At 43.6% G+C, this 287381-nt stretch overlaps 9 protein-coding genes and 1 long non-coding RNA gene across 21 annotated transcripts in view; 6 read left to right on the top strand and 4 right to left on the bottom strand.

Annotated features, from left to right (window-relative positions):
• The window catches only part of Sik2 (salt inducible kinase 2), a 102290-nt gene extending 37868 nt beyond the window's left edge, over window positions 1–64422 (top strand). Inside the window, exons 4-16 of one of the 2 annotated variants that reach the window (XM_076925150.1) lie at window positions 22422–22583; window positions 36797–36921; window positions 37316–37439; window positions 38621–38841; window positions 40641–40793; window positions 46852–46941; window positions 54432–54660; window positions 55213–55497; window positions 55629–55792; window positions 56574–56684; window positions 57337–57428; window positions 58143–58760; window positions 60044–64422. In XM_076925150.1, coding sequence (XP_076781265.1) covers window positions 22422–22583; window positions 36797–36921; window positions 37316–37439; window positions 38621–38841; window positions 40641–40793; window positions 46852–46941; window positions 54432–54660; window positions 55213–55497; window positions 55629–55792; window positions 56574–56684; window positions 57337–57428; window positions 58143–58760; window positions 60044–60068 — 2399 coding nt within the window. In that variant the 3' untranslated portion in view covers window positions 60069–64422. Of the gene's footprint in view, window positions 1–22421; window positions 22584–36796; window positions 36922–37315; window positions 37440–38620; window positions 38842–40640; window positions 40794–46776; window positions 46942–54431; window positions 54661–55212; window positions 55498–55628; window positions 55793–56573; window positions 56685–57336; window positions 57429–58142; window positions 58761–60043 lie in introns of both variants that reach the window. The other variant, XM_076925149.1, reaches the window with a different exon arrangement.
• Ppp2r1b (protein phosphatase 2 scaffold subunit Abeta) lies at window positions 60687–95817 on the bottom strand. 4 transcript variants are annotated; one of them, XM_076925154.1, is made up of 17 exons: window positions 95632–95816; window positions 94780–94870; window positions 94129–94229; window positions 91292–91524; window positions 90551–90698; window positions 86960–87115; window positions 86618–86732; window positions 86144–86214; window positions 85744–85878; window positions 83231–83404; window positions 80546–80606; window positions 76652–76806; window positions 75370–75512; window positions 74919–75010; window positions 70677–70798; window positions 62366–62466; window positions 60687–61424 (listed from the first exon to the last, which is right to left on the bottom strand). In XM_076925154.1, exons 1-16 carry the CDS (start codon window positions 95743–95745, stop codon window positions 62401–62403), a joined length of 1977 nt encoding a protein of 658 aa, XP_076781269.1. In that variant the 5' UTR covers window positions 95746–95816; the 3' UTR covers window positions 60687–61424; window positions 62366–62400. The 4 variants fall into 4 exon arrangements, with proteins under 4 accessions (XP_076781269.1, XP_076781268.1, XP_076781266.1 ...); XM_076925153.1 differs by having other exon boundaries at window positions 61264–61424; window positions 62366–62446; window positions 95632–95817; XM_076925151.1 differs by lacking the exons at window positions 60687–61424; window positions 62366–62466; window positions 70677–70798 and adding an exon at window positions 73010–74412 and having other exon boundaries at window positions 95632–95811.
• A 12978-nt stretch (window positions 95818–108795) lies between these two features.
• Window positions 108796–169293, bottom strand: Alg9 (ALG9 alpha-1,2-mannosyltransferase). Of its 3 annotated transcripts, XR_013107559.1 has the most exons (16): window positions 169061–169293; window positions 168148–168283; window positions 165941–166075; window positions 161221–161291; window positions 157231–157319; window positions 155791–155926; window positions 153549–153636; window positions 153302–153407; window positions 145471–145593; window positions 143424–143578; window positions 142784–142913; window positions 141841–141988; window positions 139458–139587; window positions 125480–125610; window positions 125259–125375; window positions 108796–109586 (listed from the first exon to the last, which is right to left on the bottom strand). XR_013107559.1 is itself a non-coding variant. In XM_076925157.1 (15 exons), the coding sequence occupies exons 1-15, from the start codon at window positions 169195–169197 to the stop codon at window positions 109463–109465; spliced, it is 1839 nt and encodes a 612-aa protein (XP_076781272.1). In that variant the 5' UTR covers window positions 169198–169293; the 3' UTR covers window positions 108796–109462. The 3 variants fall into 3 exon arrangements, 2 of the variants coding, with proteins under 2 accessions (XP_076781272.1, XP_076781273.1); XM_076925157.1 differs by lacking the exon at window positions 125259–125375; XM_076925158.1 differs by lacking the exons at window positions 125259–125375; window positions 169061–169293 and adding an exon at window positions 168857–169003 and having other exon boundaries at window positions 109349–109586.
• A 1656-nt stretch (window positions 169294–170949) lies between these two features.
• Window positions 170950–175412, bottom strand: Fdxacb1 (ferredoxin-fold anticodon binding domain containing 1). 2 transcript variants are annotated; one of them, XM_076925155.1, is made up of 5 exons: window positions 175185–175412; window positions 174820–174976; window positions 173338–173541; window positions 172821–172979; window positions 170950–172182 (listed from the first exon to the last, which is right to left on the bottom strand). In XM_076925155.1, the coding sequence occupies exons 1-5, from the start codon at window positions 175354–175356 to the stop codon at window positions 171009–171011; spliced, it is 1866 nt and encodes a 621-aa protein (XP_076781270.1). In that variant the 5' UTR covers window positions 175357–175412; the 3' UTR covers window positions 170950–171008. The 2 variants fall into 2 exon arrangements, with proteins under 2 accessions (XP_076781270.1, XP_076781271.1); XM_076925156.1 differs by having other exon boundaries at window positions 175079–175185.
• On the top strand, window positions 175389–180759 carry Cfap68 (cilia and flagella associated protein 68). Of its 3 annotated transcripts, none has more exons than XM_076925160.1 (4): window positions 175389–175773; window positions 178799–179029; window positions 179787–179853; window positions 180056–180759. In XM_076925160.1, the coding sequence occupies exons 1-4, from the start codon at window positions 175732–175734 to the stop codon at window positions 180214–180216; spliced, it is 501 nt and encodes a 166-aa protein (XP_076781275.1). In that variant the 5' UTR covers window positions 175389–175731; the 3' UTR covers window positions 180217–180759. The 3 variants fall into 3 exon arrangements, with proteins under 3 accessions (XP_076781275.1, XP_076781276.1, XP_076781274.1); XM_076925159.1 differs by lacking the exon at window positions 175389–175773 and adding an exon at window positions 175798–177808; XM_076925161.1 differs by lacking the exons at window positions 175389–175773; window positions 179787–179853 and adding an exon at window positions 175784–177808.
• A 10941-nt stretch (window positions 180760–191700) lies between these two features.
• Cryab (crystallin alpha B) lies at window positions 191701–195665 on the bottom strand. The gene is made up of 3 exons (XM_076925148.1): window positions 195465–195665; window positions 194323–194445; window positions 191701–192041 (listed from the first exon to the last, which is right to left on the bottom strand). The coding sequence occupies exons 1-3, from the start codon at window positions 195663–195665 to the stop codon at window positions 191838–191840; spliced, it is 528 nt and encodes a 175-aa protein (XP_076781263.1). The 3' UTR covers window positions 191701–191837.
• On the top strand, window positions 194856–197892 carry Hspb2 (heat shock protein family B (small) member 2). 3 transcript variants are annotated; one of them, XM_076925146.1, is made up of 3 exons: window positions 194856–195120; window positions 196613–196824; window positions 197237–197892. In XM_076925146.1, the coding sequence occupies exons 2-3, from the start codon at window positions 196731–196733 to the stop codon at window positions 197689–197691; spliced, it is 549 nt and encodes a 182-aa protein (XP_076781261.1). In that variant the 5' UTR covers window positions 194856–195120; window positions 196613–196730; the 3' UTR covers window positions 197692–197892. The 3 variants fall into 3 exon arrangements, with proteins under 3 accessions (XP_076781261.1, XP_076781260.1, XP_076781262.1); XM_076925145.1 differs by having other exon boundaries at window positions 196322–196824; XM_076925147.1 differs by lacking the exon at window positions 194856–195120 and having other exon boundaries at window positions 195953–196824; window positions 197519–197892.
• Window positions 197893–202299: 4407 nt separating this feature from the next.
• On the top strand, window positions 202300–209133 carry C26H11orf52 (chromosome 26 C11orf52 homolog). Its single transcript, XM_076925143.1, has 4 exons — window positions 202300–202432; window positions 206465–206502; window positions 207422–207486; window positions 208070–209133. The coding sequence occupies exons 1-4, from the start codon at window positions 202359–202361 to the stop codon at window positions 208316–208318; spliced, it is 426 nt and encodes a 141-aa protein (XP_076781258.1). The 5' UTR covers window positions 202300–202358; the 3' UTR covers window positions 208319–209133.
• On the top strand, window positions 202494–203714 carry LOC143439179 (uncharacterized). The gene is made up of 2 exons (XR_013107558.1): window positions 202494–202609; window positions 203603–203714. It is a non-coding gene; the product is annotated as an uncharacterized LOC143439179 (long non-coding RNA).
• A 235-nt stretch (window positions 209134–209368) lies between the features above and the next one.
• Dixdc1 (DIX domain containing 1) lies at window positions 209369–284018 on the top strand. The gene is given in 22 exon segments (XM_076925131.1): window positions 209369–209584; window positions 210817–210908; window positions 237903–238066; window positions 238068–238108; window positions 242517–242642; window positions 245403–245634; window positions 246701–246808; window positions 253063–253175; window positions 255177–255325; window positions 258697–258786; window positions 259994–260047; window positions 261228–261278; window positions 263784–263888; window positions 264290–264343; window positions 264720–264812; window positions 264887–264958; window positions 265811–265900; window positions 266159–266326; window positions 266771–266837; window positions 277269–277374; window positions 279077–279185; window positions 280404–284018. Coding segments are annotated over 22 exon segments (2187 nt in total). The 5' UTR covers window positions 209369–209562; the 3' UTR covers window positions 280485–284018.
• Window positions 284019–287381: the final 3363 nt, after the last annotated feature.

Below are 287381 nucleotides of genomic sequence, written 5' to 3'. Positions count from 1 at the left end.
TTTTCCTTTACCATTTATTTGTTTGTTTGTTATTTTGTTTTGTTTCTGGTTGGTTGGTTGTTTTTTTGTTTTGGTTTGGTTTGGTTTTTTTTTGTTTTGGTTTGGTTTGTTTTTTTAAGACAGGGTTTCTCTGTGTAGCCCTTACTGTCCTGGAACTCACTCTGTAGACCAGGCTGGCCTCAAACTCATTGAGATCCGGCTTGGGATAGCTAGGATTAAAGGCACCCACCACCACCACCACCTGATGTAACTCCCTTTTCAACCCAACTCACAGTGTCTCTTCTGACCAAGCAGCTTTTCCTTTCAAGTAGTAAAAACTGACTCTGAATGCTGAGGTGTGAGGAAATACCTTATCTGCCCAGTAGGAAGGCCACAGGAGGGGCAGCCTTTAGAGTTAGTTACTAAAACTACACTCAACCATGTTTTCAAGAACCCCATGTTCTAAATCCCCCCCACTTTTGCCATACTCAGTTCACCTTCAACTTTTGATAGAATGTCCCTGCTAACGGTACCTACAGCAGGAAGTGACCATTGTTTCTTTTGGCTTTCCCTCAGAAGTGAGGTGTTTCTAAAGTCTCAGGTTTTGTTGGCTAGATTTGTAGTTAGAGATATGCCTGTGTTCATGGTCTGATATGAGATAGTAAGTACACCAAATGGCACCATCCCTAAGCCCATTACTGCCAAAGAAAATAGCATGCCTCTAAAACTGATTGGGTTCATCTCACTGAGTCAGTCATTTTCCTCTGAGGTAAATGGGTAAATGAAGGCTTAGCTGGAGGAAGGGAATAGCAATGATGTGTCATTTCTGTCTCTCTCTGTCTTTGCCTTTGTCTCTTTGTCTCTGTCTCTCCAAGTCTCTCCTTCCCTCCCTCTCCCCTCTTTTTCCCTCAGCACCCTTTCTCTCCTCAGCCTCACCCTGTCTCCTCTCCTTCTTTTCCTTCCAGGGCTTCATATAACTTAGGCCAGCCTTATACTTACCCTGTAGCCAAGAATAACCTTGACCTATTATTCTCCTACATCTACCTCTTTCTCAAGTGCTGGGATTATAGGCAGGTGACACCACACCTGGTTAACATGTTCTTTTAAAGTGAAAGTTATTGTGGGAATGTTGCCTGTGGAAAATTAGAGTTTCACCAGTATAAAAGACAGTGTACTCTAATTATCATTTGGTCAGGTGTATGCATATGTATCATTCAGTACATATTTAATACATAGGGATAGTATATGTGCTGTGCTTTGGATAAGCTTCCCTCAAAGCTCATATGATAAAGGCCTAGTGCCCAGGGTGGGTTATTGGGCATTGGTGGAGTCTTTAGGAGATGAGGCTTTGTGAGAGGTACCAGTGTTACTGGGACTGTGCCCTGAAAAGGGATGTCAGGGTATTAGCCCCTTCCTGTTTTCCTTTCACTTCCAGCTGCCACAAGGTGAGCAGCTTCTTCCTCAGTATACTCAAGATGTGTCACCCTCTAAAGGGGCTCAAAAAGCAAAGGGTCACTCAGACTTGGGTAGAACTAGCCAGAAGTAAGTTATTTCAAAAGTTTTATAATACCATGCAGCTGGCCAGTGTAGTTTATATGTAGCAAGGCTGCTGTGAACTATGACAGAGGTCTCCCAACAGGATGTGTGGAGCCCCTGAGGTATGACGAGTATAGGCCTCTTTTACATGTGTAGCCTAGCTCACTATGTAGACCAGCCTGACACAAACTTACAGAGATCTGCCTGCCTCTGCTTCCCAAGTGCTGGATTTAAAGGCACTTTATTTCTAGCTTACTGTCTATATTCTTTAAGATGTAATTCTTCCACAGAAGTTTTTTTTTCATAGTGAAGCGTTGGTTTTAGTGAATAATGCATCTTAACTTTTTTACATAAAAATATCAGTCACAATTTTACAAAATTTGTAATTTATACAAAGTCCTTTGCTCATGATAAGCACACCAGACAAGAGACAAGGAAATTGTACCAATAAGATACAATTTTCTAAAACTTCATCCTAATATATTTACTATTCAATCCATGTTATCTAATATGATTTTGACTCTTTCTTTGCAAGGTCAGCATCATGCTAAATTTGTGCATAGTGGTTACTGGGATGAGTCTAAAAATTCTAAGTATCTGCATTTACCCTCACCACTTTGGTATATTATATCAGTCAAATATCCACACTTCAACCTCACTAAAGAATAAAACTATGGAGGAGGGCTAGATGTAGTGGTACATGTCTTTATGCCCAGCACTTAAAAGGTAGAAGCAGAAGCAGATAGATTTCTGTAGATTTCAGGACATCCTCATCTACTTAGCAAGTTCCAGGGGTATATAGAAAGACCCTTCCTCAAAACAAACAAGAACTGTGAAGGAAACACTACAAAAGAAAAAATAAAGCAGGTTAGAGACTTTTATCAAAGATCTATAATAATATATAATAATGTAATAATATATATAATAAAAATAATAATATAATTTGGGCCTGCTTTTTTTTCTTGTTTTAGGCAGGTTAGCGGGGGTAGTTGGTGACCCTGGGATTAAACCCAGGGCATTGCTTCTGCTAGGCAAGTCCATTCCTAACTGGTATCTTAGTAAACTTTGTTGGTACAAAGGAGGACCCACAGAATGTAGAGGATACAGGAAGGACACCAAAGCCTTTTAGGGCTCATCTAGAGCCTCAGTGGTTACTTTCTTTTTTTATTTTGGTTTTATTGTAATTGTTATTTTTGGTTTTGTTTTGTTGGTTTTTGGTTTTTGGTTTTTTTGAGACAGGATCTCATGTGTGTGACCCAGACTGGACTGAAACTTGTGTGATTCTGCTTCTGCTTCACGAGGACTGCGGTTATAGGCTTGTAGCACACTAGGGTTGATGATTACTTTTTTCTTATTTATTTATTCATTTATTCAATGTATTTGGAGAGAGGGTCTTACTTTTATAGCACTGGTTAGGCTAGGACTCTATGTAGGACAAGGTTGAGAGATCTGCCTGCCTCTGCCTTCCTAGTGCTGGGATTAAAGGCATGTGCCACCACTCCCAGCTGATGGCCACTTTTGAAAATGACAGATAATTCTGTGAGCTAGTATTTCCTGTGGTGTGTTTCACATCCAGCCAGTCCTTGACCTAGTTCTTGCAAAAGATCCTATTATTGCTAGTAGATAATCACACTGTATATTGGTAAATTAAAGGCTGAAAAATTCCTTGTAATGAAATGAGAAAGTGTTTTCCAAACTGTCTGTGTTTAACCTGTGTTTTCCAAACTGCCTTAATCTCCCAGGTCATGTGCATCCATAAGATCTCCCAAGAATATCCAGGACTTGCTTGCATAAGCAGAGGAATTATGTTATGAAAGCAATGTGTCAGTTACAGGGATCTAGTAGCATGTAGGAACAGCAAACAGAAGAATGAGAAGTGGTTGGAATCTTATGGCATAAAGAACACATCTTAGGCACAGTTACTAACTCAGAACATTTTTATTAAACTTTTACTCTATGCCATGTACTGTTCTAGACCTAAAGAATCTGGGGGTGAGGGGCTGAAACCTAGCCCCTCAAAATCATTATCCTCTTGAAGTTTATGTAGCCAAGTAGATTGACAGAGCAAAGAAAACAGATGAACATGGCAAGTGATGAAGAATGCTAACAGAAGAACTAAGCAAAGGAAAAGTAGAATCAACAGAATTGTGCTTAGAGGGAAGCCTTCCTGAGGAATGGATTTACACCAACTTGAATCACTGAGGAAGAAAACAGTTGGGAACCACTAAACACAGAGAGCAAGCAGCAAGGACTTTGAGGTAGGAAACCAGGCTGACTAGGGTACACTGTATAGGAGTGGCCAAAGAGATGGGGAGGGAAAACAAAGGATGAGCAGTAGTTAGATCCTATAGGGTCTAATAGAACATGATAAGGACTTGAAATTTTTGTACTGAGTGCAACTGGAATCCAGTGAAGAATTTGATCCAAGGAATGACACGATGTAACACTTAGTTTTCAATAATCACTCTGACTTGTATTTGGATTGGAGAACAGGCTGAAAAGAGACAGAGACAGCAGTGGTTCTCAGCCTTCCTAATGCTGCAGCCCTTTATACAGTTTCATGTTGTGGTGACCCCCCAGCCATAAAATTATTTTTTCTTCCTGTGTCAAAACTGTAATTTTTCTACTGATATAAATCATAATGTAGGTAACCTCTGTAAAAGCATTGTTCAGTGCCCCAGGGGGTGGTGATCCACAGCCTGAGAACCACAAGTGTAGAGCTGTTGCCAGAGCCCAAGCATAAAGTGTCAATGGCTTGCACTCAGGAAGTGGTGGTACAAGCAGTCAACTTCAGGGTGAATTTTGAAGGTAAGAGTAAATAGGTATTCATCACACTATACGCTGGGTTTTACTTTAAATGTTTAACCCTATTTAATCTTCCATAAAACCTTTTGAAATAATCATCTGTAGTTTACAGTGAAAACCATACATCGCACAAGACTCCCACATCCATGCAGCTAAGCGGTGATGGCACTGAATTTCATTGTGACACCAGGCATTATAAAACTTTTCTCTCAAAATACAATTAGAGCATAATTATGCCAATTTTTACCAGTGAGGTACAAGATAGTCCTAATACCCAGTCCATCATTTTGTTGACTAACCAGAACCTCTGTCAGTAGGAGGAGCTAAGGGGAGAGGAGTACTGAGAGGAAGAGAAGGAGTAAGGAGAGGAGGAGAAGGAGAGGATAAGCTAGGTGATGAGAGAGAGAAAGAGAGAGAAAGAGGGGGGAGACAGGGAGGCAGATGTTCACGTGTCTCCACCAAAGATGGTTGATATATCTAGGTTGGGTAGTGGGTTACACCTCTGATTGAGCATTACCAAACTTATAAAGCCTTTGATTAACATTTTTCAAAAGTGTATAAATGCAAAAAGGAAAAGGGGGCATGGGATAGGGGCTTTCTAAGGGGGGGGGAAGTGGGGGAAGGGGATGGCATCTGAAGTGTAAATAAAATATCCAATAAAAAAAGTATCAAAAAAAAACTGAAAGGACAAAGTGATGTGTTAACTGTATGATGTCTTTTGATTAGTATATTATAATTCAATCAAAATTTTGTTTTAATAAATAAGTGATTTGCCATTCCTTTCTCTGAGAAAGAAAGAAAGAAAGAAAGAAAGAAAGAAAGAAAGAAAGAAAGAAAGAAAGAAAGAAAGAAAGAAAGAAACCGGGCATTATAACTGCAGCCTGTGCTACAAGTATTCTATGACCCCCCTTCCCCCAGGGAGAACATAGAGGACAAGTAGGCCAGAGCCAGTCCTCCATTTCCTCAGGAAAATACCATGCAATGCCTTTGCTCGCCCTCCATCTTGTTTGTGCTAAAACTCCTAATCAGTTTAGTGCCTGGCTAGTTCCATAGCTTTGCCTTTTCTACATCCCGCCCCCACCTCCCGTGAAACTATTTTTGAAAGACTTGTAAAGTTCCTTGGGAAAAATTACATCTTTTGACTAAGTCTCCTCATGGGAAAATGATGCTGGTTCACCATAAACGGGTACTGAACAGATAAGAGTGTAGAAGAGTAAGATAAAGCCAAGAGTTCTTTGGGGTTGATTTCTTTGATACATTATTCCACCTTCTGCCCTATCCTCATCCCACAGATAGACCTCTTGTTACACAAATGTGTGAGCAAGCAGGGCTGCCTCTTATTTCTCAGTTCAAAAAGGCTCAGCTGCTGGGATTCAAATGGGCACATAAGAGAAAGAAACCTGTTACTACAGCTAATAGACAGTATCCTCCCTACTTTGTCCCAGTTTTCCTTAGCTTGGAGCCTTTAGTACACTTTCTAAAAGGGAAGAGGCAGGCCTAGGAATTTTTATAATTTTTTTCCAGTTGCAGTAGCTCTGCTATGCCAATCAAATTGAAGTTAAGCTCTCTTCTAAAACTTATTGAACTCTAATTGTAAAATAGTGGATGTCTGAAACAGTTTGAGAAAAAAAAAAAAATAGATTCCAGTATCTGTGGAATTTGACAGGATTTGGTCGTGTACCAGGCTGCCATGAGGCAAGTATAAAGCAAGGATGGTATATAACTAAATGTGAGTCCTGAGAGCTGAGATTCAGAAATGGCCAGAGACTACTATTCTGTTTGCCATGGACTTTTAGTTTTCCCTTTGCTGCCTCCAGGGATGATAGATTACCACTGAGTGTCAGAACCTTGGAGAGTTCCAAACAGCGTGGTTTCAATTATGACTGTACTTGCCCTCCTGTGATGCTAAAGAAACCTCGGGATGTTTTTTTCATGGAGTCCCCAACATGTACTAGCACTAGACCACAGGAAGATCTTCAGGGAGGAGACACTAGTGATTTCAGCTTATCTTATGAAACAAGTCCAGAGCTATTTTAATTGCCACAGGGTTTGTGATAAATTGTAATCTGACAAAAGGAATGGGAGTTAGTTTCAGAGATTCCCCAAGACCCTGTCTAGAGTATGGCTGTATTTCTTTGTTCATGTTCTTTTGTAAAAGTTAATTGAGATCTTTATGGGGTTAAGAGCGATGCTCTAATTTAAATCAGCCCTTGTATTTTGGTAAATGGGTATATTTAAAACTAAAAGATTGTAAAAAATAAGTTATCCTCTGACCTCCACATACAGCACACCATGTATACATACCTACAGAATAAGTAAAGAAAGATATAATTGAAAATTTGTTTTTTTAAACTACTGTGTGTTTGTAAAAGCTGATGGTAACAGCAACAGCAGCCAACAGCAGATTTTCTAATATCAACTCTGGGCAGCACACACATTTTTACCTCTAATTTTAATAATCTTGTTTTGTGGCACTAAGGAAAATATAAGTACTTAAATTTATTATTGTTAACCTTTTCTTTTTTATTTTTATTTTATTTTGTTTATTTTTTGTGATTTGTACATTTTTATTGGATATATTATTTACATTTCAGATGCCATCCCCTTTCCCCATTTCCCCTCCCTAGAATACCCCTGTCACCTCCCCCCTTCTCCTTTTTGCTTTTATACAAATTTTTTTTAATGTTAACCTAAGGCTTTGTAAGTTTCATAATGCTCAATTACAAGATGTTCATACAATCAGAAGTGTAACCCAGTACCCAACCTAGATATATCAACTATCTTTGACTGGTGGAGACACGTGAACATCCGCCTCCATGTTCCCACCCCCTCTTGTCATCTAGCTCCTCCTCTCCTTTTCCTCCTCTTCCTCTCTTTACTCCTCCCACCTTAGCTTTTCCTACATATCACCCTTCCTGTTAAAATAAACTTTTCTCTCAAAATACAATTAGAGCATAACTATACCAATTTGTGTCAGTAAGGTACAAGATAGACCCAATACCCAGTCCATCATTTTGTTGACTAAGCAGAACCTCTGTCATCTCTCCTAACTAAAAGACTTAGTTCTGAACCTGGATTTTTTGCTTGGCTTTAGAATGAATGTCAGCTGAAAACCATCCTCTCAAATCTTTTCTATCAAAGTAAATAGCCAGGATTGGTTATGAGACTATAAGTCTTCAACCCCATCAGAAATCCAGAATGACTGAGTTAAATGAAATTATGGGAAGCACAAAGCATAGCTTCTAAAACTTAGCCAATTTATAGAGGCTGCTGAACACCTGAACAGTCCCTATACTACAAGATGTTGGAGCATCCGATCTTCAGCCTTCTGGCCCAGGATCATCTGACAGACCTAGTGATGCAGAATTATTAAGGGCTGATTACTCTGTCTTGGCAGATATAATTAGTTGACTATTCCGCAAGTGTGTCCTTTTCTGGACAGTGATTTGTCTGTAGATGACAAGAGGCAATTCTTGCCTAGTGGCTGACTCACCACAATTGGAATAACTTCAAAGATGCTCAATTTCTTCTTAGACTCCAAGACAGGAAGCTGTCAGGAGCAGACAGGTCTCTAATCAAAATGGACATTAATACAGAAATGTTTGTAATGTCAATTCTGTGGACTTCTGACGTTTTGAAAACCAACTATCCATGTAAGGCAATCTGGACTGTTGTCTGTTAACTCCTCTCAGATATTTCTAAATAAAATATGGAAACACCCTAACAATAAACTCAGAGCTATGAATTTGTTTGCTATAGGCCCTTAACTCACAGTCTAACCATCTCAAATGAGTTTAAAAAGCTAAAGAAGGACTGGGTCTAAGCCTTGTATTCCTAAATGTGTAATATAGGCACAATGCCTATGAGAGTAACAATATTCATCTCACTTTTATATCAATAAGAAGCTCGTACCAATGAAAACCTTGAATTTGCTGGGCGGTGGTGGTGCACGCCTTTAATCCCAGCACTTGGGAGGCAGAGGCAGGAGGATTTCTAAGTTCGAGGCCAGCCTGGTCTACAGAGTGAGTTCCAGGACAGCCAAGGCTATACAGAGAAACCCTGTCTCGAAAAACCAGAAGGAAAAAAAAAAAAAAGAAAAGAAAAGAAAAGAAAACCTTGAATTTGAAATCAAAGTAAATTTTGTACCATTTAAGAAATTATAACTTCATCTAATAACAATTATACATATTTCTACCAGTAGGTTATGGCTATGCAATAAATCCTAGCTAATCCTCCCTGTTCCACCAAAACCACTACTTTTCCCTAGAAAGACAGCCCAATATTAACCACCTCAGTCCCCAAGCCCAGGGATTAGGGGCACCAAGTCTTCATTAACTTCTTCAAGCTGATTATGGGCGTTGAGATATTAGAAGAGGAGGGGTGGGGGGAAGAGTACATTGATAAGCCTCTGATGCTGTGTCTTCACTGCATCCAGCTGGAATTCCAGGACATCAGAGGTTTGAGCAGATCTGCTCAGCTTACTTGATGAGTAGATACACCAAAGCTATGTATTCTGCAATATACAATTCTCAAAGCAAATTTTACTATCAAGATAATTTTTTGTTTGAATTCTGGAATGTAGTCAGCCTGTCTCTGTCATGTCTAATCCATATAATTCTGGGAGTTTCTATGAGAGTGTGTTCCCAGCATCCTCCCATTTTCGCCTCCCTGCTCTTGATATTCCCCTACACTAGGGAATCCAAACTTTCAGGCACCAAGGACCTCCACTTCCACTGATGCCTAACCCCTTACCCAATCCCCCCTCCTCCAATTACTATGAGGGTGTGCTCCCACCATCCTCTCATTGCCGCCTTCCTGCTCTTGAAATTCCCCAACACTAGGGAATCCAAACTTTCAGGTACCAAGGCCGTCCACTTCCACTGATGCCTGGCAAGGCCACCCTCAACTACCTATACAGGTGGAGCCATGAGTCCCTCCGTTTGTGTTCTAGGGCTGGAGATTTTAGAATGGCTACTCCAGCTTGTTTCTTAGAACCATTTGCTTGAAAAATTGTTTTCCAGCCTTTTACTCCAAGGTAGAGTCTGTCTTTGTCACTGAGGTGGGTTTCCTGTATGCAGCAAAATACTGGGTCCTGTTTACGTATCCAGTCCATTAGCCTATGTCTTTTAATTGGGGAATCGAGTGAGTCCATTAATGTTAAGAGATATTAAGAAACAGTGATTGTTGCTTCCTGTTATTTTTGTCATTAGAGGTGAAATTATCTTTGTGTGGCTATCTTCTTTTGGATTTGTTGGAAGAGAATTACTTTCTTGCCCTTTCTAGAGTATAATTTCCCTCTTTGTATTGGAGTTTTCCTGCTACTATCCTTTGTAATGCAGGGTTTGTGGAAAGATGTTGTGTAAATTTGGTTTTGTCGTGGAATGTCTTGGTTTCTCCATCTATGGTAATTGAGAGTTTTGCTGGGTATAGTAGCCTGGGCTGGCATTTGTGATCTCTTAGGGTCTGTATGACATCTGTCCAGCATCTTCTAGCTTTTATAGTATCTGGTGAGAAGCCTGGTGTAATTCTGATAGGTCTGCCTTTATATGTTACTTGGCCTTTTTCCCTTACTGTATTTAATATTCTTTCTTTGTTTTGTGCACTTGGTGTTTTGATTATTATGTGACAGGAGGTATTTATTTTCTGGTCTAGTCTACTTGGCATTCTGTAGGCTTCTTCATGTTTATGGGCATCTTGTTCTTTAGATTAGGGAAGTTTTCTTCTATAATTTTGTTGAAGATATTTGTTGGCCCTTTAAGTTGGGAATCTTCACTCTCATCTATACCTGTTATCCTTAGGTTTGGTCTTCTCATTGTGTCCTGGATTTCTTGGATGTTTTGTGTTAAGAACTTTTTGCATTTTGTGTTTTCTTTGACAGTTGTGTCAATATTTTCTATGGCATCTTCTGAACCTGAGATTCTCTCTTCTATCTCTTGTATTCTGTTGGTGATGCTTGTGTCAATGACTTCTGATTTCTTTCCTAGGTTTTCTATCTTGAGGGTAGTCTACCTTTGTGATTTCTTGATTGTTTCTACTTCCATTTTTATGTCCTGGATGGTTTTGTTCAATTCCTTCACCTGTTTGGTTGTGTTCTCTTGTAATTCTCTTTAAGGGATTTTTGTGTTTCCACTTTTAAGGGCTTCTACCTGTTTACCTGTGTTCTCCTCAAATTCTTTGAGAGTGTTATTTATGTCCTTCTTAAAGTCCTCTATCATCATCATTAGAAGTGATTTTAAATCTGAATCTTGCTTTCCTAGTGATATGGGGAATTCAGGACTTTCTTTTGTGCAAGAACTAGATTCTAATGATGGCATGTTGCTGATGCTTATGTTCTTGCGCTTGCCTTTTGCCATCTGGATCTCCTTAGTGCTACCTGCCCTGTCTCTGACTGGAGCTTGTCCTTCCTATTATCTTGGTTGTATCAGAACTATGTGGGGTGGGTGTTACTACTGGGATAAGAGCTGGGGCCCAAAATCTGCTCAGTGCTTAGCCACAGACAGGAAAGTACCAGTGCCCCTGGCCAGGAGTGACTTTCTGGATCCTAGTGGTTCTTAGTTACTCCCTGTTTGGGGCAGGCGTTGCTATCTGCTTACCTAAGATACTGCCCAGGTTAGAGCTCCTGGGAGGCCTGCTTCTTCTGGGTTCTTAGAAATTGGGGGCAGAGCTGCCTCCAGGGATCTGCTCTGGGCCAGGAGTGACTTCCTGGGTCCTTGTGGGTCCCAGTCACTCCCTGTTTGGGGCGGGCATTGCTGTCTGCTTACCTAAGATATTGCCTGGGTTAGAGTACTTAGGGTGTCTGCTTCCTCTGGGTTCTTTGAGATTGGGGGCAGAGCTGCTGCCAGGGATCTGCTCAGTGCTCAGGCCCAGACCGGAAGTGCCTTTAAGTACTTTTATACAGAGATCAAATGTTATCATGTTTCTTTCGTCAGTGCCTTATTCTCCTGGTTTGACATTTGGATCTTAATTCTTGAAAATTGTGTGATTTGATAAACCATAATGTTTAGAGTACATTTCCTCTCTTCTTAAGAAATAATTACATATCAAAATAGCTATCTGAATGTATTAATCTGTGTAAAGAAATGTTAGAAGTGTGACCAGATTGCACTTTAAATATTATTATAACACTACCATAAGTTGAGTAAATAGCACAGCACATCAGTACAGTTTAGAATGGCTCATTTATCAGTCCAGTCAAATACATTACTCAGAAATAATTTATGACAGATTTTCAGGTCCTATAGAGATGATAAAAATAAATGGGATAAAAATGCCAATTTGGGGGGTCTAGAATAGTAAATGACAATGAGACACTATTGTCTAATATAAATTATGGCACTTTGCCACATTGTTCAGTTACCTTTAAAAAAATCACTGCCTATGAGACAGTTTTTAAATAATGAAACCGTACTGTATAAAATCAGTAAGCACACCCAGCTACTCCTCTCGAATTATATGGAGAGTTTATGGTGTTTCAGACACTATCTCATCTTGTCTACAAGCCAGCATTGCTTAATGACTGCTCTTCTGTAATTGTCTTGAAGTGCTGATTGAGCACTTCTTTTCTCATATGAACTGTAAATCTGTGCATCGGTTACTGAATTTTCTTGTGACTCTACATCAGCTATCAAGTTCTGCAGGGCTCCTTACATTGTTTTCATGTTTCAGCTGCATAGGAGAAGTTTTGAATTATTTTTTAGTTTGTAAAATGTCTCATTATGTCTCATGTGGGCTTTAACCCACCCCCTACCCCCAGTCTCCCAGTGTTGTAAAATAGAGAGTTCCTCGTTGGGCTCCTCACTCTTGGTGCACTGCTCTGGGTTCTCCTTGTGTCTCATGTGTCTGCTATCTGCATGCTTCTCCCCACAGCTGGAATAGGAACTGCATATAGAAGCCCCTCATGGTCATGCTGTCTAGAGTGGCCTCCCTCTGGTGCTCCCCAGTTGATGATACTGTATCACTGACAGGTCTTTGACTCTGTAGTTGCCATTTTTATTATGTAGTTCTTGTCTTTTCTGTTGACACAGACATATAATGAAGACAAAGTGCCAAGTACTTTGCAAAAGTTATTCAGATATTTGTAAAACAGATTAATAAATTGATGGGTTTTTGCTCTTTAACTTCAAAAATTAACCTCATAGAGATTCAGCTTTCATTTTCATTTGATTTGTGAATGTCTTAGTTAGGATTTCCACTACTGTGAACAGACACCATGACCAAGGCAGCTCTTATAAAGGAAAACATTTAATTGGGGCTGGCTTACAGTGTCAGTGGTTTAATCCATTATCACCACGGTAGGAAGCATGGCAGAGTGCAAGCAGGCATAGTGCTGGTAAGAAGCTCAGAGTTCTATACCTTGTTTCTCAGGCAGCAAAAGAAGACTGTGTTCTACACGGGGCAGAGCTTGAGTATATGAGACCTCAAAGCCCACCCCCACAGTGACACACTTCCTCCAGCAAGGCCATACCTACTCCAACCAGGCCACACCTCCTAGTAGTGCCACTCCCTATGGGCCAAGCATTCAAACACATGACTCTATGGGGAGGCCAAACCTATTTAAACCACCACAATGAGAGAGAAAGCATTATATTTTGAGATTGACTTAAGGACCATACAACTAAGAGTTCTAATTAGCCTTTACACTGCTGGACTATATGCTTCTCATGCTTACATAATTTATTTTATTCTGATTCATAGCTAAAGTAATTTAAGTATTTTTTTTAAAAATCTATGCCTTGTAGTTGGAAACTGGGTCATTGTTATAGTTCTTGTACATGTTTATCTTTACAAGCCATCATTTACTATTTTTCCTAGTATGTAGTTTATGTGGTAACTATTAAGAGTTTGTGCAACAGAATAAAGAAAATTCTGTGGAAAGTCAAAGCCAACAGGGTATCTGGAATAAAAACCTATTCTTTACCATTTGGTTAGAATCCATGTGCAGAACAGTTTAATCCAGAGTTATTACATTACTAAATAACTCACTGACTAAATAATTTGCCATTGTCATAAAGCGTAGGGACATAGAGCCAGGGTTCAAAATAAGGTGTGACTGACCCTAGAATTTTTTCTATTATATTTGGGGATTTTCTTACTTACAAAAAGTTAGAATTTTTTTTTACTCCTGTTTTATGTTTTAAAAAATCTTTGAACTCATATTTGATGTCTGTTATTGTTGTATTAGTACCTTCTTCATTTCTATGTAAGGGTTATACATACTTTTTGAAAAAATTGAGTGTCTGCTTTTAATTATTGTTGAACATGGAAGTCAGTTGGAAATAACTTTTCAATTAAAAAGTGTGTAACTAGATAGGCATGGTGGCACACGTCTTTAATCCCAGCACTCAAGAGGCAGAGGAAGGCAGAGCTCTGTGAGTTCAAGCCAGCCTGGTCTACATAGTTAGTTCTAAGCTAAATAAAGGCTACATAGTGAAATGCTGTCTCAAATAGCAAATAATAAAAGTATGTACTAAAACGTGATTTCCTTCCTAGAAGCACACCGTTTACTGCTTTAGTAGTTCTGTAGGATTACAACTGAATGAAGACTAACAGATGTGAACAGCCTAATGACAGGAAATTGCTGAACACAGTTAAGTTGCCAGAGTCACCACAGGCAACAGGTTCCTTTATTTTTGTCAAACACATAATTTGAAATGATTATGTGCTTATAAAAATCACAAGAATAAAGTGAGGTTTATAATCTGTACTTTGATATTCACAAATGTCTCAATGTTAAATTTTGAATGTAATTTGATCTTATAAATTATTTTATAAGCCAATGTGGAAGATTAAGATAACCTAGACTATTATAATTCGACACAAGACTGACACCTGTTTTATCTTCTATTAGAAGTCACATGTCATGTAGTATATCTAATATGCCAAATGATTTTTTGAATTTTACTTAATAGACCTTCCTTTAACAGACTGGAGTCCCAATTTGATAGTAACAGGGGATTTTACTTTATATAATATTTAAATGCTAATTAAAGGAAATAACTGTTAAGAAATAAGATCCAGTTATGTGACTTGATAACAAGAAAGAGATGGCTCAGTTCTCTTCACTCGCTGCTCTTGCCAAGGACACCTGAGTGTGGTTCCCATACCCACATCAGTTAACTCACAACTGCCTGCCACTCCAGCTCAGGGACCTGGTGCCTTCTGTACTCCATGAGCACCTGTACTGAAAAGTACACAAACACGCGCACAGACATATACATAATTATAAATAAAACATCCTCTTTAAAAGAAAAATTATGAATCTTTAAATCTTCTTGAAAAACATAAATGATCTGGTTTGGATTGCCTGCTGAAGCCTTGGGGTTTACTGCAGCCGTATTCTGGGAGCCCTATTTTTTTTACAGGGTGAGTATATATGAAAGTTTTGTAAGTTTGTGAGTCAGCAACTTCTGACTGGAAGTTAATTATCTGTTACTTTTTTTTTTAATTGCAAATAGCTTTTTTTCATATAATTTATTGTGATTACAGATTTCTCTTCCCCTTTTACACCCAACTCCTCCCCCTTTCCCCTTCCATCTGGATCTACCCGCTTTCTGTCTCTCCTTAGAAAACAAGCAGGCATCTAAGGAATAATATTAAAATAAGGTACAGTATAATAAAACAAAAATTAATCAGAATAGGACAAAGCAAACAAAAAGATGAAGAGCCAAAGAAGAAGCACAAGAAACACATTAGTACACACAGGAATCCATAGATACAAAGACACACACATTAGTACACACAGGGATCCATAGATACGGAGACACACACATTAATACACACAGGGATCCATAGATACAGACACACACATTAGTACACACAGGAATCCATAGATACGGACACACACACATTAGTACACACAGGAATCCATAGATACGGAGACACACACATTAGTACACACAGGGATCCATAGATACGGAGACACACACATTAGTACACATAGGGATCCATAGATACGGAGACACACACACATTAGTACACACAGGGATCCATAGATACGGAGACACACACATTAGTACACACAGGGATCCATAGATACGGAGACACACACATTAGTACACACAGGGATCCATAGATACGGAGACACACACACATTAGTACACACAGGGATCCATAGATACAGAGACACACACATTAGTACACACAGGGATCCATAGATACGGAGACACACACATTAGTACACACAGGGATCCATAGATACAAAGACACACACACACACATTAGTACACACAGGGATCCATAGATACGGAGACACATACACATTAGTACACACAGGGATCCATAGATATGGAGACACACACATTAATATACACAGGGATCCATAGATACAAAGACACACACACACACATTAGTACACACAGGGATCCATAGATACGGAGACACACACATTAGTACACACAGGGATCCATAGATACGGAGACACACACATTAATATACACAGGGATCCATAGATACAAAGACACACACACACACATTAGTACACACAGGGATCCATAGATACGGAGACACACACATTAGTACACACAGGGATCCATAGATACGGAGACACACACATTAGTACACACAGGGATCCATAGATACAAAGACACACACACACACATTAGTACACACAGGGATCCATAGATACGGAGACACACACATTAGTACACACAGGGATCCATAGATACAAAGACACACACACACACATTAGTACACACAGGGATCCATAGATACAGAGACACACACACATTAGTACACACAGGGATCCATAGATATGGAGACACACACATTAGTACACACAGGGATCCATAGATACAGAGACACACACACATTAGTACACACAGGGATCCATAGATACGGAGACACACACATTAGTACACACAGGGATCCATAGATACAAAGACACACACACATTAGTACACACAGGGATCCATAGATATGGAGACACACACATTAGTACACACAGGGATCCATAGATACAGAGACACACACACATTAGTACACACAGGGATCCATAGATACGGAGACACACACATTAGTACACACAGGGATCCATAGATACAAAGACACACACACATTAGTACACACAGGGATCCATAGATACGGAGACACACACACATTAGCACACACAGGGATCCATAGATATGGAGACACACACATTAGTACACACAGGGATCCATAGATACGGACACACACACATTAATACACACAGGGATCCATAGATACGGAGACACATACACATTAGTACACACAGGGATCCATAGATACGGAGACACATACACATTAGTACACACAGGAATCCATAAATACGGACACACACACATTAGTACACACAGGAATCCATAGATACGGAGACACACACATTAATACACACAGGGATCCATAGATACGGAGACACATACACATTAGTACACACAGGGATCCATAGATACGGAGACACATACACATTAGTACACACAGGGATCCATAGATACGGAGACACATACACATTAGTACACACAGGGATCCATAGATACGGAGACACACACATTAATACACACAGGGATCCATAGATACGGAGACACACACACATTAGTACACACAGGGATCCATAGATACAGAGACACACATATTAGTACATACAGGGATCCATAGATACGGAGACACACACATTATCACACACAGGGATCCATAGATACGGAGACACACACACATTAGTACGCACAGGGATCCATAAAAACACAGTATCAGAAGCCACAGTACATATGCAAAGGAGAAAAAGAAATGCCCTAACATAACATTATAAGACAGAGAGACCCTCCAGAGATGCTGTTGAGTTCATCTTATGTTGGCCACTTACTGCTGGGCATGGAGCCTGCCCTTAAAAGTAGTTTTAAAGAAAGCTAACTTTTCATTTATAAGTGTCTATCAGTTGGAGGTAGCTTCTGAGTTAAAGATCGGGGCATGTGTCCACTTCTTTTTTCAGCTAGCTCTAGGACCTCTGCAAACCCATGCAGGCCCTATGCATATTGCAGAAGTCTCTGGGAGTTCATATGTCTCTTGCCCTGATGTGTCTAAAAGGCCATGTTTCCTTGGTGTCCTTCATCTCCTTTGGCTCTTAAAATCTTTCTAGTTTCTCTTCCACAGGGTTCCCTTAGCCCTCAGGGGAGAGATTTGATAGAGGCATCCCATTTAGAACTGAGTGTTCCAAGGTCTTTCACTCTCTGCATGTAGTCTGGCTCTGGGTCTCTGTATTTGTTCCCATGTGCTGCAAGAAGAAGCTCCTCTGATGATGGCTGAGCAAGGCAATGATCTATGAATGCAACAGAATGTCATTAGGAACACAGTTTATCACACAATATATACACTTTTGCTCACACAACTTTACTTGCAACTGTTCATTGCAATGAGTCATTGGTCTGATTTGAGGTCTCTGACTTCTGCTACACTATCAATACTGGATTCTCACCCAGACTCTTCTCAGATACTCTGTTGTTGCCTGCGGCATGGAGATCCTGCTGCTTTGGATCAGTATGACTTCACTCACTCCAGCTGATCATAGATGGGGTAGATGTTGGGGTAAGCCAGCTCAGAGGCCTGGACTTGCTCTGGGTGGTAGCTAATTTGATCGGCCTGCCATTTCTCCCGAACCTGGGTCACCAAGGCCAGCTCTCCTGTATTTCCCAGGCAAGGTGCAAGGTGCAGGCCTGCTCTTCTAAATGCTACAACCAATGAGGGGCAGGGCCATCTCTGTGCAGCCTTTGGACATCAACATATGGTCCCTGGCAGTAGCCCAGACCATGGATGTTCACATGGCCTTGATGGTAGTAGCATAGGCCACAGACATAAACACAGATCCTTGCTGCTACATGGCCATGGACCCAGCCGTGTTCCTTAGTAGCAGCAGCAGTCAGGACTTCACCATGGCCTCTGGTGGCAGTGCAAGCTGTGAGTTCATCAGGCTGTTCCTCACTACCCTCAAGTCTCCAGTTATACCTCTCTTCATAGTTCTCAAGCCATTCCACTTCTCTCCCATCTCTCCATCACATACTTTCACATCATAATGGTACCTGCGGTGGGCAGGCAATATGGCAGTTGGCTGTTCTAGGTGTCTTCAGCCCACTCACACCTCATGGTGACAGGCAGACCTCTCCAGGATGGGTAACTTAATGAGATACCGCATTAACATAAAAAGTAAAAATTGTAAATTAAATCTTTTAACTTAGCATTAAATATTTCATTTTAAACATTATTAATTTTATAGATTACCATTCAGCTCTAATGCCAAAGAATACTGACAAATTCTAATTGAAAATTATGAAGCTTACCAATAATTATGCCATGGTTTTAACATTCGTGTAACTTAAGGAAACTCCGCTGGCTTGGTTTTCCTGCTTCTTTGAGTCTGGAAAAGTTGTTCTATCTCTAGGGGGAAAGGAAGGATGTCACTGCATAGCGATGGTGGTAGTGACTGACGATAGCATGTATTTAATTATTATTATGTACCAGAACCTATGTGCTGAATTTTAGACTTATCAGAGCAGAATGAGAAATCAGTTATAGTACAGAGATCCATACAACTTGAACTTATTAGGGGGTTAACTATGCTCAGTTTAGGGATCAACAGGAATGGCTAGAATTTTTAAGGTTGAATGAGGTTGAGATGTTGTAGTGCCTAGAACATAATGGTGTGGGTTATGAAAGAAGGAAAGGGGAAAGTTGGCCTTTAACAATGCTGTGGGAGAAAAATGTGAGCTGGGCACAATGCCACAGTCTGGAGGCCGAGACAAAAGGACCACTGTCAAAGCCGACCTGGTCTACCTGGTCTGGTCAAACCCCAGAGAAAGGTAACTAATGGACATTCAACCCAGTAAATATTTAAAAATCATACTTGACAAATCTGGAGAACATTAAAATCCTAGGGGTTAAACAAGATCCCTCCAGGGCAGTTTTTAAACTTAAGAATTTATAGATATTCCCTTGAAATTATGTACAAAATTCTATATGTGCATTCATATGTATATAATTTTCATTAGACTCTCTGTGAGATCTATGAGCAGAAGGTCCCAGGCCAGTGACTAAGAGGCACCCCTGCGGCAAACAATAAGGAGAAAATTAATTAACATTGTCCAATTAAGGATAATGCAGATTAAAGGTTATCCACACAAAAGTGTTAATTAGTTCTGGGAGGGAAAGCTATGTATACAAAAAGAAAAAGTAAGGCAGGGGCTAGAGAGATGACTCAGCTGCTGAGTGCTTGCTACTCCTCCAGAGGACCTGAGTTAAATTCCTAGAGGCCAAGGTGGTTCACAGTGGTGACTTCAACCAGGTCCAGGAGATTATGTGCCCTCTTGTCACAACAGGCACACATGTGACCTACATACACACACTCATGTAAATAAAAATAATAAAAATGAATCTTTAAAAAGGAAACAAACCAAACCCTTGGGGCTAGAAAGATGGTTCCCCAGCTAAGAGCACTTGCTGCTTTTGCAGAGGACCTGGGTTTTGTGTTCCTAACACCCATACAGCAGCTCACAGTCCTCATCTCCACTCCAGAGGATCTGACATCCTCTTCTAGCTTCCACTGGCATACATACAGAAAATAAAAGTAAATCATTGTTAAAAATTACAAGAGTGTACTAGACTGGCATGAACCTTGAAAATGTTGTTTTAAAGAAGGAAGGGAGAGGTGAAGGCCCAAACTACCATGTGGTAGCTTCTTGTAGTCTGAAAAGGAGTGAGAACAAGTTAGTGAAAGAAATGGAGGAGGACCAAGAAAATACAGAACCAACAGGGAAGGTAATTTTGTTGGAGAATAGCTAAGTGTGAAGTGTAGTTTTTATGGCTTTAGCGTGGGGGCTGGGGAGTGCCCTGACTTTAAAGCAATTCAGTGGGGTGGGAAGCATAGAAACCACATCACAGGGGGCACATGTGTAGAAGAGGAAGGTAGAAAAGGAAGGTACCCAGAGTCAACCCTGGTAGTGAATAGCAACAATAGTAAGTCAGCATTGGAGTAAGACTTTTATGTGTCAGAATCTATAGCAAGGTTTTTAAAAATCCTTATATAACCTTGTAAGAATTCTCTTATGATTCTCAGTTTTGGGTGAGCAAATGGAGAGTTATAGAGATTGGCTTTTGCTCAGGATCACATGATCAGCAACTGTGACAGGTTTTTAATTCTGTCAGCTTGACTTCCCCTCATTTTTGAGAAAGTGTTGGAGTGGGGTTGAGACAGGACTTCCTGTAGCCAAGCCTGGTCTTGAACTTACATCCTGATCCTCCTGACCACACTTTCAAGAGCTGATGTCAGAGGTAAATGCCACCACACCATGCCTGAGCCTTCAGTTTTTGCCATAGTTATATTTAATATGAGAATTGTCTACAACAAACTAGAGGAAAAATTCTATAAAGCTTAAAGTGAGAGTAAATGTTCTTAAATAAAAAGTGGAGAAAAGACAATTATGGGCTTTTTTTTTTCTTATAAAATAAAGCACCAAAAAACTTCCAAAACCATAAAGTAACCTGTAGACAGAGGAGGGGAACCAAGATGGAAGACTTTGGATTATATCATGTCATCTAGTTGGTTTTTTTTTTTTTTTTTTTTTTTTTTTTGTCGTCTAGTTTTATGTTGGCCTTACTAAGTACCAGGGTTTATAGAAGTAAAAGTAGAGAGAAGCCATGTCTGATGCTTGAAAACACACACAGCTGCTGTTCTCTTGTTGGAAGTGTTCTGCACAAACTTTTTAATTAACTGTATTTAATTTTAGCAAGTGCAGGGTTGAAGCCCAATGCCTGTTCCGGCATGAGCTCTGTCTCTAAACTACATCTCCACACCGTTCTTTCAAGTATTTTTAAAGCATAGTAGTTAGATTTCATATTGTAGGACAGTGTTATCTCAAGATAAAAAGAACTTCATAGAAATGTTAGCTTGTAAATTTCAGTAATCATATTGTTAGTAGCAATATTAGTTCAGCTGTTTTGAGATTATTTGATGTTTACTCTAGGACAGAGCAGGTACTTTATGTTAATATTAAGAATCAAGGCCTTTTAGGAAAATTACTTTTTTAAAAATTCAAATAGAAGCCAGATGGTGTTTAGGCATGCACCTTTAATTCCAACATTCAGGAAGCAGAGGTAGGCAAATCTCTGAGTTTAAGACCATTATCTTCACCAGAAATTCTCTATATTCTTAAGTGATCCTTTCTTTTCCTTCAGAATTGTAGATGACTCTTGTGTAGGCTCTAAATGCAAAGGGAAGTGTTATAAGCCTGCCATTTTAGTTTCTGATACTAACAAATGGAGAATAGATAAAATATCCATTTACACTAAAGGCCTGCAGTATGTAGAATAATAATATGTAGAAGAGTTGTAGGTTGTAGTTACTATCATTTTTTTTACAGTATTAATGGAAAGGTTAATAGTTATATTAAATGTGAGAAACATATTTAATACATATTTAAAACATTGTCTAAACAAACTAAAGGAAAAGGGAGGTTCTGTAAAGTTTAGGTGAAAGTAAATGTTCTTATGTAAAAAGTGGAGAAAAGACAATTATGGGCTTTTTAAATTAAAATTTTAATTAATTAATTAATTAAAAACAAGGTTTTTTATTTTTTAAAAAAAGATTAACTTTTATGGTGTTTTAAGTGTTGTAGAGATTACAATAGAGAAAAGCTTGATTTGTATTCTCAAAATGCTTAGATGTACATATATTTACAAAAACAAGCTTCTTTGCTCTTGGGTAGATCAGAATTGTTTCTTTGATCAAATCAGGGTTTGAATTATTGAAGCTATTTCTAGGTCTCACATGAAAGTAATGCTTACAATGTCCCATCTCTGAGATATCATTCATTCATGTTCTTTGCCTTGCAAGACTTTTATTTAAATATGCTGTGAAGAAACAATGTTTTTTAGCAAATTATGCCACTCCTTGCTGTTATCTGATATTGGGCTCTTGGAATTTATGTTGAACCTATGAAACCTAGTTGGAGTTATTTCTCCAAAGGCAAGAAACTTGGGAAACATATTTTTTGTGTTATTTGAGTGTTCATTTTTCATTTAAGAAAACGAGTGAAAAGTTTTTCTTGAACACTAAAATTGAGCTTATTTTTGTGAATAGTTCTAAATATTCTCTTTTTTTACAGATTATCTTGCTAATCATGGCCGGTTAAATGAATCTGAAGCCAGGAGAAAATTTTGGCAAATTCTGTCTGCTGTTGATTATTGCCATGGCCGGAAGGTAGTGCACCGTGACCTGAAGGCTGAAAATCTCCTGCTGGATAACAACATGAATATCAAAATAGCAGGTAAGTGGGGTATAACTGCCTAGAAATGATCGGGTAAAAGCCATTGTCCTGAGTGTGTGGAAGGAGGCCTGCAGGCAGACAGGCTTTAGCAAAATGTACTTACCTCTTAGTCCTTGGTGTGACTATGAAGAAAGAAAATATGTTCACTTTTAATCTGTAAAATGACAGGACTGTACTTGGGGGGTCTGAGTTGCATCTAAATTTCTTGGGAGGTTCTGTAAAGAGGTTGTCTGTCAGTGTGACACTGGTTAGAAGGCTGGAGAGGTCCAGTAAGGATGCAGACGGAAAGAGACAAAGGAAGTGATGGAAACAGAAGGGGAACAACACAGAGAGATACATCACACACGTATCTGTGTGTGTCTTGTCTTGCTGTGTTTTTTTATTGTTTATAAGACAGTATGGATCTCATATAGCCCAGGCTGGCCTTAAGCACATTATGTAGCTCACCTTATGGTTTTACTACCTTTGTTTGCCAAGTTCTGAGATTACAAGCATGTACCACCGTGTCCAGCTCAATTGAAAAACATTTTAAGTCTTGTGATGTGAGTTAGTTTCTTTCTTCCTTCTTTCCTTCCTTCCTTCCTTCCTTCCTTTCTTTTCTTTCTTTTCTTTTCTTTCTTTCTTTCTTTCTTTCTTTCTTTCTTTCTCTTGGCCTTTTAAGATACTGTCTTACTATATAACCCTGGCTGACCTGGAACTTGCAACATAGAACAGGCTGTCCTTGAACTCACAGAGATCTACCTGCCTCTGCCTCTAATGGAATTAAAGTTGATAATATGGATTTCTTAATTCACATAGTCAAAACTCACTCATATGTGGTAAAATATATGCCAGGCATTGTGTTAAGGTAAATATGTGATATGTATAAATTATTTCACAACATATATGTATATCAAAATTCACATTGTGTTTTTATTTGTCAATCATACCTCAGGTTGTAAAATATACAGAAAGATGATATGTACAGAGCTGGTGTTATATAGAGCTCAGTGATAGAGCATTTACTTAGCATATATAAGGCCCTGGGTTCAATTCCCTGAACCATCTAAAACAGTGGCAAGGGTGTAACTATGTCCCAATGAGAGCAGAAGAATAAGGAGGGAACATAAGTCAACCTGAGGAGCCAGGGAAGCATCACAGATCAGGGAGTGTTTGATCTTGTTCTTGAGAGATGAGTTAACTGCTTGCCAAAAATGCAGAAGCAGAACACTGTAGTCTAGCATATGGGACTAGGATGGTGAAAAGCATAGCTCAGTGTGGACAAAAGGAACCACAGAGGAGGAACAGTGTACACAAACACTAGGAACAGTCTTGAATGCCTTGTCAGAGCATCTTATAGTTAATGGGAGTCGAAGCTATTGAAAGCCATATAGTATCCATCTGAGTGAAGTGGAATTGGGATAGCAAAATTAACTTTGCATGTCAGAAAACTCTGGCAGTAGTGTTGAGATAGCTTGGTGGCATGAGAGCTGTATACAGAGCTGCATACACTTAGTGTATGGAACAGTCCTGGGAAGAGCATGTGGGTCTAAATAGAGCAACCAGTAGAGGTTGAAGATGTGAGGGAAAGGGAGATTTAGAAAATAAGGGCATAGGTTAAAATGTTGGCACAGTGGCAAGTTGTGGTGACTTGTACCAGGATTGTTGAGGGACAGACTCCATGTAGAGTCATCTGTTCATTACTTAGGGTAAATACTTACTGGACTCTGTGAGTTTAAGGACAAAGCAGCTGCTCTCTTTTCAGAGGGAAGGAAGGAGGGAAGGAGGAAGGGAGGGAGGGAAAGTGTCAGTCTACTGATTTGTAACTTTTTGTTGTGAAAATGCAATACATAGTAACTGTTTCCATAGGGAGTTATTGGTTTATGTCTTTTATGTTTGTGTTTTATTTTTATTTCTAGGACACCCTCTACACACACACACACACACACACACACACACACACACACACACACACACACACTTTATTGGCCTTTCTGTTTGTTGCAACCTTTTCTAATAACTTCTGGATTTTGATTTCATTTTCTTCTTAAAAGCATCAGCTGCCTTAAAATTATCTTTTATCAAAAAAGCCCTCTCCCCACTCTTTTTTTTAACCCCCTAGTGCTATAGTTAGAAGCCAGGAGCTCCAGCTTTACTTGTGTATCCCTTTATTACCAAAGGGGCTCCTGGAAACCTTGTTTAGGTAGAGACTGGGATTAAAATTATACCCTGTAATTTACAAAGTATTTATCCCTGGAAGCACAAAAGAAAACATCCCAAGTAAAACAAATACACACAAAAACCTTGTAAATACAAAATACAGAGGTTATAACCAAGCGTTGTCTGTTTGTATTTACTATAACTCTGCCTGAAATACAGGTAGGTCAGTGTGGTGTGCCTAATGCTGTAGAGCAGTTAGGCTTGCAGTTTATTGGGCTTTGCTGTTTTTATTATTTGTTTTGAATGTGGACCTTCAAGGCTTTCTTAACTGTATAGAAAACAGGTAAACTGACAGGTATCTAGAATTGTTCCCTTTGGTTCAGAAAGTGACAGTTGAATTAAGCCCTTACTCTTTTCAGGAGCTCTGATGAGTAGAAGTAGTTATTCATTTTCACAGCACACTGGAAGCTACATAGCTACCACCAGGATTTTATGTGGTGGGTGGTTTTTTTTTTTTTTTTTTTTTTTTTTTTTTTTTTTTGTGTGTGTGTGTGTGTGTGTGTGTTTTGTTTGTTTGTTTTTGTTTTATGAGCAAACCAAATGCAGGGAGGTTAAATAACTTGTTAATGCAACACTAGTGATCAGCAGCACCTTTCCATCTCAAAATGAGATCTCTCTGGCCACTCCTTTGTACTTGCCAGGCATTATAAGTGGTGTCACTAAGTGAATTTTGCACTCCATTAATCTGAGAACTCCAGAGTACTTTAGCAGCCACAAGCAGCAGCTAGTGGGCAACACCAAGTGAAAACTGATAGGGAAAGAGCCTGGACTGGTCAGTGCAGGGAGTCTGCCCGAACACAGGTTCTCTCTGGAAGGCAGCTTGGGGAAGTATTAGTGATTGGAGTCATACTAATAGCAGACAGGCCTGATGACAGCTATGGGATCTATGGGATCAGTACTACTGACAGAACAAAACTTAAATATCTGCTGGCAAGAATGCCTAGAGAGAAACTCTGAACTCTTCTACCTCTTAAGTGTACCTACAGACAGACAGACAGACAGACAGACAGACAGACAGACAGACAGACATCTGGTATTTAATTCCTGCTAGCAGCAGCAGGGAGTTAAATAAGAATTATTACAGTTCCCTTCTCTATGGCCTGGAAGCCTCACTCCTCTCTGTCTCTCTGACCAGGTGAGAGGGAGGCCTGGAACAATTAACTCTTTGTGAACCAGGAAAAGAAAGTCATAGACACAGGAAGAAAAAAAAAAACTTTTACATATAGATACTGATAAACACACACATTCATTATATACATTCATACACACATTCATGTTGAGATGTTGGGCCTGTCTGTCTATCTCGTCCTCTCCACAAGTATATATGTATAGTTACATACACACACCTATACTTACACACACACACACACACACCTGTATATTTGGTGGATGGAGCAAAAGCCCCCACAAGCAGGTTTCATTTAGCAAGTGCCAGCACAGAAAGAACTCCCTCATTCTGGATAAAAAATAAACTCCAATCCTTATTGCTTAGAGAAAGAAAAAACTTCTACCTTTTTATTGAGTATTAAAAATCCCTGCCGCAAGTGTGTGGTGGCCTTTAATGCCAGCCCTCGGGAGGCGGACACGGTCAGATTTCTGAGATTTCTGAGTTCAAGTCCAACCTGGTTTCATTGTGTCAGTGAGTTCCAGGAAAAAGAAAAAAAAAAAAAAAAAAAGAAAAAGAAAAATCCCTGCCCTTCTCAGTAAGAAGAAACCTGGTGTTAAGAAAGAACGTGTTGGCCGGGCAGTGGTGGCGCACACCTTTAATCCCAGCACTTTGGAGGCAGAGGCAGGTGGATTTTTGAGTTTGAGGCTAGCCTGGTCTACAGAGTGAGTTCCAGACTACACAGAGGAAACCTGTCTCAGGGGAAAAAACAAACAAACAAACAAACAAACAAAAAAAAAAAAAAAAACGTGTCTCATGGTAAGAAGAAGCCTGCCTGCTCTCTCCTACTCTCTCTCTCTTTCTTTCTCTCTCTCTCTCTCTCTCTCTCTCTCTCTCTCTCTCTCTCTCTCTCTCTCTCATTCCTCTCTCTGCTTTCTCTGCATTTTCTCTTTTTCTGCTCTCCTTCTCATTGTTCCTAGTTCTTGTAATTTTTCAGGATGCATGATCACATGGTGTTCTAAGCATCTATTTTTCAAAAGTTCGCAAGTTCAAACACAAATTCAAATCATAAATTGAATAAAAAGTTACAACAAAGATGTTTGCATGTGTTTCCTAGTTAGCTCCACAGGTTAAGAGTTTAAAACAATAATTTTTATGTCTAAGTTAGCATGGTTTTATCAAGAGGCAAATCATCTGCCTAATGTCTTATTAATTTTGAGGTTTTGTATAGATAAACCAGGTAATATTTTATTGTTTGTATTTGCACCTACAATAAATTGTTCATCCTCAGTTTATAACCTTTAATGGTTTCACACCCATCCCAGAAGGAATGCTTTCCCTAATTGTAAATAAGTCTGCTTTCTCTCTTACTGCAACTAGCTCACGACACATGAAGGTTTACAGAGCGCTAATTGCAGCTTTTATATTTCAGAAGGCTCAAAATTACTTGTATAAATTTAGGAATTCTATAATAAAATCATTATTAGGAATTATGAAATCATCCATTTGTCTACATAGCATCACTACAAGACAGTACTTTTTCGTTGATCTGCAGAAAATCTGCCCGATAGGGTGGGCTAATGCCTAGGAATTGTTATATGACAAGAAAAGCATTGCAGCTGCAAGACACAATCCTGAGATGAATGTCTTGGGACCTTGCCTCTTAGAGCTCACTCATCGAAGATCATGCAAAAACAATGGGCCACCTTCAGGAAAGTAACCTTAGCATATTCTAGATGTCTCCTGACATGTCAGGTGGTCAGGGTCAGATCTTGAAGGATTCCACAAGGATTCCAAGGTTTAGATGTGGTTTTTAAAAGGATTTTTCTTGTGTACTTATAGGGGTTTTAGCTGTTTGAGAATTTTACATATGTATCTTGATTAATCCACTCTTCCTCTTTTTTGAGGAGTGGGGGTTGGGGGGAGGTGAAAAAGGATTTCTCTGTATAACCCTGACTGTCCTAGAACTCTCTATAGATTGGGCTGGCCTCAAAAATATACCTGCCTCTGCCTTCCAAGTGCTGGGATTAAAGGTATGTACCACCACACCCATCTGACCCCTTTTTATCTAGTCTCTATATGACTTTTCCCTCCCTACATTATGTGATTATTCTGTTTTGTTTTTTTAACCCACTGAGGCTGCCTAGTGCTGTCTTATATGTGCATGGGTATAGAACGAACTGTTGGAGCATAATAGCCTCTTAGAAGCTAGATCCCCAAAGAAAACTTACTCTGCCTCCCTGAGAAGCCATCAGTTCACCTAAAGGTAGAACTTCATGAGTCCCTCCCCCATGCATGCTGGGATTTTGCCCAACTTGATCTTGTACAGGACTTGTAGGAGAAGTCCCACCCTGTGGGTTCCAGTGTGTGACAGTGCTGATATGCCCAGTAACTACTGTTTTAATGCAGAGGTCCACTACCTCTGTCTTGTACAATTCCCCACTTCCAGGATGATTCTTGAGCTTTGAGGGAGGGGCCATGGTATAGCTGTCCCATTTAAGGCGGAACACTCTACAACAGTCTCTCACCCTCTGCATATTGACCAGGTGTGATCTCTGTATTGTTCACTGTTGTAAAAAGACGCTTCTCTGAAAGTATAGGCCAGGTTAGAAGCTTTTAATATCTCAGAATTCTTGACTTTTACAGAGATCAGCACAGAACAAATGGAACTCCACATAAAAAGATCAAAAGGAAAACAAAACAAAATTATTGCTTAATTTATTAACTTCCCCTGCTTCTTTTGCTTATTAAGATTTCTATAATTTGCTAAAAATGAACTTTTTAAGCCACTTATGTTGAAGATGTTGAAGTTAAAAGGACAAATCAAAATCATGTTTTCACTTAATATACCTATATTTAAAAGACAAATAGAAAGGTAAATCATGGATATTTTTCATAATTGTAGAAGCATGGCTCTGAAATTAATTTTAGCATATTATTTTAGCAATAGTGCAGAGCCATGGGTTCACCGGCAGGCTATGTTCAAGTTGTCTCAATCATGAAATAGGAACTTGGGACATTCTGGGGAAGGCTGGAACAAAGCAGCACGGCTTTCAGGAGATCCTGTCCTTGCAGCAGTTTGTTCCTCGCCATCTGGCTATTTTACTTATAATGACCACTATGCATTAAGTTATATTTAGTTTTAATCTCCAACTTTCACATCTTGAAAGTTTTATAGTAAATACCTGATGATTCAAATATAATTACTTGGAGGAAGTTTTCAGAACATAACTACAACTCAGAACTGGATAGATGGCTCAGCTGCAAAACGCACCCAGTACCGATGTCAGACAACTCACAACTACCTGTAACTCCAGCTCCAAAGGATCCAGCACCCCCTTTTAGACTCTGCAGGCACTGTGTGCACAATATTTAAATAATAAAAACAAATCCTTTTTTAAAAAATTACTACAATCCAAATGAGTCTGAATAGGCAGAACAGATATAGGCTCTGCTGATGCCATTGTATCTGTCACATTGGATAGACTAATTAACTTCTCCAGGTCAGAGCTTCTGTTCTCTTACTTAGAAATTACTGTGTTTTTCAGGGACAGTATGTAGAGATTAATAATTATTTAAGACAAGGAGTCAGCCGGGCGGTGGTGGCACACACCTTTAATCCCAGCACTTGGGAGGCAGAGGCAGGCAGATTTCTCAGTTCGAGGCCAGCCTGGTCTACAGAGTGAGTTCAGGACAGCCAAGGCTATACAGAGAAACCGTGTCTTGAAAAACCAAAAAAAAAAAAAAAAAAAAAAACAAGGAGGCAATACAATGTAGTAGGTAAGAAGTGGGCCACTTACTGGCTTACTGGCCTTAGAGACACTGTCTCACCTCCCTGTTCTCAGTTTCCATATCTGGAAAAAGGGAATGACACAGGCTCTTATCACACAGTGGCTGTTACTTGAATTAATATTTGCAAAGTACTTAAAACTGTGCCTGGTACTTGGTCCTGTTCAAGTGTTTGTAAAATAATTGTTAGTTAAATTTCTTGGCACCATGTAAATACTTAATAAAAGGTGGCTGCTGTTTGTGTTCAATGCATAATTGTTTCATTGAAATAAAGCTGTAAAACTTTGATAACCAACTAACCTCCTTCAGCACATTAAAAAAACAAAACAAAAAAGTCAGCTAGCCTTAAAGTCTTATTGATGCAAAGAGTAAAGGACAAGGAGAGTGCATCATTGAATTATTTCTGTCTGATTAACATTTCCTCTGAGCAAACCTTAGGTGTAATTAGTAATGCAAAGTTAGCTAGCTTAGTCTGACCTGTGTGTCACGTCACTTACCTGAGCCTAGAAGGAAGGCTTCTTTTCTGACTTGTTTGGTGACTTATCACCTCTGCCATTGTTTCTGCACCTTCCCACTTACTAGAAGATCTTGAGATAAGGTTTCCATGTATACAGTTTCAGTCCTATGCCCTAGAAATGAGAAAGGATGCAGATGAAAAGGGGATTGATTGAAAGATATTTGTTGACCTTCTTCCTTTCATTATCCCCCTGCTACTGGTATCATAGTAATGGGAAGATAGCCTTGTGGTACAAGCGAGATGACATCCATCCATCAGTCCTGCAGGCTCAGTTCATCAAACCTGCATAGGCCTTCATTGATGTTGTTCTTCCCACCCTTTCTCCATGAAAGGATTATCATTTCTTTGTTCTTGGCTCTTGGATTCCCTGATTGGACACAGTTAGATGGTTCTAGATGGTTCACACAGGTCTGAAGATAACATTTCATCCCAGCTTTGTTGCCTTCCTGACAGATCCTGTCAGACAGTAACTGATAATTGGAGGTAAATGAGGCTTTTTCTCGATGGTGGACAACAAAATATGCATTGAAGTCAGCGTTGGCTAATGGAGCCGCAGTCTGTGCGATGAGGCAGCCTGGTTCCTGTCACACTCCTGCCTTTCATTTGTCAACATTTATTTCTTCGTGATTGTCTTCGTCACTCATATGATAATTACAATTACTCCTTTCATCAGGCTGGATAGTGTTATTCTGTTGGTCATTTAAGAACGATGAAATTTAACCCTCAAACAGTCTGCTCCTCAGCAAAGGAAATTATTTTTAATTTCTAAAATCACATTGGAGTGTGGAAGGAGGGATGTGCGTGCACGCATCTCTCTCTCTCTCTCTCTCTCTCTCTCTCTCTCTCTCTCTCTCTCTCTCTGTGTGTGTGTGTGTGTGTGTGTGTGTGTGTGCATGTGTGTGTGTGTTGTACCTGAAAAGGGAAGTGCAAGTCTGGAGGTCAAAGCACAACTTGGAAGAATCAGTTCTCAGCTTCCGCTGGGTCCTGGAAGTTGAACATAGGTTGGAAGGCTTGGCGTCAGGAGACTTTACCCACAGAGCCATCATCGCATCAGCCCAAGAATTTTTGTAAAATTATAAGTTAGACATTATAACACACTGTTAGAGATTTAAAATGCCTGAGATGTGATACATAAAAATTATTTACTTATTCTTGGCTTAAAATAAAGATAGGGTTTATTTATTTTCCTTTTTAAAAAAAAAATGACTTAGATTACTAAACAATTTCTTCTTAATTAAAAAGGAAACACAGAAAAGGTTTAGTAATTATTCTTTTGTTACTACTACAGTAAGTACTGGCCAACAGTTAATCTACTTTCCTATCATCTGTTCCTTCATGCTCAAACTCCTGGCATCACTTCCAAGATGTCTAGAGGGACAGAAGCTCGGGCCTGCTGAATCCAAAGCTGCACCTTAGCTGTTTCCAGCTGCATCTCCGTTTTGTCTATTTCATTACTTTATCCCAACAAACAATAGAAATCTCTCCTGTGCTTGGTGTTCCCATTAGGTGGTAATCAACAACAGCTTATTTACTCTTTATATGACTTTTTGTTCCTAAAGCAGTAGCCCTTTTCTAATGATGCTTGGATACTGGTAAATCATGCCATTTATCATGATAGCAGTAGTGATTTTTGTTGTCAGGAAGATAAAGGTCAGTCATCTTTCAAAACACAGCAGAAAACACCAAGAGTTCTAATATGTGATACTTGTGGTTTGTAACTGGTTAGATTAGAGATAGTTAGGTGACTCAGCTTCTGAGGCCTGGTTGATTCCCATGAGTGTCAGTAGCGGATCTTTGATCCTATCTTTTATAAATATTCAAACCATACATAAACCAAGTGAATGAATGTAGATGTACCAGGAAATCTTGAGGCTATTGTGAGAGTAAAAGTTCAGAGTATTTGCTTTAGTATCACAGGGAGGGAGACAGGCATCATCTGGACATAATGAGGACAGAGTTGTCTGCATCATGCGCTCTTAGAATGAATATAGAATCCTAAAATGAATGTAACGATGCATTGAAATACAGCTCTACAAACATCCCTAACTGCTCTTGGACACAAACACCTGATAGACCAGCTTCATCTGGCACAGAAAATAATTTATAATCCTCTTCTCTGTTTAATGGTAGGTACTGATCCTGGATTTTGGGTAGCTTTGCCTTCAATTGTAAGTTATGTTAAACTGCCTAGGCATACTTGGGGCTTTGATGGAACAGTTTTAACAGTTATAATACCTGACCTGTATTTGAACTCAGTTTTACTCACTTGTAGCTGTGAATACTTAAACATATCAGCAAAACACATAATGGTGATCTGGAGCTTAATCCACTTTCTAAATACTATTATCCAACAAAAAGAACCACAGTATCTTGGAGCAATAGTGGTGTTAAGGGCAAAGAAGATACAAGATGAGCATGGGTAATCTTTTGGTGTCTGAAGATACAGAAGTACTTAAAGCTAAATTTTAAAAAAATGTTAAATGAAGTAGGTTGACACAGGATTAGCCAAACCTGGAACAATTGGAATATCAGAATAAATAACAGCAGTATTCTGTTATAGCTTAAAGAGTCAAATATTTACAATAGTAAATTAGTAAAATAGTAAAGCAGTGTAATAAATATCTCTTCCTCACAGAGGAGTTGTAATAAACGAGGTGATAGATTTAGTTAGTTAGATTTGGCCATTGCACAATGCAAACATATCAGAATATCACACTGTAGTCCGTAAATCCATATTATTTTATATTTGGCATTTAAAAAGTGAGACTAAGATGGCTCATCATGGGTAATGAGACTTGCTGACAAGCTATAACTAGAGTTGAATCCCTGCAATCCACATGGTGGAAGGAAAGAACTGATTCCAACAAGTTCTCTTCTGACACCTACATGTGCGCCATGGCACATACATGCCTCCACACATAGATAAACAAATATTTCTAACTGAAATTTTAAAAATAGAAATGAGACCATCTATCAAGGAAACTATCTATTTGATCCTCTGATCTGACATGACCTGAAATCAAAGTCTAGATAGATAAAGGAGTGCCTCTCACCCCAACAGCTGAAGTGGGGGCTGTTTCTAAAGCTGTTGCCTGTCTGTGGAATGTGTTCTCTTAACACATTAGCTGCCTTGTCTAGCCTCAGTAGGAGAGACTCTGCCTAGCCCAGCAGAGAGCTGATATGCCAGTGTTGGGGAATATCCAAGGGGGGGGGGGGCTCTGCTCTCTCAGAGGAGAAAGGGAGGGGAATAGGAAGATGAACTCTATGAACGGGGGAATGGGAGGAGTTAGGGCAGCAAGCAGAATGTTAATAAAAGTGGGGGGGGGAGTCCAAGTGAACATTTCCCTAATAGTTGGCTAAAGCGGATGATGATGAACATCTGTTACTATTCTACTTCTGCGTTGTTGAGACTCTTGCTCTATGTTTTCTTCTGTGGATAACAATATACATGTGTGGCATTTTTATATGTAGTGAGTGCTTCGTATGATGAAATAAGAATATAGAGGGCTTTTTGTATCTGTGGGTTCCACATCCTGGGATTTAACCAACCCACAGATGGAAAATACTGAGTAAAATGTCACATTATTGCTCATGGCTAGGTCTTACCTCTGATTTTAAGTTATATTATGTAGACAGGCCTAGGAAACTTGAACTTCCACTAAACTTGTGCAGAGTTTTTGTTGTTGTTGTTTCTTGCCATTTACCCTAAGAAATTAAATAAAGCAACTAGTTAAATTGTTTCTGAACTGTATTGGGTATTATACATAATCCAGAGATGATTTAAAATGTACAGGGAGAAGTATTGAAGTCGTAGGCAGGTACTGCCCCTTTTTATATAAGGGGTCTAAACAAGCAGATTTTAGTGCCCACTGTGTGTCCTGTAACCAGTCCTCCATAGATACTGAAGGGCAGTTGTGTAATTCATTCTGCCTTAGTAAATGGTAATCAGAAATCTTAAATTTTTTCCTATTTCATCTACTTGCTTACTCCTTACTTCATTTACTGTATGCTGTTTACAGAAAGCTGTAAATAAAGAACATTTTTCATATTTTTATGGAGAAATATAAATGGTCTTTTTAAATGCCATTTCATTGCCAATTCTTTTACCTGGAATTATTAGCTTGGTCACAAATAGCTATAGCTCACTGTGTCGGGGAAGGATGCAAAGGTGTAGGTAAAGCTGGTTTCTGTCCCATGTCTGCAGCACAGTAGCAGCTGCATCACCTCTCTCACAACTGCTTGACTCTCTCCTAAAACAAGTCTTCCACATCGCTTTACTAGGAAGATTCCTCAAAGACTCCTCATGTAATAATGTAATATTATATTGTAATGGTATATGCAATACATGTAGTAAAGTAATATGTAATAGTGCTCCTTTAGAAGACATAGATATGGGCTGCACCTGTGGCTTTCCTTGCATGAATGAACCCCTCACTGCCATTTACTGAGTACACGCTGTGTTTCAGTGATATTATTTATTTTTTCTACTTAAATCTTAACATACCCATTATGTTATCACAAAAATAATTTTGGAAGTGCTCTGTCAGAGGTTCTTGAATATGGTCATGTGTGGTTCTGTGAGCCTAGCTGCCATAAGTTTGATTGTTCCACAGAATCAGATAACCTAGAAAGCATGTGTCTGTTTAGTACCTCTTTCTTGTGACTAAACAGGGTGCTTTCTCTGCCTAAATCTGTAAAAATTAATTTGGACTGGATGATCTGGACAGTGATTCTTGCTCTCTTGATAAGAAGTGTACCAATCAGCGACCTCAAGGCTGTCTTCCCAATAGGCTTGTGTCTTTCTTCCTTTGAGTTCATTTCACCAGTGTGGAGAAGTTCTGAGTGAAGCGCCCTATCCAGCTCTTTAAGACATTGGAATTTTTATCTTGCTACCTGGAGAGTATCTTCAGTTTATATATATTGAAAACCTCATCTTACCATTGTGTGAGGAGCCCAGCCTCCTCACACATCTGTCCCAGAGTTTGGATGTGTCTCTGTACAGGAAATTAACCTTTTATGTTTTAAAGTAGATGTAATTATCTTATTCTTCACTCATTCTATAGTTTTTCTAGATTAGAAACTTACATCTCTATATACGAGTTATAAGGTGGCAGAAGTGGCTAGTATTTGAGGTCAAATAAAGAAGACAAAGATTCCTGGTCATTTACATTGTAAAGATGGATGTGATTAGCATCATGCCTTCATATGTCCACGTATGGCCCACCAGGCATAAATGCGAGGCTTTTTCCTGGGTGCACCATCTTTTCTCTACTGACAGTTTTTCTACTCTCTCTTTATAGTTAGTTCCTTGTGACCTTTTTCTCAGGAAGTTAATAGTGGTAGTAGTGGTTTCACAGAAGAAGTGCTGACATTTCACATCTGGGCTCTTTTTATGTCTTTAATCTCATTAATCCTCACTGCATCTTATCTGGGCAGTTAGATTATTCTCACTTGTGTAGCTTTGGGAACCTAAGCTTCAGAGAAGTAAAATACCTTTTCTGTGACACTAGAGTTAGAAGAGACAAAACTATAATAAGTCAGTTCCACTTCTCCTGAATTTGTAGTTATTATACTCCTCCATGAAGCGGCTGTGATATGGTTACAGTCTTTGCTGAGCTTAATGCCTACCTGTTCTTATGTCAGCAGGCTGAGAGAATATCTTCCCCAAGGGACTAATGTGTGTTGTCTCAAGGCACAAACAAAGCAGTAGTTTACATTAGCACATTGGTACCTCATAAAAGCTGCTACTAGGTATGTTTATTATTGCAGCTTTACAAATGGGGAAACTAAGGTTCACAGGTGCTGACCTTGGCCCCAAAGCCAGTCTGTCTCGCAGTGGAGACTGGGTCCACTCCTCCTTGAGTCTCTGCTTAAGCTCCCTATGCATGTAATGTTTCACATGCACTATCAAGAGCCAGATCATCTTAGTTTCAAGACTCAAAGTACAAGAGAGTGTGAGACTAACTCGGATGGCAGTGAGAATTTGTTTCTTGAGTGTTACAAAAGGGGCAACCACATCTATGACAAAGGACACTGGAAGCGTGTATGCATATGTATATTGAAGGCATTGTGTACAGTGTTTGCAAAGTGCATTCTAGGTACCAAAACTGTAGATTCAGCATGACTAAAATTGTAAGGAGAAAGGCTTACAGTTGTTTTGAAGTATCATGCCACTGCACTCCGTAAATGAGCACATAGGTGATAGTGGTGACGGATGGCTTGTAGCAGACCATGTGCTATCGTTTGTTGTGAGGTTCTCAGACGGGTGTCTGCCTAGAGTGGGATGTATAGATCAACATTTAAAGAGCTATTACTTACCAGGTTCTCATCGCCTCGAAAGCCGATGTATGTGGCTACTTAGTTTTTGCTCATTTGCCTCCTATAGACTTTATGGAATTAAAAGTTTGTTAGTAATCATCAAACAACTGATGTTTGACAATAATCAGATTCACAGTGGTTGTTCACACAAATAGATATTTCAGCAAAAAAAAAAAAAAGGGGGGGGCATTGTCATAGTGGTCCCACGTTATAAGAATGATTACTGAGAAGTGCAGTACAATTTGAGAGCAGAGATAAAAGTAACATTTATTTCCATCCCAATAGATTTCGGCTTTGGAAATTTCTTTAAAACTGGTGAACTGCTGGCAACATGGTGTGGCAGCCCCCCTTATGCAGCCCCAGAAGTCTTTGAAGGGCAACAATATGAAGGACCACAGCTGGATATCTGGGTATTGCTTTGCTGTGCTGTGTTAAGTGTATCTATCACGATAGTTGGTTCTCTGGCCTATCTCAGAAGCTCCTGGTAGTCTTCTCCCCATCCAGCAGACAGTTGTTAGTCAGAGGACCTGGAAATGGATCCCTAGGGAAGAATGTCTAGAGACAGGTGTTGTCATCCTAATGACAGCAGTGATTTGAAGTAACATGGTAAATGATCAAATTCAGGCCACTTAGTATTTATTATGCTTAATCTCACCACAGGAGATAAGACTTTCAAATTTTGAGAAAATAACAAATTCGGACAGGAATCCATCAATCTATGTGATTTTAAGAGCCATGTGATGTTTAGGGAACCAGAGTGTTTGAAGTGCTCCCTGAAAATGACTGCATTGCTTTCTTCCCTAGAGCATGGGAGTTGTTCTTTATGTCCTTGTCTGTGGAGCTCTGCCTTTTGATGGGCCAACTCTCCCGATTTTGAGGCAGAGAGTTTTGGAAGGAAGATTCCGGATTCCATATTTCATGTCAGAAGGTAACAAGCTGTTCATCACATTAGTTGTGCATTATGGAGTCTACACTGCATGAAGTTCTAGCCAGTTCCCTTACTGAGAGTTTGGTACCAGATAAAATGACTGAGCCATTTTAAAAGCCATGGAGCTCTGCAACACCCTCCATATAGACAAGACAGGTTCCAGCCTTCTCCCTTGTAACTGAGAACAGAAGCCACCCAGATTAAGAGCAGCAAGTCTTCCCATTCAGCTTGAGTCTATAAATGTCCCTGTTTATTTTAGACTTATAGAAACACTCCATAGATACAGGCTTACAACCATTTTACTCTGTGTATGAAATAGATTTTCAAAATTAAGTTTTTAAAATCAAGACAACTGGTGGAACTCTGGTGAAGTAAATGGAAATGCCTCAGTCCCTACCTCTCTTATTTTGAGCTGTCATATAGACAGTTTGATTTATTTTTGAGTTGTGTCTTTAGTTTTCTTGGGAAAGCAAGTTCACATAGGCTTTGGAAACAGATAGCTACCTGGATGGAATACTGAGTTCACCGTTCACTGGCCATGCAGTTTTGACTCATCTGTACAGTGGATCTAACAGTAGTTCCTACTCTAGATATGTCAAAAGAACGGTTAAATTACTCTGCACAAAGCACTTAGCACAGTGCCTGAGAGACATGAGTGGCAGGAGGCTGGGTTGGAGGGGGCTAGTGAAGAGCTTGGTTTTATGCAGTTGCAGCTGCAGTGTACTTAGTGTAATCAGAAACAGATCAGTATACATGTCCTTGGCAACACTGATGAGAAAGCAGCAGCTCACTGGAAAGAGCTCGCTGCTCACCACCTGGCTTTACTGAGCATGCCTCAGTATGACCGAGGATCATTATACAAGTTCATTATACTTGCTCTGGGAATGAAGCTTAATTTTTTTTTTTCCTTAGTGGAAATCTAAGTCTATGACTAGATAGTTTGAGAAATACACTAGAAAGATTTCTTTAGTATACAGATAGACTTGTTCTCGCCTGTGTTTCTTAAATATTTCTTGAGTATCTGAACTTGACCAGTCTATCATTCATGTATTCATTTGCTCATTTTTCCTTCTGCTTTCTACTAAAGGATACAAAGATTGTTGTACAAGTCACATGGGTCATGCAAGTACATAGGATTGAAGGTGATGGATGTGACCTTTTTAACCTTGCATTTTCTATAGATTGTGAGCACCTCATTAGAAGGATGTTGGTCCTAGATCCTTCCAAACGGCTAAGCATAGCTCAAATCAAGGAGCACAAGTGGATGCTCATAGAGGTTCCTGTACAGAGGCCTGTTCTCTATCCACAAGAACAGGAAAACGAGCCATCCATTGGAGAGTTTAATGAGCAGGTTCTGCGACTGATGCACAGCCTTGGGATAGATCAGCAGAAGACTATTGAGGTAAAGTGATGGGGATGTCTGCAGAGGTTTAAATGCTCTTCTGCATGTGTCACTTGGAGCTCCATGGCCACCCCTGTCATCCTAGTGTTTTAGCACACCCATCCCCAGTGCCTGGTGCTCTGCTCAGAGTTCCCTGAGGATTACATCACGCTCTGTTTATAGTTAGTTGCTGTTATTCAATCCCTAAACCCCTTCCTTTACCCTACCTGCCAAAACATCCAAGAAAAGATTTTTGGAGGATTAGGAAAAGACCAAGATTAAAACTTAAAAATACAAGGTAGAGGAGGCTGGGCATAGTGGGGCACACTTTTAATCCCAGTACTGAGAGGCAGACAGATCTTTGTGGGTTCAAGGATAGTCAGGGTTACATAGTGAGACCCTAGCTCAAAAAAAAAAAAAAAAAAAAAAAAACCACAGAGTAGAAAGTTTCTTCCAAAGTGAAATATGGATTTCATATTGGTATTAAAATAGTTTATATGGACTACATATATGGAGCAAGACTAAGGGCTGAGCCAAGAGACAAAAGGAAGGAATGAGATTGAAGACAGTCAGTGGAGGTGAGGAAAACCAGAGAAAACAGGCAAGTAGGTTGTAATTTGGAACTATTAATGGTTATAGAACTAAGAACTCTATAAACCTGGAAATTTCCTTTTGGCTTTTTTTTCTACCTAGTAGTTAGCATGCTTATAGAACAGACATAGCACCTGTCCAACAGCCCCTCCAAAGCAGAGCAGAGCCTTAGGGAGACCGTTTATTGTCACCTGTTGTAGCCATGAGCAAAACCAAACTTGCTCTCTCAATCCGTGCATTGTGCACTCAGTGACATTTTCCCATGCTTGTCCATGGAGTAGATCCTGGGTGGCAGCTTCTGTGGGGTCTCTCTAGCCTGTGGGTTTTGTTTTCACTGAGGGTTTTGTGGATCCATGTTGCCCTATATAGCACCCAGTCGATTGTCAGGTAAAATTAGAAGCCAAAAGAGAAGTTGTTTCTCTGTAGCATTGGCATCCCGGGAAAGCTGGCAGACTAATAATGTGAAAATTTTGGGAAGCAAGTTTATTTTCAAGGTTTCCAAAGGGTGGAGCTGCAAAAACAAGAGGAAAGGATTACCTAAGAATGCAGACACACTGTCTCTCCATCTAGCATGCAGATGTCATTCTCCAGCCCAAAATAATCACCAGAAAGTTCACAAAGGCTTTGTTCATTCACCAGAGCTTGCAGTGATTTGAACTTTGACTAAAGCTATAAAGTTAGAAGTTTGGGCACAGGGAGTTGATCAGGCATACACGGGGAGACAGGGCCATATCACAGCACCAGCAGTCACGGTGCAAGGCAGTGATGGCATTTTCTCTTAATGCAGAAGAATTAATGGATTTCTGATAAAGAAATAGGACCAAACAGTCATTTAAAGATGTCACCTTTGATGAATTTAGAGATCTGAAGTGTATGTCTTACTGTCTGAATTCTAGAAAGGTTTTTGCTTGGAGGTATACGTCGCTACTGTATTTTTTTTTAAGTACCTTGGTGTCTAAAATTATGTGAATGAAAATAACACCCTAAAACCTTAAGCCAAAATTACTATGGAAATTTATGTGAGTGGATCTTAGAGGGCTCACTTGGTCCTGTGCCCTTGGGCGGAACATCATGGCAGAGGCTGGTCTTCCCTCTTAGAAAACATGAGACAGAAAGAAAAGGTTTTGTGATTTCATTTTCAGGATACATGATTCCCTGTCTTTAAACAGGTATAGACCCTCCGTTGGTGTTCACAGTTGTCTACCTTCAGCACCTGTTTTCTCTTTCAGTCTTTGCAGAACAAGAGCTATAATCACTTTGCTGCCATTTATTTCTTGCTGGTGGAGCGTCTGAAATCACATAGGAGCAGTTTTCCTGTGGAGCAGAGGCTTGATGGCCGCCAGCGCCGGCCTAGCACCATTGCTGAACAAACAGTTGCCAAGGTAACAACAGCCGTGTAGCCAATAGTCTCATTTTGTATGTGCCTTTTTATGTTGGACACATTTTTTATCATTTTGTACAAAACGTTAAGATCTCATCCTCTACAGTTTTTTCTAGAAAGTCTCATCCTCTGTCGTTCACTAGATTCTCAAAGCTCAGCATCTTCCTCCTTTTAAGGATTGACTTGATTTTCAGTTCTTTTCTTTAAGAGGTATTTTATCTTTTAATCATTTGCTAATATTGAGAATTGATGGAACCAGCCTGTACTTCAGTTCATTTACAGAATTTTTTTACAAATTGACTGTGTGCAAGCTGCTGTTATTAGGCACTGTGAGAGTTTAAATGCATGGGACATCATCGTGGTTCTCAGAGCTGTATTGTAGAAGCAAAAATACAACCAGGATCATCCTTCAAAGCAAGATGAGGGCAAGGGAGAGAGAGGCCCAGAGAATAGGGAGCTCCATGGGAGAGATGACATGTAAAACATGAAGGTGTGAGACCCTGACAGAGACATGCAGTACTGAAAACATTATGACTAGAGAGGAGACACCCAGTCATGGACACAACTGCTCACATGGACCATTGTAGGTCTTGTTCCTATTAATTCAGCCCATTTGAACTTAAGTCTACAGAAATAAAAATTTGGAGTGGTAAGTGGAAACCATATTGTGAAAAGCTCTAAATGCCAAGGATGACTTGACTTATAAGTGAAGAAGTGATAATGAGCTTCTGAAGACCATAAGGTAGTTAGTCTGAGAGTTGGAAAGGATGGTGTGGTTAGGAAAGACCAGGGGCAGGAGGTTGTTTGTTTATTTTGAGACAAGATCGCACTGGCTGGCCTAGAACTTGCTATATAGACTAGGCTGGACTTGAACTCACAGACATTTACTTGCCTGTCTTTCCCAAGTACTGGAATTAAAGGCATGTGCCACCTGGCTCAGCCTTGGAAGAACAGAAATTTTTGAGAAATGCTCATGAGATTCTTATACTAAGTGGGATGCAGGATGCTGAAGATTTAATGTGGTACTGGGAGAAACAGGGACAAAGGCCAAGAAAGGCAGACCTCATGTGAGTGTAGCTCTGATTTGGAGGTGCAGTTGCACTTAGTGGTTAAAAGCAGGGACACCAGAGCAAACCCCAGATTCTGTGCCTCGATTTACCTGTTGTAAAGTGGTAGTGACACAAAGTGCTTCGACAAGGTGAGTTGGTATCTGTGAAGCCCATGAATTGTACATAACAAGCGCTGAGTGTCTGTTGCACCGTAGAGTTAGAGATGACCTTCTTCTCACTGTCCTCAAAAGCCTGAGGGCACAGTGGTGTCATGGCTCAGTGCCAGGAGAAAATGTGGTCTGGAGGTCTCTGACTTGTGTGAGTCGAGGCTGGGAAAGGAGTGCTTCTCCCAGTTAGGATACTTCTGCTTCTGTAAGCAGCATCAGTGGACTCTGATGGACAGGGACAGGAGGAGTTTTTGCATTGGTTTCTGCAGAACACGAGAAGGGAGGGGGGGATGAACAGTCTTGATTTATAACAGGTGAATTTTATTTATATATTATATATATATTTTTATATTAATATCCTAAAAATAATGTGGTAATGCAAATGTGAGGCAACACTACATCAATGTAGCTTCAGATATTTGGATTAGAGTATTTCTTTTTTTTTTTTTGGTTTTTTGAGACAGGGTTTCTCTGTGTAGCCCTGGCTGTCCTGGAACTCACTCTGTAGACCAGGCTGGCCTCAAACTCAGAAATCCACCTGTCTCTGCCTCCCAAGTGCTGGGATTAAAGGCGTGCGCCACCACCGCCCGGCGGATTAGAGTATTTCTAAACACTCGAGAATCTTCAAAATTGAATAGCACTGCTTTTAAGCAAGAGTAAAGGAGAAAAAAAGAACTCCTGAGCTGTGTGGTCAATAGTGAGCTGTAGTGCTGTCTTTCCTGTGTACAAGTGTGGCCAGGCAAAAGGATAGCAATCAGGATGCCCAATGAAGTAACGGGTTTCCTCAGCTAAGCTTCTTTATTCTTCTTAAACATTCACAAGTGCGAGTGGTGAGGGCTTACGTCAGCAGTTGTTCCCCAGCAAGTGCACGTGTTATTGTACAAGATATCCTTTCCTGTCTGCATGGTGAGCAAATCCTTCAGATATCTCAACTTTTATTTGATTTGGCTTGAGGTACAGGTGTATAGTATACGTGGCTTCTTTTACTTGCTGACTTTGTTACTGCCAAGTACATCACACATTCTTTTCATTGTACACATTGGCCAGGTCAGCATCAAACTGCATACTATAATTTTAAATGTGTCCAATTCTAATAGAAGGCTTCCTAGCTTACCTACTAACTTGTTGAAAGTGCCTTCTGAGCCCTCTAACAAGGAAGACCCACAGCTGAAGAAATGTTCCCTGCTCTCTGTGTTTTAGTCTGCCTTGTTAAATAAAAAAAAAAAATAAAAAATAAAAAAAAAAACTGGTTTCTCTGTTTTGGTTGTAAAAGTTTTAATAGAGCATTTTTGTTTTGATTCTCTGATTTTGTTTGTTTAAAGAGAGAGTAGATCGCTTGTTCCCTGACATTGCAATAAACAAAACTGAGAAAATAGCATGATCTTATACAGAGAACACACACACTCTAGAGTCATGCAGACCTTAAGTTCCATAGAAAGATGAATGATTTTGCTCAGGTAAGAATTTCTGAGATCCTGTGTTCTTAAATATACAAGGAAAATGGTGCCTCCATAATAAGATTGCTACCAAGGGCTGGAGAGATGGCTCAGAGGTTAAGAGCACTGACTGTTCTTTCAGAGGTCTGAATTCAATTCTTAGCAACCACATGGTGACTCACCACCATCCCAATGCCCTCTTCTGGTGTGTCTGAAGACAGCTACAATCTACTCATATAAAAAATAAATAAATCTTTAAAAAAAAAAAATTGCTGCCAAGATAAAACTAGTCAACCTGTGGGGACAGCTGCATTCAGCAAAGCATAGCTCTCATCTGCAAGGTAATGTCATAGCCACCAAGGTCCCTGAAATACTCCAGGGCTAACCCTTGCTCATAGGCAATCATTAGTTTAATGATGGAGTACCCTTATTATTTTGTAGACAACAGTGAGCTGCTCACTGTATGTAGGTGGCCAGTACTCTCATTCACTGTGTATCATGCCAGAAATATCAGGCAATGATTTAGGAAAAGAAAACTCTTATCTTTTTGTCATCGACCCTAAATACTAGTTTTTAACAACCCTCCTACTTCAAGTTTGTATCGGCTTCAAGCAGGTGAAGATGAAGCAGTTGTCTGTTTTCTTTAATTGCTGATTAGAGGTTGCTCCACAATCATAGGACAAAGCTTACTCTTAAGTTGTTTGGGTTGCCATAGCAAAATGGCAGATGATTTACTTTCTCATGGTTCTGGAGGCTCAAGGCACATGGTCTGGTGTCTGCAGTGAGTTTCTACCAGGAACTCTCTAAGCTAACCGATGGCTACCTCCTGCTGTGCCCTCTCAGCAACATGGATTATGGGGAAGCCCTGTGTGTCTTACACCTCTTGTGAGAATACCAGCCTGCCATGTAACAAAGGCCTGTAACTCAGAGGCCAGGAGGGACAACATAGTAACATTCTGTCATCACCTTTATAATTTGAGAATACCTTTGTGCTTGATATCCTCCCTGATTAAAAAGGACAGTTTTTGCCCAGCACTGAGGATTGAATCCAGGGCTTTGTAGGTCCTTGTTAAATACTCAACCATGCCACATCTTAGCTTCTGAAAGACAGCTCACACAGACATGAAAACATATCATTCTGTTTCCTAGGAAGTGTCACACCAAAATATTATTCCTCAGTCTAAGTTCATGGTCAATTTCTGCAGTCCAAGTCAAATGTAAAATTTGTGGAAGAGACCAGGTATGACAGTGTGCCTAGAGTCCTAGCACTGTGGAGCCTGAGGCAGGAGGATTAAGGTATCAGCGCCAGCTAGAACTCCAAAATAAGACCTTACCTCCAAGACAGGAAAAGAAAAAGGAAGAAAGAGGGAAAAAAAGAAAGAAAAAGTTGTCAAGGAAAATGTGGTGTGCTTAATCTGATACAGCTCAGTCCACCCTAAAGAATTAGGGAACAGGACAGAGATGGAACAGCCTTGTGATCAGATGTGGCATCTCATTTACAGTACAGTGTCTGCAGGTAAGGTGTTCCCAGCTCTCAGACAGAAGGAACAGGTTAAGAATTGGAGAACTAGAAATCAAACTTTTTATTTTGCCCTTTAATTGAAAGCTGAGAGTAGGATGTACTAACTGTACATTTATTAGGAAATGAAAGTGTTATGTGGTAGGCAGAGAGAGGCCCAAGATATACAACATAGGACCAAAGAAGAATGATGGGCAAGAAGATGACCCTCAGCCCGCCGTGCGCAGAGAGCACACAGCACGGTCTACGGGGTTGCCCATTCACTGGCCACTGAGGGCTTGCTGTTGTTTTATTCTTTCTTTCACGAAGTGTATCTGATGTTAGTATCACAGTGTATCCTATATAAAGTATATTTTAAGTATACTCAAAATTTTGAAATGTATAGTAAGAACATACCCCCTCCTTAAAAATGATCAATTTAGCTGAACATGATGGTGTATGTCTTTAATCCCAACAATTGGGAGGTAGAAGCTGTTGGCTCCCTATGAGTTCCAGGCCAGCCTGGACTACACAGTGAGTTCCAAGGCTGCATGGAGAAGAAACTGTCTCAAAAATAAAAACAAACAACAGCAAAAATCAACTTAAAATTCCAACTGGAAGCCATGAAAGACTGGCTGACTCCAAAACTGCATTTGTCTCCCTGTCCAGTTGTTTTGTCCTCGGGGTCATTTTGAAACTGGGAAGAGGAGAGTTTATGACACTAAGCTGAGGGTTTCACGTGTTACCTTTCAGCCTTAACTTGACTGTGAATTAGATATTACACCCATTTTTATAAGAAAAGATTCAGAGAAAGTTAGATTGCCTGATTAAAGTCATCATGGAAATAATGAGTGATAGATCCACAAATCAAACCCATGCCTTAAAAAAATTACAATTTCATGTGGTTTTGTGCCTCTGTATCCTGTATCTTCTGTCGTAACTGTAGCAGGGAAAATGGAGGCATCTTTTTCCTGTGGGAGTCTGGTGTGATGATTGTCCCCCTCAAATGTCTCACAGTAGTGTCTCTTATGTTCAAAGCCCATCTAAGAAATTATTCTGCCCATTAAGGGCTGTGGCTAGAAGGAGAGTTGTTAATTCTTGTTTACTTAAAGCACTAACAAAGGAGACAGAAGAACAGGAAGCCAAGGTGTGGTGGCACATGTCTGATACCCAATCACTTAAGAGATGCAGGCACTAGGCCCGGAGTTTATAAGAAAGACAGGCAGAAAAAGACCTGAGCTCTGTGGAGCAGGCTAGGAATGGAGCCCTGCAGCATTATATGAATTCTCCTGTGGCTCTAGCAAGTTGTGTTCAGACTGTATCTTCTTAGAAAGGGACCTTCCTGCCACCTGGAGTAGCCACTTCTGTCTTCTTTCTCTTTTCATGGGGAGGGCAAGTAGGAAAATAGGATTACTTCATATACTTATGTTATACTAGCTATGGGGCTTGTGTATATCCGTGCCTCCTTGTTAAGCTCCTATAGGGTTGGTTTTTTTAAACCTTTCTAGGTAACATCTTTTAAAAAAGAAAAAAAATAGTTTATTGAATTGAGACAAAGATCATTCTTTGATTCCTTACAGAGGCTATCTTTTTGCCTGTGTGAAAGATTATTATGAGACAGGAACAAAATTCTGTATAATCTATTTAATCTGTATAATCTATTTAAGAATATCTGATTAGTGAGACTTTAAATTCAGTGTTTACCACATATGTGTGCATGCACACACATATACATGCAATCAAGTCTTTTCTGGAGTTCCAGCAAATAATTCTTTTGTTCTAAGAGCAGTGAGCATATTTGTTACCACACTGTCTGTTCTTGCCATATTTTCAGGCACAAACTGTGGGCCTACCAGTGACCTTGCATCCACCGAACGTGAGACTGATGCGATCTACCCTCCTCCCACAGGCATCCAATGTGGAGGCCTTTTCATTTCCAACGTCCAGCTGTCAAGCAGAAGCTGCCTTTATGGAGGAAGAGTGTGTCGACACTCCAAAGGTACGAGTGGTATGCTTGCGATGTGGTGCAGGGGGGCTGGAGACCTCAGTTGGATGTACAGTGTGGTAGTATGGTTTTGTTGAATGTTGGTTCGGTGAAGAACTTCACGAAAATGTTCATAGATCAGCTCTCATTGTTTAAGTAACACTCAGGCCACGTAAGCCCTCTACGTCTTCTTCCCTAACCAGTTCCTCTTCTTTCCCAAGTTTTAGATTCTTCATAAATGTTTGGGTGCAGGAATGGGTCAGTAGGTAGGTTGGTTGACTCCTTAAAAATTATAATTTTTAAAAACAAAATGTTACCTATTGTGCTGAATTAGACTTTGTTGTTGTTGTGTCCTTTCTGCAGAGCAAACCATAAATACAAAGTATAGGATCTCTTTTTGGTCCAGCCTGACTGAGCATGCTTAAAGGATTTAGTTTGTATTCAGTGTATTGCATGAAGTGGAATGTCAGGAAATGGAAGATGACCACTTCTTTCATGCAATGGGTTCTTTTTGACTTGTAATGTAAGTGGTATATACTCAGTACCAAGTGCTATAGAGATGACCATATTAATAGGAAACAGTGTCCTAAAGGAATGTAGGGTGTGTTCAGACTGCTGCCACTAACCTGTGTGAATTTGGGCAAGGTGAGTTTCATTTTGCTCTGTATAAAACTATGATTTATACATGTATTTTGGGAGGTTGTTGTGATAACTAAGTAAGATAATCTGTGTGGTTTAGGGTAGATTTTAAATAGTTAGCAAATACTGTTTTCCCATATTTTAGCCTCTTCTAGGTAACAAAAATGAATAACACATGAACTTGCCTAATACCTACTAGACTTTGGTCTAACAAAAATTGTATGGAACTAACACAGCAGGCCAATTACTGAATAAACTGATGAAGTGTCACGTAGCGGCAATATGTAAGTCAAGTGAACCTAGAAAGAAGCAGGGGAATTGATTTTGTACTTGATCGGGAAAATTTGGGGGTTAACTCTCGGAACTAGAGTTGCAAAGTAGAGTGGAATCCATGTGGCTGGAAAGTAGGGCGGGCCAGCGTCAGTGGGGCTGGAGGTAACCAGCCCCATCTAAGTCACAGCGGGTGTTCTCTGACGGAAAGGAAAGCTGTACAAGGAAAAACGTGTGTTCACTTTGAAGAGCAAGCAAGCAGTTAGTTCTCTGGGCCGTGTTCCAGGTCTGGAACGTGGTGAATTATCAGGTGGGACAGCTGACAGAATGGTCAGACAGCAGCTGAAGACCTGAGCAAGGAGATAATGCATGCATGCTGATCTCGGAGACTGCCTGAGTGGTTCTCCAGCAGACAGACTAAGGGAGCAAGGACAGTGGGGAGTTAAGCACGGGTCCAGGAGGGAGATGATGCAGGGCCTGAAATATGACCTTTCCAGGTCATGAAATAGGAGAGGAGGGTGAGGGAAACAATGGGGTTCAGAGGGTAGAATTCCAAGCCCATAACAAGGTTTCAAGCGTAGAAATGGAATGGCAAGTCCCATTCAGTTAAGACCTCTGGATGTCAGGCAGATTCATAAGTTGGATGGGGTTTATGGAGCACAGTGGCAGTGGCAGCTCCATACCAGACTGTCACAACAGGTGGTAAGCCAACTTGCTGTACAGGAATAGTTACTGTCCAGCCCTAAAGATGAGTCTACTTCCTGTGGACAGTCTGTTTTCTATGCCTGTGTTTGCCTAGCATTACACATTAGTGATAAATTCATGCTCAGCATTTAGACATAAAATAGGGCAGCATAATTCGTTTTTACTATCTAATTCTCTTGAAGAAATTAAAATGCAGTGTGTTGAAGTCTTGTGCCTGTAAGGGCACCAGGCCCAAAACACAGATTGGGCACTGTCTGCTATAATATATAGGGCAAGCTATTTTTAAAGCCTGTGATTGTTATAGTTACTAGGAAACAGACAGGAAATGAATGGTTTGCAGAAAATACAGACATTGCTAGATGGTATATTCACATTTGTAGGAGTGAGAGTCAAAATGGAACTGGCCCCAGCACTGACATTGTCACCCTGAAACTCAGAACAGGCCATAACCATCTACAGGACTGATGTGGGTCATTTTGTTATAGCCTTCCGACTACCTTTCTGTGAGGCCCACAAATAAATGCATACACCAAAGAATCTTTCAGTTCCTTTGTTCATATGGCTTCATATACATTCACTATAGCCCAGTTGTTTTCTGAAAGATTATCATAGCTGTACGTATTGATAATTTCATTTCTACATGCGATCAAGAATTAGTATTGTACATTACAAACACATCACCTCTCATTCCCTTAACTGTTAGTAAAGTCACTGAAGGAGTCTGACTTGAAACTTTAACTTAGGATTTCTGGAGCAGGAGGGGAAGGTATTTTTCTGAGCAGTAATTGAGACCCTAAGGACATAGAGCCCATAGTAGGAGGACAGTCGCACAAACTGTGTAGAGTAAATCTCCCGTGTACACACATTTAAGTCCATTTGTAATACTATTAAAGACTATAATAAAAAGATTTCTAAGTTCACACCTTTACTAGCTGGTTGAAAATGCAAGTGTGGCCCCATACACATTTGTAGTAAGTGTGCAGCTTGATCTTCGAGGGTTTCCTGACAAGTGAAGCGGGGGCTGTCTCAGAGTCTGTTCCCTGCCACTGGATGCCTTCCTCTACCTGGACTGCCTAGTGGGGCCTCAGCAGGAGAGGATTTGACTAGTCCTGCTGGGCTAGGTGTCCCAGGGTGGGGTGGTACCCAAGTGGGGCTTCTTCTCTGAGGAGAAATGAAGGAGGTAATGGGGGAGCAGTTTGTAAGGGCTGGACTGGGAGAAGAGGAGGCAGGGGGACTGCAATCGGGATGTAAAGTGGATAAAAAATAAGTTATGGGGGGGGGGGGGGGCAGAATACAAGTGCAGCGGAAACATCCCGTGTATGATTGCGCCTTGGTAACTCTGCATTATCAAAGTGATACACATGAGAGAAGGCTGGAAAGCAAACCAGACTCTTAGTGGTGCTGAGCTTGAGGGGCTTTGGGGAGAAATTTCACTTTCACTTCCAGATTTAAAATTTAAAATTATAATTTGAGGCCGGGCGGTGGTGGCGCACGCCTTTAATCCCAGCACTTGGGAGGCAGAGACAGGAGAATTTCTGAGTTCGAGGCCAGCCTGGTCTACAGAGTGAGTTCCAGGACAGCCAGGGCTATACAGAGAAACCCTGTCTCGAAAAACCAAAAAAAAAAAAAAAAAAAAAAAAAAAATTATAATTTGAAGTAAAAACATAAAAATAAGTCCAATCATGAAAACCATGTATGACAATGGGAAGAGAATAAAGATAAAGTTAATTTAGCTATAATTCACTACTCAAAGATTACCTATTTGCTGCCATACTATAAATTGGTAGGTAAGGTATAGGATGGTCCAGTGGGTGAAAAGATTGTTAAAATGATTTCCTATTGTGTGTAATTTTGTATCTTCTGTATCTAACAGTGTGTCATGAGAATGTCCCCATGTCTGAAGTAGTCTTATAGGCATACGCTTTAACAGCTATGCAGGCCACTGCTTTGTATCTCTCCTTATTTTACTACTTCCCTGTTGTCCCACAGTTATTTTCCTTTTCTTGCGTGGATAATCTTACATGAGTATCCAGCTCTTCTTCCCTGTTATCTAAGGATGGGGCTCTCAGCTGAATGTGGGGGTGCAGCATATAGAACCGGCACTCAGTGAAAGGAGACAGAACACATGGACAGAAGCGCCCTGGGCGCACAGCAGGGCACCATCTTTAAAAAGAAGTTTCTAGTATTGGAGTAGTTTTTCTTTCTTTTTTTCCTTCTTCACCTGTTTAATTTGCCTCAGGCAGGAAAAAAGTGTAGTAGTTTTATTCTTTCGCTTTTTTATTGAAAAGCACTCTGCCTTGTTTAAAAAAAAAAAAAAAAACAACAAAGTGTATTGAATTGTAAAGGAAGTATTTTTCTGAATTATATTAGTTGACTCTTCCAATAACTTTACAACTGTTTTACAAATGGAGGTTAGGGGGGTGGAGTGGGGGGAGCTTCTGGTGAGCTTAGACAACTAACTTGTCAGTGGCCAAGCTTAGGTGTGAGCTCCAGCACCTGCTCAGTGTGTGCCACATTTGCCAGAGACATGGAATACAGTTCAATAAGGTCCATTTCTCTCCTCCAAACTCATCGGCTTATATTATGCTTGGTGCATTATATGAGCCTACTCATGTAATACCATAAAATATCCACAAAATACCATAGGCTGAGTAGTTTAAACAACAGAAAGTCTGTTTCTCATAGTTCTGGAGGCCAGAGGGCAAGATAAGGTTAGTTCCAACTGGTTTGTAAGAAATTATGAAGTCTTTCTGTTTTTTAGACTACCACCTTCTCACTCTGTCTTTAGACATCACACAGCCTTTCCTGTGTACCCATAGGCACCTGGGAACAAGCTCTCTGATGTCTATTCTTCTGACCTCAGACACTAACCCTCCTGCCTTGGCCTCCTGGGTGCTAAGATTACAGGTATGCACCACCACAGCTGGCTTAGCATCTCTCCTTATTTTGTTTTCTAAAGATGTAGCTTATTTTTTTTTAATTATGGTTATGTGTATTTCTTTGTCTCTGTGGGCATGTACACATGAATGTTGTGCTCATAGAGGCCAGAGGTGTCAGTTCCCCTGGAGGTGGAATAACAGGCACTTGTGAGAGACTCTTAACATCGGTGCAGGGAGCCAAACTTGGATCCTCTGCAAGAGCAGCAGTGTGCATCTTAACTGCTGATCTGTCTCCAGCCCCCATATGTCTTCTTTTATAAAGACACTAATCCTATTAGATCAGGGCTTCACTCATTTACAGGCCCCATCTCCAAATTCAGCCACCTTGGGAATTAAGAATTTAGAGAGGCAGGCTCAGGGGCTTTCTCAGTGCTGAAGCCTCGGAGAGCTTTGAATGCTACTGCATGTGAGGTCTCTGAAAACGAAATGTTAGAAATTATACATTTTGGCCACATCTTAAAATCCTGTCATTTAATCTGTCTATAGAGTTTTTCTAGAGCATGACTTCTTATTTCTAGCAGCTTATGTTATTTATGTAGATTAACCCACGATTTTAGTCATACATCCTTGTAAACTGTCTTAAACGAAGGAGCTGCGAAGTATGAGTTCTCAGTCAGTCTTCCTTGCAAGAAGACAGTGAAACACACCAAAAGGGGAAACAGACCTGCATTCTTTCACATCGAATCCCTCAGTAACTTAGCATGTCCTTGTTGGTTTGTTGTCAACTTTTTGGTTTGTTGTCAACTTTCACAAGGTCATGTCATCTGGTAAAAGGGAACCTCAGGTTGGCTTGTGAGCAGGCCTGTGGAACATTGTCTTATTAATGATTGATGGAGGTAAGCCTGGCTCACTGGAAGCAGTCCTACCCCTAGGCAGGTGGTCCTGAGTGTTATTTTAAAAAAAAAAAAGCAGGCTGAGGAAGCCACGGGGAGCAAACTAATAAGCAGCACTCCTCTCTCTTCTGTGTCAGGTCCTGCCCTCACGTTCCTGCTGTCTTCCCTCAGTGGACCATGCTCTAGGATGTATAAAAGCCAAGTAAACGCTTTCCTCCCCACGTTACTTTCGGTCATGTTTCATCACAGCAATAGAATCCTAGCTAAGCATGACGGTCAGCTGCTTCAGGAGAGCTGAACTGTGGTCAAAAGTGCTCACCCATGTTGACACTGAGCCACGCCACGGGGTTTTCTTACTCATTGTCCAGCCTCCAAGTGTTGTTGGCTAACTGTCCCTAGATGAAAAGTCAGATCAGTGAAAAATCAAACCATTGTTTTATACCTGGAAAAGATTTAATTCAGACACGAGAAAAGATTTAATTCTAGTTTAAATGAGATAAGCTTATAAAGTAACAATTTAAGACTATACACTCACAGGGACTTCTGGATGCTTTGAGTAACTCAGGAAAAGAGTTCCATGTGACTTCTACATCAAGGAAAGATAAAGGGCCTGCTTGTATACTGCGTATGCTCCAAGAGTGGGAAGGACATGTTGCCAGAGGCTGCACATGTAAGGATACTCAGTATATAATTGCTTTAAAACGTTTTGAGACCTTAGCAAACTCTCTTTTTAGACAGCGAAGGCATCTAGCATGAGAGCTGTTGGTCATTCGTTCCTGTAAGAGAACTGTTAAATACAAAGGAGAAACTTATCTGGGACTGGACCAAGACTAGATGACAGCTGCTGGCCAGATTTCAGATTCCTGTTTTCGGTGCCATGAGGACATTGGTGTGGTCGGGAAGAAAGCATCTGCCATGTATCAGCTTCCTTACCAACACGAAGGCTCTGGCGGAATCAGCTCTTCCCAGCACACAAGGCTGAGTCACCCTCCAAAGAAAGGGCCTTGCAGTGCCTGCAAGTGACTGCCGTAAGAGGAGAGTATCCTGTGCCTGACACAGGGCAGTCCTACATCACTTCTCACATATATGTGCTGCCCTTGCTTCAGTAGAAACAATAGCTCTACCCAGTGTGTTCCAATGGAAAGTACCACAGAAGGACTGACTCCTTTGCTGGCTGCTCCTGAGCAGCCATTCATAGGAGAAAACGGATTGATTTCCACAGGGGAATAGTTAGAGTAATGAGGTGAATAATTGCCTGCTCTTTGGGGCTTTTACCAGCCAGAACTTGAAACCACAGCTCCCTTTGTGTGCTGTTGTGCTGGCCATTAGGTGGTTTGCGTGGCAACCGTGTGGGAAGGCAGTGTGCTTGCTCCTTCAGGACCTGTGCCGAGCTCCCTATGGGACAGGCACTGTAGATGCTGTGGGAACTAAAGGATGAGGATTCTGTGCACTGGGGCTTACTACCTCCTGCTGGAATGTGGACCTGTGAGTCATTTGTTATCCTATAATGGAAGGTTTGGGCTGTTTGCCATTTGAATTTTTTTTTCAATTATTTTTGTGGTATCTGCTGTCTACAACAGTCTTATTTTCCATTCCTCAGGCATATTAGAACCAGTTTAAAAACAAAATATCAAAATATGCCACTACTTTAAGTTATGAACATAAAAGTATATTCAGAACCAGTATGTTTGTGGTTGAACATTAGAATATCAGTGACTGTTCTCTCTTAGCTATGAGACGTTTGCTTTAGAAGGAAAAGAGACGCTCATCTCTCTCTCTCCTGTTTCCCTTATTTAAAAAAAATAACAATAACTGGTTAAGCCTTAAACCAGAACATCCCTATTCATCTGTAAAGCACTAAAAACGTGTTTATGGTAACAGTGGTGACACAGAATAACCTAGATGGCACTGCCAGTTTGGGTCCTCATGGTCCTCTGTCTATGAGTGCTATAGTTGGCTGGCCTTCATTTCTTATGTATATGCTGTCGGTCATTGGGGGTGAATACATACACTTCAATATTTTACTTGACTTCTCATTGGCTTTAAGTCGTGGCCAAAGGATTCTGCTATGGGTGCTTCTCAGCAGAACAGCGCCTGAGCTTTCCTTTCACATTGACAGGTGAATGGCTGTCTGCTTGACCCTGTGCCCCCTGTCCTGGTGAGGAAGGGATGCCAGTCACTGCCCAGCAGTATGATGGAGACCTCCATTGATGAAGGGTTGGAGACTGAAGGAGAGGCCGAGGAAGACCCCAGTCAGGCCTTTGAAGCTTTCCAGGCCACACGCAGTGGGCAGCGACGGCACACTCTGTCAGAAGTGACTAACCAATTGGTTGTGATGCCCGGGGCAGGTATGATATTAGAGAAGCACCAGGTTAGACCTTAGAGCATCATTTCATACTTCAGGCATCGAGAAATGGTGGCCATGCTCATTCCATATCCTCTTCCTTTATGGAGACAGATGCCATGGGCTATGTGGATCAGGTCTACTCTTCAGCAACAGAGATAAAAACAAAGTGTCTCTGGGTGGATTCCTCCCACTCCAGGATTCTTTGGCTACAGTGTGCTTCATAAGGGATTATGTCTCTTTTCAAGGGCCAAGATCTTAAGCTATAACTTCTATTGATAGTTAGACTAGCCAGTAAAAGCATTCTGAAAGGATAGAAGATTGTCTGTGGTTCTGGAGATTGAACTGCAGGTCTCATGCACTTAGGATCCCCAACCCTGAAAAGAACTTTTCTCTTAGGTGAGTTCTGTTTTCCAGACTGAGGAGCACTCCAGTCCTCTTGCCTATCATCCTGAAAGATTGGGGGCTGTCAAGACTAGAGACTGCCATTTTGTCTTGCTTTTGTCTGTGTGCTTAAAAAAGATGCTATTGGATTGGGTAATTTTTTTTTTTTCAGGGAAAATTTTCTCGATGAGTGATAACCCCTCCCTTGACAGTGTGGACTCTGAGTATGATATGGGGTCTGCCCAGAGGGACCTGAACTTTCTGGAAGACAGCCCTTCCCTGAAGGACATCATGTTAACCAATGAGCCGTCAACCCGCATGACATCTCCTTTTATAAGCCTCAGACCTGCCAACCCAGCCATGCAGGCTCTGAGCTCGCAGAAGCGTGAGGCCCACAACCGGTCCCCCGTGAGCTTCCGAGAAGGCCGCAGAGCATCAGACACTTCCCTTACACAAGGCAAGGTCCTTCTTTTGTGGCTTCGAAAACTCCAGTCAGAGATGTGAAGAAAGTTTTTGCCATGCTAGTGTGAATGGATAATAACTAAAAGGCCTGTTTTGCTTAAACTATTTGATGTTTGTACTTTGCAGGAATCGTAGCATTTAGACAACATCTTCAGAATCTTGCTAGAACCAAAGGAATTCTGGAGTTGAACAAAGTACAATTGCTGTATGAACAGATGGGATCAGACACAGACCCTACCTTAACATCAGCTGCTCCTCAGCTCCAAGACCTTCCAAGCAGTTGCCCTCGGGTGGGTGTCCAGACCCTTCCAAACACGCTTCTCCTACTGCCGTGTTGTTTTCACTTAGCGTCTTCCTAGCTGTACATAACCTGGCTTTATGGGAAAGCCCACAGTCTCAGAGGTTTTCTTGCTGTTGCCACTAACATCTTAAAGCCAGCCATGCTGGCCTCAGATGCTCAGCACCGGATAGAGGCCTACAGGCTCAATCTGGTTTGGGTTCACTTTAAAGCAGGCAGATTGTGACACTCACATGGATGAGATGTGATGACTGTCTCAGTCTCCCTTGACTATACATACACACACACAGTGATGAACATCACCCAAATGAGAAGCTTCTTGCCACTACTGTAGATGTGAAGTCACTATCAAATATGAGGGTTAGTCACATTAAAAATATTAAAATATTAAAATATTTTAAAATTTTAATTAAATTAATTAAAAATTTAATTAAATTAAATATTTTAAAATATTATTAAAATATTAAAAATATAATAAGTGTTGCTTGAGCCAGTGCTGAGTGCATCCAAGATACTCTAGTATTCTTAGCCCATGAGTAGGTAAGCACCTTCCGGGACCAGGCAGGAGCTTTTGTTCTAATTCTAATACTCATGAGGTAATAGTTGAGTGCAGATAGCACTCTAGAGGCTCTAAAAAGCAACCTTCAACCTACTAGTTAGGTAGAAGCTTCTGAGTGTTAGGTCATGTGGAATCTTGGTTCCACTCAGTCATTTGCAAAGGTGCTTAAACTTTCTCACATAGAAATTGAAATGTCCACTCCCTTGATCCTTAGGAGGAAATCTCTCAGCAGCAGGAAAGTGTCTCTGGCCTCTCTACCAGCATGCACCCTCAGCTTTCCACACAGCAAGGCTTGGAAACCCAGTACCTACAGCATCGACTCCAGGTGGGATCCTTAGCTTTCTTAGTCTGCTTCCCTTTGTCATAGACACCTGTTTTGCATTATGTAAGGTAGCTGTTTTATTCCTTATAGGCAGGTAAATTTAATCCTACATTAGTGGCTTCTAAAAACATGTTCAAACTTAGCGTTATTTCCGATGTTGGCAGTAGGAAAAGATAATGCCACCACATGCTGGGAAAGAGACCTGGAGACCTGGCTTACTTCTAATTTTGTATTAATAATGAGATCTATAATCTACAAAATTTTAGCAAGGCTGTCTACTCTGGTATGTAAAGTTCCAAAAAAAAAATGATATGACATAGGACTCATTCAGACTGAGTCACTTAACAGGCACTGGACCTTCCTGTCAAGAACTAAGTCTGCCTTTCTCATTGTTCTCCATGAGCGTTCCAGTCCCAGAGTTATTTTATAAGTGGAAAACAAGTAGGCAAGGACTAGATGCCCAGACCTGCTGACCTGACTGATGCTCTTCCAGGGTTCTAGTGAGCAAATGTCCGTGCTTTCACTCAGTCAGGATTCTGGAGGCCACATCTGGATACACTATCCAGACAGGCATCCAAAGGGTAATGCTGTCACATCAGCAGCATCCTAGGTGATAGCATATGGTTAGGCTCTTACTGCTTCTCTGACCTTCCAGAAGCCCAGTCTTCTGCCAAAGACCCAGAATACTTGTCCAATGTATTGTAAAGAACCACCTCGGAGCCTGGAACAGCAGCTACAGGAACATAGGTAAGGAAGTCTTTGGCCAATAAAGTCTGTTATTTTCATGGCACCCTGGAGAATGCTTCTACTAGGACCACGCACTGGTACATGGTCATTGTCTGTTGAGTATGGTGTTAATGAGGCTGTTGAGAATCCTAGAGTACAAGCCGGCCAGGTGGCAGCAGCCCCTATGCACTCTGCCATTTCCTTGTATTTCTCTGGGATATGCTCAGCCCTAAGCTTTCAGAAGCAGTGGCCTAAAGCAGGGTTGAGGCTTTCCCCTTGGTGCTGTTCATGTCCGCTGCTCCCACCAGTAGAAGCTGCTCGGCCAACATGAATCCGCCCTACTCATCACCCTGCCAAGATGTTTTTCTCTCTTTCTGAGCAGTCTTCATAGTAATTAGGAAAGAAAATGGATTTGTACTCAAATCAGAGGAGTCCGTCAGATAGGAGCAAACCCTCAGTGTTGAATTCTTACTCTGATTTTTCCCCTTGCATGGAAAAGAAAGAAATAGTGGGTGGAGGTGCCGGGTATGATGGTGTATGTCTGGAATCCCTTAGTCTCCTGTGGTAAGACAGGAGGAATACAAATTTAAGGCCAGCCTAGACTATATGTAAGATTCTCAAAAATAAAAAAATTTTAAAAAAAATGGGAAAGTGGAGTTAATGCCTGGTATTGAATTTACATCGAAATTACATTCACTTGAGATACAAAGTAATCTTTTGGTGTTGCCAATTTAGGCTCCAACAGAAGCGACTCTTCCTCCAGAAGCAGTCTCAGCTGCAAGCATATTTTAATCAGATGCAGATAGCAGAGAGCTCCTACCCTGGACCAAGTCAGCAGCTGGCTCTTCCCCACCAAGAGACTCCACCAGCATCTCAGCAGCCCCCATCATTCAGCCTGACCCAGGCCCTGAGTCCTGTCCTCGAGCCCTCTTCTGAGCAGATGCAATTTAGCTCTTTCCTCAGCCAATACCCAGAGATGCAGTTGCAGCCCCTGCCCTCTACACCCAGCCCCCGGGCTCCACCTCCCTTACCCTCACAATTGCAGCAACAGCAGCAGCCACCACCCCCAACCCCACCCCCTCCACCACAGCAGCCAGGAGCTGCTCCAGCCTCCTTACAGTTCTCCTATCAAACTTGTGAGCTGCCTAGCACCACTTCTTCTGCACCAAACTATCCTGCTTCCTGTCACTATCCTGTGGACGGAGCCCAGCAGAGCAACCTCACAGGAGCAGACTGTCCCAGGAGCTCAGGACTTCAGGAGACCGCATCTAGCTATGACCCACTGGCCCTCTCTGAGCTCCCTGGACTCTTTGATTGTGAAATGGTAGAAGCTGTGGATCCACAACACAATGGGTATGTCCTGGTGAATTAATCTCAACTCAGGAAGTGAAGTGACTCTAGTGAAGGCAGGCTAGATTTCTGTTTTTATTCCATCCATTTAAATTTAAAGCTTATTTTTTCCCTTTTCCCTAATGGGGAAAAAATCAAGTTTCCCAACTGGAATCAGGGTTTGACTAGGGTAGATGTTCCTCCTGGCTCTGCCCACCACAGAATTTTCTGTGACAAGGGCTAGAATGTAGTTGGAAGCAGGAGTGCATGCCCTTAGGTAAAATGGAACAAGCTCTCAAAGGAGGAACCAACAAATGTTTGTAGAAAGTGACAGCACAGACCTAGGTTTTACACCAAAGGTTCATTTACCTGGTAAAAGCAAGGAAAATGCGATGTTGTGTGTATATGTATATATATATATCACATACGTGCCGCAGGAGGGAAAGGCAATACACTTCCCTAAAGCCAAGCCAGGCAACAGCAAGTGCTTCAAGGCACATCAAGATGTTGATGCAGGGTCCTCAAGACCGTCCCAAAGTAGCAGAGCCTAAGCTCTGTTTCTGGGACACTCGGTAGCAGCTGGCACTGATCCCTTGAAACCCTGTCCGGGAGCTCGCAGTAATGCCTTCCCACAAGTGCCCCTGGATGGCCCAGTATTAGACTGCTCTGGGTTCTAGAGCTCTCACCTGTAGAAACAGGAGACCCATCCCAGTGGAGGCTGAGCAGAAGCCAGGGAGCATCAGGAACTTGGAGCCTGAGCTGGGAAGCCAGGCTCTCCCTGCACAACCTCCAGGAAGAGCTCCTGTCTGCTCTGCTAGAGTGATTGCTTTGACTCCCCACTGTGTTGTTATGAGCTAATGGAGCTTTGCACATTGGGCAGTTTCATATAGGCTTAGATTTTGTAAAGATGCACAACAAAGGAACTTTTATGTGCCCTGTGCAGTGGTAGTACGTGCCTTCCCCACCTCATCCCATTCTTTTCTGTAGGAACCCAACCTTTCCAGTTATGTCCTTGCTAAACCCAAAGGCTCTTCAGTCTGTTTTCTACCATGTGGGATCAGAATTCTTAATTTCCTTAAAGTTTTGATTTGTATGAAATGTTCAGGTATTATAGCAATATTCAAAGAACCTCAGATGTGTTAGCCATTTGTGAAAAAAGCTTAACCCTTTAACTCACTCTGAAAAATAGATGCTATACCTAGTCAACCAGATATCTAGAAGTGACTAGTAATCTGTCATTTGCACAGTGACATCCAGGTATTATAAACTCGGTATTATTTATAAAAATTATAATTTCTATTCCTTAGAGTGGCTTGTCCAATCAGCAGATGAATGCACTAAGCACAAGCGTCTTCCTTAAAGCACAAGAAGAGAGCTTCTCCACTGATGCTGCCTCTAGAAACACCTCTAAGTTGCCTTTCCTCTCTGTAGTAAGTGTCCAGGCAGGCAAGGGAAGACTAGGCATGGGAAGTCTCCGGAGAGCATCCCGGCTGCCCGCAGCCCAGCCCAGCCCCTGCCAGTGTTGGTGACTCAAGCAGTCTTTGAGGCTGGCCAGAGACTGTAGTTGTTGGGTTCCCTACTGGTGCCAGGCTGCTTTGGAAATGCGCTCTGCTTGGAATTGGGCTGTGGGTTACAGCAGGAGTAGATAGCAGGAGGGACTGTCATTTTTGTGATTTAATAACTGAAAATCCAGTAAGGATAACTTGTGTTTCTTTTATTGATTCTGTCCCTCCTCGTGCTTAAGATTGGTTTCATTGGGGAGATCATTTCATTAAGATCACTGATATGTTTAAAGCTTTACAAAATAAGCCAAGTTGTACAGCGGGGCTTGCTTTGTTTAGACTGAAGGAGAATGTTTTCCCACAATGTACTACAGAAGTGCTGTAATAGTGACAAAATGAAAATGCCTTCCAGATTGGAAATGGGGACCGCTCATTTCAGGACTGCAGGAACAGACCGCAACAGATTGGCATAAACCCCTGCCCCCCAACAGGGCTGTGAGCTGCTTAGCCCAGGAGACCTAGCACCTATGGCAGGACAGTTAGGCGACAGATGAGGGGCTGCGGAGAGAAGCTGGGAATGATCGCTCGTCAGTGGCCAAGCCTGTTAGGCACTGACACAGAGAGGAGGTGAGGACAGTCACCTTGTGAAGACCAAGAACCATCCTGCTGGATCCTGTCGTAAGCTCTCGTTTCCTCCTCCTCACTGTCAAGTAGACATCCCTAGTTCCACGGCCGCCTTCACTTCCTGAGATGGAAGCTGACGAGCAGATGGGCTGTCTGCTCATCTGATTGCTCCTCTGTTTGCCCCTAACTAGTGACCCATGAAAGCTCACAAGTACTAAAATAACACTAAGAAGGCTTAGGCTCGCTCTTGTGGAGAGGCAGCTTTGAAATACTGACATGTTTGCCTGTCGGTTCACATCAGCAGTGTGTACACTACTGTATAGTAACCCTTAGCTTTGTTATCTTGTAAACTAGCCTCTCAAAGAGACTGGTGATTCAAACATGAGGTAAAATTTTCATTTGGCAAAAAGTGCAATATGTGTGGTACTTTTTTATTTTTTTTGTTTATGGTCTTTTGTCATCAGGGGTATTACTCTCTGCTTTGGGGGAAATGAATTACTTCTGCAGTTTCCAGTTGGGCAAGTGTGTCTCTAGTATTTACATGCAACTGACATGCTGGTCCCTGTAAAGCAAATAGAGGGTGTTAATGAAACAGAAAGAACGAATATGGGGTCCCACTCCTCTACTCCCAGTGAGCTGCCTGGCCAGTACCGGCCCTCATCCTGCGCTGACATGGCCTGTCTGAACTGCCACCTTGGGAACAAAGATAAGGACAGTTCTTTATGTCCATAACCCTCTAGAATCTACCCAATGGGAGATAATAAGCACCTAGGAAAAGCCTTTGGGAGTGAGGTGAGGTATAAGAGCTGGTCCTGCAAAGCCCTTCCTGCTGCTTTGCATCCTAGGAAAAAGGAGCCAAGTTCCCTCTATCTCACAAGTCAAGAACTCAGAAATATTTAACCCGGGTCCTGGTGTCAGGGAGAGGGGACTTCAGCCTCTGCCTCTCAAGCTCCCTCCTAACTTTTGTAATTGAGTCACTGAATTGTTACAGGGCCCCCACCCTGCACACCCCCTTGTACAGTGCACCCTCTGCCCTGCCCCAGAGCTCCATTAAATAGAGTAAGTACTCAGTAAGGATTCATCACAGACCTCTCTACCTGTACCCCAGGAGCCATTAGACTGAAGGCAGGGACTAGGACTGGGGAAAGAGTGTGCTCTCAGCTGGGGAGAGACAAGGTAATGACCCAGAAACTGAAGGAGCTAAAAGTAGCAGCTTTTAGGCCAGCTGATCAAGGGCCCCAGGTGTGCCAGCAGCTCAGGACAAAGGACCCAGTGGGCTCTCCTTCCTCTGCAGGTTCTCCAGCCTCTAATCAAGCCTGCTTCTTAAATATGTCAGGGTCAGAGTTTCTCATACCAACAGTGAGTTAAGTTCCCTGTTGGGTTACAGGAAATTCATAGTCCAGGCAACTTTTTCACATTCCTCCTCCTTTAGAGACAGTGTGTAGTGTCACTTGATGACAGTAATCGCAGTGGGCATTGCAGAGTCCCTGTGCTGGGGCTGACCTTTGCTGTGTTTGTGCCCCTAAGCTGGGCTGCCTCTACTGCCTCCTCGGAAGCCATCCGAGCCGCTCGGTCTCTCTGTGCCTAGACATCAAAGGTAGAAACTGGAGAACAGGTAGTGAGTTGGAGCCATCGCCCAGGCAGGTATCTTTATCACTTTGTTGCTTCTGGAAACTTTCATAGAACTTACCTTCAGAATGATTTGTGGGAGACAAGAGCAGAGTCAGCCTGTTTCAACACTGGACAAAACACACTTCAGAACACACACACACACTCACACACACAGGTCTTCCCTGGCTTGGGGGCTCAGAGAAGGGAGAGATTCCATGGCTTTTTGTACCATTTCAGTGGCATGTGAAATGAGATACTGACCCTTAAAAGGTCCTTTGGGCCCTAAAGTCTCATCTCCGAACACCTTCTCACTGATATGTTGAGCCATTTTCACCCAGTTACAACTGCCTAGTGATTCTGGAAGACTCCAGCTTTCTTAGTTGCACCACACATCATATGTCCACATTCTCTGTGACCAGATTGGGCACGTGAGTGCATTGATTGACAGCTTAACCAAGGATGGGTCTTACAAGTCCTGTTTACTCAGCTCACCTGTCCATGTCCACCACAGTGTCCCAAGCACTTTTGTTTGTGCTTGCTTAGATCCCTCAGGTCAGTTCTGTGAGATTAGCTACAGGGATTCTGTACATAGTTCTGAGGAAAGCAAAGCTCTTAAGGATACATGACTTAACTGAGGTCACAGAGCTCAGAAGTAGAGGTAGCAGGGACAGGCACCTTCCTTGCCTGGCTTTTGGCTTGTGTTGGAGCCCTGCCCCCACAGCTGCAACCTCCACTTGACAGCTGTCTGGCTCTGAGTACCCTTAAGTGATAACTGCAGCTATCCAGGCGACTGCACTGCACAGGGAGACACAGACACCACAGATTGGCCATCTTGATGTCCAATACATTGCAAAAGCCTGGGCTTACATCAAAGATGTTTGCTTCTTCAAAGTTATGCAATCCAGTACTTCTCTGTATACGTGTATATTGGAAGGACACACCCCTCCTTGATTGCCAAAGGACCAAAAGGGCTCACTACTTAGTCAGCAGAGTCAGCTCAAGAGGAGGGGGACGCCCAGAGAGTCATGAACTCAACCTTTATCCCAAAGGGAAGGCACTAGAACATCTTTCTTTTTTTAATTTTTTTTTTTTTTTTTTTTTTTTTTTTTTTTTTTTTTTTTAAAAACAGGGTCTCACTATGTAGCCCTGGCTGTCCTGGAACTCACTCTGTAGACCAGGCTGGCCTCGAACACAGAGATCCACCTGCCTCTGCCTCCAAGTGCTGGAATTAAAGGATTATGTCACTATGCCCATTGAATTTCTTTACAATGAAGTCCTGTCAAGTAAGAAGGCTTATGAGACACTGAGGATTATAAAATGGTAATGGGCTTTGATGGTAGAATGTTAGGATTTTTCAGACCCAAACTGGGTGAGTAAGGGCAGCTTTAAAAATAGAAATACAAACAACATCGCAGTGGATGCAGTAGTATTACATTACCAAGTGAAGATCACCGAGGTCTACCCACCCGATAGCTCAGTCATGGAGATTCAAGTGGTGAAGCATCCTCAGTACTCATGGGGGGAGAGAGAGAGAGAGAGAGAGAGAGAGAGAGAGAGAGAGAGAGAGAGAGAGAGAGAGAGAGAGAGAGAACACGCAGCAAAGGGGGCCCAGCCTAAGGGACGGCTGGCCTGCCTCTGGGGGACTGCAGCTGAAGAGTGAGTGGTGAAAATTATTTGCACTTTCTAGAAAGGCAAGGCCATTTGCTTACTGCAGAAAGAACAGCTTGCTGGATTCAGCTTGCTCTGTGAGTTACTTTCTATAAACTTAATCTGACTGTAGTCATTTTTTTCTTGCATTCTTTTTAATTACTAAGAAATTTGGCGACTTCAATAGCTTTGGTATTTTGTGTGCAAATCATAATAGCTCCAATGTGAAAAATCAAAGTGTCACCAGTCACTCAGTGTTAAATTACCTAAAATGCAGTTTAATAAATGATCTTTGTACCAAATGGTAATGTAAATGGGGTCATTTTCTGCAAGGGAAATGTACTGTTTTTATGTTTCCAACCCTCTTGAATTAAAATAAAAACACCTTGTTTTCTAAAAGCCTGGTGATAGGAATATCAGCCTCATGAGATTACAGGTAGACTTCACCTCATTGAGCAGTGGGTAGTTTTCAGACGGGGACGGTGGCTGTGTTCTCTGAGCTCCCGTGCTCATTTCAAGCTACAGAGAAGACGGTGGATAATATGTTCTCATTGACGTCAGCAGGGTAAATAATACCTCGCCCTAAATTGCCTGAGTACACGTTAGCCACTCCAGATGGCTGATGGAAACCCCGCTAAGCACGGCCCGTGTACTCACTGAGCCTGGGTAATGCTCCCGGTGTCGTGTCAAGACAAAGCCCATTGAAAGACAAGCACACCGTGCTCTAGTTCAGCTCCCCCAGAACAAGTAAGACAGGAAGGCCAGCAAAGAGCACTGTTATTAGTGTCACCTTGTCACCTCTGGGGTCTGCGAATGGGACATGAGTGAGCTATACATACACACACACACACATACACATGCACGTGCACCAAGAACTTCTCACAAAGACATAATTCTTTTGCCCTTGAGGTTCTGGAGAATGCCTTTGCCAAGCTAGACTTGTAGGGCCGGACCCTAAGTAAAGGGCAGGATTAAACCCTGCTTTCTGGCGTGAGTGCAGATGAGATTTGGTTTCCATTACTTAAGGCATTCCCCCGGGCCAATGTTATATAGAACAGAACTGCAACTGCTCTCAAACTGAGGCAGGCCCATGGCTGAGGGTGCACATAGGACTGGAGGAAGCGCAGCCCTCTGTACCTGTGCAACTCTGCCTGCCTTCAAACAGCTCTTCTTCCCTTAGAAGAGAATTTAGTACAAGTTTCCTTTTCCCCAAATTTTCCCCCAAAGCCACCTCTAAAGTTTGCTTGCTTGGCAAACTTTACCCTTGCCCATTGAAATCACTCTGTCATTATAATGATGTCATAGGTAACCACCCAGGCCTCCCCGAAGTCTAAGGACACCCTTCACTTCCATGCCAAGTACAAAGCCCTGTGAAGAACAGTAAAGAATAGGCCACAGAGGCCAGAGCACTACCCTGTGGCCTCTGCTTGACCAGCTCAGGAACACTGCAGGCCAGCAGTAAGCATATTTCCAAAACCTCTAGCCATCCTGTGGCCAGTGTGAACAAACTGGGGCTTCCTTCCCGGGAGCAGCCCTTTCCTTTCTTCCTCATGCCTTCAATTATGGGATCAGAGTCCTTGGATATACGGGGAACTCTCTGGACTCCTCTCCAGAAACCTCACCTACAGAAAAAAGTTCAGTTTCTAGAAGAATGCATCCAGGATCTAGAGGCTCACCCTGGGCCAATGGGAAAATTCCTTACTCTACACCTTCAGAGTTAAAAGTTCTGACAGTGACACTTGTGTCTGAGGGGTGCTCATACCTCCAAGTGGGTCCAGGAAAGGAGGAACCCAAGATCAGCCTGCAGTTCTCAGGAGTACGACTGGCTTTGTACACATAAAGTTATTTTTTTTAATCTTGGTGTGAATATTTTTGTAAACTTTTTTAGTGGATGGAATAATGGGCTTTATTTTGATGTCTTCACACCTACTTACATAGCAGTTCTTCTCTCATATCCACTCTCTTACCCTCCTGCCATCCTTCCCATGATGCACAGACCACTTCGTGAGCTTGCATGTCATCCTATGTGCAGGCCATGCTAATCTCCCTGTATTCCAGTGTTAGGAACTGTTTTGCCTGAGCAAGCACTGTGCAGTAAATGTCCGGAGCTATGTGGCTGCATAGGAAACCTCACAGAGCACGTAGTTCTTCCACCTTGGGCTCATTTAAGCATGGCTCTGCTCTTCCACTTTGACTCCAGCTAGGAATTTCAAAGGCTAAACAGCTCTTGAGCAATGAATGCAATACATAGATTATTTTTGGGCAGAATCCAGTCAGAGTGGATAGAACTTCACCTCAAACATAGAGCCGTCATCAGCGACACCTACCATGATCCCGGCACAAAGGTGTGACCTCAGATCACTGAGGCTGACCTGAGGTCAGAGTGGGGAGCTTGCCCTGTCCTAAGGAGTCTGTTTGCTGAATTCCTCTGTATCTATGGTTACAGAAGCCAGGGAGCCCTGCTCCTTTCCTTTGTGTGTGTTTCTGACAGGATTTCCCAAGGACTGCTGGACTGACCTGAACTGGCAATGAGGGGGTAGAACAAGCAAACACTTAAGTAGGTGAGTAATGACTACAGAGGCACAGACTACCCTGGAGCCAAGCCCCCAAAGCTGGCTGGGTAAAAAGGGCAGAAAATTCAAAGCCCAAAGAAAATGAGGCAGTTGGGTGTTGAACCTCTGGAGCTGAGTCACTCCCTCCACAGATAGGCTTTGAGAGCTTCTTACTCTGTTCTCCTCCTCCTCATTTTCCAAAGATGGCCTAACAAAGCCTGAACTACCCAAGAGAGGGCCTGAGAACGTCCCACCAAGCTGATGGGATGGGTACAGCTGAGCCATAAGGATGACAAAGCCTTCCTACAAAGCATACCATGCAAGAGACCCAGTTCGTTGCCTGTGCCTAGCTTGAGACCCACTGGAACTACAGGCCACAGAAACCCAAGAGTTTAGTCATCAAAGTGAGGGCCAAAGGGCAGGCAGGCAGTTGGAAGGGTCCCAGGAAATGAAGGGCCAGTATAAAGCAAGACTTGGGAAAAGAGAGGCTGGCTCCCCAGTCCAAACCAGTGGGTAGCTAGACAGGCGCTGCAGGTGAGTAGTGCCACCCCTTCCAGCCAGAAACAGCACAGGAGGCAGCAACAAATCTAAACTGAGTCCTTAGTCCCTAGGCCCACCACTAACCTATGCAGGTCACTATAAAGGCTCACTGTCCTCATCTGTGATGGAAACGGCCTGACTCAGCACCTCCTTATCACATGGAAACATTAAGATTCCACCAACTGCCCTTGATTGCTTGTCACAATACTCTGTCTGACTCTAGGGGAGAAAATGGTTATGCAGTTGCCTGTGAAGTTTCTCCTCACTGATTTGAAAGATGACTGCCCTCATTGGCAACTTAGCCCAAGATCGCTCAATTTTTGGCAGTGAGTTTCTGGTCATGAATGCCACAACATAAGACCAGCCCTAAAAGTCTGAGGCTTCATTTTCACTGTCCCCGTGACTGGATTTGGAATCACGGAGCAAATACTCTGCATCTGTCTGTGAGGAAGTTTCCAGAAGTGTTTAAGTATGGAGGGAAGAGCCATCCTGGATGTGGGTGACCACACCATAGGCAGGTGTCTTGGACAAATAAAATGAGGAAAGGAAGCCAAGCAGAGGGTCAGCATTCATCTGATCTGACCAGAGACGATGTGACTATCCACCATGGCTCCCTCAAGCTGGGAGCCAGTCTAAACCCTTAGGTGGCTTTGGTCAGGGTTTTTTTTTTGGGGGGGGGGGGGCCTCACAGTAACACAAACCCTGTCTAGGTAGCCTTTTCCTCCCCATCTTTGAAGTAAATTAACGTCATGGGTGTAGAAGGCCTGGGGGAGTCTTTCTGTACAGACAGTCTTCAGACCCCAGGGAACCACAGGAGACCAGACCCTAGGGAGCCACGCTAGCTGTCCTGTGACTGAGCTCAGTACTTCTATGCTTGCTTCTGACCTATCAGTAGCTCCCTTAGCTGGGGTGCTCTAGAGAGGATCACACAACCTTGGGCTCTCATAGGCAGCAGTCCTCTGACTGGGCTTGGGCTTCCTGGATTCTAGTCTTTTGGGGTTCAAAACTAATCCTCTGGCCAGGCAATTGGGCTCTCAAACCCCTGCCCTTCAAGCACCACAGCTGGGCCCCTCGGAGTTGCCCTTATACCTTCTGGCAGCCCTCAGTCTGAGGAATAAATCAGCTGCCTACCAGAACAGCTTTCTCTCAGGCCAGCCAGAACATCTCAGGTCACCAACAAGTGCTGGCTTAGATCCCAGAAGAGACAAATGCCAGAAGACACAGACCAGAGACCTTAGGGGCCCAGAAATTAAGTGGGAGAAACAGGAAAAACAGCAAAATAAGAAAGAAAAGAAAAAGAAAAAAGCATCTGTAGAAGCAAGGGTCGGGGAACCGGAGTCAGGGAAGGTGAGCTCTTAGCTGAGACTCCGTGCAGGGACTGGGCCCTGCTCAGTGTCTGTACAGGACAGACTGTCCAGGAAGAGAGAAAAGGAAGAGGAGTGTGGATTGTCTGCACCCGGTAGTTAGGGATTTGACTCACTTGATATGAGTCTCCAAACCTGGGCTCAGTGAGGAGACACTGTCCCTCACAGCTGCTCCTTCCTGCAACAACATACTGACATCACTGTTGTCAGGGAAATAGTGTTTTGATTAAAATCACATGACAGCTACTTCATGATTCAATAAACAAATCCACTGTTAACCCTCGCCTGACAGTCTTGCCAGCAGCTGTGATCAGAGAGCAACCTCTACCCTGGAGGGAGTGGCTGTGCCAACCTGGAGGTAGCAGTGTGACCAGTGGCCCAGGCTGTTCCCGGGCAGCTCCTGCATTTGAGAACATGATTCATCAAGCACAAAGACCATGCGGGCCTCAAGAGCCTGTCTCCATAGCACTGAAGCAACACCCACCCTTCCCCTGGATGAAGCCTGGGCTGCTTTCTTGGACCAAGCAGCAGACACAGTCTTAGACATCAGATAACTCCGTTAGGGCTTTGAGACCAGTCAAGAACTAAGTTCCCAGAGTTCTCCCTATGAGGACAGATCAGTGGCCACACACCATAGAAAAGGGTTAAGAACAACTTCTGGTTTGCAACTGGATGACTTCGTGGACCACTCACTCGGCTCAAGGCCCTGACATCAAACACTCAGCAACAGCAAAGTCCTTTCCATTTCAACCCCAGAACCTTTGCTTTAAGTGAAACAAAGGCAAGGCAGGCTCCCTGAGTCACACAGGAGGGGATTTTGTGGATAAAATGAACTGCGGCCTCCGAGCAATAGCACAGCTGGCTTCTGGGGAAAGTGCCCAACCACCTGAAACGCGGCCAAGGTAAACAGGTACCGCAGAGGTATCTGGTTAAATGCTTGACAGGTTATAGCAGGAAAGGAAGCTGAAGAAATAACTAATGCTGTCCTCGGCTGGACAGAGTTCTTCAGAGCAGACCCAGTCAGCTGTGGTAGGGGACAAATGTCTCAGGGGTCAAGTCTCAGCTCAGGAACACTCCTGAGCTAAATGGTCCTGAGTATGTTGGAAAACAGAACACAGAACGGCTCCATTATCATTTAAGAAAGGTGTGGCTCAGGCCCCAAGAATCACAGTTCTTCCTACTCCAGGCAGGTCTCTTCTTTCAGTCAAATTCTACAAAGCAGTCAAAGGGACATGAAGGGCTGGCATGTCAGGGGTCTGCCAGGCTTAGGCTGCTGAGGCTTTGGAAGCAGCACTTCCTCTCCCCCCCCCCCACACCAAACCCCTATCACACAGCACCCCTGGGACTGGCTGAACTAGAGACAGCTGGCCAACTCAGGCAGGGGACAGCAGTGTGCATGGACACAGAAATGAAATATTGCATGGCCTCCAATTACATCAAGTGAAGAGCCAGGTAATTTAAAGACAGCCCTTTTGTCAGTGGTTTAACCACACAAGTCAACTGGAGTCAGCATGAGAGCACCTCTTGCAGTCACTATATGCAGCCTGACATGAACACTAGGCAGCCCAGGCTCTCCACTCTTAAAACTTAAGTCATAACCACCCTTCTATCACTGGCCCTGAGGCCACAGCCAGGGGCCCAGGGGACTGCTGAGCTGGAATCCTGCATCCCTTCTCCATGTGGTTGTAGGAGGTAAAATGGGTTTGGAAAACATCCAGGAAAACATCAGGCATGGGCTCTTCATCCTGAATGGAAAGAACTCCCTAAACAGAACCATGCCAACAACTTTGCAGCCTGTGAAGAAAGTTTACCAGCTCTTCCAAGTCTACCCTTTGGATGCACAGGTCTTGTCTCAGACTGTGGAAAGACCTCAAACCACAGATCTGGACAACACTACCACCACTCTACAAAGGATGCAGAACAGAGCAAGACTTTACAATACACCCTCCTACTCCTTAGAGCCAGGTCTCTCCAGGGAAAGTAGTGGGAACTGCTTCTCTGCCCACCTTGCTGTGACTCCCGATAGCAGCAGCAAGCTCTGCTGGCAACCCTCAGCCCAGAAAGGACAGGGCTCTGACCCCAAGTTCCAGGAGCACTTACCTTTCCAGTGTCCTCTCCAGGCACTCTCGGTCTCAGGAAGAGATTCTTGTCAACCCCAGGGACACTGGGCTCTTCACTGTCCTTCACAGGAAAATCTAGCTTCCTCAGCCTTTGTGCCACCGCTAGAGATATAGACAGCAATGCTGTGACCGTCCCTGACCAGGGCACATCCCTCCCAAGCTACCTGTGCTTCCCCGATTGGATGCCCTCAGCTGCCCTAGCACCATGATGGACCAGCAGCACAAGGGTCTGGGCAGCTGTGCAGAGAAAGCCAGCCCTCACCAGTGCTTTTTTTGCTTCAGTCACCCCCTGGGATCTAACTGGGGGTTCCCCGACATCTTGGTCATGGATAGCCTGTAGGGCCCTGAGCCAACAGAAGACCTAGCTCTTTTCAGACCTAACCACAGCAGTTAAGGACAATAACTCCCAAGAAAGAAATGGCTCGGCTTTTCTTCCCAGTGAGCACTTCATCTCCCAAAAGATTTCCATGTCAACTGAACATGATGTAATCTGGAAACAGCAGGCCCGTGGAGGCAGATGAGGAGCAGCAGAGGCTAGTCTAGTACAGAAGACTGAAGGTTTGTGAGGAGAGGGGAAACAAGCAGGGAAATGGGTAGAAAGGCGTAAGAAAGCATGAGCCAAAGGCCGGCGACCACTTCATCTGCTCACCCAGAACATGGGGTTGGGGACCTTCTCTGCAGCTGACATTCCAAAGAAAGGGCAGCCAGCAAGCAGGGGATGGAAGCAGAGGCCCTGACCTACCATCCCCAGTGTGATGAACCCAAGGGACAGAGGAAAAAAAAAAAAAAAACCCTCTGGGCAGCTCAGTGGTGTCAAGAAGACACCCTGCTCTTCTGGGTGTTGCAAGCAGTCTGCTGCTTAGGTGGGACCTGTCATGCTGTCTCTTGAATAAGGAGCAAACATTCTCCCCCATCCCCCACTTTGAGGCCCATATCACTATAGTCAGTGAACTGAAGGTTACCCTTTATTTTGACAAGGCCTCATTCAAAAATCACACATTAATCTGTTCGTTCTTATGAAATAAAATCCATCTTCAGGCTCCTGTCCATCAGCAGCACATTAAATGCACAAGATCTAGTATTTTGCTCATGATGGGTCTTCCCCAAACAGTATAGGTTATGTAGAGGAGAAGCACTGAAGTGAATTAATGGGTCACTTTGAATTGACACAGGATGTGTGTGTGTTTGTCTTGGCTTTTCCCTTTCCTAACAAGTAGAACAACAGAATAAACTGCTTGGATGTAAAACAGTAGCAATATTATGTTCAAGGCAACCAGGCAATTCCAAAAGAACAATTCCTCAAGCCGGGGCTAGTGGCACGCCTTTCATCCCAGCACTTGGGAGGCAGAGGCAGGGCCTGCCTGGTCTACATTGAGTGCTAGGACAGCCAGAGCTACATAAGAGAACCTTGTCTCAAAAAGGAAAAAAAAAAAAAAAAAAAAAAGAAAAGAAAAGAAAAAAGAAATTCCTGGGGCTGGGAGCTGGTCTGTGCCAGAGGCTCTCGATTCCTAGGAGCAAGGAAGCTGCTAAATGTATTAATGAGAGAGTGAGACAGCCTGGTGACTTTGTTCCCATCAGAGGATATCCTTTAGAAATCACTCAATGAACTCGTTTTATGAAGTGCCAATATGCCCCAGACACTGGCCCAGGCAATTGTACAACACGAGACAGAACAGAGCAAGCCTGCACCACAGAACTCCTGGAGAATCAAGTAGGAAAGCTGCTATGTAGAGAAAAAGGCCAGACTGAAGCTGAAGAGCTATTGCTATGCAGGGTAACTCAAGGCAGGTCACTGCATCCACCAGAAAGAACAGTGATGCCTCTAATGGCCACCCAAAACAGACCCTGCACGCCAGGTGATCCTTATTTGAGAAGGCAAGGGTCCATTGTCTTTCCCTTCAGTAATCATTGGCAGAAAGCTAAATGCAGAAGTCTGGGGGTAGAGGGACAGGGGCACTTTAGAGGTTCGTTCCCAAGTGAGTTTACCATGTGGCATTTCCAGCCAAAGGTGAAGCAGCTGTCCCAATGCATCCACAATCAAGACAATTGTCTCTCAAATATAAAACTCATTAAAGAGGAATACAGCTTGCAGGTGATGAAAAAAAGCAACTGTGAGATTAAAACGTTTACAGCAGAGTAATTTAAGGCACTAAAATGCTTAGGAAAATATTCAAACCTCGGCCCTAGAATACATAAAAAGGGAAACTCACTAAGAAGTAACTGGCAGTTTAAAAGGCAGGCACATGGTCTCTGATAGAAACGGTCTGTTCTGTTTTTCTAAGGTACGATAAACTTAACAGCATTTACACAAACTTGATTTTATGTAACTTACTTTTAATGTACAAAGTTTTGTAGGTATCTTTGGGCCTTCACAAAACAGAACAGGGCTTGTTATATCTAAAAGGGTTTGTAAGTAAAATCAACAATTCAGAAACCCAAATGGAAACATCAAACTACATGGTGTGATGCACTGAGTAGAACAGGCTGCAGTAGAACCTCATTAACTAAGTCCACTCGAGACAAGGAGTCAGATGCAGACATTTAAATTATCCAGAAGAATATTCAGAAAAGGTGTGACATGTCAGAGCTGCTCCTGGAAGGACCGGAGTATGACAGAGCAGAGAGACTGGTCACAAGCACACCCACTGAGAAGGGGGTACTTCCTAAAATTAGTGTCCAGCAGCCTTCCTAAAACAATTTGCTTCAGCAAACCCTTCAGCTTGACCTGCCACCTTACATTTCAGGACAAATTAATGAAATTTTACTGCAAAAGTAGAAAAATGTTCTTGCATCACCCACACAAGAAAACACTGAGTAAGGAAACTTCAGTTTGGTTTCCACGGTGTGGAAACAGCACACTGCTCACTAACATTGCTGGGAGCAAACCTAGGCCCCGTGGTTCCTCCACGTCCTTGAAACACAACACTTCACAATGAAACAGGAGAAGCACAACTTTGTAAGAGGCACTAAAGTCCCGTATGAGTTCTGAAGGCAGTCACAGTCCTGAGCCGTTGAAATTGTTTCCTTTCAACATCACACATTAGCAGCAAGATACACCCACTTCCGGCTTCTGCATGACATGATTACAGTCAAAACTGAGCAAATGAAAACCAGAACAGCCAGCCGTTAGCCTGCCACAGCTCCCTTCATGTGAGACGCTGGTGCGGCCCCTCGTCACCAGGAGGGTGTGGCTTTCACTACAGTCAAATCTCAGTATTATCTCCAAGTAGACAGTTGGAAGTAAGTTATTCTAAACCATTTACTCTTAACATTGGAAAGATGGGGGGCCACACAGAGACGTGTAAACAGTAAGAGATTCACTCCACTCCGTGTCGGGGTCCAAATCCATCCAGGCTCTGTCTGGAATCTTAAGTGGCTGGGGCCTGATTCCAAAGGGAGGAAGCAGGAGCCTCAACGGTGCTGGAGAGAAACCCTGGGAGACACTCAAGAGATGACTGTGAGGGAGCGTCAGCAACTGGTCAGAAGAAGAACGTTACAATTATCCCAACAGAGAGAAGTAAAATCAGTCTGAGTTCATGTTTAGAAAGAATCAAGTCACTGAAATCTGATTTCTTCTATGTTGTTGCCATTTGCTTGGATGAGATCTTGAAGGTTTCCATTTTCTCCACCCAGGGTAAGAACACATTGACTAGAGATCTGTGATAAGAATTTAGTAAAGGCTTTCCCTCCTGCTCCTCTTTATGCCAAGGCAAGAACTGGAAAATTTCAAACAAAATCATGTTAGTGGTCAGAAAGTTCATGAGTGATCACTTGAACATTCAGCATGCAACAGTGGCAAGGTGTGACGTGAGAGCCTGCTGTGGCCCTGTACTCTGCTGCTTTACTGAAGACTTAACTAGAGTCCAAACTAAACCATTCTTGCCAGAAACAATGGGCATCCTACGCATGGAACTAAGAACATGGCCTGCTCACTCAGCAGAGAACAGGGGGCCAAGACATTTCTTTACATTAGATAGGGTCTAACAATGTAGCCATGGCTCCTCTACTCTGAGATCCTCCTGCCTCAGCCTCCCAAGGGCTGGGATTACAACTGTGTGCTACCAAGCCCAGCAGGGACCAAGAAATTCCTAAGCAAACAGGCCCAGCATGACAGGTACATGCCACCTTGTCTCCCCTCATGACATTATACCCCCCACTCTCGCTCACACTGTAGAGGGAAGTGACCCAGCAACCAGCACCCGGCACAAGACACAATGCATACCACTTATAGCTTCCTGTGCAAAATACTTGACATCCATGTCTTCGTCCTGACCTAGTTTCTGCAGCACCGGCTTCACTTCCCCCTGCAAGGCACTGGAATTCAAAAGTCACTGTGAAAAGGACAGCTGGGAGGGCACAGTGTACCAGGAAACAATCTGCAGTCAAACCTGGGGTTTGTCTATGGCAAGTTTTAAATTTAAAATGAAAATACTTTTAAATACTGACAAACATGATAAGCACATCAAATAATTTCTAAAGAAGTTCTTAGAGAAATTCACTTTTGGGCAGTGATCTGTACAAGTCAAACCAGACAGTCTCAAGACTGAGGGCTGAATTCTTTTCTCTGAATAAGCCCATATTCTAGGTAAAGAAAGGAATCCTGGACATATTTTAGAGGTTATTCCCTACCCTGAAGTTACACTTTCAAAACAGCAGCGACACGGAAGCCTTACTTGGTATCTAGAATCGGTCCGATTTTCTGCAGTGACTTGGCCACATTGAAGCGGACATTTGCGACCTGGTCTCCTGCCATCTTCAACACGATGGGCAACATCTGCTTAGTGGTTATTTCCTTACCACAGGCTTCAGACAGTGCCTAGAAAACAAGTAAGATGGCACATTTAAAACTTCCTTAATATGCCCCAAATCTAGTGAAACAAACTAATATTTAAAGGGAAGGTAATTGACCAATAAAAAAACGTTTCCTACTTGAGCAGCTTAGGAACCTGAAGTGGTCAAAAGAGGTCAAAAGATGAAAGACAGAAGACTTCTGCCAAAACATACAGCAAACTGACTTTTAAAATACTGAAACTTTTAAATACTTAGTTTCATCTCGAATCGTGTGTGACTTTGTGGGGAGGGGTGAGGCTTTGGAGACAGAGTCAGGTCTGCCAGTTCTCACCACCATCTGAGCTCTCCTCGACACTGAATTTTTAAATCCAGCTCCAAATTTTTAAATCAATGTTTTCTCTAATTATTCAAATTGATCAGTATAAGAAATGAACCTCTAACATAAGGTAGCTTGTAGTGGAATTTTTCCCTAATTGACTGGATAATAAAGACAACAAGAAACTAATCACTAGGCAAGCAGGTGGGACTCCCCAGGTTGGGGTTGGAGGGAGTGGGGGAGAAAGGAACTTGCTTTTGGACTTCCAGAGTGAGGCAGACATAATGCAAAAAGCCAGAGGCTGTTAGTCTGAGTGGCGGATCCACCAGGGTCCACTACCAGAAGATTTCTAACATAGAAGAGTTTATAAAATTAGGATGCTAGGTCTGTGCCCAGGGATTGTGTTATCTGTTGATTCTAAGCTAAGACTGTGGGGTGTTTTCCTTCACGTGGACACTCAACTGGGTTCCAGAGAAAGGTAACTGTGGCAGAGCATGGGTTTGTAAGAAGGGTATCCCAGCTAGCTGCAGGAATTTGGGAGTGCAGACAGATTTGGCAGCAGCCAGCCATGGGGTGGAGAGAGCGACTGCTGAGCTCTGGAGAGGCAGAGCCAGCCTTGGTGAGACAGGCTTAGGTTAACAGGGAAAAATGCTGTCTTGGCCTATGTGCCAGGCTGAGAACCGACTCAGCCTCAGGCCAGTGCATAACCAGCGATATCATGTGCTGTTTTTAGTATTTCACACTACAGTAGCTGCTCACTCAAACTTAGAATGTGAATAACCAAAAAAAAAAAAAAAATCAAAACCAAAAACTGTCTGAGCTTAGCAGTACCACCATGTAATACTTACATTAATGCAGAATAAAGTGGTCATTCTGTGCAAGTAGTTAGGGTCGTTTGCCATTACCAACACTTTCGGGACAATGGTATTCTGGGCCCACTCTGTACCAAACTTCTGGACTAACTTCATGAGGTTGTTGGTGGCTGCTTCCCGAATGGCATAGACTGCAGGAGAGCCAAAGAGAAGATCTTCAGGCAGCTTGCTTTACACACAACCTGCTTCACCCACAGCACACAGACCCAATAAACTCCGTGCATACATAACTTAAATGATAATCACAATGAGTCACAGCCATTACAGTTCTAAAATGTCTGTGTCCACCAAGGAAAAGGATGTGAGGGACTCGGTCTGTGCATCATCAATCAGCGAACCCAGCTACGCACTGGGTACCACGTGCTACAGAAGGAGCCAGCAGATACCCTTCCCTCAAAGACCAAATACTCTACCAGAGAATAAAAAACAGGTGCTCAGAGAGTCACATGGCAGAGAATCAATCTTCACACACAGCACTAGACAGAAAAGGCTGAGTGGAAAGAAGGGACTCTGGGAAGAGAAGTGCATGGCCTTCGGCGACTGAAGAGGATGTGTGGGACCTGAAGAGGGATGGAACCTCGGGGTGCAGCGAGGAGAGTAAGGGCACAAGGGAAAGAGCCTGTGAGACTTGAGGGACAGCCCTGACCACAGAGCAGCTAACACAACAGGCTTCAAAAGCATCAAAAGAGGATGTCAGCAAGTTGAGAGCAGCTGAGAGGGATACTGAGGAAATCCTACACAGGTCACCACTGTCACCTACACAGCTGCAAATCAAAGTTGTTCCCCACTGAAAATGCTTGTGTTAATTAAGACAAGCTGATAAATGTGCCTACACTGGCACATAATAATTCCATTCAAAATAACTTATTAATGACAATATAAAACTAAACCATCAAGTCTGAGTTATTAGGCCCTCAAAATTAGTTGTTCTATGCAGCCCTAACACAGAAAGCCTGGTGCCCTTCACTTCGGACTCAGTACGATCAAAACTTGGACTTAGAAAATCAAGGAGAACAGGTTACTGGTTCCTCCTCCTCTCACCTGACAAGCCCCAGTCCTTGGCAATCCATGCAAGCTTCAAGAGGGATGGGAGATAGACAACTTTTCCCAACTCAAATCCTGCTATAAAGACATTAAGAACAGAGGAAAACACAGAGACCAGAGACAAGGAGCTGTACTTGCATGGCCAATGCTCAAGACTTCAGTCTACAGAGAAACACACTCCAGGAGCCCAGAACTGTCCGCAGGACAAGCTCAAGTGCCTTCCCCCCCCCCCCCCCATACACATGGGCTCTTTCTTGTCACACATATAATCTGTACTCCTGACCTCTCCTGCATTCTTCCCTTAAAGAGGAGCTAATGAGGCTGGACAGATGGCTCAGTGGTTAAGAGCATTGGCTGCTCTTCTAGAGGACCTGGGTTCAATTCTCAGCAACCACATGGTTCCTCAGAACCATCTATAATGGGATCTGATGCCCTCTTCTGTCCTGCAGACATATAGGAAGACAGACCACACACACACACACACACACACACACACAGGCACACACACACAGGCACACGCACACGCACGCACATGGGTGCTACTGGTTTTTAATGACTGTTCTTACTACAATACCATGTGGCAGAGTTCCACTGCCAAAGGAACCAGAGGCTGACTTGGCCGAGACCCCAGCTGCACTGACCTCTACTTGGCCAGATGCCTACTGTGCTCCTGGATCCTCTTGCTTCTGTTTTCAGAGGAATGCAAGCCTCTCCTGAGTTTTCACTCCTTGTTTTGTCTGTGTGTCTGTCTTTCCCTCCAAGGTTAGACTGATCTGAGAGGTTTCTTTACATATCTAATTCTATGAACTCTCACTAACTTTGACTGGATACTTATCTTTGTCCTATAAAAGATAAATTAAGGAGGTGCCCACTACTTAGCCCTGCCTTCTTGCCACACTGCCCACAGACAGAAACATAGCCTTCCTGCCCCCGCCCCCCACCCATCTTCTCCAGATTGCGCACACTGCTCTTACAAAGGTCTTATGCCAGGGAGAGGTGAGGGGGATATTTCCCAAGAAACCTGCTCACTGCTCACTGTGTACCACTTACAGTGCAAAAACATCATTCTTCTTCAAATTATAAAAATCTAACCTAAATTACAAAAGCTGCAGGGAAAACCATGGTGAAAGGCATGTTCTCAGCTTGCCCAGCCACTGCATCAGGGAGGGACCCTGCAGTCACTGCTGCAGCGCAGAAACTCCACCCTACTAACTCCCAAGTTGGAAGGGACAAAGGAGGAAAGCTACTTAGGTTGCATATAGCATCACCTACACAGAACAGATGTCATTTCTCAACTGTGAAATACTGGAACCTTAAAGGTCCTTGAAAATTTGAAGGACAAAAAAGGCGTGTCTTAATCCTTAATTTCTTTCAAAGAAAGTAATACAAAGGTTCCTGGGAATGCCACTGACAAGAAGACTTACCCAAAGTAAACTTTGTTAAATAAAAAAAATAATCTCTTGGACTGGGAGATGCCTCAGTGGTTAACAAAATACACACTGCTCTTGCAGAAGACTGGACTGCAGTTCCCAGTACCTCAGCCAGAGGACTTACAACAACAATTCCAGCACCCAATCAGGACCAGAAGCCGTCTCTGGCCTCCAAGAGTGCCCAAAGCACAATTGCAAACTCACATACAGACACACAAATGTACACATAACTTAAAGTGGAAAATTAAAGATGCTTCCCTATGATTTACACCAGTTTCTTTTATATTTTTTTCTAAATGATTATTAAAACCTTAACTCTTGAGAAAAAAAGGAATAAAGAAGTCTTTACATTGTCATTTAAAAGCACAGATGTGTCCATACAGATGCCCTAACACACTGTCATATACGGCTTCACAACCTTCCTTTTACTCTTAGACATATGATGCAAATGTGCTTTAACAAAACCACCTACAAGTGTAAGCAGACACAGACACTCCTTCCCAGCTGCCGAGTCACAAGGACCCAAAGATAAACGCAAGCAATGCACAAAGTATACACAGCACGCTGGGACCACAACAGGACGCTTACCATACCCACCAAAACATGGACCCGAAGCCTGTGGGACATATTGAAGCTGCTAAGGCTAGGACCTGGCACAGAAGGCCCCTTCTGCCACTGGCTGCCAGGGAGACAAAGATATATGCACACACTCCGAGTCATCACCAGAAAGGCACCTGCTCAGTCCTGTCCAATCTCAGCTGGCCTGGGCCGACATTCTCCAGCACAGCAGCAGCAGGCAAAGAGTAAACAATAAGGTTTCCTCTCATAACACCGAGACCCTGGCTCTGCCCCAAGGGACAGCACATATCCCCAACTCTTACTGTACCTATACACTTCACCTCAGAAAGCCCAAGAGGCCAATTCTCTCTACCCAGGCCTTTCCAGTCTGTCAGCCTGGTCTACAGTTCCTGAGGACACCAACGGCAGCAGGTCAGCTGCAGGCCCTGGCTCTGGAGGAAACGTACATCTAAGAGTCTGAAGCTCAGACAGCAGGAGGCAGAAGACAGAGCACAGAAAATACATTTAAATCAGAAAACCACCCCAAGTACAAATGTCAGCTCTGTAGTCAGATTGAGCCTGCCTTTCCTCCCAATGCTCAGGAGACAGGCAGAAGGCCAGCCAGAGCTACACAGTGAGACCCTGTTCCAAATTAAATAAGTAAAATATTTCTGTAGTCAAAGAAAGCCAGTGGAACTTCACCAGCCTTTCTTCAGCATGACATTGTCAAAGTGTGTGCCCCACAGGATTCCTCTGTAAACAGCCATGCATGAACAGCACAAACATGCAGAAGCCTGGACTTCCCATAGATACATCTGTTTTTAAACTGTCTACTCACCATGATCCACAAGCCAGGCCATACACAAAGAATTCAGTTTTTCATCAAAAAACTCCACGCCCTATGGATATAGAAGATTCCATTAGTAAATATTTCCAAAGTTAGGACAAGGTGTTCTGTTTACATTGCACAATAATTACCTAAAAGCTAAAGGCACCTTGCACACAAGCTGAACCACAAAAGAGCCATAAAAACAGCAGCATAGAATTACAATCTATGACACTATCTAGAAAGAAAATCCTAGCGAGAGTGAAGGACGTGGGCCTAGGACGGGACTGAGCCATGCATGCACAGGGCTGAGCAGAACAGGCACAGCACAGGGGGACGTCTGCAGAGCAAATCCATGGGAAAGTGAATACCCAGAAAAATAGCTGAGGGGCTTGGTAATTCTCATCACTCCTTTGTAGTTAACAAGTCCTTGAGCACCAAGAGAAGACAGTGTCTCCAGGGCACGACAGCAGACAGCAGAGAGAGAAAGCGGGCACCAGGGTGCAGGGCAAAAGGTCGAGGTGATAGTGGAGCCCGGCTCTCCAGCCTGCAAGTCAGCCCGCACAGGCTGGGGACGAGCCCTAATTCCTCTCGCCTTAGAACATACACACTACACAGGGAAGCCCTGGATGCACACTTTCCTGGTGCCTTCCTTCTGAGGTCATTATGCACATTTTTCTGGTTCAAGTCTGAGACATTCCTGATCAGTGAGGACATATTTAAATAAAGACCGATAACAAGGGTTCTGTGCTTTACACAGGACAGCTTCACCTGGCCATGACCAATCCTGGCAGGCCCTTCGACCACAGCATCACCTTTGAGATTCCTAGTTATTCCAGGTTGAGGATTTTTCTGTGATCTCCTTCAGACAGTCTGTTGGTTTAACTCTCTTTACTCATCAGACCTATCAGCCTGGCTAGATAGTACTGAGAAAACTTTATAAACTGACCAAAAGCTTACACAAGGAAAAATCAAGAATACATATGCTGAGGCAAGAGAGCTGGCTCAGCCATTAGGAACATGTGAGGCTCTCATAGATGGCCTGGTTTTGGTTCCCAGCACCTACATGGCAGCTCACAACTGTCTGTAACCAGTTCTAGAGGATTCTTCTGGCCTCCACAGGTACCAGGCATGTATATGCTTCACATCCATATACAAGAAAAACATTCACACACACAAACACAAACACACACACACACACACGCATGCACGCACGCACACACACTCACACAAAGTGAATCTTAAAAAGAAGTAAATCTCAAGAAAGACACAGTATCCATGACTGACAGATGTCATCCCAGCCAGTGTCCATGACTGAGGGATGTCACCCGGCCAGAAAGGTGTAAACCAGCCAAGGCGACGTTTGTCTTCTTTCCATACTGTTCTGTATGTATACTGCAGGCAGCCCTGGAGACTTTCCAGGTCTGGTGGAGTACGGTTCAAAGAAATGGTAAATACAATCCCCCTCCTTCCACACAGCTGCTTCCCAGCCTAGCAAACCCATCATTAGCCACTGCTGCCTTCCACTCCAGACAGTGACACAGAAGATGACTGAGGAACAAAATGACTCCCTCCACGTGGAATGGATGGTGGAGAAGCATGATAAAATGACAGCACTTGACATGGATAAGTTAAGATCTTTGCCCTTCATTTTGAGAAACAGAGCATTTCAGATTTGATAAAAAAACAATACCATGACCGTTTACAAGTTGCAAGCTTGTAAGCCACCAAAATTAGTAATATGGTGCAGTGGTCAGGAAAATACGAGCCCATGTGCTGTGATCTGAAAAGACTGGAAATGTGCCTTTGGGCGGGGCGGGGCGCTGGGGGGTGGGGCAAAGTACAGGCATGTCAGCAGTAAACTGATCCATGAGCACTCTGAAAATTACTCAGGTCTTCCTTCATCCAACTAGTAGGAAATGCCAAGTGTCTAGTGACTAACAAGCACTCTGAAGCTACTGGAAACCACACCACAGTTAGCTGTCTCAGAGCTACCTCAGGGGTGAGGCTGTCAAGCTTGCCATTGTCTTCACCTACTGAGAAAAAGGGAAACAGGTAGCAGTAAAGTCAGCTTTGAGATTTGAATTAGTCATATCTATTAGAATAAAGCTAACAATGAAACCTAACTTTATCCAGAATACAACATTATAAGCCCTGCGTAGTAGGTCCTCACCTTGTCATCAGGATGCAGACAAAATGCTCCTACATTCATTTTGCTTAGGATAGAGTTAAACAAAAAGTCAAACTTACTTATCCTGAAACTGTATTTTTCCTTCCATACACCAGTCCTTAAACTGTATAGATTTTAAATAATACAACTTTCCTGTTACCTAAATATATTCTACACCTTCATCATGAGGAGGCAGCACTGTGAATGTGTTTCTGGACCACCTTCCTGTTAGCCCATAATGCACCAACTGAAAATAAAAACCATCCTATGAGCCAAGCGATGGCACACACCTTTAATCCCAGCACTCAAGAGGCAGGAGTAGGCAGATCTGGTCTATAGAGAGAGTGACAGGACTACACAGAGAAAGCTTTGAGAAAGCAAGTAAACAAAAAAACATCCTACAGGCCACAGGATTTACTTCAGTGCATCTGATCAAGCCAGAGCAGCCTGAGTACCTGCATCTCCCACTCACCATGTAAGTCTCCATGATCAGACAGCCCCTACTAGTCACAAAGCACAGGACTCACCAGCTGGCCAGCCAGCAGCGGCATGTACTCAATGATAGCCAGGCGAACCCTCCACTTGGCATCTTCAGCCAGTTCCACTATGGCAGGAAGGAGAGACTGAGAGAGCTGACGAATTCCAATCACTTCATTTACACAATCCAAATTGGAGATGATATTTAAACGAACTTCTGGACACTATAAACACAAGCCCCAAAGAGTACATGTGAAAATTATCTCCTTTGCCCAGTAATCTCCTGGCATGAGAAAATACAAAGAGCTAAGTATAATTTCAAATTAAAAAGTATTAAGCTGGGTAGTGGCAAACACCTTTATTCCCAGCACTTGGGAGGCAGAAGCAGGCAGATCTCTTGAGTTCGAGGCCAGCCCGGTCTACAGAGTGAGTTCCACAACAGCCAGGGCAACACAGACAGACCCTGTCTTGAAAAACAAAAACAAAAAACAAAAGAGAAAGTAAGTATCAGCTCAGATTTTAAAAGGTGGGGTAAGCTGTGGGGTGGCTGAGTGATAAGGCCCTTTGTCCAGCCTGTAGAGCCCAGGACTCAATGACCAGAACTGACCAGAAGAACTTCAGGCAGGCCAGGCGGTGGTGGCGCACGCCTTTAATCCCAGCACTTGGGAGGCAGAGGCAGGTGGATTTCTGAGTTCGAGGCCAGTCTGGTCTACAAAGTGAGTTCTAGGACAGCCAGGACTACACAGAGAAACCCTGTCTCAAAAAAAAAAAAAAAAAAAAAAAAAAAAAAAAAACTTCAGGCAGAAGGAAATCCGTAATGCTAAGCACACAGATAATCCAAGATACAATGTCACTGATCTTAACCACAATGTCAATAAAAAGCCTTTGAGATTTCATTACTTTGTACACTATTTTAAAAATCAATTAACAAATTGGCAGGCAAGATGGCTCAGGTCTCACAAACCTGGCAACCTGGCCTCCATGCCCAGAACTCAGACAAAGGTGCATGGAGAGAACGGACTCCTCTGAGCTCTGTGTGCACACACAAGTGCACACTCACTCACACAATAATAAAGGGTTTCAGACTTTTAATTAATAAATAAGCACAAAGTCTATGAGATGGTGAGGAGCCCAGGCCCTGAATTCAGTTCTCTGCACTCACATCTTAGCCCCACCACTGCCGGGAGCCCTCAGACCTCTTCTCCCTGCGACACTTCCTCTACGCCTGGGAGGGATCAAGCCCTACGCTCACTGTGGCAATCACAGTTGATGCCACATCCAAAGCACTCAGATCATGCCTGACACTAATGTTTACACGTTTCATCCGCATGTGTGTACTGTCTATAAAAAGTGTACGTGTGCCCATGTGTGTGGGTGCCCATGAAGTCCAGTGAGCTGGACTTACAAACAGCTGTGGGCCACCCAACATGGCCACCAGAACTGGAGCTCTGGTCCTCTACAAGCAGCAGACCTCTTAACCGCTGAGCCAGACCTCCAGCCACTCCATGTTAACATCTGAAGCTACATTTTAAACCCAAATAACAAAATAATGTTTAAGCAAATATATATGAACTTTAAATACAAGGAACCAGTTAACTATAATATAAACCATCTAACAGGTATTTCTTGAATGGTTTTAAGACTTACTTATTTCATGACTGTTTTACATGTTTAGCACTGTACCTGGTACCTACAGTGGTCAGAAGATCCCTTAGAGTCAAAGACAGCTGTGAGCTGCCATGTGGGTACTGGGAACCAAACCAAATACTCTGAAATAGCTAGTACTGTTAACTACGCACCTTCCTCTCCAGCCCATCTTGTTTGGTTGGTTGGTTGGTTTTGGTTTTAGAGACAGGTTTTCTGGGTAACCCTGGCTCTCCTGGAACTTTATCTACAGACCAGGCTGGCCTTGAATTTAGAGAGACTCTGTCTCCAGAGTTCTGGGATTAAAGGCATGTGTCACCACACCCAGTTGGGTTTGTTTTTAACTAGTCCTTGTGCCCATTTTTGGGGAAACCAGTACCCCTATACCCAAACAGAAGGATTGCCAAATACGTAAACTACGATGCCCCCCACCCCATCCCATCTTTACACTTTGAGTCCTATTTTAGTAAAATCACCAAAACAAAGATTTACAATCTATTTAGTTCCAGCATTTAGGAGGCAGAGAGAGGCAGGTGGATCTCTAAGTTCAAGGCCAGCCTGGTCTAGAGAACAGCAAGTTCCAGGAGAGCCAGGGCTGCACAAAGAAACCCTGTCTCAAAAAACCCAAAAGAAGAAAAGAAAGGGGAAGAAGGGGAAGAAGGGGAAGGAAGGGGGAGGGGGAAATGGGGAGGGAGGGGGGAGGGGGAGGGAGAAGGGGAAGAAGGGGAAGGAGGAGAAGGGGAAAGGGAAGGGGAAGGGGGAGGGGGAGGGGGAGGGGAAGGGGAAGAAGAGGGGAAGGGGGAGGGGGAGAGGAAGGGGAAGAAGAAGGGGAAGGGGAAGAAAGGGAAAAGAGAGAAACAAAATCATATATCAATCAAATCAATTACACCAAAGCAATAGGATTCCTAACCGGACTCACCTCATCCTTTAACTGAGCTAAAAACAGAGGCAGAAGATGTTCAATGGTATTCTCTTTGCCCAAAACTGTAGATAATCCCATAATTACAGAAGCCAGAGCTGACTTGACATGTTGGTTGGTATCAGACACTAATTCCTAAAACAGAATAAAAATTAAAGACAACAAAAGCTTCCACACCCACCTCCCAAGGAGTCCACAGCAACACTCGTCATCGGAGCGGCTGGCCCAGGTGTCTGTAGTAACAGACTATGCACCCACAAGCTTACAAGTGTAATGTGCACAACTCAACTAGAAATATTTTCACAAATGTTATGTATCTGATTCATTTATGCCTCTTCCTTCTTTAAATGCTAAGAGCTTCATAGGTAGGGTAAGCAAAATAAAATGAAGTCACATTCACCTTTATATAGGGCAGGATCTGGCTCATAATTACAGTCTCTCTACCTTCAGTGGGCAGGTTCTCACAAAGTTCTAAAACAGAAACAGAAAATGCAATGCTGTCAAGGAGCCAAAGACAATTAACCAGGTCTTCCAACAGTCCAAGGTCAATCAGAAGTCTAAGCAAATCACCTGTGGAGGGACAATAAGCCTGGTCCTCACAGCACAGCCTGAAGGCCCTTTGGATCTAAACTATGGGACAGGAGCTTTCTATGACGGTGCACCTTCCACATGCTGGTGTCATGTGTCTGCAGCAGCTTATAGATTAAAATGATAGCGAGCTTCCTAACATGACACATGCATCAGAGTGGGTGGCAATGCTGCTGCACTCGCTTTTCATGCCTTATACATTTTGGATCCTATGTTAGCAAAACACCAATCCAAACCATAGTGTACTGACGACGGCAAACTCAAAGGACCCCTTAGCCAGTCTCACCTCTTACTTTGTGGGCAGCGGCAGCTCGGACTTCAGCTTCACAGTCTCTGAGGAGGCTCTGGAAGGCGGGGATGAGGTCACTGAGTGCAATTTTAGGGCCCACCGCTTTCTGAAGCTGGAAAACAGTTGATGCAGGTTTAATGTGTACTAACAAAGTAGTAAAACCAAGAAATAGTACAATCATCAAAAGTACACTGCAACCAAAATAGAAAGATTAAACAGGCTCTCTTATTTTTTTTAATCCAAAACCATTCAACAGAATTTGCAAGCTCTGTCCGATAGATAATCTGTGGGGCAAATGCCTGTGAGGTTTTGGATACTTGAAATGCCATTGCATTTTACCTCTGAAAACTTGTCAGCCACCATATAGCGAACCCGCCAAGATTTATCTTCTGCTGCTTGCCGAAGTGTAGGCATTACCAAGGCTTCAAGGTCATCCTGGGACAGTAACTGGGCAATGCTGACACAAGCTTCCACAGCTAGCAGGCGTACAGAATCCTAGAGAACAACACTCCGTTTGGTCAATTTGCTGAAACAAGGCACACTGAGTGCAGTGTGAGACTGCTGCCACAGGTCTACTTCAGAAAGCAGGGGAGAGAAAAACCACTGTGCTGGCTAATCTGTCATCGTGACATAAGCTACCGTCATCCGTGCAGAGGGAGCCTCAGCTGACAAGATGCCTCCACAACATCAGGCTGTACACAAGCCTGTAGGGTATCTTCTTAAAAAGAAAGCAGAATAAGTAAGCGGGGGTGGGGTGGGGGGGTGGGGGGGTGGGGGGGGGAGCAGGCCCATGGGGAGGAAGCCAGCCCCCCTCCGTGGCCTCTGCACCAGCTCCTCCCAGGCTCATGCCCTGTGTGAGCTCCTGTTCTAGCTTCCTTCAACGATGATCCACAATGCGGAAATATAACCCTATAAACCCTTTCCTCCCCAACTTGCTTTTTGGTCATGGTTGTTTCCTGGCAACAATAGCAACTCTAATTAAGACAACCACCATATATGATGGCGTGGTTTTATGTCTTCAAATGACTGCCTACCTTCCTCCTTTGCCTAGATTGGCATGTGAAAACCACAAATGGTATTTTGTTTAAATTATCTTGACAACAATACCAAGTTTTTATTAAGAAAGATGTTCTAAATGTTATTTATTGCATGTAGATAATGTGTGTGGGGGTCAGAGGGCAACATCCTTGAGTCAGATTTCCCCTTCCACCTTTCCATGGCTTCTGAGCATTGAGATCAGGCAACCACTTTACCCACATCTGATATAAAGACTAATTTTTTTTAAATTATGCTATATAAAAAGCCTTATTATAATAAGTTGAAAAATTATCCTTGCATAAGTACTTAATAACATATTTGAAGAATTTAAAGGACAAGAGAGATCACCTTGAAAGCTCTTTCCAACTCATCCCTGACCACAGACAGCAGCAGAGTAAGATGGGGCAGGAAGGGACAACACAGAACGAGGGAGAGAGTGACAGCCGAATAACAAAGTCAGGCTCAAGTGCTGAAAATCCAACTGAGCTAACCAAGCCTAGGAAAACGCGGCAGTGGGGATTTGGAAGGCAGAGAGTTAACTTGCTTCTCTGTATATAAAGCTATTGAATGCCAAGTGGGACGTGTGAATGTCTTTTGAGTAAATTAAAGCTCAGTTAGACATTAGGAGTTTTGACTTCAGACTTAGGAAAATCAGATAAAGAGAAACTTTAGACATATAATCCTATGAAAAAAATGGGACAAGAAATTACTGTATATGTAATACAACAGAACACACACACACAACAAAGCACCCTCAGCACTTGCCTGGGTCCTACCGATGTCACCTAAGTGGCCTCCTCTTTCTAGTCCTATCCCCCCTACAAGTTTGTTTCCACACATAAGCCAGAATGGCCTTTCAAAGATGTCAACGACACACCACACCTCTTCTCTAGATGTACGTAGAGCCTCACTAAATCTAGAGTAGAAAATCCAAAACGGCACCGTCTTCCCTGGCTAATGATCTGCTCCAGACTTCCTTCTGCATTGCTGTCTTACTGGCCTGTGTCAACCACCATGTTGCACCGTTGGTTTCTAGCTCATGCCCTCTCTTTACCAACACCACCGTCTCTGCCCGCCTGCTGCTTCCTCAGAGCTCCACGCTGACTAGCAGCCCGTGTTCTAGGATGTTACATTTATTTTTACAACATTTATGCCTGATTTTTATCATGTTTGTTTTTCTCCATTAAAATATAAGTTCTGTGAGAGCAGGACCCCTGTCTGCCTTTAACAGCACTCAACACAAAAACTGTGCCTTGCATATACAGGTACTCTATGTAGGTATGTAATAAATGTTTCTGTCCATGAGTAAGCCGTGAGCAGGTCTTCTGGTAGTCAGAGGGAGCACAGTGTATTTATATTTCTTAACAAAGCATTGAATATTTTTTGAGCACCAAGTGCTCACAGCCAGCTCCCACCTAGTACATGGGTGACTTTCATGCCCATTGGTCCCCATACTCTGGCTGCTTTTGGACCACCGTTGCGAAGTTTTACAGGAACTATATGACCCTCAAAGGCTAAAATATTTCCTGGCTGGCCTTCATCAAAAAAATCTGCAAACAGGAAGTATAAAAGACAAAAGAAAATGTCATGGGAAATATAACCAGCTAAATTCCAAATAAGGATTCTAAGACTGTCTATTCCAACACAAAGAAACCACCATGTTCACGTGGAATGTCCATGTTCAGCAACGTTATAGCCAATGTTTAAATTATAAAACTTAGAAACTTGTGGCTGAAGCCGATGTACTCAACTAGCTAACTATAGCCTTGAACAAGCCTCACAAACTAGCTGGGCTTCCATTTCCCTGAGTATCTGTGGCATGGGCTGATAGGAGAACCTAGTTCCATAATGCATGTAGCCTCTAAAATCAGGCTGCCAGATACAGTCAGGCATTTCCCTGGTTCCTCCACATCCATATATTCTAACAGTGGATCACAAATATTTGGGAAATATTTTCTAATCTGTACTAAACATATACAAACATTTTCTTGTCACTATTCCCTAGAAAAAGTAGTAAAACTAATTACAGTTCCTTTACACTATAGTTTTGTTTTTATCTACTGTGTTTATGTGAGAGAGTGTGGTACATGCATACGACAGCACATCTGTGGAGGTCAGAGGGCTACTTTGCGATTTGGTTTTTGCCTTCCACCTTACTGAATCATGGTCTCTCGTTTCTGCTGCTGCTGTCCTGTGCACCCCAGGCTAAATGGCCTTGAGTCTCAGAGTGATTCTCCTATCTCTGCCTCCCACCTCACTGTAGGAGTGCTGGATTACAGACGAGAGCCATTACATCCACCCGTCTACATGGTTCTGGGTATCAGACACAGGTCCTCAGGCAGCTAGCACCTTTAAAGGTGACAGCCTTCTCTCCAACCCTGGCTTACACCGAATCAGGTATTGCAAGTTATCTAAAGGTGACTCAGTAAGTACACAGGAGGATGTGTACAACAGAGGTAAATGCCATGCCATTTTACACATGGCAACAGAACTCTAAGGTAAGTACCCCTACAGGATCCTAGAGCCACCCCATCCTCTGTACTGAGAAACAACTAGATTAAGTAATTTAGGAATTCCCGACTTTTATCTTTTCTACATCAAGGAAACCCAGACCCACGGATTTAAGATCGCTATTGTGTGTAGTACAACCATACTCTAGTGCAAAAATTAACAAAGTCAGAATTCCATATGTAATACAGCCCACAATTCTGCAAGACACCTGTCCCTGAGGCAGCCCTGGCTTCCTAGTTATGGAACCCAGTTCATCTCCAAGTCTCCCTTTTAACAGCTACTAACATAAAGAAAAGTGGGACCTGGCTAAGAAAGAAGCACCAGGTCGGAAACAAGTATTAATATTGCAAAACAACATTAGCGTCAAAGGTCTCCAGTTACCTGCTCATCTGAAGCCAAATTCGTGAACAAGGGGACAATCTCAGTTTTCACACTGTCTAATTCCAAGACTTTTGCAAATTCACCCAATTTGGAAGCAGCAGCACGTCGCACCATTGGTGTATCATCTGAGCACAGGGAACGGAAGTGCCTGCAGCATAAAATAAGGTACTTCCTGTCAAACATGTGGGTAAGCATGCACCAAGTGCCAACAGAGAGCCTTTTTAGAGTCTCACTTTTATAAACATCAATGACTAGGTTTCTACTCACAGCAGTAAAGAAAGGACTGGAAAAACAGCTTAGTCACGAAAGTGCCTGCCTCCCAGGCTTGAAGCCCACTCATCGTCCCCAGGACCTACTTACACAGCTGAGCACAGCGGCAGTGCCTATAACTCCAGAGGGGGCAAGACGGGAGGCAGAGATAGGCAGATCCCCGAAAGCATAGAGGCCAGGAAGGCTAGCCTATGAAGTGAAGTTCAAGACTAATGAGAAAACTTGTCTCACAAAAAAGGAAGGTAGGTACCTGAGGATCAACACCAGAGGCCACCACATGAAATACACCCATGCACGCATGCACGCACGTACATGGAGATAAACAAAATAAGCCAACAGTATATGCAACTACATGGAAAAGTATCACCAACCCCATTAGCCTCGTATGAAGCACTGTTGGAAACTGAGCACTGGGTAAACCCTGCTCTCTGATTCCCCAATAACCCCAAACACTAAAAACTACTGTCTTACTGTCGAATTTCAGCCTTGACAGCATTTGAAGCTCTGGGATAGCAAACGCTGAACAAACCACATGCAGATGTGCGAGATGTGAACCAGTCCCCACTTGCCAAGCGCTTCACCAAAGGTACAAAATGAGCTTCAAGGGCAACAGGAGTGTGCTCCTGGGAGATCTGCCTCAGGGATTCCACAGCCTTGTCTCGAACAACAGTCTCCTCCACCGTAGCCAAACTTTCCAAAGGAGGCTGCAGAGATCAAAAAGGAAAACCAGAGATGACAACTTATTAAATTAGGTTAGACATATTGCCACCTTTTATGTGACTGAAGGGAAACTGTACATGTAACCAGAATGTTAACTGCATCATACCAAATGGTTACTTTCAGTTCACACAGTGATAACATATGGTGTGGCCAACCTGAAGACACGACTTCTGTAGACAAGCCAAGATCAAGTGTCCCAGATGGCAATTCCCAGATGGTGTCTACAAATGACACTGTGAAAGAGACTTGACACAGAATCACTATTATTTGGAGCTGGTGTTTAAATGATATGCAGCCACACTGAGACAGGAGTGTGCTATCTTTTAAGAACAAGTCCAAAACTATGGCCAACCGTGGGTGCCACGGCTGCATGACCATTCTTGTTTGTCAGGCTGTGGAGTCCATGCTCTTTCCTGCACCATCCTGTTCTTCTTGGAGGTGCAAGCAATCTTGTCCAGGAGAGCTCGAGAGCACCGATTTACCCAACCAATAAAAAGCTGACTACACCACTATTACTTTCCCAAATGTATTCAGAATCTTTGCATGAACAAAGAATAGGAGTTTCAGACAGAACAATCAAAAGCAAATGCAGAACTGCAGATCCAGAGACATAAAAGACAAGGTTCAAGGTCTGGCCCATCGGCAACCTAACATGACTCAGCCTGGTGGACAGTGGAGACAGGCTGCTTCTCTGAACCTCTAGCTGCCTTTGTATTTGATCCCCAGTGACTCAGCATAAACTAAAGCTTTAGATTACAACAAACTCCATGGCAGACTGACCAAGAATGAAGCTCAGGATTTGAAGAGAAGTGTGCCACCCAATATGGTTCAAAACAATAGGAAGCTTTGTTCTTTCCTAGAGGGTGGGAGTCAAAGGTCCACTGAAAAGACACGGCTTCTTACTAGTCAGTCTTTCATGATCCATCCCCCTGCCTACTGTGACACATTCTAGCACTACCACAGGAGATGGCTAAACTCTGGAAAATGGCTTATGAGGTGTCCCTTCCTTTGAACTTTGTCTATTTTCCAGTGCCCTTTTCTGAGCCCTGATGACTGCTTCTGCTCACTAGCCCCCCAGTTTTGTATACTCTAGCAGCTCTGAACCCAGAAAGCTTCACAGCTGCAAGCCTGGGAAACTCATTCATTCCATCAGTGAGTACTGCTGTGCCACAGCCCTGAGGATCCAGGAGTGAGTACACTGGATGCCTTGCTTAATCTAAAAGAACCTATATTCTAATGGGGGAAGACGTCAAAATAGAACAAGGGTGATGGGCAAGGGGTGTTCGTAACAGGCAAGGCCTCCCTGATACACAATGGAGTTGTCTGACTTACACAGACTCCACTATAGAAAACTCTAAATAGCATCTCTCTGGAGATAACACCTACAGGCAACATCTTAAGGCAACAATGAGCTGGGCTTATAAGGAACAGAAAGACCAATGTGCATGGAGTGAAGTTATCAAGAGGAGCATGTGTGTATAGAATGAGTTTTTCATGGCTGTGAACCCAAATAGCTAACACAAAGGATTTATTCTGGTTCAGTTTCAAGGGTTCATCTCATAGTTGCCCAGCCCTGTGAGCCTCAGCACAACAACATGGCAGAGGGGCAGAAGAGCTTCTCTGCCTTACTGCAAGGAAACAAAAAGAGTCTAAGAACGGAAACCCCAAAACAATGCTACTAGCTGGGGACAAGTGTTTAGCACATGAATGCATCTGTAAGACTGATCTGGGATAGATGCAAAGGCTACAAGATTACTAGCTTAGATGTGAATGAGGAAGAGGGTTTAAGGAGGCTTCTCCTGCTGGGCTGTAGCTCAGTGAAGGAACACTCACTCACCTAGCATGCAAAGGCCCTGGCTTCAACTACTGAAATCAAAGCTATCTTCTAGGTTGGCCTTGTATCGATAGGTAGTGACAGGACTCAAAAAGAGGCAGTTTGAGGGGGAAATAACAACCCGTATATAAATCTGTTGATTTCTCAAGTCTCCATCTATGTCTTAGATGTCTTAATAGATGTATCATCCATCTATGTCTGGAGTTCTACAGAACTATCAAGGTGGAGCTAGGAACCATAGGAGCCAAAATTGAATGCACAATGCTTAAACCCCTAAACAAATAGCCCTGCTTTGTCCAGCTGGTGAGTTTCCAGTCATCCTTTAAAGTCTAGTTCATCTGCATAGTGATGCATGCCCTTAATCTCAGCACTCTAGAGGCAGAGGCAGGAAGATCTCTATGAGTTCAAAGTTAGCCTCGTCTATATAGACTTCCAAGTCAACCAAGGCCTTGTCTCCAAAAAAAAAAAAAAAAAACAAACAAAAAAAGGGAGGAGGAAACCAAATCAAGTTCTTTCCCTCCACATCGCTAAACTAGTAAGTCTACAGTGGCAGAAACAAGCTCTTCTATTCAGCTGCTAAGATCTGAGTCTTATTATTATTAAAGTGCCTCCATTATTCATACAACCACATTATTACCATCCGCCCATAAGAAGAGCAGCATAGAAAGCTGCAGTGTGTCTTCCACCAGTTAATAAAGACACTGCTGACCCTACAGAGTTCCAGAAGGAGCATGGACCATAGATAAGTACTCACCAGCAGACAGTGGGCAAAGTCAGGACCTCCCACCAAACCAGTGAAATTTCCCAGCTGCTCGGCAAGAGCTAACAGCACCTCATCTTCATCATAAATAGTATCTGAAAATAACAACAGTTGGTTACTGCATAGGGGCAAGTGCCACTGAGCCAGCACTCACAGGCTGTTGCAACTATAATCCTAAAAGCATTTTCTTCCCTCCCTAAATCAGAAGTCTTCCTGAATGTTTCACAGAATTATTAAGAAATTTATATCCTGGGGCTGGAGAGATGGCTCAGTGGTTAAGGGCACTGGCTGCTCTTCCAGAGAAGCAGGGCTCAATGCCCAGCACCCACATGGCAACCTACAAATTGTCTATAACTCCAATTCTAGGGCAGATGACACTTTCACACAGACACGCAGACAAAACGCCAATGCACATAAAATAAATCATTTAAAAACAAATTCGTATTTCACATCAATTACCCTCCCATTAGCTACACGGTTTATGTTTGCGTATGTCTGGCTGTATGTCTATACACTTTGCAGAAGGCACCTGCTCAGTCTAGTACTTATCACTACTCTAGGTAACATACTAAAAAAAAAAAAGAAAAAAGGAAAAGTTTGAAAGCCAATGGAAAATGGAGCGTGTTTCTTTCAAGGGACACATACCTGTAAGGAAAGGCAGCAGTTCAGTTCGAGTCCTTTCCACCCCGAGTGCTAGAGCAATAGTTGATAACTTCTTAATACTGTTGAGCCGGAGCTTTAAGAACAAAGTGGGAGGAAGAACAAAACAAAGAGATGATTGCATTTCAGGTCAAAGAAGCAAACAGGTGAGATACTGGGACGGAAGTATACGAGGATAAATAAGCCTTTCACTTAGATCTTAATCCTAGGAAAACTCAAGGTCCGTTTAACACGTCATTAGCCAGAAGCTATGCCAGAGAGAACACTTTAGGGCCGGGGAAGAAATGAATGAATGAAAACACGCGGACAGTGAGAGATTCTGAAAAGAGAGAACTCTGGACGGAAAGAAGCAGGTGAAACGGTTAAGCACAACTCCTCCCTTTTCAGGGAAAAGTTCCATCACAACTGATGCACCTCTCATCTGGGTTAATCAGCTGCGGCGCTCTTTCCACCCAACCAGCCCAGCTAGTTTGCTCGCCCACAGACACTCCGCAGCACTTCAAAGGGAACCCGGGCCCCGGGGCCGATCCTTCGCTCCCAGAGGCCCCGCAACCCGCCAGCGCTCATCCACCCGAGGCGCAAACTGGTTCCCCGCCCACTGCAGGGAGCACCTGGACGCCACCGGCCCACAGGGTTGGGGGAGGGCAGGCGGAGCTGAGACGGACCACCGCGGAGCCGCCGCCCCACGCCTCCGTCCCGTCCCGTCCCGTCCCGTCCGGTCGCCGGGCTGAATACGACTCCCCACCCCGGGGTCGCCCCCACGGCTGAGCCGGCCTTCCCGCTTCCCTACCCTATGCGCTTCCGCCCTCGCCTCGGCTCCCCAGCCCAGCCTAGTACCTGCACGTCCTCATTGCGGAGCTCGTCGATTAAAACCGCGATCGGGTAGAGCGAATCGTCTCCATCTCCGCCCGCTGCTCCCGGACCGGCCCCTGGCCCTGCTGCGCCCGCCATGTTCTTTCTCCTCTGGCTGGTCGCCACCGAAAGCCCCGCGCCCAGGCCACGCCCCGCGCCCAGGCCACACCCCGCACCCAGGCCACGCCCCACACACAAGCAGGCGGGGCTAAATCCAATCCGCCGGCTCCAAGAAACCGATGGGGTCAAGTTTTTTCCCTGCGCCTGGAGGCTCCGGCCTGACCCCCATTGCTGGAACTGCAGGTCTGAACTCCAGAAGAAGGGCGGGCTGAAAAAACTAATGGAACCCCTGCATCCTTTCCCCAGCCGAAAGAAACAAGGGCAGGGATTCATCGTCTGCTTTTGTGCTCTGAAGGAGAGGGGCCTTAGTGATGAGTGCTGAGCCTCAGTAGAACTCAAAGACAGGCCAGGAGGAAGAAGCTTTAACACCTCCCCCGCCACCCCCGCCCTAGGCTTCATGCTGGCCCTGAGCCACTGGGTCTTAATTTTCCCCTGGGCGACAAGCCTCCACACAACCCCCACCCCCACCCACATACTCACCTTCCTCTGGCCTGTTTGCTGGAATCGTGGCTGGCTTCTGCTCCTTAAGACAAATAATGAGGGCAGGAAGAGAAAATGAACAGAGCTGTCCAAACTTCCCAGTCAATATTTTTTCCACGCAAGCTGTTCAAAACATGCTGCTGTCTTGTTTTTGTGTTTCTTTTCAGTGTGGTACTGGAATGGCGCCGTCTGTTGTATTGTATCCCACCCCCCACCCCCTTTCTTTACCAAGAAGCACAACAACTTAGTATAATTGAGTCTGGTTTTATTCTTTCCAATTCAGTGCGGGTGGAAACTGGTCTCCCTAGACCTCCAGGGGTCCTCCTAAAGGACCCCAGGAGGTCACACAGAACTTAAGGGAAATTTTTCCACTTGCCGTATGGAACAGCACAAAGTAACTTAACTCTGTTTCCAACTTAGATATAAGCAACTTAGATTGGTAGCTCTGTGCAAGTATCACAAGTTCTCAGATGACACTGTTTTGTTCCTTAAGGAAATTGTCATTCATAAATGCAACACAGGAGGTAAGATTTTTTTCTTTTTAAAGCAGAGGACTCCTAGTAGGAAATAGGAGCTAGCTAGCCTTTCATATTCAGAACTTGAAAACCAACAGACTTCAGTTTGGGGTTTGTTTGTTTTTGTTTTTGTTTTTCAACTTCGGTCCATGAGTAAATGCTTGAAGTTTCTTCTATTATTTTGATAACTTTTAGATTCATTTAAGGCGTGGTCTGGACTGCTGGGGTGGCTTTTTAATTACAAAACATGTGTATGTGTGGTATGTACACACATGAGACACTTGTAGTCTGCAAGAACAGCTTGCAGAGCGGGTTATCTACTTCTACCAAGTGGCTTCCAGTAACTGAACTCTGGTTGTCAGGCTTGGTGACACAGGCCTTTATCCACTGAGCCATCTAGCTGGCCCCCAAGGACCAGCCTTACCACATGATTTCCACACCTATATTTGCGTGAGTTTCAGCCCAGCTTTTATTGTTCTGGGCTCATAAGAAATGAACAGAGGTGGAAGCTAAATGAAAAATAGCTGTCTATGCACAAAATGAAAGGCAAACTGAACAAACTGGAGGCGTGAGCATGGCAAACCCTAAAGAAGCTGAGCTTGGGCAGGGAAGGCCGGACTCACAAAGCGTGGCTTAGCTTCACTATCAGACACATTTGTAATATTGAATTGCAAAAACAGCAAAATTGTTCATTTTAATAATATTGGTCTTGTGGCTTCCTTTGTATTTAACTTGTAAATCTGGTCTTGTAGATGTATAAAGACTAGTTTTAAAAGAACATAATATTGGCTTATATTTGAAAATTTAAGTAATGTTTAATAATTTGACGGAGTTCTTGGGATTTTTGTTTTTTGTTTTTTTCTCTTTAAAAGTGGATCCAGCCATGTTTAAGGGTTCAACGCCCTTAATCCCAGCGTGGGGAAGATAGAGAGGCAGGTGGGGCTTTGTGAGTTTGAAGCCTGCTTAGTCTACATAGTGAGCTCCAGGTCGCCCAAGGCTACACAGTAAGACCCTGCCCCCCCCCTCCCAAAAAGGTACACCCAGGTACTTGCTCACAATTTCAGTGCCTAGGAGGCAGAGGCCGGAGGGCACAGACAGCTCTAGGCTGGCCAGGGTCCACAGAGAGGACTTGATGGGTGCTCAAGCCTGCAATCTTACCAGCACTTGCCTAACATGAAGCAGACACTCCTCCATCCCCCTCTAGGCCTTTATCTAAAATGTGTTCCAAAGTGATAAAAGCAACAAGCACAGAGAGGAGTAGACTATCAGTCCCACACCTTGACAGGCTTTTAAACTCAGCACACTGGCATTAAGCTAGTCTGCCTCGAGTCACTGTGATGTGCTCATCCAAGCACAATGAGTGGAGGCCTAGGGAATAGCTATGATTAAATATGAAATCACAAACTGAGGAAACAGAGCCTAGAAATTGCCTGGTTTGAGAGTCACGGAGGCCAGACTTCAGTTCCCACCTGTCTCTGACTCATTGTGACCTACCTTCTCCCTAAACCTCATAGTCTCCACCCCCTCACCCCTGTAAAACAGAGTTAACCACCTGGTTCCTACTCCAGTAACTGAAGCTATGAGACCAGAGCAGATAATAACGCGGAGACGCTAATAAAGTTTCCGAAAAGAATGAAAATGGGCCACAGCAGGGAGAAAGGGGGCCCAGTCCCAAGGCAGACACTGGGGACGTCTGACCGACTGACCATAACTGAGGGTCATAAATGTACATTCCTGGGCCTATAGACATAGCTCAGCAACAGAGCATGTGCTTCAGATGCTCAAAGCTTTGGACTTAATCTACAGGATGAAAATGAAAAGCCAACTAGAGAGACAGTTCAGTGGGTAAGAAAGAGCACTGGCTACATAGCATGGGCTTGCTGCCTGCCAGCCTGGCTCTGGGCTGAGTGAGAGATGCTGGCTGTCTTAAGGGGAAACATGGGAGAGCCTGATAGAGCAAGACACCCTCACAGATAACCCACCACACAAACACACGTGCTTTTTAAAAAGAAAAAAAATTAACTTAATGCATCCCAGCACTTAGGAGGCAGAGGCAGGTGGATCTCTGTGAGTTCCAGACCAGCGAGGGCTACATAGTGACACCCTGTGCTGATTCCTGGGCTCTACCTCAGACTTACTGAGTCAGAGTCTCTAAACCTGGAGCCAGACAATCTTCCTGGGCTCTCCAGAAACTCTAATGTGACAGATGATTTAAACTCATTAAAAGGTTTATCTGGAAAGACAATTACCAGGTCAAGCAACAAGCACTGCCTCAGAAAAGAACTAAACTCTTTGGAGTCCACCTCTGTCCAGGAAAAGCAAATAATGCTAACTGCTTATCAATAAGCAATTCTTTCCTGCTGGCTATGGGTTTTGCCTGATTACAAAGTTATCCTGGCAGCCTGTCGTGCTCTACCAGTACTGCCTGTGGCGTTGAACTGCTTCCATGCCGCATCTCCTTTCCAAGGCTGCTCAGCTTCCTCTCCACTTCCCATGCACACTACAGAAAACTAATGACCAGGGAGCCCAGGGCAGCAACTGAGTCTAGACTGAGGACTGAAGGTAAGCTGGAAACGAGACTGTCTCAGTATAAAACCAGAGCTCTGACACCCACACAGCAGTTCACTCACTCAGTGTGAATTGAGAAAAGGCAAGATTAGGCTTGTCCAGTTCCTGTACAGTCACACAGCAAAGAATATGCATGCACAGGCTGGAGGAAGCCATAGCCATCACAGCTCTGCCACACAGAAAAGGGCCAAGCCAGGAAATCTGAATGACATCGTCATCCTCAATGGGTCCTTTGCCTCTTCCTTAGAGACAGGTTTACAAGCAGGCACAATGGCAAATGCTGGTCCCGTCCACAGTTGCTAGCTAGGGCAGACCTGTAGGTTATAGCACACCTAGACTTGAGTCTCACTAACAGCACCAACAAGAAAGGGATGGATCTCTCAGTCTGTAAACTGAGCTGAGCCACACAGTGCCTTCCCAAGACTCTCATCCCTTTGCATCAGCCAAGGGCTGGGTTGCAGGACACACAAAAGCCAACGAAGCTAAGGCTTCTATAAAATGGCTTGGTACCTGTGTACAGTATGCACCCAACCATGTGTTAAATCATCTCCAGATCATTCCACGTAAAACAATCAAAGCTGTAACTGTCTCTTTAGGCATAATGACAAGGAAAGAAGTCTGTTCGTGGTCAGTAAACTTTCATTTGGGTCTATGGATGAGTGACCTATGGATACACAGATCTGTACCTTCTTTTAGCAGGATGGCCCTGTAAACTGACACCCAGGTCCATGCTTAACTCATAAAACACCGCAGTTTCCATGGTAGCTCTCATGGCAGCTTCAGTTTGCATTTACAGGACTCTGTCTCATCCTAAGGAATGCAAATATTTTCCCCTCAATTTCATATCAATCTTTGCACCTTCTTTCCCTCTTTTCTCTTCATGGCAAGCCCCCCTCCCCAACTTCTCTAGGCAGCAATACTCCAACAGTAAGCATAGGACTTAGCTGAGGGCACGCAACAAAGGGATGATTTCAGGACGCAGGAGCATAGCAGCTGTTCTCTTGCCCGTCATCCCCTGGGTGTCTAGGGTAAAACACCACTTGAATTCTTGGTGAGAGCAAATCAAAGAACTGGTCTATTTAGGTCTGGTAACATTCTAGGAGCCAGGGACACTGTAGACTGCAATGCATTTCTACCAGTTACCAGCTGTATGATGCAGGGCAAATCACTCTATGAATCTTGGTTTGTGTATCTATGGTCTGTCCAATTTACCTTGTGTGGCTGTTCAGAAGATTAAATTCATATGATGCTTGGTGCAGGATATGGCAGTGTGCACTATGAAGCAGCACTGAGAGTATAACTAGGAAGATCCAGAGTGCCAGCCAATCTTAAGAAACCCAGCCCACGGCATCCACCTTTAACCTTCACTCACTCAGAAGAACAGGCACGGGGGTCTCTACAAGTTTGCAGCCAGTTAGTGATATTACACACACACACTCCAGATCTTATTCAAATATCATCCATTTTCCTGTATTTCTGATAATGCCCCCCCCCTTTTGTTGTTGTTGTTGCTAAACTCATCCCATCTAAGCTTTTGGAACTTGAAACATGAAGACTATCACAGACACTTGGGACTCGATCACTGGATCACTGTAACTTCCTTGAGCTCATCTTACCTATGGCATCCATAGATGCCCAGCCATTTTCTGCTCAGCTCCATGTGCCCACAGGGTAGAGCCCAGCTTCCCTTCCCTGCTCTTCTTATCACAACTTACAGTCGGCCCTGTCAGCATAACCCTGAGCAACCTGCATGACTGTTCCCAGCCAGAGACTTGATCTCACAAAACGGGGCTCACTTTCACATGTTCCAGCTTTCCAGGGTGCTCTTGCCCGATGCCACCCTCCTGTCCCACCCCCCAGGTGAGATTCTTTCTCACTTCCTTTACAGAGCTTCTCAGGAGAGCTGTTAGAAGAGTCACCAGGCGTTAAAAAAAAAAAAAAAAAAAAAAAAAAAAAAAAAAAAAAAAAAAAAAAAAAAAAAAAGGATCTGTGCCAAGATCCCCTGCACATGCCTCTCATAACTTGGCAGAAATATAGCTGAGACTTGTAAGCACAGACCAGAATGTATACTAATTTCTAGGACTTCAGGAAAGCTTTTCCCTCTCTGATCTATGAGATTAGATTAATCTGGGGTCCACATGTTCTAGGAACACCCTAACAAAGGCTGAGGGTGCTATCTGCAAACTCCAGGCTGTGGTTACTGAAGGGGATTAAAGTGATTTCCAAAAAAAAAAAAAAAAAAAAAGTGTACTGGCCTTGACAAGATCTTTCTTTTTGCTCACCTATTCTTCTAGGCTCTCCATCTTAGCATCCCAAAGGAGGTGAAGGATAGCAGATTTCACATGGGTCCTGACACACTGGGGAAGAGCACAGTAGCAGAGCTCTGTCTAGCACAATTGATGTCCCATCTTGGATTCCTAGGGGAGGGACAAAAGGAAGGACGAAGGGGAACAGAATCTGTGAGTGTCAGCTTCCCCGTCCACAGGAAAGAGACAATGTGCTTTAAGCCCAGACTTCACTATTAGCTATTCTTGTTTTTCCACAAATTCAATCTAATGATCTAGATGGTTCTAAAAAAAAAAACAAACAGAAATACCCTTCCCCAAACCACAAACAAAACACCAGCCTCAATCCATACTGTCTCTCTAGGGTTAAGCTAAAAAAGTAAATATTGGCACACCTGAAGAAGAGGACCCTCATCCGTATCTGGCATAGCTGACTGTGTTCAAGTCCTGAATCTGCCTATATAGTTACCTGCACATTTAAAATGTGACTACTACTTCCCTTTGCAAATGTTTGCTTTTTGCGTTGTAGGCTAGGCATGAGGAGTCATCATCAAAGGTGTTCTCAAGCCTTTTACTGCACAAGGCTCACACCCTGCTAAACACTGAGCTACTGTGCTGTAAATGACATGTTGGCATCAGAAGGCAAGAATTCAGGACACTCATATCTCCTCCAGACTGGCCGAGTCAACAGTGGTAGGGTTAGGAATGTGTATGTGAAAAGATCTGCTGTGTGTGAAAGCTTAAAAATGGGCAGCTGGCAGGTAATTGCCCCTTAAGAGTTCTTCTTCAAGAACACTATCTTTTATTACCTACAAATATAATCAAGGATATATAACAAATACAATGGAAACTAACAGACAAGTAGCAACTTACAAGATTGCCTACCGACTAGGGAATCATAGGTGTGGTGAGCAATTCGTCTACACAGGAAACATCTGCAGCTGTAGAAATGCACGAGGCAATGTAAGGACATGTCTCAAACACTCAACTTGGATAGTTCAACACATGCTGGGGATACAGCAACCACCAAATCAACTAAGTTCCTGGAGGGAAAGGAACTCTGATGTTTAGTGAGAGTAGTGCACCCTCTGCTGGACACAAGTGAGTCTCCATGATGGCTATATAGACAGGATGTGTAAACTCTCAGGATAGAACTGAAGCAAAGGTATAGCAACAACTTTAATCTCTGGTACTACACACACACACACACACAGACACTCACTGTTGAATACCCAGTCATCAGAAGCTGTGAAGTTGCGAATACAGGAGCCTAAGAAAATGGAAATGGGCAGGATGAGGAAAGTTTCTAAGATTCTCTTCCAGATGGCACACGAAGACTATGTGTCTCCACAAGTATTTCTCTGGAAAGGAAGGATGGGAGCACCCTACAGGCTATTCCAGGGAAACGTAGAGACACGTTGCTTGTAGACAAGAAAGAGTGGTACATGGTGTCTTCTTGGTGGTTGAGTGAACACACTTCAGGTCACTTCTCTCAAAAAGAGATTAACCTTTGCTCTCGAGACTGAGCCAGCTAGCAGCTGCAAAGAGGATGTCTGCAACCTGTAGCAAGACAAGGAAGTGAGGTCTTCCCTGCACTCAGCTCCAGAGGAAAGCTAAGTGTGCCTGACAACCATTCAAAGCCGGCTTCAGGCTGGGCCAGGACATGAGGTAAGTGCAGTTTGCCCACTCTTTCTTTTCCTATCTGATACATAAATCCATAGATGACAAAATTTTTGGGTTTTTTTCCCTAGATGTTACATGGAAAAAACGAACCTTACGGGAGACAAGTAGCATCCATTAGTGTTCATGAGTGTCACCTTAGTTAACTGCTTTTCCAGAAAAAAGGACCCCAGAGGGCATAGACGACAGAGCAGGAAAGGCCTAGAGAGGGGAGAGGCCCAGATAAGGGCCTGAGACTAGTGGTTGCCAATTAGAAAAGGACATTAGCATTCTGCCTCTTCATTAGCAGTGGTCTTCGGTGTGAGGCTTACCTAGCCTGTATCAAGGGCAGTGGTGTTAAACTCGGGATCCATACTAGAAAAACAATCTCTTCTAGGGCTTTCTAAAAATGACAATGCCTATGCTCACGCAGCCGCTAACTGAGATACGCCTGAGGAAGGACTGTACAGCTCTGGCTATGAATCACTGCTTTATTGGTTATGATTTCTCCAGTGTTGGGCACAACACTCTAAAACAGTTAGTAAATAAACAGAGAAGCCCCACTCTTCTTATTTGGCAATGCAGCTGACTAGCGAGTTAAATGACTGACTAAAGGTCAAGGGGGCCAGTTGCTCCACTGTTTCTACAAATGGAGATCAGAGCCCTTGTCACCACAGGTGCTGTCTGGACCCGGTTAGGCAGGCCTAAGAAACCCCACACTGAGGAAATTTGCCTGAATCATCCCCTTCGGCTGGCTCTTAAGGCCCACCAAAAAGTTGCCTAGTTTATGCTTCTTACATGCATTTAAGAAATTACAGAAGTAGTCCAGAAAGAACAAACAAAACTAAAAGCAAAGGTCCCCACTTACCTTGATTTTAAAGATACTGCAAGATGCACTAAAATTTCAGGACAAAAAAAAAAAAAAAAAAAAAAACAAACCACACTTAAGTGAAATGTTCACTTATACCCAAGTTGCTAATTTAAACACACACTGTTCAGTTTACAAAGCTCTGACATGTCCGCATGTCCTTGCACTCACCTCCACACCCTACGTCCCTTCTCTGAATTTCCCTCATGCCATTGCTCCAGTGTGTCCATTTGAAATTGTTCGAATCTCAAGACTAGGTGGGATTCCACAGCTGGGAGATTCAGGGCAGCTCTCAGCTTTAAATATTATTTGCTACTTAATATTTGACTTGAATGTGTGAATACGAACCCAGGTTGCAGTTGGACATCTTCTACAAAGGATGGGGACAGGAAGGACCTAATGGCCCCTAACACCTACAAGAAAGGTTTTCTAAGCCAGACTCATCCAGAAGGTCATCTGTGCCAAGTCTGGCCTCCAAAATCAGGAAACATAAAAATACAAATATTTCATGAAGGGCCTTGTGTCTCTTTTTAGACACAACCCTGGGGAATGTGCTCTCATAGCAAAGTCTGGAGTTCAGAACTGCTAAGACACACACACACAGACACAGACACACACACACAGACACAGACACACAGACACACACACAGGCTTACTTAAAAGCCGCCCTTCTGAGTTCTCAAGACTTATGATTTGCTGTATTTTCTGTTCTAAGAATTCAGATCAAGATGCTAGGCATGGTAACTCATGCTGATGACCACAACATTGGCAGGGTAAGGCAGGACTGCTGTGAATCCTAGGCCAGCCTGGGCTACATACTGAGCTCCAGGCTAGTCTAAGCTATAGAATGAAACCCTGTCTTAAAAAATAAAAATTAAAAATCTGTGCCAAATTGAAAGCAAGAGCTGCCTGTTAGTTACTAAAAAGGTACCTTTTACTTTTCTTAGTTGTCAATAAACATGCATGGGATGGAAGTGTTGGGCCCTGAGCTCTGGAGGACAACAGCACTGAGCTTGCACCTTCAGGCCAACTAAGACTGAGGCAGGTTTACAAGGGCTCTGCTTAAGGCTGTCTGTTCCTATAACGGGTGGAGAAGGAGGTCATCACGGAGGTCTGAAGTCTTAGACACGGTTCTAAAGATAAAGAAGCAGATGGACAGGAGAAAGGTACTACCCTACACAACACAGAATAGTGGTCTGTTCCCACTTGGAATTAAATTAATAAAAGCATCTAAAATAACATAGGAGAAGTAAAATCAAATTAAATCTCAGGAAACCTGGGGTCATGAGGGAAGAGAAATTAAAGTAATGACACAGAACCAGGTGACAAGATTGGATGTGAAGAGCAACACAAGAAAATAGCATTAAAAACTTACTTGGCATTAAATATATATATATATATATATATATATATATATATATATATATATATATATATATATAAAGAATAAAAAGATATCTAACACCCCCCCAAAGGGGGAAATTACCCAAATGCCAGCTGTAACTGGATTGATATTTTTATGAGAACTAGACTCGTGTACTCCAGATACCCACACAGGGAGATAAGCCGGGCCTACAAGCCATTCTCTGTCCAGTACAGTGCTCAAAGATACACTCCTGGGAGAAATAAACCTCACTTTCATTGTGATTCCAGAAGCCTTCTTCCCCAAAGTCTGAGTCCTTTGACTTGTAGCGTCACATCTATGAACGGAGGCAGCAGTGGGGAACACAGCAGCTGCTCTGTTTCCAATTCCCAGTGAAAGTTAGAAGCTGAATGAAAAAAAAAAAAAAAAAAAGTCATCTTAAGAAAAGGAAAATTCGTAGATTTCTGAGTTGGAGGCCAGCCTGGTCTACAGAGTGAGTTCCAGGACAGCCAAGGCTAACAGAGAAACCCTGTCTCCAAAAACCAAAAAAAAAAAAAAAAAAAAAAAAAAAAAAAGAAAGAAAGAAAGAAAGAAAAAGAAAAGGAAAATTGAGCCTAGGATGGTGGCACATGCCTTAGAAAAGGGAGATCAAACCTAGGATGCTGGTACACGCCTTTAATCCCAGCACTTGGGAGGCAGAGGCAATTGGATTGCTGAGTTTTAGGCCAGCCTGGTCTACAGAGTGAGTTCCAGGACAGCCATGGCTATACAGAGAAACCCTGTCTCTGTCGAAATGTATTAACGTTTTCTTTCACAGGAACACAGTCAGTATGTAATGAACACGAACATGTGAAATAAAGCACAAGGACCAGGAAGAGGAAAGAATCGGATGACACTGGTGTCAGGCAGCACTGCACTGCTTCCTGATGTCACCTCCATCAATAATTACATGGTCACAGGCCAGGAAAATTAAAGGAACATTCAGATTTATGAATACACAGCGAAGCCCAGAACCCAGCCAACGCCTTACAGGAGCTTTGATCTTCCTGTTACAGACCATTAAAGCTGAGCACACGCCCACTTCAGCTATTTACCTGCGGGATTCTATGTAGGAGCCTAGCAGACTCACGTGTAAGCTTTACTGCATCTGTGCAAGCAGAGATTTAATTGCCTCCTTTCCTCTTTAAGAAAATTAAACTAAAAGCCAAGGTGACTGGTTTTTGACTGGTTTCAGGCAGACTGTTCCAGAACCACAGCGAGCCTCATCTTCTCCACCCTAGGACACATGGAGGAAGGTTCCCTCTGGTGAAGCCGTTACCCAGTATCTTACAAAAAGACTTCAAAGGTCTTTTCCAGAATCCAGACTAGAAAAATATGACCTAAAGTTTGTGATCAATAACCACCTTGATTTAAAGTCACACCTGCTGCTAAGCCTGAATTCAGTAATAAGGACTACAGGTTGCAATTTTCTGCAATTATCTCAAGAGGTTAAAACAACCTGTCTTTTTTTTTTTTTTTTTTTATCAAATAATAAAAATGGTAAGAGTCAGATCTTGAAAATAGATTCCTATCACCTAGATTGGGTCAATACTGGCACTCAGAGACATGGGGTTTAGGTTCAAAAAAGGCTGATTTAGGGCCATAGATCAAAGGAGTCTAGATTTGCCAAGTATATACCGTTATGCCCACTACCTTGTCCATCAAAAGCCTTTATAAACCATATGTAGATCTAAAGATACAGCTACAGCTACAGCAACAATCTACAGATAAATACTTACTCTAGGCACCAAAGCAGTGGTACAAGTCTTTGCAGAAGACGAGAGCCATGGATCAGGTACCTTTCTTTTTTTCCATGCGAAGCTAACTCTGTAGGCTGCTAAGAAGTACTTGGCATCATGTCTGAGATGTACCACACTCTCACCAGAAAACAGAATGGAAAAAACCAGACTGAGGTTTTCAAAGGGATAGGAACTGACATTTCCAAGAAATCTCTGTGCTACGTTATATTTGAGTTCTTACTCAGAGAACCTATGCTTGCATACATGCATGTGTGTACATGCATGTATGTACATGTAGAGGCCTAGGTTGGTGTCAGGCACCTTTACAGGAATCTTTACATTTTTCAGGCACATAAGATGATCAAATCGCTCAATTTTGTACCACTTGTAGGTGTGTGTGTGTTTGCACGTGTTAGGAACTGAACCCCAGTTCTTGCACGTGGTAAACAAATGCTCTACCATTCAGCCATAACCCCAGATTAGAAAAGAGCCACTCTCCACTGAGCTGCATGGCTAACTCATCCTGCAGTGCCTTGGCTTCCCAAACATGTTCTCAGTTCTTCAGTCAGGTCACACAGTATCAAACAGAGAATGAAATTTCAGGGACCATTCACACAGTAGGGCTACAATTTATCTTTCCTACCCAGTTGTCATTCTGTCCATCTGGGTGTACCTCACCCTGCTTCATTCATCTCCAAGCAGATACTCTTTTAAAGGAGAACCCCAAGGTGATTCATTCAAATGCATGTTTTTCTGTCTTCTTTACTGGTTCACATTAGAAAGTTATTTTTTTAAAAAAGGAAAAAATAGCAACTGTGGAAACTAGATCTTCCTCTCTGTACTGCTGGAACCTGTGACACTCAAGGGAATAAGGCACCTTACCATGACCCACAGAGACAAGAACACTGTGCATAGCAGACCCTGTGACTTCCAAATCCAAGCAATATCACATAGCACTGTGAGAATGGCTAATCGGTTCTCTGGTCAACCTCACCCTCCTTCCAAGCAGCGCTTTCTCCGTAGATGAGTGGAGAGGCAAGTGTGAAAAGCCAGACAGCAGAGATGTTTGTTACCTACTGGCCACACACGGGACAGTAAGGCTTCACCCTCTGGAGACCTGCATCTGTTTCCTGTCCATGAAGTAGGTCCTCCTCACAGTGGCTGCGAGGATCAAATGAAACCCTGAGAAAACGGCTTATGGGCTGTGCCATATTGTAAGAGAAAGTGAAGTCCCAGGCAGCTTACCTGCTGCGGGAGTTCTTGCCAGTGCCTATGCAACTAGCGGATGCCTGCGGCAGAACTGAATTAAGTCATTTTCATTTCGTTGGGGCTATCATTTTAAAAAAAGGAATTCTTAATTTCCCCAAAATGGCCCCAGACTACTTTAAAATGTGTTGTCACCCAAATCTACTGATATTCTTTTCCTCCAGAGATGCCCTATATAGTTGTAATCTTTGTACAGAGTCTAGGATTCAAGACAAAGCATGCTAAAACATTAAAAATCTTAAAACACTTCCCAAAAAGCCATATAATTAAGACCAATTTTAAAGAAAATAAAAGGAAAATTAGAGTCATCACATATATATAATAATATAATTAGGTCACAGTTCTTCAGTGGTCGCCTTTTTCCTGAGCTTCGGGACAGGGGGTTAGTCCTGTGAACGCTTTAGAAGCTGAGTCTTGCTGGCGGTGAAAGGACATATCCGGTTGGCAACTAGGCTGAGCTTCTTTTCAGCACTAGGATTTGAACAAGGCCTGCTAGGAGCTGCCAAACAGCTTTGACAGAGAAACCATGTAGCCTAAGGACGGCTTGGTGGTTCTCAGATGCCAGGCCAGAGAGTGGAGAAGGTTAGCACACACCGAATCAAGGACTCTCAGCTCTTCCTGTAAGCATGTTCACTCTTCTCCACTCTAGTGAATAACTACACGAAGAACAAGAAGTGGCACAGTGGACCTCCCCAGGAGTTAGGCTCTGCCTATCTGCAGAAAGCTCACATGTAGCACAGACACAGGAGCAGGAAGTGTGTGACTTTGACATAAGCATGACGAGCTCAGAGCACCGGAAATTTGGCATTCTTGGCAGACGACCTTTATTACAGTGTTACATGATGCCTTGGCAGAGGTCAGCTCAGTGTAACCCCTAGTTAACACAGGCTGGCCGCTGGAGCCACAGTGGTGTGCTAACCCCCACTTTTCTTCCGGCTTTGCTTTGCTTTCCGAGGCTTCAGGATGGTGTAGTTCACATACACAGTATATTGATCTGACAGGAAGGGAACATAGAACGCCCGAAGCAACTTGGAAGACCTGAAAAAAAAAAAAAAAAAAAAAGAAAGGGAGAAGGAGGGACTTTATCAGTTTACTGATGGCTCTGAAAATAATTAAGGAAACCAAGCATTACATCAAAGATAATGTTCTATATGAATACAGAAAAGTCTACTATTTAGGTACCAGATCATATAATAGACCACATACCTTGTTACTCAATCCAAAAACAAAACAAAAACAAAAAAAATCTGTCTCCCTAATAAGCCTAAACAACCTAGCAAGAGCCATAGGTCTGCATTTTGCATTCGAATGTGACACAGACAAGTTCTAGGGCAGATAAAGGCTGTGAGGGCTGAAATTCACTCTTAACACCCAAATAATTTCTGACTCTAGAAATACAGAACAAAATATAGAATTATAGAACAACTATATGAATACCAAATGCCCAACCAATTCTGGCTCTAGCTCCAAGTTTTCCTACAGAGACGAGGAAAGCTGTGTCCCGGGCACCTGTGCACTGGCCCTGCAGTGCCTGAAGCAAGCAGCTAGTCTATGCACAAGCACGAGAACACAGTGTGTTCTTGAAAATTCTACTCATGAAGTATCAGACTTGGGGAGTGATTTGCTTTTAAATTTGTTTACTCCATCTGATAAATCTATGAGAAAGGTGGCAATGACACGCAGCTTCACCGAGAACAAGCAGAGTTTAAGCCTGCTCAGGGTCACAAAGGTTAAGCAGCTTGTTCAAGTTCATGAAGTGACTGATAAGAGCCTCATCGAGGTTTGATTCTAGAGTTTGTAAGCTTTATCATTATGGCTTATCCTGCAGCATTCAGATTTATCCTTTCCTGAAGAGGCTGTAATGGTGGCTTCAATGCATCCAGTATTACTTCCTGACTGAATTTTTCAGTCTGAAAATCCAAGTTGGCCCAATTACTGATACCGGAAAAGAGATAGCTGAAGGGTGTCCACAGCCAGTCCTTTTCCAGATTCTAAACTTGTAAATGTCAGGTCGATGTGGCATTTGCACTGGCAGCCTACATCTGGGCTTGGCAGACTCCTGCAATGCCTGCACACAATGGTCTCACACTTGGCAAACATAGCTCTTAGAGATACTTCCCAACTGAGATGCTGGCAGTGCCCTGTGCTCAACAGAGACACTTCACTGGAACAGCCAGCAGCTCAAGGTAGGGAAAAGAGGCTTAGCGGAGACTCTGAAGATAAAGCAGGGTTCTCGGGAGCAGAGTAAACAGGAAGAGGATGCACCTGGCTCAGACAAGGTTAATTTCCTCTTTTTGCTCACAACGCACATATAAAGTGATGTTCCGAACAGAAAGTCTAAAGCCAGCACCAACTCCCTCAGGTCAGTAGTGGCCATTCCAGATGACTCCTGTTCATTAAGACATCCACACTTGGTTGGACTCAAGGCCTGGATCAACCACAGGGTCTGCAGAATCAGCTCTGCAGCAGCTTCAATATAGAACAAACCACTGGAGGCATTTATATCCTCCACTGAACACAGTTCAGAATCCTGAGTTCAATACTCTCCACCTCTACTGTCTAAGAAGAAAACTGGGCAGGAAGACACTCCACAATCCTTAGACAAAGTAGACATACACACAAACACAGAGAAGAAGCAGCCAGCAGCTGTCCACTGACACAGGGCATCTGATGTGCAAGCAAAGCTCACTCACGCTGTGCTCTATAAGGATAGATGAGTGGCCTCAAACTCAACAACTGAGAGGCTGAGTCAGCACCTGTTGCCAAGCCGGGTGACCTGAGACTGATCCGCAGATCCCACATGGTAGGAAAAGGGAACAGACTCCTCGGAGTTCCCTTCTGAACTCACAAAAAATACCCAAGTGCTCTTTTTAATAAAGCAAGGATGAACTGGATTTTATTAGTGACAGGTCTGAAACCTACGATCTTTCAAGATGGACATACCAAGTTCATGCACAACAGGTCGTGAGCACCTGGCTGTAATATGGGGCATCCATCTCAGGAGTAATGCATGTATATGTGTGTGTTCCCAACAAGAAGAATACAGAATAAAAATTCAGAATATGTGGCCAGGCACGGTGGCACACATCTTTAATTGTAGCACTTGGCAAGCAGAGGCAGAACAAGCCCCTGGAGTTCAAGCCCAGTCCAGCCTACAATGCCAGTTCCAGGAGTTACATGGCTCGCTATATCTTGTCTCAAGAAATAAAACAAAAAAACACCCAGTGTGTGTGTTTATCCATAACCAAAAGAATATGGGAAAAGTTTCATGTATTATATTTTCTTTGTTAAAGATTTATTCTTATGTGTACACGTGTTTGTTACATGTATGTATGTGAATCATGTACGTGTCTAGTGCCCAAATACACTAGAATAAGGAACTGGAACTAGAGCTACAGACAGTGTGAGCCACGACATGGGTGCAGAGAACTGAGCCCAGGTCCTCTGTAAGAACAGCCAGTGCTCTCACCATCTCTCCAGCCCCATTTATCATATCTTCAAATGAATCTTTTATTACCCTCCTATTATTTTCCATAAATAATTTATAAAATAACTAAAGAATATAAAAATAGACAGGGCTACTGAACCAAGATAATGAATTCTGATGACAGAGCCCCACATATTTCAGAACACTTCTCGGCTGCACACAGAACACACGTCACCAAAAGCACTGACTAGACTGAAATGCAAGGCCTACTATGCATTACTGCTGGGTATAAAAAGCAAGCTGAACAATAAAAGAGAAAGGAGACTGGGACAAGATGCCTACAATCCGTACAGCGGAAGACTACCACTTAGAATCTGTGAGCTCCCTACAGTTCAGGATGAGTGACTCAGTGGTAGAGAGCTGTGAAGGAAATGAATAGCAGAGAAATGCGAACAGCGATGTGATCTGATGGAATGCAAGCCTTGGCATCGACTCAACAACCATGTCTGCAAAAACTGTCAAGTGTGACTATACCTAACACTGGTGCAGAAAGAGGAAACACGTATGTCAGTGAAAGGTGCGTCACAGCCACGTGCACAGGTGATTGCAGAAGAAGCGGTCAGAACAAACAGCGTGCATCATGGAGGCTTTATTACTCCATGATGACTAATCTGTTTTATTTTCATGCTTCACAAATAACTTGTCTTGTTTTATACTTATTATACCATAAAGTTTCAAACATATATAAGTTGGCAAAATGTTACTTATAGCCATTTAAAATGAACAGACAAATTCATCCCAAATTTAGGAAAAAAATACTTTGTTTATTTATTTTGAAGATAGTGTCTCACTCTGCAGCCCTGGCTGGTCTGGAACTCACAGAGATCCACCTGCCTCTGACTGAGATTAGAGATGTACACCACCATACCCCATCCAGAAAACCTCAAATTCTTCAATATGACAACTATATATACGAACACTTGCATGCTTGCCACACAGCCACATCTCTTCTCAATGGGCTGATGGTCTCATTGAATTGGTACTCGTATCTGAAGACAAATGGCACACGGCCATCACTTAGCATATATTCTCCTAAAGCACCAGCACCCAAGTTCAGAAGAGAAGTCAAATGCTGAGAGCTGGATAGGATGGGGAAACATTCAGTATACATCTTTCCATCTCAGACACCTCACTGGAGGCGTGTGGTCATCTGAACTCTGCTGACCCTTCTTCCGGTTCCTCTAGCTCAGGGTACAGCCAGGTCTTTCCAGTATGTCTTTCACAACGTGGTCAGACTTATCTGTTAACTTGCTGAATGCCCCTTTATTCTTACATTTACATTTCAGGGACTGAGTATGTTTTATCTATGCCTGGTACAGCTGTATGATGCACAGCATACATACTGGGAGGATGGATGGGTAGGTGAAGGACAGGCAGACAGATAAAGAAAGAGGGCAAAGGATATCACACTAAAGAGTTAAGCTGAGCTTAACCATACTGAGCCCCATCTTCCAGTGCTTAGCTGTTCTTTTGTTTTATAAAACCCAGCAGGTGACAGCATAAATGCAGATATGAAGCGTAGATAACAGACAAGTCCTATTCCCAATGAGGAATTTCAAGCCCGACAACTTGTGGTTTGGGTTAAGCATCTTGTCAAGGACAGACATGAAGTGAATCAAGAAACACCCCAACTCTGCAGTGTTCACTCAGTGTGGAGCCACTGGAAAATCAGCACTACATTTTAAGCACAGCATTCAGTGAGGAGGCTTTTGTAGGTAAAACTGAGCACAAAACTGTACAATAGGAAAAGCACAAGGGTCTCACCAGAACACAGCATTGAGCATCCTGAGAACAAAGGTCTGCTGCAGCCACCACACAGAGCCACTAGCTGATGGCTTTCAGAAGTAAGGCAGAAGCTGCCATCATGAGATGCGTGCCCACCTCTCAACTGCAAAGGGATGAGTCTGTGGGCTGTCTGACTTGGTTTTTAGAACAAGTTGGCTGGAGTTCCCCTTGTCTGAAACTAGCTGCTGTTCTACATTTCTTCCTTCTTTATCTGTTCTGCCACGGGAAGAAGGGAATCCCTGACTACATTAGTTTCTCAGCCATTAGTATCTGTAGCAGCTTTAACTGTTAAGGAAGACTTGCTTTACTTCATTGTTTTTTAAGAATGGAAAATCAAATTTATAAAACAAAAGAACAGCTAAGCACTGGAAGATGGAGTCTGCACACATGCACACATGCACACATGCACACATGTGGAAGCACAAGTCAGAATGATCACACACTAAGACAAAACCAATCTCTATCAACGTTCATGCCACAAGGCCTATAATGAAATAAGGCCTATAATGAAATGCCACAGTGTGACCTGAAAGAACACAAGCGTTGAACATTGGAGTTGCTCAACAAAGGACAGTAGGTTGACCATGACTGAATCCGTAAGGAACAAGATGTAAGATACGTGTCGCCATCACAGAAACCCAAACACTCTATCCCAGTAAGAGAGTCTCTTAAGCAATGCAGGAATGGAACAGATATGCACAAAACAACTGTCCAACCAGTGTAACTGCTGACAGCTCAGAATGTGTTCTGATTCAATTACCATCCCATCTATTGGAGTCTGGGAGCATTCTGCTGTGGAGACTTAAATCTGCACTTGCTTACTTGAGCAAAAGACTGGCAGCTAGAACCCTGACACCACCAACTGGTGCAAGTGGTAATACTGAGTCAATTTGTCAGCTTAGACAGACAGCCTTGTGACACTCGGCTTTCCCTCCCATTTTTACCTGTCTGTCTGTCTGTCTGTCCATCCATCCACCTGTCATCCATCCAACCTCTCATCCCCTCTCTCAAACATTAAAATCACATTTAGCTTTGCTGGTTCAGCCCCACAGAGTATTTCCTGGAGCTATTCTTTGCTTTAATCACCCATATAGTGCACTTTTCAGTGAGATATTTCCTATACCTGTCCATGGAGAACTGGCCCTTCAAAGTACCTTCAGATCTAAAGACCAACTGGGTTTTCCTTCACAACTGAGTCATACTCAAGCTACCTTCTTTTACTGAGCAACGCTAATATTCAAGAGGTGGGTATTGGGCAAACATAAGTGCTTTCATAGCTTTAGCAGGACATGGGGTGAGGACACTGCTTTATAGTCAGTAAGCACTGCAGAGATAAGTCATACTCCCATTTCACAGGCGTGTGCGCAGGAACATGGCTGACACTCTGTGCTAGCTGGAGAGACCGTCCTCCCACAGGAGCATGGCTGACACTCTGTGCTAGCTGGAGGGACTGTCCTCCCACAGGAGCATGGCTGACACACTGTGCTTGCTGGAGGGACCGCCCTAGGGACAGGACCCAGTGCTGCAACCTTTTAGAGCTTTCAGAGCTCTCCCACGGAAAACACTCAGGATTCTGCAAACGGAAGAATATGCCAGCCTCTCAAATCAGATGATCTAATCTACTTCCTCAGCATCTAATGTTCATCTTCCACAAGGAAATAAAGCTTCAAACGTAAAAATGGGCTTGTTTTCTTCTCAAACATTTTAGTCCTAAATCTGTAAAACAGAGCAGAGCAGAGCAGAGCAGGAATCTACACAGTGTGGGAGGAAGGAAGGTGGAAGCCACACTGGCCCATGGGATGGTGGTACAACTGACTCAGACAGTGTCCATGTTAATGAACAAAATGGCATTCTAAGAGACCAAATGACCTTTCAGGTTCTAGTTCACACAGTTTGCCAAGTTGCCCTGACCCATGTGACTGGTATAACACTTAACTTTCAGCAGTTTATCCAGCACTCGGGCCACATGCTGACCACTCAGAGTAACGTCCGAAGAGCAGTGAGGTGGCATGGTCAGGAAGCCTGCTGAAGCACAGACTGTGACGGGCACGTGGTGAATCATGCCCCTGATGTGTACAGCATCTGGCATAATATCCTAGCCTCTGCACCAGTCACCTTTAGCCAATATTCAGAATAGCAGAGTTGGGAAAGACTTGCTATTAGGCAACTAGACCCTTCTGACCTTCAGTCCTGCCAAGGGTTGGGCGGAAGTGTTCTTCAGTCTTTTCCCATCGGGTGCAATTGAGAGATGCAAGCAGCACACAACAGTGTCTCCCAGTCTCAACCCTGCTCCTCAGACCCTTATCTGGACTTATCTAGACTCTGTGTGACAGAAGAGCACTGGAAACCATCTCAAGAAAAAGACTCTGGCAAGCTTCAAAGGTTTGAAATTACAATGAGTATATTTTGCCTCGACAATTTTTATTTCACTAAGGTACAGGCTTCTGACAAGACCATGATCTTATTCCCTTCTCCTTTTCACCATTATATAAATCCAGCTCCAAGAAAGTAAATCTCGGACTAGAGAGGTGGTCCAGCAGCTAAGAAGACCTGCCTCTTCTGGGGAGCTTATGTTCAGTTTCCAGCATCTATACCAGGCTCACAACCACCTGCAAATCACAGTGCACATATATGCATGCATTCATTCATTCACACATAAATAATAAAAAAAAATAATTAAAAAGTAAAAATGAAAAGAATGTAAAACCCACCAAGTCATATATTTAAGACCCTCTAATGTGCCGAGAATCATAAAGAAGCTGAAACAAAAACTGATGATGTCAGTTGCTCAGTCCATTAGCTTAAAGCCAGGGCTATCCTGCAACATGGAATTTCCTCTTCAGTCTACAGCACTCGATCAGTGAGGAGGTAAGGAGAGTTTTTTGTTTTTGTTTTTTTTTTTTTTTTTTTTTTTTTCCTGAGACAGGGTTTCTCTGTGTAGCCCTGGCTGTCCTGGAACTCACTCTGTAGACCAGGCTGGTCTCAAACTCAGAAATCCACCTGCCTCTGCCTCCCAAGTGCTGGGATTAAAGGCTTGCTCCACCACCGCCCCGTGAGGAGAGGTCTTTCTAGAGAACTCATCCCACAACAGAAAGCAGAGCTCTCTGGGCTCCACAAGGGATTAAGAGGCTTGTTCTTTTTACTCTTCCTTAATGTCGTCAGATTTCAATGATTAAGGAACTAAGACATTAGGCGACATGCAATGTGTTTTGAAGCCAAATCTGGCCAAGGTAACTATGTTAGGTAGACGTCTTGGAAAAGTATCTAGGGAAAAATGGGGAGGGGGCGGGGGGATGAAGGGGGGGCAGCAGGCAGAAGCTGACAGAGAAAGAAAGACTGAGAGAGAAGTGAGCTGATAAAGATGCAGGACATGAATTCTGCCCTTCCTGTTTCTCAGTGTCCTCAGCACCGACAGGGTGGCTGCAAGGCACCACCACGGCATACAGGGAAAAGGACTAGAACCCACCACTCGCTGGTCATGTGGAGGAACTGATTCTTCCCAAAACACCAGATGCCATCTGAAATGTGCCAACTGTTGCCCATCAGATCCTGCCAAGGGTGTGGTCTCCTTTCCACCTGGGTAGGAAGGGGAAATGGCCTTCAGGGTTGCCCCTTTCCCTCTTTTAAGAAATTTCTGAATTGAAAAATTGATTTAGAAGGAGAATGGCATTAAAGCTGTGGAGATTTTATAACATGTCCATACGTTTTCAGTACTTCTGTCATAGATAGAACAATCCTACTCTTCATCCCACCAGCAGCAGGATGAGGGACAAGTGACACTTGTCTTCCAAGGCTAGTGTAAAAACAATGGAGTGCAGCAGCCCCACGGTAAAAGGAAAGGCCACAGGCAGGAATTCTGGGTGATGGCCTCCTCTGAGATCTAGCCAATTGCTAGTCTCAGCAGCCAGAGGTGTGGGTGAGACAGCGGAGATGTCTCTGCTATCATCTGATAGCCAGTGCAAGAGAGACCCTGAGGAAAAGCTGGCCAGATGAGCCAGCTGTGGTCTTCCTTTACAGCTTTAAGAATGGGTGACTGTCACACTGCAGTCAGCTTCCAACTAACCTATCCTTCACAACCCTTACTATGGTAAATCTGTTATTTTACAGAAATAGTTCTGCCTATGCTGGCTCCTATCAACCAGACCACCCTATCACAAAGGACACAAATGGATACAGGTCTATAGATGTGATGGTCTTCAGGTCTCATAGTTGCTGGGTTTACTTCTTGGCAGGTAATTAAAAGGCAACACACCATCTATAGAAATTCTTTAGATTAGCCAGCTGAAGTTCAGGTTTCTGAGCTTGGCACTGAAAGAACAAAGCAGCGAATATTATCATGCACTCCCCAACTGGCTACCACTGAGGTCCTTTGACTAGGAAGGGCCCCTACTCTACCCTGCCAGCTGCTGGTTTAATCTGGTTCTGTTCCTCACCTGTGATTAAGTCTGCAGGAGTCTGAAGCCTCTAATCATGCAAATGTACAATTCAGCTAGATAAGGCTCCAGCATGCTCTAGGATGGGAGGGGCCACAGATGGAAGTGCAGAAGTGCGGAAGTACGTGTGAGGAGCAGGAGCACCTACAGGTAGAGCATGGTGAACAAAGCAGGGCAGAGCCTTCAGACCATTTCCAAAGCTGCAAACAGACCCCACTCTTCAGAAGGCCAACGTCAACAACCTGGAGAGGCTTTCCCACCAGGCACAGGGGCTCCACGATCACCACAGAGCCACTGATTTATTCTGCATCCTCCTTCACCCCTTCTCAGGGGACTCTTAGAGGAGGTATTGCACCCACCCACGTGTCAAGCTACTTTATACAAATAGCAATTATGTCCTGATTCAAAGAATTAAAAAAAAAAAAAACCCTCATAAAATTTCATAAAGTATGTAACATGAGCTGGCTATAGGGTAGCAAATCTGAACATTTTCTGTTGGGGCTGGGATAAATGACTCAGCAGTTAAAAGCACTGCCTTCTTTTCCAGAAGACCTCAGTTCAATTCCCAGAACCCATGTGGCAGCTCACATCCATCTGTAACTCCAGTTCCAGGGGATTTGACACCCTCTTCTGGCCTTGGAGGGAACCAGGCACACAAGTGCACACAAGGAGGAAAAACTTTTAAGTAATACTGTCAGATAGATCAATCCCATCTCCTATGAGTCTGACAGTCCTTATAAGCACAGCAAGACTCTGTCATGAAAGGCTCAAAGTCTGGAAGCTGGGGCTAAAACTAGCCCTATGTGAGCAGAGCTACAAGTTAGTCATTGAAATCTCCTGCCTGGATGCTCCACCTAGAAGGCCTGGGATCTCTAGGCCCCTGGAAAGCAAAGAAGCCAATTCAGAAAAGAGGACACAGGCTACCATGCTCCCAATGGGTGAATCATGTCTCCAGAGTCCAGCAGCCAAGGCCAAAGGCCTACCTTCCATACCATTCAACACAGAGCGAGTGGCCTTCCTCACACAGCCACAGGGGATCCAGCATATTAAAATCTGCCAATCACAAAGACACCCTAAGGATCTTTACAGTGCTTCTCTCCTGAAAAGTTCTCCAGTAACATTCTCTCAAGAGTATATATTTTAATGTGTTGGTACTCAAATTATCTCTTTCAGACAGCTGAGGTCCTATTTAGACTATCAGCAAGGAAGGTCAGCAAAATGAATCAAATAAAACTGTGCAAATCTACATAAGAAATGTAAGGGTAACAGTCCAAACCCTGCAGAGCTTGTCAATTTACTTAAAGGCCTAACTGGCTGGAATGCTTTCAATTTAAAGGTACTTTCCTACACTCCTCTCACTTAATCCCTACAAAATATATACTCCACCTTTGTTTTATGGACTCAGAAGTCTGGGAATCAGAGCAGTACACCAAACAGCAAGAAGCCAAGATTAAAGTCACAGGTTCTCAAACTCTATGCTTTTACTACACACCATGTCTCTGTAAAAATCAGACCTCTTCAATTCTGAAGCCAATGGATTTCTTTCTCACCACATCATCTTAAAAATCTATCCTTGCACACAAATTATAAGAAATTAAAACCCTCCAGGAATATGGTGTAACCCTTTAATCCAAGCACTTGAGAGACAGAAGCAGGTGGATCTGTAAGTTTGAGGCCAGTCAGGCAGAACCCTATCTTGGAAACAAACAATGGAAAAAAAAAATCTTGGAAACAAACAATGGAAAAAAAAGAAGAGGAGGAGGAGGGGGTAGATTGAGATTGAATCAACACTCTCCTGAAGGCATCCAGCTCACGGGAAGGTTGCTTAGGACCTGTTGTTCCTCAGAGAGGAAGATCCTTCCTAAGCCAGGTCTCACTGTCACAGCTTTCTCATCGTAAAACTGTAGACCCAGAAGATGAAATCCCCATATTCTATGAGGCAGAGGCACTGGGGCCCTGACACTGGAAGACCTCAGCCCCGTACTCTGAGGCAGGGGCTGGGCACTGGGTGCATGCACTGCATAGACCCCCGACACCATCTCCACTGCCTCTCTATCCTGGCGTGCTCTTCCATTCACAACCTGCCACCTTCCACAAGGTCTCACCCTGCAATCCCTTCCCATCTCCCTTGTTATCAACATAATGCCATGACCACTAATGAGATCCCTCACTAAATCTTCACCCTGTAGGTCTCTGCTGCTCCTCTGTGGTTTCTGATTACTGACCCCATATATGTGTTTACAGCATTATTATCCATAATGCCAAAAAGTGAGAACAACCAAAAGTCTGTCAGCCAAAAGAAATGATTACAAAAAAGTATACATTCAGCAGCAATAAAAAGGGATGAGGGCTGTAAACTGGCTGGTTTTGTGTCAGCCTTATATAAGTTAGAGTCATCAGAGAGGAGTTGAGAAAATGCTCCCATAAGATCTGGCTATAAGGGGGGCTGGTAAAATGGCTCAGTGGTTAAGAGCACTGACTGTTCTTCCAGAGGTCCAGAGTTCAATTCCCAGCAACCACATGGTGGCTTACAACCATCTATAACGGAGTCTGATGCCCTCTTCTGGTGTGTCTGAAGACAGCTACAGTGTACATAAATAAAATACTAAAAAAAAAAAAAAAAAAAAAAAAAAAAGGATCTGGCTATAAGGTATTTTATTAATTAGTGATTGATGGGTAAGGGCCCAGCCCACTGTAGACAGTGCCATCCCTGGGCTGGTGGTCCTGGGTTCTATAAGAAAGCAGGCTGAGCAAGCCACGGGAGCAACCCAGTAAGCAGTACTCTTCCATGGCCTCTGCATCAGCTCCTGCCTCCAAGATCATGCCCTGTCTGAGTTCCTGTGCTGCTGTCCTTCAATGATGAACACTAGTGTGGAACTGTAAGCCAAATAAACTCCTTTCTCCCCAGTTTGCTTTTCAGTCATGGTGTTTCATCGCAGCAACAGAAACCCCACCCACGGCAGGATAGTTCGTGCTATAGCCTGAATGAACCTTAAAAACATGCTAAGCACAAGAGGCTGCATTAGTCCCTTTCTCTTGCTGTGACAGAACAATATGACCCAAGTAATTTGTGGAAAAAAAAGAGTCCGTTCTGGCTTACAGTGCCAGAGGTATTCATGACGGCAGCAGAGCTAGAAGCTGCCTGATCACACTTCCATTTATACACAGAAGGAAAACGAGCCAGGCAGGAGGAGGATGAGACTATACCTCTCAAAGACCACCCCCTCACCCCCAGTGACAGACTTCCTCCAGCAATGCACCTCCTAAACATTCACAGACACACTACCAACTGGGGACCAAGTGTCCACATATGAGCCTATGGGAGACTTTTCTCATATAAACTATTATGGAAGCCAAACACAAAACCATACACTTATAAGAAATAGCCAAGAAATGCAAACCTATAAATAAGTAAATTTTTGGAGTTGGAGTTGGAGCTGATAAGGTAACATACAATTGTGGTTGTATAATTTGGCATGTAAACTGTACTCCAATAAAGTTGCCTTTTTAGAAAACTGGTTAGATTTGCTTTACAAGTGTGGCTATAGTTGAAGTTGAAGAAAAAAAAAAAATGACACCTGGGCTGGGAAGATGGCTCAGTAGGAACAGGTGCTTGCTGCCAAGCCTGAAGACCTGAGTTCAATGCTCAGAACTCACATGGCAGAAGGAGAATCAACTACTGCAAGTTGTCCTCTGACCCTATGAAAACTATGGTGCTTGCACGCGTGCGTGTGCAAACACACACACACAAACACACACAGAGTTTAAAGAGAAAAGGCAGGGCTGGAGAGATGGCTCAGCAGTTAAGAACACCGACTGCTCTTCCAGAGGTCATGAATTCAAATCCTGGGACTAAATGGTGGCTCACAACCATCCATAATGAGATCTGATGTCCTCATATGCATGTCTAATGACAGCTACAGTGCACTTTGGGCCTAAGCAAGTAGGGAAGGGGAAAATAAAAAATAAAAAAATAAAGAGAAAAGGCAAAAGCAGGTGTTACCATTCACACTGCAGATCCCACTTCCCGGTCCCTGAGGAAAACTGATGCTATCAGAGGAGATGCTCAACACTCTGCTTATCACATGCACCCGACTATGAGCTCTTCTGTACTTAAGAGTACATATAACTCAGAGATCCGCCTGCCTCTGCCTCCTGAGTGCTGGGATTAAAGGTGGGAATCGAGTTCAAAGCCAGCCTGGTCTGCATAGCAAGTTCTAGCAGGAGACTACACAGAGGAACCTTGTCTATAATGACGATGAGGATGTTAAAGATTACATAAAACTAGCTGGAGAGGAACATGTGGCCTGGGACTGTGACGTTAGACATAGACAGACCCCTACGCCATGCAGAAAGCTCTAGCAGGTGGGTCTTACACGATGGCCTGAGCCTTTATTTGTGGGCGTTTCTTCTCTCGTCTAAATCGGTGGCAATGCTACAGCAATTCCTTCCTTCCCTACGTCACCTGCTTTTAGTTGTAACAAGAGTCTTCTCATCAGCACATGGCTCACATGTTTTCTCATTCATTTTTTTAAAGAACAGTTGGGGTTATAAAATATTTTTAAAATTTCCTAGAAATAATTAACAAGTACTATAAAATAACAGAATTTAAAAATTAACATATTAAAGTCAATCACTTTTGGAAAAATCAGCAATGAACCAGCAGAATTTTAATTTAGAAAATCAGTACCACTTATATTAGCACTCTTTCAAAACTTATACTTTTATAAATCTTCAACATGTGTACAAAATATATACAAAGAAAACTACAGCCGGGCAGTGGTGGCGCACGCCTTTAATCCCAGCACTCGGGAGGCAGAGGCAGGTAGATTTCTGAGTTCAAGGCCAGCCTGGTCTACAGAGTGAGTTCCAGGACAGCCAGGGCTACACAGAGAAACCCTGTCTCGAAAAACCAAAAACCAAAACAAAACAAAACAAAAAAATTACCAACAAGGTCTATATATAAAATATAAACAAAACATAAAGCAAATTTTGTGCATAGACCTGGGTTCTGTCCCTAAGATATCTTAATATGTGTATGCACACATTCCAAAATATGACATCTGAAACACTTTTGGCCCCAGTATTTCAAATAAGAGGCGGTCAATCTGTAATAGGTTTACTCACAACTGCTATTACAGACTACATGTGTGCATTCCCTCAGTTCATGTTAAAACAGATGTGGTGACTCACATCTGTAATCCCTGCAGTTGGGAAATGGAGGCAGGAAAATTTTGAGTTTGAGGACAGCCAAGGCTGCATGATAAAACTCATCTCAAAACTTTATTCCTGTACTCTAATTTGATCCCCAGTGCTATGGTGTGTGGAAAGACGGCTCTGAGAGGTCACTCAGCCACATGTGCAGAGCTCTCCAGAATGGGGCTAGTTCCCTGAAGAGAACAGAGAACTGGCTTACTCTCTTTCCCATGTTTAGTTAAGAGAAGTCACTATCTGAAACCTACCGGAGATCCACACCAGAATCTGACTGCTAGCACACTGGCCTGAAACTGCCAGCCTCCAAACCAGGAGGAATAAAATGTCTGCAGGTTCAGCCCCTCAGTCTAGAGTAATTTCTTACACTAGCATGAACTGAAACAATAGCAAAAACTTAGAAGTTCTTAAGTCCTTTGACAGGGGAATAGACAAGGCCCACTTTGACCACCTCCCTAAAGGTACACCTCTCAGATCTAGTCAGGCCCTGCTCTTAACACTTAACACTTTTCCCTCAGCCACTTACAGTCTTCTAGTGGACTGTGTGCAATGGTTAGTCCCTACTGTCAACTTGACTGGGCCAAGAACCACCTGGATTAGTAACGCGCACACAGTCTGTTGAGTATTTCCAGAGAAGTTTTACATTATAAAAAAAAAAAATGGGGTGGGGGTGCCATGAATATGAGCATCATCATTTAGTAGGCTGCAAGCCTGCACAGGACAAAGATGGGAGAATCAGGAACCAGCTGGTACTGCCACACCTGCAGACATCAGACCCCAGCAGCTTCAGGCTTTCGATGAAGAGTCATACTGACAACTCTCTAGGGGGCTTCTAGGTGTTCAGCCTGGGACAAGCATTATGTCATTGGTTTCATATATGTTCTGAGCTTCTCTCTTCTTGGCTGACCAACTGCAAAGTGCTCTGGCTATCAAGTGTGCTCTCAACAACGCCCTTTCATAATTACATATGCATTCAGTTGGATCTCTCCCTCTACAGAACCTTAATATACCATACAATCCATGTCCTCCTTTATGCTTATTGGCTATGTCCCCTATTCACCTTCAGACAGTAAGCTTACAAACACTCTCACACCCCCTACTCACACTTAAAAACACCCTCACACCCCCAATTCACACTTACAAACACCCTCACACCTCCAATTCACACTTACAAACACTCTCACACCTCCAATTCACTTACAAACACCCTCACACCTCCAATTCATTTACAAACACCCTCACACCTCCAATTCATACTTACAAACACCCTCACACCCCCAATTCACACTTACAAACACCCTCACACCCCCAATTCACACTTACAAACACCCTCACACCCCCAATTCACACTTACAAATACCCTCACACCTCCAATTCACACTTCCCATCATTTTTCTTACCACTAATTCTGAGGTCCTTCAGAAGAGCCAGCCATGTCCTGGCTTTATTTTAAAATCTTCACTAGATCTGCCAGACATGATGCAGCACACTTGCAGTCTAGCATTTGGAAAGCTGAGGCAAGAGGACAGCCACAAGTTCAAGACTTGCCTGGTCTACCTATTGAATTCCATGGCAGCCCTGAGCTACAAAGCAAGATCCTGTTTCAAACAACCAAAATAAAATCAAATAAGTCCTACCCAGTACCTGCTGAGCTTCAACTCTGAAAACTATGGACATCAAGTTCCTCAAGGAACAGTTAGTCTTGTTAGCAGTGTCAGAATGCTCAGTTAAGACAGTTAGAATCCATTACCAAAACTAATGAAAACCTTATTTGAGTTTCCACAGTAGACCTACCTGTACTACTCAGAGCCTTTCATTACGATAATAATAGAATGTACTTTGCATTCCGAGGCCTCAAGAAGAGAATACTTTTAAAATTTCTCAGTACACATGGACAAAACTGTAAGATGCCTTGGAATCAAATAAAAAGGAAATAAGAGTTACTCAAGACAGCCAGGGACTGGATTCTCAGCTCCAGCATTCATTTTTACATCTCTCACAACAGAACGACATACCTAGATGCATCCAGGAATGGTCTGTGGGCCAGGCTGACCCACTCTTCTTTGTTGGATGAGTAGTTTGGCTCCCGAGGTGTTTCTCTCATGGTATCCAAATCCACTAAGTAATGGCATTTGCTGATGTCAATCTGAAACGGAAAGGGTCAGCTCTCCATCAGTCTCTGTGGAGATTTCTGCAGACTAGGGACCCAACTACAACCCTAAGAATTCCCACAAGGTAGTAAAGGGACAAGCACCCAAGCCAAGAAGCTGTGTGCTTCTTCTGCTCTGCAAACACACGGGCTATCACTGAGGCTCCTGGGGACAGCATGTACTTGTTGTGGGTGGTCTGCAGCTAGTCTATGTTTTCAAGTCCCTCTAGCCCACAGACACTTATGAAGTCAATTCAAGTGTTCAGCTTATCTAGAAAACCTGTCTTGTGCTCACCACTGCTCCCTTCCCTCTATCTCATCCTAGAGATCTAAAAGGAATGAGTAACAGAGGTACCAATCTGTGAGGGAGCCCTGACTCTCCTGAGGGAGACTACAGTTGCACTGCACCTTAGAACACCACAGCAAGATCATGCGCTTCTCCTGCAAGTCAACAGAATGGACAGAGACATAGATGGAACTGTCTCCACACCAAGGCTCGTACAACTGAGGAAGTACAGCCACAGGACTGAGGGGCAAGAAAAGTACAGATTGGACAGTAGGGAGTTAAACAAGGGCAGGGCTTATAGAAGAGTTCTTAGGGGGCTGGGCTTTTCAGGGATGAAATTTCCAAAGTGAGAACTTCAAGTCATGAGCTGAGGGTTTTTCATGCTTGGGGATCGGTGGGTTTTTTGTGGGAAGCTCAGGGACTGGTGGCCTTTTCCACCCTCTTTTCCCTGCACTGAGCCCATGGGTTAGGATGGGAAAACTTCCTGGCTGCAGGAGGCTTTGGTGAAGCGCCATCACTACTGAGCCGCTTGAGGAGGCTGGAAAGGTGGTGAGGCCACTGTGGACAGCTGCAGGCTGAGGTGTTTTGACAGGCGCCATCATTTTGACAGGTGTGGGCATTTTTGACCGTTCCTGAGGCTTATCTCTCAGGTACTACACCCTGGGCTCAGCTTGAAATTCCATCAATCCCTACCTGAAAAGTGCTACCCTGGAAAACTGGTTTGCCCAAGAAATCCTATAAAAGCCTATCTCCTGCTCAGTTCCCTGCTGTTTCTCATCAGAGTAGAGCAGCCACCCTCCCGCATCTTCCAACTGCAGAGACACCCTTCCTGGCAGCCCTACTTGGAAACTTCTCTAATTGTCCTAAGGACACAGGTATTCCCCTCAGAGCTGTGACACATCTACTGAGGAAGGAAGCCTGTCCCCTCAGAGTTGTAATACTTGGCACATTAATAGGTATTTCAAAAGTCTTTAAATGAACACCTGAAAAAAGTGCTCAATTTCACTAGTAACCAGAAAATATAAAGTTAAATCACAATAAAATAAAAATCACAGTAGAAATCTCAGCCATCATATAAAGCAACAATTATACATTAGGGTACTACAAAATTTTTAGAAAACTACTTGATAGATCTACCAAAACAGAACATCTGTATTTCTTATCATCCAACCATTTTGTATGGTTTCCAAGGAAACCATAATTTCATATAATTCAACCTAAAATATATCTAACAGAAATCCCTGAGTCTTTAGGACATTTCAAAGAGGTTCAAAGTAGAGGTGGCAAGAGGGCTCAGTGCATGGGGGTACTTACAACTCAGTGCGTGGGGGTACTTACAACTCAGTGCGTGGGGGTACTTGCAACTCAATGCGTGGGGGTACTTACAACTCAGTGCGTGGGGGTACTTACAACTCAGTGCGTGGGGGTACTTACAACTCAGTGCGTGAGGGTACTTACAACTCAGTGCATGGGGGTACTTACAACTCAGTGCATGGGGGTACTTACAACCAAGCCTGAAGACTTAAGAACAGACCCCAGGAACCAAAAGTAGAAGCAAAGAACTGACTCCCTTAAGTTGTCCTCTGATCTTCACATGTATGCCATGGCACATGTGTTCCCTTAAACATATACACAAGCAACATATGTGCACACATATAAATAAATAAATAAATGGAAAGAAAATTTTAAATAAAGACAAAAGCAAGAAAACTATTACCATAAAAGTCAGCAGGCTACCTCAGCGATGATGCAGAGACAGTCAGAGGAATCACTGGGAAAACCCTGGGTCTGGGATTCATTCTAGTCCTTGTCTTAGGAAATGGCTTCACAGGTATGTCCTCTTATAACAATTAACTGTATATTAACACTTTGTACATTTAGGTTACAGGTTATACGTGAGGAAAGATTTTTTTAAAGTGCATATAAGAGCAACCTGGTTTTCACTGGCTTGCAGCAAGCTCTTCTTTTCCAACTTCTACCTCAAAGCAATGTTCTTATTCTCTCCCAGGATTATTTATATGTAAAAAGACTTTAGTCTTACATCTGTCTCTACATATGGGCTATTCCTCCAGGGGAGAGAAAGAACACTGAGAATTGACGTCAGACCCAATTCCATTCCACATAACTCTCTAAAAATGGTCCTCTGCATAAACATTGCAGGAAGTAGACTTTTTTTTTTTTTTTGTCTGAACACCCACTCTGCAGCTCCCAGGCAATTGTAAGAACATTTAGCAATTTTTTGAAGGCTTTCCAATACCATGCCTCTACTAAGGAGAACTAGCAAGGGGTAGAGGGTCTGATGGCCTCATGCTTAGACTCCTTCCCACAGAGCCCAGACCTGAGTGGTTGCAGTCTCTAACCTTTAGTCTGACCTTTCCCTGTCAGGCACACCACAGGTGTAATTATGAGGCTGGCTGGTACAGTCTACTGTGGATGGAGATGGTAACTAATTATCTTCCTTTTAGCAGTCAGCTTAGGTTCTACTACTCATCAAGTCATCCCTAAGGAAATCCCAAGTAAATTAAATTCTAAGTAAAGGTCTTAGAAAGAAATCAAAGCAAAGCCATATCAAGATAACAATGCATATTTTTTTTAACCTTATTCTCTGTCTTATCTCTTGGAAAATAGTTGCTGAGAACTAAAACCCAGGACAAAGGCTTCCAGAAGCAGGGCTTAAGTCTGATCAGGCAGGTTCTTCATTCAAGGAAGATAAAGTTATTAGAAAAGAAACTTTAAGCCTAGTGGTAGTGATGCACATGTTTCATCACAGCACAGGGGAAGTAGAGGCAGGCATATCTCTGTGAGTTTGAGGCCAGCCAGGTCTGCAGAGCAAGTTCTAGGACAACCAGGAATATACAGAAAAACCACATCAGGTTGTGAGGGTCGGGGGAAGAAAAGAAAAGAAACACCGTTCATCTCTGGTGTGGGCCAGTGCAAGGTTCAGGGAGGATCAGAAGCGTGTCCACCCATGTCACAGATCCTAATCCTCTAATGTCACTCAGAATCTCTAATAAGCAATTGCAGAAAAAGTCTGTATGAGTGTAAGAGAATATGACATAGAAATCTAATGTCTTACAATATCCAAGACCAGGATTAAAGCTGAAAAAACTAGACGTTTCCCACAGCTACAATGCAGACGATGCCAAATTACCAAGAGTCCGAGAAATCAAAGAGTTAACTGTCAAGGCAATTTCCTTCTTATCACTTTCTGCCATCACTGTCCTTGCAGATTAGCTCACTACTGCCTTCAGGGTGGACACTGTCAAGCAATGTATGGTCTCATGCTCCCCAATGCTAACTGAAGCCAAGGAGCTTAACAAAGGAGCTGGTGACTACCTGGTTTGGGCAGAGACACTGCAACACCTTGGAGATCTTTGGGCTTGCACCTCTGTTGACAGGATAGACTGATAAGCGACAGACTCACTGGCAGATGACAGACTGGGAGGTGGATGATAAATAGATAATGATAGCTGTTAGATGACAGACAGACAACCTCTGTGGCAGCCTTTGCTGACAAATGATGGTTGGGTTCTGCAGGTCAGAAAGGTCTCTGGCTTTTCTTGCTGGGCTAGCCATTCAAGTGTCAATCCTGTTCATCTACTGATTCCCCGAGACAGTGCTCAGTCAGCTCTTCCACGGGTGAACTTCATCTTTACAAGCTGCTCTCATGAGCACTTCACTGTACTTTACCTTAGACTCTGAAATTCCTTAACCTATCCTTTTTTTTTTTTTTGGTTATTTTATTTATTTACATTTTAAATGTTATCCTCCTTCTGGTTTCCCCATCACAACCCCCCTGCCCCACCCCCTCTCCCTGCTTCTATGAGGGTGCTCCCCCACCCATCTACCCACTCCCACCTCACTGACCTAGCATTTCCCTACACTGGGGCATCGAGTCTCCACAGGACCAAGGGCCTCCCCTCCCACTGATGCCAGATAAGGCCATCCTCTGCTACACATGCAGCTGGAGCCATGGGTCCCTCCATGTGTACTCTGGTTGGTGTAGAGACCATAATCCAGAGATTAGGCACAGGCCTCAATTGAGGGATGGGGCCACCCACCCATCTCAAAAATATTAACCCAGAATTCTTCCTATCAAAAGGAAATACAGGGACAAAGAGTGGAGCAAAGACTGAAGGAAAGGCCATCCAGAGACTGCCCCACCTGGAGATCCATCCCATCTGCAGACACCGAACCCAGACACTATTGCTGATATAGGAGCCTGGTATGGCTGTTCCCCAAGAGGCTCTGCCAGAGCCTGACAAACACAGATGTGGATGCTCACAGCCAACCATTGGACTGAACATGGGGACCCCAATGGAGGAGTTAGGGAAGAACTGAAGGAGAAGGGGTTTGCAACCCCATAGGAAGAACAACAATATCAACCAACCAGAGCCCCCAGAGCTCCTTCACCCATCTTAAGAGCCTCTGACACAGCAGAGCTTCCCTTCTCCTCCCTCACTGTTATTTCTCCTCACTCTATCTCACATACTTTCATTCTTCCTGCTCTGCCGCTTCTCCCTCCCTCTTCTATTGTTATTAACACTTTACCTTTGAGCCTTTCCAACCACTTCCGACTTTACACCCTTCATGACCTTGGCTCTTCTCTTTATAGTCCTTACTGGGGCATAGTTTTTACTGTTTTTATTATATAAAGTATCTCATTTGTTTTAATTTAGAGATTTGCATTGCAACTGCAGTCTGCTTATTCTTCCCAAGACAGAAGTGGGGCTTATCACAGCAAGAATATTCACAAAGGCAGGTAAATATCCACCCCAACAGACAAACCATAACACAAAATAAGAGAACACAAGGCAACATGACTCCTCCTAAAGTTCCTAACTGTCCAGGAAACCAATCCAGAGATCAAAATGGTTGAAATGTTGGCCAAAGAATTCAAAAGTATAATTTTTAAAGTAACCAATTACTTCAAAGAAGACATAAATAAAAGTAAATTCAAGAACTAGATGAGAAAGTCAGCAAAGAAACAGAGAGGAGGGGGACTTCAATATATAAAAGGAAAAAAATCCAAAGAAAAGCAGACTCTGAGTTTGAGTTTGTAGTGAGAATTGTGGTTTCTTCAAAAACCCAGTTATGATATGCAATTATGTTATTGTTTTAATTCTAGGTATGGGATATGGGGCTGCTTCAGATTGTCCACAGTGGCTGACTATGATTTGTCTTGTGCTCTAGGAGGAGCATAATTTTTGCCAGCTGCAGATAGTTTATGTTTGGAATTCTGGGGACTCTTAAGAGGATATAAATGCTGTCCCCACTGCTGCTGGTCCCTGCTGCTGCATTTGCTGCTTTTGATATTGCTTGTTTGCTGGATCGCTCTAACCTGACACCTCTAATCAGCAGGTAGTAGTTTAAAGTGATCTATGCCCCCTTTCCCCTCTAACCTTTTTTTTTTCTTCTCACTTACCTAATGTTGGGGGGTAGGAAAGGATTGGGGTGGAGAACAGTAGTAGATAAAAGAACCCAACAAAGTAGCCCAAAAAGTCCAGTTACAGAGGCCAGCCTGGTCTACTGAGCAAGTTCCAGGATAGCTACTGCTGAAAGAAAAAAACAAAAACAAAAACTCCAATAAAGGGTGAGAGGTGCACTATCTGAATATAGTGTAAGTCATTAGACTCAGTTTAACACTGTGCTCACACAGCACAATAAGAGCAGTAGGCTCTCCCCTAGGTCCCACGACCAGCCCCAGGCATGAGCTGTCTTGTGAAATGGTCTGTGAGTCAAGTAGACAGTGGTTGGTTACCATTATAACATCTGTGCACTATTGCGCCCCTGAGCCTACCTTACCAGACCACTCACTACTGAGTTCTCAGCCTTCACATGTGGATAAGACTACTGACTGCTCCATCAGCAGCACTGGAAGGGAATCTTAAAATTCCTAAGATCAAATTGAAACAAAAGCACCTCTTCTCAGAAAAATGAAAGATACAGCAAAGGCAATTCTAAGAGAAAATTTGACAGCCACAGGCACTTATATTAAAAAAAAAAAACACAGAGAAATAACAAATAAAGTAGTTTCACAATACAACTGAATGTTTCCAGAAAGTAACAGGCCAAATCCAAAATCAGTACACGAGAGAATATCAGACCTAAAATTAATGAAAAAGGAAACGAACAGAAAGGACCAACAAAACAGAGGTGATTCTCGGCAAAGGGAAGATGGACAGCCATGAGCCAAACCAATCAAAAGGAAGAAAGAATATTCAAACTAACAACACCAGACTGAAAATGAAAGACTGAGTCGGAAGAGTCGGCTCAGGGAGAGATATGTCTTCTGTGACTTCCTTCTGTTTCTACTGAAGAGCGGTACCAGGGAGGGAATCAAGGGCCGTGCACATGTCACGTTCCCCACTGCTGAGCGACTCCACTGCTCAAGCCCTCACTTCCTCATCGAGACGGCTCTGGCTAAACTTTAAAGCCAGGCACAGACTGGCTACAGTTTTTCTGTCCCACACACAGCCTTGTTCAGTATGTATTTGCCTTGCTAACTACATATTTGCTGACTAATATTTTTAAATACACGAGCAAAAATTTACCACACTGCAAAAAATATAAACGGGTAAAAATTCACCCAATCATTCCAAATGATCAAAACATCAATTTTTTAGACGTCAATAGCATGGATAGTACGGAAATAATTCTGGAGTATTTTGAATGCTGTTCAAATAGGTTTTTAGTACCTTCCAATCTCATACAGCATAAAAACAGCTACTTTGAGTCCACCTACTTTGATGACCAAGAATGGTAACAATCAGCCAGGAAACCAACAGGGGAATTCATTTTCTCCTCAAGTAAGGATCCAGGAAGATCAGCAGAAATGCTGAGAGAAAGAGAGGAAGAAGGATCCTGATTATTTCTGTTTATTGATAAATATAGTATCAGCTACAAGTACCTGGGACAAAGGAAAAAGGAGCTTCAGAAAATGAAAGATTGAAAAGTACTGCTCAGCTGCTTATGCTTGTGCGTCGCACTTTATCAAAGCATGCTTCGTCACTGCATCAAACACCCACGTAGGAGGTGTGAGAACATGGGGGATTGTGCGTTGCACTCTATCAAAGCATGCTTCATCACGGCATCAAACACCACGTAGGAGGTGTGAGAACATGGGGGAATCCTGAAGCCAAACATCTTCTCTAGGACTAACCCAAGTCACGTCACAACGACCCTGAGCCTCAGTTCCTTCACTCACAAAATGAAAGAGCGTGGACTCCATACCTTAAGCTTCCTTCCAAACCCAGTTACTGTCTACAGAAAAAAAAAAAAAAAAAAAAAGAAAAAGAAAAAGAAAAAAAAAAAGTCGGGGAAATTGTGACTCCACAACAGTGCTGCTCAGTTTGTTTTTAACTTTTTTGCAATCATGTATGTATGTATGTATAGCTGTATGCACACGTATACATATATATACATGGATATATGTAAGGATGGATGTATATATGGATGTATATATGGATGGACAGACAGATGGACACATTTATTTATTCATTGAGAGGGAAAGAGTGTGTGTGTTCAGAGAGGACATCTGCAGGGGTCAGTCATCTCCTTCCATCATGTGGGTCTAGAAATGGTCCTGGGGTTATTATGCTCAGTGCTAAGTACCTTTACCCTCTGAGTCATCTCGCCAGTATAGTGCTTCTCTTTTCATACTCATTTTGAAAATATAAATTCATACCAAAACAATGAAAATAATGAGGAATATTTTGAGCATAATTTGATTATTAGATTTGCTTATGCATGAGAAGTCCTAAGTAAATGCAAAAAATCTGCATGTTGTTAAACCAATCAATCAGTGCACACACCATGTAATTACCCATCTCCAGCCCCTGAGCTATGGGTGATGAGCCACTTGCTGATGCACCTCTGGTGCTGTGGCAGCCCTCACAGGACCCCTCACTGCTGCACAGATGCCATCTCGACCTTACAGTCAAGTACCATACCTGCTACCACACATGTGGCCTGTAGACACCCAGCAAACAAACCTGCACTACGTCTTTACTGGATCCGATCACGTTTCTTCTTTCTTTCCTTTTTTCCTTCTCTCCTTCCTTCTTTCCTTCCTCCCTTCTTTCCTTCCCCCCACCTCCATCTCCCTCCCTCCCTTACCGTCCTCCCCTCTCTTTTTCTTTCTTTCTGAGACAGGGTCTCATACATCCCAGGTTGACCTTAAATGTGCTAGGTAGCCAAGGATGATCCTGAGCTAACCCTCTTGCCTCCCCATTCCAAGTTGCCAAGATGTGTCACTGTCCAGTGCTGGGATCGAACTCAGGGCCCTGTAGATGCTAGACAAGGATTGTTTAACTAAGTGTTTTAAGTATTGTGGCCCTAATCCCACTCCCCATCAATTTTGTGGGTTTTACTTCACAATGACACTTAGCTATTCTACACCATCTTATAACAGAACTGTCTCAACTGGTTATGGGGAAAACTGTTTATTGACCAATTTATTTCTTGCTAAGACAACACATGAGCAACACATCAAATCAAAGTCAGAGAAAAACATTTTTCTCTATGCTTCACCCTCAACAGCTGTCCTCACCAATGCCTGGCCATTGTCTGGACAAGTCTAAAACAAGAGTCTATGCTTAAGAGCCAGAGTTATCATTTGCTTTGAAATAGTGAATACAAAAGCTGAATTTGTCAAGAAAGGCAGCAGTGAATGTGTCTTTTAAACTCAGATCTAGCCGGGCGGTGGTGGCTCATGCCTTTAATCCCAGCACTTGGGAGGCAGAGGCAGGAGGATTTCTGAGTTCAAGGTCAGCCTGGTCTAGTGAGTTCCAGGACAGCCAAAACTACACAGAGAAACCCTGTCTCGAAAAACAAAAAAACAAAAAACAAAAAACAAACAAACAAACAAACAAAAACCTCAGATCTAGTTTCTATTTGAAATCTGGACATGACCCACTAAGGCCACTTAAGGCAAAAACAATTATTTCTGCTACACAATTGTGACAGTGTACTAGAAACCACAGCATTATCACAAACCCCTAATTCCTAATAAACTGAGGCCGGGGAAACAGTGAAATAGCAGGAACGGTCCACTTCCCCTAGTTTCTATGAAGATAGACATAGAGAGGGACGGAACCATTTTTCTTGGACTGTGGGCAGACTAAAACCTGTCACAAGAGCCAGTGAGCCACCAGTAGACAAGCCCCTTGCTGCCAGCTGTGATGCACTCCTATAACCCTGACATTCTGAGTTCAAGGCCAGGCTGGGATACACAGCAAGACCCTGTCTCAAAAATGCAAACAAGGGCCAACACTATCAGTAAAGAAGCCATCTTGTTGGCAAGTGTGATGGCTGAGCTTGATACCCAAGACCCACATGCTGAAAGGAGAGCACCAACCCTCAAAAGTCGGTCTCTGACCTCTGTATGGACACATACAAATAGAAAATAAGTTCAATAGTGATATAAAAAATGTAAAGCAGGGCTGGAGAGATGGCTCAGTGGTTAAGAGCACTGACTGTTCTTCCAGAGGTCCTGAGTTTAATTCCCAGCAACCACATGGTGGCTCATAACCATCTGTAATGAGATCTGATACACTCTTCTGGTGTGTCTGAAGACAGTGACAGTGTACTCATATACATAAAATAAAGAAATCTTTTTAAAAAAAATGTAAAGGAAACAAACACACTCATAGTTAGCATGTTTTGCAAAGATGGGTGGCAGAATGGTGCTGTGTCATTCTATGACCTGTGGCTGCTACCAAAGGTACACGCATGGGTGAGGGAAAGCGTGTGCCTCCACCAATTAGGCTGTTACACTCAGAATTCTGCCACCATTTCTTAAATAATTAAATATGACCAAACCCCTTAAAAATAAGTGATATTTTGTTGCTATATAAATGAAAATACATATAGAAAAAAGGGAAAGAGACAGATCTAGCCAAGACTGCTCAGCAAGTAAAGGGCTTGCTCTACAAACCTGACCACATGAGCTTAAGCTCCAGACCTTAGCGCCAGACCCACGGAAAGGAAGGAGAGCATCAATCTCACAAAGTCCTCTGACCTCCAATAAACAAAAGATAAAAGCTTTAAAGGGTAAAAGAAAAAAAAACCCACTAAAACAGTAATGGTGGTTATATCTGGGCAACAAAAAAACTTTTTTTCTTGGCCGTGGCTGTCATTATTTTACACAATGAATATATGTTGTTTTTATTGTCAGGAAAACAAATCTCTCTTTAAGTAGCTAGCTCCAAGAGATGAATCTCTAGTTCTACTCACATGGAATCAACAATAAGCCATCAAAAAGGTTCCTACAAATTTTCAAAGGTCTAAAGAGCACAGACTGGCTGTGGAAGGCACTTTGCCTAGCACACATGAGAACCAGCTGAGGCTATAACACAAAGGGGTTCATGGGAAACTCTCAACTATAGGAACATGGATAAGCTCAGGGCTGGAACCAAGCACCCAGAAGATTCGTGAGCTTTCCTGTCCTTGCCTTAAATAGCCAGCATTTTAGTGACTCCTACTGGCACTATGAAAACCTTCCCCTCTAGGGTGAAGCTAATGCAGAGTCACTTAATCATATGTAGCATTTAATGTCTGATAGCAGAAACTATGAAAATATGATCTAACCAAAATCAACTGCTATATATTTCCTATCCAGCTTTCCCTCACCATTATTATCCCAAGGATGACGAGGTTCATGACCCAGATTGCTAACCCATTCCCTTCCTCATCTAAAGTCTCATTTTCATGGTTTCAATAACCTTCATTAACAGAATATTCCAGAAATAAACAACTCATAAAGTGTTCAGCTGCACACTAATAAGTATCATAATGAAGTCTGCTGTGGCAGTTTGAATAAAAAATGGACCCCATAATCCCACAGGAAGTGACACTATTAGGAGGTGTGGCCCTGTTGGAAGAAGTGTGTCTTAACTATTTTCTGCTGCATGCCAGTCCAGATACAGAGCTCTCAGCTCCTTTTCCAGCCATGTCTCTCTGCATGATGCCATGTCCTGCCATGATGATAATCGATTAAACCTCTGAAACTGAAAGGCAGCCCCAATTAAATGTCTTCCTTTATAAGAGTAGCCATGGTCACGGTCTCTCTTCACAGCAATAAAACCCAAACTAAGCCATCTACCACGATGAGATCTGACAGCCCCACTGAGCACAAGTCACGTTTGTGTCCAGTATCTCCAACTGTATACACCTGCCCATTAATCTCCCAGCAGCACCTTGGTTATCAGATCTACTATCACAGCACATCAGTGCTCGTACTCAAGTAACTCTAACGTTACTCAGGGTGGCTCTGAAGCACAAAGCAAACGGTGATGATAACCTGGATGTGGCAAAGAAGCCACAAAAGATTTAAGTAAAAAAAGCAAATTCTCAACTGAGAAAAGAAAAAATGTCTAATCTTAGGCTATTAAAATTTATAGCACAGTAAAATATTTTGAGAAAATATACTCACATCTTTATTATAGTGTACTATTATAATTTTTATACTTTAGCGGTGAGAGGTTTTCAATTAAAATTTATAGTACAGTAAAATATTTTGAGAAAATATACTCATTTTTACTATAGTGTACTATTACAATTTTTCTACTTTAGGGGGGATGGTTTTTCAAGACAGGGTTTCACTATGCAGCTCTGGCTGTCCTGAAACTCACTCTGTAGGCCAGGTTGGCCTCGAACTCAGAAATCTGCCTTGTCTTTGCCTAGTGCTACGACTGAAGAAGGTGTGCACCACAATGCCCAGCTGTTGTTGAACTCTTAATGTGCCTCATTTGTAAATTAAACTTTATCACAGATGTGTGTACAAAAACATTATAGTGTATCCAGAGTTTCATAGGCCCACAGGGGAATGCTAGAAAAGGAACTGGCAAAAGGCCAAGCATGATGACACAGGCCTGTAGATGCTGCACTCAAAAGGCAGGCGGGTCTGAGTTCAAGACCAGCCTGGCCTACATAGAGTTTCAAGACAATCAGAATGACATAATAGTGAAACCCTGTCTCAAAAATCAGACAGACAGACAGACAGACAGACAGACAGACACACACACACACACACACACAGAGAGAGAGAGCAACACTAATCGTAATCCCTAGAAGAACACCATCAGGCTAACTACCAGGTTTATAACCCTATCTATGTAGTGTGCTAAACACAGAAGGGAGGGACAGTCTCCCACCTCACAGCACTCACGCACCTCAGGAAGACAAAATGTAACAAACAAACCAGAAACAAGCAGACAAAGTAAAGGTTGGTAACTGGCTGTGCAGACAAATGTTTCATGCTCTTAACAGAAAGCCTGCTAAACAGGGATGCACATGTTCACTTCATATTTGAAGAGAATTCTGATAGCATGAGGTGGGAGACCAGTACCTCGGGCATGGTCGCCAACACAATCGAAGACTGATAAGGAAAAGACATCGAGCATGGACAGACTGAAACGAAGAACTAGGGTAGGGAATGGTTACAGTAAACAAGGAGAAAGATTCCAGCCAACTGCAGCTTTCTGTAAGGGATCCTTAGTCAGAGCACTTGTGAGAAAAGCCTAAATAGCAGACACTATGCTAAATAAAAGGCATTCTGGAGATGGTGCTCAGCTGGCAGAGCCCAGGCCCAGAACATGCAGAGCCTAGATCCGACTCCCAGCACTGCATAGACCAGGATGCTCACACAAGAGAAAGCCTAACCACCCTGAACTGGGCAACACACAGCCTGATGTGACAGCAGTCTGCTTCAGAAGTCAAGGACAGGTCTCATTATGTGTATCTTGGGTACACGACACAAGAGAACCTAAATTAAATAGAGACATCTAAGCTATTACCTACTTAATAATAGGTTGCCCAAAAATAATGCTTTCCAACTGTTTTGCCAAGCGGTCTTTTACCGTCTATTAAGAAGAAAGAGAGTGTTCTTTATTACTCACTGTAATGCTTGTTCACTTTTACGTGCATGTCAGGGGGTGCATGCACTCACATGGCACCACAGAGCACGGCACTCGGCTTTCCCACTGAGCCACCTCGAAGGTCAGCTCTCACTTTCTAACATTAGAGATCCCACCAGTATCAAATGTCAAAAGTATTATCTTTCAAAAGAGCCCAATAATTCACAGCACTCTGGAGTGTGTGAAGGCAGAAGATCATGGCACTGACAGAGGTTGCTCTATGGGCCTCACTATGAGAACAAGCTTTCTGGGTGTTCCTGTGCTAAAAGCACAACAGAGCAAAAGGGAGGTCAAAGGTAACCTGGTCACTTAGAACTCCACCACCAAGTATTTCAACAGAACAAGGAAAGATGTGAGTTTCAATGTACTCAGAAAGATAGCTCAAGACTCTCTCATGAGAGAAGCCCACCCCCTCACAACTTTCTCAGTTAACAGAATTGTATGCTTTCCATAGACATTTAAAAGAGTAATTTGTAAAGAGATGGATGCCATCCACTCTCTCCATGCACACATTTCATCTCTCACCCTCAGAAATCACTTTCTGAGACACTCCTTTGGTCAATGCTACAATGTAACAATGCCTAGAGATCTGGGGTGAACATTTCTCTAGGCAGCAGCAAGAGAAGATTGGCAGTCCTTACATATCTGGAAGGCTCCTCTTGGTTCTGGTCATTCATGTGAGTGGGAACAATCCTAGTGGCCAGTGGTCCCTCTGCGAAAGGCTTTGGTAGCTGACCTCTGAACTCGGATGGAATGAACTGAAGCTGCCAACTGTCAGAGACACAAAGGAGAAGAATGAAAAGAACACATGGTGGACATGTTGCTTAACACATAACCCTTTACCCCAGATCACCAGAAAAACATTTCACTTGAAGAAAACATGATTTCTGCTAGAACTTCAGTCAGTGGGTAGGAGCAGAGGTCACAAGTCAGTCTGAAGCCACCAAGAAATTTACAACTAAAAGTCTCTCAATCCCTTTACTCAAGTCTCAGCTTGAAAACTTGCAAACAGACAGCCCACCACTGAACGAGGGTCAGAATGCCACTAACTCCCCAACTCAGGTGCAGAGACAACAGTAATAGGACATCCACCAGGAAAACACTAGAAGACTTTTCGTCTAGATAATCCTCAAAAAGCCTTTCAGCTATGGAACTATCTCAGATATAAAAGGCAAAGGCAAGGTCAATATTTGACAGACAGGTTTCACGTTAATGAAATCTTTATGTTAAATCTTTATGTTAAATCTATGTAAAATCTTTATGTTAAAAAAAAAAAACAGATAAGGAGACGCCTATTTCCAGGTGAGGGCTACAGAATAAGCAACATCACTCATCTTACCTGACTTCTTTTTCTCCTAAACAGGCCAAATAGGAAAGCCACAGAAGCCTGGGGTTGCTATCGTCATGTCTAACCCAGAATGCTGGTACACCTTAATCACAGCCCTCCCTACTGCTGACATAAATTGATGTGCAAATTTACTGTCGAATGGAAAATGATCTTTTCTAGGTCCATTCTTCTTGCCAGGGCCTCTATGCCACACTGTTTGAAGTGGCTTAATATCAACTGTAGAACGACAGATATCTGCTCTTAAGAAGATGTGCTTGGAAAAAGTACTTGCTATGCAAACGTGAAGACCTAAGATCGGATCTCCAACACCCAAATAAAAGTCGGGCATGGCACCGCTAACCCCAGCACAGCAGAGAGGACACACAGAAAGATTCTAGAAGGCTTGCTAGTTAAAACCCTGAGCTCCAGGTACATCAAGACCCTGTCTCAAAAAATAAGATAGAGTTGGGCACGGAGGTGCATAGCTTTAATCCCAGGATTTGGAGGCAGAGGCAGGTGGATCTCTGTAAGTTAAAGACCAGCCTGATCTATGCAGCAAGTTCCAGGCCAGCCAGCCAGGGCTACATATTCGAGATCTTGTCTCAAAAACAAATAAAAGCAGCAAAGAGCAAGCACACTCACTGACTCACTCACACACGCACACACACACGCACACACAGAAGCCTAAGGACAAACAAACTTCTTTCACAAGTCCTTAGATGCCTGTGACTAGAAGTGCAAACCACAAACCTAACCAGCCAGCCTAGTGTAATTGGGAAGTTCTGGGTCATGAGAGACCTTGTCTCAAATACCAGGGCAGACTTGCTGAGGAACACCAACCAAAGCTGCTCTACAGCCCCCACACTTACACATGGGCACATGCCCAAACACACACACCACATATATACCTCAAAATAAAAAAAATAAATCCTCAAAAACAAATAAACTCTAACAGTCTTGCCATAGAATTGCTACTTCTTGATGTAAATTGTCAGGAAAGATGGCTCAGAAGTTAAGAGTACTTTGCTATTCCTGCACTGAATCTGACTTCAGTTCTCAGCACTGACATGGATGCCAACAACCATCTTTAACTCCAGTCTCAAAGGATCTGATGCTCTCTATTCTGGCTTCCTTGGGCACCAGGCATGCTTGTGGTACACATTATGTACACACAAGCAAAACATTCATGCATGCAAAAAAATAAGACTATCTTTAGAACTAACTAACTAAGATGCTGAGACTTAGAGACTGGAGAGGCGGCTGAGTGGGTAAGAGAGCTAGCTGAGCAAGCTCGAGGTCAGAGTTCAGACGCCAGCACCCATGCTAACACATCAGGCATCCCATGCACACTGTACCCAGCACTGAGGCAGGCAGATCAGGAGGGTCCCTCCCCACACTTCTTGACTTCTAGCCTAGCTGGAAAAACAAAGCAAAACAAAACCAGAAACAAAAAACAAACAAACAAACAAACAAACAAACAAACAAAAAAACCAAGAAGGCCGCAAGCTCCAAGAGCTCCAGTTTTACTCAGGGAGCAACTGCCTCCAACAGGCAGAGAATGAGAGAGGAGGAGAGTCGATGGCCATCTCACTCTTTTATGCACATGCACACATGAATGTGCACACACACACACGTCTTCCACACATACACTTCTGACACACACACACACAAACACTATGAATGAAAGGACAACTTACTTGTCAGGCAGAAGGAAGCTACTGGGAAATCGATACCATTCTTTCCCCACACAAACATTCACAGGCCTGCCTTCTGGGACAGTGTGGATCGTTGGGTCTGTGGCAATTCTGTAAAATTCTGGATATAAATCAAGGGGCCCATGATATCCTAAAAGGGAGAAGAGTTCATAAAAACCAAAGAAAAGGTTCTAGCTTTTAATTCATGTTAATATCCCCTACATGAAATTTCAAGTGTGAAGGCCACAGCAGCGCGGTGGGCCGCGTGCTCTACCACCACAGTGGAAACTTTATTTTGCCAAGTATAATTTGCTTTCTTGTTCTTTCTATATATTTACCCTCTAAATTTTCTATTCTTTGGGCATGTTTTAGTATTATGACTCCAATAGTGATTAATAGGAAATATGTAACCATAAGAACTGAGTTCTAATCTCATCACATATTCAGGCTTCATGGCATTAGCAGCTGCTATTTTAAAGAAGGGAAAGAGGCTGGACTGATGGCTCAGCAGTTAAAAGCATTGATTCCTCTTCCAGAGGTTCCAGGTTCAATTCTCAGCACCCACACGGCAGCTCACAATTGTCTGTAATTCCAGTTCCAGGAAATCCAACGCCATCTTCTGACCTCCACAGGCATCAGGTACCCATGTGGTGCCTATACATTCAGACCAAATATCTATCTATACACATAAAATGTTTTAAAACAAAAACAAAACAAAAGGTGTGTGTGTGTGTGGGTTAGTGCTATTGGAGGGAACATGTGTTGTGACATGAAAAAGAAACAGAGTCCTGAGGTACCGAGGTCACATCCCACTCATTATCAAGTCATAGTGACTTCCCTTTGGGAACAGCCTTTTCCCAGCATAAGCCAACTCCATGGCACGAGTGAACCCTATGGTGAAGCAAGCTCTCTGTGAGTGTGGGTGGGACCCTCCCAGTACATCTACCTCTGAACAGAGCCACAGAGCGGGAGAGCGACAAGAGCCCAAACAGGCCAACAGTTCCCAGTGCCAGCCAGCTGGATGTCACAGTGTAATGCTCCAGGCGATAGCGTTGAAACACAAAGTGGTAACATTTCTAGAAGGAAAGGCAACTGTATTCATAAAGAAGATACATAGCATCCCAAGGACAATATCCATAGCCATATATCATCACAGAAACAATATCCACAGCTGCACACCATCATTGAAACAATAAACACAGTCACACACCACCACAGAAACACTGGGGAGGCAGAAGCAGAACAATGTGAGAAGGGTCTCAGCATTTGCAGACACTTGGTGTGGTACCCACTCCAAATTCAAGGAGCAAAGCCAACTTCTTCAGTGCTGTCCACAGGTCAGCTCAGGTGGCCAACTTGCCAAGAATAAACTCTAGTGTCAGAGGAAAATGATGTGCATGTTTTTGTTAGTACGTAAAGTTTCACTTATTTATTTTTTTTCTTTTTGGCTTTTCAAGACAGGCTCATACTCTGTAGCTCAGGGTAGTCTGTAATCCTCCTGCTCTGCCTCTCAAGTGTGGCATTATTAATGTGAGTCCAACACCTGGCATCCAATGACTTACTTTAAATGTTTCCCTGACACTCACCTGAAGTGCAGAAAGAGCAACAGCACCACAGAGACATATGAGTGGATACACTGGGAAAAGAAATCGCTCCTCTTTGTGAGGCTGGATGAAGAAAATTATAAACCAAATATACATTGGCGCCAAGGTAAGCCAATACGGGTGTCCTAAATTCTGAACTGCAAGACCAAAAAAAAAAAAAAAAAATTCCATCATCACATAAGAAAAAAATATATTTCATTTCAATTCTTTTTTATTTAGACGTGATACTATGTCCTAGGACATCCCACAACATGTCTCAGCTTAGGAATCTACCCTCATTCTAATAGTCTGGAGATACCAAACAGAAAGAAACACACTCCTTGAGTTCTTCCAAGAAGTCTAGAGCTTAGAGAAAGGCAGACATGCTAGATCTGGTTAAAGCACAAGGGAGAGTACAGTTAATGGATAAGAGAGCCTAACAAATCCTAGCTGGGTAAGCATGTTGTCTGTAATGTGTCCCACACTAGCACTAACGACTCCTTTAACTAGCCAAACCCACTCTTTTTGAGCAATCCTTTTATCCACACACCAGTGGGTTTGTTAAACCAGGCATGGATAAAGGGGGCGGGGAAAAAGTTCAATTCTTCAACCCTTTGTCAGGCCCCAATCCAGTCTGCTACATTTTGTTTTGCTGTCCAAATAGACTTCCAAACCCTTATTTTCTTGAGTGCTAGGATTGCAGGAGTGTCACCACACTCAGTGACACTGTTCTAGAGCAAAGATAAAAATAATCTAAAAGGAAGTTTCCTGGCCATGTCTTCTCTTTCTCTATAATATGCATCTACTCTGAATCACAAAACTGGAACTAACATGTACTTAAAGAATCTGGAAGAAAGGAAGGAAGGAAGGAAGGAAGGAAGGAAGGAAGGAAGGAAGGAAGGAAGGAAGGAAGGAAGGAAGGCAGGCAGGCAGGCAGGCAGGCAGGCAGGCAGGCAGGCAGGCAGGCAGGCGGACAGCAAATACAGGACCATCGTTGACAGTGAGAGGTGCACACAGAATGCTGACAAAGATGGATACACAGCACCCCCTGCTGTTCATTATGTCTATAGCATGACAGGCCTCTTAGTGTCTGATTTATTAGCTCCCCAGGTTCAAGTTTACTCTCCTGACCTTGGCAGTGAGATGGCTCAGTGGGTAACGAGATTTGCACTGACATATAAGCTTGACAAGCTAAATTCAATCCCCAGATCCTGCTCCCCAAAGTTGTCCTCTGACTTCCACATGTGTACTACACATCCCTCCCTCCTTTCCCTCCCACTCCCTCCTTCTCCCCACCCCCACAAATCATTGTCTAAATCTTTTTAAAGGAGTGAAGCTCCCCTCACTGTCTAGACAGTCTGTGCCTTCTAAACCACTAGCAAAAGCAGCTGAGCGGGTGAGAAGGAAGATCAATCATGGGTGTCAGACCCAGCTGAGATGCTGACAGCTAAGTCTTCCCAAGTCTCTCAGGAATTTGTGCTCAGATGTGCCTTCCAAGGGGCAGGTACCAGACACCCAGCTCCATGACTTGAGAAAACAGCAGCTGTGAGACCCAGGTCAGGCTGCTCTCCTGAGCTTTGTTCAAATATCTCTGCTTCCCCAGTGACAGCATAACCACACTGACCTCCTTCCTTTAAGTGGTCCTCAGCCTTCCTAATGCTGCGACCCTTTAATACAGCTCTTCATGTTCTGATGACGCCAACCATAAAATTATTTTCACTGCTACTTCATAACTGTAATTCTGCTAGCTATAGATCATAATGTAAATATCTGATATGCCCAACATATCTGTAATCCCCAAAAGGGGCTGTGAGCCACAGGTTGTGAACCACTGCCTAAGAGGCTACAAAGCTCCATCTTATTGAATTCAAACAATTAACCAAACCTTAACATGGGTTCATATAATCTATAAATGCAGCCTGGAATCTCAGTCATTCAATCATTTCCACAGAGAGAAAATGGAAACTACAATAAGCAGATTTTCCACTTACTATACAACCTGCTGCTTGCTTTCTCCTCCCCAAAACCAACTGTATCTTATGCCACTCACCGTGGAATCTTTGCAGCAGGTACTCCATAAGAAGAGTCAGTGGCAAGACCAGAAGAGCCAAAGCAAAGGCAACATTGAAATTCAGAAATCCATTGATTAAGTAGAAATACCATGGTTCTGTACCTGAGGGAACCAGATGGGAAATCATTAGAAATGCCTCAGCACCCATTACAGCATTTGTAACTTCCTTACTCTTCGGTTCAAGTAACACGGACAATCCAACACTCAACTAAATGAACAGCCCCACGCCCATGCTTTCCCCAGGGCCCCGCCATGCACTGACGCACAAGAGCAGAAGAGGGAAAGGCAGACTGGGTAAGATGCTATGGATGTGTACTATTGGGTTTGGAGTATTTCACTTTATTCCCATCAACAAGAGTTTCATCCATGTCTCCTCTATCATAGAGGATACAGAATTGTTCTCTAAAGGATACTGTAATGTGGTGCAAGTGCACAAGCAGTCTCTGAACCTATGAGGGCTTTCATACCGGACTCTGAGCCTCCACAAGGAGAAACACGTCTCTGTTCTTCATCACCCTGTCTCAAGTACTCTGCACCTACAAACTCAGTCATTGGCCGTACCTACTCCTAAACGCCACACCTACATAGGACACTTTCTCTAATATTATTAGTAGCTTAAGGGAACAGAACTATATGAAGCTAAAAAAATAACACATCATTTGAATTTAACTGTGGTTTCAAGTTCTGCGTTCAATACGTGCGTAGACCAAACAATCAAAACCAACAGATAAACTTGCTTGAAGCTCTGTAGCCTCTTGAAAAGTTCAACTCCTATTTATACACACATAGGATACCATGTATTTCATAAGGGGAAGTAACTCATGGCCAGGGCTAGGGATACAGTTGAGTGGTAGGGTACTTGCCTAGCCTGCATGAAGTCCTGGGTTCAGTCTTCAGTAGAACACACACCACAACTATGTATACATTTAATAAAAAGCAACAGCTCAGCATGGTTTTTTTGTGTGTGGTTTGTTTTGTGTGTGGGGAGGTGTCTGTGTGTGTCTGTGTGTATGTGCAGGTGCTCATAAAGGCCAAAAGAGGGCATAAGATGCCTAGAGAAGTGGTTCTCAACCTCAGAGTCAAATGATGCTCTCACGGGGGTCAAATATCAGCTATCCTGCATTTCAGATACTAACATTACAATTTATAATATTAGCAAAATTACAGTTGTGAAGTAGCAAGGAAAATAATTTTATACCACATATATAATACACAACATGTGTTAAAGGGTCAGATCATCAGGAATGTTGAGATTGGTGTCCTAGGACTGTAGGTACATGTGGTTATAAGCTGCCTGACTTGGTACCAGGAACCAAACTCAGTTGCCTTTACAAGGGCAGCAGACACTCTTAACCACAGAGCAATCTCTGCAGCCTTGCCAGCTTCACACCCCAACCCTAGCAGATTATGATCAGAGACCCAGGTCCTGCTCAGAACTCAAAGGACTCCAAAAAGAAGCAAAATGGCTGGAACACATCTCACTCACACTAGTTTTTATTCTGTAATTCAAACTCCTTAAACCTGAATAAGAACGAGCCCCCTCCCTGTACATTTAGCTATTTTCTTATCTGCTTTTCCTTCTGTCTGATTACTTCAATCAGGCGGTGAATGACACATGTGGGTTTTAATCAGTGTGTGTTGTGACATCCGCCTTGTGCCATAGTAATTTCCTGCAATCAGCATTGCTTAAAAAGGGTAATCAGGAGGCAGAGAACACTCAGAACAACCTGACGTTTTGTAGCTTGCACAGCAAAAATAAGGTCATAAACTAAAATCATAATGCAGTGACACTTGGAGGAGCAGGAGGGCTTGCTGAAGAAGGGCCCCGTTCAATTGTGTGCCACCTCCAGGGAAAGTTCACTCCTGCTCAAAGACAACTAAACAGTTAAGAACGGAGGTCTGTCTCAAGCAGTTCACTAGGACGTCTTTAATCCCCCCCCCCAATTAATCTTTGAGTTGAATAAACCCTTTGGATGATGGATGATTATAATCTTAAGGTAGTAGCAGCGTATTTTCTAAACTAAATCCTTTAGGACCCAGCTTCCTGAGACGTAACCATCCACTCTCTCCCACAATGAAGAGACAAGGGAACCTTTGCCTCACTGTATTTAACAAAAGTCTAGAAATCTGGGCCTGTGGAGAAAAGAGACTAGCCAAAGAAAATAAGGCCTTCTCTGTGCAGCTATGATGAAGCTGCACACATGTAAGGAGGCTGCCATCTCTCTGATGCTTGCGCATACAGATGCTTCTTGGTGAGCACCCCCATTCTGAACAACTGCTGCTACCACCACTTACTACACCACACCTCCTATGTGATCTTGATGAGCTCATATATCAAGTTCTCAGCCAGTCTGTGCACATTTCCTAACAGGCTTACTTCCCTGAAGGATGGAGCAAGCACTGGGGAAGAAGCCAAAACTGAAGAAAGGTCAACTGACCAAAAAAAAAAACAAAAACAAAAACAAAACAAAAAAAAAAAAAAAAAAAAGGCAAAGGGGACAGAAAAAGATGAATTTTGAATTCTGCTAGCTGGTGCCCCTCCCCATATTCAATGGTTTACATGCCCTGACTGAGTGTCAGCTTCCATCTCAGGCTTTACCAGGCTGATGCTCACAAGGCTGAGCTCCAACCTGACAGTGCAAGAAAACACACCTCAGGCTGACAAGCTGAGCATATGGGGGGGAGGGGACACAAGAGGACTCTGCAGCAAGCTGGCAGCAGGGTTGCTGCGAGGGGTAACTTGCCAGTCTCCCTCTGCAGGGCAAGTTCATTTCACTCAAATGAACTAACGGAGTCTCCAAAGGAGCTGAAAGAAGGAATAATGTTTATCAACCCATAGTCTGAATGATGGGGAACCTTTTTTGAAAAGGCCTATAATTTTATGCAACAGTGGGACCTAAATAATAAGTCTTAAATAATGTCACATTGGCACCAACAAGCCAAGATAACCAAGAGCAGAGGCTCCAGGACAACACTGCCTGCCAGTCAACTCTAAGCAGGCGCCATCAGACCACCATGAAGTATTACACTTCGGCTTAAAAATAGAAAATGTAACAAAGGCTCCGGTAACAGAAGGGATGGTGACAACATCAACAGTCTACAGGATCCTGACCTAAGGTGCAAAGCTCAGGTCTGGAGAAAACCCAGTGTTCTCTCTTCAGTCTCTCCCCTTGCCCGTGTGCTCCTCATGAGGAAGAAGTACCATCCACTCACCAGAGAGTAACATCTGAGAACTTGATATCCTACCAGAGGCAAAAGTCTAGTACTTCCTGACCTCTGACCCCCACAGACATGTTCTGTCCATGACTTAGAAGCTTTAGTCTACACTGCTCTATATTTCCCGAATGCCAAGGTCTTTCTTTTTAACCAAACTCTTTCTCAACAAGGACTCAGCGGCACAATTATCCCATGTGAAGCACGCTGACTGTGTGTGCACATGTGCACGTCACTCCACCATCCACACTGGCCAGGGCTCCTGGCCATCTTTCAGCCAAAACGTGCAGAACGTCAGAAGTGTAACTGCTCAGTCATCCTTTGGGTTGGACTTGCTCTCGACATCTTGCAGCTCATGCTCTCAGATTGATTTTTATTATTTTATAATAAAATAATATATAAAATATTATAGTGCTTTACCTACATGTAGGTCTGTGCACATGTACATCCCTGGTGCCTGTGCAGGCCAACAGAAGGCACTCCATCTCCTAGAACTGGACTTAAAAGTTGTGAGCCACCATGTGGGTGCTGGGAGCTGAACCTGGGTCCTCTGTAAGAGCAGCCAGTGCTCTTAAATGCTGAGCCATTTCTCCAGCTTATTATGTAGCCTTGATGACCAAATCTCAGAGTTTTATGAAGGATATTTTCAGTGGGGAAAAAAACCACAAGCACCCAGAAGTCGAGAACCCTGGGCGCTCACCCATTTCTGCTGCTTTCTTAGCCATTTGCACGGTCCTCCCTATCTCAATTTCACTGTCTTCATCAGGAAATAAAGATAATGTCTAGCTCATAATTTTTCTAACAAGAAGACCACAATATGTATAAAATTTCTGCCAGGTAATAGCCAATTCAGTAAGCCTAAGACATCACATTAACACCTGGGTAGGGGTTCTTTCCACTGGCTTTAAAAAAGGGGGCCCACCTCAGGTCTGGAATATATACTATTTAATGCTGGAGAGATAGCCCAATGGCTAAAAGCACTTGCTGCTCTTCCAGAGGACCAGGGTTTGATCCCAGCACCTGCATCAGGACTCCAGTTCCAGGAGGCCTGCCGCCCACCAGCCACTTCTGGCCTCCAAAGGGACCAGGCACTTACATGGTACACAGACATACATGCAAGCAAAACACCCACATACACAAAGTAAAAGTAAAAAAAAAAATGTAAATGCTATTTAAGCCAACAAATTATAGAAGACCACTTTGATACCAGAAACAACAAAGATGCCATTTCCATGCCTACAATCTAACAGAGTCTCAAGTCACCTTGCTTATGGCTGAAACGGCAACCTCTGCTGTAAAAGGTGTTTATAACCCCTGTATTTAGGTTGGAAATGTAGTCAGTATAGAGTATTTGTCTGGTATATCCCAAACTCTGTTTGTCTGTTTCTATCCCCAGCATCTAAAACAAACAAGCAAGTCAATGCTAACATTCTACATTTCCTCCAAAGCATTGCAGACTCGAGAACCAGCATAGCCCTGGCCCAGCTCCTCCAAGGGAGGCTCCTAATCTTCCTTGCAGGCTCCACTCCAGATTCACATTGACCCTGACTCCACCAGAGGGACTTGTCCCCGTGACCGTCTGCCCATAGCAGACAGTCTATTGTATTATACTTACAGTGTTTGCAATCTTAAACAGCAGGTTGTGTCGGATAAGAGCCAAGTGCTCACAGGTATATATTCAATATTTCTTTAACTGAAGACTACACATTAACCCAAAAAGGATAAGCAGGCTTGTTGTGTTCTTACATATGAAAAACATATGCAAAAACCTATCACCATAGTAAACTTTTAATTTTCAGGTAAAGTGGGTGCCTACAATAGCTAATGAGGCACTTCAAACAGGAAACTCTTGTAAAATAGTAAAAAGAATGCAAAACAGTGCCAAGCCTTCATGAAAGAGCTGGAGCTCCCAGGACAAGGGCACCCCACCTCCCTAATGACTTCACAGCAGCAAAGCGCCCACAAAAAAGCTGGCCCCCCCCCCCCGATACTGAGCTGAAGGACAGCCAGCAAGTATTTTAAAGTAATTTACATATGCTATTCTTATTTGGTATCATGAAAAATCCCAAGTCAGCAATCTAGCCAGCTACAGCAGTAATGAGAGTCCTGACTGATGCTCTAGAAATCAACCACTCATTCCTTCTTGATAACTTTTTATATAAACCTACAATGCACACGGAGTTCCAACTTGAGGCTGGGAGAGGAGTACTCTCTCTGCAAGAGGCATGCTGAAGTAAGAACAAGTTAACACCCTTAAAGAATGGAAATCAGACTTAAACCAATTGTCAGCAGCTGTGGTGTCGACAGCAGGATTGACTGAAGGAGGCAGAGGCAGAGGCAGGAGGGGCAGGAGGGGCGGGAGGGGCGGGAGGGGCGGGAGGGGCGGGAGGGGGAAGAGGGGAGGACGGGGAGGATGGGGAGGAGGGGCAGGAGGGGCAGGAGGGGCAGGAGGAGCACAAGGAGCACAAGATTGAGACCTTTGAGCTACAAAATAAGTTTCAGGATAGCCATGGCTACACAGAGAAACCCTGTCTAGAAAACAAAACAGAACTCAAATTCCAATTGTGGTCAGAAAAGAATCTGTTCTTGGGCAACTTCTATCAGTGGTCCTTAAGGCCAGCTCGCTACAGTACCTGAAGTACACAATCACTTCTATGGCAGGTAAGACAATCCCCACAGAGTCTTGGCCACTGCTGAGAGACTAACCAGTACTCTACATCCAAAATAACAAAATTAAATTGAGTAAAATTAAGGCAGTTTTACAAAGTGTCACAAAATCTTAGAACTCTTCTCAGCCAAACACTGGGTGAGATGACCAGCAGATGCCAGTGCCCAAGGAAAGACTGGACTCAGCTCTACTACATCCTCAAACCTCGCACAGGGCCCTTGACCATGCCCTTATTAAACTAGGAACATCAAATCTCTACTGTCCCCACTAGCCTGGTAATTTCTAGAGCTATCTAAAGGGATACAAAAATGCACCACTTTCATATCTTCTCATGAAAGTTTTATAAGCAGTCAGCATACAAGGGCCCATTTATGAGAATGGAGAAGTCAGTTTTTCAAAATTAACACAAATTAACCTATTCACCTATAAAGAATAAATATACTTCCAACTGGGTACATGTAAATGGATTTTTTACCACACAGTCTGGACTGACTAGAGTCAAATGAAATCTTATAAATAATCCAAAATAAGGAGCAATTTAAAACATGCAAACAGTCCTTAGCTAAAGGGCGACATCTAGAGGCTCCCACAGCAAGCTACTGGTTCAATTGCCATTCCCAAGCAAATACTGGACATAGAAGCTTAGCCGAGATACAGAGATAACATCAACCTGATTCCTAACTAAGCCAGGACATTTAAATACAGGGAATGCTCTGGAGAGACCTAGGAGATTGGAGGAAAAGGAACCACACTAATTTTACGGGGGAAATTCACTGATAAAGTATTTACTGACTTGGCTGATCTAGAAAAATCTCTTAACTCATTCGTCTGTAACTATCACCAGCTCAGATGCCCTCAGAGGTCAAATAAAACAAGTCTGGAGTGGGGTGGCTAAGGAATGGAGGTACCCAAGTACCTGGAGACTACATCCCAGAGGAATGTGACTCTGCATCTTAAACTGGCCGATCTACTCACTCTCTCATGCTGACTCTGCTCTCATTTGCTGACTTTGTAGATTTTCCAAACTTCCTTTCCTGAAGAAAAGCTAATATCAAATGTGTGTACATAGAAAATGTATGTAGGAATATACTCCTAAAGTTAGAAATATTACACAAACGTGATGGAACTGTTTTCATTTTCTTTTTGCTATTATCCTTATTTCTTGGTTTTGTTGTTGTCTAAGATGGGGTCTCATGTAGCTGGCCTTAAACCTGCTAAGCAGCCAGCCTTGGACTGTGACTCCTACCTCCACCTCCCCAGCGCTGGGATCACAGGCATGCATCATTGCAACCAGCTCAAAAGTGGTTTATGACTAAAAAGATGAACAGGTCTGGAAGCTCAACTCTGTAATCCTGTCACATGGGAGGCTGAGGCAGGAGGATTGCTACAAGTTTGAAGCTAGTTTTGGCTACAAAATGGTACCATGCATTGTTGGCACTCCTCAAAGCTCTCCAAGTCTGGATCTGGGGACAATGCTCAACAGCACAGAGTCAGTGCTGACTGCCCCACCAGCCAAGGAGACACAGCGGCTTTGCTTTCACTGCTTATAGAGAGAAGCTCAAACAGCAGAAAAGGACACCGCAAAAAAAAAACAAAAAAACAAAAACAAAAAAAAAAAAAAAACAAACAAACAAAAAAAACCAAACACATTTGGCCAGTGCATGCTACTATCCCACCACACTCAGAATGTAGGAGGAAGACAAGGAGTTCAGGGCCAACCTGAGCTACAGCTGAAGCCCAGAGAGGAGGAAGGAGGGAAAGGAAAATGGAGAGGAAGGATGGAGGGAAGAAGAAGAGGAGGTTGGAGAGGGAGGGAGAAGAAAGGAAGGGAGAGTGGATTTGATGAAATGAAAGAACTGGATTACAATTATGAAACTTGGGTATATTAAGCTGTTTTCTACTTTTTCCTCAAATTTTGTAAAGCCTTACCATACAGATCAGGTCCATGAGAAGTAAAGACATTATACAAAACTATGTTGAGCGGGGCAATCACCAACTTCCCATAATAGTAGCTGTCAATGACCACCACAGGCACCTGAAGCAGAAGGAGAAACAGCAGGTGAAGTTCTCAAAACACTGGTGGAAAAACTCGGGAATAAGAAAAAAATGACCCCCCCCTCCCCAGAGCAGAAGCCGCTGAGAGCCTGAGGGCAGAGCAAGACAAAAGGAGACTCACCAGGAAGAGAATCAGGGCCACCAGGGACCAGCCAAAGAAGCTCTTCCACCTGTGCTTCAGGGCCAGCGAGTCAAAGGCAATGGGTAAACTGTTCAACGAGAAAGTGAGGCCTTAGGCAAAGCACCAAGTACTTGGGACAAAGCCACAGACAGACAGACACACACACACACACACACACACACACACACACACACACACACACACACACACGCTGAGCAGAGAACAAAATGGCTGTCCCAGAGGCAGAGAAGGAAGGAAGCTGGTATGTGACAAGATGTCTTCTCAAAATTAAGCTGGTCTTTCCTTGGACCCACCAGAGAGATTCATGCCACAGATGAACAAGAAACACAAACCCGAAACTGCTGGACAAACTTGACACTGACCTGTATGTTTTGGACATGTAAGACATAATCATTATAAATTCATGTACATTGTTATCCTACACCTCACAAGTAGACACTGACCTCTCTCTTCTAAAATTAATTTTATTATATATATTTTAACTTGTGAATAATTGTGGGGGGGCTCTGTAGACACACGTCATGACGTGTGTGTTGGGGAGGGTCTGTATGCACATGTGTCACAGTGTGTATGGAGGTCAGAGAATAACACTGAGTTGTCATTCTGTCCCTTCCACATGTATATTGATTCCAGGGGTCAAAATCTCCAGATTTGCACAGCAAGTACCTTTCCCTGCTTAGCCAAGTCTCCCTCAGTTGCTCTCCACTTCATCTTCTGAGACAGGGTCAGCCACAGATCTTGGAGCTCCAAATTCTGCTAGGCTAGCTGGCCCATGTTCTAGACATTCATCTGTCTCCCTCAGCAAAAGGATTCCAGGAGCACCACACCACACCTGCCTTTCTAGTGGCTGCTGGGGATTGAACCTGAGTCCTCAGGCTTCCAAGCGTTACTCCTCCAATCTCCAGCAATGACTTTGACCTCACTAAGTCGTCTTTGTCTGCTGCTGTGCTGCTGCCTTATACACTATAGGCAACATTGTACCACTGATAGGTCGGTATACCTAATAGGCTGGTACTTTTTAAAACATGGAATACTGTTTTTAAGATAACCTTAACAACTAGACAATTTTTAAAGATGTCTTTAAAGATTTTTTTATATATTTTATGTATATGAGTACACTGTCACTGTCTTCAGACACACCATCAGATCCCATTAAGATGGTTGTGAGCCATCATGTGGTTGCTGGGAATTGAACTCAGGACCTCTGGAAGGGCAGTCAGTGCTCTTAACCGCTGAGCCATCTCTCCAGACCCAAGATGTATTTTTCTAGTTACCTATATAATGCATATTTATATATGTGGGTGCTGGCACCTACAAAGTCCAGAAGAGGGTAGCAGATCCCTGGAACTACAGTAATAGGCAGTTATGAGCCATCCAGCATGGATGCTGGGAACCAAATCCAGGCCCACTGTTAGTCACTAAGTCATTTCTCCAGTACAATCGTTAAGCCAGCACAGACCAGGAAGGCAGTAGTAGAAACAGAGGAGAAGGAGGGGTGCAGGAGACAGGCTGCAGTGGGTTAGAACATGGGCTGTTCTTAGAGGACCCACATGGAGTCTCAGCTCCAGGGAATCTAATACCTTTTTCTGGCCTCCAGGAACACTGCACACATGTGTGCACAGACATGCATGCACCACTTGAACACAAAAATCTTTTTTTTTTTTTTAAGGAGAAAGACAAAAGGAAACACCCTAGATCTGGGTGATAAGGAAACTGCACAGCACAGAATGGAGCACTGTGGGAAAATAGCAACAAGCTTTAGAAGAGAGAGCGAGGACGATAGAGCTTAGCATGGGAGACACGACTGAATGCAGTGCACATCATATGAAAATGTCACAGTGAAACCGGCATGTATAATTCATCAGTGTTCACAAAGCATGTTAAAAAGCAAGCAAATCTTAAGGGCAAATCACTCCAAATCTTAGTGTCTATTTTCTCATTTATAAAATACTAATTTTATGAATTTTCCTGCAGAGTTGTAAGATTTGTGAAGGGTTTGGTAATTTACGCTAGTAATGTGAACATTCAGCAGGAGGTCAGCAGTCACGTTCTCATTAGAATAAATCACATCAATGAACAATAATAAGAGTATGCTTTTGTCTCCAGAGTCTTTCAATCAGTTTCCTTTAACTTCAGATGCTGCCTTGGCAATCTGCATCCAACGTTAGGATGGACCGGATGCCCAGTGATATACAGGAAAGGATTAACTGTGGTTTCTTACCCAAGAGCTGCACTAAACGGCCACCCTAAGATAGCCCCGGCTGCTACTCCCAGTACAGCAATGGGTGTCTTGTCCATATACCATCCAGTCATAGCGATCAACGTGGTGTACATGCAGAAGCTGCTAGGGAGGAGTGCTGCAAGGGTAAAGAAACAGACAGGAAGAAACCAGACTCACTCTGAGGTTAATGCTGACTTTTTAAAATTCACCTGCACTACATACAAAATGCCAATAACTATGAACATGTTTGGGGAACATTCTATTAGAAACAAACAGTAAGGCTGGAGACGTGGCTCCATTGCTGGAGTGCGTGCTTAAGATGCACAAAACCTTGGGTTCAATTCTGAGGACAAAAAACAAAAAAACAAAACAAAACAAAAAAAAAAACAAAAAACAAAACCTGGGTATAGTGGTGCACACCTATGATTCCAGCCGTTAGAAGGTAGAAACAAAATCAGAAATTCAAGGGCATCCTTGGCAGCACAGCATGTCTGAGGCTACACAAGACTGTGTGTAGAAAGAAATATACAGAAAAAGAAAGGCAGAGGAAGGAAAGAAATGGGCAGTCAAGAGATGCTTTTTATTTTCTCACACCTGTTTTGAAGTACACAAGGCCATAAGTTCCACAACACCACCATGCCATTCCTTTTCTGGCCTGCACCCAAACGTAAAGCTTTCAAAAATCCAGTTTCCCCAGGAACCTCAGACGTATTTCCATGCAGGGAACATGATTCAAAAGACTTAGTGCCTTTTCGGATGATATACTGGTTCTGATGTGCTCTAAGACACCCTGGTTGACACCTGTACCCTACAGGGATTCCAGGAAGCCTTCTTAAGGCTCAGAGCCACATTCTGACCTTAGCATAGCATCTTAATTAGCATATTTACCATAACCTGTCACAGTGTGCTATAGTCTGAACACACTCAAGGACTTTGCAACAACAGCAAACTATTCCTAACAACTCTAAACAAAAATGTGGCTACCGATGCTTCATAAGGACCATCCCTGGGGCAGAAAAACCAGGTGACTCTAACAGGAACTCCATGCACAGGCAGTGAGATTTAAGACACTCAGCAAGGATCTGCTCCAAGGGCTCTAGTTTTAACAAAGACTCTGTACTCATAAGTGCCTCAACTGACACTATAAAACAAAAGATACTCACAGGAAGTCCCTACACATACAAATCTATTTCTGGATTAGCAAAGTCAATAAAACATAAAGCACGTGAGATGCAACTTTCACAGAAAGATGACAAATAATGATGCCAATTCTTGCTGCCAATGCAGAGTACAAAAGAACAGAAATATCTGAGGTCTCTGCTAATCTTGATAAAACAGTGACCTGCCCAGTATTCATGTTATAAAAACAAGTGCTTCCTTTCATCACTTCGACTGTACAGGAAGGCAAACCTGCTGCCTCTCAGCTGTCCGTTTACTTACCAGAAGATGAGCAGAACATGCCCGTGCTGAGCACCAGGAAGGCCAGCATCATTCGACTCACATGCAGCCCAAACTTCTTGCACACAGCCCTTGAATACAGAGAAAGATCATTAATAGTGTGGACACTAAGAGACAGACATTGCAAAACAGAGAAGAGATGGAGGCCCATACGCAAAATAACACTACAGAGCTAATGTAAGCTACAGAACTGGCTAGACTCATTAGGAATTTCATGTGTACAAGAAACCCAAGCCTCTTATGCCTGACACCGAAAAGCTCCTGAATTAAGAGGAAATGGGTTTAAAACTCATTAGAATTTCATGTGTATAAGAAACAGCTTCTTACTCTTGGCACAGAAGAAAAGCTCCTTCAAGAAAAGTTCCATATTTAAAATTATGTCTACTATTAATAGAGAAGTAGCTTGAGAGAGAGAAAGACCAGACCTTGGGTTCGGGCAGTTCAAATTCTGGCTCTTTCATTTACCAGCAGTGTCTAGATATATAATCTGCAATCTGTAAAATGAGGCTAGCGACCACACCTACATAAAGCTTCTGTGAGAATTAATACCCCCCAAAAATACTTAGTAAAGACCCTAGCACAAAGGTGTTCAGTAAGTGGTTGTTGTCAGCACAGAAGATACAAAAGCAGAGAGGGATGCCAGGTTGGTGGTGGAACAATGTCTTTAACCCAGCACTTGGGAGGCAGAGGAAGGCAGATCTCTGAGTTTGCAGCCAGCCTGGTCTACAGGGAGAATTCCAGGACAGCCAAGGCCACACAGAAATTTTGTCTGGAAAAACAAAACAAAAGCAGACAGGAATAGTACAAGGAGTTAAAGGCTTAAGCTGTGATCGGGGGAGGGGGGGAGAAGAAGATGGGGAAATGAAGAGGAGGAGGGGCAGAATAATCAAAACTAGAAATGTGTGATGACCCTGTGGAAACCTACTGCTGTACAAGTTAATCAAAATATGGCATTCTTTAAAAAAATAATAAGGTTTCAACAGAGGTATCTTGCATGATCAGGCAATGTTCTTCCTAGAAAACATGGATCATTACAAGAAAATATCAACACTAGGCATGGCAGATATCCCTATGAGTCACTGGTCATGGAGGTCACAGGTCCCCAAAACAACCCAATTTCCAATGATCATGTTCCCATCACACTAGATAACACCCTTTTGCTGACGGCTCCATACACTGTTTGCAGGACTGAAAACAAGCTAGCACTGACCTGGACACTGCCTCCCTGCTGGCCAACATTCCTACTGCTGGAAAGTGCCCTAGAGACATCACATCACGAGGGGAAAGTCATCAACGGGCTTCTCCAGCAGAGGACCCTGTACACTGTAGTACAAACATGCCTGGCAAGATGTGTCACAGGGGCAAGAGGGACATAACTGTTAGGGAGTAACCAAGCACGTTCTGACTCGATCTGAGTCCTCCTTCGCAGGGGGAATTCACACCCGATACTGTAACTGGCCAAAAGCCCACTGCTAGAAAGAACATAGGCTTTAGTGGAGAGTCTTCCAGTGTGGTTTTGCTAAACAGACATGTCAAGTGCCTTCTGGGGCCCTTCTGCTAACAATGGTTAGCAGCACTAGCTGCTCTTCCAGAAGACCGAATTTCCATTATCAACATCCACATGGTGGCTCACAACCATCCAGTTCCTGGGGAATCTGGCACTCGTTTGGCCTCTCAGGACACTAGGCACATGCAAAGTACATAAACATACATGAAATTAAAATTCCTATACACATTAATTTTAAGAAACCTTCTTTCTAAGTATTTCTGTTTACATCCATAGATCAGTGCCATACTCAACCTTGGACAGAAAGGCAACTATTTGCAGTGGTCAACAGTTAATGCAGAGACTCGTCACTGACTCAAGTGACAAGAATGAGTACAGAGTGCGCAGTAATGCAAGGGACATGGATACCAAACCACCAGCAAGGTCCAGGGAACATTACTGAAGAGGGGACAGAAAGAACTTAAGAGCCAGAGGCTGGGGAGGAGTGCTATGCAGCGCTCACTTCTGGACAGGGCATGAGCACGGCACCAAGCCACCAAGCCACCAAGCCACCCTCCAGCCCCCACTCAGTGCTATGAAGCGCTTCTGTTCCTGCTGCTGTTGATGGCTTTTGTCTCCAAGTCTTCCAGCTCTTGGGAAGTCCTGTCAGTCGCACTGTCCTTAGAGGTTCTCCATTAGTTCTTGGTCAGTTTTAAGATGGTTTCTCTATCACTCGTATCTTATACACTTTTCTCTTTATATTTCCAAGTTACAAAGTAAGGTTTACTCAGTTTATGGATTCAATTTTCAGTGCCTGTGGAAAGCTGTGAGCTGTTTCCCCTGAATCTTGCGTGTTCTCGTTCTCTAGATCAGATCAGATGTAAATACCTCTACATCTTACTTCCTCTCTATTTCTTTCTCTATATGTTATTCCTAATAACTTCTTCAAATTAATCTTTCACTTTACTGCTCTGTTTACTAGCAGTTTTAATCTGTTTAGGTTATCTACTGAGTTTTAAATATCAATGTCACATGGATTTCATGGATGCTGCATATACACATACATGTATGTATGTATGCACATGCATATAAATATAAAGTCAACATAAAACAACTGCATTTTCATCTCTCTAGGGTCTCTCTCTCCATCTTTCCCACTGGCCTGGTCATTTCTGGAGGCTCTTGCTGTTCATATGGCTTCAGTTTCCTCTTCCACATCTCTACACACAGTAAGTATTATCTTCACTTTATTAACTCCTAACAAGCAACAGTTCACAGGCCAGCCTTTAGACAATTGTTGTTTCTTCCGGCTCTTCCATGTCCTGGCTCTTTTTATGGTTCTCCTGATCTGTGAGGAGCTTCCATCCTGGCCTCTTTGTTCTATCTCTTGCCGCCCTGAGAACTGAGCCCAGAGCCCCGCACACAGGAAGCCAGTGCTCTACCACAGACAGAGCCACTCGTCCAGCCTTTCCCATACCTTCTTGTTCATTACAACTTCATTCCTGATGACTTTTTTGTCATCTGGGTTAAGAGTCCAATAAATCTTTACATGCTGTATGGGGCCTCTAGCACCCAGGACAATTTACCCACAAATCCTCATTGTGGGACTTAGGAGACGACATGGGTGATTTGAGTTAAGGCCAAAATCCTCATGAAAACCAATTCAAGGGTACAATTCCCAGCAGGAGAACTGGTTTTGTTTTTACTTCTGTTCTTCCCAGAGTCAAAGCCATGAATTAATTTTAACCTGACACAGCCAGCTATTCAGAGAATTTTATAATGGTCCTTAAGGCTGAGCATCTTTTTAATTTTCTAATTTTTAAAATGTTTTTGTTTTCCATTCATTTTTATTTCCTGTATATTGCACATACGTCTGTGTGAGGGTGTCAGATCCTCTGGAACTGGAATTACAGAGCATTGTTAACTGCCACATGGGTACAGGGAAATGAACCCTGGTCCTCTCAAAGAGCAGCTAATATGCTTTACTGCACAGCCATCTCTCCAGCCCCAAGTCTGAGGACCTTTTAATATGTTAAGGCACTATTAAATTTAAATGGTTTTTAGGTGTTATGTTTCTTAAAAGGCAGCTACTTTATTCTAGACTACTTAATGCATATGGATTCATTAATAGTCAATCGATTAAGAGCTACTTGATGTGAGGCAATGTGCTGAGTGCAAACAAGAGCAGAATCCTCCTAACAACAGTCTCTGTAAGCTCAGCTCCAGGGGAGAAGGAACCAACCCTCCACAGAGATCAAAAATAAGGTTCCACTGACTCCTTTGAGGACCAGTGTGCATGTACTGCAAACTAAAACCAGAGTGTGCCAAGGGGAGCAGAAGCTAGGACTCCTCTTCAATGACGTTTCAGATGAGAAGGTGCCCTTCAGCCAGAACACCAGGAGGAGGAAGGAGAGCTGTCTGAGCCACCCAGCATCTGTGCTACAGGGGCCCCTAGCACTTCTGGATGTAGGATTTCCGGTACTTACTTATAAAAGTAAAGTTCACAAACACAGCTCACAAAAGCCAGGAGACATCTCAAAAAGTAGAATACAAGAATCTGAAAGAAACCCAGAGTAAAAAAAATGGAGGTCAGCAACAGGAGCCAGCAAGCCTGTGAGGATGAAAAGGTCTCGGCTGTTGTCAGTAAACTGTGCTATGAACTGCTACAATCCTCTTCAAGAGCCGAGTTTATTGAGAACCACATGGATTTTCAAATCTCCAGGCTCAGTGTACCTACTTCTTTTACTGTAAGAGGGGTGGGAGCCTCCATTCATAAGAACACTGATTGTAACACTATTAATTTAGTAAAAAGTGCAAAATAAGCTGGGCGGTGGTGGCGCACGCCTTTAATCCCAGCACTTGGGAGGCAGAGGCAGGCGGATTTCTGAGTTCGAGGCCAGCCTGGTCTACAGAGTGAGTTCCAGGACAGCCAGGACTACACAGAGAAACCCTGTATCTAAAAACCAAAAAAAAAAAAAAAAAAAAAAAAAAAAGTGCAAAATACCAAAGTTTACAACTAACCATGCAACACTTGACTTACAGAGAGTACTAACCATTCATGACTGCTCGGCTGCAAGGACAGAGAAGCCGATTAGTGCCGCTCACTCGGTCAGTGCTCTCCTCCCCCCTTCCCTTCTAAGGTGGGGTCTCACCACAACGCAGGCTAGTCTGACACTCACGATGGACTCTGGGATGACCTCAAACCGATAGTAATCCCCTCACCTCAGCCTCCCAAGTGCTAGGACTGTATTTGTAAGATACCTCATCTGGTTACAACAGCATGTGTTAAAGAGCCATAAAATTTTAAATACTGATTATTTACAAAAGACATCAGCATTACAGCTTTAGAAACTGCATGCATATGAAAGGCTGGGATTGAGGTACTTAACTCCTGTCTCCTACATGTCTGTAATACTGGTTAACAAGTTCTATGATTAATGGCATAAGATTAATAAAAATAACAATAAGAGTTGACTAACTTTTTTTTTTTTTTTTTTTTTTGGTTTTTCGAAACAGGGTTTCTCTGTGTAGCCCTGGCTGTCCTGGAACTCACTCTCACTCTGTAGACCAGGCTGGCCTCGAACTCCGCCTGCCTCTACCTCCCAAGTACTGGGATTAAAGACCTGTGCCACCACCGCCCAGCAAGAGTTGACTAACTTTTAAGACTTACTTATTTTTATTTTATGAGTGTTTTGCCTGCTTACTTATCTGTGCACCACTTTCACGCAGTGCCCAAGAAGGCCAGAAGAGGGTATCAGATCCCCTGGAACTGCAGTTAGCGATGGCTGTGAACCATGCTGAGAAACGAACTCACATCCTCTGGAAGAGCATCCAGTGCTGGTAAACCCACTGAACCACTCCTCCAGTCCCTTGATTAGTTTTTATGTTACAGAGAACTGTATGTTAGGTGCACTGAGTCCCTGCAGCATAACTCCGCTTCCATACACAACAGGATAAATGTAAGAAACCAACACGGCTACAAAGTGAGAGACCATCTCAAAAGAGAAAAGAAAATCTAACTTAAAAACAAGCAAAGGTCAGAGAGGCAAACTGGAAACTCAGTATGTATGCATGCTGTGCCTTTGTCTTCTTGTAAGAATCTGTCAATTATCTTACCCAAAATAAAAGTATACTGCACTAAAAAATAACATTAAAAACAAGCGAGGGATGTGAAAGGGTAACTCACAGAAAGGGATATCTGAATGACAATACATAAAAACATTCCACCTGCTAATTGCCAGGGAGCCCATTCACAGTGGGAAGCAGCTCAGGTACAAGAGAAAGTCAGAGGCTACAAACAGGAAGGCTACACTTCAGGGCTTCATGGCCAAGAGTCAGGGCCTAGGTGTGGGGTCCCACCCGTGCATATGGCAGAGGAATTCACACACAGATCCAGGGCAGAGAATACTCACAGGGAATAGCAGGGGAAATGCAGCCAGGAGTAGAGTGCTAGCATTACACACCACCTTTCACCCACTCCCCACCCTATCTTCAGCATTAGGAAGCAGGGTTCAGACCACAGCAGTGGTTCTCGGTCTCCCCAGTGCTGCAACCCTTTATATGGTTCCTTATGTTGCAGTGAGCCCGAATCATAAAATTATTTTCATTGCCACTTCATAACTATATCTTTGCCACTGCTATGAATCATAATGTAAATATCTAATATGCAGGATATCTGATATGCAACCCCAAAGGTGCTGAGACACAAAGACTGAGGTCACTGCTCTACAAGCTTTAATCTCTTTACAAGTGGGTCCCTATGGACTCAGGCTGGCAGGGCCAACAGGGAGACGGGACTGAAGGAGGAACAAAGGGGAAATTTTCTCCCCATCTTCACGTATCCTGGTTAGTTTTTTATTACCAACTTGACATAACCTAGCATCACCTGGGAAGAGAACATCCCTTGAAGAACTGCCTTAATCAAATGAAGTTACATCTATGAGAGACTGTTCAACTAATGACTGATGTAGGGGAGGGGAGTCCAGCCCACTACAGGCAGCACTATCCCCTAGCAACTAGCCCTGGACTGTACAGAAAGCTAGCTAGAACAGTGTGGTGCCACACACTTTAATACCAGCACTGGGGAGGCAGAAACAGACAGATCTTTGTGACTTTGAGGCAAGCCTTGTCTACAAAAATAAGAAAGTCAGCTGATCAGGAACTAGGGAGCACACCAGCAAGCAGCACTTCTCCATGGTGTCTATCTTACCCTGAGTGGGTTTCTGAGCTAACTTCCCTTAATGATGGATTGTGACCTGGAGGTGTAAGCCAAATAACCCCTTCCCTCCAAGTTGCTTTTATTCACAATATACAAAGCCACTGATGGAAACTGGAACATCTGCTGTTTACGTCACATACATCAGGTGACAGTGATAGAAGAGGACTCTGGGAACAGCAAGTTCAATGTGATATGGACATTCAACTAGAAATAAAAACTGTAAGTGCTTCAAGTCACTGGTTCTCTATTGAGTCCTCCATCTTATTTTTCCTTTAACAAGCTCATAAGCAATAACAAAACCTAAAAAGCCAGAAACATGATACTTGGTGGAGAAGGAGAAACAGTGTCCTGCCTCTTTCTATGTGCCTCGCCTCTCTGATCATCGTGAAAAAGTGCAGCTGTAAACATATCTCTCTTCCAAAAACTTGTCAATGGGTGGGGGGAGACATGAACAAAAAATTAACAGCATTAAATCCAATTGGGTCATACACAAATTTGGACTCCTCCTACCTCTCAGTCTCATTCAATCCACCCCACACTCTCTCCATAATCGAACTATAATAAGGCTGGCCTTTTCCTCAACCTTAGACATTCAATTTACAAAGACAGTTCCTAGTGTCAGAGACATGGCTCAGTGATTAAGAATTTGTGAAGCCGGGCGGTGGTGGTGCACGCCTTTAATCCCAGCACTTGGGAGGCAGAGGCAGATAGATTTCTGAGTTCGAGGCCAGCCTGGTCTACAGAGTGAGTTCCAGGACAGCCAGGGCTACACAGAGAAACCCTGTCTTGAAAAAACCAAAAAAAAAAAAAAATGTGATATTACTCCAGAGGACACTAGAGTTCAATTTCCAGTTCCCATGTCAGGCAGCTGAGCAACCTGTAATTACAACTTCAAGGGTTCTGACATCTCTAAACTCCACAGGCAGGAGGCGTGCATACGTGCACATGCACACACACATACACACATACACACACGGACAATTAAAAATAACAGTTAAAAGCCTCCCAGAATTGGGGATAGGGGCATGGTTCCACAACTAAAAGCACATGTCATACACACAAGAAGACATGCATTCAGGCACGGTGTCCATGTGAAAGTCAGGTGTGGTTGGCCATGTGTTTTTTTAACCTCAGCATCAGGAGGCAGAGACAGGCAGTTCTTAGGAGCTCACTGACCATCTCCTAGGTAAAATGGAGTTTCCAGTTTAGTGAGAGAGCCAGTGTCAAAGAAATAAGGCAGAGAGCAAAAGAGTAAGATATGTGTTATCTCCTCTGCTTCTGCACTTATACACAGACACATGTGCTCACACAGGCCCACAAACCTGCGCATGCACACACACATACACACACATACAACACACACGTGTTTAATACACAACACACATGTATAACACACACACATGTATAACACATACACACAAACCAACCACACACACATACATACCCCTCTTCCCAAATTTGGCAAAAGTCATAAACCTAAATATTCAAGTAACTTAGTGAATTCCAAACAAACAAAACTTAAAAAGAAATTCATACCACATACCACATACGCACAGACTGTCGGAGACTTTAACCCTGAGCAGGGTCTTGAGCACTCAACTTAAATGACGCCCTCTGAAACTGCTCCCCGTCACACCTTGTACATCTTTCCTACTCTTCCCCAGAGAACTGTAAGGTACAAAGGCAGACTAGACTTGGTCACCGTCCCATCACATAACACGACGTACATTAGAGCTGCTCTGCTAGCACAGGTGGAATGACGACTGACAGACAGTCCTTTCAAAGAGGCACAGACACAGTAACCTGGGAAACGAGGGAAAGCCCTGGAGTCTGTAGAACATGGCAAGACTCCATCTCAAAGAAGAAAAATGAAAAGAGAAAACAAAGAAATCAGCCTCTTGGCCATCAATCAATTTTGTTCCCTTTTCTTCTGGCCCCAGCCTTACCTCTCGGTAGATGTGAGTGCTAGCAGATGAGCCAGCCCTTACCTTGTTGGTTTGCAGAATCCGTGCGTGAAATGCAGCAGGCCAGGCATGCAGCAACAGGTAAGCATATGAGCGGATAGCATACACGGGGGAGTATTCCCATGTCTGAAACCCCTTCCCGTAGATGAGGTAGTGTGTCTGAAAGTACAAACAGATGTGTTACACTAGCAGAGCCCCTCCGGAGGGCTTACAGGAGAAGAGCCTGTGTTGAAATTGTTAGAGACAAAACGTTGAGGATTAACATCTGTAACTAATGAGTAAGAAAAGAAACACATGACCTCATATTTTTAAATTAAGAAGCTAAAATTTTACTGGCTTTTTTAAAATAATGTTTAACCAAAACAGAAAAACTGTAACTCTTTTATTTTCCTTAAGCTACACACACACACACACACACACACACACACGAAGCATCTTCTGTTTTTTGATACAAACTGTGATCCGATAACTTCCAAACCTTCTGTAATAGGAAGTCAGTTTTTAAAAACCATAAACAAACAAACAAAAAAAAACCCTCAAGAAACAACACTGCAAGTGGGACTGTGAGCAACACTACCGCCCTAGTGAAGGCCACTCTTGCTGTAATAAAACATGGTGACCCAAAGCAACTTGGAGAGGAGAGGGTTCATTTCTTCTTTATATTGTGATCCTACCCTTCCCCTCTCCCATACCTCTAGATCCTCTCCCCTTGCCTACTCATCCAACTTTTCAATTCTTTCTCAAAAAAGAAACAAAGACTCAACACAACAACAAAACCAAGAAAACAAGATTAAACCATATCCAAAAAGGGAAAGAACCAACACCAAACTGTAACCAAATAAAAGCACAGAAACAAAACTGTGGAGTCCATTATATGCTGGTCAGCATGAGGCCTGTCCTGGAGTGGCTGTATACCCAGCGCCACTTTATTGGACAAAATTGACTTTCCCTCTCTCAGTAGGGATAAATGACAGTTAACCTTTACCCTAGTGGCTAGGTTTTCATTCATTCATTTTTTAAAAAAATACATCAAGATAAGATTAAGATATAATAAGATAAAAGCTACCACATCGAAGTTGGACAAGAGAAACCAATAGAAGGAAATTCAGTTCCATGTGACAATTATCATCAAGAGCAGTGAAGGCAGGAACCTGAAGGCAGGAACCTGGAGGCAGGAGCTAAGGCAGAGGCTATGAAGGGGTGCTGTTTACTGCCTTGCTCCCCAAGGCTTGCTCAGCCTGCTTTCTTATAGAACCCAGAACCACCAGCCCAGGGATGGCTCCACCCACAGTGGGCTGGACCCTTCCCCATCAGTCACTAATTAAGACTATGCCCTACAGGCTTACCCTACAGTTGGGTCTTATGGAGGCATTTTCTCAATTGAGGCTCCTTCCTTTTCTAATGACTCTGCCTGTGTCAAGCTGACATAAAACTAGCCAGCATAACTATTTCAGCAAACATAAGAAGAAATAAAGTTAAAAAGTTAGAAGAATGTAGCTTCTGTTTAGGAAATGTGATCTGGACATGAGGAAAGTGCGTGATTTTATTTCCCTCAAGTTTTGGAGTAATCATTAGCTTTAAAACCTTCATCCACAAGGATAACTTAGGCTTACAAAACCATTTAAAAGATAATTGTAAGTATCACCTTTGAGTGTGCCAGATAAAGGCCACAGACTTCAGTAGTAACTAAATCAACAATCTGAACTTTCTTTTAAGATCGGTTTTATTTATGTGCAGATATCTACATGAGTGTAGGTATACATTTGTGTGCCTGTGGAAACCAGAAGAGGGCATCAAATTAGCTTTTATTTTGAGACAAAGTCTCTCTATGTGACCCAGGCTGGCCTAGAACTCAGAAGAGCTGCCTGCCTCTGCCTCCTGAGAGCTGGTGATTAAAGGTGTGCACCACTGTGCTGGGCTGTCATATTTTGTTTTGGAGCTGGAGTCGCCTACACTTGAGCTGCTGGGATGTGAACTATAATCCTCCTCACAATCACAAATCAACAGTTTTTAGGATATAAAAATGAAAACAATTTATTTTAATATTTTCCACACTTGCATTCTACATGTTTAATTTGTCCGAGGTACCAAATCAAGATCAAAAGCCAGAATCCCAGAACTAGGGGTTGAGGACGTAGCCCAGTGGTAAATCATATGCTTCCAATGCCCAAAACCACAGGTTAGATCCCTAGGATGGCAAAAACTAAAGCCCAGCTAAGGAGATCACCTACTGGTTCCCAGTAGTTGAATGTTTCATCACAGTCCGAGATGTTGCTCAGGAGGGCGGCGCATAACCTCGCTGAGAGTAGACACTTGAAAGCAGTGGATCCTTCAGGGGCCCAGACTTGCCCTGCTTTATTTCCAGATCTGCCCAGAAGGAAAAAGCAAAATCATTAGTGTTATCAGGAAGGCTCTGCTAGGGAAGACTAAAACCAGACAGAAAAGACAGGAATGGCAAAAGACGGCGCCGCAATAAAGCCATTCACCTAAAAGAACCAAGGCTTTGTTATCTTTGAGAATGAATAAGGAATTGTGTTTTCAATCACACCGTCTACTTCCTGCTTCTAAGGTACACACTAATTCATACACCTTGGCCTGTTTCACCTCAAACCAACTAATCACTCACATGAAGACCACAATGCTCTCACTCTCCATTTCTTCCTTAAAGTCATTCCTTGTCACGGCTTTATCTATTCCCTCCTCCTTCAAATGAATGAGGCTTAATATAAGGTGCAGATACAGACCTCCCCAGTTCTCATATGCTGACAGCCCCTTTAACGCAGACCTAACCTACAGGCTACCGGCTTGGAGGCCCAGAGGGAGGGAGAAGACAGTAAACCGCAGTGAGACTCAGATGTAAAAGGCATACTCTCCTGCCTATGGCTCCCCAGAGGCTCGGCTAACTCTACCAGCGCGAAACCTGCTCTTGTGGACTTGAACCTGAAGCATGGCAGACCCTCGCTGCAAAGATGCAGGATCTGCGGAGGGGCGAACCGGGACGCTCCCACGAGGGGCAGGAGTAGACACGCCGGGTTGCGCGAAAGCAGAGCCACGGCGGAGAGCCGACCCCCGGGTGAACGCAGAGCTCCGGCTCGCGGCGGACACCCCGGAGCCGCCCGCCACGCCCTCCTACCGCACACGCACTCTGGCCGCGGCTCCGCGCCTGCCTCCCGGCTGCCCGGCAGCTCCCCCAGCTTCTCCGTGGCCGGGCCCGCGTCCCCGCCGCTGCCGCTGCCGCCGCCGCCGCCCTTGAGGCGCTGCCGGGCCCTTCGGCTCGCCATGCCCAGCGTCGGGGAAAGGATAGAATTCAGCACGCTAAAAAATCGGTGAAGGCGCAGACATTGCTTGGCTGGGAAACAGTGTCCGCCGAGGGACAAAAAGCCTTGACATGCGCAATAAAAACTGAAATACTGTATCAATGGACCAATTGGGGCGAAGGCCAGAACGGCAGCCTCCGTTAGCCCTCCCACTGCCACCTTGCCACCGCTACAGTGTAGTGTGTGGAGGTATAGCACAGCTGCCTACCCAAGGAGAGGTCTCTAAAAGGTCACTTTAACATTTAACACCTTGCCTTATCTTGTTGAGAGAGATGAAGGCAGCCAATAGTTCCTGAGAGACAAACCAGCGAGGCCAGAATTCACATTGAGAAGTGAAACATTTAGAAATGCTACGCAGATAATCCAAGCAGGCAGATGTCATTGTCGTTGCTACAACGCGGTTGTAGGCATTTTTTTACATCGTACTTTTGAATTCCCTCAGCCTCCTTGCTTTTACTGTTAAGGAAGCCAACGTCCAAAGTTGCTTGGGTAATAAGTGGAGCTATTATTCCAATTGAGAACTGAGTACAAACACATACTATTCTCACTACATTAACAACAACAAAAAAAATTTTTTTTGAGAAAGAAAAAAAAAAAGGGGGGGGCGAGGCTGGTAAGATGGCTCAGCGGTTAAGAGCGCTGACTGCTCTTGAGTTCAATTCCCAGCAACCACATGGTGGCTCACAGCCCATAGGGGGATCTGATGCCCTCTTCAGGCAGCCAGATACATATGCAGCAGAGCACTCACATAAAATAATTTTTTTTAAGAGGTAAAAAAGCTTTTGTTGGGAGCAGTTTGTTTTGTTTTGTTTTGTTTTGTCTTGTTTTAAGGGGAAGGCGTCCGGACTTGGTTTCAGGGGCCTTTCACAAAGATACTTTACAGGTAGGATTGCTCACCCAATCCTAACCCAGTGCTGCCTACCAGTAGAAATGCATACAGAATTCTAGAGGGAACATCGAGGTTGACAGAGTCCCAAAAAGTTATAATGCCACTTCCTAAGTTGTAAAAATGGAGATTGATCATACACATCAGTTCTCATTCATAGTGACTAATTACCACGCCCACATCCAAGCAGTTGAACACACTTGTATCCTTTGATGAAGACTAAGGAGGGAGCAGTGAGGATGTGAATGTAGAGCTTTGGTCAGACAACCAGAGCTCTGACACTTGTGGGCTCGACGACTTCAATAGCCCATGATGAAGGTTAGCAGTATCACGATGATAATCCCAAATGTGTAACGCATTCGATAAAACACACGTATGTTCGGTGAGGCCAGAAAGAGAAACTGAGACTGTGGTATATTTAAATACATGTGGTGAGACATCCAGGTTCCATAGCCTCTTCAGCAAGACAACGGTAAAGTTCAGCATACTTGTTTTGTTTGTTGTTTCAGTCATCACTCAGGATCAAAAAATCTAAACTACAATAAGGTCACCAGCCACGGGTCTGGAGGGGTATTTTTGTTCGGTTTGGTTTTTTTAAGACCTCACCGTGTAGCCTTGGCAGGTCTCCAAAGCACTGGGATCAAAGGACACAGTGCCAGCTCCTCCATGACCAGTCAATCTATGCATTCAAATGATGTTGCGGGCATCGTTGGGGTCCATCAACACTTGAGTCACAAAAAAAAAAACCCCACAAAAAACCAAAAACTTTTACACACACACACAAAACAAATAAACAAGACAAAACAAAACCACCAGAGTCCAGAAAGGAACAAGTTTCAAGTTGTTCTATTTCACCTACAGACAACATACGCTGAAAGATGTTACTAACCTATCGAGGTGAAACGTGTAGCTGCCTTTGAATCTCTTTTCTGAACTGGGACTGCATTGCCGCTACCAGCTGTGGGGTGAGCGCCTTATCACACGCCTGATAGGTCAACCTATAGCAGAGACTGACCCGTCGAGTCTCTGGATGCTGAAAACGATCAAGGAACTGTACAGAAACGATAGTGTCCTGGGACACCGCTCGGGCTACACTGTGAAACTCCATATCATCAAATGCTTTCTTTTCATCTAACCAGAAACTAACATCATGCACATAGCGTGGCGGATACAGAGAATAGCTTTGAAAGTGTTCTATTTTCCCAGCGGCAAATCTTTTCAGGAAACGGTTATCAAAAGTCCACAATATTCTCCAATCAGAAATATCATAGGCAAGCATAACCAGTAAGTCCAAGTTTATAGAAACAAACACAAAATACTGATGTTTATGTTTAACAATCATAGATGTGACAATAGACCCAATAATCAGATTCTCAGTACAGTCTGGGCCAAAATTAAGAGGCTTTGCATGAATTATATAATCCTTTCCATTAGGTTGAAGGACAAATTCCACCGAAGTGTTCAAACTGGAGCCCTCCTGCAATGTCTGAGTCAGGTTACTTAGAGCATCCTTCAGGTGATCCAGCAGCGATGGAAGACAACTCTCCTTCATATTTTTATTAAACCCAAGGATGAATAAAGTCTCATGAAATGCTGGCATCATAAAAGGTAAAATGTGGCACTTTCGAAAGACAGGTCCACTAAGGATGTGCAGAGAGCCTGGGAGGAATTCTGGAGAATGGATGACAGCTTCAACATGGACAAGAAGAGAAGGCCTGAGGCCAAGCTTGACCTTTTCACTGATTCCTTCCTGAGCGGCTTTGCAGCCATCTCTCGCAGGACTCTTGGGAAGGGTACATTCTGAATCTGACACAGGAATTTCTTCCAGTTCTTGTGTTATTTCACCATTCAGGAACTTAGAATATGAGTTATCTTCATGTAGATGAACCCAAACAGTAGGCAGAGGGTCACAGGTTGCTAGAGGGAGGACACTGGGGCCTCCCTGTGACAACAAAGGGAGGGGACACTTCAGCCTTTTTAAGGGAAAAGTTTTGCCCAATTTGGCAATGAGTTTCTCATTGATGGTTCTGACAGGATGACAGGAAGGTGCTTCAAGGAACCGCCTGTTTAACCACATAAAATAACTTCTCACTGACAATAATAATTACAACTGCTAGAATTAAAGTCATCTGTTCTTATACTGAAAACAAGTATCCTTAAACTTATCCTGACAACAAATCATTGGTCATATGGAGAAATAGCATGTAGATTTCTTGGTTTGGTTTGGGGTGGTTGTTTTTGTTTGGGGGGGGGGGGGAGTTCAATTTTTGTTTTGTTTTGTTTTGTTTTTGCAAAGCCAGGAGCAAATTCCAGGTCTTGGGCATGCTAGGCAAGTTACTCTACCACTGAACTATACTCCCAGGCCTGGGATTAGCATATGATCTGCCCACCACCCCTATATCCTAACAGCCTGACAAGTACCCACGGTACCAACATCATCTACTATCCATTCAAAATACAGATACCATTAAGACAACCATGGCACCACTAAGGACAGAAGAGATTCCCAGCTAAATGAAAGATTACCTGCAGGGCTGGAGAGACAGCTCAGAGGTCAAGAGCACTAGCTGCTTCTCTAGAGGACCTGAGTTCAACTCCCAATACCCATAGGGCAGCTCACGCCTATCTGTAACTCCAGTTCTAGTGGATCTGGCACCCTCAGACAGACATGCAGGCAGACCATCAACACACGCAAGATTACCTGTTCAGCTTTCCTAGAAGTGCTTCTGGTTCTGTAAAGTAAAACCACTGGTCCTCCAGTCTGACTCTGAATTTTCTGGGCTGAGAGCTTTCAAAGAGTAAGCTCTGAGTGAAGATATAGGTCAAAGCACCTTCTATATGAAAGGGCCTATCCTGACTCCTGCCAAAATAAATGAAAAGATAACTTCTTTAAATATTATATATTTACATTTAATTTAGTTTAAATTAACTGTATACACATATATTAATATACATTTATAAATACATACAAATATATGCACACACATATATATACATATATATATATATATATGTGCATATATATGTGTGTATGTGTGTGTATATATGTGTGTATCTATATACACACACATATATGAAGGCTTCTATTAGTAAACAAGTATTTTTGAAACTACACCAAAAAATTAGAAATCAAAAAGCCTGCTTTTCATTTTTTTTTTTTTTAATACTTCATGCAAAGGATGGAAGGGGAGAAGGTTTAGGCCTATAGTATTACTTACCTATACCCAGTGCACTTGTATCCTGGCACAGCCTCACAGCTAAAGGGACGGACATCACTTAAAATGAACCCTCCCAGGGCTGCCATGGCAACTACTTGCCAACTGTTGTGCCACTCTCTCTGGGGCTTATCAGCAGGAGTCCCACCTTGTCCTCTACACAGTGACACATGGACTTCTCCTCCCTTTGCAAGTACATCTGCACAGCTTAAGGGAGAACAATACCAGAAAGCTATCAGAAACAGAATTTCCAAAGGAATCAACAATACACACATGGTTTAACGCTGAAATCATTAAAAATTAATTTTATTTGCAGTGCTCTATTAAACCTAAGCATATAAAAAGTCTACCAGTGCCCCCACAACACTAGTCACCAGCTTTGCATTTGTATTGTTTTCCTGTATGCTACAGAAAGGCCAGAATCCGTAAAGCTCCCATATATATAATCCGTTATTTGCATTGCTTCTCCCCATTAGAAAATGTCTTCCTGCTCTCTGCCTATTCTATAGCTTAGGGCTGGGCTGAGCACTCTCTCATCGTGCATGAGGATCTGGCTTTAATAATCACTATACACACTCGTCTACACTTCAACTCTCTAACTTAAAATACTGCCTTTGCTAAAGGTTTCTCAACACCTATAGCCCACTGGAGCCCTCCACCACTATTGGTCTGGTATACTGATATAAAAGCACTATTTTAAATTCATAATCATTTTAAGAAGCAGCTGCTATTAGTAGCCCCATTTTATAGATGTGGGGATAAAAAAGAAACAGGTAAGGGCTAAACTTGCCAACAGTTTTAACTAGTAAATGGTGAGCCAGGATTTGAACCCAGACTATGTGGCTCTTAAACCCATGCCCTTGGTCATCAAGCCATACTGACTCTTACTATTTTGCATTTTAAAGACATTTTTAAGGTGGGCTGGAGAGAGGACTCAGCAGTTAAGAGCACGGGCTGTTCAGAAGTTCAATTCCCAGCACCCATAAGATGGTGACACCCATAAGTAACTCTAGCCCCAGGGGATCCAATGCCCTCTAAGTGGGACCTGGGGGGGGGGCACACAAATGCTGCAATCCATATCAATACATATGTGTGTGTGTGTGTGTGTATACTTAAACAAATAATTTGTGACTATCTAGGTGACCAGTGATAACGGTGCGTGCCACCAAGTACGGTAGCCAAAGTTCTATCTCCTGGATCCACGATGGAAAGAGAACCAACCCCTGTAAGTTGTCCTCTGACCTCCACACCCAAACACAATTTTTTTTTTTAAATAATCTTGCCTTTTTCCTCGTAAAGCCTATTCGTACTTCAACATCTAGGGTTATATGTACCTCGTTAAGACAAGATTATGGGTTTCTCTGGGTTTTATCTTCTTTCCTCGTGTATCCTAGCAACTATTTCCCAAGCTACAAAGTTTGTGTTCGGTAACTTGGTTATGGACTCCTGGAAACACTTTCCATGCGAGGACTCGTCTTTCCTCACCTCTGGAAAAACTTGGCAAGCAGTTCCCTGTTCTTAGCTACTCCAGCTTTTCGTCCACAGTGAGGGAAATTGAAATAAATTCGATCAAAATCCCTGTTGTTTGCTTGCAAGGCGTGGGCCAGCTGGGTGCAATCCACACCAAAACGTACTTCGATGCCTGGAAAAGTTTAAGGGCGTGAAATATAGACCAAAAGAAGACTTAAGATCTGTAACCTGGACAAATACCACCACCCCGCAAACCACGCAAACCAGCCCAGACCTGTACACACAAGCTCATCCACGTGATCGCCCCCAGGAGGCATTCCCAACGAGAGCCACACCCCCACGCTCCGGGCGGGGCCTCGCGGAGGGGTGGGACCCGCTACCTCGTTCGCGCAGGCGCTGTAGGTTCTCTAACGCTACGGGATCTCTCTCCAGATCCTCCCGATGCTGGAAACCAGTAGCGGTAACACTGACCCCGGGATCCAGGGCGTCGATGAGAGAAGCGGCGAAGGAGAAATTCCCCTCCCCGAGCAACAGGAGGCGCCGAGGAATCATGATCTCCTCCGGCTACCTGCCGGCGCTCTCTAGGGCGCACATTTCTTACGTCACTTCCTTCGCATGGGCCGTGTCTCCCCCTCCCTACTCTACCCGGCACTAATTGATGACGCATCAACAGCTTGTAGTTACCTGGATAAACACTTAGAGCCACTGCTGCGGCTCAAGCGAGAAAGTGAAATGGAGCTCTTGGCCTTGCCCCTTCACGTTCGTGCGCCTCCAGATGCTCGTTTTCTTTTCAGTACACGGATGGCCCAACATGGACGGCCCTGAGCGTCTTTGCCATCCTTGCTTGAGGTCACATAACAGTCACTAACTGAGGGGTAAGGCGAGTCCTGCGTATTCCAGAACTCTGTAACTGCACCATCTCCTGAAATGGCTGCCTCCTATTCTCTGAGCTACTCAACATATCTCCAGGTGTTTGTATATCCTATTTCCAAGAAGTAACACTGAATGCCTTTTTTGTTCCGAGGCACTGTGAGAGCAGTTAGGTATATGGATGGACTAGAAGTGGCCTGCCTACTGTCAGATGACAAATGCACACAGCAAAATAGGCAACTCAAATAGAATGGGGTGTGTACCCACCGTGAGTGAAGGAATTCAGGACACTATGAATGAAGCATACTCAAGGGGAAGCCCTACCAAGCTAGGGAAAGGAGGTATAGATTCATTCCCTGAAGTAAGCCTGACCTGAAAGCTAATTGGGGGAGGGGAGCTCATTTTATCTAGGTAAAAATTATTAAAAAGGCAGAAGTAACAATGTTCATAAAATCATAGTGAAAAGTGAAAGAAAGTTATATTTAACTTATTGAACACTGTTAGCTGGAGAGTGAATAGCAGATGACACCGAAGAGTTAAAAGGGGGAGCGGGCCAAATAGTGTTGTAACCATTTAATAGCCTAAACCTTATTCTGAGAAGCCACTAAAAATCCAATATGACAGCCAGCAGGAGGCTGATGCAGGAACTTAAAGAAGTTTCAAAATGTAAAATGAAAAACTTTGAATTCATTTGAAAAAAAAAAAAAAAAGAAGCTACTTTATTGATTTGGTAAGGGCTTTTTGTTCTTGACAATCCTGGTCAGGTGGCCTTCAGAAAAATCAACTTTCTGCCCAAGATCACATTTAAAAAGAACATCTAGCACCCCAACATTGATGAAATGGGCCATGTCTATATGTCGGTAGTTAGCTGGAAAATGAAAACCAGCCACTAAGAAGGACCAAGTATTCCATTTCCTCATAGTACTGATGGATGATTCCCATCCCAAGAACTCACCCTGGGCTGACCTAGCTAAAGAATACTCTAAAGACCATTAAAAAGAATGCTCAAGAATTTGCAAAGAAATATGGGGGAAAGTGACCTCTAGACTAAACTCTACCATGAGTGGGCTCAGCAAGTTTGAGCACGGACCCCAATCTGTGCATTCACATAACTAAAAAAGGAGAACTCTCTGGGAAGCTGGCTTGTACCACCACCTGTTGTTTGTGGCAGTTGGTAACTTTGTAGTTTTCTTAGTCAAAGGTGGTATAGGTAACCTGTAAAGTGGGATTTAAAAGTCCAGGTGTTCTGGGCTGGAGAGATGGTTCAGTGGCTAAGAGCACTGACTGTTCTTCCAGAGGTCCTGAGTTCAACTCCCAGCAAGCAGATGGTGGCTAACAACCATCTGTAATGGGATCCAATGCCCTCTTCTGATATGTTTGCAGACAGCTGCAGTGTAGTCATATACATAAAATAAATAAATCTTAAAAAGAAAAGTCCAGGTGTTCTAACAACAGCAGTGCTAAGATATTTAAACTTGGAAGACAGGATAATTTGTTTTCAAAAACATTTTCCTGTGGAAAAAGGATCAGTAGTCACGAACAAGGTTGATGACAAGGAAACCTGATAAAAGGCTTCTTGCAGTAAAAGGGACAAAAGGAGACAGTGGTCTGAACTGGAAATTGGCATTGAAGATGAAAAGTAGCAGCCTGATTCAGAAATCAGCAGGACTAAGTGACTGACTAATCAAATGGTCAAAGAAAACATCAAACCAGCCCTATTTTTCTGTCCCTGACAACTGAGTGGATGTCTGTCCTTCTGGCTATGGCCAGTCTCACCTCTAAACACTTGGCCTGTTGGGCTTTCTTAGTCCACCTTCCCAAGTCATCACACTGTTTGGTGACATCATGCACATATCTTCACAAAGGTAGATGATGTGAGGGCAGTCACCTACAGTCCCATCTCACTGCTATAGTATTGGGTTTGTCTGCCTGTGAAAAGGCAGTTGAGTTGTATCTCTCAAACCATGGCCTTCTGTCTATGGTGATCTGTATACCTTTATCTGGAGAACTGGAAAGATCAGGTATGGAGACATCATTAATAAACATGGAACCACCATATAAGAATCACCGTTACTCTCTGAAAATTTCTAGCAAATCACTGTATTCGCCATCAAGTTACACATCGATAATACAGGTACCATCTTGCTCCTAAGTCTAAGGGCCAGGTTTATTTACTAACAAAAAGTTGGGCTTTTGATTGCTTGCCAACAATTTAAAATACAGATATTTACTGCCTGCTGTGTACAAAGAACTGTTGATTGGGAGGGTAACTACTGATTGGGAGGATATATAAAAACAATGATCAAAACACAAAGCCTGTCCTTTATAAGTATGGTGTTCAGTAGGTAACATATTGCATGTCCTTGTACCTATGAGAGACATAAATTTTCACAGAAATAAGATATATATTTAAGTTGGAAAGATATAAATGTTCACAGAACGTGGAGAATGTGAACAAAACTGTGTGAGGCAAAAAGAGAGTTAACTTATTATTCAAACTGACCTGAAAAACTTCTCATTAATCGTTTATCATGTTATCTGGTCATTCGGCTTTTTACCTTCCATTCTCTCAGAAGCAGTACCCTTGAATGTCAACTCTTACATCTTGAACTCACTAAAACATTCAGCTAAGTGCTCATACGGTGTTGAGGATGCTGAAATAGTTTCCATCATTTCAAGAAGCATGGGACAGTGGCATTTGTATAGTCAGCCATCCAGTACTGCTGATTGACAGGAAAGACCAGTGGACATATGTACCTGAAGAGGAGGAATCAGACCCATATAAATTATGCTTGGACAAAAGTGTGGAACGTTAATAATGTGTGCTTGTGTTAGCACTTTGACTTTTGTTTTGTTTTGTTTTGTTTTGTTTTGTTTTGTTTTGTTTTGTTTTGTTTTTGAGACATGGTTTCTCTGTGTAGCCCTGGCTGTCCTGGAACTTACTCTGTAGACCATGCTGGCCTCGAACTCAGAAATACACCTGCCTCTGCCTCCCATGTACTGGGATTAAAGGCATGTGCCACCACTACCCAGCAGCACTTTGACCTTTAAAACAGAGACAGAAAAGGACAACTTTCCCGCTCTTTGACTGTTTGTTAAGCTTTTATGTTCTTTGTTTTTCCAGAGACAAAACCTTGTCTGTTATCTCAGAAACCCACACTATGGCAGCCTTATTTATGCTGATGGTCATGGCGAAATGTGGACAGACTGGAATGACATGTCCAAGTTTTTTCAGTACGGATGGAGATGTACCACTAATGAGAACTCATATTCAGACCGCACCCTGGTAGGCAACTGGAACCAGGAAAGATATGACCTAAAGAATATTGTAAAGCCTAAACCCTTGCCTTCCCAGGTAATATAGCTTTCTCTTTTTCTCTTCCTTTCTGTTAGAAAAAAAAATGCCAGTGGCCACGTAAGATTTTCTGTACAGAATGATGAGAAATCATCCTTTAGCTGGACCTCCTAGCCCACTTTAGTATCAAGTTGAATATTCCCCGCCAGTTATCAGATGATAAGTGGATCTCTTTTTCTCTTGCTGTGTTTGGATCTTGCCTGTTAATCTACAGACAGACAGATTGCCTTCTGACTCAGAATAGCTTCTCCTCTGGACTTGTTTACCTAAACCTTGCCCTTCAGTCTCCTAAACAAAAACCCAATAAATAAGAAAGTATGACAGACTAATCCCATGTAAACCTCTAATCTTCCTCATATGACAGAGCAATTGAATTCATGATACACTGTCCCTACTTCTTGATGTTATAGGCTACTAGATTCTTGTTGTTGTTGTTTTTTTTTATCTTAAAGGTTTATACTGGGCAATGGTGGCACTCAGGAGGCAGAGGCAGACATATCTCACACACACACACAAACCCAAGTGTGTGTGTGTGTGTGTGTGTGTGTGTGTGTTTTGCCTACATGTATATCTGTGTGAGGGTGTCACATCCCCTGGAACTGGAGTTACAGAGAGTTGTGAGCTGGTATGTGGATGCTGAGAACTGAACCTAGATTCTCTGGAAGAGTGGTCAGTGCTCCAAACTGCTGAGTCATCTCTCCTGTCCCAATTACTATCTACAGAGATAGATTCTCAATCTATTACTTTTTCTTTCTAGTTTGGACACTATTTTGAAACAACATATGATGCAAACTACAACAGGAAGACGCCACAACCAGTACATAGTAGGTGGACTCCTGTTATTAATCCTTAACTCTTAGCACCCATTGCAGTGTCCAGCGGTTAGAAGGAACTCAAAAGTAACATGAACGTTGTGACTAAGTGAACAATTTCTCTTTCGTCTGTTTTGACAGGTCTAAGAAAAAGTATGAGCTCTGTTACTAAACTCCTTGTTGATTGTTTTCCCATTGTCTTTCCTTCCCGTAGGATTTAAACGAGAGCCTCATTGGTTTCCTGGACACCAGCCTGAGCTGGATCCTCCTCAATACAAATGCACAGAAAAGTCAACTTATATGAATTGCTATTCAAAACCTCTACCCACTCATTACTCCTGGTGTGTATATGATCCAAACAGGAACCAATCTTAGGTTCCAGGAATCTAAAAAAGATAAAGTAGCTTCATTTTTTTTTCTGGAGTAGACTGTAGAAAAGAGCACATTCTACGAAGACTCAAACATCACTCTTAACATGATTTCTGTCTAAATAAAGCACAGCACACCAAAAAAAAAATCTCTATTTTTGTTTACTCTAACTATCATGGTGAATTTTTTAGCAACTTAATAAAAACCTAAACATATCTGGGAAGAGGGAATTTTAATTGAGAAATTATTTCCATTGATTGGCCTGTAGGCAAGCCTGCAATGTGTGTATATTGTTAATTAGTGACTGATGTGGGAGGGCCTATCCCACAGGGGGCGGTGCCTCTGCCGGCTGGTGGTCTGGGTGCTGTAGGAAAGCAGGTTGAGCAAGCCATGGAGAACAAGGCAGCAAGCAGCACTTGGCCTCTACATCATGGCCTCTACATCAGCTCCTGCTTCCAGTTTCCTGTCTTGAGTTCCTGCCCTAACTTTCCTAAATGATGGACATAAAAGATCTAAATTGAAATAAATTCTTTCCTCTTTCCTCCCCAAGTTGTTCTTGGTCATGGTGTTTTATACCATCATGTGTGTGTGTGTGTGTGTGTGTGTGTGTGTGTGTGTGTGTTAACAATAGGGGAAAAGCCATGAATCTGAAAAAGAACAAGGTTATTTGGGAAGTTTTGGAGGGAGAAAAGGGAAGGGGGAAAGGTTGTAACTACAATCTCTAATATTAAACCATTTTAAAACAAAATCAAACCAAAAGTTCACGAGTGGTAGGCAGGTGCCATGAATCACATCTCTCACTCTGAGCGTCACTCGTAGAAACAGGCGTGGTGGCATAGGCCTGGTTCTCCAGCATTTGAGGCAGACATTGCAGGAGCAAGGCCAGCTTAGGCTCTCTACTGAAACCAGGATTGGGCCTGTGGCTCCTTCATAGAGCATTTTTCCTAGCATGCTTAGGACCCTGAGTTGGATCCCCAGCACCAGAGGGCAACAGGGAGAAAGAGAAAAAAGTAAAAAATTTAAAAAAAAAAAAAAAAAAAAAAAAAAAAAAAAAAAAAAAAAGCTTAGACTGTGGCTTACGACATAGACATACAGAACACTCAGAAGGCTGAGGCAGGAATGTAGCCAGGAATTTGAGACCTGCCTATGGGCTACATAGTAGACTAAAGAGTGTGACCCAGTCTCAGGACAAACCCCATGTTTTTTCGAGTCAAACAAGTGATTTTCATCAGTGGCAAATCTGAGAAACCCAGCATAGCTTCTATGTTGCTAGGCATTCCTGGAGTCAGTCAGTTATAGAACGTTTGACAACACAAACTTAAACATATCTGGGAATGCCCTTACTGAATAATCCCTGATGAGAGGACTGTGAAGAAAACAGCTTCCCTAAAGGCACAGAGAATTTTAAACATAAAGTAGACTGACAGGCTAATGACCTTTCTGTACACTAGGTACCATCAATGGTTTAATGTCCATGTCCTTTTTCTTTTGACTTGATTTTGGAACATATCTCAGGAATACACTTTCATCTTAACAACCTCTGTGTAGATTCAAAAAATAATAAGGGGGACAACCCGTTCTGAACTCCTCCACAAAGACAACCAAGGAAATCTTCTGATCGAACAAAGCTAAGCATGCTAGACCTAGCAGGTCAAGGAATAGCAACTTGCTGTGGAGGTTCAAAAAGATGCTGAAGTGAGCTATTGGTTTGAGGTAGATCCTGCAAAGCAGAGGATGGATAGAGATTTGTGAGTAGTTCAGGTCAGTGAATGTAAGGAGGCAGTGGTCTTCACTGTGATTTGGTAAGCATTGTTAGCATTCCTTCTAAGCTCCGCCCCACAGTTACCTGGCAACAGCCAGGTTATGACTGGCTTACTATAAAAGGGGCTGTTTGCCCCCTCCTCACCCTCTTACTCTCTTACCCTCTCTGTCCTTTCTCTCCATGTTCCCCCTCCCTAACCCCCCCCCCCCCCACCTTTCTCCATGTAACTCTATTCCATACTGTATCTGTGTCTGGTACCTCAGGAGAGAAGCTTGCCTCAGCATTGGCCCACAGCCCCTTCCACCTCACCATCGGGCTCTACAAAACATATCCTGGCTTGCTCTTTCTTTTTTATAAAATACAACAAGCATTATTTCCTCTTTCTTGTCTAACATATGAGAACAGTTGCCAGAAACATCTGTGCCTGTAACTTCTCTTTAAACAGTATGAGAGAGAGCTGCTGTTATCTCCCCAACCCTCATTTGTTTATGGAATTTGTGGTGTTTATGATGGCGAGTAATGGCTGTTTCATGGTTTTTTACTAAGTTTCATGTTTTTATCTTTACGGATACCTAGTTGTTCCCATCACTAACTATTTAAAAGCCTGTGAATTCTATAATGTCATTTAAGGCAATTTTATCTTTAATCTCTTTTTCTCTGTGTGTGTGTAAATGTGCATGTTGGTTTGTAGGTTGCTTTTCGCTGGGCAGTGGTGGCACACACCTTTAATCCCAGCACTTGGGAGGCAGAGGCAGGCGGATTTCTGAGTTCGAGGCCAGCCTGGTGTACAGAGTGAGTTCCAGGACAGCCAGGACTACACAGAGAAACCCTATCTCAGAAAAACTGGAAAAGAAAGAAAGAAAAAAAAAGAAAGAAAGAACTTAATGTAGGTTGCTTTTCTTCTACTATCTTTGGCTTAATAATAAAGTAATACTGGCCTAGTCGAATGAGTTAAGTATTCTAATCTTTCGTGAAATCTCTCTCTGTCTCTCTGTCTCTCTGTCTCTCTGTCTCTCTTATCTGTGTTTGTGTATCTGTGTCTGTGCCTCTCTCTCTGTCTTTCTCTCTGAAAAATAAAATAGGTTTATGGAATACACTGTAGGAAGCTGCGGTTAGCGGTGATACATTCCGCCATTGCAAGATGGCGCTGACATCCCGTGTCTCCACAAGTAAACAACTGACTGCACAGGTGCAAAAGGCAAAAAGCATGCCAAAGTCACTGCCCATCCTGGGGCGTATTATGGGTAATGAGTGAACAGCCAATCAGAAGTGAACACGTCACTCTAGGGTGTATATAAGCAGTGCCTTTTCCAGTCTTTCCGTCTTTCCACTTCTGCTTATACAAGAAGTAAAGCCTCGTTGTAGTAACCACCCGAACACTGCCTCACGTGTCTTTTTTCGCGGGCGAAGGGGACACGGAGGGGCTTGGAACATCTGGCGTCGAAACCCGGGAATTTCAAGGCGCAGTGGAGACCCCCCAAGTTTTGGGGCAGGTTAAAAGACTACAGGATCGAGGTACGTCTCTGGGAGATATGCCTGGAGTGGAAGCCTTCGTTGTGAGCTGACTTTCATTCACCGCTGCCGCTCCACTAGCTAGCCTCTTGCTTGCGTTGCTTTTGCTTTCAGCTATTAGTGCAAGTCAAGAGGTTTCAGAAGAGGGCCACCCTAGCATACCAGAACCAGAGCGTGTTAGCGGGCATCAGGCCAAGGAGCCTGGGGATCAGGCCAAAGAGCCTGGAGAAAGAAAAGAGTACTCGAAAGAAACAAGGGCTACTGCAGAGCCTGTTAAGGTTAAGGACCCTCCACCGGTTGGTGGAGAGAGAGTGGAGGACAAAAGGACCCTCCTTTATGGCAGAATCTTTGGGGAACCAGAGCAAACAATGCCAGGGATAGAACAGATGATCTTTGAAAATGCCACAGCTGAATGCCGTGCAGCCATTGTCCCTCGTAGGAACAAGGGGCTACAAGACTGGCTGAGAGCCTGTTGTGGCCCGGGGAGGGGAGCTGTTTGTGTTCATTCCACAGGTGAAGACAATCCAATTTGGGTCCCTATGAGGCTGGTGCAGATTGTGAAGAATGAAGCTAGATTGCAAGATGACAGTTTTGATTCTCCTGATACTGATGTTCGATTTGGGGATAAGTATACCACTATGGGCCATAGTTAGATCTTGGCCTGTTCCCATGCCAAATTCTGCAGTGCTGCCGTTGTTTACAGCTATTGAGTGTTACTTGGTTGCCCCGTCTTCACAGCACACCCGCCAGCAGCCTGAGTTATATAATGCTACAAGTTTAACATTAAATTTTACACTTTGTTTTGTGGCAGCAAAACTTTATAGCATAAAGGTAATCTACTTGGTGTTGATTTTAGAGAAAATAGATTGCTTACATCGTTAAAGATTGGTTTTGTTTCTCAAAAATATGGTTATACTCTATTATTACAAAAGAGGCTTAAAAACATAGTTAAACTGCCAATATTCCATTGGCTACAGTTGGTAGTTCAACCAAGAGTTTGAAAATTTTTGATTTGCCTATGTTTATAGAGAAAAGATACAACACGTGTCTTTTAAAGTTTACAGTTTAAATTTAAGGTTTAAAGTTAAAGTCAGAATCGCACAATTCAGGCCTAGCCAAGCCTCAGAGAACAGGCCAGAGGGAGGTTAAGCACATTTACATTTGAATTAAGACAATGCAGACTGAGCTACAGAAGCTCAGGTGCTAAAAGATCCTTTTGTCCTGGGTCTTCACCACCTGGTCCTAGAAATGTGCTTACCAGAATTCGTCTTTTGTCTTCATTGTTTCTTGTGAGAAGAGGGATAAATCTAAGACCCAAAGACTTTACAACAGTCTGTGGGCTGAGAGTTATAATTATGCTGCAGAAATTAAAATTATGCCTACTTCCCTCCATGAGTATAACTGTACCTGCTGATAAAATATTGTTCAAATTGTTTTAATTTCTTTATATTCAAAGTTGTTAAAAATGAGATGCTTTGGATTCCTTTAATATATGTAACAATTATTAGAGAATAAGGTTGGCTTTTATCCGATATATTCATTGGACTAAAAAAGATTGGTTATTAAATTAATCCAAAATAAAGTTCAAATTTAAGATTTATACAGCCTAACTTGCCTACTCCAGCTGCCATTTCAGTAAATGCTTATAGAATTATTAAAGATATAAAAGATGTTTTTATACCATCCCTTTACATTTCTGGTAAAGGTGAGAGGTTTACAGTTAGTAAATTTATTCATAAATTTTAAGAGCCCATGAAGCGATATTTGTTAGAAATAATTGCTTCAGAAAATGGTTAATTGTTTTACATTATATATATATATAAATATTGTTGTTGCTTTAATACAAAAAATTAAGAGGTTAAAACTTTTAGTGTATATTATTCATTGTGTGATACTTTATTAGTGGATTTCTCTAAAGAAGTTTTTTCCGCAAGCCTTTGCTCCAATATAATGAGTTTTAAAAATTTTTTTAGAGTACTTGTTGCTCCAAAAAAGATTCAAAGGCAGTGTCTTTTCAATATTTGAGACAAGTTGGGGCTAGAGAGATGGCTCAGCCGTTAAAGGCTAGACTTAATTTAAAATATAAAAGCTGAACTCCCAGCAACCACATGGTGGCTCACAACCATTTGTGGTGGGGATCTAACGCCATCTTCTGGCTTGTGAGTGTACATGCAAAAAGAAAATGGTTTACTTTTAATCTTGATTTAGTGATTTTTAAAAGTTGTTTAGAGATATTAATTGGCTAAAACCTCATCTTAAGCTTACCATAGGAGGATTTAAACCTCTGTTTGATATTTTCAAAGGGATGCAAGTCCTAATTCCCCTTGACAATTAACTAATAAAAGATAGATAGCTTTGCTGAAATAAAATAAAGTAAGCTGTTAGTTATCAACAGATAAATTATATAGACTATAATAAATTGTTGGCTGTTTGTGTTATTACTACCCATATGTCCACAACAGCCCTTTGACAAAAGAAACCATTAATATGGATTTGTCTTTCTTCATTTACGAATAAAGTTTATATGATAAAATCCTAAAAACATTTTAGATAAAAGGTTTATTCTTTATTCCACATAACAATTAAATTGGTTATTGAATTATTAAATTTGGCCTATTACATGACAAAAATTTATACAAATTTGATAATCATATGTTACAGTTTTTCTCTATACATGCTTTTATATTTCCTAAAATTTACTATGCATGCAGACCATAGAAAAGAGGTTTGCTATATTTACTATATTTACAGATGCCTCATCTATTGAGAAGACAGTATATGTAATTAGATCATATGTGTATTTTCTTGAGTTTACCCTGCTTCAACACAATTAAATTATGTGTTGTAGCCACTGTTTAGAATGTTAAAAAAGGTGTATCTGCCTTTGTCTTGTTGAATGGTATATTTCATGAAGTACAAAAGGTTTCAGCTACACGATCTAATATCTCTAGCCATTTGAATAACATTAAAATTAATAAGGTGTTTAGAAATGCATCTGCACAACTGGTGTCGGTGTGTATGGACCCCCCATTTTTCTTTATGTTATCCAACTTTCAAAATAATTCTGATATCTTGGATTGTAAGACTGTTACATGCCTTTTGGCACAATGCTGGAATGGATCACTAGACCTAGCCTTGGTTGTGCACGTGCCTACCTTTGTGCCCAACCCAGTAGAAGCTGATCCTGAAACTTTCCCTACTACATCATTATTGAGACATAAAAGAGACTTTGGCATTACTGCAGCCATTATCACTGCTATTACCATCTCTGCAGCTACAGCTGTGACAGCCAGCACAGCCTTGGCTGATCAGGTTACAGCAGCTACTGTTGTTAATCAAATTTCAGAAAAGACCTCTGAGGCTTTGACCATTCTACAGAAAGTGGATACATAATTGGCATCAGACATTCTGTTGGTCAATCAGAGAGTTGATTTGCTCCAAGCCCATGTGGAGCAGCTCACGGATGTGGTTCAAATGAGCTGCGTGTCAGCAACCCCACATCTAGGTATTACACCTCTGAGATTTGTGAATGATACATTTGTTCAAAGCCATAATCTTTCTGCTTATTTACAAGGGAATTGGACTGGGGAGTTGGACCAGGTACAGCAGCAATTGCAGATCCGGATCTTGAGCCTTGATGGAACACGAGTGGACCCCGTTACCCCTGGCGATTTTACTTCTTGGCTTACCTCTGCCTTTTCTTTCTTTCTTAAAGGGTGGGAATAGGCCTGTTTGGTGCAGCCCTATGTTGTGGATTAGTGTTCATGTTATGGTTGTTCTGTAAGCTCAGAGCCCAACAAAAACGTGACAAGGTCGCTATCGCCCAAGCACTTGTAGCCTTGAGCAAGCATCTCCCCCTGAAATTTGGCTATCTAGGCTAAGAAAGTAGCTGATGACTGAGACCCTCAGTCGATGCACCCCAAGGGTTCAGCCCATTGCACTGGATCGATGAGAGGTCTAAGTCTAGCCAGCCCTTGCCTGAATAACTGTGGTACCTGAATATTTAGAGGTGTTTGCGAGTGGGTACTCGACAGGGAATGTTCCACGAGTGTGGATAGATTTCCCGAAAGTATGCCTGATTGCACAAAGGTTTGATGCCAAGAAACCTCCCTTGGTGGCGCCCCAGGGTGGAGGCTCCCTTTCCCTGTCAAAAGGCATCGAGATGGGTATGGGAAGTAAACCCATTACAATATCTCATTTTGCACAGGGGATCAGGCCTCTGCTTTCCCTCACTGAGTTGGTGCTGCGCTTGATAGGCAAAAGGCTGTTCCATATTAATAATTTAAACAGGGGGAGATGTAGGAAGCCGCGGTTAGGGGTGATACATTCCGCCATTGCAAGATGGCGCTGACATCTCATGTCTCCACAAGTAAACAACTGACTGCGCAGGTGCAAATGGCAAAAAGCACGCCAAAGTCACTGCCCATCCCGGGGCGTATTATGGGTAATGAGTGAACAGCCAATCAGAAGTGAACACGTCACTCTAGGGTGTATATAAACAGTGCCCTTTCCGTCTTTCCGCTTCTGCTTATACAAGAAGTAAAGCCTCGTTGTAGTAACCACCCGAACACTGCCTCATGTGTCTTTTTTCTCGGGCGAAGGGGACACTAAGGGGCTCGGAACAATACACTGCATGAGGCATTAGGATGGCCAGGATTGAGGCAGTACTCTTGTTATAGCCTGGGGTTTTCTTTCTTGTAATATTTTTGTTTCTAATTCAATCTTATTCTAGTAATATGTCTGTTTAGACGATTTGTTTCTTGGATAATCAGGACTTACTTTGGGTATTTAAATGTATCTTGGGATTTCTCTGTTTCATCTGTATTTTCAGTACATTGGTATCCATCTCTGCCAAGGTGTCAGGAATAAGGAGTTAAGTCTTCTTGATACACTCAGATAAATACATATATATAATCATTAGGCTATCACCAAGTGGCCCTAGCCAATCCCTACAATACATGGAAAGGTCTAATAGAACAATTATCATTTCAGGCCACTAATGGGGTCTGAATAACAGATAGGAATAGAGAACCAGATTGGGCTGCTGCTGCCTGCTAACCTGTGAATTGAACTGCTGATTTCCAGACAACACAGACAGGAGCTGTTCTAAAGAACCTTTCTAAACATGTGTGCTTTTCCTGTATCCTTTCTTTCTTACTACCTCTGGTGGATGGTGGGCTACAAGGGAAGTTAAAGTGTTTAAGAACCATCATCAAATATAGGGTTTAAACCCAAAACAGAAATTTATACATAGATTTTTATCATGCAGATTTGTTGAACTCCAGTTGCCTAGAGCTGAAGGATATAAGGTATTGAGTAGTAAAATCTAAAATTGACTATATGCATAGATGTGCAAATCTATGAATGTATTATCCAGAATACACTGTACAATTTGAATGAGTAAATTAAGTCATACATAAATAGAATCTTAGTAATTCTGTCTTAAAAATTCAGTCAATCATTCAATAAAGAGTTTGCTTCACTAGGTCTCCAGCAACTACATTAAAAAAAAAAAAAAAGACACAGAGATGTGCAGCTGTAATCCCAGCACTGGGGGGAGGAGAAAGGGGCATGCCTAGGGCTTGCTGGCCAGCCAGGCCAGCCAAATCTGTGAGCTTAAGGTTCAGGGAGAGACCTTGGCTCAAGGAAGATAAGATGTAGGCTGCAGTGACAGCTCAGTGATGGGTGGATAAAAGCATTTGATACACACAGTAAGGACCTGAGTTCAAATGGACAGAACCAGTGTAAAGCCAAACACAGCAGCACATGTGTCTATGATTCCAGAGGTCCCAGAGGAAGAGCAGAGCCAGACAGGAGAATCCCAGGAAGCTAGAAGGTTAACTAGTCTGGAACATACAGTGGGGAAAAAAACAAGACGTCCATCTCAAACAAGGTGAAAGCAAGGACCAGAGGTTGACCTCTGACAGACACACATGCACCTTGGATATGCACTCTCATTTACATACACAATCTTTAGATGAACACACAGACACATGAATAAACAAAAATATGGTGGAGAACAATTGAGACACATAGCACCATTAACCTCTGACCTGAACACACACATGCACACATGTATATGTGAATCCATGTGTACGTACAGAGAGACAAAGAATTTCAGTAATCCTCTCCAAGATTTCTTCAAAGTAGTCATTTACCCCAGAATTCTCTCTTCCCTCTCCCTCTCCCTCTCCCTCTCCCTCTCCCTCTCCCTCTCCCTCTCCCTCTCCCTCTCCCTCTCCCTCTCCCTCTCCCTCTCCCTCTCCCTCTCCCTCTCCCTCTCCCTCTCCCGCCTCCCTCCTCCCTCTCCCTCTTCCCTCCTCCCTCTCCCTCCTCCCTCTCCCTCCTACCTCCTACCTCTCCCTCTCCCTCCTCCCTCTCCCTCTCCCCCTTTTCCTCCCTTCCCCCTTCCCCGTCTCTCACTCACACACACACACATACCTCCTTCCCCCACCTTTCTTTCATCTCAACTTTTTCTGAGTGTTTTGTTTATTTTGCTATGTCAAGGATAGGAACTAAAACATCACACAATCACACATACTAAACAACACTACCACCAAGCTACCCCCTCCACACTCTTTCATAGTTAAAAACAGTTCCTAGAAGCATCTCAAGTAGACATCCTTCCTGTGTCTTTCATCATAATTGGGTCACAGCCCTTTTGAGAATCGGTAAAGACAAAAGGAATCTCTCTGCTTTATCTGAACCACCTTAGGCTGACCTTGATTTTGATTACTGGAGGCTTGTGGCTTAGAGGGGTGTGGTGAACACTGGGACAAATCTTGCCATTGGCTAGACCAAAAGGGAATAATAGCATTTCCTTATATAACCAGTGCACAAATACAGAAATTGATTATCGCCTTAGAGAAAGGGGCTTTCTGAGTAGTTTGTAGTATGTCAGATTATCGGAGAGTTGTTTTGATTTTATAAGAAATCGTTTAGCCTATGAGACTTGAAACGTGGCTGGGCATGATGGCACATGACTTAAATTCCAGCACTCGGGAGGCAGAGGCAAGTGTATTTCTGTGAGTTCAAGACCAGCCTGGTTTACAAAGCCAGGGCTGTTATACAGAGAAATCATGTCTCAAAAACAAAACAAAAAGAAAGAAAGAAAAAAAGCAGAAAGAAACTCATATTATCCTAGCTTGTCTCTCCTGTATCATAAAGACCTGAAGCAACTGTTTCCAAAAAAATAAAATATTTCAAAATCAGGATCAGTTCCCAAACTGTGTACTTTGTGAAAGTAACTATCTCACTTTAAGATTATTTCTTGTGGGGCTGCCAAGATGGCCCAGCAAGTTAAAGCACTTGCCTCAGAAGCGGGACAACCTGAGTTAAATCCCTGGAACCCATGATCTAGGGAGAGAATAGACTGCCAAAAGCTTTCCTCTGGACACACTCACATACACACACACACACACACACACACACACACACACGCCATACACATAAAATAATAATTACTAACTTTAAAAAAAATCTTTAAAAGACACATCCTCAAGTGAACCTAGAAACCAGCAAGTAGCCCCTCAGTAGAGGTGAGGGCCGTTGCCACACACTTGCCAGCTAGAATGTAGCAGGGCTGTGTGTAAATGCATTAAAGTAAAATGGAGAGAGTGGTTTTGGTTTTCTAGTTCGTGGGGTTCCCCCAGCCCCAGGGATTAGTAATTTTAGGAGGATGGTTTTCTTTTGATTTTCAGTGTTTTGTTTTTGTTGGATTTTTTGTTGTCATTGTTGTTTTGTGTTTGATAGAGAATGGATACTGTACAGTCTTGGTTTAAAGCTGGCTGTTGACTATTTTGTGCTATACCCAAGAAGCTTGCTTGACAGTCACCACCCATGTCCTATTTACTGTCCTATGAATTAGCTAAGGACACTCGTCAAGTCACACTAAGGTCACCATGTGCCCCTAGTGAAGTAATTAATTTCAGAGATGCATGGAAGCCTTTTATGTGGGGTTAGCCAGAGCTGATTCATCTTGACCCGTCCTGGGACATCACCATTTCTCTCTTCTTAGTCTATTCCTTACAACTTTGTTTTAACAAGTACAGCAAGTTATAAACAGAAGACCGGAAGATCAGGGGAGTGAATGGCTCTCCTGAGTTTGTACCACTAAGAAGTACTGGAGCCATTCTGATCAAAAACACCCTTGGAGTCCCCTGAGTCATAGTGTGGGAATTAGTAGATCTGTTATGTTTGCAAACACGAGACAGGTCTGTTGCTGAATGACATTTTTATTAGCTTAATGATCTGGGCCAGCCCTTAGCATTAATAAGCTTCAGCACTAGTCACAGATCCTCATTCACTGATGGGAAACTTCCTTGTTTTAAAAAACACAACGAGGGAAGAGAATCTACTTCTTAGGGGCGGCGGTGACAGCAGGCTTCTCTTCACGGGTGATGGGAATGGTGCGCTCAGGGCCAGACGCCTGTTTCCTTGGTCCATTCACAGTGAGGACTCCATCGGATGACAGGGATGAAGTAATGGTGAGAGGATCCACATCGGCTGGGATACGGTACTTCCTGTGGAACTCCCTGGAGATGAAGCCATGTTCGTCCTAATCCAAGAGAACGAAGGATGAAGCGGAGAAATAAGAACAGGAAATACCACCACTTGCCCCAAACTCAGACATCCCCTCCCTTGGGTTAGACTGAAAGGCCCTAAGACAAAAAGAAGTATCCGGAGCTGCCAATACAGTCTAGTGGTGAAAGGCCCTGGGTTCATCTCAACTCGGTAAATATGCAGATAGCTAAGTCCAGAGCTGTTTGTCCAGGTTTAAGGCTAGAATAAGCTGTCCAATCAGAGTCTAAGAAATCTGAAACAGGCCTGAACTTCATAGACCTTCGTATCTTGAGACACAATTACAATCCAGGGCACTTGCCACAAAGGAATGAATCCATGTTGTCTGGACCTTAAAGAAGCCCATAAATTGTCATAATTGCTCAGGAATGTCTCAGAGTTTTCCTAACCCATGGGGTTGCTGATATTATATAAGGTGACTCTATCAGTGACACTGTGCTCCAGTCTTAAATCATGAGCAAAACTGAGGTATTAATTTTTGTTTTGTGTTTCGTTTGAAATAGGTAGGGTTTCTCTCTTGAGCTCTGCTCTCCTGGAACTCATTCTGTAGACTAGGCTGACCCGGAACTAAGAGATCTACCTACCTCTGCCTCCCAAATGCTGGGATTAAAGGCATGTACCACCACTGCCCACCTGAGTTATTAATTTTTTAAGATTTATTTATTTATTTATTTATTTTGTGTATATGAGTACTCTATCTGCATGTACACCTGCATGCCGGAAGAGGGCATTGAACATAGGACCTCTGGAAGAGCAGTCCTCTTTTTTTTCCTTTTTAAAATTTATTTATGTATTTTTTTTTATTTTATCGGATATTTTATTTATTTACAATACAGATGTCATCCCCTTTCCCCATTTCCCCTCCCTAGAACCCCCTATCCTATGCCCCCTCTTCCTTCATGTTTTTATACCATTTTGATTACATGCATGTATTAAGGTCAGTTCTAGGTTGAGGGTCTAGCAATACAATAGATGCAAATAGTCGAGGAACAAACGATACAATAAACACAAATAGTCAAAGAAAAAGCAAGGTATTAAACCCAATTACGTGAACACTCCCATAATCACTGTTTCTAAAGGCTTATCAAGATGACCAAAGTATCTGAGCCTACTTCCCTGTCCTAGCCCAAGGTCATTTTCAAGTCTGAAGCCTACTTCCTTGTTCTAGCCTAAAATTTAGATTCCTGTCTGAAATTACTTCTTTGTTTTGGCCTAATATTTAGATTCCTGACTGAGATTACTTCTTTTTTGTCCCTATGATTTAGACTCCTACCTGAAATTACTTCTTTGTTCTAGTCTAATGTCAGATGGAGGAGCAGTCTTCACTGCCCTTAACTGCTGAGTCATCTCTCCAGCCCTCAAGTCATTAATTTTTAAGACATAATCATAACACCTTTTTAGGAAGTCAAGAAAAAATTGCCCAAAAAATGCAAGAGGTTGCAAAAATACAAAATGTTGATGCTAATCTTGATACCTTCTGAATCCTAAGCATCCGCACAAACAAACCTCGATCAACTTCCTCAGAGCCATAAGCCTGAAGCTCTGAAATACAGACAAACCAAGTAGCTTGGCATTAAACTGAGCAGAAGAGACCTGGAATTCTGAGCATCCAGAAGCCACAGACTTATTGCTTTCAACCCTGTGGTTACTGTCATTATGCACAACAACCATTATATATAACTCATTGCACCTGAATTGTTGGTTGCCAGTTTTGGGAAAAGTACCCAAGGAGGATTTTTTGGTTGCTTTTTTGTTGTTGTTGTTATTGTTTTAAGATCTATTTATTTATTTATTTATTTATTTATTTAATGCATACCAGTACACTGTAGCTGTCTTCAGACACACCAGAAGAGGGCATCATATCACATTGTAGATGGTTATGAGCAGCCACCATGTGGTTGCTGGGAATTGAACTCAGGACCTTTGGAAGAGCAGTCAGTGCTCTAACCACTGAGCCATCTCTCCAGCCCAGGTGTTTTTTGTTTGTTTGTTTGTTTTTAAATGTTGATACCTGAGCTATAGCCCTAAGACTTCAGATTTAATTGGCCTAGGGTGTGCTGAGGGTTGGGAATTTCGAAATTTCTTCTGCTATTCTAATGTCACTGGACAGGACAAGGCAATCAAAAGGGACATCAAGGGGAACGTTCTCTCAGCACAACCGCAACATGAACAGCAGATCTAGACCCGACTTAGCTTCCCAGCCATGGATCTGTAACTCCTAAATGAATTCACGAAGGAAGACAGAAAGGGCCACACACCTGGCGTTCTTCGTGCTTGCCATGCACCTCAATCACGTCTCCTAGAACCTTGACTTTGAGTTCCTCTGGAGAGAAGTGCTTCACGTCCAGGTTCACAGAGAATCTGTCCTTCTCCAAACGCATCTAGAATAACAAGGAGGCAGGAAGAGAAGAAAAGATGTTAGAATGTTTATTAAGCTGGAGAAGGCTCATCATTCAGCAGATTTACTTCCTACAGGTAATTCACTTGGCTATTGGGGGAAAAAAAGACCCCTTTTGGGTAGTGCTCCTGGTGCATGTGAGCTACCGTAGTGATATGCAAAGGACACCTCTTGGTCACCAGTCCTTACTTAGAGGCACAGAAAAGAAGACAGGTCAGTAGGGGACTAGTCACAAGGATGGATCTGGGCATGGCATCTGCTGCCTCTCTACCCAATGCCTGCTTTGTCATTTGTCTATAAGACAAAGGCCCCCTTTTTCTTGTTCAACTCCCTGCCAAGTTTCCAACCCACTGGATCTGGAATGTTCTACCGGTCCTGTCCTTCCAAAGCCCTTGCTCACTCAGCTTCTGTTTCCTCACACTCGAATATTTTTAAACCAGAGTGTTATCTGTGACAACCTCTGTTAATCTTCTCTCCCACTGAGTTGAGATAAGTTAGGGCTTCCCAAGAGTGGCTGGACATTCACTCGTCTTAAGGCATGGACAGAGGTCAGTGCACTGTCTCAGCCCCAAGGAACCCAGAAAAATCATAGACAAGGGAAGAGAGAGAATATTGACGGATGTCTCCAGCTCCATCAACAGGGCATGAAAAGCCCAGGGTGAGTGGATTTCTCTCTGATCACTATAGCTTGAGATGACAACACCCTCTAGGACCATGGTTATTGAAGAGGTAAGTAAAAAAGTTGAAACAAACGAGAAAGAGGCATCCTCCTTCATCATTAGGAGACAGAAGATGACCCTCACCATGCACAGAAAAATGGACCAGGAAATAGAGAAGCATCAAACAGAAACAGGTGTCCAAGGGAAGAAGAAAATAGTAAGCTTATTTCTCTGTACCTTTGCACACAGAGATGCCTAAAATAGCTTAGGCGGGGAAGAAAGGGAAAAGGGAAGGGGGGTCTAGGAAGGGCACTCACCCCTGCCCTGGTGTAGGCAGACTTACCTCTGAGAGTCCAGTGTCAATCCAGCTGGGTGCTCGCAGAAAGGAGGGTGGTCGAAGGTAGAAGGGGCTCAGGGAAGTGGCAGTTGAGAAGAGGTCAGACTCTAACAGGTGTTCTCCGAAGAACTGGTCGAAGAGGCGGCTTGGGGAGTGGAAAGAAAAGAAGGGACGCCGGATCCAGGGATGGTGGATGGCAATGTCCATGGTGGCTAGATGAATGTAGAGTCGGTTGGCTGGTCAGCTCCTTCAGCTGCAGCTCCAGTCGGCCCCTTATATATGCAGTCTTGTGAAGCTTCTGGAATGGTGATGTCAGGGGTTTTATTATCCCCGTTCACCGCCAGTCCATGGAGACTTGTGATCAGGGATTTGGCAGGGTGACACATACCGGGTACTCACTGAGCTAAGAAAAGAGAAACACAGGCAGGGCTGAGCTGACTGACCGGTGACTTGTCATGGTCTTGTTTCACTAGCTCTCTGTCCACACCCAGTGGCACCCACCCCATCCTTGTTCTCTGGAGCTAGGACAGAGTCAGGAATCCCAAGCAGCTGGTGGTGGGCCCCTCCTCCTCTCCAGTCTTGCATGCCAGGGGAATTGAGCCAGCAACTATCTTGGGCCTGGGCAGGGACTGGAATCTTCCTAGGCTGAGCCCCAGGGACATTAACTCTTTGTGGAGTCCTAGCAGAGAGCAGTGACCAGCACTATGTTAGAACTAGCTGTCTGACTGGAACTCTGAGTTGATCTAGGTTCAGAAGACCCTGACATTAAAAAGACAGAAAATGTTTCTTGCATTTTTGGTGCCATGTGGCTCATAGAACATTAAGTCTTTTTATTTATTTTTCTTTCTTTCTTTATTTTTAAGTAATGTGCACAGTGCCTAAGACTGAGGACAAAGGGTAATGAGGAATGTACAACTAACTGGTGAAGGCCCAACTAGGCCTCTCCTTGCCCTCCTGCAGCGCACCAATTTCTCTTCCCAGTTCACTCCAGGACCAGGATCCTCAGCTGTCCTTCCAGGCCCCTGCGACAGCTGAAGGGTGTGCAGAGGAGGGAACTTAGGGGGTCCAGGCTGCGCTGATCACACTCTCATAGCTGCACTCTAGACTTAGGCTCCCAGCCCTCCCCCATCTCCAGAGGCTCTGCACTATTTTAGGTGGTGTAGACCCCGCCCCCACTCTGACTGAGCCCTGGCTCTCCCTGAAGCTGGAGGGGTCGCCTTGATCTTGTTGGGGCTGCTCTTGGGATCAGAGATACTAGTCACAACAGCAGTCATGTCGGGCCGCACAGTGCCACACGCCCACCCAGCCACTGCGGAGTACGAATTTGCCAACCCCAGCCGCCTAGGCGAGCAGCGCTTCGGAGAAGGTATGGCTCAGATGCTTCCCACCCCCACCTCCCGTAATTCTGGGCTCACTGCCCAGCTTCACTGGCCTTCACTCTACCTGAGGCTTAAGTGAACTCCTGAGGTGACCCATCTCCCACCCCAGACTCCCCGCCTCAAGCAAGACTCTCTCTGGTCTTGCTACAGACTTCAGGACAAACTTTAGACCGCAAGGCTTTGGGTACCTGGGCCTTGCACGCTTCAGAGTACCTTCTGGTTTCGTTTCTGTCCTCCCAAGTCCAGCTCGCTTCCTCCAGTGCCATCTCCTTTCCTTTCCTTCAGCAGTTTCCCACCTGCTCTTCTGGCCCTTGTCTCCAGATATCGCCTTTCAGCCCTGTGCCCACTGCATCCTTCCTCATCCTGCCTCTTGCCTTTTCTTTCTCTTTCTGCTCCCAGGCCTCCTGCCGGAAGAGATCCTGACCCCCACCCTCTACCATGGCTACTATGTTCGGCCTCGGGCCTCCAGAGCTGGGGAGGGCGCCAGGGCAGGGGCCTCAGAGCTCAGGCTCAGTGAAGGCAAGTTCCAGGCATTTCTGGATGTGAGCCACTTTACCCCAGATGAGGTGACCGTGAGGACTGTGGATAACCTGCTGGAGGTGTCTGCCCGACACCCCCAGCGTCTGGATCGCCACGGCTTCGTGTCCCGAGAGTTCTGTCGCACCTATGTCCTGCCTGCAGATGTGGATCCCTGGCGGGTCCGAGCTGCACTCTCCCATGATGGCATCCTTAACTTGGAGGCGCCGCGGGGTGGCCGGCATTTGGACACGGAAGTCAATGAGGTCTACATTTCCCTGCTTCCTGCGCCTCCTGACCCGGAGGAAGAGGAAGAGGTAGCCAGAGTTGAGCCCTGACTGCCAGCGATAGACCCAGCACCCAGTGAATCCCCTATCTACCTCCTGTGGTGATTCCATAAATCCACCACACCCTAGAGGGAGCAGCATCCCTGGGAGATGGGATAGGTGCATGGTCCACAGTGTATGGTTTGGTCCCTTGATGTATCATAGCCTTTGATTTAATTCTGGGTGGGGCTGAATAAACCAAAAATCCGGGGACCTTGTTTGTGCTGCTCCTGTTCTGTGGCCTGGAAGACCGAATGGGGTACGGGTGGGCAGAAGGTCATAGGCAGTTGTTTCCACTGTGAAATATGTCCATCGTCTCAGCATCCTGAGCGCACACTTGGATGCTGAGATCACACCCGGAAGCTGACACTGGCTCCAGATCAAATTCCTAGCCATAATTTTCTCACAATGCAACAAAAGAGAGAGTGATCCTGGGAGGGGTAGGGCCAGGCCATCCAAACAGCCCAGAGGGCACTGTCTGAGCTGGTGATTAGAGACACAAAAACAAGGGTCTCCAGGCTGTCTGGCCCTTTTTGGGTAGGGGTTAGGAAAAATGTGTTTTGGCTGGAGAGAGTTGCCTGAAGCTCTGGAGTGAGTGTTTTGCTCCTCATATCAGTAGGGTATTCGTGGAAAGGTCTCTGAGAGAGGTAAGGAGTGCACGTACATGGGCACACAAACATATTAATCTACCATCATCATTGAACCTACAACCTTCCTATTTTGAGTACAGGGAAGACCCATGCAAGAAAACAATTGTATATGATTTTCTAATAACCCACCGAGAGAAGCCCTAGAATACTATACCTAATCTAAGACCCAATGCTTTTCAAGTGTCATATTGTAGTGGCCATGGTCAAGAAAGGCTGAGGTAATCTTAGTGCTGGGAGTAGGGTGTGTTCAGAAAAGTCAGCTGGTGGGGGTAGGCTGGAGCCACACTCTTCACAATCAAGAAAGCTTCATACATGTGCATGATTTGAGGGGTGTCCAAAAGTTTTCCTTTAGTCATTCATATATATCTATGAATGAATATACATTCCACGCTACTGTGGATATTTGAAATTCTTTCATTAGTGTGGTTGTTTCTTAGCTTTGCAGTTAAAAAAAAAATTACTTGAAACCCAACAAAAGCTATCAGTCCTCTTACCAGACAAATACACACATGCAAATTTGTCAACACATTTTTTTGAGACCCTTTCATACCCCTCTTAGGGATGTGTGGACCTCTGAGGTAAGAGCTCTTCTTCAAATAATTTGATTGTTAGCTTTGAAATCTTTCTTTTAAAAACAAAAGCAAGACCTGGGGTGGTAGAGTGCTTGCCTGACAGGCACAAGGCTTAGTTAGAGCCCAGCTCGCCACAGAGAACCAGTGAAATGAAAGCTCACTTCAGAGAAACAACTTGGTTACTCTTCATGTGGTAGTTCAGTAAATATTTATCAAGCAAGACGCAGATCAAGTAGTCAGGTGTGGGAGACAAGCATTGTAAGTGTAAGTCATAAGAAACGGGGGCCTTTGATTAGTTACCCTCAGTGAGCCTAACATCTGGGTGAGCAGAAGTCTGAAGAAAGTGTCTCTGACAGGACAAAGCACATTCTTTATAGCTGTGATCGGAAAACTACCACTTTCAGACCAAGCTTGGCTATGTGTGAGTGCATGTGTGTGCCTGTGTGTGTGTGTGTGTGTGTGTGTGCCTGTGTTTGTGTGTGTGTGTTACACTCTTAAAGAGTATAAAAGAAAGAATAAAATGACATGGCCTGTAAAATTTAAGATATTTACTATTTAGACTTTTGGGGAAAGTTTTCTGACTTGTATTATTAGCTATGAGATTAAAAAAAAAAACTTTTTATCTTCATGCAAAAAGAAAAAAATGCTTAAGGAAAAGGAGTTATGTTATCTCCTCAGTCCTACAACTGTGACACTACAAAAATAGCCACCTTTTATAAATATATATAAAAGCTTTAAGTAAAAATAAATGAATGGATGAAAGTTAGGTGTGGTGGCCTGATCCCAGCGCTTGAGGGGTGGAGGCAGGAAGATCGGGAATCTAAAGCCATCGTTAGCCTCACCCTCAGCTACGTTATGAGTTTAAGGCCTGTCTAGACTGCAGGAGACCCTATCTAAAAAGATAATAAAATAAGGATTTTCAAATTTCCACTCAGATTTCAAACTGAAGAGCTTCCTAATTTCCTTTATAGTTGAACATAATTGGTCTACTTATTTGTTGGGGGAAGCCATGCCTCACACACATTAAGCCCATACTTTACCTAGAACACAGCCCTGAGCTTTGTCTAAGTCAAACAAACAAACAAAATAACAAACAAAAAACAAGGTAACATTTGAAAAGTGCTAATTTAATTCAAACCTCTACTCCACCAAAACATCAAAATTCTTTTTTAAAGTTATTAATCAATTTCTGCCCACTCCATTTTCCTTTTGGGCATGCATACACATGAGCACGCACACACACACATATGACAAGAGATTAAACCTAGGACCTTGTACGTACTAGACAAGTACGCTACTACTGACCAGTTTCTACCATTTATTTAGGACAGAATCCAACTGAGCTGCCCAGCTGGGTTTGAATTCACTGTGTAGCCCAGACTGACCTATCTGCCTCAGACTCCAGAGTACTTGAGATTAAAGGTGCAGGTCGAAGCTCAGGTCCAAGAACCCTAGCTAGAAGTATTGGTACAGGGGTTGGTCTTGGTGGGAGGTTCTGTGTTGGGCTTCGAACACTGGGGAGGAGGAAGCCGAAGTTTCTAGTCTGTACACACTGATCAACCATTCATAAACATCCATATTTAGAAGGCTGAGCCCATATCAAAGTACACATTCACTTGGGATTTCAGTCACACAGGGCTTCTTACAGGTTGCCACAACCAGGGCTGGTTAATTTCTTCTAAGACTTCCCTTCTCCAGTAAGGCTGTGACTTGTCCATTCAGACATATCTCGTGGTACTCGCTGTACCACCTCTTACACACACAACTCTCTTTTATAACAGACTGACAATAGAACCTGAGCATCAGTGAGGAGCCTCAAATAATTCCAGATATGAACTGAACGGGTCGGATTTCGGTAGAATTCTCTCCAGCCTTTGTTATCCCTCCACACTTCGATTGACATATTTTAAGGTGTATTGGGTGTTTTTTGTCTTTTCTGTGGAGTTTCTGGCCCTCTAAAAATCTGAATAAAGTCCTTTAAATTGCCAGAGAGGTTGGCTGGAAGTGAAGCAGATTATAAGGGGCTTTGAGATTTTTATCCTGCAAGTGACAGGAAATTATTACTGGCTTTTGTGATGGGGAGGGGTAAGCAGGTTACAGGATGAAAAGAATATAGTTAATAGTAGGATACAGAATGGTCTTCAGGATTGGAACACGAGATAGTAAAATACAATGCTTTGCCGTCTGATAACTGGCTGAGAACAAGAACTAATCATAGTAACAATGGCTAAGACTTACTGAGGGCGTCCCATGTGTCAGGCCTGGACTAAAGCTTTGTATACACATATCTCATTCAGTTATCACAGCCCTATGAGGCTGTGATATGTGATATGAGGTCACTCATGCCCATTTTTCTCAAGATGGGGAGGAGCTCAAAATCCAGTGTACTCTGTGGAGTTTGGGGCTGATAATAAAAAAGATGCCAAGAAAATGCTGAAGATTGGAATTGTAGGTTTCAAAACTTTTCTTGGAGCCATATTCTTCCTTCCTTTATGTCTGTCTGTCTGTCTTTCTTTCTTTCTTTGGTTTGGTTTCTGTTTATTTAAGACAGGGTTTTTCTGAATTCTATGAATTCCTGGCTGTGCTGGAACTTGCTCTTACAGCCCAGGCTGGTCTCAGACTCACAGAGATCCTCATCCCTCTGCCTCCCAAGTGTCAGGACTAAAGGTACACACCACCACACTCAACCTGGAAACATTTTCTAAGGGGGATCCACTCAACTACCTCATAGCTGCTGGCCAGTAAGGAATGAGTCCAATTTTGGGACATTGGAAGCAGAAGCTACAAGCAGGAGTAAGTTAAGATTGTGTAGGACTGAACTGGGAGAGGACACTGATTGCTCCCTGTGAATCAGTCAGCCATCTGGTTTATACCAGAAAGAGGATTAGGTAATACATCCAGTACTTATGTTTTGCTGTGCTGGAAATTTAGATGGTAAAAGGTTAGGAGATATGCACATAGCAATTCTAGTAGTGAGACCATGAAAGCATTCCGTGTCTCAACATTTCAGGTGCCAAAAGCCTCTAGGATTCAAATCCACATTGAGAACATATGAAACTAGTACCAATTCCCTTGACAGTGAAACTCAAACCTGAGTGTGGTAGGGCAAACATAAGGGACGGCCCTTGACTCCCTTATGGAGGGTATATTTCAAAGGCAGTGCGATACAGTGAGCCACGTTTCCTATGGAAACTCAGAGCCCTTTTGTATCTCGGGTTTCTTTATAAATCGAAGCTTGCAGCTTCATCAAAAGAAGTTTCAAATCCCAAAGGTGAGATAACTCTCACCTGGAGCCCGTGTGTCTTTCTGCCCTTTGGCTGGGAACAATCACTCGGGAATCATTCCACCAGGTGGCTTCCAAGGTCCAACCTACTTGGTTGAAATCTGATACTGACAGACTCCCTGGGAGCTGCTGCGGTTCTCTCAGCCGGGAACCAGGAAATGCGCAAACTTCTTTATGTCTGAAAACCAGCTGGGCTCCCTGGGAGACGCATCCGCCATGGGAAACTGGCTGTGCTGTGGGGGAAGCTGGTGAGTAGGGCCGAAAGGTGGAGGGGACCGCCTCTGTGGTGGATTTGAAACCCTGAGAATCAGACAGCCTGGAGACCGTGCCTTCCTCCATCTGCCACGTCCTGGGTCGAACACAGAGCGGTACCTTAGCGGTACCTTAGGACGCTTAGGAAACACAGCTAGCTGTAGTGGCCACAGGTTGGTTGCACTGGTGGGCCAGCCTTGTTTCTCTTTTTTTTCTCCTTTCCTTCTGATGCTCTCAGTTTCATTCTTCCTCAGATCATAATAACGGGAGCATTCGAGTGCTCTTACGTGCAGTCACTTTCTAATCTCGGTTAATTGTCCCAGCACTTCTGTGAGTGAGTGGTCTTACGGTGGCTCCCATCTTATAACCTGTTAAGGAGCAGAGGCTCAGAGAAGTTAATGTCTTGTCACATGGCTAGTAACTTAGCAGGTAAAACAAGATTCCAAGCGCGGCGGCTAGACTTCAGGGCCCATACTTTCCTCACTAGGTAATCAGAGATGTGACCATGGATTGAGCAACCGGATTTGGACAAATGTTTGTTTGAAACTGCAGAAGTGGGAAGGAAGAGTATCTATTAGAAATAGAAATATAACTTTTATGCCATTTGCTGTGTGGCCTCAGGCAGTCTGGTCATTTCACTGGGTCCTCGCTTTTTTTTTTCTTAAATATACAGTCCCAATTATTTGCATCATAAGTTGTTTTTAGGGAGTAAAAGCTAGTAAAAAGTAAAAAATAAGAACAACAAAAGAACACCAAATAATAGTTTATTTGTGGTTCTTGTAACTCCCCCCCCCCCCCAGGGTGTTCACCACCACTGCAAACTCCCAAATATGGCTTAATCTTGTCAGCTGCCTCTTAGCTACAGGATTCCATGTCTGGGGCAGAGTTCAAAGACTACTTATTTACAAGTAAACATCACATGTAGAGAGAAAAGTGAGATACATTGGAAAGCACCTAAAATTTGAAAACAATACTGGACTCCAGTCCTGGGCCTACTAGTTTATTAATCTAGTTGATAATTAAACAAATATTAACTGAGCATGTGCTAGGTACCAGGAAGTGACAGATGCAGAAGTCAGCAATAAAAGGACCCTGTCTATAAGTGTGTATTTGTTTACATGTATATTTATTTACTTTTTTTTTTGTTTGTTTGATTTTTGAGACAGGTTCTCTCTATGTTGTCCTGGAACTCTCTACGTAGACCAGGCTGGTCTTGAATTTACAAGAGTCTGCCTGATTCTGCCTCACCAGTGCTGGGATTAAAGGTCTATACCACTACACCCAGGCCTGATTTATTTATTTTTAGAGGGGAGTTTTGATCTGTAGCCCTGACTGGTCTGTAACTCACTACATAGACCAAATTGACTTTGAACTTGTGGCAGTCCCTCTAGCCCTGCCTCCCACGTGCTGGGATTGCAGGCAAGTCTTGTGTGTGCCTTTTGTTGATGTTCATAATATGTTAGGAGTCATACTTAATATCTTACACTATTTTATTTAAACCTTAATAACTGTTTAGATTCTATTAATAATTTTCAGTTTATTACTAAGAACATGGAGGAGGCTCAGGGAGGTTAAAAACCCATTAAAAGAAAGTTTCTTAGTCAGACATGGTCATTCTAACTCCAGAGCCCATTCCAACAACACTGTGCCAAACATTCTAACAACAATCTGGTTTGTACCTTAAAATACTAGAAGAATTGGACTTTTTTTTTTTGTTTCTTATCATATTTAAAACTCAAACTTCTAGCCGAGCGGTGGTGGCGCACGCCTTTAATCCCAGCACTTGGGAGGCAGAGGCAGGAGGATTTCTGAGTTCGAGGCCAGCCTGGTCTACCGAGTGAGTTCCAGGACAGCCAGAGGCTATACAGAGAAACCCTGTCTCAAAAAACCAAAAAAAAAAAAAAAAAAAAAAAAAAAACACAAAAACCAAAAAAAAAAACCCCTCAAACTTCAACATACTATGAAAATTTATAATCTCTCATAGAATATTCATTATTGCCATTTTTTGATACAGAAGTAGTAAGCATTTACTGCAGAAAATTTGGAAAATAACCAAGTATAAAATAAAAAGAGATCTTAAGGGGTTGGAGAGATGGCTCAGCAGTTCGGAGCACTGGCTGCTCTAGAAGATCCTGGTTCGATTCCCAGCACCCACGTGGCAGCCTATTACTCACTTCCTTACAGTTCCAGGGGACCCAACATTCTCACACAGACGTACATACAGGCAAAACACCAGTACACACTAAATAGATAATAAATATTATTATTATTATTATTATTATTATTATTATTATTATTATTTTGGTTTTTTGAGACAGGGTTTCTCTGTATAGCCCTGGCTGTCCTGGAACTCACTCTGTAGACCAGGCTGGCCTCGAACTCAGAAATCCACCTGCCTCTGCCTCCCAAGTGCTGGGATTAAAGGTGTGTACCACCACTGCCTGGCTCCAGCATCCTTTTCAAAGTGGCTACTTGGTTTGGTTTGCCATTCTCTATGTTTACTTAGTCACTCATCAATATTGATCATTTAGGATGTTTCCCATTTTGAAGTAGTGATGCTTCAATAAGAAATCATATCTACCTGTAGTGGGACACGAGACTGCTACATCAGACAATAGATGCATTTATGTTTAAGGTAGTTATCCTTTTTCCCAATTGCATCCTGAAAGGCTTGTTTCCATTTAGTCTTATGACCACTGTAGAAGATGGCCCATTTAGATTCTTTAAATCTAATCTCAAACTAATTCTGTCACCTATGGCTATCAGGTTGCGTCCAGGTTCTATGCAATATCCAACTCAAGAACAGGCTCTGTTGACTAAAATTGGATGACTCTGGTCGTGTATCCCCCCATTAATATTCTCTCTGTCCACTTCAATACAAACAAGCAGGAAAATGGGACAAGAGACAGGGTCAAAGCATTGGTTCCAGTGACTCAGCTCTGACTCAAATCGAGAGCTGAAGGAGCAGAGGAAGAAGCTGGGAGACTGGCAGAAGCCATCTGTCTGCCACTCCACCTTTAGTGTTTAGCTACACCAACTCTCTGATCCTCAAGCTGCCTCAAAACTGAAAATCACTCCGAAACAGAGCTCTTTATCAAATGTGTGGGAAAATCCTGATTCTCCCACCCCACCGTAGTACAGTCATCATGATTTAGATGTCTGCATCTCTTTCTCTCTTCCTTTCTCTTTAATTTCCAAGGGAAGGACACTTCCTGAGGAGAGGCAAAATCAGACAGATGGGGCTCTGGTGAGATTTGGAAATATACTAGCAAGGATAGGCACCCAAAGAAAGTTTGAAACTATTCCTCCTGTTTCCTCAGACAAGTGTTGTTTCCCTGGGCATCAGTCATGTAGACATGTAGGCTCCACTAGGGACCCCAGGAGGAAGGCTGCTGAGTCACTCCCCAAAGTTGGTGTTCCCAGTTCTGTAGACAGAGTGCTCCAAAGGGCATTAAAGGTTAAGCATCTCTCACTGTGTCTGTTAACTAAAAACAAGGACGGGAAGCAGGACGGGTAGCACTGACTGGAATAGAACTTTGAAGAGCCTTGACTAGGGCACCCTGGTTGTGACAGTGCCTATGACCCCCAGAATGGAAGTCTCAGGTTTCCAAAGACAACCCCCCCACACACACACACCTTAAATAAACAGCAATGAAGACTCCGCCTCTGGATCCAGGAATATATTCCATAATTTGGCAGATTTCCCTCAGTCTCTACTGGGATTAGCTTGATAGACAATCCCAGAATAGACTTCAAGCCAGTAACATCCCTGGCATGCAGTGCCTGGTTGCCTAAACCAGTATTTTGGGTTTGGTTATCTCAGTTTTACCGCTGTACTTTCCAGAACCATCCATCTAAGAGAGGCATTGTATATCTTTGGCCAGTATGTTCAGGCTGACTCTGGCACAGAGTGAATCTTTGGGGTGTTGGGGGGATGTCATCCCAAAATGTGAAGGAAATCACAGAGCAAATGTGACAAGGACAGTGTGCAGAGATCTTGTACACGGGTGATCTGTTTCTCCATACAGGAGCTGCCCATCGACTTTCCAGAAGAAAAACAAAACAGGTAATATGGGAGAGGGTATTAAGAGCAAGGGAAGTCAGAAAAGACGGTAAAACCTTGGAGAAGACAGAAAAGAGACATGACTTTGGACAAAACAAAGGGGAGGTGATACAACAAAAAGAAACTTTAGTTTACTGGGTCTAAGGCTAGCTCCTAACTTGCCAGCCTTTCTCATCACTTCAAGGGACAAAGTTGGTTCCTCACGCTTCCGTCTAGCTACACCATACTATTGAGCACTTGTATTATATGTGAGCTGTTCTATAGGTTCCCAGGAACCTACGGGCCCAGAGGAGGGTTCCAAGAGCTCTGAAAGAGCTGAAAGCCAACTGTGAGAGGCAGATACATGTAAATACATAATTGTAATATCTACTGGTGCAACAACAGAATATAGGGAAAAAAACCCTAGAAGCCATGGGGATAATCATAGGTTAACAGAAGAGGGTGCCAGCAGGGGCAGAGGAGTTATCTCATGCAAACACTTGGGAGAGACATGGCTTGACTGAAAGTGGCCCACCGGTATAGCTCAGCACGTACAGCACATACAACATTTTTGTAGTATTCTGTCGCCTCATATGACTTCCCAGGTACATGGTAGATTTCCCAAGGCAGAGGAAATAGCTTACTCATCCTTATCTCCCAGAGCGTGGCCCAGAGCCTCGCACAGGATGAGCTGTCATTGCCTATTCATGGAACTATGTTTGAGGGCTGATGAGCAAGGCGGATGAAGATAGGGAATGGGCCCGATTGAATATCCTGAGAAGGAGTTTGAGGATAGGTAAGCAGACATGAGACAAGTAGGAGCACCGCCAGAGAGATCTGCTAGACTCCCATGCCAATAAATGAACAGACATTTGAAGAGGGGCAGTCTCAGTAGAGATGGGAAAGAGAGATTAAGTTTAAAGCAGGCTTTCTTCCCCCACAGCGAGCCAATCAAGACCCACACTGAACATCCTGAAGCAGCAACAGCTATGGCAGAATGGCACAAAGGTAATGGTAGGCCTCTGTCTCCTCTCAGGCCCACTTAGGTGTTGGATCCCAGTGCTCAGCTTTTTCACCCTGAGACAGGTTCATCTCAACCATCTGTAGAAATCGCTTTGTCAGGCTGGGGAGATGGTTCAGAAGGTAAAGTCCTTCCTTGTAAGCTTGACTATCTGAGTTCAGATCTTCAGAACCCACATAAAAGCCGGAGGCAGTAACAGAAGCTTCTATAATCCCAGCACATCCCTACTGGGAGATGGGAATCAGAGCTGGAAATCACTGGACAGTTTCCAGTCTGCTAGCCTGGCTTATGCAGCAGCAAACAAGAAAGAGCCTGTCGCTAACAAGATGAAATGCAGGGACCCTCTTCCAAGGTACAACCATACACATACACACGGGGGGGGGGGAGGGAGAGAGAAAGAGAGAGAGAGAGAGAAGGAAGGGGCGAGCGGGAGAGAGAGAGAGAGAGAGTGAGAAAGCGAGAGAGCGACTCATGTTGTGTTACCTGGCCTTCCAAAGGAACACAATAAAGGGACCTCAGTCTAACTGGTCCTGCGTGGGAACCTCCCTTAATTCTGTTGATTCCTACCAGGACTATGAAACAACAGCACCAACGTACGAGCAAGTGTTACACTCGCCTGTATCTCAAGAGATAAGTCCAGACTTCGCATTGGAGGAGAATGACTTGCATTATGCGGACATTCATGTGCTCAGCCAAATGCGACCATGCTCTCTCAGGAAAGTGAAATGCCTGCGTTCAGAATCTGCTACAGAGTACGCTACCCTTCGCTTCCCACAGGTCGCACCTCAATATGACAGCAACAATGGAACCCTGGTGTGAGCCCTTGGGAGGAAGTTCCAATTTCTATGATTTTACCATCCTGTGGGGATAATCTACTGTTCTCGAGAACAAGGACATGTTTTAATCTTAACACCAGAACATCTGGAATTATGTGTCCCCCTACTCTCTCCACTATGAATCTTTTGGTTTGCCACTGTTGTGGTAAGGTTAACTATGGCTGGGCTCAGTTCCAAAAAATATTTATGTGCAAAAAGGTTGTCCTTTGAGCCCTAACGTTATTTGGATTCTCAAATGCAACAAGAACTCTCTATGCACTTTGGCTGGTTCTGATAGGAGTAATTTAATGATATTTGGTTTTGTTTGGGCTTTTTGTTGTCGTTGTTTATTTGGTTATTGCTTGGTGGTTTTTTTTTTTTTTTTTTTTTTTTTATAAACAAGATCTCATGTAGCCCAGGCTTGCCTGGAACTTGCTGCATAGCTGAGGATGGCCTTGAAATCATGGTCTATCCCAGCCTCCTACTATCGGTGCTGGGGTTAGAGATGTGGCCACTCTGCTAGCTAATTATATCCTGTTTATATACCAGTACCCCAAAGCGGAAGAGAAATGCTCTGGGAAAATTTTCCGAGCCCTTGCACACAGCCCCGGGACTACTGTAGGCAATCAACCTAATAGCTGGGTCAAGGGCTCCAGACCTCATCACAGAGATGGGACTCCAACCTTTGAGCTGCAAGGACTTCAATTTGTCGACGCTAACAGCCTGGAGACGACATCCTGAAGAAACTCTCCTCGCAGGACTGTTAGCTCTCTCTGAGGAACCTTTAGAATCAATCAATAAATGTTATCTAGAACAGGCTGCTGATTGATTGTTCCTGGGATTGAGTTTTGTAAGGTGTCTCAGCCTACACAATGTAAGTTCTTCTGGTCAGCGGTTGGGGTATAGGCTTGTGAACAAAGGGCAAGCTCCTATTGGTTGAAGGTGGGCGGTTGTAGGCGGGACTAATTGAGTGGGGTGGGAACAAGAAGATGCAGGGCGGGAGGCTGTTAGGAGGTTCTAGTCCGGATGCTGGAAGGCGGGTCCAGAGTGGTAGAGGCGGGGCTTGATCGGCTAGAGGCGGGGCCTGGAAGGCCGGAGATGAACCAAGGCTTGCTGGGGCTGGCTCTTGTCCAGGGAAGGCAGGCCAGACCGACGCAAGCCTCCGTGTCGCCATGGCAGCAGGAACGCGCAGCTCCGTAAAAGTGCCTGCTAGCCTGGAAGATGCTGAACCAAACCGGGCGATAATATATGAGGTTGCTGTCGAAAAGTGGTGAGTAGCTGAGAAATATTATTACCACCTGTTGAACCTCCAGATCGGAAGTAGAGATGTGCAATAGAGACGAGGGTGCGTAGGGGAAAACGCAGAATTTTTTGGTCTGAGCTCTCTTTGAACCCTGTAGAGTCTTAGTGTGCAGTTCCTGTTTCAGACTTCAGAGCTTGGAGATGAGTTGTAACTCATTCTCCTTTCTTAACCCGTCGTACCATTCTCCCCAAATATATCTGTTGGTTCGATAAGAGGATGATTCCCTGAAGATGGGTAGAGTTCTGACATGGGAATTGATACACACACACACACACACCCAAACATTAGTTTGTCACTCTTATCAACCGGGTTTAGAAGAGGTGGGCTGGAAAACTACCCTCATTGGAAATTAGTAGAGTTAATTAATTAGTTATTATTAGTTAATTAGTTAGTTATTTTCCTTTAACTCCAGTTCCAGGAGAAATTAGTTAGCAGAGGTAAACAAAATAACCTTTTTCAAAGGTTCTTAACTATGAGGGTCAAATAAAATTCTGTGGGCCAGCCTGGGTTACATGAAGTCCTTTCTCAACCTCCCACACCCTGTTTCAATGTATATGCTTCCTGTGTGTGGGGTGGGTGGGTGGTTAAAAGTTCTTGAGGTTAAAAATAAAAGCAAGTTAAAGAAGTTTCTGAAGAACAAAAGATGTGTCTGGAGCCGATAATCTGGTATTTCTTCTGGTTATTAGAACAAATTCCATGGTTTGTTTGTTTGTTTGGTTGGTTAGTTTTTGGACAAGTTTAAGAAAGACTGGGCATCAGGGGAGGTGGTGGAGAGTAGAGCCAAGAAAGCATCCTTCTTATTTCTGCGAAGACCTAAGTTAAACTTGTTTTAAGGTGCCACTGAAGAACTAGAGAGATGGCTCAGCTGTCAAGAGTGGTTACTGCTCTTCCGGACGACCTGAGTTTGGTTTCCCACAGCTACGTCCAGTGGCTCACAACCTCCTTTAACTCCAGCTCCAGGAGATACATCTTCTCTTCTGACCTCCACAGTCACCAACCTGCCTCTACCCCCTACACACAGACACACAAAAGAAAATACAGCTGAGATGACTCTTGCAGTTACAATAGCTTAGCTGCTCAGCAGGGTCCTAAGTCTAGATGATTTAAGTTGACAGATTAAAGGGAGAAACCTAAGTTAATTTAGCTTTTGAATTTTCTTCTCCTTTGTATTTTCACGTATTTCCTTTTCCTATCTTAAGGTGGCCCTGAATCGGATCTTCTAGGGAATCTGAAGATGGGGACTCAAGTGGTTATGAGAGTCTGTAACTCCTCTATTCCTGGAGCGCCCTCTGTAAGTGCTGGTGTATTGTCAGGAGTATGGTGACCTTACAGGAATGTCTGCTGCTCTGTGAAGAGCCTAGAACAAAATAATTGCCTTCCTTTCTTGCTCCTCCTTGTAGAAATTCTAGCCCATTTGAGCATCAACTTATTATTTTTTTTCTTAGAATTAATAAGACCAGGCAGAGGTTGGAAAACTCTAATCAGTATACATGCATTATTTAAAAGATCTCAATAAAGTTTGTTCAAAAGTAGTGTTAATTACAGAGCATTTGAGAAACGTAGCAAGTTATGATTAAGAAATAAACAACTAGCCGGGCAGTGGTGATATATGCCTTTAATTCCAGCACTTCGGAGCAGATCTCTGAATTTGAGGCCAGCCTGGGCTACAGAGTGAGTCCAAGGACAGCCAGCATTACACAGAGAAACCCTGTCTCAAAAAAAAAAAAAAAACCTAACCCATAAGTCTCCCATCCAGAGCCAACTATGAATATTCTAGTCAATATTCTAGTCTTTTCATTTATGCAGATGTTTTCCATGAGATCCTATTATATGCAGACTTTGATGTTGTTAACTTTATGATATGTATATTTGTCTTTTAGTCTTATTATTATTTTATATTATGTGTATGGGTGTTTTGCCTCTATGTATGTGTGTGCACCACATGCCTGGTGCAGACAGAGGCTAGAGGAGGGTGTTCAATCCCTTGGAACTGAAGTTATAGAGAGCTGAGGGCTGGTATATAGGTGCTGCTAACAAACCCTGGGTCCTCTGGAAGATCAGCCAGGGTTCTTAACTGCTGAGCTATCTCTCCAGCTCCTGCTTTTTGAGGCAGGGTTTTGCTACCTATCTTAGTCTGGCATTAAAATACTGTGTAGCTTACAGTGAAGCAAATCTCTTGCCTCAGCCTTTGAAGATCTTACATTACAAGTATGCACTACCATGGCCAGATTTGATATAATCATCTTGACTGTTGATCAGTCCCTGTTCATTGGAGTTTTGAATCTCTTCACCAATCACATTGAAAATAAGCAACCTGGGGGCCAGAGAGATGGCTCAGCAGTTAAGAGCACTGACTACTTTTGCAGAAGACTTGGGCTTGATTCCCAGAACTCACAGCTGCCATTAAGTCTGGTTCCAAGAGATCTGATGCCTTCTTCTGATCTCTGTGGGACCAAGAACACATGTAGTGAACAGGCAAAGCATCCATATATTTAAAGAAGAAAATAAGCCAATTTAAGACTACTTTAAAAAGATAAAAACTTTATTTTTTTAATTATAGATTGGTGTTTTTCCCCTAAAACCATACTTCATTATGTATAATAATACAACTTGCATATTAAATAACATTATAATAGAATTGATAGTATGTTAATGAAGGACTTTATTTTTAATATTTTACTTAGATGTGTGTGTGTGCGCGTGCGCACGCGTGTGTGTGCTCGCACTCGAGAGTGGTGTTGGAAGTTGAATGGAACTCTTGATTTCTTGCAAAGGCAGCACTCTTAACCTTTTGAACCATCTCTCCAGACCAGATACAGTTTCAAACAGAATAAAAAAGGAAACATTTTCGGCCACAGGAAGAAAAAGTTAAACATAACTTCTTCCAAATGGGTGAGCGTGGCAATGCATTCAGTGACTAGTTGTGTCTAGCCTACCCCAGTGATGGTCAGTGGTGTTGAAAAGAAAGCCAAGTGCTCACAGCCACGTCCTTGAGGAAGAGCACATGTTGGATTCTTTTTCAATGCAAAAGTGGTTCTCGTTTCTTGAATACAAAGCAAGTTGATTCCCTTTGTCCAGGTATGAGCATTCTACAGAAGAAGGAAGAATGGTGATTTCAGATTTTGTGCACATCCTTCAGAGGGCAGCTGAACATCAGAATATGGATTCCAGGATGTGAGGACCCTGAGCCCTAATGAAAGACTGGGCTTTGCCAGTGTAATTAGTAATGTTGAGGCCACAGGTGATGAGCTGTGCAGAAGCATGGAGACTTGAGCCACTTCCACCACATCCACCAGATGTCGCTGTCTCGGTACAGTCGTCAGTGTGGATGTTTGGCAGACAACCTGACATGTGATTTAGGAAAAAAAAAATGTAGAATGCATTTCTGAATCATTTGCTTTGGCGAATCTGCTTGGGCATGGTTTCTACTGAGCCCTGCTGTCTGGTGCTTACTTTGGCAACATTCTACCTGAGTCTCTTACTACTCTGACCTGCTTTTCCTTCTGTTCACTTCTAGCTGTCACATCCACCCTGTGCTGTCTGTCCTTTTCACCTGATGTTGAGTTCTTGGGTTGTCTATTCTGCCCTCCACCCTGGTTTCTTACCTCAGAATATGGCATGTATATACAAGTGGACCTTTCCTTCTTCAAGTTCTTGCTAACGGAATAGTGCCTGGCGCATAAACTTATAGTAAGGAGCCAACATATGTTTAACAAAAGAGTGCATGGGTAAGTGAAAAGAAAATACAAGAGGATACCATACATTATACTTGGCTTGAGAACATAGTAAGAGACAAGGATAGACCCATAACCTTAGGCTGACTGTGATAAAGAGCTAACTGATAGAGTACTGAAGATTATGGATCTTTGCATTTATCTGGTTTAGTTTATTTGTTTTTCCAGTGACAGGAATTGAGCAGGTTCCCATAAACACCAAGCAAACACTTCACTGCTGGGCTACATCAGCAGCCCCTTTTTTTTTCCCGAGACAGGGTTTCTCTGTGTAGCCCTGGCCGTCCTGGAACTCACTCTGTAGACCAGGCTGGCCTCGAACTCAGAAATCCACCTGCCTCTGCCTCCCAAGTGCTGGGATTAAAGGCGTGCGCCACCACTGCCCGGCATCAGCAGCCCTTTTAATACACTGTTTATTTTGAAGCATGATCTTACTAAATTGCCAGACTAACCTGGAACTCTCTGTAGCCTACTGAGACCTTGAATATGTGAACCTCCTCAGTTTCCTGAGGAGCTGAGGTTATAGGTCAGTACTCTCAGGCCTGGTTCAGACCTTTGAGTTTTGTTTTGTTTTGCTTTATCTTTTTTTTTTTTTTTTTTTTTGAGACGGTCTTACATAACCCAGGCTGACCTTGAACTCACCATATATCCAACAATCAAACTAAACTCTGGATCGTCCTGCAGCTATCTCCCAGTGCTAAAATTACAGGCATGTGCCACCAAGCCTGGTGTGATCTTTGAATCTTTATAAGGTTTGTTTTATATTATGTATGTCAGTATTTTGTCATCTGTATGTATGTGCACAGCATGAGGGCTTGGTGTCCATGGAGGCCAGAGAGGATATCAGATCCCATGGGACTGGAGTTGTGGATGGTTGTGAATCACCATGCGGGTGCTGGGAACCTAACCTAGGTCTTCTGCAAGAGTAGCACATGTTTTAAATCACTGAGGTGGCCACTCAGTCACACTGACCTTTTGATTTTCAAAAGAAAACGATTAGGGAATTCAGCCAGTTTTGTATTTAGCATCTACAATGTGCCAGATGATAAGTCTTCTGAGTTCTGGAATAAACAAAACATACAAAAGTCCTGCACAAGTTTACTTAAGAGCAAGGAGAAGCTAACAGTAAACAGACAGTAAGCAAGATGTGGACGCCTTCAGTTGCAGCGCCTGGGAGGCTAAGGCAGGAGGATAGCCAGTTTGAGGTTCTCCTTGAAGGGGGAAAAAAAAAAAGAGGGCTGGGGAGATAGCTCAGTAAAACATCTCTTCTGCAAGTGCAGGGAACTGAGTTCAATCCCAGAACCCCTGTAAAGATGCCAATGTAGTGGTGTCCTCTTGATAATCACAGCCCCGAGGAGGCAGAGACAGAGAAGCCTCCAGAGCTGGCTGCTCAGCTAGCTTAGCCTAATTGCTGAGTCCCAAGTACCAATGAAGGCCCTTGTCTCAAAAAACAAGGTGGTGGTACCTGACCTCTGTCCTCTACCTGTGTGAGTACACAGGTACATGAGTGCCTACATACAGACATATGTACCCACCCACTGCCCCCCACAAGGAAAAGACAAGTGAATACAGAATATCCACGGTTATGGTAAAGGCTGTTGGGAAAAATAAAAATAAATCAGGCAGAGACACCTAGGAGTGTGGGTATGAGGGGGTATTGCCATTTAAAACAGAGCAGCAAAAGAAGGACCAGGGCCTAAGGAACATTTGAGCAGGTGCATGGAGGAGGAGCAGGAACAAGCCATGGGTATGTGGAGATGAGTAAGACAGACTAATCAAGAGTGGTTATAAGATGTCCCAGAGGGCAGTGGTGGCGTGCTCAGTTAACATGCACAAAGCCCTGGCTTATTTTCAACACTAAAAGAATAAAAGGAAGAGGAAAAGTGGTAAAGAACAAAAAGCCAAAACCAAAACAAACAAACAACCAACCAAACAAACAAACAAAAAACCCCAAAAACTGTGGTCAAAGAAGTTTCATGGAGAGAACAAAGGTTGGAGGAGGCCTGCTGATGTGAGGAGCAGGAGCGTAGACTGTGACACTCAAAGCCAAGAGTCAGTGTGAAAACTCAGACGTGAAAATGAGCCTTGACAATCCGGGAGCCTTCTAGCCTGAATAGAGGTGATCCCAGGGGAGGCCTTCTGAGCCAGACACAAAGAATTCCTATTTGATGTGCTACAGAAAGGAAGTATGTAAAGACAATGGGCCCTGGGCTAGCAAGATGAATCTATTGTCTGAGAATGATTATGATGAATATAGACTGGCAAGAGGAAGAATCTGAAGACAAAAGAGCAGTTTAGGCAGGCAGTGGACAGTGGTGGAGGGTTTACCTAGCATGCATGAGGCCCTGGGTTCAACCCCCCAGAGCTGTAATAAGTACATACATACACACATACGTAAACGCACAGTTTGGAAGCTAGGGCGTGTTTGCCATCTTGGCTGTTGGGTATAAGCCTGTCTGTGTATCTGTGCTGCTGCTTCTGAATGTAAATGTGGAAGATGTTGTAAGCATACGGCCCTTAAAGAACCCAGACGGTATGAGGGGAAAAAAAAAGAAAGATTAAGAAATTATCTCAAGGGGTCATGGATTGTTGCGTTGTTAGTTTTAATTATTGGTTTATGTAAGCTGCCTCTGCTTCTTTTCCTCATGAATGACAGCTGTAGTGGCTATGTTAAATTTTTCATAGGTGTGAATTTCACACATTTTAGTTTTACACAGAGAGACGTCACTGGCAGTGTTTTCCCCAAATGACAGCTTTGTTTAAGGCTTAATATCTTAATTATGCAAACATGTTATTACATTTATTAATAGATGGTTCGAATGCATTTTCTAACATTCCTTTCACTGGTTCATTCATTCATCCAAGAACATTAGGTTAGTACCTTCTATGCTGCAAGCTTCAGATAAAAGTACTTTGCTGGGCTGAGCTCAGTGCCAGAGTGCTTGCCTGGCACCTGGAGCATAGGTTTGGTTCCTGGCTTCACCACTTAGTAAGTAGGTCAGGAACAAACATATTTATCCACCAACCTTTCTTCATATGTAAATAGCAACTGTTCACTGTAATTGTGACCATCACACATTGCTTCATCTAGGACTTGGAACATAGTGAAATGAGATCAATTTTGCTATCCCATTAGAGATTTGAGTATCTTTTAGTCTGTGGAAGAAATACTTGCCATTGCTGCTAAGATGATGCAGAACTGATAAGGTCCAATGGACACAGAATCAGACAGAAGCAGGAACCTGTGGAAAGCAGTCTGCTGCAGTCAGTCCTTGCCTTTGCCCGGGCCTGCTGCAGTGGAAGGAAGGGGTTGCAGCTCCCAGAGTGCTTTGTGGCTATCCCATATACAGGCACTGCATTATATTGATTATCGCCCCAGTCACTGTCCTAACCCACTTCCGATCTGACCCAGTTACTGTCCCAGCTCCTTATTGACATTGCAACAGCATGGGGTAGGGAACCTGGAACAGAATATATTCATGTTCCTCCTAGCTAAGCACAGTCCTTTACCAGACATGACAAATATATCTTCTGAGCAATTTTACATTATATGGCCCATGCTTTTTCTAATCATGAGAGACATGCTGTATTTGAGCTAATATAGTCTGAGGATACATCTCAATAGTCTGTAGGACAGTGGAACAGAATATTTTGAAATGACATCGTCTATATTTAAATGAGTTAAATTAGATAGCATCAAAATTTTAATTGTCTAATCGTCTTAGCTGTATTTCAAGCTTTCGGTAGCCCCATGTGGCTAGAAGCCACTGTTTTGAACAACATACAGAAAATATAGAATATTTCCATCTTAGAAAGTTCTAAAAGTCACTACTTTTCAGGCATTGCACAATTTTTTTTTTTTTTGCCATATGCCTTAAATAAGTCACTTGTCAAGCACCCAGATGTCCTCCAGCATGCCGTGAAGGGTTATTGCAGAAGACACAAGCCCAGGCCTCCAAGGGCTTTACTTAGATCCCAGCCCCTGTATTGATTTACTGAGTGACCGTGAGCACCTCTCCTGGTGTTGGCTCTTCCTTGTATGAAATAAGGTAGTGGGCCAAATGAGATCTCGATTTTGGAGATTTGAAATCCATTATGGGGACTGAAGAGATGGCACAGTGGTTAAGAGCACCTAAATTTGGTTCGTATCACCCACATTGGGTTGCTCTCAACATTCTGTACCCTAGGGTACTCAACACCCTCTTCTGGTGTCTGATCGCCAATGGGGACCTTCACACTCATGGCACAGACACACAGATACACACATTTTTTAGTCAGTTATATCTAGGTGTAGTACTACATGCCTCTAATCCCAGCACTTGGGAGACAGAAAAAAGAGGATTAGTTCAAGGTCATCTTTGGCTAACTAGGGAGCTGGAAACCAGCCAGGGCTACACAGAAGCCCTGCCTCAAAAGACTAAAATGATAAGCCAATCAGTTGCTTAGTAAGTCTTCCCTCCAAAGCACTGAGCTCACAGGCATTGTTCTCATCAAAGACTGGTTTTTTTGAGATGTAGTGATCTCTTGGCATAGATGACTGTAGGCGTCCCTCTGATGCCTGACTTATCAACTGAATGCTTTGGTTTTGCATCATCAGGTACGTAGAAGTGCCTCGTGCAGTTCTATGCAATTGCAAGTCTTTGCTTCTGCTCATTAAGGGCCCCATTGTCTTAAACATCAGTTAGTGAGTCTCCTGGTGGTGTTTTCCCTTGAACCGAAGGAACAGTCTTGATGAACCACCCCGGCTAGATGGTGGCAGACAGGGAGGTCTTCTGACTTACAGAGCGCTCAGGATCAGTTTCATTTGCTGTTACTGCTTTCCTCCAGCTTCAGCCAGAGTGGAACCCTCAGGATTTAAGCAGCTGAGCAACCGGCTCAGGGCAGATTGACACTCTGCTTCCTGCTTCTTGTGGTCAAAGGCATTTTTCTCCCCCCAGAAGAACTTTGTGTTTAGCGGCTTTAGATTATCTAGTCAGGCTGCCCCAAGTAAGGGTTTTTTTTTTATTCCCTAGTGACCTGAGGAGGAGGTCATCAGGTTAAATATGACTCAGTAGGCTCATTACTGACTTTTCTTGCTGAGGTCCTAATGGAGTTTGAGCAAGATGCAGGATGGCTAGAAAATGGTTTGTAATTCTTTGATTATTGAATTTCATGTCTCTGACCGGCTGTGTCCTTGGACAAAGCTCTGACCTTCTTTGGGTCTTAACACTGTAAATTCTCCCCTTTTGTCTAGGATCACGAAATGGAATGTAGAATAGACTTTATTTCTTTCATTCTTTCTTTTTTAAGAGCAGTTACTCCAAACATGCAAATGACTAGTGTTCTTAAAAATAAACCTCAAAGCTGCGACGTCATCCAGGCCACAAAAGAGAGAAGTCCTGTTACACCCAAGGATGCTTTTACCTGTCAATGTACCGGGGCATTTTTTTGGTGCTTTATTTTAAAAATCACTATAAAGTATGGTTTTATTTATTTATTTATTTATTTATTTATTTAGAGACTGAGTCTCACTAGATGGCCTGGAACTATATGTGGTTGACCTGGAACTTGCTATAGACCAGGCTAGCTTTGGACTCATAGAACCTTGGGTGTTGATCTGATGTGTGTGTGTGTCTTATTTTCAAAAGGAACCTAGCCTGGCCAGAAACTGGCTATGTAGCCAAGGATGACTCCTTCTGCTTCCAGCTTCCAGTAAAGAATGATAGGTATATACCACCATGGGTCTTAGCAATTATTTTATTATTAAAATCAGCTAACAAGAAAGAGAGAGAGAGAGAGAGAGAGAGAGAGAGAGAGAGAGAGAGAGAGAGAGAGAATGTGTGTGAGTGTAATGTGTGCCTGTACCCGAGAGGACTCAGGTGTCAAGCTTTTACAAGAAAGAGCCTTTATCCCCTGAGCCATCTTACCTTCTCTTACCCCTTGGCAGTTATTTTGTAAAAAAGATAAAAGAGATACATGTGGTAATGATGCTTTGGTCATCCTTGGCGTGCCTCTGACGTTTCTGTTATGATGGTATGATTTGTTTAGCACTGTTCAGTTACTTATATTCTAATACTTAAAGAGCCCCACCCCCAGTCTCTGACTCCCTTTTTGTTGTTATTTCTTGTCTTTCTACTTCCTCTTATTTAAATTGCTTCATTCTCCAGCCCCGCGTGGAAAAAGGTTGCTGGTTGGCTCACTCTCAAGGCCCGCGTGGAAAAAGATTGCTGTTAGTCTGGAGAATGGAGTAAGGGGTGGGGGTGGGGTAATCCTGTGACTCACTCCTTTTCCCATCCACCTTGTGATGAGGTGCTTACAGCCTTAAGTGAGCAGTGTGTGTGTGTGTGTGTGTGTGTGTGTGTGTGTATGTGTGCGTGCACACGCGCGGGGACGCCCGCCTCCAAACGTGCAGTGTAGTGATTGCAAGCATATGCTCAGGCTGGCAAGCCCGCTTGAGTCAGCGTGTGTGTGTGTGTGTGTGTGTGTGTGTGTGTGTGTGTGTGTGTGTGTGTGTGTGTGTGTGTGTGTGTGCTCACGCGTGTGTGAGTGCTCGCCGCGAGCACCAGTGCGGAGCCTGCGTGCGCGCCCACGGCTTCCCCCGCACTCCCTGGCGGCCCCGGGCTGCTTGCGAGCGCCTCTCGCCAGTCTGCTCAGCGCGCGCCCTGCTGTTTCTATAGGAACCAGCGCAGCGCCCGGGCCCCTCCGGCTGCGGCCCGCGCGCGAGCATGCCCAGTGCAAGCCGCTAGTTTGGCTCCGGTCTAGGTTTCCAGTAAGTGGCATGCGGGACTCCGGAGAGCTCCCAGGGAGCTGAGCCGATCGCCTTTGTGTGCAGAGGGAGGAGGCGGCGGCGCGACCCCACCCGGGAAGCCCCGCGGCAGGAACAATGCTAGCCTGCTTGACCCGCGGGAACTTACTGGACGTCCTGCAAGAGGGCTTCAATGAGGTAACTGCCCTGCTCCTCCCACCCCCAGCTCCTGGTCACCCTGCGCCTCCCGCCTAATCTCCCGAAGGGAATCCTGAGGGGCGAGGAGGGGCATCCTTCCGGGGAGCCCCGTCGAAGAGCCCGGGTGGTACAGCCAAGGTGGTAGGCGTGGTGCAGATGCACGAACCCGAGGACATCAGAAGGGCGGTGGGCCTCCTCTAATCTGGAGGATTACCTTCCTGAGGTGGGAAGGGCAGTCGGGACCACAGATTCAGAAGGCATCTCCTTGCCGGAAAGGTGGTCTCCACACCTCTCAGGGACTCTCCAGGGACATCCTGGGGGTAAGCCCTGAACAGAAGCAGCAGAGCTCTATTTCAGGCGCTAAGCGGATGAGTCACGGGAGGGGTGCGGTGGCGTGGCATTGGTAGAAAGTTTGAAAGAGGGCAGGAGACTGTGGGTGGTCCACATGAGGGGCCCTTTCCACGTGCGAATTTCTTGAATCCTGCACGTTAGATTTCTCCACCACTAAGGTTGGCTGAGAGGACCAACCTGGGCCATAGGCCCAGTTCCAGGAGCTAATATGTGATCCCTCTGTGAGGACTGCGCTGGGAAGCTGCAATCTGACAGGAAAGGTGGGCCAGGATTGACCTAGGCAGGTTCCGGTTTCTCTTCAGAAGTTTCTCTCAGAATTTTGTTACCTCTTCCATTTGCTTCCTTTGTGACCCAGGCTATTCTTGTTTGCTCCTCAGTCATCCTTTTGATTGCCTTAGTCCAGCAGCTGCAAAGGCATAAGCTATTGGTCATGGTTTCCTGCCTTTTCCCTCAGTCCACCTCTCTTCTTTATGGATTTATTAAATTTTAGATTTTTTTTTTGTGGTGGGGGCCTTGGGCATGCTACACAAGTGCTCTGCCAGTACCCCACCCCTCCACCCTTAAAGACAGCCCTTGTGTTTTTAGAATCAGCTTTTAGTCAGATAATATAAACACCCCCAATCTGTGTGCACGGGTGATTGAAACTAGGGCCTTGCACACATGACTAGGAGCTGTATCACTGAGCTACATTCTAAACCCATTCTCTTCTTAAATATTAACATTACAGGCAAGATGGACGAGCCTTTGTGCCATTACCGGCTCTCACCCCCTTCCCAACCTTTCCCCTAGAGGCAACCAACCATTCTCATGAATTTCCATGTAGGATTTTTTTTTTTCTACAGCTGCACCACAGGCTCCCCCTTGATCCCTGTTTCTAATTAAGAAATCCTACATTCTGACCTGCCTTAGAACCTTCCCCAGTTCTGGCCCCTGTGCCCCTTATTCCTGACACACATAGAAAAAAAAAATCTAATGGAAACCTTCTACCAGTGTGACCAACTGTGCTGGAATTTTCCTTTGGCTGAGGGGTGTCACAGCCTTCATTAAAGGGCAAAGCTTGTATCCTGCCTGCCCCGTAGGCCTCTCCATCTTCCCATCACTCTTGACTGAACACATGTAAGGGAGTCGATTACAAAGAGATACAAACCCAGAGGTGAACACAGAAAAGCCAGGAAGCACACCTTTCAGTGTCTCCAGGATTCTCAGTCATCTTCCCTCACTCTCTGCCCCCGGGCCTTCCCTGGGTAAATCCTGCTCATTCACCAGTGTGGTAAAGCCTCCTTTGCTGCTCTCCTGGCCTCTTTCCCTTTTCTATTTTAGCCCCCCTCTGGTATCAGAACCCACCTTCTGAATAGAAGGCAGCTGGCACAGAGCCAGGTCCTCGTCTGTGCTTTCTGCTGCTTCTCCACCTCTAAGTCTTCATCTAAAGACCCACGAGAGAACAAAGTGGCCTGGCTGTCATTTCCGTGCCTCTGTACATAAATATTGTCTAACATTCACTTCTTCCAAAGCAAGGGGAAAGGAGAGTGGAAGGTATTCCCCACCCCCACCCCCACCCCCGTGGTGGTAATGGAGTCTTCCTAAAAGCAACACTCAGACAACTTTATAATCAGTTCTTCCATTCAGAACAATTCAGCAATGCGTTTTGCCTCCCTGGTACTGAAATTGTCTATCCATCCCATAAACTGCCCTCTCTGCAAACTAATGTACATTTTCTCCTTAATACATTTGAACTCTGAAAACAAAAATAGCGCTTTTGATTTTGTGTCCGTAAATAATACAAACATCATTAATAGGTTAAATTTGAATGATCCCTTAATGTAAATCTTTCCACATACAGAAAACATTTTCTTCATTCCCCCCTCCCCATATACTATCACATATAATCATACGAGTGAATAACAGTCTGATCGAAGTAATTGGGATGGTTGGTAGGAGCCTTGTTTGATCTTCCAGACTCAAGGTTGCTTAATAGATCCAATAATATTCAACCTCTTTTGTTAGTGTCATACGATAAGACTGTAACTGGGCACTTAAAAGATAGTGTCAGAGAACACTCAATTCCTCTGAGAAAGTCTTTGTACTGAGGCTAAGAATACCACACATGTATTCAGCCACCTCTTGGGGAATAATCCAAGAGTATCTGAAGCTAGCCTTCATCACCCAGATGGCTTATTATAGGTCTGTGTGGTTAGGGCTGCAACCTCATTCTCCACAGCAGAGAAAACTCCCACAGGAAGCAGGGATATGGCCCTAATTGGTTAATTATAAGGAAAGCTGGCAGCAGCGGAGAGAAGCTCTGCCCTTTGAATCAAGGCTTCCCTCTATTTACTGCTGGTCTCTTCTCATCCCATATGTCACTAAATATAACCGTGTGTGACAGAATCTTTGGTCACATAGCCACACACACACAGACACATGCAGAGTCCCACACAGAGTCAGCATGCCTGGCAAAGAAGTCACAGAATTAACTCAGGCCAGTGATACTAAAGCAACCCCTTGTGTTGACATGGTTAATGTTCACTGTGAGTTATCCATAGATTTTGGCTATTGTCGTGGCTAACTCACTTTGGTGATGATGGGTTTTCTATGATTCTTTACTTCTTCATTCTGCTTTTGCCTCAAAGCTCTGTGTATCTGTCTCTGTGTATATCTATCTGGTCTATGTGTGTGTCTCTGTGTGTATGTCTCTGTGTGTCTGTGGGTGTATATCTGTGGTATGTGTGTGTGTGTGTGTGTGAAGTTGATGTCAGGTGTCTTATTCAGTTGATCTTGACCTTATTTTTTGAGACAGGGTCTCTCACAGAGCATGGAGCTCACTGATTCAGCTAGCCTGTCTGGCCAGTGAGCTCTGGAGAGTCCATCTGTCTCTGCCACTTCTGTGCCTGGCTTTGTATGTAGGTGCTGGGCAACTGAACCCAGGTCTTCATGCTTAAATAGCAGGCACTTCACTGACGTACCCATCTCCGTAGCTCTGCTGTTTTTGACCTTGAATTCCTGACCATCCTGTCTTCATCTCTCCAGTGCTGGAGATGCAGGCACACTCCACAACACCTGGTCCAAACTACTTGGTACTGTTACATTAACATTGTCATTGATAGTATGAATATCTGCCAGTGTTTTTCCTAGGGACTGAACTTCTTTTTAAAAACTTTAGTTTGAGTTGGAAGATTTTTAATAGACTCACCGTTATAATGTGGCTGGATGAGTAAGCATTTGTTTATTTGTTCATTGGATGAAGGGAAGGTATATAGCCATTGGAATTTTTATAGAGAGAGACAGAACCTACTGGAAAAGCCCCAGTAGAATGCTTAAGGTCATAAATGTCACAAAGGAGCAATGTTTATGGGAGATTGTATAGATAACTTCTAATTAATCAAACCATGAAAAGAAGCAATGTTTATCCACCTTTGTGTACACTGAGGCCAGATTTTCCTCCCAGTGCTTGGCTGATATACGCGTGCAGGCAATCACTCACCAGACGCTCACTGAATTACTGTGTTTACCAGGCACTGTGCCAGGCTCTGGAAATAGAAGCCAAATAACAGAGTCTGTTCCCTAATGGAGCTCACAGGCCAATGAAGATAAAGAAAGCATCATACTTGGTAACTCTTTACTAATACAGACGTCTTTCTTGTGGAAAAGAGTGAACTTCTGCCTAGTTATAATGTGGGTAGCTGAGAGGCCAAAAGCCAAGGGAATGACTTACGAACAATTTGGTCAGTAGGAAGCCAGTTGTCTGGTCATGTTGAACTGACGGGTTTTTCTCCAAGTTGGAAAGGAATAGATTGAAACCCACCGTAAGGTTCTCGTGTGTGACTTCTTGTAGCACGGTGCCGCAGTCGCAGCTACTCAGCAGGTTGAGGCAGACAGTTGCTTGGTCCACATGGGTCCTTGTTTGAAAGAGTGGAGGGTGGACCGAGGGCAGTGAGACGGATCAGTCGGTAGAGAGAGGCATTTGGCACCAAGCCTGCTGACCTGAGTTCTATATCTAAAACCAACATGGTGGAAGGGGAGAACTGAGCCCTGCCAGTTGTCCCCTGACCTCCACACACTCACTATGACAGGGGTACACCCGCCCACACACCCCCCAGTTCCAAATAAATAAATAAATAAATAAATAAATAAATGTATGTATGTATGTTTTGTTTTTTAAGAGGAAGAGTGGAGGCGGGGAATTCATCTGCTTGGTAGTCCCCTAGAAACAGATTTGTGAGCCTTTGTCTAGCCTCTTCCTGTAATGGGGATACCTAGTAAGGAAGAAAACTGGCAGGCAGGGTAGCTCCTGGGGGCATCCCTCTTTAGTTCCTCATGCTTTCCATGGAGAAGTAGTATTGGGCCAAAAAGAGGCTTTCAGCCATTTCCACAGTGAATCCCTCAGTGCTTTGCTGTAGAAATTAAAGACCAGTTAAGTATTTAATGTAACAAAGCCCCCCACCTCCCAGCCTGACTTCCTCACCCCCACCCACCCAGGCTCGCTGGCTTTGTTCCCCACTGACGCCATTGCCAGCTCAACAGATGCTCCCTGGCTGAAGGCTACCAGGCAGCCTTGTGTTCCTGGTGCCCTGTGATGGGCAGACCCAGCTGTGTCGCCGTGACAGGGCACCGTTTGCCAGGTGCCACTCCCCCAGGCAGTTTGGAGAGTTTGAGTGTTAGTAATACTTCATCTGCAGAACCGGAGCTGGGCCTTGTCTGGGCTGTGGAGACCAGTGGCTCAAACCCACGCTTTTCTGAAGGCATTTCTGTATTAGCTTCTAAGTTAATCCCCATCAAAGTGGCCATACACATAACCTTCATCAGCCATATTTGGTAAGGGGGTGAATCCAGTATCAAAGTGCTCAGGGTGGGCCAGACATTCTGTTTCTAAACTGAGAGACGCCTTAGACTATAGATTGATTGACTACAGATAGATGAGTTGATTCATTCTCATACATGTATTGAACATTTACGTGGTAACATGTATTCACAAAGGAACAGAGACTGTTGATGGAGCTTCTAATTAACAGAAATTTTAGGATACGTTTATGAAATGGTATCATTTTGAAACACTTTCATTCTTTTTCTATATGATCCTTTGGTCCTGAAGCTGAACATTGTTAGGAATGGCCTTGTCCATGTGAGGAGGAAGACATTTCAATGATACTTTTATTTTGACCCAACTAGCCATCAGGGACAATGAACAAAGAACATTGATTCAGCAAAGAATCAACTTAATAGAACCAATTAATAGAAAAGAGCTGAACAGTGTTGGCACACGCCTTTAGTACCAGCACTTGGAAGGCAGAGGCAGGTAGATCTCTGAATTCAAGACCAGCCTGGTCCACAGAGTGAGTTCTAGGACAGCTAAGGCTACACAGAGAAACCCTGTCTCAAAAAAACCAAAACCAAACAAACAACCAAAAAAAAAAAAAAAAAAACCCAACTAAATATGTCATAGAAAAGAAATACAGTATTGTGGGTTTTTTTCCTACTGAATTTAGCCTCGTTATAACTTAACCTCGGCTTTTGTATCTGAAGAACTTTCTATGGCTGTCTTTCCACCTTCTGCTGCTGGGATCTCAGTTCTAAACAGGTATCTGGTATCACTGTTAAACTAATTTCCTTTTTGGGCGGGTCAGTTTTCTTCTGCACTGTCTGGAGCCTGTCCTGAAAGCTCACTGCTTTCCAGGTGGCCAGTAGGGAGTCACAGACCCAAATCTCTCTGACATTTCTACACTAGGAATAGTGGGTCCTATGAAGTTCCCTGGTGGAAACTACTCCCTGCTCTGGCAGCTCTAACCAAACTAATCCTGTGCAGAAACAGTCTTTGATCTTGGGCCCCTGGGGGTGGGGGGAGCAGAGGCTGACTCTATGAAATTGTTTGGGAGGAAGGGTGTATCCTAAAGAAAAACAGAAGGAAAGTTACATTTGGCAGTAAGATGGCTTCCAAGGTCAAGGGCCCCTGACCAGATGAAGATGTGGATAGAATTCTGTACACTGAGACTTTAGACTCAGATTATAGGGTATGTGGAGTGTCTTGGAGGAAGCTGATGGAGACAGGGATTGGTGGGCCTTGTGAGACTCAAATCGTATTTAGACAGCAGAGACCACTGCTGCCTCTGTTTCTCCTTCCTCTGAGGTCTGACTTAGAGCTAGCATCAAAACTCTCTCTTTCTAGAATTAGCCACACACTGACATCTTTTTAAAAAATGATTTATTTATTCCTGTGTTCATGAATGTTTTGTCTGCATATATGATATATGATATATGCCATATTATATATAATATATATGTATCACATAAGTGCCTGGTGCCTGTAGAGACTAGAAGTGGGCATTAGATCCTCTGAAACTAGAGTTACAGCTGGTTGTGAGCCGACACATAAGAGTTGAAAACCAAACCAGGGTCCTCTGTAAGGACAGCAAGTGTTATTAGGCTGTAATCTGTATCTCCAGCCCTGGACGCGGACATCTTTATAGCTTCCCTTGGACAAGTTAAAAAGTGAAACTCAAGAGGAAGTTAGGTTCTGTTCTGTTGTGGACTCAAGATGTACCAGCTGACTGGCTTGCCTTTCTTTTCTTTGTTAAACTCTGGCTGCAGATGCCATAAACCCAATGTGAACAAGAAGAACTAGGAAGCAGAGTTTACTGACTCACACTCCTAGGAAAATCTGAAAAATTAAACCATAGAGAGGGCAGGGCCATAGCAATGTTTCATACTTAGAGGAAAGCAGAAGCTCCAGCGCTGGTTGCCAGGCTCCCCAGTGTGTCTTCACTCCTTCTACCACGGCTTTTCACTAGTTAAATGGACAGCCTGCTTATCACAACACTTAAGTTGTGTGTGTTTGTGTGGGTGCAAGTGAACGTGTGTGTGTGTGTGTGTGTGTGTGTGTGTGTGTGTGTGTGCGCACGTGCGCACATGTGCATGCGTGTATGCTCAGACGTGTGCAGGTTACTGGCCATCTTCAGGTGTCGTTCCTCAGGTTCGTTCCACCTTTTTAAAATAACTTTCCTTACCAGCCTAGAACATGCCAGGTAGCCTGTCCTCGATGGCCAAGGAACTTCTAGGGACACACCTGGTCCATCTCATCTTAGCGCCTCTGGGATTACAAGCTTGTGCCACCATGCCCCAGCTCTGGGAGATCTGACACCCTCTTTTGGACTCTTTGGGCATTTCTTCTTTCTATCTCTCTGTGTCTCTGTGTCTCACTGTGTGTCTCTCTTTGTCTCTCTCTCCATTTCTCTCTCTCTCTCTCTCTCTCTCTCTCTCTCTCTTTCTCTCTCTCTCTCTCTCTCTCACACACACACACACACACTGAATCTTTTTAGTTCTCGAAGAAGTCAAGTGGAAGGGGGAGGTAGATAAATTGGAGGGGAAGTTTAGGGGAGAAGAAAAAGAGAGTGAGTGGTCTAGGCTCTGAACCCCACACCCAGGTTCTAACCAGAGACCTTACTTTAAAAAAAAAAAATCTTGTGCTGGAGAGATGGCTTGTGGTTGAGGGCACTGGGTGCTCTTCCAGAGGACTCAGCACCTACATGATGGCTCACAACTATCTGTAACTCCTGTTCCAGGGGACCCAACACCTTCTGGCTTCTGCAGGCACCAGACACTCAAGTGGTGCACAGATACACATGCAGGCAAAACACCCACACACATGAAAGGCTGTGCTTAAGTAAACTGAAAAGCTGGGCCTGCAAGATGGCCTACATCCACATGGTAGGAGAGAGCTGACTTCTCTGAGTTGTCCTCTGACCTCCGCATGCAGGTTCTGGCTTGTTCACGCATCCTACACCCACTCAGCCAAGGACAAGTAGGTAAAGATAATACAAATGTCTTTCTTATTATTGGCTTTGGGGAGCTGAGGGTATAGCTCAGGGGTAGACTGTTGAGTGCATTGAGACCCAGGGTTTAACCCTTGGCAATGCAAAACAAACATCTAGCTTTATAAAAGTCACATATTTGTTTGGAGACAGGGTTTCTCTGTGTAACCCTGCCTGTCCTGGAACTTACTATGTAGACCAGGCTGGCCTCAAACTCACAAGAGATCCCCCTGCTTCTGCCTCCCGGGTGCTGGGATTAAAAGCATGCACCACTACTATTCAGCTCTAAATGACAATGTATTAAATACTGTAGTACACAAAAACAAAAGGAGGAGGAGGAGAAGACAAAGCAACTGTGGAATTTACATTATGACAGCCTCTTGCAAAAACATGTAGCATTCTGTCTGCTGGGAGCGGGGAGGTGCCTGTTGTTAAAACCAAGCAGCTGAGCCAAGCTGTGTTGGGCTCACACTACAGCCCCTTCTAAGACAAGCATGTTGGTGGGAAGCTGGTGCTGCTGGACCTCAAAAGTGTGACTTTGTCCTTTAAGTAGGGTTTTTAAGAGCCCGAAGCAGGCGCTTTAAGTGAGGAGTGCAGATACCTCAAGGCCTCAGAGAGATGGACCCCCAGTTGAGAGGCTGACCTCCACCAAGTTAGACAGAAAGAGAGGAGCTGAGACCTGGAGAAGAGCTATCTGACCCCTTGCTGGGGTAAGTATTGCCCCATGCAGCTGTGAAGCTTGAACACACTGGTTAGATTCCACTTGGCTGACTTCCACCAGCATGATTTGCAGTAGTCATCCCAAATGCCAGCTATTAATTTAAAAAAAAAATCACTGACTTAACCTTAGACTTGCTTATCCATTTTTAAAAAATAATATGAATCTGGGCTTAATACAAAATAGCCCCAGCATCTTATTGTCTACTCCTCCCTTGGGAGGACTTCCGGTGCCATCGTAATGATGATCTAGACTGCCAGTTCCTGCACTGTCCTTCTGCTTCGACTAACATCTCCACACCACTCCATCAGGACCACAACTGGAACTTACTACCGTGTTACCTGCATGTAAGAAACAAAACAACGATGACAACAACAACAACCTTTTTATTTTTTTAGAGAGAGAGAAAGGGACTCAATCTTGTTGCCTAGGCTGGCCTCAAGTTCACTGTGTAGCCCAGGCTAGTCTTAAACACACAGCAATCCTTCTGCCTCAGCCTTGTGGGTGCAGTGGTTACAGGTGTGTGCTCTCACACTGGCTCTATACCTGGCATCTTGAACCCTGGCACTGCTTAAACCCAGTTTCCACTACTCATTTTTATTAAACTTAGCGTCTGTGTCCCATCAGCTCCTCCTCTCTTCATGTCCTCCTTCCTCTCAACTTACCTGGCTGGGACCCCATGGCCAGTGACTTCATCTCCGGCCCCTTTTGCCCTAGTGATCCTGGTGTTCCTTGACTACCTCCACCTCTCTATGAGCCTGTGCTTGGGTTCCCTCTGTGGCTGGTACAGACTGCCGAGCCGAGCCTTAGTACAGCAAGATGCTTCACCTCGCCAGGCGACTCGATGGTAGCATTGTACTCTCCATCCCTGCCCAACACTTGGTGAAGAGGATGTCAGGGGTCTTCCTTGATTACACACTACCTTGTATAGTGAGGTAGACCCTTGGACCAGCCCTTTTTGGCTAGTGTGTCTAGTCAGCTTACTCTTGGGAATCCCCTTTCCACCTCCTGCACTGGCCGTCATGCTCACCCAGCTTTTAGGTGGTTTGGGGCTCTGAACTCCTTTCTTATGCTTGTGTAGTAAGCTGAGGTGTCATGATGATGATGATGACTATGACAACAATGATGATTTGTGCATGGGTGTGCATGCCAAAACACTTGTGGTGGTCACCGGACAACTTTGTGGCATCAGTTCTTTCTTTCCACCTTCATAGGGTCTCTGGGGATTGAAATCAGTTCAGCAAGTGCCTATACCTGCTGAACTGTGTTCATCTCACTGGCCCACCAGTGATAAGTCCCAGGTTTCTTTGTTATGGTAGAAATAATATATTCTCTGGAATAAGATGGGGTGGGTTTAAATCCTGGTTTGACTACCTATTAGTAGTGTGATCTTGAACCTGTTTCTCTGTATGAAAATGGCCTTAAATAGTAATGATTCTGTTGATTGGATTGTGTCTTAGTTTGCTGTCTATCACCTTAATAAAACAACACGACTAAAAGCAGTGTTGGGAAGGAAAGGGTTTATTTAGCTTATATTTCAGACTAAATCATCAAGGGAAGTGAGCAGTGGCCATGGAGGAGCACTGCCAGGCACACCAAGCCTGCTTTCTTTTCTTTTCTTTTCTTTTCTTTCTTTCTTTCTTTCTTTCTTTCTTTCTTTCTTTCTTTCTTTCTTTCTTTCTTTCTTTTTTTTTTTTTTTCCGAGACAGGGTTTCTCTGTATAGCCTTGGCTGTCCTGGAACTCACTCGGTAGACCAGGTTGGCCTTGAGCCTGCTTTCTTTTACCATCCAGGACCACATTCCTGGGCAGCATCACCACCAGTGGCCTAGGCCCTTCCACATCAGTCATGAATCAAGAAAACTCTGTGCAGATTTGCCTACAGGCAATTTGATGGAGACATTTTCTCAATTGATGGTCTCCTCCCAGATATCAAGTTGAGGGGGGAAAACAACCTAACCAGGACAGGTCTGATGGCTGAAGGAGATAATGCATGTTTCTCCCTCTCCCTCTCCCTCTCCCTTCCCCTCCCCCTCTCCCTCCCCCCTTCCCTCTCCCTCCCCTTCTCCCTCTCCCTCCCCCTCTTCCTCTCCCTCTCCCTCCCCCTCTCCCTCCCCCTACCCCCTTCTATTAACCCTCCCCCTCTCCCTCTCCCTCCCCCTTCCCTCTCCCTCCCCTTCTCCCTCTCCCTCCCCCTCTTCCTCTCCCTCTCCCTCCCCCTCCCCCTACCCCTACCCCTACCCCCTTCCATTCCCCCTCTCCCTCTCCCTCCCCCTCCCCCTCTCTGTCCCCCTACCCCCTTCCATTACCCCTCCCCGTCTCCCTCCCCCTACCCCCTACCCTCCCCCTCCCCGTCTTCCTCCCCCCTCCCCCTCCCCTCCCTTTCTCTCTCTTAGGTGCCCTCACTCCCCACTCCTTTTCACACCGGGTAACTTCTCACAGTTTGCCTCACTCCCTCTATGAGATGTTTCAGAACACAGGATTTGGAATAAGCACTGAATTCGAGTCTCTGATCCACCTCTGGCCAGCCCCACGACTGTAGCTGTACTCGTGACCTCAGTTCTCACACCCATCCAATAGGAATGATGGTTCCTAGCAGGATCAGTGTGTGTGAGGTGGTGAACACCTGGAAGTCTGTGGCCAAGTATTTACCACAGCACCTGGCATGTAGCTAGTGCTTAGTGGAAGGTAGTAATTTGCATGGTTATGATTTTTTTTGGCTTTTATTTGTTTGCTATTTTTATTATTCACAAACATGAAAACTGCACTGCGACACACCATAATATCTCAAAGAAAAGCAAAATAACTTTAGAGAGATGCTATATTGCTCTGATACATATTAATCTAGGAACATAAGAAAAACAAGGTCTGTTTCTCCCTGTATGCTCTTATCTAACAGAAAGCTTAGGCTAGCCCACATATGTGGTTTTCTTCACATCCCAGGCAAGTAAGTTTCCAGTGTACCCCAGCCCAGTGTCCGCTAATTTTGTTGCATTCTGACACTAAACAGCTAGAAGCCTCAGTTCCATAGACTGCTCTCTCTCTCTTCAGTTTTATGTTTCATTTTCTAGGGCAGCCTACAATACTCAGCAAAACCCTTAACCTTTCCCCATTTATTATAAAGGACATTCCAAAGACTACAGATGAATGGTTAGACAGAGAACACATAACAGGTGAGTTACAGGAGATAGGCTGTGGGCATGGTTATGATTTTACTTGCAGACATGTGTAGGTACTTCTTAATGTGTGTCTTCAATGCAACCCCCATGTCCTGTACTCTGAATATGTATTTTGTCAGCTGGCTGGAGAACATCCCCACTGTGGCTTCCTACAAATAGTTCAGACTGTGCCTAAAACTTAACTGTTTGATTTGCCCGCTGCTCATTCTCAGTGTCATCATTGTCCCTGACAGCACTGCCCGCCAACCTGTCCTCAGGCATTGCTGTCTGAGCCCTTTCTTTACTTCAGTATTTTTTTCTTTTTCTTTTTCTTTTTCTTTTTCTTTCTTTCTTTCTTTCTTTTTTTTTTTTTTTTTCCAAAAACCTACAACCTGAATTTCATCATGAAAAAAAAAACAGGAAAAATAATTAAAGGTCTATGAGGTGGCACAGGGCTCTGATCCTGGGACCCACATGGGTTCTTTTTTTTTTTAAACTCAAAGGAAGTCTGCAGATTATGTTAATGGTGGTTTCGTGTTTTGATCACTGTGCTATGGTTCTCTAGTAGTGACCTGGGCAAGAGTACAGATGAGGAGTTTGTGTAGTTAACCCCTTTTTAAAAAAAGACAGGATATCATAGTCAAGGCTAGCCTCAGCCTTGCTGCAGAGCTAATGGTTTTACACTTCTGATCCTCCTGCCTGAAGGGGATTACAGGCATGCCATCACCACACCGACTTTATGTAGTGCTGGGGATTGAACCCAGAGCCTTCTGCATGGTAGGCAAACTGACTACCCATGAAGCCATATCCAGAGCCCGCATTTACCTTTTCATAAGCCAGAAATTACTTCACAATGAAAAGCTATTAAATTTTTTTTTTTAAAGTATCTTTAGGGATTTTGAATGACCCATCAGTGTGAACCAATGGTGTGGTCTGGTAGGAAGAAGGGAAGAAGGAAAGACAGAAGAATGGAGATAAAAACAGACAAATGACTGGGTGAGCTTCATGTGTCCTTTTATATACAAGGCATTGTAGCAAGTGTGTAGTGTCAGGAGCTCAGAGACCTTTAGGCCAGAAGCATAATAATCCCCGTAAACTACAGAGACTCTCTGGCACTGAACTACATCCCAGTCCTTCCTTGTCTTGCCATGAATCTAGAGAGGGGACCAGTGGTCTGAATTGCTATTTGTCACACTCAAATGTGCATACAGACATCAGGGGATCCCATTAAAATGCAAGTTCTGGTAGAGCTGGGAGATATCAAGACACCGCTTTTCTAGTGGATTCCCACAGGATGCCGTTATGGCTGGTCTGAACCACACAGAGCCACTTAGTGTAGAGGAATAGTGCACAAGGGACCCAGCATCACCTGTGGGAGGGGTGCTTCAGACTAAAGAGCATCCTTCGAGGTTCACCAGAATCACAGCTCAGAGATGCATTAATTTAGGAGTGGGAAGAACTTCAACTTTGCCCTGGGTATTAAATTTGAATCTCGTACTCATGTTTCACTATCTGGGTGTCATTGAATGGGTTATATCACCTTATTCTGAGTCTCAGACTTTAGTCTTCATTGTAGATAGAACATCTAAATCAAGCAGAAAAACAGGAAAGAAAGATGTGCGTAAGGGAACTAGCATAGCTTTTGGTCCAGAGTAGACTTCCTGAAAAGTGACGACTCTGCCATTGATGCTGTGCGTCCCCGTTTGTTGGAAGACCCCAGCAGGGGTTAATGTACAGGAGAAGTAGTCTGGAACTCCTGATCAGCTTTGCGTCCACGACATTTTGCTTCTTTGCAGCCAAGATAAGGCTGTGGTTCCTTAAGAAATCATCTTACCCTATTGAAAAATCACCTCACAATGGGCTTCTGCAGTAACTTAGGTATGGGTCTGATGAAACTGGGCAAAGGTTTCTCTCAAGAAGCAAATATTTGTGAGCACTAGGTACTTAAGAGGCAAATCACTGTGAACCATTGTGACTCTCTGCAGAAATCATATTTTACACCTTAGGACTATTGAGTTCACGCTTTGCCTCCTTTGTTCCTTAACGTCTTGGCCTTCATGCTCGACTAATGCTGTCTCAGCACCCTGTGCAACCCCTTATAGCCTGTGCCTCTTTCAGCAAGCCAGTTTGAATGCAGATGCGTGCATGTGTGTATGTGTGTATATGTGTGTGTGTGTGCAGGTGTTGTGTGTATGTATAGATGTGTGTGCTGATGTTTGTGTGTGCAGGTGTTGTGTGTATGTATAGATGTGTGGTGGTGTTTGTGTGTGCAGGTGTTGTGTGTTTGTATAGATGTGTGTGCATGTGTTGTGTATATGTAAAGGTGTGTGTGTTGATGTGTATGTGAAAGTTTGTGAAGATGTGTATATAGTGCTGTGTGTTCAGGTGTTGGGTTTGTGGAGGTATGTATGTGCAGGTATGTGTGTCTAGGTGTGTGTGGTCTGGACAGGTTCAGGTATGAGTGTGAAAGTGTGTGTGTACAGTTGTGTGTATGTACAGATATGTGCGTGCAGGTGTGTTGGTGTGCAGGTGTTGTGTTATGTGTAGGTGGCATATACAGGTGTATGTGTTCAGGTGTCTGTTCAGGTGTGTGTATACAGGTGTGTGTACAGGTGTGTGTGTACAAGTGTGTGTGTTCACACAGGTGGGTCTATGCAGGTATGTGTGCATTTGTGTGTGTGTGTGTGTGTGTGTGTGTGTGTGTATGTGTGTGTGCGTGTCAGAGGATGATGTTGGGATGCCTTCTCTGGTCACAGTCTGTTATTTTTTCAGACAGGCTCTGTGACTGAACCTGGAGTTTTGGTAGACTGTGTGGCCAGTGAGCACCTGTGATTTGCCTGTCTTCATGCCCAGTGCTGGAGTTTTAGGTGTGCACCACCCACTGAGTCTAGTTTTCTGTGTGGGCGCTCAGGATCCAAATCAGGTTCTTATACTTGCAAACTGTGTAGAGGTCTGATATCTTTGTTGTCCCATGGCTTGCTCTCAAATTATTGGTGAAGCAGTTGAATGACACAGACACATTGAGTCTGAGGTATGTGAAAGGTCAGGGAAGGTTTTTGTGAGAAGGTGGTGCTGGAGTTGAGTCTTTAAAAGCATCAGCAGGCAGGGGGGTGGGTACACTGGTGAGAAAGTGTGGTGCATGCGCGGAACTGTGTGTGGTTTGGACAGACTGAGGCATGACAGGGACATGGAGGAATAGAGGGTGATCACAGGTGCCCCAAGGTCTACTCCTATTGCACACCCAAAGTACCTCATAAAGCAAAACAGACAGGCTTACTGTAGGGCACCTAAGAAATGGGACTTATCTTCAGGATAATGGAAGACCAACGAAGAATTTTAAGCAGGAATGCGTGGAGGGTGAGTTAAGGGTGGCTGGTATCATAGACAGGGAAGTTTAGCCCAGTGTGGTGGCAAGCCCCATAATTCTAGTACTTGGAAGGCAGAGGATCTCTAAAAGTTCTAGGCCAGCCTGGTCTACACAATGAGTTCCATTCCAGCCAAGACTATATCGTGAGACATTATTGTCTGAAAGTTTTTTTTAAATGAAAAAGATATAGGGAAAACTATATCTGTTCTGTGGTTTTATTCTGAGACAGCAGCCCATGTACCTCAGGCTAGCCTCAAGCTGGCTCCATCTCCCAAAACTTGGGATTACTGATATGTATCACCTTCCCCATTAGGAGTTTTACCCCTAGGTGTTATTCTTAATGCCCTGTCTGCTCTTACCTTCTTTTCCTTAAACCACAGCATTCACCCCAGAGATGCCCTCAGCCTGGCTGCCTCAGGCCTTGGAACATTATGTATCAACTGCTTTCTGGGGATGGGTATCTGACTCATGTTCTGCAGTGAGTGGATAGCAAGGGGCCTTTGTGAATGAACAGGCAGTGTCTACTGGGTTTGAAACTGGATGTGCAATGTCCTAGTTCTGGGCACATTGGGGGAAGTTCTGTCGGTTGTACAAATGTAACCCATAAAATGGAAATAATACTGGCTTTATGGTGATTTTTGTTTTTGTTTACACACACACACACACACACACACACACACACACTTTTTTTTGGGGGTGAGGTTCAAATTAGATGATGCTAGTAACAATAATGATGACCAGGATTGGCAAGATGTCTCAGTGGGCAAGGGTGCTTGCTGGCAAGTCTCACATCCTAAGTTCAGTCCCCAAGCCCCACAAGATGGAAGTAGAGCACCAACTGTTACTAGCCATCTTCTGACCTCCACACTTGCATCTCATAATGCGACACACACACACACACACACACACACACACACACAAAGAAAATGTAAAAACAACTAACCCTTTGATAAGCATCAATTTTGTGTTGGAACACCAGAATTAGTAATCAAATTAGAAATACCAGAAACAGGACTGTAGCTATTGCTCAAGGGTAAATCACTTGGGCCAGCACACACCCGGCCTTAGGTTCAATCCCTTGTACCACAAAAACAGAACACACTGCCAGAAATGGTATTTAGTTTGTGGAAGGTTCTCAGGAAATGTTCCTGCTGCCCACTGCAGAACCTACAGTGTCAGTAGCTGCTGGATCAGTGCCTCAGCACTGTCTTCCAATGACGATGTCCAAAAACCAGCAGAGAGACTAAAGAGTTCATTTGAGCCCCGGAAGCAGCCAGTAATAATTTCCAGCGCATCTTTTCGCCAAGGAAGTGCGTGAGACTTAGAAATCAACTGTATTTTAACCAAATTTCATATAATTAGCCCTTGAACTTAATTTTTAGTTTTAAGATCTTGGGATGTTACAGCCTCCCGGACTGTGATTTTATTTGTGTGTGCTTGAGATTTCAACGCCTAAGCATCCAGAGTACAAGTCCTGTTAAATGGAATGCAATGCGGAGGGTGTGAAGGCTTGGGCAGCAAGCGTTCCTGAGATGTCACAACTTGGACATCTCATCGGTTCCTGGTAGCACAGTGTCCCAACCTTGTATGAAGTAAAGGAAAACTCCCCTCTGTCCTCAGGGCTCCTGTTCACGTTACGGTTCCCTTTTTCTTCTCTGCACTAGTCTTACGTAATCAGATCGTCTTTGTCAATATAAAGCACAGATTAAAACTAACTCTGTAGCAATCCTCGGATTATGGGCTCAGGAGGGCATTGAGTGTGGGATGAGCAAACCTTTGTCGTCCTGAGGAAAGCGGGCTCTGGGAGGCAGTGCTGTGCTTGGGACCTGCTGTGACTGGTTCTACAAGATCAATGAATGGGGGTGTCAGGGTCCTTTGCATAAAGTCCATGAGGAGCTGGGGTGAGCTGCTGGCAGCAGTGACTGAATCTGAATACTGTTTGGGGACCTGAACTCAGCCTTGATAAGCAGAGCACAGTGGCAGTGACAACCTGGGAACTCTGGTCTCTCTATCTGCGTCTGCAGTGTTGAATAAGTCAGAGGTCAGCTTATCCCTGGGTGTTAACCTAAAGCTAGAGATTTTGGAATGTGCTCTGGGCCTGATCTGATATCTTAAGACCTTTCTCTGCTTCCCGGTAGAGATTTCACCCTGTACTTCACCGTCTTGAGCTGTTTTACAGTGACAGGCTAGGGGATAGACTGATGTGCCATCTTTCCCTTATCTCCACCTTTTATTTTCCAGCAACAGCTACAGGCCTACGTGGCCTGGGTGAATGCCCAGCTGAAGAAGAGGCCATCCGTGAAGCCTGTGCAGGACCTGCGACAGGATCTCCGAGATGGAGTGATCCTGGCCTATCTCATCGAGATTGTTGGTCAGTTGGCCTTGGACTCTGATGCTAGTGTAGACGAGAACTGACTTCTTTCTTCTCCATACGCCCTTCAAAGCAGGTTGTTCCTTCTTTAGAATACATGACAATGGAGTCGGGAAAACCTAAAGTACTTACCCCGGTTAATTTACTCCTTGGTCAATAAACGCTGTGTGCCAGGCACTGTATTGTATGGGAAGATGTTAATTCTGCTGGTTGCTGGTGCCCTCAGAGGTTCCCAGTCTAGTTGGAAGGACTAGAAAGTGAAGTCCGTTTTATTACTGTCTGTAGTATTCTAATGGAGGGGAGCAGAGGAGGAAACATAGATGAGATGCCTTCCTTAGTCCTAGGGCTCAGGAGGGCAGACCAGAAGCGTGAGGGTCTGAATGGGGAAGGACAGCTGCCAGAAGAACTGCCGTCTGAATTAAAAACCAGAATGGGAGGGCTGGAGAGTTGGCTCAGCCACAGAGGACACAGGCTGCTCTAGCAGAGGACCTGGGTTCAATTCCCAGCACCATGGGGCAGTTCACAACCATCTGTAGCTCCTCCAGTTCCAAGGGAACCAACACTTTCTTCTGTGTAAATATACATGCAGGCAAGACACTCATACACTCACACACACACACACACACACACACACACACACACACACACGAGAGAGAGAGAGAGAGAGAGACAGAGAGAGAGAGACAGAGAGAGAGAGAGAGACAGAGAGACAGAGAGACAGAGAGACAGAGAAAGAGACAACAGAAAAAAACCCACAGGAAAGGGTGTAGTATTCAGGCCAAAAGAGAAAATGTTACCAGCAAAAGGACTCATCTCCATGATATTCAGACCCACATGTTGAAGGGGTTTGCCCTTCACTTCCGGGGTCTGTTCTTAGGCCCTGTAGCGTTATGCCCATGATGTTTGTCCATAGCTTTGCTATGATTTCTCTCACTGACTAGCAATTAGCCATGGGATAGACTGAGCTATTGAAGAGATCGATACTCTGTATTTTGATTTTATGGTTCCACAAACCCTAGCCAAGTGCACAGAATAAGTTCTCCAACATTTGATTTTTGGTCAGTTGATGTTGCTTAGTGTCCCAGAGGTCTGTGATGTGGAAGAAGCTGGTTTGCAGCAGGCAGCCTATCTGGGAATACTTTCTTTGGAGACATCTCACGATTGAGTATTCATGCGGCAGTAGTAACTGCAGCTGCAAGGATGGAATGCTTTCTATCTTGTGTGAGTTTATTTGGTCATCACACCCTTAGGAAATGGATTATTATTCCCATTTTCAGGAAACAAAAGGGAAGATATAAATAAATATTTAATAAGTATGTGTCAAAAAAATAGCCAATTCTGCTATTTGATTTATTTGTGATGTGGGTTTGAGTCCAGGCTGAGTATCCCTCGCTCAAAATTCTTGGACCAAAAATGCTTCAGATTATGGAGGTTTTTTTTTTTTTTTTTTTTTTTTTTAAATGAGTTGAGCACTTACAAGTAAGCATTATGGAAAATCCAAATGCCCCCAAAGCAGCAATTTTTTGAGCAACTGTGTAATGCTTAAAACTCAGTAGTAAAGATCTCTAGCTGCTTCTCCAGAGGCCCAGAGTTTGAGTCCCATGGTCCTCTGGAACTCAACATGGTTGGTCACAGGCCGCCTCTAACTCTGGTTCCTGGGACTTGGATGCCCTCTTCTGGTCTCCCTTGGCACTGAGCATGCATAGATACACATACGCCCAAATACATAAAACAGTAATGATAGTTCATATTTTGGAGTGCTTGTGAATTTGAACTTGTAGATTATGAATGATCAACCCATATTGTTTTACTGATGGTTTACGAGGCTCAGCAACTTCACAGGTTCACATCACTTTAAGCATCCAGGTAGAGCTGCAAGCCTAGCTCTGTTCTAATTCCAGAGTCCTAGCTGGAAAGAGCTCAGCTCTTAAGAGTGTGTACATTGAGTCTGCAGAGGACCTGAGTCTGCTCCCACCACCCAAGTATGGTGGCTCACAGCCCTCTCTACCTCCAGCTTCTGGTCATCACTCTTTTGGACTCCAAGGTCACCTGCACTTGTACACACACACACGTGGCACACACACACACACACACACGTGTGTATGTGTGTGCCACGTGTGTGTGTGTGTGTGTGTGTGCATGACTGAAAATAAAATAAAAAAAGAATCTCAAAGTCCATTTTAAACATCTTCTTTTTCCTTTATTTAGATAGGTTACATGGAGACTGGCAGGAAATCTAGGCACAAAAGGATTAAGATCAAAAGCTCTTCTGCTGACTTTTCTTTATTAACAGATACTGTTTTAATGTAAACTTGCATTGTTTCCATGAAAAAAGCAACTTAAGGAAGGGTTTACTTTGGCTTCTAGGTTGAAGAGAAGTTCAGTGTAACGGGGAAGGAGTGGTGACAGCTTGAGGCAGCTGGTCCAGTTCCAGCCACATCCAGAGGAGAGAACATTGAATGATGGGCTCAGCTCACCCCGTGTGTCAGGGATCCATGCCCAGGGGACAGTGCTGCCCGTTTGGGGTTCTTTCAATCTCAGTTAACTTAATTAAGATATCCTCTCCCAGACGCGGCCAGAGAGGCTAACCTAATGTAAATAGCTCCTCAATGAAGAAACATGTCTCCTAGGTAATTCTATAACCTGTCACATTGATAATCAATGTTAGCCACCACAGTTACCCATCCTTCATCCTGGAAGCCAGGGTTATTTCCAGAGGTAGTCCATGAACCTGGAAGCAGTATTAGTATGTGTTTTTATTTTCCCAGGATCCAGGTTTCAACCAGTCTGAAATAACCTCAACAGGGCTGAGGAGACAGTTATGGTTCATGTGCAAGCATGAGGTTTGGAGTTTGAGTCCCCAGTACTCATGTTTAAAAGGCCATGCATGGTCACAAGAGTAACTATAACTCCAGCACTTTGGGGGTGGAGACAGGAGGATCACTGTGTTTGCTGACTGCTACCATAGTCCAGGTGAACAAAAAATCAAAACCTGTCTCAAGAGAATGAAGAATATAGTGACAGAGCAAGATAACAGCTTCTTCCATATGCACAGCCACGCACACCTATGTGTGCACACCCGACACACCTCATGTACATGCACATATACATAAGAAAAGAGAAAACCTCATGTTCTCTCCCCAGTTTTGCATATTTAGCCTTTCGCTCTTCCCTGAGTTATAGACACGCCCAGTGTCCTGTTCACCAGCATTGCTCCAGTGTCCTAGCTACAGCCAATCAGCATGTTCTATCTCCTCACCCGTGCCATGCTCCTTATTTCCTTACCCTCCCTACCCACCCGCACATTCTGTCTTTGTCCACGAGCGCCTGTGTTACCGTTCTCTCACTTGTCAAGCAGAGCATTTAGGAGGCTTTCCCGGGGAACGTCCTCCCTCCTGTACCACAGCCAGTTCTTAACATGTGCCCTTCACTTCGTATACAAAATGTGCTCAGCATCTGACTTGTGGCCCCAGCCGCTCTCTTCCACCTAAACCCCAGCCATCCTTATCTCTTGCCTTGACTATGTTGACTGTTGTTCCCAATAGTGTTTCTGCTTCATTCCCTTTATGATCCATACCCATACACAGTCAGCTTTGGAAAACACAAACTAGATAGTGCCACTACCCTGTCTGGAAGTCCTCGATGACTTTCCATTACCCTTAGAAGAAACCTCAGGGGTGTTCCCGTGGTCCACAAAGCCCTGAGTGACCATCTCTGTGGCCTTTCCTGGGTCTCTGATAACTCTACTCTAATCACATTTGGTCTTTTATTTTTCATATGAGGCAGAGTCACATGTAGCCCAGGCTGGCCTAGAACTTGCTGTGTAGCCATGACTGACTTTGATTAACCTGATTTGCTTCCTGATCCTTTTGCCTAAGCCACGCTACTGCTGAAGTCGTAGGTGTGTACTTCATGCCTAGCTAGCAATAATGTCTTTTTGCCTCTCAGATAGTCTGAGCTCATCCCATTTTGGGGTTCGCCTGTATGGTTCTTCAGCCTAGCATGTACCTTTCTTAAATATAAATATGTCTTACTCAGACTTTGCAGCACTATATTATCAGAAAGGTCCTGATAGCTATTTTTTCTCAGTCTTTATTTTTTCCCAAAATTATATTAAACATTGGCTTGCTACACTGCATATATAAACTGGGAGGGAGACACTCTATTCACCTTATTCCCTGCTTTCTGTATACCCAGAACAGTGTTTGGCACACAGTGGGTACTTGTGAATATTTAGTGTATTAATCAGTGTACACAGATAACCTCACTATGGGCTTCCATTTGAAAGACTGAAGTGTTCTGAAAGGCTTTCATTTTTCTCTTCTCCAACCACTTCCCTGGAGCACACACCAGGACTTAACCCATTCATTTATTAATAGAGAATTTTAGTGTTTGCATCCCCAGCCTTGTGCCTGGCTGTTAGGAAATCATGATAATGTTCTTCCTTCTGATGTTACCTGTTGTTGCTTTTCTTCTCCTCACAGCAGGAGAAAAACTGAGTGGAGTGCAGTTGAGTCCCAGTAACCAACAAGAGATGAAGAGCAATGTGGAGAGGGTGCTACAGTTTGTGGCTTCCAAAAAGATTCGCATGCATCAGACTTCAGCTAAAGGTTAGTTAGCCCCTCATCCTGGGGGAAAAGCTCAGCTTCTCGTGGAGAGCTCCCTTGGCCCCATGGCCCTGGCCAGCAGTTCTGAGCAGGCTGGAACAGGACAAGGCCATGGCATTGTGTCATTTTTCCATGAAGACAGTGATGGAGTACTGAAATCCCAGGGCTGCAGAGATCTGGCCAGAAAGACAATGTCTCCACTAATTTGAACTGAATATAGGTCTGCTTGAATGTGTGTGGGAAAATTAATGGTATAAGAATAAATGACAAAGTTAAGATATTCATTTTGGAGTGTCTCATTTAAATGATCAAGGATGAAGACAGATTGCTTTTTTTTTTAGTTCTTTGGGTTTTATGATCAAGTACTATTACAAACCACTATAACTTATGCTTTTCATTCAGTTTCCTAGAAGAAACTATCTTATTTCATCTATTGTTTTTCCTTCTTTTTCTTTAGTTTCTGAGCTAGGGTCTTATGTAGCCCAGACTGGTCTTGAAACTACAATGTAGCCAAGGATGAGCTTGAACTTGTGATCCTCCAGCTTCTACCTCCTCAGTGCTCAGATTATAGAACTACACAATCACCCAGCTATGCTGGAGACTGGACCCAGAGTTTTGTGAGTGCTAGGCAACCTGGATCAACTGAGACACATCTCTAATCCCTCTCAGCCTCCGCGTGTGTGCGTGTGCGTGTGTGTGTGTGTGTGCGCGCGCGCGCGTGTACATATGTATTTTAGCATATATATCACATATTTTTTTTCAAGGCAGGATCTCACTGTGTATTCCTGTATCTATTTGCTGTATCTTAGGCTTTCCTCAAATTAGGTGTTTCTCCTGCCTCTGTTATTTTACATTCTGGGATTCGAGATATATACCACATTTAGCTTAAAAAGGAATTATTTTATAGCTTTTTTTTCCCCTTTCCCTTTCTATGAGACCATTCCATGCAGACAGAGGAGGCCCTGCAGCCTTTATTTATGTAGTCTTCTGTAGTGGCATGACCTTTGCCCATGCTATAAGGAAGCACCCAGGTAGGGATCCTTAGAAAGCAGAAGCCTCCTTCTTTTGATGCTTTTTCTAGAAGTGACTAGATCTGGTTCTGTTCAGCACCAGCTTCTGGGTCTGTTGTCTGTGGGTTGGTTTGTTGAGCATGGGGGCGGGGGGGGAAACCCTTTCATGTTGGATTATTGGTGTTCTGTGTGTTTGAAGTTACTCAGGTGAGCAAATAGTACATTAAGAGCATCTGGTAGAAAACATCAAATAATCCTTTGCATGCTTTGTCCATTTGAAAGGCTATAAAGCCAAACAATGGAATCCCATTCATTTTCTTGTATTAACTTTAACCAGAACTTCTCAGAATGTGTGTTCCTTCATGTGTGTGTGTTCTTTCCTCTTTTTTTTTTTTTTTCTAGGGCAGCAAGCAGAGTGTCGTAATAGCTTTGATCCAGTCCCCATGTGGAGTGGGCTTGGGGATCTGGCCCAGTAAAGTGGGTTATTTTAAGGGAAGGCCCCACTCAGGGCCTCATTGTCTTTTACCTGAAGAAGCTCAGTGTTCCTAATCAGTCCTGCTGCCTCGGGTTCCTCCCCCTCTAGCTTCCCGAGCCACGCGGGCGTGAACCAAGAGCACATATCATGTGCTACCTACCACTGCATCTGGAAGTCACTTGGAGAAAATCCAGCATCTTTCCTATAGCTTCCCTGGTCCCATAGGACCCACCCTTTGATTCCTCCCTTTTCTCAGCGTTCCCTTCTCCTGCTGAGCTCTGGGGCTTGCACCACACTGAACTCTCTCACATTCTTCACCACAGTGCTAGACCATAGACATATAACACATGCCATATAAGTGCTTAAAAGGTTACCAAAAGCCACACTAAATTGCAAGGACTGAAAATAATATTAATAATGTATCTTATCTAGCCCACTGTGCCCATAATATGATCACTTTACCGTGAAGTCAATACTGAGATACTTTACATTTTATTTTATTTATGTTTGTATGTATAGGAATTTTGCCTGCATGTATATCTGGCCACTGTGTGTGTGCCTGGTGCTCTCAGAGGCCAGAAGATGCATCAGATGCCCTATGACTGGAGTTGCAGATGGTTGTGAGCTGCCATGTGGGTACTGGGAATCGAACCTGGGTCCTCTGGAAAGAGTACCCAGTACTCTTAAGCACTGAGCCATCTCTCCAGCCCCACATTCTATTTTTATACTGTCTGAGATCTTTTGCATTCTCTCTCTCTCCGTGTGTGTGTGTGTGTGTGTACACATGTGTGTGTCAGATATTTACTAAATATCTAATTATAGTACTTACGTAAAACATATTTCAGTTCAAAGTGCCCAGTAGCCACATGTAGCCCTTAGCTCTTCTAACAGACAATATCTCCCTATTATACTGATCTCTGGAGCTTTGCATGTACCTTTTCCTGGATTGTTCTTATTCCTCTCCTACTAGTTAATAAAGCATTACCCCACACAGCCTCAATCGAGGACTTACTTCCTCTAATTACACGTTCTTGATAGCTCTAAGGTAATGAATGCTCCACAACCTCCTGAAGACCCCCGGCACCTCTCTTATCTAACCATTTTATTATGATACTTCACTGTAATTGCTTTTAACCCTTCTGTGTCCCTCGTTGGACACTGCGTTATGATAATGGAGACCGCATGCCTGATACTGTAGTACCAGCGGTATATATTAAATGCATCCATCCACAGCCCCTGACTCTCTCTCAGCACCTTTTGATCTGTCTTATGCTTTAGATATTGTGGAAGGAAACCTGAAGTCCATCATGAGGCTGGTCCTTGCCTTGGCAGCTCATTTTAAACCCGGCTCTAGCAGGACAGTGAGCCAGGGGCGAGACTCCAAAGCCCCTGTACAGAATCATCAACCACACTGTGCCACCGCTGTGGCCCAAGGAGCAGCGGCTGCTCTGGCTGATGTGTGCCATGACATGTCACGGTCAGGACGGGATGTCTTCCGATACAGACAGAGGTAAAAAACTGGGGAAGGGGAACTGGTTCTTCTCTCTGGTATTTCTTTGCTTAGATAATTACAGTGCCAGTACATGGAAATATTATCTAAACAGCCCCACACTGCAGAAAAGATAATGGAGTGGAGGCTTGGGAGGGAAATCTTAGAAGAGCTTGGCCTTTTTTGGCGATACTGGCTAGCAAACCTAGAACCCTTCTGCATGCTGGACAAACACTCTATTCGTACGTCACAGCCTCAGCCTTCTGGTGTCTTATTTTGAGACAGGGTCCCATTAGGTTGTCCAGTCTGGCCTTGAACTCACTCTGTAGTTCAGTCAGTCTCCTGCTGTCTAAACTTCAAGAATAGCTAGGATGGCTCACGGCAGCAAGCCGTGCTGAGCCTTTTCTTTTGAGCTGTTTATTTTGCAGCTAGCAGAATGTAAGGAACCATGTGTGGAAATTTGCTCTCAGGCTGAAAATTTAAATATATGTGTTTGGCACAGTGTGTTTTCTTCACTGGGAGATAAGTAGTCCATCTGGAGGAGGAGGTTGTGTCCTGGGATGTATCCACAAGGCAAGATTGCCTTGTAACTTCATGGTAGGAAGCGCTTTGGGGGTTGTGTAGTTGCAAAAGGAGACCATGACCCCAAGGTGTCACAGACAATGCCGTCACTACTAGGTTTTAAATGACTTAGAAGAAGAGAAACCCTGTCTAAAAAAAAAAAAAAAAAAAAAAAAAAAAAAAAAAAAAAAAAAGGCAGGGTTTTTTGTTTGTTAAATTGTTCATCTTCTAAATGAATATATTCCTCTGTGTGTGTGTGTGTGTGTGTGTGTGTGTGTGTGTGTGTGTGTGTGTGTGTGTGTGTGTGATTGCAGACAGGATCTTGCTGTGTAGCCCAGGCTGGTCTCAAACTCCTGATCCTCCTGCCTCTGCCTCCCAATGCTGGAATGACAGGCTTCCTGCCTCCCATTATCTGCTTGCCCACACTGCACACTGAGTGGCAGGACATCTGTACTTTCTGCAGAGCTGAACTGCAGGACTAACACTGTCCTCTTTTCTGGTCCCCGCCCCACCCCCACCCCTCTAGAAATGCCAGCATGGATGAGGAGATTGAGAACCCATACTGGAGTGTGCGAGCACTTGTGCAGCAATATGAAGGTCAGCAGAAGTCCCCATCTGAGTCTAGCTGCTCCAGGTAATCGTGACCTCCCCCGTTCTTCACCTTTCCAGTCTTGGCAGAAAGCTGCATTCTCTGGGGAGTCTGAGCTTCAAGTACCAAGGCCAAAAGCAAGAAGGCGCCTATGGGGTTGAGTACCATGTCCCTCTAGATTTGGGCCTGGAAAACTGACTTGGATAGTGAAGGAGTGAAGAAAGGACAGACACCAAAAAGTTGGGTCAGGTGGGGTGTGTGCACTCTGATGGAGTGGCACCACCTATTACGTGCAGCCTGGAATCCCCCAGTGTATTTATTAGGTACAGCATAGAGGGGAAGCACGAGCTAGTCTTTGTTGTTCTCTAAGTGAACAGTCTCAGGCTGTAACCACCCAACATCCAGGACTTACTAGTTTCTGTACACACTGGTCAATCATTAGTACATATTCATACTTGCCTACTGTCAACACTTGCATTTACACCACAGGAAGGCTTTGCCGATTTCCTACGGGTCTGGGGCATTGGTTCTTGACATGACAGTGCCCAAGTCACTCAGGAGTTTATCCACTCCTTACTAACCACCCATGGCCTCTTCAGCTCCCCACTGTTAGGTATATATACTGCTTAGTGATAGAGTGCTTGCCTTGTCAGATGGTCCTGTGTTCAATCCCTACCTAGTACTGAGAAACTCTTTTGCTTTCCTCAGTTTATGCTTGGCGTTCAAGGACCAGCTCTCAGCACTATCTGTGGGTTCTGTGCGGACAGAAGCAGGGGATACAGTGTTAGTGAATTCCCCACCCACAGAAACTGCAGTAACCTAGTGAGAGTAGTTAGCTCTGTCGACCACATGGGGGTGTGGCTTCACATGGGATGGGGTTGGGGGGAGCTTCAGAGTCCAGCCCAGCCCAGCCCAATGTTTGTGTATCAGCTGCTAGTGTTTATGATAGTCATTTCCCTGGCACTGTCCTGCAGGCTGCGTTTGAATCTTTAGTTACAGCCACAGAAGGCTGGAAAAAGCTCCCAGCAAGAAAGGAAACTGTGCACGACTGTCTGACGCATTGGCATTTCCACATCCTGTTATAGGACTGGGAACTGGGGCACATTCGTATGCATTTAAGTGGGCTATGGGTGTTTGTGACTCTCGTAGAGAGGGTGTCTGCTTCTCTTGGAGCCAAGTGCAGAGGCTGGAATAGGACACTCTGCACTAATAAAAGCCTGACCAATGCCAAGTAGAATGGCAGAAAAAAGATTATTGTCCTGGCTCATGGAGATTGTGCCCCTATAAACACACCCCAGCCTCCTTGCTAACTTTTGTTGCTGAGTTGTATTTAATGTATCCTCTGATGATCTTTTCCCTCCTACTCCAATCCAGCATGGTCTGGTCTACTGAAGTCTCATTGTACCTTATGTGTATTTTCTGTCTTTTTTATTTCCTCCTGCTTTTTCCACTCATACAGTCCGGTCCTGTTTGACAGATGGTTTGCTATGTACTGAGGTCCCGTGGAACTCTTCCCATCATCCTAACATACTGCTAGCCCAGCTCGACTTTAAAGTGTTTACATATAATGGGTGTAGTTTTTATTTCTGAAATGGATCTACAACATACAATTCACCTTTAAACATTTCAGTGTCCAATATAGTGTCTTCATAATTTTCTGTAAAGCTCACCCCTATCCAGTTAGAAGGCATTTTGACCAGCCCGGGAAGAAACTCTACCATGAAGCAGTAGGTGTGCTTTTAATGAGACTCTAAACCATTGCTCTTTTGCTTGTGGCTGTGACTGTCTATGTCAGTGCAGAATCAAAGGGTGTTTTGTTGTATAATGAGGTCTCTTGCTTCCTGCTTCCTGCACGTCTGCTGGCCTTTGGCTTTCCTGAGCCTGAGTGTGCCTATGAATTAAAGAGTTTGAGTCTCCTAGGGGTGACTAGTTCCTTGCTCTAGGCAGGACTCAGATTGCAGCTAGAGCTGAGAGATGGATGTGAGGGACCCACCGGACAATGACAACAGTTCGTAGATGTGTTAAAGGAGAGCACATTTCCCTGTTTTCCTCCTTTTCCTGATTTTGCCGTGTTCTGTGGTATAGAGTCAGCACTCTGCCTATTTCTTTACTGATTCCTCAAGAAAGAAGAGCTTCTAGCAGGTTCTGCCATTTGCCCACTTCCATCACCACCTAAATGGCTCTGTGGCCCCTAAAAAAAAAACAGGAATCTTGGAGATGTTGCAGGTTTGGGTGGAGTGTAGCTTTGAATATGGGCTAGACATCCTGTGGTTTCTAAACACCTTCCCCAGCTGCTTCTCAAGGATGCCCTGGCAAAGCTCAATTCTCCTGTTGCTCCAGTAAACAGGCCAGCCTCTCACTGTATCCAAGCAGAACAATCCTTGGGGGGCGAGAGGGGGTTTGAGACTGGGGTTGGGCAGCAACACAGGAACTCCTAGAGAAGGAAGGTGGGATCCGCAGACTGGAGGGCGTTCTGTAGGTTTCCTGGGGGTTGGGGGAGCTCTAGTCTCCATCCTGCCAGCATCTCCCAAATCTTGGAGAGTGGGGTTGAGTCCCCCCCCGCCCCCCACCTCCCACCCCCCGTTAGGTTAGGTCAGTCTTGAAACCGCGCGTTTAAGAAGGGAGGGGTCAGAGAGGAACAGCAACGTTTTCGTTCCTGGGCTTTTCGGCACCAGGACTATCAGATTCACGAGGTTCTGCCACCGCGCCGCCCATCCCCCGCCGCTACCCGGGCTCCCATCGCCCTCAGCCCGGCCAGGTCCGGACCGCGCCCCTGGCCCCAGCCTCAGCCCGCAACCTTACCTCTCCGCCCAGAGTCGTCGGCAGCGCTTGGGTCGAAGCCCAGGGCTGCCTGGCCGCGTGTGACAGCCTGGGAGGGGGAGGAGCGGGGGAGGGGGTGCAGGGAGGGATCGGAAGGCGGCGCCGAGCGGGAGCACGGCACACCGGACTCCACTCGACGCTCAGCGGGAGCCACCAGTGCCTCTTGCCCCGAGGGAGATAGGTTAAGATGCGGCTGTCCGGGGGGATGCTCGGAGCCGAGCGACCGCCAAGACCGAGATGCAGCTGCCAGTGACCGGCCGCCGATGGGAGGCGGCTTCCGCTGGGGCTCGGCTGCGGCGCTGTCTGAGCTACCGGGACAGCACGCGTCACCCTAGGGAGCATCCCGGTCCCCCGGACCAGGACGCCTACCCCTGCCTTTCCTGCTTTCTCCGGAGACCTGGGTGAACCGTTCCGCTGGCTGGTTGATCTCTGGAACCGTTCTTCGAGCCCCGATGCGGGGGAGACATGCCAGAATTTAGGAGTGATGTGACGCTCAGCCTCTCACCTCACCCAGGGAAGCAGGCTTGCTGAAGCCAGAGCCAGGAGGGGACCATGGGAGGGACACAAGTCAAATGGTGAGCTGAGGCCACTTTGGCTCTTAAGGTGGGGAAATGAGGGGAAGCAGGGCCAGGACAGGAGCTTGTGGTTGGCCCCCCGACAAGAGATGATTGGGGGCGCTATTCTGTGAGAACAGGCTGCTGGTGTGGGATTAGCTCTACAAAATAAGAGAGATTTTAGGAGTTTGGAGCGGATTCGAGGCTCCACACACAGATTCAGCCTGTGTGTCTGCTAATGGAGGCACTTAGAGGGGCGACAGGACTCTTTTCGTCTATTACCCATTTAAAATAGTGATGTAAGTTTAATTTAGCAATATCTTTGTTGAGGTTTGCTGGTATAATAAATTAATATTGGTGAGATAGTAGGTTAAGAAAAGCATATATAGAACCCATTTGTAATCAGCCGTTCTCTGACAGGGTTATTATAGTTCTCAGAGAGGGTTATAATGGTAAATAGAGATTACTTGTTTGTCAAGTAGGACTTTTAAACTAGCTTGGGAGGATCCCAAGTCTTACAATTAATTACCATGAAGATACTTTTCTCTGACCTGAAGCAGAAGATTAAAAGCTCCTTCCTTTTCCAGGAAGGTGCTGCTGCTCTGACACACGCCTCAGGATTTTCCTCCCACCGAGGTCCTTGATCTTGGCCATCTAGTTTCCTAGTCTTACCTCCGTGGCCTTACCCTGGCAGTCTCATTTCAAGAAAAAGAAATGTTGTTTTCCTTTGGCTGCTCTGCCACTCCCCCGGTGGGGTTGGATATCCAGGCGTCCGCCTCCTTCTGCCCTTATAAGGGAGGCAACTCACTTGGAGGGGAGAGGAGGAACTGAGCATGCGTCTATGCTTTTAGGAAAGGGGTTTCTCCGCATCCTAGGTCCCCAGTATGCCCTCCCTCTGGTTTGTCTCGCACATCCCTCCTGCGGTCCAGCCAGATGCAGGCAATGGGGCTTGTTATCCTAGCACCTTGTCAGCTGAGGAAGAGGAGCAGCTGACAAAGGCTTTGTGAGCCTGGATTCCCAGTTTTGTAAGTGGTAAATGCTGGGGCCTGGGCACTCATAAATCTCTCTTTATCAAGGACACAGCCCCTTTTCAGCTTTTTAGCTGTGAATTCACGTTAGCCTGGAGGTCAGACTGCCTACATAGTAAAAATAGGTAAGAGAGTTCTAGAAAACACTCAACATTTCTGAATGCTATTCGCTGCCCCTCACTTGTCTCACGGCTTCCTACAGATGTTTAGGTAAAGCAGCTTACTTACAATGGTGTGAAGCTTTAAATTGTTTTCTTATAATTTTCAAGAAGAGAGCATAGTACCAATTGAGATCATCTCTAAAGTTGGTCAGCTGTGGAGACCTGCGAGTTCCACAGGTTTTGAAGTCTGGCTACGTCCACTGCGCTTGTCTTTTGTTTTTTTTCTCTGGTTTCTGAGAAGAGGAAATGTTAACTCCTGCTTGTGGTTGTGAGGATTAGCCTGCGAGACTTCAGGGGCACATTAAGGGGGTCAGTGAGTCCTAGACACTTCACTGTTGTCTGGGTGATGGATTTGGAAAGAATTCCTAAGAGCCCCTGAGACTGTGTCAGAGCCGATGTTCTCATAGTGTAGTGTGAGGAGAAAGGGATCCCCGGACTCCTTGATCCCTTAGATAATTAGTCTCATGTTCCCATCTTGTCTGCTTCCCGGAAAAATCTCAGAACAAGAATTATCGAAAAGTGTCTCAAGATGATTTGAAACTACAGAGCTATGGCAAACATAATAATAGTTCTTCAGTTAGAGCCAATCAAGTGAGCTTCGATTCTGCTGCCACGAGCAGGGTCTCCTCCTTTGTCCTACCACTCCTCCTATTTTAAAGAAAGGTTTATTTTTATATGTATGATTGTTTTGTCTGCATTCTATGTCTGTGCACCACATGTGTGCCTGGTGCCTGAGGAGGTCAGAAGAGGGTGTCACATCCCCTGGAACTGGAGTTACAGATGGTTGTGAGCCACTATGTTGGTGCTAGGAACCGAACCTGGGTCCTCTGCAAAAGCAGTAAGTACTCTTGCCCAGTAAACTGTCTTTCCAGCCTGCACTCGTCTTCTCTTCTGACTCACCTGTGAACGAATTCCTGCCCTTCTGCCCATCCTAGCATTGCATCTACTCCAGCAGTCTCTACCCCAAATCGGTCCCCTCTTGTGACCCCTCTTGGGATTAGCTAGAGATGATCTCTGGTAGATTGTAAAGACTCAGATTATTGGAAATATGATTTTGATCCAGCTCCAAAAGCCAATGGAACACAGCCATCACCCTCTGAACTTGGGCCTACAAACTGATAGTGGCAGATACACAAAATTCTTTAAAAATGATTTATTGCCTATTCTGGTAACTCTCATTTTAATCAAGTATGCTTAAAGGCAGCCTTATTATAGAAAAGACCTAGGATGTAGGAGAAATGGCTCAGTAGTAAAGAGTGCTTCTTGCTTTTCTAGAGACCCCAGGTTCAGTTCCCAGTACCCAGCTAGAACAGCTCACAACCTCTGAAACTCCAGGTCCAGGGAACTCAATATCCTTCTGGTTTCTACAGGCACCTATATTCACATGCACATGCCCTCCCCACTGCACCCCCCACCCCACTGCACACATACAAACACCACACACCTCCCACCTGTATTCACATTCATACTCCCCACCCCCACACATGGAGATATATATATATATATATATATATATATATAATCTTTAAACAACATGAAAAACAAAAATACTCCCAAGAACTAGGTTTTTTTTTTCATTGATTCATTCAACATTTATTTAATTTGTTCTAATTGTGAGCTAGGTATCATGTCAGGCATGGTGTAAATAAGATGTCTCTGAGATGATCTGTGAAAACTGTCTTCTTTTATATACCTGCTCATAATGATTGCTTCTCTTCTCTTTTGTTTGATCACAGTCTGACTTCACCCAGTCCAATCCACAGTGCAAAGAGTGAATCCATTATAACCCAGTCAGAGGAAAAGGCCGACTTTGTGATTATTCCCTCTGAAGGAATAGAGAACAGAACAGGTACCATCTGCCTGCCTGCCTGCCTGCCTGCCTGCCTGCCTGCCTGTCTGGGTTGTTTCAGGGGAGCTTTTTAAAGCCTGAAGTCTTTAGGGTTTCTGACTGCTAAGCTTCCCGGCCATGTCTGTCTTCACTGTCTGCATGGAGGGTCAGCTCTAGAGGGCTGTCATGCCTTTGAGCCAGTTAATGTAGTTATCCTCTTACAGAACGTCGGTTCTGGTATTGGGCTGTCAGAAAAGCTCATACCAGCCTCCAGAAGCCCTCCCTTAGCCGGCTGCCTACAACTTATATAAATGACATTGGGGCAGTCAGGAGCCCTGTTCCAGTAAATAGTTCTATTTTGTGAAGATAATTCTGGTGCTTCACCGTGGACTTAGGTCGGAGCCAGGAATATATAGTTTGAACCAAGATGCCTGTGAACATGCGACAGAATACAGGTCTTGGTATGAGGGTTACAAAAGGGCCACAGAGTTCTCTCTGTTCAAACTTCTGAGTTTGTCTCAAGTATCTTTTTCTTTTCCCCCTACTTAAACATAAAAAGAAACTCGGATAAAGCAAAGTACAAGTGTTGGGTTGAAGCCCGCTCACTCATAAGGGTTGCAATGAAACCAAACCCCTCAAAAGAAAATCTGAAATGAAATTCTTCTCTGCTTGCCCTCAAGCCCAAGCGCTTGTAACAGTTCTAGCTTTGGGGTTGGTGGTGCACATCTGTACTCTCAGTGCTTAGGGGATGGAGGCCGGTGGGTCACAAATTTGGGGCCAGCTAGTCTAACTAGTGAGTTTCGAGCCAACCTGGGCTACACTGTGAGACCCTGTCTCAAAGACCAAGGGTCACCCACAGAGTCAAACTCTTAAGGCTATGAAGAGGGAGGAGAGGAGTGTTTATTGAATTCCTGCACTGTTGAACACTGCTGGGTCCTTGTACTTTACCTCTTAATCTTTACATTAAAATATTTTTGCTTTTGAGACAGGATTTCCCTGTGTAACAGAGTCCTGGCTGTCCTAGACATGGATTTGTAGACTAGGCTGGACTCGAACTCACAGAGATCCACCTGCCTCTGCCTCCCTAGAGCTGGGATTAAAGGTGTGTGCTACCACACCTGCCTTTGGTTACTATGCACTTCTTAGAGATCAAGAAGCTTGCTCAAAGAGTTTACCTCCCCTGTATTCCATAATGCACAGTAAATGGTGATGCATGTAATTAGTACAAAGCAGACAAAGACCCTGGAACAAAGAGGTCTTTTTGGTTTTTTGTTTGTTTTTTTTGTTTTGTTTTTGTTTTTTATTTATTAATCATTTTATTTGTTTACATTTCAAATGTTATCCCCTTCCCGATCTCCCCTCCATGAACCACCCACCCTATACCCCTTCCCTTTGCCTCTGTGAGGCTGCTCCTCTGTTCCTCTATCCACCCAACCACTCCCGCTTCACACACTTAGCATCCTCCTTCTCTGGGACTCAAAGAGGGCTTAAAGACAAGGAAACAATTTTATTTCAGGATTGACTCACACGATGTTGTGTGAAAGGGGCTTAGTTATGGCTTCAAAGGGTGAAAGGAATAGGTTTGTCTTAGGGTTTCTATCACTGTGATAAAAACAAACAAATGAAAAACACACCACTGCCAATAGTGATTTGTGGAGGAAAGGGTTAATGTAGCTTGGAAATTATAGTCCATTATGAGAGGAAGCCAGGTCTGACTCTGGGATGTTACTTCGAGAGTTGGGAGTTTGTATGCTCTAACAGGTCTCTGTGGCAGGAGCCCTGCTGCTTCCTAGGGGATGAAGGGGATAGACTTTCCTCCCCAAGCTGGTGCTTTCCTGAGCCTGGTACCTCAGTTAACAACCAGTTCTTTGTGCCTCACAACCCCACCTAGTGGAGAGCCTCGTGTGTCTGTGTGCAGACAGGTTCAGAAGGCAGGTGACCTGAACCTGTGAAGCACACCGCGCTCTGTCTGCCGGAAATAGTTCTTCAACATGAACTATGGTCCAACCTTTCATTTTGCAGATGAGACAGACTCTCCATTATCCCGAGACTGGAGGCCTGGGAGCCCAGGAACCTACCTGGAAGCCACATGGGAAGAACAGCTGCTGGAGCAACAAGAACACTTAGAAAAAGAAATGGAGGAAGCAAAGAAAATGATTTCAGGACTACAGGTAGCTCTCTCCACAGTTTGTTCTCCGTGCCCTAGCTAATTATTCTTTTTTAGCTTGCTAGTATCAGTTTGCAAAGAAAAAAAAAAAAAACCACCTGATTTTAGTTGTTCATGAGTCAGAGTGAAAATTCCCTGTTGGTGACTGTTTTAAGTGGACTTTGGGACTCTTGTTTACTGTCCAGCTGTTAGGATTTGTACAAGCTCTGGAGCTCTGGCTGAGCCCTGTTGTGTAGGTAGGTGTCTTTTATGCACTTCCCAACCTGCAACTGGAACTTCTAACAAAGACTGCGACCCAGGAATTCTGCAGCAGATACGGGGAAGAAGGGAGTAATGTCACCAGGTTCCCACTTGTGTCTAGCTGAGGGACTTGGCTGCTTCCTCAGGCACCAACACCTGATACCAAGGCAAGTGCTCTGGTAGCAGAGGTTTCCCTTGAGCAAACAGAGCCCTTCGTTTGTCCCTATACCTGTGCTATCAGCTAGGGAAATCTCCCCCAGACACTGACTGACCCACTTGACATAGGCCCACCATGACCCCCCTGACCCACTGTCCTTATCCGATTGGTTCTGTTTGGAGGAGCCCCTGTAGTGTTGCTGATGACCCTGAAATTGCCTAGGAATATTCCATTCTGTTTGTGCTGGGAGCTGCACCGGTTTTGAATTGTGAAATATTTATGGACACGTAAACAAAGCCCACATTATGTGTAAGGCTCTGGCAGGCGGTGGAGGGCGTGCTCCCAGCCACTGACAGGGTGGGTACACAAAGGGTTCCTAAAGAAAAAGGACATTGGTGCTTCTGTAAAATGATTTGCATAATGTATGCCCCAGGAACCCAGGCCAATTGGAGAAGTTTACTTCGTAAACGTTCCTGAAGTTATTGGTGTCTGCTTCTTGTTCTGTGTTTAAAAAAAAAAAAAAAAAAAAAATCCCTTTCTGCAACTCCAGTAATGACTACTTAATGATTTACTCTTGTTTTACTGGGACGTGTTCCAGGAATTTGGGGGTGGGATTACTTAACCAGGGTTTCCTCCCCTGAAATAATTTGCATTATTTGATCGAGGTATGTATAGCTATCAGTTTGGCTCTGTTTGATTTGTATTCCTTAGTTTAGGAGAAATATAGTGACTGATGAAACAGAGAAATAACAAAAAAGAAGGAGAGTTGACAAGCAGAAAGGCAACAGCCTAATATTTCCTCCAAACAGAGGAATTTTTAAGTCACTGCCACTCGATGACAATGAGGACCTGGTGTCACTGAGGAGCACAAAATGGCTCACAGTGTCCACTAACTTCTTATCTGCTCCAGGGCTGAACAAGTTGGATATCAAGGCACATCCAGTATTTGTGACTTGTTAGTTTGCCATCATTAGAGGCCACTGAGCAGCTGCCTCTGGGATTACTATTCTTGGAATGTCTCCACTTCTGCAGCCCCGAGGCTGTGTGCCTGCTCGCCCATTCCTCTCCCCATAATTCCATGGGAAAACCAAGTTCATTTGATTTTCTCAAACATTATCATCAATGTTTAGTAGAGAAACCATTGGCTGAATTTTAAACATTCTCCATCAACGTGTCTGATGAATTTGTGTTATACTTATTCAGACGGGTTATATTTATCCTCTGACACTGTCTTTCCAGTTGAAACAAAACAGTGTCCCATCCTTAACTCACCTGAAACATTTCATAATCCCTCCCTGAGCAGGCAGGTCCTAAAGTATACCAGGAAGTTGCTCTAAGAATAAGATTCCAAGGCTGGTGAGATGACTCCACAGGCAAAGCCTTGGCTGCCGAGACTGAGAATCTGAGTCCCATCTCTGGAACCCACACGTAGAAAGAGAGAACTGACTTCTGAAAGCTGTCCTCTGAGCTCCCTGTGTATACTGTGGCTTGCATGCACACACACACAGAGAGAGAGAGAGAGAGAGAGAGAGAGAGAGAGAGAGAGAGAGAGAGAGAGAGAGGAAGAAGGAGGAGGAGGAAGAGGAAGAGGAGAGGAGAGAGAGGGAGGGAAAAGGGAGAGAGAAGGAGAGAGAGAGGGAAAAGGGAGAGAGAGAGAGAGGAAGAAGGAGGAGGAGGAAGAGGAGGAGGAAGAGGAGAGGAGAGAGAGGGAGGGAAAAGGGAGAGAGAAGGAGAGAGAGAGAGGGAAAAGGGAGGGAGAGAGAGAGAGAGAGAGAGAGAGATGGCTTGGCTGTCAAGAGCATGTACTGCTCTTATAGAATACTTGAGTTTGTGTCCCACGTCAGACCGTGACTGTGACTCCATCTCTAGGCTCTCCAACACCCTCTTCTGGTGTTTGTAGGCACTGAAGTCACATGCACAAACCTACACAGAGACATTAAAAATAAAAATAAACTTTATCAGAGCAAGATGCTGCATGGAGGCAGAAGCAGATAGATCTGAATTTGAGGCCAGCCTATGGTACACAATGAATTTCAGATCAGCCAAGGCTACATAGTGAGGACTTATCTCAATCAATCAATAGTAAAAATAAATTTTAAAATAAGTTTTTAAGGAAAAGAATGAGATTACAAACTATTAATACAATGTTAGGCATGGGTTCTTAGAAGAGGCAATGTACTAGGGCCCGAAAGCCTGACCTTCTGGGTATATCTGCCCCACTTTCTACTCACTAATACTCTAATAAAAAAACAGCCTGGCGTTGAAATGAATGAGGCCATCTCTGTAAAGATTTTCCTTCTATTCTGTTGCCTCGGGGTGAAATGCAGAACTATGAAAACAAACAAAAAGCAAATATTTTTCAAAGGATTTCAGACAGTTCATTGTAATACACTGTAAATTTTAAGCCAGGAAAATTCCACATGATTTTAGATCCCCTTTCAGCTGGTAGAGCTGTGTGTGAACAGTTCAAGTTTGAAGTGTGTTTGGATACTTTTGAAGGGAAGGTTTGTTCATAGTTCTTCTGAGACCAAGAATCCTCAGAACAGAGGGTCCGTGTAACAGAGGTGAAAGCGGTCCATGGGGCTGGGCATGTAACTCAGTTGGTACAGTGCCTTTGTAGCTTGCACGGAATCCTGGGTCTGATCATATCAATTTGTAGACTAGGCATGGTGGTAGATGCCTGAAATCCCAGCACATGATAGGTAAAGACAGGAGGTCCAGAAATTCAAAGCCATCCTCTGCTGTTCAAAGCCAGCACCGGATACATGAGACTTTCTAAAACTGGGAGAGGGGCCTCTAGGAGGAGCTTTGTGTCTTCGGGGCCATTGGAAATAAGCAGAGGTTATTTATCATCTGGCTTCCTTGAGAAACTTGTTTGTGTTATCCGATGATTTCTCTTTGTGGAGAACTTACCAAGCCTGACTCTAGACTGAATTAGGTGGCTGGGAATTCAGTTTCTTCCTCTGTGTTTTATCCAGGCCTTGCTACTCAATGGCTCTCTACCCGAGGATGAGCAGGAAAGACCCGTGGCCCTCTGTGAACCAGGAGTCAATCCCGAGGAACAGCTGGTAAGCTCCATGTCTGGCTGGATACTAGGCCTGGCTGTTCTCACACCTGACCTCACCTTCTTGAAGCACTCTGTCCTGACTCCTAGAGTTTCTCTGCCATTCTTGGTTACTCCTTCCTGGTTTCCCTGTTGATTTAGTCAGCAGATGTCCAGAAAGTGCTGACTCTGAGTCAGACACTAGTCCACGGTGCTACAGATATGATAATGACCAAAGATGCCTATGGTCCTGCTCCCCTTCAGATTAGGGCCCAGTCCTCTGAAGCTTTCCTTTTCTCCATGTCATGATGTGGAGCTCCTCAACATCCCTGTCTGGGTCCTCATCAGTCTTACAGTCACTGGGCAATGTCATCTGCCTTCGGTGTCTTCACTCACTTTACACCTGCTTCCCACAGATGGTTTTCCAGTTCAGGTCTCTACAGAGTTGTAGATCTGTGTGTGCAGCAGACGGCTCCTCATTCGTAGGTGTTCAGTGTCAGTGTGTCCTCTGCTAAGTTTTTCTGTCCTCTTCTTAGCCACTGTCTCTATTTATCCTTCTGGTTGTGTTCACATCTCCTTGTTTACTGGGATGCCCCAAACAGAAACAGATACCATCCCTGGGTTCCTTCTCATCCTCCCCTCACACCCACTGTCTCCTTTTTCTTAGTCTGGGGCTCTTCCTCACCCAGCATCTCAGCAGCCTTAAGACAGGTTTTCCCGAATCGAGATTCTTCTTCTAACCTCTTGTTCATGTTCAATGAAATTGCAGGAATAATTTAAGGATTATTTTGTCCTCCCATTGTGTAAACCTTTTTATTGAGCTGGAGAGATGGCTCAGCCGTTAAGAGCACTTAACTAGAGTTTAATTCCCAGCGCCCATGTCAGCGCCCTGCAGTTTTAGGAGATCTTTTGCCTCTGGCCTCCAAGGTTGCTACTCAACGAGCGTATACCCATAGGCACACACACGAGTACACATAAAATGATAAACCGTTGTGTTAATCCCGTCATCCTCATTGGCCCTTCCTTTTTAGCTCATCCCTCTTTCCCCATTCCATCTGCCTCTCCCAGCACACACACTCACTGCAAACTTCTTCCATATTGTTTTATGTCATGCACTTGGGGCATTTGCTTGTATCAAGAGGGCATGTGTTCACCTGACAGGAATGACGTGTAGTAGGAATGGCCAGTGGACTTCGGTACAGGCACATGACCATCTCTTGTCTTATGTTCAGATTATAATCCGAAGCCGTCTGGATCAGAGTATGGAGGAGAATCAGGACCTTAAGGTAGGATAGGACCTGTACATTTTCCCCTTAGAACATAATTGTGGGGACGTAATGTGCCAGCTTCGGGACATTCTGGAGAGGGATAGGGATGCAGCGCTAGGACCTTTGCTGTGTCTGTTTTTGGAGGAGAAATGCACATCTAACCTGTTGTTCATGGCAACACCTTTTTAATCTTAGTCCTATGTAGTAGTTATCTATTCTGTTTTGGGGTGTACCTTTCTGTAAGTTTGAATTTTTTCTAGATTCCTTTTTTAATGAGGAGAAAAAAGATGACTCTAGACTAGGCATTGTGGTACATAAATTAGAGTCTAGCCTGGTCTACATACTGAGTTCCAGGCTAACCAGAACTACATGAGAACCTGCCTCAAAAGAGGAGAGAGAGTATCTAATATTAGTGTGGTTCTTTTTATGAATATTTTTCAGAATTCTTATAGGTCAGTGGTAGAACACTGACTGAACACAAATGCTCCCCAGACAAATGTTAATGTGCATACACATGTATGTTATAAACTTAGACCTGCATTTTTGATAACTTTTGATCCCATCTATTGGAGGTCAGGCTAAGAATCCCATTTTAGATAAGCTAATTATGAATCCTTTATGTGACACAATAGCAAGAGACCCGAGTCTCAGTAACAGGCCTTGCTTTTCTCAAATCTCTATTTTCACTTGCAGTCCTATATATGGAAATTCAGTTACTCAATTTCCCATTATAAAACCAAGTTCATGTTTGTTTGGACCACAAAGAACAATAGCCTCAGTCCAAAAAAAAAAAAAAAAGAACAATAGCCTTTTGGAGAATCAGAAGCATGCCAACCCTTTGCTGAAGTTAAATAGAATCAAAATAAGTATTCAGCAGAAGAGATAAGCATATCACAGATTTGAATGGAGATTCAGATGGTGTTATCAGGTTCTCTTGTTAACAAAGTTTGCTGCATGGAGAAAGTCTCTGGGCCAAATGGGGTGTCTTCTTTCTGCCTCGGCATCTCAGTGGGGGGTACCTAGAGAACAGAGGGTCAGTCTTTACTGCTTACAGGACTGGATCTGCTTTGTGCCTCAGCTGATGGGTTAATCTTCATGGAATGGCCAACTGGGTTTTGTCTTCTTGCTGACAGAATGAGGTAATGCTTATGAAGCAACTCAGAAGCCACCATCTGATCTCACTATGTTTGGTTTGTAGAAAGAACTGCTGAAATGCAAACAAGAAGCCAGAAACTTACAGGGGATAAAGGTAAAATGAAGACATTGAATTCTTTCTTTCTTTCTTTCTTTCTTTCTTTCTTTCTTTCTTTCTTTCTTTCTTTCTTTCTTTCTTTTTAGTTTTATTTTTTGTAAGCCTCTGTGAGGTGATGTGTCTATTAGTGAGTGTTGAGATTCAAGCACCATTGGGACTATTGGGATTTTGCTAGGGGTCTTTAACAGGCTTGGTGCTCAGGGTGTAGGAAGGGCTTTGTGGTGGGTAGGGAGACATGCTGAGGAAGATATCTTTGCTTTTGCTGAGGCTTTTGTCTCCTAGTTGTGACTCATGGTGCTGTCACTTGCCTCTGGGCCACCTTGATTTGTTCTATGTGAAAGCACTGTCAGTTCGTAAAAATGCCCTTTTTAGGAAAAAAGAAAAAGGAACCATGATGGAGTGGTTAATAACATTCACATGGTTTAAAAACACAAAAGAGTAGACCGTGTGAATTCTCCCACTAGCTCTGCCCCCTACCCCGCCACACCCCATTGCTGCCACAACCTGTCTCCCCCCCCTTCACTTGAGGCAACTTACCAGTTATCTGGTATATCTATTCAACATTTTCTTCCACTTTTCAACCCAGATAACAGCATGCCACGGAGACAGCTGGGCACTGTGCTGCTTTCAGTCAGCAGTGTGTCTGGGAGATGTTCTACTTTAGTCAAAACCATTTTAGGGCTTCTTTATACTTGCATAATGTTGTTCTTTGTAATTTTTTTTTTTATGTGTGTGGCTGTTTTCTATATGTATGTCTGCACCACTTCCACACCTGGTAACTAAGGAGGCCAGAAGAGAGGGTGTTGGATCCCCTGGAACTGGAGTTAAAGATGGTTGTGAGCCTCCATGTGGGTGCTAGGAATTGAACTCAGGTCCTTTGGAAGAGCAGCCAGTGCACTTAAGCACTTAATAACTAAGTCTTGTGTGTGTGTGTGTGTGTGTGTGTGTGTGTGTGTGTGTGTGTGTGTGTGTATAATTAAATTAAATATATATTTACATATTTACTCATTCTCCTGTTGGTGGTATTTTAGACTAGCTACTTTCCAGGAGCTATTTTGCTGTTATATGCAATGTGTGCGCTGATAACCTTGAATATGTTATTCACTCAAATAGGATTATAACATCTGAGTCTTCATCTAAAGCTTCTGCTGTTCCCCTCTTTCTTGCACAGACCTTCACTGGCTAGCCAAGGCCAACTCAGTAACACTTTCCAAAACATATTCAGTCACCTAATATTGAAGTAAAACAGAAATGTGCCCTTTGGTTAATTAAGTTGGAGAAATTTCTGATCATCTTGAAGATTCATTGTGAATAATATCACATTGAAAGACCTCAGAAAGTGTATCATAAAGTGATAGGCCTTGACTCGGAGACATTGCTCAATGGGTAAGAAAGTATACTGCTTTTATAGAGAACATGAACTCCACAGACAGACACACACAAATACACAGAAACACATACACACATGTGCACAGGCACACAAAGACACAAATATACAAGACACACAAACATACAGATACCCACACACATACACACACAAATACACAGACACATAGATGAACATAAAATCTTCAAAAACTGAAGCTATTGTCCTGAACACATTTAAGATAACTGACCACAGAGGCTCCTCTTTTCCTAAGTCATTCACTAACGTACACATCGTTGGAGCACTTTGGAGATGTGCCAGGATACAAAGCCAGGGATATCTTAGTTTGCCTCTGCCATGTCAGCTGGATAATTTAAAATGGTTTTTCTATGGGGCCTGTGATCCTACCATTTTGGAAGCTGAGAGAAGAGGGCCATGAATTCAAGGCCAGGCTATCCTACCTAGAGCAGTGATGACCCACCTGTGGATCATGACCCCTTTCGAGTGTACAGGGGCTGCCTATCAGATATCCTGTATATCAGATATTCCCATTACTATGGTTATAAAGTAGCAACGAAAATAATTTCATGGTTGGTGGTCACCACAATGTAAACTTAAAAGGGTCAAAGTGTTAGGAAGCTTGAGAACCACTGCTCCAGGAAGTGGGGACTGGACAGAGAGAGGAGGAAAAGGCGCTAAGTCAGGGAGAGTGCTTATATACCCAAGAGGTAGACGAGGAAACTAGAAGGCAAGAGGAAGATCACAAGTTCAAGGACAGTATCTTCCAAGTGGGAAGTGATGGGCATTTAATATAAATCTCCATCTGTCTGATCTCAGAAGCCACTCCTCATCTGCATAGTACACCATGATGCCAGGAGTGTGTGTAGGGTGAACTGTGGGTAAGGGAAAACCAAGTTTCTCTCAGAAGGACCATGGGCGTGATTTTCCCCATAAATGATGGTGTCTTAGAAGAAGAGAGAACAGTCTTTGCCCAGGTCCTGTGGCAAGGTCCTTGTTGTTCCTGTCTTCTCCCAGTTTGCAGTGGCTAATGCTCCATACACGGTGAAGGGGTCAGTAAGAAGTACCATCTGGCTGGGTGATGGATAGAGACTGATACAGAGTGTCCTTCTTCCCAGGATGCCTTGCAGCAGAGGTTGACTCAGCAGGACACATCTGTTCTTCAGCTTAAGCAAGAGCTGCTGAGGGCAAATATGGATAAGGATGAGCTGCACAACCAGAATGTGAGTTCAGTGTGTGACCTTTGACCTCAGAGAGCCCAGTCAAATAGGATGGCACATGGAGTACTGTTTGATCCGCCCTTGAGATCTCTCTTGGTTTCTTCCTGGGGTGCCTACCTTCCATGTCTGTAGTTATTTCTATTCCCATAAGACTCATTTCTGGTCTTAGGTCACAGCTTAGGTGTGGATGGTCCTTGACTCAGCTTGGAGAACACTAAGACCAAACTGTGTTTGTACAGCCTGCTTCTTTTGTTAAACATGTGAAGAGCTGGCATGTGTTTTTGTCAAGGTCTACCCTCCGAGTGCTGTATACTGTGTGTTAATTCTGGTTTCCAAGTGGCTGGTTTCCCTGAGGGTTTGTACATAATACCTGCACGCCACTGAATTCTTTTTTTACCTTGCAGGTGGATCTGCAGAGGAAACTAGACGAGAGGAACCGGCTCTTAGGAGAATATAAAGTAAGAAATGCTCTCCAGTGACTGTGAATAGCTCGTGTTAGCTGATGCTCAGAGAACATTTTTGTATTCAGCTCTGTCTTTGCCCTCTGGTAGGAAATCTTACCATTAGTTCCAAGGTGTAGAAAGCTTAGCTCTGGAGAGGAGCCTGGCAGCAGTCAGTGGCAGGCCCATAGCAGCCCTTCTGTAGGCAGTTTGCTCCCTCTTTGCGTTTCTAGGAATCCTGGCGCCGTGTGAGACTGTTAAGGTATGGAAAGCCTTCTGGGTACACAGTAAGGAAGGCTGCATCCCTGAGACTCTTCTAGGTTGCCTTACAAGAGTGCGAACCATTTGATGTCCTTGTGTTTGCCACACCCCTGACAGAGGTTCTCCATTGCAGAAAGAGCTGGGACAGAAGGACCGCCTCTTTCAGCAGCAGCAGGCCAAGTTAGAAGATGCGCTTCGGAAACTCTCGGACGCCAGTTACCAGCAGGTCAGGATGCATCAGCCCCTGGCCTGCCTGGGAACACCTGAAGGGAACACTTTGCTGATTTGATCTGTTTTCAGGTGGATCTAGAACGGGAGCTAGAGCATAAAGATGTCCTTCTGGCTCACTGCATGAAAGGAGAGGCAGATGAGGTAACTCAGAACGCTAGGATTCTCCCTAGAGAGGGCATAGACTGCAGGCCAGCTCCAGGGCCCGGGTGTGTAGCTCAGTGGTAGAGCACTCGCCTGGTGTGCTCAAGGTTTCAGGTTTCCTCTCCAGCACCCAGGAGACAGGGTCAGGGTGGTACTTAGCTTCTAGCACTTAGAAATGAAATATGAAAACAACAGTGACTCTTTCTTTTGAGTATTGAACTACGTAAGCGACTGACTACAGTCTTACTAGACCACCTAACACAGAGTTGGGTTTAAGATACATGCGTTCTTGATTCTTGGTTGCTTAAAGCAGAGAAAAGAAGGCTACAGTGGCCATGGGCTTCCAGGCCAAGGATGTTGTATCATTCATTCTGCATTCACAATGACCACTAAGTGTCAACTGCAGCCTTGACACAGCAATGGAGAAGAGGGAGACCACATCTCCACACATGACACGATAAATATTCTTCCATTTGTGGTGTGTGTGTGTGTACACCAGTTCTCATCTTCAACCTGGTGGAGGCAGGGTCTCCCCTTGTTTCTGTTATTGTACTACACCCTCTGAGCAAGCTGGCTCATGAGCTTCTGGGTAATTCTTTAACTCCCATGTCACCATAGAAGTGTGAGGCTTTCATGTGTACATCATTTGTGCATGGGTCCTCAGGGTCAGACTCAGGTTTCTAGGTTTGCGGCATCTTTCCTCACTGAGCCATTTTCCTCGGCCCTCACATAGCACTTTTAATATAAGTAGGAACTGTCACTTACATGCTAATCAGAAAGCGAGGAATGTAAAGGAAAAGTGCCTTGATTTAGAATTCTGTTAACAACCTTCGTCTCTTCTTGATGCTCTAGGTGACAGCTTACAACAGTCACAGCTCTCAGCGCAATGGCTTTGTCCTTCCAGTGGCAGGGAGAGGCGCCACCACTGTCACCCACAGAGGGGTATGTCCCTAGGACTAGAGAACTAGCTGAAGCAAGAGCAATGCGCCAGCCATCACCAGCTGCTAAGCTTTAAATATTCCCAGCCTTTGATTACACATACAAGGGTGTTTTCACATGTGAGGCATTTAGTATCTAAAATTTTTTAAAAAATCACTCAAGCCTCTGCCCTAAGTACTTCCTGTTAATCCTCTTTAGCTCGGTGGCTGGGCTGGGATAGAAATATGGCATTGTACTATGCCACCAGCACTTTCCTTTCAGCCACAGACCAGTGACCTCCAGCTCGTCCGAGATGCTCTCCGCAGCCTGCGAAACAGCTTCAGCGGCCATGACCCTCAGCATCACACCATTGACAGCCTGGAGCAGGGCATCTCAAGCCTCATGGAGCGCCTGCATGTCATAGAGACACAGAAGAAACAAGAAAGGAAGGTAATACTGGGATGTCTTGCTTGGGCAAGCTCCTGAGGCAGCCTGGTCTGATGAGTCTGCCTTTATATGACACAATACAAGACGCTGCTGCGGGCTCCAGCTGGGCTTCCACCTCAGTGGCGCTGACGGTTGGACATGGTGTGACAGTCCAGGGAAGGCATGCGTGCTAGCAGCCTGGAGCTGCGTAAGGAAGTGTGGTTCTTGGGCCCCCAGGATTCCTGCTGCTGGTTCTCCTCCCCTCTCCAAGGGGAGCCAGCTCTGGATGAGGAAACAGATGGGAGACCAGAGACCCTTTAAAAGCTGAGCATGCTCTTAAAGATAAATGGCCGCATCTCCTCTGTTCTAGAAGAGGATATCATTTACGCCTCCGTTTGTGTTTTAAATTTTGTGGGTAAATCCTTCCATTGATCATAAATAACCCTTGATATCACTGTGGCTTTTCAGGTTCGGGGGCTGTCACCCAGAAATCAAGCAAGCACTGAATACCGGGCATCCTGGCCCCCTAATTCAAGTAAGTACTCATTTTTACACAGGAAGAATGTCTGGAATATTAGACCAGAAATTGGTTCTCGCTCTTCTTTTTCATTTTTCTTTTTGTGGCGGGGAGGTTGTTGTTGTACGTTTGTTTTTTGTTTCTTTTTTTGGTAGATTACCTTTCTCTACCACAGATACTAGCACATAGGGGTAAAGGCCCCATGTAGACACCATCTTGACTTTTTTACATTTAGTGTAGGTGCTGACTTCAGCAATAGGGAGGGCCTTGCCATCAGTGTGTGGAGAGCAAGCTATAGGCTTGGCAACAGCCTGGGTGGTTTTGGGATTCCCGTGCGACCCCTTTGGCCAATAACTCAGATATAACCCAGTCTTGGTACTGGAAGCTTCATTTGTTGACAGGAGATGTCCAGTTGTGGCTCCGTATCTCCTGTTATTTGGAAATTTCATTTAAATTACGTTCATATACGTATGTATTTTAGCAAATTTTTTCCTAACTGAGGTTTCCATTCTATTCCTCAAGTGGCCCTTAATTTTAACTGTCTCTCCTCCCGTTCCCTCCCTTGTCCTCCTCTCCTCATGGATCCTCCTGTCCCTGCATCCATCCAGAACTATCCATTCTATTTCCCTTTCCTAAGGAGAGCTATTTGCCACCTCAAGTCCCTTACTCTGTGCCTGACCTCTGTGGTTCCACGTACTGACTTAACAGCTAATATACACATGAGCGAATACTCAGCATTATTTGTCTTTCTGTGCCTGGGATACCTCACTCAGGATGGTTTCTTCTAGTTCCCTCTACTTACTTACAAATTTCACGATATCATTCTTTTTAAAGGCTGAGTAATATTCCATTGTGTAAATGTACCACATTTTAAAAATCCGTTCTTCTGTTGAGGGGATCTAGGCTGATTCCAGTTTCTGTCTATGAGGAGTAGAGAACAATGAACATGGTTAAGTTGTCCCTGTGGGAGGAGGATGTGTCCTCTGGGTTTGTGCCCCAGAGTCCTATGGCTGGACCCGGAGGTAGATTGATTCCCATCTTCCTGAGGAACTGCCTGCCACACTGATCGCAGTCGAGTCTGTGCAAATTTGTACTCCCACCGTCAGTGGATGCATGTTTCCCACTCTCCACATCCCCAACACCACTTGTCTAACTGAGCAGAACCATTCTGATAGATGTAAGATGAAATCTCAAAAAGTACTTTCGAGTTGCATTTCCCTGATGATTAACAGTTCTCTAAGTGTTTCTCAGCCATCTGAGGTTCACTTTTAGGGAATTCTGTTTGTTTAGGTCTGTACCCTGCTTTTAATTGGGTTATGTGCTTTCTGAATGTTTAGTTTTGGGTTCTTTATATATTTTGGATATTAGCCCTCTGCTGGATGTGGAGTTGGTGAAGATCCTTCCCTGTTCTGTAGGCTGCCGTGTCCTTTGCCACGCAGAAGCTTTTCAGTCTCCTGAAGCCCCATTTCTTAATTGTTGATCTTAGTGTCTGCACTATCAGTGTTCTGTTTAGAAAGTTGTCTCCTGTGCCAATGCATTCAAGGCTGTCCCCTGAAGGGGTAAATTGTTAATCTGCTCAGAACTCGGCAGGTGCTTCTTGATACTGAAGGCCAGAATGCTCTGAATTCAAGAGTGAAAGATAGACTCTCTCTCTCTCTCTCTCTCTCTCTCTCTCTCACACACACACACACACACACACACACACACACACACACACACACACACACACACTTTCCCTGTCATGGCAGTTCTAAAAACTGCCTCTCACTCCTGTCCTTGCCTGGGAAATCTAAAGTCCCACCTCTTTGGCCACCGACCACTTTATTTCACCAATCAAAGCCAACTAGGGGCAAGGACTCTCAGCATCTTACAGGCAGACGTTCTCAGGTAATTTTGGGAGCCAGATTAGACAAATAGCATTAGAACCCATCTACAGCAGTCCCCTACTTTCTCTTCCACGTGGTTCAGTGTATCTTGGCCTTATGTTGAGATCTTTGATCCACTTGGACTTGAGTTTTGGGCAGGGTGATAAACCTGGATCTATTTTGATTCTTTTACATGCAAACATGCAGTTTGACCAGCCCTATTTGTTGAAGATGCTGTCTCTTTTCTAGTGTGTATTTCTGGCTTTTTTTTTTAATCAAAAATCAGATGTCCATAAGTGGCTTTACTCCCAGGTCTTCAATTCGGTTCCAGTGATCACTGTATCTGTTTCTGTGCCAATCAGACATTTTGTTATTTCCATACTTCCAGCTTCTGGAGACTTTTTTAGGCAGCATTTTAATTTCATGATTGTTTTCCTTAGCAAACTAGAGTCGCATTAGCTCTAGAATTATGAACCTCATACGTCACCACCCTCAGCCACTTGGAGGATGCTGCTGATGTGGGCTGAACTATCTGGAGATCAAAATATTCATGCTGAATAAACCATAAAGCAACAAACACATATCTAGGTCACCCTAGTCTCATATAGAGCACACAAAAGGTGTCTGTTTTTCCTAGGGGCACAGAATTCAAATTCTTTGTGGATTTTCTTTAAAATGTTGGAGGGAAAAAATGTTTGAGGGTTCAGGCCATTTATTTAAGGCCTGCTAAATATTTATACCAGGCAGTGGCATGGTTAGGAAGTATGTTTGAACCAGTGCCTGTGAACTCATTTTCCTCAGGCTGATTCACCTGGTTGGAAGGCTGTTCTACCTTGCCATTCTCATTCTCACTTCAGTAGACATTTTGAGTCTTGGTTCAGTAATGTTCAAATTTTCTCTCTCTTTTTTTTTTTAATTTTTTTTTTTACCCAGGCCCAATTTTAAAAAATCCAAACAATTTAAATGAAGATTAGATAGCCGACTAGAACCATTATTTTTGTATGTTTAATTTTGTTTTCCTTTCCCCTTTTTTAGTGTATGCACAGTTTTTTTTATTAAATTTTTATTTGTGTTTTATGTGTATGAGTTGTTTTGCCTGCATGTACAACTGTGACCACTTGGTGACCGGTGCCAGGAGAAGCCCGGAGAGGGCATTAGTTCCCCCTGGAACCGGAGTCACATTTGTGACCTGGGAATTGAACCCAGGTCCTCCAGAAGAGCAGCTTTTCCAAAACCATATACAAGCTGGGTAGAGTGGTGCATGCTGTCAGCTGGGCAGAGTGGTGCATGCTGTCAGCTGGGCAGAGTGGTGCATGCTGTCAGCTGGGCAGAGTGGTGCATGCTGTCAGCTGGGCACAGTGGTGCATGCTGTCAGCTGGGCAGAGTGGTGCATGCTGTCAGCTGGGCACAGTGGTGCATGCTGTCACCCTGGCACTTGGGAGCTTGAAGCAGGAAGACTACACATTTGAGACTGTCTCAACAACAACAACAAAAAATCCCAAAACAAAATGGAAAAAAAAAAAATCAAACCAACTGAACAAGCAAAAAAAAAAAAAAAAATCAATCTATTTCAAAGGACTCCTGGAGAAAAGATTCCTCAGCTCATTTTTTGGAACTAAGATAATTGGTTTCTCTCCCAGCAGCATCATTATCTCACTTGGGGAAATGCAAGAAATTTATCTCAGAAATTTGAAAAGACAATTTGCTCTACAAGAATTTTTACATTTCATACTTGTGCAAATGTTTTAAGGGTTTTACTCTGTGGTCTGTTTTTTTATTTAACTGTTTTGTTTTTAGAAACAGAGTCTCATGTAAACCAGGCTAACTTCAACCTTCATAGCTGGGGATGACCTTGAACTCCTGATCTCACTCCCATCTCAAATGTGCTAGGACTACTGGTGTGTATGTAGGCCTATGTAGACCAGGCTGGCCTCAAACGCGAAGTGATCTTCCTGCTTCTTTCGAATTTTAATTGGATTGTTATCCTCTTTGGTAGTTATTCAAGGTTAATATGAACTGCCAATGTAAAACTTCTACGTTCTTAGAAATTCTTTTTCAAATAAACTTCTTCCTTATTTCATGCATATATATAGCATCATTTAAACAATTAGGCTAAGTTTACAGTTGCTTATAGATCTGAATGCTAACCCAGAACTTCCATGTAAATGGGTTTTAATAAGTTCTATTCGTTATTAATATGACCCAGCCAGCCCCCCAATAATTGAGGCAGAACCCTATGAATTTTTTAAACCAGCTTTTGCACAATTACTTAGTGAATTACTCCTATTTTTTTTTTAAAAAAAAGATTTATTTCATATATGTGGTTATACTGTCGCTGTCTTCAGACACAGGTGACCATTACAGATGGTTGTGAGCCACCATGTGCTTGCTGGGAATTGAACTCAGGACCTCTGGAAGAGCAGTCAGTGCTCTTGGCTTCTGAGCAGTCTCTCCAGCCCCGCCCCCAGCTACTTTTCTATACACTAGACTATTCATTCCCCAGCTGCACTTCCCTAGTACTTACTGTTTGAGTCTCACCTTTCTGCTCCATCAGCTTGTCCTCAGGGGCCACTTCTGGCCACCTAGCCTCATGGCAGCCTCTTCCTCTCTCCTTCAAAGTTCTTTGTTCCTTCTCCCTCTACTCCCTCCTTTCTCTCTGTCCTCATGGGCCCTACTTGTGATACCCAGCCTGGTAACTGAAAACCCACCTACCTCTATTCGCCCCAGTAATTGGCTGTAGCCACTTTTATTTAGCCAGTAGCTTTAAATTTGGGAGCAAAGTTTATACAACAAAGACTGGTGTACTGGGAATTCTAGGGGCAACCAGGGCTTGGGGTAGTTAGCATTTGAGTACATAGCTGCACCAGACCATCTTCCTACACTTCCTGTGACAACCATCCTCACAAACAGGCCAGCCTATCCCTTACCTTCTCAAATCCAAGAACCTGTGAAACTGTGGAAGCCCTTTAACTACGACGTCTTTTAATCTCCTACATCAGACTTCCTAACAGGTCTATACATACTCTCTTCCTTTCTTTTAAACTTTAGCATTTATTATTGTGTATGTTTGCATGCCCATGTGCCACAGTTCATATGTAGAAGTTTAAGGACACCTTGCAAGAGTCAGTTCTCTCCTACCCTGTGGGTTCTGAGAACCAAACTGAGCCTCGCAGCAAGCACCTTTCTTCCCAACATCTCTCTGTTGTCTTTGCTTTCCTCCTTCCATGGACCTTACTTGTACTCAGTTATTCCACTTATTCTCACTGTTGGGCTGCTGGTGATGCTCTTGCTGTCTAGTCAAGTGGACAGGTCTAGACAATGGAAGCCTTGCCGTCCATTGTTTTTTCAAACACATTTAATGTTCTTGAACAGTCTGAGTTCTCCAGCATCAGTTCCAGAGCCGAGAAGTGATGTCCTGATGTGGCGTACCGAGCGTCCTGTAGCATCACGACTACGCACTGAGCATCCTGTAGCACCAGCAATGTTAGATTGTGCAGATGTGATCCGGAACAAGGTGGACCTGGTGCCGCTGTTCACTGCAGTCTGCTGAGCTAGAATTCTCTGTTTTCCTTACAGTCTCTGAATGCTAAGTTCTCTGAGTCATTCCCCCACCCTCCACGATGCCCCGGGATACCATGTAAGGCCTAGGCTCAGTCTCTTTCGGGATCCTTCCATTCCATGTGGCTTCAGGGATTCTTGTGTGTGCATTACTTTTGGTTGACTCTCATCCCAGCCCTTTCCTGAGCTTCAAGGGAATGTATCTGAATGCCAGCGAGATGGTCCTCTTTGTAAGGTCAAAGGCACTTGGAATTCCTGAAGCTGAATGTAAGCTAACGGAACAGGAAAATAGAGAATATAAAATCAGACAAATGTGACGGAAGTGCAGTCTTGGGGTAGCCACTCCACAGTGTATGGCTTCAGCTGAGAACGTTAATTAATGGTGCTGTGTCTAAGTTAATTTGCTGTTTAACGGTGTTAATCTTGGAAGATCTGAGCATTAAATGAGACTTCTCCTGAAAATCACTGCAAAATATGGGGACACACAATGTGTGTGAGGAGGTGGTACCAGGCCCAGAACTCGTGCCTCCATTCCATTCTGGCTGAGCCCCAGACAAATTCCTTTCCCATCAGTGACTCATGAGGCGAAACATTTATTTCAGTGTTTTTGAGATTTATTTTTATTTATTTGTGTGTGTCAATGCATAGGGAACTGAACTGGTATTTGCTTTTAAGTGCTGAGATATCTCTTATGTCCCTTATTTCAGATTGAAAGTAACAATAAATTTGTGGGATAAAATTGAGAGTTCATTTATAAATCCATATATGTACATTCATTTGAGTTAGGTCAAGTGGGATCACATGGGATCCTATAACATGGGATCCTTACCACTTACCCTATATATGTTTTTAAAAATCTATACAACTTCTAGAAAAGGAGAAATATACTTTAGGACTCAGTAATGAATTGCTAGATATGGTACCAAAAGCATGTGCAGCTAAAGATAAAATAGAACAGCTGTTGTAGAAACAACATGTTTTTGCATAAAAGGACACTAATCTGGAAGTAAAAAGAGCTGTGCATGGGTACGTGCCTTTAATCTTAGCATTCAGGAGGCTGAGGCGAGATCATTACAGGCTTACAGTCAGCTTCATTATACATGGTGAATGCCAGGCCACCGAGGGCTACATAGAGACATGTTTGTCACAAAGGTAAAAGACAATCTACAGAGTAAAGAAAGCGTTTGTGAATCCTTTATCTGGGCCTAGGAGCCAGAATATATAAATTCAACAGCAAAAGACAGTAGAAAAAAAAAAAAAAAAAACCCAAAGGTCCCGTGTAACCATTTTTCTCAGCAGCTGAGAGGCCTTGCTGAGCAGCCTTCCTTTAGAAGGCCGAGTTCAGTCCCAGCACCACACCAGGTAGCCCATAATCACCTGTAACTCCAGCTCCAAGGGACCCAATGTCCTCAGGCCTCTGCAGGTACCAGCACGTCTATGCACACACCCCACACAGATACAGACAGACACACTTAATTAAGAATAAAATAAATCCTTTAAAAAAAAAAAACCTATAGTGAGGGTTATGGGCATAGCTTAGTGGTAGAATGGATGTTGACAAAAGACATGGAGAAACTGGAACTCTGTGTTGTTACGAGGTTGTAAAATGAGCAAAACCGTCTTCCAGGGCTAAACGCAGATTTATCATAGGAAGTGATAGGTATATACCCCCAAAGAACTAACACAAGTGTCTGCTAACTGATAAATGGTGGACACATGTGATAGATACAAGCAGTGGAATATTATTCAGCTACAGAAAGAAATAATAAATAAGTACTGATACACATTGAAAGTGAATGAACTCTGAAAACACATTATGCTGAGTACAAGATACCAGACCCAAAAAGCTAGTTCACTTGGCAAAAGGCCTGCCCCACAAGTGTGAGGACCTGAGTTCAAATCCCAGCATCTGTGTAAAAAGCTGAGTATAAGCCTCAGTAGACTCAACACAGCCACCAAGGAATCCACAAACTTATGTGGTGATAGAAATTTTAGCAATATATAAACATGAGGAGAGAAAAAGTACAGGACAGGAAAGAAGGGCCGCCAGAGCAGACGACATGGGAGTAAGATGTGAGTGGTGGGAATCACCGAAGGAGAGAGACTGTTTCTGAGTAGCTAAGCCTGTTGCCACTCACACACTTGTAATGCCACTATGGAAGCTGAGGCAGGAGGATGATGACTTTGAAGCCAGCCTGTGATACATAGCTAGTTTGTGGCCAGCATAATAGTAATTAAGAGAAACCTAGTTTGGTGGGAAAATACAACTCTGGAGAAAAGAAAAAAAAAAAAAACCTGGGCTAACAATGTGGCTCACTTGGTAGAAAGCTTGCCTAGTGTGCACGAGGCCATAGATTTGATCCCTGGCATAACATAAAGTAGTTGTGGTGCTGCATGCCTGTAATCCCAGGACTGGGGAAGTGGAGAGTCAGAAGTTCAAGGTCATCCTTGCTACACAGCAAGTTGGAGGCCAGCCTGGGCTCTGTGAGATCCTGTCTACAAGAGAGAGAGAAAAATAGACACATAACATTTGGTCAGGTCTTTTGCTTCTTAATGTGTATAGGTGTTTTGCCTACATATATGTCTCTATACCACATGTGTGCCTACTGCCCATGGAGATCAGAAGAGGGCATTGGAATCCCTGGAACTGGAGTTACAGGCACCTACTAGCTGCCACATGGGCGCTGGGAACCAAACCCGGGTCCTCTGCAAGAGCAGTAAGTGCTCTTACCCATTGACCATCCCTGCAGACACTGATCAATCCCCCCTGTTGTCAGCCACACCCACTAGGGGAAGCTGGACCATAATGGAGATCCAACAGCAATCTGAAGCACAGAGGATAGCCCTTAGGCAGACTTTGGAAGGGCAGTGTCTGTAGAGCTCAGAGAGGTCTCTGGGTTTAACATCTGTTAAACCAGAGTTAAACTGGTTTAACAGATAAACTGGTTTAACTGTTAAACTGGGTTAGAAACCCAGAAGGTTTCTAAATGAGACATAAAGCCAAAATGTAGGAATTGGATCCTTCCTTTGTGACTGGAACATGCTAGGAATCTAGCAGTTGAAGGAAGGAAGGTTCTAGAAGGATTATAGGACATGCTTATCCCCTCACAGAGGCAACCCCTCCGAGTACTCCCCATGACACTGAAGAACAGAGTCTAATATGCCTAAAATGGGAGTGACATCAAGCTTTTTTTCAAGGGGCTCACTGTGTAGTCCTAACTGGCCTAGAACTTGCTGTATAGACCAGGCCTCTCAAACTCACAGAAATGCACCTGCCTCTGCCCGCCCAGTGCTGGGATTAAATGAATATGCCACCAAGCCCAACAATATGTAGCTTTTAAGTTTAGGCTAATAGTTCATTTAGAGTCATTTTTTTCTGTACAGTATGAGGTCTAGTTCATTTTTATGTTTTTTTAATGGGTCTTTAATCCTCTATTTCCATGTTGTTGTTTGAGACAAGGTCTCACTATGTAGCTCTGCTGGCTTGAACTCACAGAGATCGGCCTCTTTCTGCCTTCCAAGTGCTGAGATTAAAGGTGTGCACCACTGTGTCCAACTCTTTCACTTTCAAGATTTTTCTTTTTATGCATGTGTATACACCATACATCCAGTGCCTCTGGAGGCCAGAAGAGGGCATCAGACCCCTGGAACAGGACCATGTGGGTTATGGGAACCCATGTCTTTTGCAAGAGACTGAGCCACCTCTCCAGTCTCCCAACTCCATGGGTATTTTTAAGACATAATTCCTGATGCTTTATCAGATTTTAAGGCATTTATAAATTCAAAATCCCATATATTTTCATATACATAAAGAAGCTTAATAACAAAAGAGTCTATTTGTCAAAGTAATAATAATAATAATAATAATAATAATAATAATAATAATAATAATAATAAAAACAAAGTTCAAAATTCCTTTTCTATGGAGGTATTTGGGGTTTGGCATGCATATTCTTCCTAGAATTCCTCCTCCCTCCTCTCTCCTCTTCCTCCTCTTCTTCCTCCTTCCTCCTCTCTCTCTTCCTCCTTCTCTGACAGCTGTTAACTCTTAAGTTGTGGTTTAGAAGGTGAGCCTGACAATGCTCAGATGCTAGAAAGGATGGTGAAATTGTACATGTTTTTCTCTGTTTGGTCTGATTGTTCTCACCATGTCGATGACTAGTACAGCTCCTGTTGTTGACTGGATGGATGTTACCAGACCCATCTATATCACCCAGTAGAGTGTTTTAGGGTCTGGCAGGCTAGCTCAGTGGGTAAAGGCACTTCCTGCCAGGCCTGACGGTCTAGTTTAGTCCTTGATCCAATGGGGTGGAAGGAGAGACCTGACTCCTAAACTCTGTCCTCTGAGCTCCACACACGCCCACACTAAAGTAAATGTAAGGCTGGGTGTGGTGGCCTACATTTGTAATCCCAGCACTCAGGAGGCGGAGTTAGGCAGATAGATCTCTGGGAGTTCACGGTCAGCTAGGTGTTTCTCATGAGTTCTAAGGCAGACAGGGCTGCAGAGTGAGACCCTGTCTTGAAACAACAACAACCCCAAGCACAGCACAGGACCACACCTTTGTAGGCTCAAGTACAGGCCCTTGGGATCAGAACTTCAATAGTGCATTTTCCCTGGTTTCTTTACCCCACATTAGTCTTTCTTTTTACCAATCATGTAAATATTCTTACGCCAAAATCTGAATGTAGGCAGTCTGCAAGTCCTGCTGGGTGTCTACTGAGTCCCCTGAAATCCAGCCAGGCAACATTCTCTGACCTCTTGACCTTTAACAACAGCGCTGTCAGAGCAGGTGGCGTTCCTCTGACAGAAATCCCTGAACTGAATGAGAAATGGGGCCCACGATGATGCTCGTGCCCAAGGCACCTCTTGTCCTCGTGACGATCATGCTCTGGGGACATGGTGCTTTGGCAGGGCTGATGGAGGAGCCTTGGCCTCGGCAGCTTCAGCCTCCTGAGACATTTTGAGTAGACGAAGGGAGGGCGGTTTGGATGGAATCAAATGTTCTAACTCTGTCTCTGCTTGCAGCGTTGCCTCACTCCCAGAGTTCCCCGGCCGTCAGCAGCACTTGCACTAAGGTGCTCTATTTCACCGACCGCTCACTCACGCCCTTCATGGTCAATATACCAAAGAGGTGAGACGTCCATGCCATCATTTCATTGTAAAAAAACAAACCAAACAGAAGCAGAGCCCTTAGTAACAGCCCGATGAGCAGCTGAAAGGTGTTTGTAAAGCAGCCGGTAAGGAAAACAGAGCCCAGGACTCTGCTTCGTGCTTGGCAGGTTTTTGTTTGTTTGTTTGCTTGGGCTTTTTCTGTTTGTTTGGTTTGGGATTTTTTTGTTTTTGTTTTTTGTTGTTGTTGTTTTGAGACAAAGTATTACTATGTAGCCTTGGCTGGTCTTGAACTCTCTATGTAGACCAGGCTGGCCTCCCTCTAGCTCATAGAGCTCCTCCTGCCTCCCCTCCTGAGTGCTGAGGCATACACCACCACACCCAGCAACCAATGGCATTATAATGGATAAGCAGAAGGTATTGCTAGGCACAGGAATAACTGTATGTTTTGAATTTTGTGTTTTATTTTATTTTTTTGAGACAAGGTCTCAACTGTGTAGCTCTGGGTGGCCTGCAGTCACCAGTCTGGCCTTGAACTCACAGAGATCCACCTGCCCTTGCCTCCCAAGTGTTGAGATTAAAAGCATGCGCCATCACACCTAGGCACACAGGAAAAATAATTGTACTTCTTCTTCTGATAGCTATACAAGTTTGGAAAAACTTGTTAAGTATTCAAAATAGCTCCTTCTAGTAGCCATGACCTCTAGCCTAACACCCCCCCCCCCCCCCCGCACTACTCATGGGTGTTTACTACTGTGTGATGACAGCAAGTCATACCTGTAAGAATTCATGTGGAAAACGTCCCAGAAGTTCAGCTTGGTACAGTTCCTCGAGGCTGGTGACGGGGCTCAGCACACCGCGTGTCTTGTATGGCTTAAGGCTCTAGGCTTATAAATCAAATAAGCCCTGACCGACTATCAAGAGAAGTTTGTAGGTTTTCTCCTCTCTTAGACTCTGCTGATTTGGACTAGATAGAAGTGAAGGCTTTTAATTTTTGTTTTGTATTTGGGTGGGGGGGTGTGTGTTGTTTTCCATGACAGGGTTTCTCTGTGTAGCCCTGGCTGTCCTGAAACTCATTCTGTAGACCACAATGGTTTTGAACTCAAGAGATCTGCTTGCTTCTGCCTCCATAGTGCTGGGATTAAAGGTGTGTGCCACCACAGGACATTTCTTTATTTTCTAAACACAGGGAATGCTGGTGTTGAGCTGAGTGGCATTTACATGTAATCTGATCAACTGGGGGCCTGAAACATGATTGTGGATTTGAAGTCATCCTATGCTGCATAGCAAAGCCAAGGCAAGCTTGGGTTACAGAGACTCTGTCAAAAACAAAACAAACAAACAAACAAAAAGCCTGATCAATTTCATTTTATCAGCCTAAGAAAACTGGACTACTATGTCAGAGGAGGAACTGAGAAAACTTAGTAATATTAATAGTTATTTAATGAATTTTATTTTGAATACCTTCAAAAGGTATTCAAGGTTAAAAACAGCAAAAGCACTGAATTTGAGTTCTTGGATCACCTGATGTAAGCATGCTCATTCCTAGTGTTGACTGCTTGCCCAATCTCTATTTCAGCCATATCTTGGTTATCAGGGGCTGTGACCTAGTATTGAAGCCATGCTGTTTCTGCTTGTTGACTTTGGTTGGGATCCGGATTGAAAGCTAACCTTCCCAGCCTATTGATTAACAAACTATTTTGGTATACTCTTCTTTATTACAGGTTGGGGGAGGTGACACTGAAGGATTTTAAAGCAGCTATTGATCGGGAAGGGAATCACCGGTACCACTTCAAAGCACTGGATCCCGAGTTTGGCACTGTCAAAGAAGAGGTACTGAATCCAGGAGCAAGTTGGGAGTATTACTGGTCACTCCTGAATTAGCTCCAGAAGTACCTAAGTTCCCATCTTAGTCAGTGTTCTATTGCTGTGAAGAGATACCGTGACCAAGGCAACTCTTAAAAAAGAAAGCATTTAACTGGGGCTGGCTTACAGTTTCAGGTTCCGTCCATTATCATCATGGTGGGAACCATGACAGTGTGTAGACAGACATGGTGCAGGAGGAGCTGAGAGTTCTACTGATTGGTAGAACTGGAGTTCTGCTGTTCTGGATTTGCAGGCAGCAGGGAGAAAGCTACTGAGCTTGGCTTGGGCCATTGAAACCTCAAAACCCACCCCCAGCAGCAGACTTCCTCCAACAAGACCACACCCACTCCAACAAGGCCACACTTGCTAATCTCTTCCAAGTAGTGCCACTTCCTGATGTCTAAGCATTCCAACATATGAGTTTATAGGGAGCATTCTTATTCAAATTACTCGACTCCTTAGCCCCCACAGCCTTGTAACATATCATAATGCAAAAATGCATTCAGTCCAACTTCAAAAGTCCACAGTCTATCCTAGTCTCAACATTTTAAAATTAAAGGCCAAAGTTCAAAGTCTTTGGAAATTCAAGCGATCTCTTAACTATACCCCCTGTAAAATCAAGCAAAAAGCAGATCACATACCTCCAACAAACAGTGGTACAGGATATACATTTCCCTTCCAAAAGAGAGGAAAGGGAGCATAGTGAGGACATGCTGAACAAAGGCAAGACCAAAAACCAGCAAGACAAACTCCATATTCTGCATCTCATGTCTGATGTCAAAGCTCTCTTCAGATCTCCAACTCCTTTCAGCTTTGTTGACTGCAGCACGTTTTTCTTGTGCTAATTCCATACCCCTTCCTCCCCACCTTTCTCCTTGACTCCCTCCCCACCTCTCTCTCTCTCTCTCTCTCTGTGTGTGTTTTTCTCTTTCCACCATATGGGTCCCGTCACTGACTTTAGGTCATGTGACAATGCCTTTATCCACTGAGCCATCTCACAGCCCTTGGGCCTCTTTTACCAGCAGTGTAGTTTCTGTCTTGTTGATATATCGTATCACACTGTGACCCAACCTGGTCTGGAACTCATAGCTATTCTCCTGTCTCAGCCTGCTGGGCTCTCCAATTACAGGCATACACCACATTTTGGGCTGCATTTTTCCATTATAGCTTTTTTTTTTTAACTAGGTTTTCCATGATGATGACGCCATCCCTGGATGGGAAGGGAAAATTGTAGCCTGGGTGGAAGAAGACCATAGAGAGAATTAACCGGACCCTGGATACAACCTGGCTGCTGCTCTCAGGAAAGAGGACTAACACCAGAGTACGCCGAGAAGTTTCTAATTCATGCTGCCAAAAAGAAGCTTCTTTAAGTATGATGGTCACAGGCTAGTCCTGTTTGTGTGCCTGGTATATCTGGTACTTCAAATGTCTGTCCAAAACGTAGAGCATGGGTTCATCTGGAGATCCTTGTCCATGGGAACAGTGTTTTATTCTACTCTGAGGACATCAAACCGAAGGCCTTAACCACCAGGGAAGGATGACCCCGCTCTCATAGGGGCATGGCTGCTATAATCTGGAACCTAGAAGTGGATGCATCACTCCGTTGTGTTGGCCTCGATGGTTGCAGCAGAGTCCCAGCATTTGTACTTACAGACAAGAGGTACCAACTTTCCTGGTTCTTTGCAGACATTGCAAACCAGGAGTGACTTGTGAGGTGGTACCAAAGATGAAAGCCCAAATGCATAACTGACCTGGACATAAATGATGCTGACTTGTTGACTGGATGGGGAGAGGGTTGCCCATTTGTGCTATACTACGCCAAAACCATAATTAAGACCTTGGGCTGCCTCTTCTGGTTTTAACTGGCTCTGCAGCTTGTCCTTAGCCCACTGAGGGCATTTTTCACATACTGTTGGTTTTCTCTGGGGACTCTTGAACTTTAGAGCCGTTTATTTTTCTCCAAACAGATAAACATTGTGTTTGAAAAGAATGAGAGAAGTGAGAGACTCCTTAAGAATCCAGGAGGATACAGAAAGGTGCTGCTACCCACATCCCCTGACTCGAACTCACGGCATCGCCTTTACAAGGAGACAGACCAGTAATTTGTGTTTAAGTACTGAGCATGACTTACTGGTCTGCCTCTCACTTCAAGGCTGCAGTTATTTTCTATTACATAGTTACCTTGGGCTGTTCCCTTAGGGGACAGTGAACCCACTGGGCATAGAGCGGGAGTGAGTTGTGAATGGCAAGGGTTGATTCAAGGTGAAGTCATTTCTTATTGCAACATTGTCAAGTATAAAGCTAAAAAGTTCAACTTCCAGAGGTTACTCACTAACTTGGGTTTTCTCATTCACTCACCTAGCACCGTGTCATCAGTCAGCCATGGTTATCTACTTATACAGTCGCTCAAAGCAGTCTGCAACCACACTACACTGCCAAACAGAAGAGTGGGACAGATGGCTCAGTTCTGGGACCCGCCTGTCTCTGTGTCTCCCATTTTCAGCCATTTGAACAGAATACTCTTTGGAATGCTGAGATAACGTCTTATCGTTTTATATAGACATGTCTTTTAAAAATAGTCCATGTTTGAGAATTGTTTTGTACTCATTTGCTTTTGTCTGAGAACCATGTCTATTTTTATAACTGAGTGACTTCTGTGTACTTACGTTCCCTAGACTCTCTCCATTTTCTAGAACACCCAGTAGCTTTTCTACGTCTCTTCCTACTGCCTCTTGTGGTTTCAGAACAAGCTTTATTTTGTTACGAGTATACTAATGGCAGTTAGCTCTGTCCAATTCTCCCTGCTTTTAGTGGTGGAGATCTTTTTTTATTTTATTTTTTCTAGTTGATTGCTCTTCTAAAAGACATGAGATCAAAAGGACCTGATGTCTTCCATGCACGCCACGCTGGTCTTCTATTGAAGAACAATTTCTCATCAGCTGTAACTAGGAAAGTTCAGGAAAGTCAGCCATAAGCAAGAACAAGTCATTGTGAAAGCCAACAAAAGAAAAATGTTATTTCCGTTTTTTCCAAGTTGACTGGAGGGATTAAAAAGTCCATGTATCACCAGTTTCTCTGTTGCATGAACTATAATGTTTTACTATTTGACAGCATGAAAGTGATCAGGGTAAACTGCACTACTGTAGTGCAGACACAAGTTACCTTGAATGTCTGCCTCTTAAACAAGATTTCCCTTGTCTGTTTTCTTTTAGCAGGCTTAGCATTATGTGAAATTAACTTTTTAGCAAAGATTAAATCAAAAAACTTCAAGTCCTCTACATCGTGTTTTTTTTTTTTTTTTCTTTCTCATTTTTGTCAAAGGACCCGCATGGCCTTAGTGCCTACATAAAAAGCAGAGGTTGAATCCAGTGGGGATGGAGTTCATTAGTCTCATGTACCATAAGTACAATGGCCAAGTATCTCTTCCAAGAGGATGTATCTCATTCATTCCTGTACACAGTGGGTCAGGGATCCGCATTCCGGTCCATAATTCTGGAGTCTTCAGGGCAGGAGCAAGCATAAATTCATTCTCTTTTGAATAATCTCCTATTGGGCTAAACTCAAGGACACAGTTCTCTACTGTAGGCTGTGACCCCTTTGGGTATCAAACAACCCTTTCCCAGGGGCTGCTTAAGACCACTGGAAAATACAGATACTTACATTGTGATTTACAACAGTAGCAGAATTATGGTTGGGAAATCACAACATGAATTGTATTAAAGGGTTACAGCGTTAGGAAGGTTGAGAACCACTGATCTCAGAGAACTTGTGGCTTGAAACTGTTGTTTCCTAGTGATACTGGCATGAGCTAGTCCTTCTTGCCATTGCTGACATCCTCTTTCCTTGGGAAAAACTAGTGGTTCAGCCCTTTAATCCCAGCACTGGGGAGGCAGAGGCAGGGGATCTCTTTGAGTTTAAGGCTATCGTGATCTACTTAGTAAGTTCCATGACAGCCAGAACTACATAGTGAGACTGTGCCTTGAAAACAACAAAAAACCAAAACGAAAGCCAAAACAAATGTACACACATGTGAAAATGTACCTACATAGACACACACACACACACACACACACACACAGATATATACACATAAGTAAAAATAATAAAAATAAATCTTTAAAATGACCTCAAATGCTAATTTAGTTGAGTTATTTAAAAACTGAAGAGTGCCATCTTGCTCAATTCCCTAAATCAGATGGAACACTTTACAGTTTGTACCTAAAGCTCCTGCCTGGTGATAGATACATGCCTGTAATTCCAACATTTGGGAGACTGAGGCAGGAGGAGTACCAGGTTAATGCCAGTCTGGCCGATAATGAGATCTGTGTCTTGGTTAAACGGAAGTGTGGGTGAGATACATCCGGCAGCTGCAATGCTCCTGTTGGACTGAGTTTTCAGCTCTTTTGACCAGGATGACTAAATTATGAAAAGATCTTTATGTTCTACACCCAACTTCAGAACACTCAGTTACTGAAAAGCCTATCAGTTATAGTTAAAATTTTCGTTTTTACTTGTAAGTATCATGATTGCACACTCTTATTTGTTAAACTTAAGACGTATGGCTTGCTTAAAATACATATATGGAAAGTTCTATTCTCTTAGAAACATGGATGTTTGTAACCATTGCTTTCAGAGATTCTTACCATGTATTCTGTTTTGCAATGTTTTCATAGACTGTTATGCCAGAGGTTTCCAATTATCAGAGTAATAACCCGTTTTAACTGCCTATATGTACCAGAGTTGTGAACAAGCCAAAACCAAACACTCGCACTATGAATAAAATGGAGTTTGCAAACCAAATCCACTTCATCATTTTCATTTATATCTTTTACCTGAGATCAGTCGGTAAAGCAATTTACAATTAGTGAAGGTAAATTTCCTCGAGTGATCTCCCTGGTAGCATGTTTGCTCATTATCAGGAGGGTGGAGATAAGGGTTGTTTTATTGCTAGAGATATTTTACTGTAGGTATTTCTAAAGCACAAGATGGATCAAGATCGACCGCAACTCTTTTGAAAACATATGTAAATGTGTAGACACAGAAGAGCCTGAGAGTACAAGCTGTGTGACATTAGTCTTCAGCCGCAGTCTGAACTCTAGTTAGCTCAGAAGTGTTTAAAGCTGAATCCTGAACCCTGTGCAAGCTAATCATGATTTCGATCACGGACCCACTGAGGATCCCAGCCAGCAATGGATACTTATTTTTCTATTTTGAGACAGCATCTCACCATGTTATCTGAACTGACATATTCAGATAATTAATCACTTCCCTTCAGTCTCTGTGGTTGCTGGAACCACAGGCATGGACTACTACCACAGCCTGAAATGAATAAGGAATTCACAAATCAGTTTTTTTTGTTTGTTTGGTTGTTTTTGTTTTTTGTTTTTGGTTTTTTCGAGACAGGGTTTCTCTGTGTAGCCCTGGCTGTCCTGGAACTCACTCTGTAGACCAGGCTGGCCTCGAACTCAGAAATCCACCTGCCTCTGCCTCCCAAGTGCTGGGATTAAAGGCATGCGCCACCACCGACCGGCCATAAATTAGTTTAAAGGCTGCGCTGCCTTCCCCAAATTCGAGTAGCCTTCATTTATCACTTAATGTTACCAGTTTAAATGCTTGATATATTTCAACTTTTAGCTCCAAGTGTTTTCTTTCACTCGGTTTCCGATTATGTATTTCCAACTTTGTTATGTTTGAGACGGGGTCTGGCCTGAAACTCAACAGAGATCCACCTGCCTGTCTTCCAAGGGCTAGGAAATTAAATTTTTTTTAATTTTTATTTATTTATTTATTTATTTTAGATAGAGTACATTTAGGTAGCCCAAGCTAGCCTCACACTGGCTGCCTGGTGCTGGAACAACAGAACAACGGTCATGAACACTATACTGGCTATCAGTTTTAACTTCTTTTTTCCTCCAATTTCTTGTTGTGTTCTTAGTGTTCTCTGACCATCTGTACACTGAGGAATTGGCATAAATACAGCATATGCTTCCTCCTAATTTAATGTCACTTTCAGTTCAGAAATGACAAGGCTTTCTAATTATATAAACCACACAATGGATATCTATTTCATAAATGTTGCACATAAATCATTACTCAATAACTGGAAAGTCAGGCCCTTTCAGCATAATCACTACTGTACTAATTCAGAAGACAACGGGAAGCAGCAGATAGGGTCCTCATCTGCCTTACAGATTAGTAAGATAAAAATTGTTTTTTATTTATCTGATGTGTGTGCCACATCAGGTCTGTTCATGACTGTACAGCATACGTAGGTGATGTCACCAAGTGTTGATACTGCTCTGTGACACTGTAGCCACCACTGCTCATATGCATGCAGGCCTTTCTGTGGCAGGGCTTCCTGAAATAATTCTGCTTGGGTTTCCTTCTCCTGAGGGATTTCCACATGATCCCTGGTTATAGATGTATATAACATTACAAATAGAATATTAAATAAAGTTATTTGAAGATAATCCTTTAGTAGTTTTTCCAGTTACTAAAGATGAAATCAAATTCCCATACAATTAGATGTGCTTGTTTTTACATATAGAATTAAATCTATGAAGTATATCATATATATGCATATCGTGTGTGTGTGTGTGTGTGTGTGTGTGTGTAGCAGGATATTAATTCTGCTACATTGTATTTGCAGTGGATCTCAGTGACTGGTTAGTAGAAGAGGAAGTGGAGCTGGGAGAAGAGAGGAAGGGGAGGGGAGAAAAAGAGAAAAGGGAGGGAAAAAGAGAGGAAGGGGAGGAGAAGGAAGAGGCTAACAGCCATGGAGAACCATGGATGGGTCAAAAGCTGTCCTGGGTAGCAACTTCTATCAAAAGGTTAGATATTGGGTAACAACTCTAATTGTGTGGGCATCTTCTTAACTGAGCATTTCTAATATATAAATCCTTTAGATAATCATTAAGCTTTAAGAGTCTCATTCCTACCGGATACTGCGAGGGTAGCAGATACTGTTTGGGGTTCAGCCGAGCTTTGTAAATGCAGCATGGGGTATTAGCAGAGCCATCCCCCACACTGGCATCTCGTGGGTGCCAGGGCCTGTGTATCTAGCTAGTCAGAGCTCCGGTCAGAGCCAAGGAGCAGTGAGAACATGGCAGCTGCCTGGGAACAAGCTGGACAGGGCACTGTTCTAGTCTGTAAATATCACCTCTATATACATATATGTGTGTGTGTGTTTTCAAAGAATAAGTTAAAAGTTTTAAAGCCCCATCACCTTAAATATAATTTCTCACAGATATCTATGAAAATTACACATCATGGGCTGAGGGAATGGTTCACTGGGGTAAAAGTGCTTATCCCTAAACTTGAGTTCTATTGCTGGAATGTACATGGTCAAAGAGAAGAGACTCTCAAAAGTTGTCCTCTGGCCACCTTCATATGTGTGCCCTGGATACATACCACACACAACAAGTAGATGTAATTTATAAATGAAAAATTACAAATCAAAATGACATTTTGACACCTGCAAAAAGAATTGTATGAACATATTCTGTGGTGAGGCTCTGGGAAACCAGGTAATCCCATCCATTGCTGATAGGGTATACAAATGCTTTGGGGACAGAAAATGGCAAAACTATATACACCTATCTTTTTATACTAATATATGCTATATATTTATACTTATAGTACATATACACATATAATATGTATACAATATATAATGTCTCATGTTAGACTGGCCTTGAACTGATTACAATAGCTGAGGATGACCTTGATCTGATTTTCCTGATCCACTTCCCAAATGCTGGGATTCCATAGTTCAGCAGGTGCTAAGGATTGAACTCAGAACTTGATGCATGCTAAGCAAACACTGTTCTAACTCAGCTATACACCCAGCTTTAATATTTTTCAAACATGCTTGCTCCTATGTACCTGTGTAAACATGTGCATACCATGCTATAAATTCATCGTACACAGTGTAGACTTTCATAAAGACATTTCCATACAGCATGCGACACACTTTGAGTATATTCTTATCCATTCCTCTTTACCACTCCTCTTCTTCCCTTTCCCCTTCCCATTAATCCCTTTTGTTCCATTTCTATGTCCTTGGCATATAGACATATATGATTTTATAGACATATATGATTTTATGGATATATATGATTTTATAGACATATATGATTTTATAGACATATATGATTTTGAGTA

Source organism: Arvicanthis niloticus, chromosome 26, assembly GCF_011762505.2.
Source record: "Arvicanthis niloticus isolate mArvNil1 chromosome 26, mArvNil1.pat.X, whole genome shotgun sequence".
NCBI lineage: Eukaryota > Metazoa > Chordata > Mammalia > Rodentia > Muridae > Arvicanthis > Arvicanthis niloticus.
The sequence above is the reverse complement of the archived record's forward strand: the minus strand, read 5'-3'. Positions and strand labels throughout refer to the sequence as shown.

Coding starts and splice junctions, on each gene's coding strand:
- Ppp2r1b (XM_076925153.1), bottom strand. CDS start 95,745: ATGGCGGGCGCAGCAGGGCCAGGGGCCGGTCCGGGAGCAGCGGGCGGA. Junction 75,513..76,651: donor CCACTTTATTCTGCATTAAT/GTAAGTATTACA, acceptor CTTGTTTTCTAG/GCACTGTCTGAAGCCTGTGG. Junction 70,799..74,918: donor TGCACAGGAAGCTATAAGTG/GTATGCATTGTG, acceptor CTATATCTCTAG/CGGTGGCACAAAGGCTGAGG.
- Alg9 (XM_076925157.1), bottom strand. CDS start 169,197: ATGGCGAGCCGAAGGGCCCGGCAGCGCCTCAAGGGCGGCGGCGGCGGC. Junction 143,579..145,470: donor CCTGCTGCAAAGATTCCACG/GTGAGTGGCATA, acceptor TTGGTCTTGCAG/TTCAGAATTTAGGACACCCG. Junction 125,611..139,457: donor AAGAGGAGCCTTCCAGATAT/GTAAGGACTGCC, acceptor TTTCCGTTTCAG/ATTGACATCAGCAAATGCCA.
- Fdxacb1 (XM_076925155.1), bottom strand. CDS start 175,356: ATGATTCCTCGGCGCCTCCTGTTGCTCGGGGAGGGGAATTTCTCCTTC. Junction 173,542..174,819: donor CTTGCCAAGTTTTTCCAGAG/GTGAGGAAAGAC, acceptor TTCTCCCTTAAG/CTGTGCAGATGTACTTGCAA. Junction 172,183..172,820: donor CTTCTAGGAAAGCTGAACAG/GTAATCTTGCGT, acceptor GTGGTTAAACAG/GCGGTTCCTTGAAGCACCTT.
- Cfap68 (XM_076925159.1), top strand. CDS start 177,653: ATGGTGATCTGTATACCTTTATCTGGAGAACTGGAAAGATCAGGTATG. Junction 179,030..179,786: donor CTAAACCCTTGCCTTCCCAG/GTAATATAGCTT, acceptor TTTTCTTTCTAG/TTTGGACACTATTTTGAAAC. Junction 179,854..180,055: donor GACGCCACAACCAGTACATA/GTAGGTGGACTC, acceptor TCCTTCCCGTAG/GATTTAAACGAGAGCCTCAT.
- Cryab (XM_076925148.1), bottom strand. CDS start 195,665: ATGGACATTGCCATCCACCATCCCTGGATCCGGCGTCCCTTCTTTTCT. Junction 194,446..195,464: donor TTGACACTGGACTCTCAGAG/GTAAGTCTGCCT, acceptor TTGTTATTCTAG/ATGCGTTTGGAGAAGGACAG. Junction 192,042..194,322: donor GCAAGCACGAAGAACGCCAG/GTGTGTGGCCCT, acceptor CTCTTGGATTAG/GACGAACATGGCTTCATCTC.
- Hspb2 (XM_076925146.1), top strand. CDS start 196,731: ATGTCGGGCCGCACAGTGCCACACGCCCACCCAGCCACTGCGGAGTAC. Junction 196,825..197,236: donor CGAGCAGCGCTTCGGAGAAG/GTATGGCTCAGA, acceptor TTCTGCTCCCAG/GCCTCCTGCCGGAAGAGATC.
- C26H11orf52 (XM_076925143.1), top strand. CDS start 202,359: ATGTCTGAAAACCAGCTGGGCTCCCTGGGAGACGCATCCGCCATGGGA. Junction 202,433..206,464: donor CTGTGCTGTGGGGGAAGCTG/GTGAGTAGGGCC, acceptor TTCTCCATACAG/GAGCTGCCCATCGACTTTCC. Junction 206,503..207,421: donor CCAGAAGAAAAACAAAACAG/GTAATATGGGAG, acceptor CTTCCCCCACAG/CGAGCCAATCAAGACCCACA.